This window comes from Mustelus asterias, chromosome 5 (genome assembly GCF_964213995.1).
Source record: "Mustelus asterias chromosome 5, sMusAst1.hap1.1, whole genome shotgun sequence".
NCBI lineage: Eukaryota > Metazoa > Chordata > Chondrichthyes > Carcharhiniformes > Triakidae > Mustelus > Mustelus asterias.
The window spans coordinates 40977995-41230024 of record NC_135805.1 but is presented as its reverse complement, the minus strand read 5'-3'; the positions used below and the strand labels follow the sequence as shown (position 1 = coordinate 41230024).

The following is a 252030-nucleotide window of genomic DNA, read 5'->3' as shown; positions in this document are numbered from 1 at the left end:
AGCTTTTGTGAGTTTAAAATAAGCAAGGTTATTTATCTGTGCACATCCCAAATTAATGTAACATCACACAGTTCCACAGGAGGATGCAGACAAGATATGTCCATTCATAGGATAGGTCTCCCACTGAGGATAATTCAGTTAGAACATCTGGAAGCTTGATCATCTACATTGAATAAGCAAAGGTCACCTGATGCCATGGCAGCAGTTCACCTGTGTCCGTTTTAAATAAATTAAAAGACAGTTCCAGAGACTTTAATATGAGCACAGTCCAGTTATGAAGGCATACTTTTACCAGGCATGACAGAAAGAATAGTGATATAATTAAGGGTGGCATGGTGGCATAGTGGTTAGCACGGCTGCCTCACAGTGCCAGGAACCTGGATTCAATTCCCGGTTTGGGTCACTGTCTGTGTGGAATTTGTACATTCTCCCTGTGCCAGCGTGGGTTTCCTCCAGGTGCTCCAATTACCTCCCACAGTCCAAAGATGTGCGGGCTAGGTGGATTGGTCATGCTAAATTGCTAGGGTCAATGCATGAGGATAGGCCCTGAGTGGGATTGTGGTTGGTGCAGACGTGATGGGCCGAATGGCCCCCTTCAGCACTGTAGGATTCTATATGTCCAAGTTAGGATGGTGCATGTGGCAACTTGGACATGATGATATTCCCATGTACCTCCTGCCCTTGTTAACACAGTTTGCATTATTTCTGCCACAACCACTAACCCTAGAATTGAATTTCTTAGCCTCATAGTAAGCTACGAGAAGAATTTTCTCATGCTCAACTCACTGTTTTAAATCTCTTAAATCCAATCCTGTACCTGTGGCCCTTCATTCCAGCCTCCCCAACTACTGAAATACAATCTACTTCTGTCCCTTCTGCCTCATTCTTCATAATTATTAGCACATCTGTTATATTGTTCCTTAATGTTTTCATGTAAAGAATAATTTTTCAAGTTACCTTCATATTTGTATTTCTTCATATCTGGCAGCATCTTGTGAGGCTGCATTGTATCCTCCCAAAAGCCACAATGTGGAGAACAAAATTACACATAGCACTCTTACAGAGGCTTTATGAATATTTTCTATTAAAATCATCATTTGCAATGGCTTTTGTATCCATTGAGATAAAACTTAGAATTCATTTTTTTAACAATAAACTTGAGCCGCTGCCTTTAATGTTTTTTGAACATCAAACTCCTCTGCCATTTCACAGCATCCAGTATAGTAACAAGCTGCTAACCTTTTAGCAAAATTTGTCACTTTACGTTTACTGACATTAAATTTATCTGCCACTGTTTAGCCCCTTTCCCCATCTTATCATTGTTCATTTGTAGCTTCCTTTGGTCTTTTAAGGAATTAATTATATCTCTTGTTTTGATATGATTTATAAATTTCAGCAACACCCATTCTAGCCAATATCTAATTCACTGGCATACACAATGGGTAAAATCTCCTATTTTAATGAACGTTGCTGATATGAGTAGATAGCATATTTATATGACTTTCCTCTGTTTTAATTGTTACATTGATTCATTTATTTAAATAACAACTAAGGACAGTTAACCAAATGTGTTAAGTGCATGCCCAACATTAACAGTAATTTGCAGCCTCTACTGACTTTAGCAGTTACACATTGGGTTCAGTCAGTTATTCAAATTTTACCAATATTCGGCACTCTGAAGAGGTATTCGTAAAAAGACTGGGGCAGGATAAACTTCAATTTACTGCATAAAGAATAACCCACAAACAGTTTATCTCACTGTTGTGCCTGCCACACAGTCTGTTTTAACCCTTATACGATGGACAAAGAACTACGAGTAGGTGTCTTGTTAGTACAACCAATATTTATTTAAAACACACAATCAATAATCACCCACCCAACCAACAATAAGTTATCTTACAGAAAATACTAAAGTTCAAGTCCAATACGAGACCTCGACTTAACTTTGCGTGACTGGCAAGTACTCAAGCAGATATTGGTCTTTATCTGTGCGCTGGTCTCGGTCGTCCTCTGCATAGTCTGGTCCTTTGGTCTGGTCTGGCACTCTGAGTCTGGTCTTCCTTCCTTCTCGGGTGTGGTTGCTCTCCTCGTGCTGGTCGTTGCTGGCGACGGTCACCGTTGTTGTAGCTCGTTCGTGGGGTCAGAGAGAGAGACAGAGAGAGAGCTTCTTCTGTTGTACAGCATCTTTTATCCCTCCTTGGTTTTGTGTCCTTTTTGGGCGGTCTCCTGATTCTTGTCAATCAATCGACCAGGGCTTGATCACCCTGATCGATAAGAGTCCAATCAGGTGCTGCCACAGTGATCTCTGGGTGTGTACCCAACGATGTGGAGATGCTGGCGTTGGACTGGGGTAAAATGATGGGGCAGCGCTCTGAAAGCTAGTGGCTCATGCTACCAAGTAAACCTGTTGGACTTTAACCTGATGTTGTGAGACTTCTTACTGTGTGTACCCAACGGCCATGCCTGTAGGTGCTGGAGGCACATAGGTCACATACTTCCCTCCCAAATAAGGGGTTAAGGTAAACAAGTATGTTTGACCAGAAAGTGTCCATTGTCTTTGGGATGGCCTATTTCCTGTGTGAATTGCAGCATGTTTATCTCTGTCTTTTAAGCTGCAGTCTGCTGTTTCAGCGCTTGTCCAATTATCCCAGCGTGCTCTGTAAATCACCATTTTAGGTGGCCCGTTTGGTCACATCACCTTCCCTGAACATGTTTGAGAAGTTTACAAGTCATGGTTCTGCAGACACCAGTACCTCACCTAAATGGGCATCTTCATATGCAAACCTGGTCAGTGAACATTTCAGAGCCAATCACTCACAGGGTCCATCCCAGCTAAGCACAGTGCCGACTCAGTGCATTCTTAGACTCTGCCCATCATGGGACTGGAAACTCCTGCCCGAAAACAATGGACCTTTGGCTGGTCCGTCAAACTTTCCATTCCCCCACCCTGCGATGATTCCCACCACAGGTGGGATGGCATGACTCAGTATCAACCATGTAATTTACGCACTGATCCATGGTGTAGTCCATTAATAATGAAGTGGAAAAGTGTCTGAAAATTCCGTTTTTAAAATTCTTTTGTGGTACACGGGCCAACATTTATTGCCCATCCTTAGTTGCCCGAGGGCAGTTGAGAGTCAACCAAGTGGCTGTGGCTTTGGAGTCACATGTAGGCCAGACCAGGTAAGAATGACAGATTTCCTTCCCTGAAGGATATCAGTGAACGAGATAGGTTTTTCCAACAATGGTTATTAGTAGATTCTTAATTCCAGAATTTTTTTTATTGAATTCAAATTCCATCATCTACTGTGGCAGGATTCGAACCGGGTCCCCAGAACATTAGCTGGATTTCTGGATTAATAGTCTGGCGATAATACCACTGGACCTTTAAGTTTGAATGGCAAATATTCAAATAGTTTACAAAATACATTCACAAACATCAGTGGTTCTATTTCTCGAACAAGGGCTTGCGTTAGGTGACAGACATTAGCAAAAAAATTACATTGATTTGATGACAACCACACAAAGTGAAACACTATGCTGACAAGGTGGTAATGTTGAGCGATTAGATTACCATTCCACTGTGACGACCACTGCTGTACTTAAGCACTTTTTGTATCTTCACAAGTATTTATTTTGGTCTATATTGATTTAATCGCTCAAGGAAAGTGCCAAAGCAACTTGTGCCTATTTTGGGCCTTTTACATGTATAATCAATATAATATTTTTAGTAAGTCAAAATGTATATATTTTAGCAAAAGAACGATTTATAATCTGTAAAGAGTGTTAAAGTATTTTACATCAACGAGTGAAATTTCTTAATGTACTTTCTTTCCCATTTTCTGAGGATTCCATGTTAGATACAGAATTTTATTTAACTGAAAAAGCAATCTAAGCGATGGAATAATTGGTAAAAAATCTGCACATTCCGACTCCTATGTCATGATTAAGGTTTTTGTAATTTAAAATTGTTGATCTCCTGTGGTGGTACTCCCAAATAAAAACTGATTATCAATACTTCCTGCATTATGTGTACCGTGGTTGATATATACAATATTTAAATATTTACCGCAATTCTATTGCTCGTATGGCTCATTATTTTTTTATAATAGATATAGAAAGAAGATGCGAAGCCTTCCTATCACAACTTGTATTTCTGATCCTCTCAGTACATTTTTGTAGAGTTTTTTTTATCAGCAATGGAAAATCAGTTCAACCTGCATCATGTTCTTACTTTGACATTAGCCAGGATTTGCCAGCTCCGCCATGGCAGGACCCATCGCAGGAGATGAGGCAAGCCGGCCAAAAGTCCATTGTCGGTGCAGGTTCGATGGGCTAAATGATCTCCTTGTGCACTGTAGAGATTCTATGATTCTAAGTAGCTGAAGGCAGGGTTTCAGCCATCAGGAGGAAGTTCCACCTGGGAGAGCTGCCGGCTAATCTATTTGGCCGGCAGCTCTTTGGTTCCTGAAATGAAAAGAGCTGCATGGGCTGAATAAGAATTGCGTGAGGGTGATTGAGATTATGTCCAGCCATTAGAGGCCAAGGTACATTCAAGGGGACACAGGGCAGGGTGAGTATGAAAGGCCTGGAGGGGCGCGAAGGGGGCAATTGGGTTTCAGTGATGAGACTGCAGGCGATGAGGTCCGGAGGGATCCAAATCATGTCCATTGTCCCATAGAATCCCTGCAATGCAGATGAAGGACATTCGGCCCATTGAGTTTGTACCCACTCTCCAAAAGGACATCTTACCCAGGCCCAAACACCCCCACCCGCCCTATCCCCAGAACCCTATGCATTTACCATAGCTAATCCGCCAAGCCTACACAATTTTTGGACACTAAGGAGCAATTTAAAATGGCCAATCCACCTAATCTGCACAGCTTTGGTCTGTCGGAAGAAACTGGAACACCCGGAGGAAACCCATGTAGACACGGGGAGAACATGCAAACCCCACACTATCAGATGTAACAGCATTCCTTGTCATGATTCATGGCTGGAAAAATACCATTCAGCTTTGATTAACACAGATCAACAAAATATAGGATTGTTTTGTCATCCTGATCTCACTGATCAATTGCACACTCAAAATCAATGAGCAACTGTTACTATGGAAACTCTTACTTAGGACCAGTGAACAATTGCTCAATAAGCAGATGCCCGTTTAGATCCACTGGGCGGCATGGTAGCACAGTGGTTAGCACTGCTGCTTCACAGTTCCAGGGACCTGGGTTCGATTCCCGGCTTGGGTCACTGTCTGTGTGGAGTTTGCACATTCTCCTCGTGTCTGCGTGGGTTTCCTCCGGGTGTTCCAGTTTCCTCCCACAGTCCAAAGATGTGCGGGTTAGGTTGATTGGCCATGCTAAAATTGTCCCTTAGTGTCCTGAGATGTGTAGGTTAGAGGGATTAGTGGGTAAATATGTAGGGATATGGGGGTAGGGCCTGGGTGGGATTGTGGTCGGTGCAGACTCGATGGGCCGAATGGCCTCCTTCTGCACTGTAGGGTTTCTATGTTCTATGATCTATGATCACTTGGCTTTATCAGGACTGGAATAGAGAGACCTCTTAATCAAACGCAAATAATCAGATCAGTCATATAATTAGCTTCAATCAACTGTCTTTGCAGCGCACATTGGGAGCAGCAATAACAGTGCAGAAAACAGTACATTGAAGTTGCTGCTTTATGATAAAATGATTGGGGCCCTGAATGATGAGGAAAGAAGAGTTTATACTTTATTTATTAGTGTCACAAGTAGGCTTATATTAAGGGCCTGATTTTACCATTTTGAGTCTAAGTGCCGAATCTGGGCGTCAAATAGATTCGAGCCTGGAATCCTCTTTCCAGCACGCCCATATGCTTTTTGCCGGCTCCAGTCCGATTCGCGCAGTGGGCGGGGCTTAGCGCTGCCGGACCGATCGGAGCTCTGAACTGCACATGCGCAGTTTGAAAAAAATCTGAAGCAGCGCGCCCGGGCGGGGAGAAAAAAGCAGAGAGAGCGGCTCTCTGACACAGACCATCTGGGGTCGGGGGGGGGGGTGTGACGTATCATCCTCTGGGGAGGGGGTGGGAGGGGAGGGGGTGTGACCGATCATCCCCCGGGGGGGGGGGGGGAGGTGGTGGGAGGAGAGGGGGTGTGACCGATCATCCTCTGGGGGGGGGGGGGGGGGGGAGGGGGGAGGGGGGCAGGGGGTGGGAGGAGAGGGGGAGTGACATATCATCCCCTGGTCGGGGGGGGGGGGGGGGGGGGGTGCGGGGGGGCGCTGCCACTCTGCGGCCGATCGGTGGGGAGGGAGGGGGCAGGGGGTTCCGCTGCCACTCTGCGGCCGATCCCTCCTCCCCACCAGAGGAATGAATTCCTCCTCTCCAGAGTGGCCGCATACTTCAAACACCACGACTGTCATTATTCACCTCAGCGGTACTCCTGCCCCCTCCCTCCCCACCGTTCGGCCGCAGAGTGGCAGCGGCCCCCACCGCCAGAGGATGATACGTCACACCCCCTCTCCTCCTCCCACCCCACTCCCCCCCTCAGAGGAGGAGCTGGGTCAGAGAGCCGTTGAAGTCTCTGACCCCATTCTTCGGAGGCTGCAGCGGCGACTTCGGATTTCTATTCGGCAGGTCGATTACAGCGCGGATCCGCATCGGACCAGAAGACGGTAAAGTGGGATTTGGTGGTAGAGTTGGGCGCGCGGTTCATTAAGTTGATTTCAATGCATGCAAATGCATTTAAATCGTCGGGCCGCCCGATTCGGGCACGGTCCAGCCCGCGCCTGAATCAGGTGTCGATAAAGCCGCGATCTGCTCGGAATCGGGTACAGATCGCGGTATAGGCCCGACGTCCAACTTTACCGTGATTTCGCACCCTGAAAACAGCGCGAAGGTTTAGTAAAATCGGGCCCTAAGACTGCAATGAAGTTACTGTGAAAATCCCCCAGTCGCCACACTCTGGCACCTGTTTGGGTACACTGAGGGAAAATTTAACACGGCCAATGTACCCAACCTACACATCTTTCAGACTGTGGGAGGAAACCAGATCGCCTGGAGGAAACCCACGCAGACACAGGGAGAATATGCAAACTCCACACAGACAGTGACCCAAACCGGGAATCGAACCCGAGACCCTGGCTGCTGTGAGGCAGCTGTGCTAACCACTGTGCCATCCATTAGTCAATTGCATGTTAGAAGACCGAGAAACACACCATGTAATAAAGCCTGGATTGTATTGGAATCTTCCCTTTTATGTCGCGGCATGGTGAACCATACATTAATGGTTCAGGAAATGAGTTGTATCTCACTGATGTCCAAACATCTCCCTTTGTGTTGTTGTTTTGATGCACAGTCAAGACTAGATTGAGATGGGAGATTTCACATGGAATAGTGATGTAGATACTCCATAAATGAAGTATAGTATGATGTGAAATCTGATGCACATAATCACAGAATTGTTACAGCACCGAAAGAGGCCATTCAGCCAGGCACATCAGCACCAACTCTCTGTATGACCAATATACCTAGTGCCCCACCGGCCCTCTCCTGCAGAGAAGGTTATGGACCAGGTGCAGGAAAATAGGATTAAAATGAATGACTAGTTTCTTTTTTGTATTTTTTGTTTGGCTGGCGCAGACAAGGTGGGGATGAATGAAAAAATTCATCCAAATTCAACAAAATTCAAGGTGGGATGAATGGTCTCTTTCTGTGCTGGGACCTTTCCATGGTTCTATCATTCTCGAGTAACGCTGCACATTTTTCTTTTTCAGATGACAATCCAATTTCTTTGTGACTGCCTTGATTGAACCTGCCTCCACCACACTCTCAGGCAGCGCATTCCAGATCCTAACCACTTGCTGCATGAGAAAATTCTCCTCATGTCACCACTGCATCTATTGCCACTTATCTCAAATCTGTGCCCTCTGGTTCTTGACCCTTCAACCTGCTCTGTCTCGGGTGACTGTGGAGTTTGCTACTCCTCTGCTATTCCACAGCTGCTAACTTTTTACCAAAATTTGCCACCTTACATTTACTGACATTAAATTTATCTGCCACTGTTTAGCCCATTTCCCCATCTTATCATTGTTCATTAGTTGCTTCCTTTGGTCTTTTAAGGAATTAATTATATCTCTTGTTTTGATATGATTTACAAATTTCAGGAACACTCATTCTGACCAATGAAAGGTAGTGAGTGGGGGAGAGTTGGACATAAATTTTAAAAAACATTTAAAAACTGTCATAAAAATCAGGCCAGAGAAGGTTGCAATTATAATGGGTGGCTTGAGAGTTTTGGAACAATAAGTTGAATAAAACGAGGCAGAAGGGCAACAGGATGTTGTCAAAACATACACAGAATTCCCCAGTTTGAGTTGGGATGCAGTTGACCTATGATCCGAATTCACGATGTTTAATAGCATACAGAGCTGTGATTTCTTGATTCAGGTGTCCCTGGACCAGAGAAGAAAGCCATAAAAATTCACCTAACATTGGGAACAATGTTCGAAAGACGTGCTGGTCAGGTGCATCGGTCATGCTAAATTCTCCCTCAGTGTTCCTGAACAAATGCAGGAATTTTCACAGTAACTTCATATTATTTGATATTGTAAGCCTTCTTGTGACACTGATAAATAAAAGTTTACCGAGGCTGAACACATCAGGATGAACAACAGAAGAGCGAATGAATTTCCAAAAGATACAGATTACATTGGAAGGCCATTTCAGAATCAGGTTAAACTTCCATCTTCATCGACATGTCATTTCAACAAGTGCCGACAGAATCCATAGACCATGTTGTCAGCAAATACAGAGAAAAGAGGTACGTACTGTGATTTTTCAAATGCAGAGCGAGCAGATAGGACTGTTGAGTTGGTGATCGGATCCACTCCCATGGAAGCATTGATCTGCTAGAAAGTCCAAAACATATTGGACGTGATTTTGAGCTCGCACTCTCCGTCTATGGGAATAATGGTGCATGCTTGAAATCCAGGAAGCGGGATTTGCACTGGTGAGTTTCTGTGTTCCGATCTTCTAGCCCCTCACCAGCAAAGTAGCGTGAAACACACCGCGGGACCCCAGGAAGCTCATTTTAATACATTAGCATGTCAGTAATGAGCACACTCTCCGGGACTTCCCCCCCTTAGCGGATATTCAGTGGATGCCAGTGTGACATCACACCGGCGCCATCTCCCGTCAGGAAAAAGATACAAACCCAACATTTATTCCCATTGATGTAGAACATCTGCGGCACCTAGAATGATTGATTGTACTTGTACTTCGGATCCTGAACATGGAACAACTGAACTGGGAGGAGCGAGCCATCTCTGAAAAAGAAACATAAGGACTCAAAATGTTAACTCTGTTCCTTTCTCCGCAAATGCTGCCAGACATGCTGAGTTTTTTCAGCATTTTGTGTTTATATTTCAGAAAATGATGATGTTGTGCACATCAAGATAAAGAACAGTGAACACAGCTTCCACACTGTCAATCTAGTGGAAAAAAATAGATGCCGTCAAACCATCTGAAGTGCTTGTCAAGATTTGAATTAACTGCCCTGATATCCATTTGTTATTGGCCAAGGCTGACACAGAAGCAAGTGCCAACATATTCCCCCTGTGAATTCTAAACAACATGTATCCAAATGTTGTCTGTCCACAAGGACGTGGCGAAATCTAATGCGATGCAACTTCCAGCATCCAACAGTTCGCTTGCTCCATTTGCAGGTGATGTGGAGCTCCCCAATCTCGTCATCGAGCAAGTCCTCTCATAAATGCAGCACCAGGTTGTGCAACACACAACAAGGTGTGATAATCTGTGAGACCCTCTTGGGTTGTATTGGAGTGATCTACCAAATCTGTCCAGGCAACAGAATCGCACTTTTAGGATGCCTATGTTTGGCCAGCAGCATGAGCCTCATTGTACCCTCTCTCTGCAGGAGTCTGAGGCCGATGCACGGTCATTATCAATTAAGTCCTTTGCAGGTACCTTTCGTCACTGAGAAACCAGCCTCAGATCCTGTGTGATCCCTTTATGGCCAGGATCTAATACATAGAAAGCAGAAAATCGAAGCAGGAGTAGGCCATTCAACCCGCCATTCATTTTGATCCTGGATGATCATCAAATTCAATATCCTGATCCTGCCTTCCCTCCATATCCCTTGATCTCTTTAGCCCCAAGAACTATGGCTGGGATTCTCCCAAAAAATTTCGAAGTTCCCAACATGCGGGAAAATGGTAGTAAATCCCGCTGGGTTTTCCGGCATGATTTCCAGGTTGAATCTCCGACACTCTGTGCATCACAGAGTGCCCTAGTGTGAATCCCTCTGAAAATCATGAGGCGGAGCCTATTCCCACCCGAGAGGCCAGTTGCATAGCGCTAAGCAGGCCATTGTGCATGTGCCAACCTGTCAGCACAGAGATTGGCACATGTGCAGTGGCCTCCTGTCGCCAGCCTCCCAATTGCTGGCCAGCCCTGCACCGCCTATCACTGGCCTTGCAAACCCACCACCTCCCAATTGCTGGCCTCCCTGGCCTACCCAGGCCAGCCCCAATGTCCTCGGTGCTCCCTCTCCCCCCCCGCCACCCCGCCGCCCCACCATCCCCCGTCCCCCTCCCGGACAGTCCTGACCCCATCCCCAGACAGAAATCACAATGTTGTGACCTCAACTACTTTCTACAATAGTGAATTCCACACATTTACCACTATCTGAATGAAGGAATTCCTCCTCACCTCAGTCCTAAAAGTACAGGGAAGTTTCTCAAACACTGGGGAATGAGAAAATTATTTGTTTTTTTGAGTTTCCAGCAGTACAACTGCTCTAGGCAAAAAAGTAGCAAGACTAGACCTCTGGGAGAGATTGGGTCTTTGAACAAAGACTCTCACCAAGATACGAATAGACAGGCCAAAAAGATGAGTTAATTTGATAACTGCAATAACATTATTTAGTAATATGTATTTTTATTGTTTGTAATGTTTTATGCATGGTCGCACAGTGGTTAGCATTGCTGCCCCACTGCACCAGGGACCTGGGTTCAATTCCCGGCTTGGATCACTCTGTGCAGAGTCTGCACGTTCTCGCCATGTCAGCGTGAGTTTCTTCCCAGTGTTCCAGTTTCCCCTCATAGTCCGAAAAACGTGCTGGTTAGGTGCATTGGCCGTGCTGAATTCTCTCTCAGTGTACCCGAACAGGGGCCCGGAGTGTGGTGACAAGGGGATTTTCACAGTAATTTCATTGCAGTGTTAATGTAAGGCTGCTTGTTACACTAATAAATGAACTTTAAACTTTTTAAATAAAATAATTTATTTTAGATAGGATAAATTACAGTTGCTAAAGAAAACAATTGGATGGAAAATAATTGAGAAAGTATTATAAACGCAATGTGTGAACCCAATGTCCAGACATCAGACTTGTGTGATTACATAGGCAGCAATTAATAGTAAATGTAGACATAGGAACTTCTAAATGGGAAAAATCTTTCATAAAAAATGATGAAAATATGTCAATGTAAAGTCAGGTTTTGCAACCATTAAGTAGTAAGATATTAGAATTTTAATGTTCTGTGCATCAAAATGTTGATCAAACTATTAAAAAACTTGATTATTCTATGAGTTATCAAAGTAATAGCAAAGACCGCATTTGTGTACAAGGTCTTTAAAAAGGGGAGTTTTATTTTACAATTGACAAGACAACAGTTGGGGAACAAATGCATGGAAGTGTATTCAAGATGGAGGATAATTGATGTCCTTGATTTGTAACGAGTATTGTTCTTTTAACAGAAAAATGGCCATTTGAATGAATATTTTAACAGCAAACTAAGACTTAATGAAGCTCTGAAAGCAATGTAAATAATTAACAGGAAATTGTGATATTGGATAGCATTTCCTCTACAGATACCTGAGCCTGGTAAACTGGTGAAAAGCAATTGAACTCAATGAATGTAGACTGCAGAAGCTTCATGTTACTGTTGTGAACAAAAATATCAATAAACATCAAACGATGCCTGAAAATAAGAAGGTAAATGGAACACCTATAGAATATCAATCAATGAGAAAGATTCTGGATTTGTCAAGATTTGAAATGAATGCAAGGACTTGGGAATACTGAGTTGAAAAAGGAGACATGCTGTTGAAGTTTTTTGTATTGCACTCATCAGGACAGATTAATTAATTGCACAGCTTGCTATGGTTCTTGCTCTGTCCAAGACTGCAAGAAACCACAAAGGGTCATGAATGAAGCCCAGTCCATCACGCAAACCAGCCTCCCATCCATTGACTCTGTCTACACTTCCCACTGCCTTGGAAAAGCAGCCAGCATAATCAAGGACCCCACACACCCCGGACATATTCTCTTCCACCTTCTTCTGTCAGGAAAACGATACAAAAGTCTGAGGTCACGTACCAACCGACTCAAGAACAGCTTCTTCCCTGCTGCTATCAGACTTCTGAATCAACCTACCTCATATTAAATTGATCTTTCTCTACACCCTAGCTATGACTGTAACAGAACATTCTGCACCCCCTCCATCCTTGCCTATGTATAGTATGCTTTGTGCATATAGCGCGCAAGAAACAATACTTTTCATTGTATACTAATACATGTGCCAATAATAAATCAAATCAAATCAAATCAAATGGCAAATTTTATAGGGAACAACAATTTATACTGCATGAGAAAAAGGATGCTGACTGGTTGGAAAGTCAGCTCTGATTGGTCAAGGCACTAACATGGCAAATGCACCAGAGCTATGGTCCCCCAATACTTCCGTTACTCAAAGATAGCAAGCATAGGTGAGCCATATTGCGAGCCTAACTGATAGTCTTAAATTGCCTGTCAGTGTAATTATTATGTGGAGATGCCGGCGTTGGACTGGGGTAAGCACAGTAAGAAGTCTCACAACACCAGGTTAAAGTCCAACAGGTTTATTTGGTAGCAAATACCATAAGCTTTCGGAGCGCTGCCCCTTCGTCAGATGGAGTGAAAATCTGTTCTCCAACAGTGCACAGAGACACAACATCAAGTTACAGAATACTAATTAGAATGCAAATCTCTACAGCCAGCCAGGTCTTAAAGGTACAGATAATGTGGGTGGAGGGAACATTAAACACAGGTTAAAGAGATGTGTATTGTCTCCAGACAGAACAGCTAGTAAGATTCTGCAAGATCAGGAGGCAAGCTGTGGGGGTTACTGATAATGTGACATAAATCCAACATCCCGGTTTAGGCCGTCCTCATGTGTGCGGAACTTGGCTATCAGTTTCTGCTCAGCGACTCTGCGCTGTCGTGTGTCGTGAAGGCCGCCTTGGAGAACTTCCTTTGGAGTCCCTTCTTCCTTTGGAGTCATGGTGAGCAATCACTGAAACAACTATATGATGACATCAACAAGTTCCATCCCACCATCAGACTCACCATGGACTACTCTCCGGAATCGGTTGCATTCTTGGACACACACATCTCCATTAAGGACGGTCACCTCAGCACCTCACTGTACCGCAAACCCACGGATAACCTCACGATGCTCCACTTCTCCAGCTTCCACCCTAAACACGTAAAAGAAGCCATCCCCTACGGACAAGCCCTCCGAATACACAGGATCTGCTCGGACGAAGAGGATCGCAACAGACACCTCCAGACGCTGAAAGATGCCCTCATAAGAACAGGATATGGCGCTCGACTCATCGATCAACAGTTCCGACGCGCCACAGCGAAAAACCGCACCGACCTCCTCAGAAGACAAACACGGGACACGGTGGACAGAGTACCCTTCATTGTCCAGTACTTCCCCGGAGCGGAGAAGCTACGGCATCTCCTCCGGAGCCTTCAACATGTCATTGATGAAGACGAACATCTCGCCAAGGCCATCCCCACACCCCCACTTCTTGCCTTCAAACAACCACGCAACCTCAAACAGACCATTGTCCGCAGCAAACTACCCAGCCTTCAGGAGAACAGTGACCATGACACCACACAACCCTGCCACAGCAACCTCTGCAAGACATGCCGGATCATCGACACGGATGCCATCATCTCACGTGAGAACACCATCTACCAGGTACACGGTACATACTCTTGCAACTCGGCCAACGTTGTCTACCTGATACGCTGCAGGAAAGGATGTCCCGAGGCATGGTACATTGGGGAAACCATGCAGACGCTACGACAATGGATGAATGAACACCGCTCGACAATCACCAGGCAAGACTGTTCTCTTCCTGTGGGGGAGCACTTCAGCAGTCACGGGCATTCAGCCTTGGATCTTCAGGTAAGCGTTCTCCAAGGCGGCCTTCACGACACACGACAGCGCAGAGTCGCTGAGCAGAAACTGATAGCCAAGTTCCGCACACATGAGGACGGCCTAAACCGGGATGTTGGATTTATGTCACATTATCAGTAACCCCCACAGCTTGCCTCCTGATCTTGCAGAATCTTACTAGCTGTTCTGTCTGGAGACAATACACATCTCTTTAACCTGTGTTTAATGTTCCCTCCACCCACATTATCTGTACCTTTAAGACCTGGCTGGCTGTAGAGATTTGCATTCTAATTAGTATTCTGTAACTTGATGTTGTGTCTCTGTGCACTGTTGGAGAACAGATTTTCACTCCATCTGACGAAGGGGCAGCGCTCCGAAAGCTTATGGTATTTGCTACCAAATAAACCTGTTGGACTTTAACCTGGTGTTGTGAGACTTCTTACAGTGTAATTATTAGCACACTTGGGATTGTTCAGCAAGTGCTGCCTGAACACAAAATCATATCAAGTGTAAGACATTATATTTTGCGTTTTGCACGCACAGATTGGTTGAGTATGGTCATTATTCTGCCTGTTGCAAACAGCTGAATGGAGGTACTGTTTGATATAACTCGCCCGTAGTTAGGACATTTGGTTTATGCACCTAGCATTGCACCAATGCTGAAATTCTTATACCACATTACTCATTGTGTGGCTGGCAGTATGTATTTTTTGGTTTGGCAGCAGCATCATATGTTGGGAAAACCCACCCCTGTTGTGACTGTATAGTAGCAGCACGACATGGCTAGCTTCATCTGTTGTTCAATCTTTTCAGATACTGTACCCTGAAGGCGTACCATGTAGGCCATACATTTCAATAACTGGCAGAACGTATCTCACAACATGCCCTTTCAGCTACCTACTCACCATGCTCAACCAACACAATCTTGCAAAACACTGAACATAATGTCTAAGTTTAGATATGATTCCGTGATTGGACATATCTTGCTGAATAATCCTGAATTTGCGAAGAATTACACGAACAACCAATTAAAAACCATTAGACCACAAGACATAGGATCAGAAGTAGGCTATTTAGCCTATTGAGTCTGCTCCGCCATTCAATGAGGTCATGACCAATCTGAGGTGATAATCCTCAACTCCACTTTCCCACCTTAACCCCATAACCCTTGATTTCCTTACTGATTAAAAATCTATCTCACTCATCCTTGAACTTAACAACCCACCTCCACAACTCTCTGCAGTAAAGAATTGCACAGATGCACTACCTTCTGAGTGAAGAAATTCCTCCTCATCTCTGTTTCAAATGGGAGACCCCTTATTCTGAGATTACGCCCCTGGTCCTAGACTCTCCCACAAGAGGAAACATCCTCTCAGCATCTACCCTGTCAAGTTCCCTGAGAATCCTATCTGTCTCAAGATCACCTATCATCCTTCCAAACTCCAATAAGTACAGGCCCAAATTACTTAACCTGTTTTCATTAGAAAATCCCTCCATGCCCAAGATTAATCTAGTGAACCTTCTCTGGACTGCCTCTAATGTCAATATATCTTTCCTTAGATAAGGGGAACAAAACTGTTCATAGTATTCCAGGTGTGGCATAACTAATGCCTTGAATAGTTTTAGCAAGACTTCCTGACTTTTATACTCCATTCCTTTTGAAATAAAGGCGAATGTTCCATTTGCTTCCCCAATTATCTGTTCAACTTGCATGCTAGCTTTTTGTGATTTATGCATGAGGGTCCTAAAATGCTTATGTGCTGCAGTTTCCCGCAGTCTTTCTCCATCTAAATAATACTCAGCTCCTTTACTCTTCCTATTAAAGTACATAACTTCACATTTTCCCACATTATATTCCATCTGCCAAGTTTTTGCCCACTCACCTAAACTGTCTATATGCCTCTGTAGACTCTTTGTGTCATCTTCACCACTTGCCTTCCAACTTATTTTTGTGTCACACTAAACATTGTGCGTACATAGCCGCCTCCAGCCAGTGTGCCAAAAGCACAAGAGATGCTGGAACATGGTAACAATCATGCACCATCAGCAATAAAAAGCAGAGGTGAGCATATTATTCAATCCTCAGCCTTTGAGAGCTTTCTGGTGACCCAAACAGAAAAAGAAGGAAAGGAGAAACCGCCAAGTAGACAAATATCTTTTCTGGCCATCCCAGAAGCAATGGCCAAGACAAACATCAACCATACGCTGCCACATCAGTCAGCTCAACCAGGCCTGGTTTATCATCAAGCAAGCCGACCATTCTTCCAACAGAACAACGAACAAGATGTGGAAGGTGTATAAGGCCTCCTGACTGCCTTGAACCTCTAACTTCAAGGACTTTGAAACATTGATAGTCGCAGGTGAGGTGCCTGAAGATTGGAAGGTGGCAAATGTTGTGCCTTTGTCTAAGAAGGTAAAATCCTGGGAACTACAGGCCAGTGAGCCTCACATCTGTAGTGGGAAGGCATTAGAAGCTATTTTGAGAGATAGGATCCACAGGCATTTAGAGATGCAAGGACTGATTAGGGACAGTCAGCATGGCTTTGTGAGTGAAAAATCATGTCTCACAAATTTCATTGAGTTTTTTGAAGGGGTAACCAAGAAGGTAGATGAGGACAGTGCAGTTGATGTTGTCTACATGGACTTTAGCAAGACCTTTGACAAGGTACCACATGGTAGGTTGTTGCATAAGGTTAAATCTCATGGGATCCAGGGTGAGATAGCCAAATGGATACAAAATTGGCTTGATGACAGAAGACAGAGGATGGTTGTAGAGGGTTGTTTTTCAAACTGGAGAACAGTGACCAGTGGTGTGCCTCAGGGATCAGTGTCCACTGTTATCTGTCATTTATATTAATGATTTGGATGAAAATTTAGGAGGCATGGTTAGTAAGTTTGCAGATGATACCAAGGCATAGTGGACAGTGAAGAAGGTTATCTAGGATTGCAATGGGATCTTGATCAATTGGGCCAGTGGGCTGATGAATGGCAGTTGGAGTTTAATTTAGATAAATACGGGGTGATGCATTTTGGTAGATCAAACCAGGGCAGGACTTACTCAGTGAATGGTCAGGCATTGGGAGAGTTATAGAACAAAGAGATCTAGGGATACAGGTTCAAGCTCCTTGAAAGTGGAGTCACGGGTGGACAGAGTGGTGAAGAAGGCATTCGGCATGCTTGGTTTCATTGGTCAGAACATTGAATATAGGAGTTGGGATGTCTTATTGAAGTTGTACAAGACATTGGTAAGGCCACACTTGGAATACTGTGTACAGTTCTGGTCACTCTATTATAGAAAGGATATTATTAAACTAGAAAGAATACAAAAAAGATTTACTAGGATGCTACCGGGACTTGATGTTGGTTTGAGTTATGGGGATCTTATAGAGACCTATAAGAATGAAGAGGCTGGATAGGGTAGAGGTGGAGAGATTATTTCCACTTAGAAAGGAAACTAGAACTAGAGGGCACAGCCTCAAAATAAAGGGGGGTCAGTTTAGGACAGAGTTGAAGAGGAACTTCTTCTCTCAGAGGGTGGTGAATCTCTGGAATTCTCTGCCCACTGAAGTGGTGGAGGCTACCTCGTTGAATATGTTTAAATCACGGATAGATGGATTCCTGATTGGTAAGGGAATTAGGGGTTATAGGGATCAGGCGGGTAAGTGGAACTGATCCACTTCAGATCAGCCGTGATCTTATTGAATGGCGGGGCAGGCTCGAGAGGCTCGATGGCCTACTCCTGCTCCTATTTCTTATGTTCTTATGTTCTTATAAGGAGAGGCTGGATAGACTGGAACTTTTTTCTCTGGAGCGTCGGAGGCTTAGGGGTAATTTTATAGAGGTCTATAAAATAATGAGGGGCATAGATCAGCTAGATAGTCAATATCTTTTCCCAAAGGTAGGGGAGTCTAAAACTTGAGGGCATAGGTTTAAGGTGAGAGGGGAGAGATACAAAAGTGTCCAGAGTGGCAATTTTTTGACTCGGAGTGTGGTGAGTGGCTGGAACAAGCTGCCAGAGGTGGGTACAATTTTGTATTTTAAAAATCGTTTAGACAGTTACATGGGTAAGATGGATACCGAGGGATATGGGCCAAATGCAGGCGATTGGGACTAGCTTAGGGGTTAAAAAAAGTGGTGGCATGGACAAGTTGGGCTGAAGGTCCTGTTTCCATGCTGTAAACCTCTATAACTCTATGACTGTATGACTTTAAAGAGTTAGATGGAATAGTGAGAATGATGTTGATATTATTACTGTATTAGGAAAACTATTTTAGAATAACGTCAAGGTTGTGACAATAAAGGTAATGCACAAGTCTTATAACAATGTAAGAGTTGAAAGTAAACTAAAGTGAATCTATATGCATAGGATAAGGATTTGTGTGGCTTTAGTAGGGTTTGGTACATAAAGAGTTAATGTGAATCTGCCAACACATAAAAAGACACATGACCCACAGCCAAGGTCAGTTCAGAGATGGACAGAGTTGGGTAAACACCTAGACTGGAATCAGTTCTATATCTGTGTCCTCTACTGTAAATATGTATGTAGTTATGAGCTGTTAATAAAGGGTTGCTGTTAACGTGCTCAAGATTAGGAAGCCTACTTTATGGTGTCTGAAGAAGGATTCTTCAAAAACAATCACTATTACTAGAGAAAATGTACCAAAGAACAAATGGGACTGAAGGCTGACAAGTCTCCTGGACATAATGGCCTACATCGTTGGGTCTTTAAAGAAGTGGCCTCAGAGGGTGGACACATTGGTTGTAACTAAACATCTGGAAGGATCCCAGCAAATTGGAAAACAGCAAATGTAACACTACCATTTCAGAAAGAAGAGAGATGGAAGGCAGGAAAATATAGGCCAGTTCGTCTGGCATCTGCCTTTGGGAAAATGCTGGAATCCATGATTAAGGAAGCAGGACAATCAAAAAAATCAAAAGGCCAGAATATTGTGCTGATAAGATTGAGATGAAAAATGATAGCAGGGGACTCGAGAGGAGTTCCCACCACACCACACAACATCCACCACACTACTCCCACCCCACAAGCCTCAAGCCCATCCTTCATTCCTAGAAAAAAAACAAGGCTTCTACAATAATGCAGCTGAACCTTCATTGCCTGCTTTTTTCAGATTTTGTGAGGCAGTGTGTTTTTTAAAAATTTTTTTCTTGAGGTGTAGGTGTCACTGGCAAAGCCAATTAATTTGGGGAGGCAATGGTGTAATGGCATTGTCACTGAACTGGTAATCCAGAGACCGAGGGTAATGTTCCGGGGGCCCAAGTTCAAATCCCACCATGGCAGTTGGTGAAATTTGAATTCAATAAAGAATCTGGAATTAAGAATCTACTGATGACCATGAAACCATTACCGATTGTTGTAAAAATCCATCTGGTTCACGAATGTCTATTAGGGAAGGAAATCTGCCGTCCTTACCTGATCTGGCCTCCATGTGGCTCCAGATCCACAAATGTGGTTAAAGTACCCTCTGAAATGGGCTTAGCAAGCCACTCAGTTCAAGGACAATTAAGGATGGGCAATAAATCCTCGTCAAGCCAGCAATGCCCACACCCCTTAAAGAGTTTTTTAAAAATATTGGCCTTTTCATGGTAACAGTGCATCCTCTCTTAGCAGTTATCATACAACTTGCAAGGCCATTTCAGAGACAATTATCAACCATACTGTGCTGCCTGCAGCCAGATTTCCTTCTTTGAAGGACATTGGCTGAGTTTTTAGTGAACACGGCAACTTCAAAGTATCATAGAATCCCTACAATGCAGAAGGTGGCCATTCGGCCCATTGAGTCTGCACCAAACCTGACTCAGGCTTACCCCTGCACCGACTCTTACCCAGACTTACCCCATAACACCACATATCTACACTGCTCATCCCCCTAACCTATATATCTTGGGACATTAGGGGGCAATTTGGCATGGCCAGCCCACCTAACCTGCACATCTTTGGACTGTGGGAGGAAAGTGGAGCATCTGGAGGAAACCCATGCAGACACGGGGAGAACATACAAACTCCACATAGGCAGTCACCAAAGGCTGGCATTAAACCTGTGTCTCTAACAACTGTGCCACCATGCCACCCATATTCATATTACAATCATTGATAGCTCAATGCAAAGTGCATGTTCGAAAAAATCTACTTTTTTCAAAAGCTTTGAAGATGCACTGAAATGCCAGAATCACAAGATTCACCTTTCAAGTCACTACTAATGAACTAACTTTAAATTGTACTATATTCAAAATCGAATGTCAATAGAAGGGTTTACTTTTGAAACCTCCCATTCTTTAGAGGTGACACATGTTACACTGACTAAGCTGCTCAGCAAGTCTTGACATGATAAAAGTAAATGTGTGACACGCAGATTAAGTCCAGATTAGTTATTACCCCTTGAACCAAAATTGTGAAATTAAACAGCCTTGTTTTGTTGTGATATGAGCCATTATAATATTGTGAACAAGGAGTTCACCTCCACCCAATAATGATAATTTAAATCATATATACAAAACTTAAACTGAAAGACATGCTGGTTAGGTGCATTGGCCATGCTGAATTCTCCCTCAGTGTACCCGAACAGGCTCTGGAGTGTGGCCACTAGGGGATTTTTACAGTAACTTCCATTGCCGTGTTAATGGAAACCTACTTGTGACACTAATAAATAAACTTCAAACTTAGGAATACCTGTCCATCCTCCCCATCAAAGGTCATTGCTGAGACTTAAGGGGGTCGTATTCTTCTCACTACTGTTCTCATTACACTGGTGTGCAGGTTGTCATGAGATGGAAATCATGGGGGATAAAAGTCTACCCCTCCCACTAAAATCCTGCCCTAATTCTAACTTTCAGGAAGTTCTCAATTCAGTCAGCAAGCGTTCCATCAAAAACAATCTTTTTAAATACCGTAGATCACAGTGTTTAAGCCAAGCAGCGTATAAGGCAACTCAATTTATCAGTGGCATAATGCATGTTTAGGCACTTACTGGGTGTATAGGTTGACACCCCATTTGTCTGCGTGTTTGGGACTACACTTGCATTAAGATTCAGCGTCAATTTTTCAGCTCGAAAATGTATGTTTAGAGTAATAACTTGCCTTATAATTCAATGTAACAGATCAAACAGGTGATACAGATCATGTTACCATGACGTTGTGCAGGAGTTGAAGGCATGGCCACACAAAGCAGGCCACGCATGGCAATCGATGAACAGAAATGGGTCCTCATGCAAAAAGAAGGAAGAATGAAGCCAGTTTCAAGCTAAATGTTGTAACGCTTGCAAATTGTCAAATAACTGTTTTGCAGAATGAGAACTCAGTGCTGCTGAAAAATTGGTGTGAAAATACTAGATAATCAGTCAGAGGGTCAAATCCTCTACTCTTCCCTGCAACAGTGTTACTTAATCTGAATTCGAACAATGCAATTGCATGTTAATTTCAAACTTGAAGCACCACAGAACGAAAACATCACAGATTCAGTCCCTTCCAAGAGCAAAGAAATGACATGAGCTCCAGTTAGAAGAACAAACGTAAGTACAATCACAATGGGCTATTTGGCTTCCTTCTGTACTGTAATTTATATTAGTTACTATCCTCTCACTTGTTGACCTGAACTATGAGACAAGGAGATGCTAGATAGGAGCAACATGGTCTCCCTAGAAGGGAAAAGAAAGGCAAGTGGTATATTTTTGTTGGATGGTACATCATCCTTCTGAAGAGGCAGCAAAAGGGAGGTTGCAAACTATCCACTTCGTAAAGGTAAATGGGCGTTCATTGTATAAAATCACTCTCTACTGCACAACGCTGATTTCTCCAGTTTCTTCACCATTTTCTAATTGACAATTTTATAATATATTCAGGGGAGTTTGTGCTATGGAACCTGCACCTAATGAAAAATAGGTTGAGATTGTCCAACTTAATTCTGTGGGTTATAAATTAATTGTGATGCGCTTTTGTAGTCACATAACTAATGGCAGACATGGAGGTTGTACTTCATCCAAGAGGCCTGAGCCTCACCAGAATAGTGGGCCTTGGGCCTTATTTGCTAAATTTGGACAGGTTCATTGCAGAATAATTTCTATAATGAGGCCTGAAACATGCTTCAGGTTGTTCACTTTTGGCTGATAGGGATACCTGAAAAACGGTTCATGGTTCTGACGTCTTAAATCAGGTGCAAAAAGTTTAATGCCTACCCTTTGATCCAACACAAAGAGAAAATACAATCATTCCATCAGTATGGATTAGATTTACATGTTCCAGAGGCACAAGTATGAAAGCACTGTGGCACTTGATCCTTCAAGATGGTTTGATCCGAAGACAATCATGACTCCAAAAATAAAAGAAAGACTCATATTTATATAAAGCTATTCATGACCACTGGACAATTGCATTACAGCCAATGAAATACTTTTGGAGTGTTGTCACTGTTGTCATGTAGCAGTTGAGATGTACGCAGCAAATTCCCACAAACAGCAATGTCATGGAGACCTGATAGAAGTCTATAAAATTATGAGAGGCATAGATAGGGTTGACAGTCAGAATCTTTTTCCCGGAGCTGAAATGTCTAATACTAGATGGTATGCATTTAAGGTGAGAGGGGAAAAATTCAAAGGAGATGCAAGGGGCAAGTCTGGAACACACTGCCAGGGGTGGTGGTGCAGGCAGATATGACAGGGGCGTTTAAGGGGCTTTTAGAGAAGCACAAGAATATGCAAGGAATAGAGGGATATGGACCAAGGGTAGGAAAAAGGGATTAGTTTAATTTGGCATCATGTTCAGTACAACATCGTGGGCCAAAGGGCCTGTTCCTGTGCTGTACTATTCTATGTTCAATGCCCAGATAATCTGCAATTGCAATGCTGATTGAAGGTGAAATATTGGCCAGAGCACTGGGGAGAATTCCCCTGTCCTCCCTCAAAATAATGGCAAGGGATCTTCTGCATTCACGTGAGAGGATGATGATGGTTTCACATCTCATCCGAAAGACAGCACCTCCAACTGTACAGTGCTCCCTGACTATGGCATTGGACTGTCAACCTTGGTTTTTGTGTTCAAACCCTGGAGTGGCACATGAACCCAGGAATGAGATGAGGCATGGAGCCTGTCCCTCAACCCGCAAGGCCTGAAGCTCACTTGAAATTGGGCCTCAGGTTAAATCTTTATTCATTACGGAATCACAGAACCATGAATGGCTGTACAATTCCACCTGCTCCTTATAATTTTAATGCACCTTTTAACATTGAAAAGGAAAAATATTATCCCCAAAATTGCATCAAATTTTCACCACTTGGGGAAACAATATCTTTTGCCCTTAGACGTCTGACATTTGTGGATTAGTGTTAATGCTGATACACCTGGTTCCATAATTTCACTGAAATCAAAATATGACAATTCGTCAAGTATTATTTTATACACCAATGAATTTTTCTCAGTGGTGGCACAGCAGTCAGCACTGCTGCCTCACAGCACCAGGGACCCGGGTTTGATTCCCAGCTTGGATCACTGTCTGAGTGCAGCTTGCACATTCTCCCCATGTCTGTGTGGGTTTCCTGCGGGTGCTCCAGTTTCCTCCCACACTACAAAGATGTGCGGGTTAGGTTGATTGGCCATGCTGAATTGCCCCTTAGTGTTCGATGCATTCGTTAGGTGAATTAGCCATGGTGAATGTGCGGGGTTACAGGGATGGGGGCGGGGTTACAGGGATCGGGGGGGGCTGTGTAAGGCTCTTTTGGAGAGTCAGTGCAGACTCAATGGGCTGAATGGTCACCTTCTGCACTGTAGGGATTCTATGGATCATCAGAATTATTCTTAAGAGTACGGTGTTTGTTTGTTAATTACCTGAGGAACAAGCCTTTATTCACCCATTGATTTGTATTCCACCTGTGGCCAAGGCCTCCCTGAGGTCTTAGGCAGCAGGAGCAAATAAAGGTGACCAGCAGGTAAACAATTGCTGTGCCTGAGCGGGAAGCGAAAGTGCCTCGCATCATTCTCTGTAGCCGCAGAGGCATTTTAATCAAATGTTCAGCCCTGACCTAAAAAGAAACTGAAAAATAATTGTTCAGAAGCTTGAAGCCTTATTTTGAAGGAGTTTGTGCTATGTTGGAACATGAGTCTGACTCCAAATGCAGCCATTTAGCAAACTAGAGGTTGCAGATGGGGGGGAGAGAGATGGCAGCCAGCGCTGATCAGGGGTAAGAGAAGCCCCTGAGACCTCTGCGGTGGGATGGGGAGGGGAGCTTATTTCTTGGTGTGATTCAGTGCAGCTGACTTCACCAACGTCTTCATGCCCCGCACCTCAAAATGACGGCGTGAAACATGCTCCCCTGTCTTTTTTTGATGAAGCGTCTTCAGACCTGGTGAGAATTTCTGCATGTTTCTCTGGAGATAAAGATGCCAGTTTTCAGTCAGACCCTGAGACTTTGGGCCCTATTTTACCATTTTGATTCTAAGTGCTGAATCTGGGAGTGTTTCAGATCCGACTTGTGAACCTGTTCTCAGGTTGCCCCATACGCACTCTGCCTGAAAAAAAAGCAGCGATTCCGAATCGCGCTGCAGAAGCCTGTGGGCGGGGCCTATCACGCCCGAAACACTGCAACTCCGATCGGAGCCTCCAACTGCGCATGCGCAGAGTAACACTCCCCTGCCACATCGCTCCCGGGCTGGGTAATGCCTCCCCCTGACCCCCACAGACATTGCCCCGCCCCCACAACATTACTATCCCCCTTATCCCCCCACCCCCCCACTACCTAGACCGATCGCGGCCCCCTGCACTCCTTCCCCTGCACCGATCACACACAGAGTAGCAGCAGATCCCCCTGCCCTCCCAACCAGAGAGCCATCTGACCTGCCTCCCTCCTCCCTCCACCAGAGAGTGATCTGACCCACCTCCCTCCCCCCCCACCACTGATCTGAGTCAGAGAGCCGCTGAAGGCTCTGAACTTACCTCCTCAGAAGCTGGAACACCCGAATCAGACCTTTGAGGACCTTTGTGGACCATGTCTGTTTCGCGCCGAATCCGGACGGGCGAACGCGGTGGTAAAGGGGGAAATGTCGTGAGGTTTGGGCGTCCAGCCCATTAAGCCAATTTAAATGCATGTAAATGTTTTGGGCGCGATGCCGGCGATGGCCATTTTAGGCGCTTGGTAAAGGGGGAACGGGCGTGGAGGTGGTCGCAGATCGCGCTACTTGTCTCACGCACGACTTTACCAAAAATGGGCGTAACGTGATGGTAAAATCTGGCCCTCTGGGCACAATTTTCCCACCCCCCTAGACTGGTCGAGAAGTGTCGCGGGATGGAAAATATAAGTGGGAGTCAAAAAATCGAATTCTTTCCCAAGTCAGGAATCTCCCCGGCCATTTTTAAAAGATTCAAATCTTAATTTAAATCCTTTTATTGAGCCTCGGACGGCATTGTCTGGGCTCATTTAGGTTTCCGAGCTCGCCAGTGAAGGTTCCCAGCACTGAGGATCACAGCTGGTCCCCAGCAATCGGGACCTATTGTGATGGCCTCGCTGGTGGGAAATGGAGGCCCTTGAGGACCCCAGGAGGTTAGGGGTGGGGGGAGGCAGTGCCCCTTGGGCAGTGCCAGGCTGACCCTAGCACTGCCCACCAGGCACCCTGGCACTGTCAGCCTAACACACCGGCAGTGCCCACTAGGCATCAGGCACTGCCAAGGGCAGGACCTGAGGCGGTGGAGCCTCATGGGGAGTGGGGCCAGATGGGGCAGAGCCAGATTGGAGGGGTGGGAGGTAGGAATGGAGGGAAGGGGGAACTCTGCACTGGGGGGTGGAGGCTAGATGTGAGGCCGGCCATCAGGGATTGGGGCTGGCCGTCAGGAGGCCAGTGATCTGGGTGGAGGGTGGGCTTGGGTCGGTGATTAGGGGCTGGGGTGGGGTTGGGTGCCTAGGCCGGCAATTAGTGGGGCGGGGGGAGGTGGGGATGTGAACTGATCTCCCAATAGACTGGGAGATCAACGCATGACTGTTGGCCCCCTTAGAACTCTGCTGATGGCCTCTCCAGCGAATTCAGGCTCCGCACCCCCGCCCTACTGGCGATAATCACCTGATGGCCGCTGTATTGCACAGTAAGTTCATGAAACTCAGCTGCCTAAAAAATGGGCGGGAAAAAGGAAGGTTTTCCCACCCATTGGACATTTTAAATTTTGGGGGGAAAATCGCCCTCTTTACTATTTTTTGATAAGATTCTGCCCAACATTTCTACAATAAACTGTTAACTCTTTGGGCACGATTTTCTCAGCCTGCTGCGCTGCTCAGGTAGAGGTGTCCGGCCGGTCGCGATCTTCCCAGACATTGTCTTCAATGTAATCAGCTTCGCGCAAGGCTGATTACACATATGCAAATGCTGATTTGCATCTATTTAGTGAGCCCGGACACAGTGGGTGGGATTTTATGGCCTCGCTCGTCCCAAAACCAGAAAATCCCGTCCGAGGTCAATGGACCTTTTCCATGGTCCGCCCCTCGCCCGCTCCAATTCCCGTGGCGGGCGGGGTGGTAAAATGCCAGCCATTGTCTCAATGTGTATTTGGACAAGATTAAGAGACGTGACACTAAAATTACAGCAAAATTTTGCAGATGCTGGAGATCTAAAATAAAAACAGAAATTTGCTGGAAAAACTCAGCAGGTCTGGTCACATCTGTAGAGCAAGAAACACAGTAAACGTTTTAAGTCCGATATGACTCTTCAGAACTTCAGTTTCTTTTTGAAGAACGCTTCTGAATGGGTGTCTTTTTCTCTCTGCATTTCCACATTTATAATTGTTAGTATGTAGCTCGTTGGTTATGTACATGGTGCATAACCGTGTACTGAATGAACGGGCATGCAAGGTGCATGAGTTGGTATTGAGTTGACATGGAAAGTATTGGGGGCCATGGGGAAGTGGCAGGGGACATGAACTGGTATTGATTTGGCATGGAGGGTATGAGGGGATATGAGGTGGGCTGCGTGTGGATGAGGGGATGTGAAGAGTGAGGGCTATAGGGCCTAACTGCTTTAATTACAACTGGGATGGAGTCCCAGATGTGGGCCTTCTGTCCAGCCCATCTCAACACTCGCCTGCCTAGGATCTGCTACCAGGGTTGATGGGCCAGACTCCATCCATAACCATCTCTACCAGAGCAAAAAATGCACATTCTGAGGCCCTTTAAACAGAGACAGGTCTGCCCATTGTTTGAGGAATTTGATTTGTAGATTGAACTGATCACAATGAACACTTAAAACACTAATTTGCTAAAGATGCATCAGTGTCTTTTCACTGATCTGTCAACATCTCCTGTAACAGGAGTAGGCAGATGAGTTTTGTGCGTGCTAATGTTGACCATGTCTCAATAGGCAATCCGAAACTTTTTGACGTAGTACCCGTCACAAATTCAAAAACAGACCTGACTCATGTTTCACGGTGAAATAATAACTGTGGACCCATGTCATTCATCAGGTTCCTGATATTCATGATACTCGTTCATAATTTATTGGTTTGATCTGCAGGACAACACAAAAGGAGTGCAGGCAGGTTGTGGTGTGAGGTCACTTGCTTTACCAGGTCACAAAAAGAAAGCATGAGGCCAGGTGCCGCACATGTGAGAAAAATGAGCGTGTAACATTAAACATGCCTCCATGAACTTAGAGAAATATTTATCATGTAATATGAGAAAGAACCAGCATGTATATATGTATATATATAGCCCCTCACTTTACAACCAGTGAGTTACTTTAGAGATGCGCATACATAGGTAAGTAGGAATAGAAGTAGGTAATTCAGCCTCTCAACACTAGTCCGCCATTCTATTAGATCAGGGCTGACCTGTGCCCCAGCTCCAATTAACCATTAATTCTATATCCCTCTTATCAATCTCAGTATACAACATTTCAGCATCACAGTTAAGAATAGAACTGAGTTAACACCGAGGACAGTGAGCAGTTATTAAGAACCTATCTCTCCAGATTCGGGGTATGATTTTGTTTGTCACCTCCTTTCTGCCAATTTGGTCAAATTAATAGCAATTGTTCCATTGAATAAATAGAAAAATGAAAATGACCTGGAGAAAAATGATGACATTCTTGAGTAGATGACATCTTGAAACGCAGAACTATTTCAAACTAGGGGCCTTTTTCAATTAATTCCCCAGAAAGTATCCATTCCGCAATATGTTTCATGAAAAATAAACCAAGGTAATTTTAAACAAAAAGATAAATGTTTGCGTCAATTCAGAAAAGACAACCCAAGAGATTGTATGTTTTCTCTGTGTCTTATTAAATTCCCACGCTTTGGCCAGACACTAATACTAAGGAGCTATCTACCTCCAATAACTCAATTAAGAATGATTGGTGGTCAACAGCAGGAATAATTAGAGTGTTCCAGTGTGACTTTCCATCCAAATTTTCTCTTCTGTCACAGAAACATAGAAACGTAGAAAAACTACAGCGCAAAAACAGGCCCTTCGGCCCCACAAGTTGTGCCGAACATATCCCTACCTTTTAGGCCTACCTATAACCCTCCATCCTATTAAGTCCCATGTACTCATCCAGGAGTCTCTTAAAAGACCCTATTGAGTTTGCCTCCACCACCACTGACGGCAGCCGATTCCACTCGCCCACCACCCTCTGTGTGAAAAACTTCCCCCTAACATCTCCCCTGTACCTACCCCCCAGCACCTTAAACCTGTGTCCTCTCGTAGCAGACATTTCCACCCTGGGAAAAAGCCTCTGAGAGTCCACCTGATCTATGCCTCTCAACCTCTTATATACCTCTATTAGGTCATCCTACGTCTCTCCGTGGAGAAAAGACCGAGTTCCCTCAGCCTATCCTCATAAGGCATGTCACTCAATCCAGGCAACATCCTTGTAAATCTCCTCTGCACCCTTTCAATCTTTTCCATATCCTTCCTGTAATGAGGCAACCAGAATTGAGCACAGTACTCCAGTTGGGGTCTGACGAACTTATAAAGCTGCATCATTATCCCCGGACTCCTGAACTCAATCCCTCGATTGATAAAGGCCAGCACACCATACGCCTTCTTAACCACCTTCTCCACCTGCGGGGCCGATTTTAGATTCCTATGGACCCAGACCTCAAGGTCCTTCTGATCCTCTACAGTACTAAGAGTCTTTCCCTTAATATCGTACTCCTTCATCCCATTTGACCTACCAAAATGGACCACTACGCATTTATCTGGGTTGAAGTCCAACTGCCACTTCTCCACCCAGTCTTGCATCCTATCTATGTCCCTCTGTAACTTCTGACATCCCTCCAGACTATCCACAACCCCACCAACCTTCTTGTCATCGGCAAACTTACCAACCCATCCCTCCACTTCCTCATCCAGGTCATTTATGAAAATGACAAACCGCAAGGGTCCCAGAACAGATCCCTGGGGCACACCACTGGTGACCGACCTCCATTTAGAAAAAGACCCATCTATACACACTCTCTGCCTCCTTTGGGCAAGCCAGTTCTGGATCCACAAGGCAGCAGCACCTTGGATCCCATGCCCTCTCACTTTTTCTAGAAGCCTTGCATGGGGGACCTTATCGAACGCCTTGCTAAAATCCATATAAATCACATCTACCGCTTTCCCTTCATCAATGTGTTTAGTCACATTTTCAAAGAACTCCACCAGGCTCGTAAGGCACGATCTGCCTTTGACAAAGCCATGCTGAGTATTCTTGAGCATACTAAACCTCTCTAAATGCTCATAAATCTTGTCCCTCAGGATCTTCTCCATCAGCTTACCATCCACTGAGATTAGACTCACCGGTCGGTAATTTCCTGGGCTATCCCTATTCCCCTTCTTGAAAATAGGAACCACATCCTCAATCCTCCAATCCTCCGGCACCTCTCCCTGTCCTGTGACGAAAACCCAGTTTTCCTCCCTGGATGGAGTGAGACTGAGAACACTACACTGTGCCAATACAATGCTCCTAGGGGTTAATGAACATCTGGAAATTTGACACAAAGAATGGTGTAATATATGCTGTATTAAGATTGATCGATAGGAGGTCTTACAACCTCTGAGTCAGAAGCTCCGGATTCGAGTCCTATCCCAGGACTTGCTAGCCAAGGAAGGTGCGTTCATAACGCAGTCAAGAAGGTTGAGTATCAACCTGCAAAATCCTTTCAACAGGCCAATGGCTGGTGATAAGAGTAGGAGAGACTCCTGGTCAGCCATGTTTGATGTGGAGAGTGGCATGCGTCAAGCGATAGTGCCCTGGTCTGTTCCTAGCGGCCTGTTCCAGCAATTACTAGCTATGGAAGGGGAGGCGATGGCCTAGTGGTATTGTCGCTAGACTATAAACCCAGAAACTGAGCTAATGTTCTAGGGACCATTGTTCAAATCCTGCCATGGCAGATGGTGGAATTTGAATTCAATAAAAATATCTGGAACTGTTGTCGATTGTTGGAAAAACCAAAAATCTGGTTCACGAATGCCCTTTAGGGAAGGAACCTTCCCAGTCTGGCTTACATGTGACTCCAGAGCCAGAGCGATGTGGTCGACCCTCACCTGCCCTAAGGCAACTAGGGATGGGCAATAAATGCTGGCCAGCCAGCGACGCCATGTCCCCAGAATGAATTTTTTAAAAAGATGAAAATCTGTCCTAATGCACACTAGGTGCTGGAAGAGAATTGGAATTGGAAGATTGATCACCTAACAATGTTTTAAAGTCTATTTATTAGTGTCACATGTAGGCTTACAGTAACACTGCAATGAAGTTACTGTGAAAAAAAGTACGGTCTATAGTTTTGTGCTTATGATCTTCAGTTCTTTGTCAACCAAATTTATGAAGGAAAATAAGAACAATAAGTGTTTTGAAAGCACATATTCCAAATGTTTTGGTTACACTGCACCAATGTGACAGCAATAAGTGCTTGCGAGTTCAGTGTAAATGCTTCCACTTGATTTCCATCAAATGTCTGCTCTTGGGAAGTATCTGTGCAACCTTTGGGTGAGCATAGGTACAGCTTCTCCACATTTAAGCAGCCCAGAGTCAGACATGCAGATTAACCTCTTGTTGATACAGTATGTTGACAATCCAGCCAGAGAGGGGGCTACACTAGACTTGGTACTGGGGAATGAGTTGGGCCAGGTGATCGATGTTTCAGTGGAGGAGCATTTTGGGCTTAGCGACCATAATTCCAGAAGATTTCGGGTAGTCTTGGATCAAGATAAGAGTGGCTCTAGAGTGAGGGTGCTTAATTGGGCAAGGGACAATTAAATCCAAATTAGACAGGAACTGGGGAATGTGGATTGGGAGTGGCTATTTGAGGGCAAATCCACGTCTGGTATGTGGGAGGCTTTTAAAGGCCAGTTGATTGAAGTGCAGGACAGACATGTTTCCACAAAAATGAAGGATAGAAATGGCAGGATTTGGGAACCATGGATGACAAGGGAAATTGTAAACTTAGTCAAAAGGAAAAAGGAAGCATACGATTGGTCTAGGCATCGAAAAAATGACAAAACACTAGAGGAATATAGTGAAAGTAGGAAGGAACTTAAACGTAGAATTCGGAGGGCTAAAAGGGACCATGAAATGTCTTTAGTAAACAGGGTTAAGGTGAATTCCAAGGCTTTTTATTCATATATTAGGAGCGAGAGGGTAGAACATAGAACATAGACCAGTACAGCACAGAACAGGCCCTTTGGCCCACGATGTTGTGCCGAGCTTTATCTGAAACCAAGATCAAGCTATCCCACTCCTTATCATCCTGGTGTGCTCCATGTGCCTATCCAATAACCGCTTAAATGTTCCTAAAGTGTCTGACTCCACTATCACTGCAGGCAGTCCATTCCACACCCCAACCACTCTCTGCGTAAAGAACCTACCTCTGATATCCTTCCTGTATCTCCCACCATGAACCCTATAGTTATGCCCCCTTGTAATAGCTCCATCCACCCGAGGAAATAGTCTTTGAACATTCACTATTTCTATCCCCTTCATCATTTTATAAACCTCTATTAAGTCTCCCCTCAGCCTCCTCCGCTCCAGAGAGAACAGCCCTAGCTCCCGCAACCTTTCCTCATAAGACCTACCCTCCAAACTAGGCAGCATCCTGGTAAATCTCCTCTGCACTCTTTCCAGCGCTTCCACATCCTTCTTATAGTGAGGTGACCAGAACTGCACACAATATTCCAAATGCGGTCTCACCAAGGTCCTGTACAGTTGCAGCATAACCCCACGGCTCTTAAACTCCAACCCCCTGTTAGCAAGTGAAAAAGTAGTCCCCTCAAGGACAATGGGGGAAAGTCATGTGTAGAACTGCAGGAACTGGGTAAAATCCTTAATAAGTCCTTTGTATTGGTATTTACCAAGGATGTTGAGATCAAGGATAGGTGTGTGAACACTCTAGAGAATGTCAATATATTGTAGGAGTAAGTGTTGAGTATCCTAAATTGCATTAAGGTCGGCAAGTCCCAGGGGCCGGATGGGATCTATCCCAGGTTACTGTGGGAGGCAAGGGAAGAAATAGCTGGGGCCTTAACAGATATCTTCCCATCCTCTTTGAACACAGGTGAGGTTCCAGAGCACTGGAGAATAACCAATGTTGTTCCCTTGTTTAAGAAAGGAAGCAGGGATAATCCAGGAAATTATAGGCCAGTGTGGGGAAGCTTTTGTAGAAGCTACTGAGGGACAGGATATATGCACTTTAGGAGGAAAATGGACTAGTTAGTGACAGGCGGCAAAGTTTTGTATGGGGAAGGTCGCGTCTCACCAACTTGATTGAAGAGGTGACAAAGATAATTGATGAGGGAAGGGCTGTGGATGTAGTTTATATGGACTTTAGTAAGGCGTTTGACAAGGTCCCACATGGCAGAATGGTACAAAAACTAAAATCACATGGGATTCGGGGTGGTCTGGCTAGATGGATACAGAGCTGGCTTGGTTATAGAAGAAATGGAATAGCAGTGGAAGGGTGTTTTTCAGAATGGAGATCTGTAGCTAGTGGTATTCCGCAGGGATCAGTGCTGGGAACTCTGTCATTTGTAGTTTATATAAATGACCTGGAAGAAAATGTGGGTGGTCTGATTAGTAAGTTTGCAGATGACACATAGATTGGTGGAGTTGCTGATAGCGCCAGTGATTGTCAGAGGATACAACAGGATATAGATAGATTGGAGACTTGGGCACAGAAATGGCAGATGAAGTTTAATCCAGACAAACGTGAGCTGATGCATTTTGGAGAATCAAATTTAGGTGTGAATGATACTGTAAATGGCAGAACTCTTAGGAACATTAACATACAAAAGGATCTGGGTGTGGAGGTCCACAGTTCCCTAAAAGTGGCAACACAGGTGGCCAAGGTGATTAAGAAAGCATATAGCATGTTTGCCTTCATCAGCTGGGGCATTGAGTTGGGAAATCATGTTGCAGCTATATATAACCTTGGTTGGGCCGCATTTGGAGGATTGCGTACAGTTCTGGTCACAACACTACCAGGGAACGTGGAAGCTTTGGAGAGAGTGCAAAGAAGATTCACCAGGATGTTGCCTTGTCTCGAGGATGTTGGCTATGAGAGGTTGAATAAACTGGGATTGTTTTCACTGGAAAGACGGAGGCTGAGGGGAGACCTGATACAGGCCTACAGAATTATGAAATAATTTAGACAGGATGGAAAGTCAGAGGCTTTTTCCAAGGGTGAAAGTGTCATTACAACGGGTGCATTCAATGGGAAAGCTCGTTGACAACAGTGGGACCAGAAGATCACACCATCAGCCAATGGGAGGCCACTTCCCGCTGTTGCGAAACACCTGGCGTCCCCAAATTTTTATTCTACTAAAACTATGTTAACATTACTGAATTATTCAAAATGGATAGACTTCATGGATGGGTTCCTCATGCCATGGGAAGCATTTAAGCCAATTTTTCATTTGATACAAAAGTCATCCAATTCAGTTGTAGTCATATTTATATTTATATCTAGTAATATTTTTAATAATAAAAGGATGCCTGTCACATGGACTGATGTTCTCTTCAAGATAACCAGACAGTGAGGGATAGAACTGAAGCGTTATCTTTACACATTAACAAGCATTTCTACGCAGAGACACATATTACAAATATTACAACCAGTTTCACCTTGCTCCTGGATATCTTTATAACTTTCATCTCATTTATTTATGAATGCTCAAAGTGACGATGTAAGTACTAGAAAACAGACTGATGTGACAGTCATGAGTGACAATGGTGGTGAAAATGACACTGGTGGAAAACCCAGTCCCTAGTCCTCTTCTGAAGCCTTCTCTTTGCAAACTGACACAAGCTCTCAATCCTGGGATTCGTTGCTGACTAATCCTAATCCATTCTTGATATTTATACATTGGACTCCTCGTCACTGCCTGATAGGCCCCTGACATGACCTCCTGCTGCGTCACAGGGCTCAGTAGCGGTCAGTGCAATGCCCAGAAGCCTGAATACAGTAAAGATTTAAGAATAGTCTGAAATAAAGTTTGAAGAATGGGATGAAAGAGGAATTGATAGGGGTGCAGCTGTCTGCAAGCCTCATTAAACACTTTCTCAAAGTTGCTTTGTCACCTTCAAGATTTGTACAAATATGACCTTAGCTCCCTTTGCTTTTAGAATTGTATCCCTTTTCTTATATCACCCCTTCTTGTTATACCTGCGAAAATAAATCACTTTTCACTTCTATGTATTTTGTTTTATCTGCCATGTGTCTGCCCCTTCCACCAACCTGTCTAACATAAAATAAAAACAGAAAGTGCTGGAAAACACAAAGGTCTGTCAGCTTCAGTGGAGAGAGAAACAGAGTAACTATTTCAAGTCTGTATGACTCTTCTTTAGAGCTACCAACCTGTCTATATCCTCTTGAAGTTTACCACTGTCCCCCTCACAGTTCATAACACTTCAATTTTTGTGTCATCCGCAAATTTTGTAATTGTGTGCTACACACTCAAATCATGGTCATTAATATAACAACAACTCAGATTCACATAGCATTTTTAATATAATGAATCACCCTAAAGCACTTCACAGGAGCGTTATTAAAGAAAGCATTACACTGAGCTATGTTTAAGGGTGGCACGGTGGCACAGTGGTTAGCACTGTTGCCTCACAGTGCCAGGGACCCAGGTTCAATTCCCAGCTTGGGTCACTGTCTGTGCGGAGTTTGCACATTCTTTCTGTGTCTGCATGGGTGTGCTCCGGTTTCCCCCCCACAGTCCAAAAGATTACGTTTGGTGAATTGGCCATGCTAAAAGAGTATAAAGGGACATGTGCTATCACAAGAGTTGAGTGGAGTCAGGAGAGATATACCTGTAATGGTATTAGATTTTCTCTTAATCAACTGGCTATCGAGAGTAAAGCTCATGATGGGATTTGGGAACAAAACTGAAAAATTTTAAATCAAGAAATTGGGCAGAATCTTATGAGAATTTGGAAAAGTGCCAGTTCTGGTGAGAAAACTGGCATGGAAGTCTCCAGCTCCACTGCCCAGTTTTCTCGCCTGATCTTGTCCCTTTAACTGCAAATAAAAGAGTGGACGCGGTTTGCAGAGTCGCCCTGGTAAGGAGAGGCTCTTAGAACTGGAAACCGAGATCAGGGCATTATTTTTAAAGGGCGCCCCAATCACATAAACAGATATAACGTCCCCACTCCCCCAAGCACAGAGCTATCTCTGTAATTGTTGGCAAGAAGAGAAAAGGAGTCTGTAGCTAAGGAATGGAATTTGAAGCAGGGACCATAACAAATGACTGTGGTTATCCCAAAATTTAATTGGAGTAAATTTCTATCCATCCAGGACTGGATGTCGGATAAGCAGTTTAATAATTGAGCAACAGCGGAGGAGTCAAGACAGGGAGTGGTGAGGTAGAGCTGGGTGTCATCAGCATAGTTGTGAAAACTAATGCTATGTCTCTGGACGATATTACCAAGGGACAGAATGTTGATGAAAAGTAGGAAGGGGCCAAGGTTAGATACTTGAGGGACAACTGCGGTAATGGTGTAAGAGCAGGAAGGGAAACCGTGGCAAATGATTCTCTGGTTACAATTGGATGGAGTAGAATAGAACCAGGTGAAAGGATTCCAACCAAGCTGAAGAAAAGCTATATTTCTAGGATTGATCCCTGGGGAACCTTACCGTATACCTCCTTCCAGTCATAAAAGCAATTGATCACCACTACTCTGTTTCCTGTCACTCAGCCAACTTCATATCCAATGCTAACAATTCTCCTCTTATTCCATGGACTATAACTTTGCTGATAAACCCATTATGTCACATTTTAGTGAACAACTTTTGGAAGTCCATGTACACACATGAACCATATTACCTTCATCAACGCTCTATTACCTAATCAAAAAACTAGATCATGTTTAAACGCACTAAGTTTGGATTGAGTATCACAGAGGTCAAGGATCTCCATACCATTTTATCATACCACATGAAGCTAATACTTTTTCTCCAAAATTAAATAATAAAAGTTCAATACCTCTTTGCCCATTGTTTTATTACCAAATTTTAATGATTATGTTCTCCATAATGAATAACAAACATAAATGCATGTTAAGTGTAGCAATGATTTAAATGAGAACATTTATCCTCTGAGGCTAATGACTGTTACAGCCAATTATATGCCTTTAGTCAAATGAATAGTCTGTAATCACTCAGCCACCCGGTATGTTGCCAAGCCTATTTAATTTGTCAGATACAGATTCCAATAAAGCGCTTTCAATTATTCAGAATTTCTTGGATTACCTTCTGTTGAGTTTTTGGTTACACGAACTTTGTCCATCCTATTGTATTAAAGATAGCTAAATTGAAGCTGTTGTGGAATTTATCTATGCTTTCTTTGTTTTTTTTTGTTCCTTTTCAATATTTTCCTCTTCCCTCCTTTCCTAAGAAGTTACTTGGAGATGATTCCATGGGTCCCTCGCTAAAGGATGGCTCCATCAGCTTCTTGGTAGGAGGTGTTTCTTTGGGGTCCTTGTCGGGCAATGACCTCATTCACTCTTTATGGAGTAATGTGCTTGGTGATAGTTTGTTGCAGTTTGATTTCATGCGCCCCTTGCTTGAGGAAAACTCTTTAGGCTCCAGTGCCACTCCATACTTCACCCAAATTGCATCCAACATTGTTTCCATGTGGAAGCATTGACAGCATCAGCTGAGTCCTACATTCCCACATATGCTTTTTCTTTGCGTATTTTTTCCCTTATTCTGTCATGGGCTGTGGGTATCGCTGGCAAGGGGCCAGCATTTGTAGCCCATCCCTAATTGCCTTTGAACTGAGTGGTAATGAAGAGTCAACCACACTGCTGTGGACCTGGTGTCACCTGAAGGCCAGACCAAGTAAGGACAGCAGATTTCCTTCCCTAAAGGATATCAATGAACCAGATGGATTTTTATGACAATTGACAATGGTTTCATGGTCGTCATTAGACTTTTAATTCCAGATTTTATTGAAATCAAATTTCATCATCTGCCATGGTGGGATTCAAACTTGGGTCATTGGAACATTATCCTATTGTCACGAGTCCAATAACAAAACCACGAGGCCACTGCCGGCTGTGATGTGCTGATCACAGCTGAATCCTCTCCCTGACTCTGGGTCAAAATGCCTATTATGGTGTCCCCTAAACACCATCACAACTGACAGCAGCCATTTCAGGACAATCCAGGGATCAAATAGATGGTCTCCTGGATTGTGTGACTCAGATACTCACAGGATAAACTCACCATGTGCTGGGGTAACCAGAAGAAGATCATGGGAGTATATTATTTGGCTCTTAGCGCTAATATTGTAATTCAATACTGTGGTTTAAAATAATCAGTTGTTGGAGCATTCGAATAACTCAGCTGCACCATTGCCTCTGAGAGAAGGGTTAAGGAACTTGAGCACTTTAGCCTGGCGGACGCTCCAGTGCAGTACTTAGAGGATTGCTGCGCTATTGGAGGACCAGTCAGCCTCTCTGATGGATTAAAAAAAAACTGTACAGCTCAATTTAAACAATTTGAAATGAAATGGATGAATTAGTTGCGCTAGATTTAAAGGGGTATGATATAGTTGGGATTACGGAGACATGGCTCCACGGGGACCAAGGATGGGAACTAATCATTGAGGGCTTTTCAGTGTTTAGGAAGGGCAGACAGAAAGGAAAAGGTGATGGAGTTGCATAGTTGATTAAACAAGATTTTGATACCTTATTGAGAAAAGATATAAGCGCAGATGATGTGGAACTTTTATGAGTCTTGTTAAGAAACACCAAGGGGCAACAAACATTTGTGGGAGTGGTATATAGACCATCAAATAGTCGTGGCAATGTTGGGAATAGCATTAGACAGGAAATCAGAGATGCATGTGATAAAGGAACAACTATAACTATGGGTGATTTTAATCTGTATATAGACTGGGTGAGTCAAATTAGTCACAGTACAATAGAGGAGGAATTTCTGGAGTGTATACGGGATGGTTTTCTAGACCAATATGTTAAGGAATGTAATATATAAGGGAACAGGCCATCTTGGACTGGGTATTGTGCAATGAGAAAGGATTAGTTGGCAATCTAGCTGTGAGAGAATCCTTGGGGATGAGTGAGGACAATATGATAGAATTATTTATTAAGGTGGCTAGTAATGTAGCAGATTCTGAGACCAGGGTCCTGAATCACAATAAAGGTTACTATGATGGTATGAGGCATGAATTGGCTATGATGGACTGGGAAACATTACTGAAGGGAAGGGCAGTGGACAGGCAATGGCAGGCATTTTCAGAACGAATAAGTGAATTACAAAGTTGTTTATTTCTGTTTGGCGCAAGAGTGGAAAGGGAACTGTGGCCAAACCATGGTTTACAAGGGAAATTAGAGATAGTATTAGATTGAAAGAAGAAGCATACAAATTAGCAAGAAAAAGCAATAGACCAGAGGATTTGGAGCAGTTTAAAATTGAGCAAAAGCAGACCAAGGGATTGAGCCATGATCATAATGAATGGTGGAGCAAGGTCAAAGGGCCGAATGGCTTATTCCTGCTTCTATTTTTTTTGCATGTTGCTCGGTAAGAATGAAAGAGTTTTCCTGGTGTCCTGATCAATATTTATTGCTCAATCAGCATCACTAATAATTGGTCATTTATTTCATCACTGTTTGAAGGACCTTATCATTGCGAGTGAATAGGCTGAATTACCCATGATTACAACAATGATTGCAGTTCGAAAGTACTTTGGGAATGCCTGGAGTAGTAAAATGTGCTATACAAATACTTTTCTTCCTTGTTTCTATTAATCCTTTCTGGCAACAGAAAACCTTGAGCCTCTCCTGCCCATGCGATGCCCCCTACCAGAGGACCATTCCCATTGAATGCCCATAGCAGCTTCCTGCTGCACTCACCCTGCTCCTATTCATTCCTGCCGAGTTTGGGTGTGACTGAGGCCTGGAATTTGGTGATTTGGCTCAAGTCTTATTTGCCACTTAACCACGCTTGCCATTCAACATGACCTAGAAACAGGGCTATAGATTTTTAAAAGTGGGAGCTCACATCAAAATTTATTTAAAAAAGGCAAATGTGGTGCTGTAAAAGTGTATGTGAGATTTGAATAGGAAGTCTTGGTCAGTCCACAGCAAAATGTTAATGCAAAATGTGAGTGGAAAATCATGTCCCACAAATTTGATTGAGTTTTTTGAAGAGGTAACCAAGAAGGTAGATGAGGGCAGTGCAGTTGATGTTGTCTACATGGACTTTAGCAAGGCCTTTGACAAGGTACCGCATGGTAGGTTGTTGCATAAGATGAAATATCACGGGATCCAGGGTGAGGTATCTAAATGGATACAAAATTGGTTTCTTGACAGAAGTCAGAGGGTGGTTGTAGAGAATTGTTTTTCAAACTGGAGGCCTCTGACCAGCGGTGTGCCTCAGGGATCAGTGCTGGGGTCCACTGTTATTTGTCATTTATATTAATGATTTGGATGAGAATATAGGAGGCATCGTTAGTAAGTTTGCAGATGACACCAAGATTGGTGGCATAGTGGACAGTGAAGAAAGTTATCTCCAATTGCAACGGGATCTTGATCAATTGGACCAGTGGGCTGACGAATTGCAGATGGAGTTTAATTTAGACAGATGCGAGGTGGTGCATTTTGGTAGATTGAACCAGGGCAGGACTTACTCAATTCATGGTAGGGTGTTGGGGAGAGTTGCAGAACAAAGAGATCTCGGGGTACATGTTCATAGCTCCTTGAAAGTGGAGTCACTTCATCGGTCAGAACATTGAATACAGGAGTTGGAATGTCTTGTTGAAGTTGTACAAGACATTGGTAAGGCCACACTTGGAATACTGTGTGCAATTCTGGTCACCCTATTATAGAAAGGATACTATTAAACTAGAAAGAGTGCAGAAAGGATTTACTAGGATGCTACTGGGACTTGATGGATTGAGTTATAAGGAGAGGCTGGATAGACTGGGACTTTTTTCTCTGGAGTGTAGGAGGCTGAGGGATGATTTTATAGAGGTCAATAAAATAATGAGGGGCACAGATCAGCTTGATAGTCAATATCTTTTTCCAAAGGTAGAGGAGTCTAAAACTAGAGGGCATAGGTTTAAGGTGAGAGGGGAGAGATACATAAGTGTCCAGAGGGGCAATTTTTTCATACAGAGGATGATGAGTGTCTGGAACAAGCTGCCAGAGGTAGTAGTAGAGGCGGGTACAATTTTGTCTTTTAAAAAGCATTTAGACAGTTACATGGGTAAGATGGGTATAGAGGGATATGGGCCAAATGCGAGCAATTGGGATTAGCTTCGTGATTTAAAAAAAAGGGCGGCATGGACAAGTTCGGCCAAAGGGCCTGTTTCCATGCTGTAAACCTCTATGATTCTATGATTCTCATGCGTACCATCACAAAGTGGAAGAATTGTGCTCAATATCAGATGTATGGAGACCTAAGGGGAAAAGAAAAAATAATGCAGGAGGAAAATAATTATCTCAATGGGCCCTATTTTCATAGAAATCATATCATAGAAACCCTACAGTGCAGAAGGAGGCCATTCGGCCCATCGAGTCTGCACCGACCACAATCCCACCCAGGCCCTACCCCCACATATTTTCCCCACTAATCCCTCTAACCTACGCATCCCAGGACTCTAAGGGGCAATTTTTTTAACCTGGCAAATCAACCTAACCCGCACATCTTTGGATCGTGAGAGGAAACCGGAGCACCCGGAGGAAACCCATGCAGACACGAGGAGAATGTGCAAACTCCACACAGACAGTGACCCGAGCCGGGAATCAAACCCAGGACCCTGGAGCTGTGAAGCAGCAGTGCTAACCACTGTGCTACCGTGCCGCCATTTTTTACCATTTTGATTCTAAGTGCTGGGTGGACTTGAAACTGGGAGTGTTTCAGATCCGACTTTTAGACCCGTTCTCAGGCACCCCCATACACACACTGCCTGCAAAAATATCAGCTATTCCAAATCGTGCTGCAGAAGCCTGTGGGCGGGGCTTAACATGCCTGAAACCCTCCGATCGGCGCCTCCAACTGCACATGCGCAGAAAAAAAGTGATAGAATACAGCTCCCCTGCCATATTGCTCCTGGGCCAGATAATGTCTCTTTCTGGCCCCCACAGACATTGCCCCACCCAACATTACTGACCCCATTTTCCCCCCACCCCCTCCAGCACCCAGACCAATCACGGGCCCCTCCCCCATTCCCCCTGCCCCCCACTGATCTCAGGCAAAGTGGCAACAGACCCCCCTTCTCCCTCACTGGTCTCAGGCAAAGTGGCAGCGGACCCCATTTTCGCTCCCCCTCACCGATCTCAAGCAGAGAGCTGTTGGACCCATCTCCACCCACCCCCCCCCCCCCCCCCCCCCCCACCCCAACACACAACCAACCGTAAGCAGAGAGCCGTTGGATGCTCGGCACTTACCTCCTCACTAACTGGAGCGCCCAAATAGGACTTTTGTGGAGCATATCTGTTTCACGCTGATTCTGGATGGGCCAACACGGTGGTAAAGGGGGAAGTGCTGGTAAGGTTGGGCGTGCAGCCCATTAAATCAATTTAAATGCAAGCAAATCGGGCGTGGTCCTGATTGCGGCCATTTTCAGGCCTTGGTAAAGGGGGAACCGGCGCATGGGTGGGTGCGGATCACGATTCTTTAAACACAAATCGGAGATTTTGTTTCCTCTGGTACGAAATAGCCATACACAAAAAAGATGAATGGTCACGGTCCACTCATGCCCGACTTTACTGCGTTTTCGTGTCCCCTTCCCTCTCACTGATCTCAGGCAGAGTGGCAGTGGACCCCCCCTTCCCTCTCACTGATCTCAGGCAGAGTGGCAGCGGACCCCCCTTCCCCCTCACTGATCTCAGGCAGAGTGGCAGCGGACCCCCCTTCCCCCTCACTGATCTCAGGCAGAGTGGTCCAATTATTGACTAAGTTGAGACATTTTGAATTATCGGAGTGGAGAAAACTAATTTCAAAATATAAATATAATTATGATTTGATTTGATTTATTATTGTTATTTTTATTGGGATACAGTGAAAAGTATTGTTTCTTCCACGCTATACTGACAAAGCATACCGTTCATAGAGTACATAGGGGAGAAGGAATTTAAAGGGTGCAGAATGTAACGTTACAGTCATAGCTAGAGTGGAGAGAAAGATCAACTTAATATATGGTAGATTCATTCAAAGGTCTGATGGCAGCAGCGAAGAAGCTGTTCTTGAGTCGGTCGGTATGTGTTCTCAAGTTTTTGCATTTTTTCCTGACGGATAAAGTGGAAGAGAGTATGTTCATTCTATTTTAATTTCCGTATTGATCCTATATAGACATATATTCCTCACTGACAAGTATCCCCTTCATTTTACACAGCAATTTAACCTGAAACAGGAGATTAGTGTAAATGACCTGGAGCTGATGATTGAAAAGAGCTTTATGACATCCTATATCCTCCCACAGCAAATGTACACACAGGGGATCACGTTAACATTTAGTTATCCATTATAAGCCGCATTAATATTTTGATAATGCTTTTTTAAAATCCATGTGTTTTTCTCTCTGACATTTGCACTGGGAACTAAATAAAATCAACAACTGTTTAAATTAAATAACTGCACAGCTGATGGCTGCCACGTCTCACAGCGGTTAATAAAAGCGGTAATTTTTCCTAAAATACATCAAAGAAAGGCTTTAGATTTAAAAAAACAACCTTGCAGTTGGTCTTTCTATGGTATAACCCTAACCTCCATCATGAGAAGCTTAATCTCTTTGTAATGGCAAATAATTTTTTAATGAATTGGACTTTGAAAATCACTTTTTAGGAAGGAGGGTTCTGAGCCAGTGTCCTCAGAGCAGAGCCACACACAGACAGTGTTAGCTTTGAAAAAATGGATGATATCATGCAGCTCACGGACCACCTTTTAGAAACCTGAGTCTGCCATAACAATTCTCTGTCCTCTGTCTCTTAATGTAAATGTTCTTCGGGTCAAAGTAGAAGTGGAATGAGCAGGACATCTCTGAGACAGGAAGAAGTGGAGTTTGCATGTTCCCCCCGTGGGTTTCCTCCCACAGTCTGAAAGATGTGCTGGTGAGGTGCATTGACCATGCTAAATTCTCCCTCAGTGTAACCGAATAGATGCCGGAGTGTGACGACTGGAGGATTTTCACAGCATCTTCATTGCAGTATTAATGTAAGCCTACTTATGACCCTAATAATTTTTAAAAATTCATTTGTGGGACATGGGTGTCGCTGACAAGCCAGCAATTATTGCCCATCCCTAGTTGCCCTTGGGGGGCAGTTAGGAATCAAACACATTGCTGTGGGTCTGGAGTCACATGTCGGCCAGACCAGGTAAGGACAGCAGATTTCCTTCCCTCAAGAACATTAGTGAACCAAATGGGTTTTTGCAACAATTGACAATGGTTTCACGGTCATCAGTAGATTCTTAATTCCAGAATTTCTGTTGAATTCAAATTCCACCATCTGCTGTGACAGGATTTGAACCCGGTTCCCCAAAACATTAGCTGAGTTTCTGGATTAATAGCGATAATACCACTTGGCCTTCGTCTTCTCCTGAATGAATTAAAACTAAACTAATAAAATGTGTGGGAAGGGGAACGACACACAAGTTGTGACCATCAACTTCACAAGGAGATGAAAATGTTTCCTTAAGTGGCAAGCGAACATTATAACACAAGGAACCAAAACTGAGGGGGGGGGGGGGGGGAGCGGGGTGGGGGGGGGGGAGCTGAAATGAGGGAAAAGCAAAACTACTAGGAAAGTGTAGACAAGTAAATAATGTGTGCTATCCTATAAATTGGGAATTGTTGTTCAAATTGATTTAGCAAAATAACCAGAAATGAATACACATTTATTTGTGTCCTCACACTGGTTCATTTATGGACAAATTTACAGGTAAAACATCAGTTGCCTTTTTATGCTCGGAGTAAGTATTCTGTGAGAAATAAGTTGATGTTGTTTCAGCCCAGTTCCTTATGGATATGAGTTCCTTATATAATTATAATACTGCCCACAACTTGGTAAACATGGTGTTAATGGCAACCCACCATATTTTTGGTAAGGAGTACCTTCAACCCCATTTTCTCTTGACGACACTGAGCCAGATTTTCTGACCACGCTCACAGCCGGGATTCTCCCATCCCACTGCAGTGAACGGAGGGAGGTTTGGCTGAGCACCAAATTCTCCATTCTCACTGGCAGCGGCGGTAGGTAGGGTGTGAACAACCAAAGAATTCTGACCGCTAATTCTGAAGGTTCTTTGCTCACCAACAAACAGCTGGCATCTTGTTGACATCAAAAAGTTTGCATTTTTCAAACATAAAGTTAAACATACCATTCGACCAGGACTGACAACCTTACAGCCGAAATCAAACCTGTCCTTTGGGGTCCATATGTAAGATCCCATGGCACAATTTACAGAAGAGCTAGGAAGGCTGTGGGCAAATTGGTCGAGGTTTTCCACATTAACAATAACCATTTGAATTTATATATATACAATATAAATATATTATATTTATATATCAACATAGTAATATAAGAACATAAGAATTAGGAGCAGGAGTAGGCCATCTGGCCCCTCAAGCCTGTTCCGCCATTCAATAAAATCATGACTGATCTTTTTGTGGACTCAGCTCCACTTACCCGCCCGCTCACCATAACCCTTAATTCCTTTACTGTTCAAAGATTTATCTATCCTTGCCTTAAAAACATTCAATGAGGTAGCCTCAACTGCTTCACTGGGCAGGTAATTCCACAGATTCACAACCCTTTGTGTGAAGAAGTTCCTCCTCAACTCAGTCCTAAATCTGCTTACCCTTATTTTGAGGCTATGCCCCCGAGTTCTAGTTTCACCCGCCAGTGGAAACAACTTCCCTGCTTCTATCTTATCTATTCCCTTCAAATCTTATATGTTTCTATAAGATCTCCCCTCATTCTTCTGAATTCCAGTGAGTATAGCCCCAGTCTACTCAGTCTCTCCTCATAAGCCAACACTCTCAACTCCGGAATCAACCTAGTGAATCTCCTCTGCACCCCCTCCAGTGCCAGTATATCCTTTCTCAAGTAAGGAGACCAAAACTGTACACAGTACTCCAGTTGTGGCCTCACCAGCACCTTATACAGCTGCAACATAATCTCGCTGTTTTTAAACTCCATCCCTCTAGCAATGAAGGACAAAATTCCATTTGCCTTCTTAATTACCTGCTGCACCTGCAAACCAACTCCTTGAGATTCCTGCACAAGGACACCCAGGTCCCTCTGCACAGCAGCATGTTGCAATTTTTTACCATTTAAATAATAGTTCATTTTGCTGTTATTCCTACCAAAATGGATGACCTCACATTTACCAACATTGTACTCCATCTGCCAGACCCTCGCCCACTCACTTAGACTATCTATATCCCTTTGCAGACTTTCGTCATCCTCTGTACATTTTGCTCTTCCATCCATCTTAGTGTCATCAGCGAATTTTGACACACTACACTTGGCTCCCAACTCCAAATCATCAATGTAAATCGTAAACAATTGCGGTCCCAACACTGATCCCTGAGGCACACCACTAGTCACTGATCGCCAACCAGAAAAATACCCATTTACCCCCAATCTTTGCTTTCTGTTAGTTAACCAATCCTCTATCCATGTTAATACATTACCGTAACACTGTGCACCTTTATCTTATGCAGCAGCCTTTGGGATGCGGCACCTTGTCAAATGCCTTCTGGAAATCCAGATACACCACATCCACAGGTTCCCCATTGTCCACTGCACATTCTCAAAGAATTCCACCAAATTAGTCAAACATGACCTGCCCTTCATGAACCCATGCTGCGTCTTGCCAATGGGACAATTTATATTCAGATGTCTCGCTATTTCTTCCTTGAGATAGATTCAAGCATTTTCCCTACTACAGAAGTTAAGCTAACCGGCCTATAGTTACCTGCCTTTTGTCTACCTCCTTTTTTAAACAGTGGCATCACATTTGCTGTTTTCCAATCTGCGGGAACCACCCCAGAGTCCAGTGAATTTTGGTAAATTACCACTAGTGCATTTGCTATTTCTCCCGCCATCTCTTTTAGTACCCTGGGATGCATTCCAACAGGACAAGGAGACTTGTCTATCTTTAGCCCCTTTAACTTGCCCAACACTACCTCTTTCGTGATATTGATAGTTTCCAGATTCTCATCTGCCATAGCCTTCCTGTCATCAATTTTTGGCAGGTTATTTATGTCTTCCACTGTGAAGACCGACACAAAATACCTGTTCAATGTCTCAGCCATTTTCTCATTTCCAGTTATTACATCCCCCTTCTCGTCCTCTAAAGGACCAATGTTTACTTTCGCCACTCTTTTTCGTTTTATATATTTGCAGAAACTTTTGCTCTCTGTTTTTATATTCTGAGATAGTTTACTCTCATAATCCATCTTACCTTTCTTTATAGCTTTTTTCGTGGCTTTCTGCTGACCTTTAAAGATTTCCCAATCCTCTAGGTTCCCACTAATCTTTGCCACTTTGTATGCATTTTCTTTCAATTTGATATCCTCCTTTATTTCCTTAGATATCCATGGCTGATTATCTCTTTTTCTACAGTCCTTCCTTATCACTGGTATATACTTTTGCTGAGCACTGTGAAAGATCGCTTTGAAAGTCCTCCACTGTTCCTCAATTGTCCCACCATAAAGTTTTTGCTCCCAGTCTACCTTAGCCAGCTCCTCCCTCATCCCTTTATAGTCTCCTTTGTTTAAGCTCAGGACACTGGTATTGGATTTTACATTCTCACGCTCCATCTGTATTTTAAATTCAACCATACTGTGATCGCTTCTTCCAAGAGGATCCCTAACTGCAAGATCATTGATTATTCCCGTCTCATTACACAGGACCAGATCTAGGATAGCTTGCTCTCTCGTAGGTTCCATTACATACTGTTCAAGGAAGCTATCGCGGATACATTCTATGAACTCCTCCTCAAGGCTGATGCTGTCCTATGATGCTTCACGGGAACATTATCTGACACTGAATCAGATGTTGGGATAATAAGACAAAAGACCAAAAGCTTTGTCAAAGAAGTTTAAAGAATGTCTTAAATGTGGAAAAAGAGGTGGGGAGGTTTAGGGAGGAAATACCGTAGAATGGGGCCTTGGTAGCTGAAGGCACAGCCATCAATGGTGGAGTGATTAAAATCAGGAATGGTCAAGAGGATTGCATGGGAGGAGCACAGATATCGCAGTGGGTTGTCGGGCTGTAGGCGATTACAGAGGTAGGAAGACTATGATGAAATTTGAAACAAGCATGAGAATTTGAAAATCGAGATGTGGTTCAACCAAGATTAGTCAGCGAGCACAGGGTGATGGGGGAATGGGACTTGATGCGAGTTAGGACATGCCCAGTGAAAGATTTAGATGATTTAAACTTTATGGAGGGTAGAATATTGGAAGCTGGCCAGGAATGCATTGGAACAGTCAAGCCTCGAGGTCGTGGTAATTTCAGTAGCAGATGCGCTGACACAGGGAAGGATTTGGGAAATGTTTTAAAGCCAAAGATTATTTATTAATGTCACAAGTAAGCTTACATTAACACTGCAATGCAGTTGTTGTGAAAATTCCGAGTCGCCACATTCCGACGCCTGTTCTGGTACACTGAGGGAGAATTTAGCATTACCAATGCATCTAACCAGCACATCTTTTGGACTGTGGGGAGGAAACCGGAACACCCGGAGGAAACCCACACAGACAAGGGAGAGCGTGCAAACTCCACACAGATAGTGACCCAAGCCTGGAATCGATCCTGGGTCCCTGGGGCTGTGAGGCAGCAGTGCTAACCACTGTGCCACCATGAGCATGAATGTTACAGAACACCGTAAATGTTACAGAACATTACAGAACACCGTTACACCATGAATGTTACAGAAGTAGAAATATACAGTTTTACTGACAATGTGGAGAGGTGGTCAGAAGCTCATCTCAGGGTCAGATATGACACTAGGGTTGTGAACAGACTCAGGCAGCTGCCCAGGTGAGCGATCAAGTTGCTGGGAGGAGAACAGAGTTAGTGGCAGGAACTAGAGTTGATAGATAGCCTTTATCTTCCCTGTATTAACAATGGTGTCTAAAAGTATTCAATTGGCTATAAAACACTTTGGGATATCCCGGCTTTATGAAAGGTTCGATTTAAATGCAAGTTTTGTTTGTCCATTTTCAGTACACCAATTTTCTGAAGAATTCTGAAACCTCCTCTGAAAATAACATCAGGATTTCATGGAGAAAGTCCAAATGTCTATCCTTTCAAAAGCACTCACAATGCTCAGTGTCAATATTTAAATTCTGTGCTACATGAACCATAAGGTATTGGCCTAAATTTTTTGGATGACAAGGTCTTGTTTCCGGGTTCGATTCTCGGCTTGGGTCACTGTCTGTGCGGAATTTGCATGTTCTCCACGTGTCTGCGTGGGTTTCCTCCGGGTGCTCTGGTTTCCTCCCACAGTCTGGGAGATGCATTGACCTGAACAGGCGCCTGAATGTGGCTACTAGATGAATTTCACAGTAACTTCATTGCAGTGTTAATGTAAGCCTTACTTGTGACTAATCAATAAACTTTACTTTACTTTTACTTTTCCTGCCATCCTAAGAGTCAGCAAGGAATACATTCCAACCCTCTCTGACTGTCCCGCAGCCAATGCTCCAATGAGCATTGATTGGCTGCAGGTCTTTCACTCAGGAGGAAGTCCCACCTTAGAGAGCTGCTTGCCAATCCAATTGGCCAACAGCTCTCCAGTCTCTGCAGCAACAACACTATAGTGGGTAGCACCGGATTGTGTAATTTCACACGTTGTGAGATTTCAAGAAGAAATTAGATATAGCTCTTGGGGATAAAGGCATCAAGGGATTTGGGGGGAAAGTGCTTAAAACATTAAGGGGAGAAATTCAACTCATGTTTTATATGCAAAAAATTGGTGGCCCTGGAGTTGCAAATGGAGTTGGGTGGAGGGAGGGAAGCAACAACTGCTGCCTTAAAACCTAAGGTCCGCCTGATGACATGCTACCGTGCAAAGGGACCTGGGGGTCCTTGTGCATGAGACGCAAAAGCCCAGTCTGCAGGTACAACAGGTGATCAAGAAGGCAAATGGGATGTTGGCCTATATGGCGAGGAGGATAGAATATAAAAGCAGGGATGTCTTGATGCACCTGTACAGGGCATTGGTGAGGCCGCAGCTGGAATACTGTGTGCAGTATTGGTCCCCTTATATGAGGAAGGATATATTGGCATTGGAGGGAGTGCAGAGAAGGTTCACCAGGTTGATACCGGAGATGAGGGGTTTGGATTATGAGGAGAGGCTGAGGAGATTGGGTTTGTACTCGTTGGAGTTTAGAAGGATGAGGGGGGATCTTATGGAGACTTATAAGATAATGCGGGGGCTGGATAGGGTGGAGGCGGAGAGATTCTTTCCACTTAGTAAGGAAGTTAAAACTAGAGGACACAGCCTCAAAATAAAGGGGGGTCGGTTTAAGACAGACTTGAGGAGGAACTTCTTCTCCCAGAGGGTGGTGAATCTCTGGAATTCTCTGCCCACTGAGGTGGTGGAGGCTACCTCGCTGAATATGTTTAAAGCGCGGATGGATGGATTCCTGATCGGTAAGGGAATTAAGGGTTATGGGGATCAGGCGGGTAAGTGGTACTGATCCACGTCAGATCAGCCATGATCTTATTGAATGGCGGGGCAGGCTCGAGGGGCTAGATGGCCTACTCCTGCTCCTATTTCTTATGTTCTTATGTTCTTATGCTTGGGCAGGACTGGAAATAGCTGAGCAGTCCACCTAAAACAGGCATAAGGCTGCTTTTCATTGGAGATCAGGGCCAAAGACCTGGTTCTCCTGGTGGCGAGTATCCAAAATGAATTGTGTTTCTGTGGTTTGAATCTAGCCTCTACACAGGCACTGTACTACAGCACAGAATTCCTATTTATTAGGCTTGTGGAACGGAATTCTCCATTGGCCTCAGGAAGGATTTTACGAGTCTCGCCCGAGCAAGGTCATAAATTACCTGCATTTTTGTCGAAGCTTTTCATCTTGCACTCATCAGGTCAATCGCAGGAATATTAATGTTAGGGGAAACAACAACTACGGTTGATTTTTTTAAATTATTGGGTGAATTCTGTCCTCAACAGTTTGAAAAGTACAGTGGAGCCCCGTTATAACACGATGGTTGGGGTCCATAAAAGTGGGGTCGCGAAAAAAGCGGGGTCACGCTAAATTGGGGTTGGGCTAAATTTGCCAATTATTAGCGGGGAAAAAAAGGGTCCAATGACACCATCGCGTTATATGCAAATTCACGCTAAATCGGGGCGCGTTAAATCGGGGCTCCACTGTATCTAGATTTAACCAGACAGTGGTGTACTTGGTGCGCCTAATAATTGTACTGAGCACTCCGCCTTGGAAATACATGTTTGTTCTGACCTCAGAGGGGTAGCCATGTGATATCTTAATTTCTCATATTATCCTCTGAGTGGGACTTGTAGTTCTGTGCTGGGAAATTCCGTGCTGTAATCCAGTGCCGTGCAGAAGCGAGATCGAAACTACAGAAACACATTTCATTTTGGACACCAGCCATTAGGAAAAAAGGATCTTTCCACCCATCGATTTCACTGGACATTGACAGAGGTGAAATAGGAACATAGAACTTAGGAATAGTAAGAAGTCTCACAACACCAGGTTAAAGTCCAGCAGGTTTATTTGGTATCACGAGCTTTCGGAGCGCTGCTCCTTCATCAGGTGAGTGGAGAGTTGGGTTCACAAACAGGACATATGAAGACACCATTCAATATGGTCACGTTGTGGTCTCAACTCCATCATCCTGTCCACCACCCTTAACCCTTGACTCCCTTGTTGACCAAAAATCTATCTAACCCAGCCATGAGTAAATTTAAAGACACAGCCTCCACAACTTTCTCGGAAAGATATAAACACTATTTATATAACAACAGTAATAACATTGCTGTCTCTCATTATACTACCCAATTAAGTTTTTGTTTGAACAGGAGCTTAAAAACTTATGACAAATTATAATTATAATTTATTTTGCCTGTCGGTAATCTTTGTTTCAGAAGGTTTTCAGTGTGGCAATTTAAATGGTCTTGCATGGTGCTCCCCCTGGTGGCAAGAAATATACCAGTTTGAATGAAGCCACATAAACAATTAGATAAGCAATTGATTTTAAAACATGTTGGCCAGAATTCTCTGGTCTCCCACACCCCGCCACCGCTGCCAGCCAAATCTCCATTCACAGCCGAGGGACCGGAGAATCCCAGCCACAGATAAGGTCAGAGAATCCGGCCCGTTAGATATTACTAAGTGTATATCCTGTAATTTTGTTTTTTTATAATGTCAGATTACTCTTATCCATATCTGTGTTTTCCTCAGAATAGTTTAGTAGTCCCATGCAGAGAACATTCAGAGGTAAGAACAATTTGAGACTATTACCCTCAGCTGTCCTTTCAATTTCCAGTGGTTCAAACAGAACCATCCCAGTAAGCTCCGTAGTAACCGTTTAACAACGTTACAAATAGATATCAATTGTCCATCTGGAATATTTTGGACAATTGCAATCTGGAGTTACTGAATGTTGAGTAAGTTTAGCATTTTCATGTCCACAACCTACCCAAGCTAAGTGTCAGATCAAGCCCAAGATGGGTTGCAATGCCCATCTTGTCAACTTGGATCTTGTTTGTCTCTCTTGTGGGGACCTTGAATTAGATTCAATTGGATTTGGAATTTGGTTTTTGGAGCAAGCTAGGAATGGATTTGTGTTTGCCCAACCAATTCTGAGCCCTGGCTTTGTAACTTTAAGAATGGAGTAAAATATTAAACAAAAACCTACCCATTCCAAGTGTCCATAATACTTGGAAGATTTCTAGCGTGACAGCTGCCTATAATTTTATTTCCAATTTCCAGCTTTAGTTTTTTTCTATTATTCAACTCAGATATATTTTTAAGTCACTCTCTGAAGTAATCTAATCTATGTTATTTATTATTTTGCACATTTTGATTACATTCCCTCTCAGTCATCTTTTAAGGTTGAGGAGTTCACTTTTTCTAATCTTTCCCCAATGCTTTGGTGCCAGGAATTGATGGTGCTTCTCTCTGCTGCCTCCATCATTCAATGGTGGCCAAATCTGAACACAATATTAACTGTTGGCACAATACAATTCATCAGGGCATCTTCTGTTGAATTTGGGTGGAATAGCAGAGAAAAATTCAACTTTATATTGCATTATAATTAAAGTACTTTTGTTTCACATAACACATGCTGTATCTCTAACAGTCAGCAGTTCTGTCTTCTGAAAACTTTGGGTTAATTTTAACTCCCAAAAATGTGTGGGTTTGGTTGAAAGGGAGGTTAAAAAGTTAAAAATCCGTCTTGAACATGTCCATCACTAGTATTAACAGAGATGGCACAAGGGAGGCAGGCAACTAAGTGACTTGGCGATTGAAACATTTTAAAAAGGTTATGCGCTTCCAGTTTTACTGTAGTCTGTTTGTAACTTTTGTCAGTTGCGTTTCCCAGGCTGTGAAAACTCCTAAGTAAAAGGTAAGAAGGGTTGGTCATTGAGGGAAGTGCCTTTACAGCACGGCTTGTGAGCCATGAATGTTTCCTCCAGGACCAACAAGCTTATCTGTAAGCACACGTAGCTCACCACAAACTCCTTCAATACCTCACTCCATCAGGATTCAATTCCCACTCCATGATCAACAACGCCCTATCTGACACTTGATCACTCAGCCTCTCAAATTTGTGCCTCACTCCCTCCACTGGCCCCCAACCAGCCCCTCCCGATGTCCAACTTCATGCGACCATGCGCTGAATAAGCCCTGCCACACCCTCCCACCCCCTACCCATAGTAACCACATTTGTTGTGGGATGTTCTGGATATTCTCCATTTGTCAGGCAGCCAAGGTGGTGGTTTATGGTTGGGAAATCAGTTTAAAAAAATACAAATGCCATGGAGTTCAAATTACCTGACATATAAGGACATATAAGGTCTTCCATTTTTCTGACCATAATACCTGTGCACTGAAGCCCACTCCAGTGAGTATTTGTTAACTCTGTTTCTCTCTCCACAGATGCTGCCTGACTTGCTGAATGTTTTCCAGGAGTAAATGATTGGCCTTTCTTTCTCTTTTCCTAAAATATATTTTAAGATGCAGTGAATTCATTAGTTGGCTCATTACAGTTGCGATTGGCTTAAATAATTTCATAACATTGCAGTAAATCAGTTATCAGATGTGGTCTCACTGTTGAATATGTCTGGCTAATTCCAGGATAGAAACTTAGAAATAGAAAATAGGAGCAGGAGAAGGCCATTCAGGTCCTCGAGCCTGCTCCACCATTTAATATGATCTTGGCTGATCCTCTATCTCAACATCATGCCCTCATACGCTCCCCAGATCCCTTGTCACCTTTAGGCCAGAATCTTACCACTGTTCACACCAGCGGGATTTTCCCATCCCGCCGCAGTAAACGGAGATTTGGCTGGCCACCAAATTCTATGACCTCGCTGCAGAGGGAGCGTGGCATGAACGGGCAGTAAGATCACGCCTTTGGAGTCTAGAAATCTATCTATTTCCTTCTTAAATGTATTCAGTGACTTGGCCTCCACAGCCTTTTGTGTTGAAGAATTCCATAGGTTCACCACCCTCATCTCAACCCTGAATGGCCTACCCTATATCCTGAGACTGTGACCTTTGTTCTAGACATCCCAGGTTGAGGAAACAACATCCCTGCATCCAGCCTGTCCAGCCCTGTCAACATTTTATATTTTTAAATTAGATCCCCTTCATTCTTCTAAATTCCAGTGGATACAGACCCACTCAACGCAATCTCTCCTCATACGGCAACCCTGCCATCACAGGAATCGGTCTGGTGAACATTTGCTGCACTGCCTCTAAGGCAAATATATCCTTTCTTAGTTAAGGAGGCCAAAACTCCACATAATACTCCAGGTGTGGTTTCGCCAAGGTCCTGTGCAGCTGCTCCTTGCTCCGATACTCAAAGTCCTCATCATACCATTTGCCTTCCTAACTGCTTGCTGCATCTGCATGCTTCTTTTCAGATACAGGACCTTGGGAATCACAGGAAAGCAACAGCAGCAGCAACAGAAGTGTTCCAACTGTCAGAGTTCTCTGAAGCACTACATGGTCATGGAAAAAAGATATGGAGCCCACACAACTCATGTGTACCAGCATGGTTGAGGTCCTGGAATGAAGAGCTTGCCGTATGAGGAATGGTTGAGGACTCTGGGTCTGTATTCGTTGGAGTTTAGAAGGATGAGGGGGGATCGTATCGAAACTTACAGGATACTGTGAGGCCTGGATAGAGTGGACATGGAGAGGATGTTTCCAATAGTCAGAAAAACCAGAGGGCATAACCTCAGGCTAAAGGGACGATCCTTTAAAAAAGAGATGAGGAGGAATGTCTCCAGCCAGAGAGTGGTGAATCTGTGGAAATCTTTGCCGCAGAAGGCTGTGGAGGCCAGGTCATTGAATGTCTTTAACACAGAGATAGATAGGGTCTTGATTAATAGGGGGATCAGGGGTTATGGGGAAAAATGCAGAAGAATGGGGATGAGAAAAATATCAGCCATGATTGAATGGCGGAGTGGCCTAATTCTGCTCCTATGTCTTATGGTCCTATGGTCTTTAGCATATGACTCCTCCATTGAGGATTATTCGCAGTTCCTTCACTGTTGTAGGGTCAAAATCCTGGAACTCCCTCCCTAACAGCACTGAGGGTGTACCTGCACCTCAGGGACTGCAGTGGTTCAAGAAAGCAGCTCACCACCATTGTCTGAGGCGCAACCAGGGATGGACAGTAAATGCTGGTCCAGCCAGTGATGCCCACATCCCATAAAATGAATTTTAAAAATATATATATTTCCAAGTCAAGGTAGTGAATGGCTTGGAGGGGAGTTTCCAGGTGGTGGTGTTCCCATGTGTCTGCTGCTCTTGTCCGTTTAGATGATACCTGTTGTGGGTTTGGAAGGTGCCGACTGAGGAGCTTTGGTGAGTTCCTGCAGTGCATCCTGCAGATGGTACACACGGCTGCCACTGTTTGTCAGTGGTGGGAAGATTGAATGTTGTGGAAGGGATAGCAATCAAGCCGGCGGCTTTGTTCTGGTTGGTGTTAAATTTCTTGAGTGTTGTTGGAGTCGCACCCATCCAAGCAAGTGGAGAATTTTCCATCACACTCCTGCCTTGTACCTTGTAGATGGTGAACAGACTTTGGGGAGTCAGGAGGTGAGTTACTCGCCGCAGGATTCCTAGCCTCTGATCTGCTCTTGTAGCCACAGTATTTATATGGCTAGTCCAGTTCAGTTTCTGGCTAATGGTAACCCTAGGATGTTGATAGTGGGGGAATTCAGTGATGATAATGCCATTCAGTGTAAAGTGGTGGTAGTTAGATCCTCTCTTGGTGGAGATGGCTAATGTATGACACAAATGTTGCTTTCCAATTGCCAGCCCAATCCCGGGTATTGTACAGGTCATGCTCCATTTGGGCATGGACTGTCTCTCCCACTCCTACTCTCCCGCCACATACACAGTGCCGAGGGCATATGAATCCCAATGGCTGAGTTCCTCACTGTGGCATCAAAACTTTTATAGGTCTCAGATGGCCTCAGCTGGTTTCCTATTCTGTACTCATCTCCTTTCATCTAGTCTGCCCCAGACATCATGTGTATCCCCTGCGCCCCCCCTTTAAAATTCTCAACACCCTTTATGAATGAATTTTTTGTCTGGCACAAATGCAACTTGTCACTCATCAGTCCAAACCTGAATGTTGTCCAGGTTTTGCAGCAAGTATAAATGGACTGCTTCAGTATCTGAGGAGTTGCAAATGGTTTTGACCATTGTCAACAGTGAACACCCCCATCAACAGTGAACATCCCCACTTCTGACTTATGATGGAGGGAAGGCCATTGATGAAGCAGCTGAAGGTGGTTGGGACCAGGACACTACCCTGAGGAACTCCTGCAATGATATTCCGGCACTGGGATGATTGGTCCCCAACAATCATGATCACCTTCCATTGTGCTTGGTATGACTCCAACAAGTGGAGAGGTTTACCCGATTTGGATTGAATTAAATTACGAAGTTAGCCTAGACTCCAACTTTTCCTTTTGACTTTGGCATTAGGTGGTTCATTCCAGGTATGATTCAATTGACCCACCAGGAAGCTTTTATCAAAACAAATTTATTTAAGAACACAGTTCGAATATAACAAAAATAATTAGCATAATTTTTTACCAATCTAAATACTTAAACATGACAAGTTATAATTCTTAACAGCTAGATATGTCTAAAGTTCCAATTGTAAGCAGTATCCCCCATAGACATCCCCTTCTTCAGAAACAGTTAGCACCAAAAACCAATACGCTCATGTAGATGCTAGATTTCCAGCCTTTTAACACCTCTGGACAGAGATCCAGTCAGACACCTGCCTTCTGATTCTCATACAGCAACCTCTAGAGAAAGATCCACGCCCAAACAACAAAATCTCAGAGAAAGAAACTTAATTCCTGTCAGATTCCAGTCTCCAAATTCAGAGAGGGGAAAAGAGAGCCACTGCTCTCTAATAACTCCAAGCAGCATTTCAGCTTGAGTTCTCTGTGAAAGCCTAGCTCCACCCAGTCACCTGATGTTTTCTGCCAATCAAGCCCTAAGCTGCAAAATCCCAGAATTAGTCCAGATTAAAACGAACATTTTTATGTTTAAGTATTAGTTTCACAAGTAGGCTTACATTAACGCTGCAATGAAGTTACTGTGAAAATCCCCTAGTCGCCACACTCCAGTGCCTGTTCGGGTACACTGAGGGAGAATTTAGCATGGCCAATGTACCTAACCAGCACATCTTTCGAACTGTGGGAGGAAACTGGAGCACCCGGAGGAAACCCACGCAGATACAGGGAGAATGTGCAGACTCCACACAGAGTGACCCAAGCTGGGAATCGAACCCAGGTCCCTGTCATTGTGAGGCAGCAGTGCTAACCACTGTGCCACCATGCCACCCAACATTTGAGCAATTATACTGCAGCAGTAACAATAGAGGATGTCGGTTTGACCCAGCGGCACCAGTTATAACAGACTTTTAAAAAAAAATCCTGCACAAGATACATGACTCAAATACATTTCTTCAAGGCCCAGTATTGTCACACCTTTCATAATTTTACTAGGTCACTCCTCAGCCTTCTCCTGGGATAAAGATCCCCAGCCTGTGTATGCTCTTCTGATCGGTAGAACTTTCGCCCGCCACAGGAATCGTAGTTGGTGGGACAGAAAATTTGGTGGACCATGCAAAGGTCCGTTGACCTGGGGCAGGAATTCCAGCCTTGGTGCGAGTGGGCCTGGAAAATCCTGCCCATAGTTTTGGTATTATCCTTGTGATTTCTTTGTACCCTCTCCAGTGACTCTTCAGCTTTTACAAAACATGCTGACCCCAGAACTGCAGGACGAACTCTTACTGTCGTCTAGCCGAAGGTGTGTTTCACGTTTAGCATTGCGGGTCTGTACTGTTGGAAATCTTGATCTGATTTATTATTGTCACGTGTTGGTATACAGTGAAAAATATTATTTCTTGCGTGCTATACAAAGTATACCGTACATAGAGAAGGAAAGGAGAGTGCACAGAATGTAGTGTTACAGTCATAGCTAGGATGTAGAGAAAGACCAACTTATTATGAGATAGGTCCATTCAAAAGTCTGATGGCAGCAGGGAGGTGTTCTTGAGTTGGTTGGTACCTGACCACAGACTTTTCTATCTTTTTCCCAATGGAAGGTGGAAGAGAGTATATCCACGGTGGTTAGGGTCCTTGATTAATGGGTTTTCTTTTGAGATTGGCACAGACAGGATGGGCTGAATGGTTTCCTGGTGTGTCTGTTGGTTGGAAATTTTGATTTGATTTATTATTGTCACATGTATTAACATACAGTGAAAAGTATTGTTTCTTGTGCACTATACAGGCAAAGCATACCATTCATAGAGAAGGAAAGGAGCGCCGAATGTAGTGTTACAGTCTTAGCTAGGGTGTAGAGAAAGATCAACTTAATGCAAGGTAAGTCCATTCAAAAGGGAAATGGGAGTTATTCTGAGGTTGGCACAGACAGGATGGGCTGAATGGTTTCCAGGTGTCTGTTAGGTGGAAATGGGAGTTATTTTGAGGTTAGCACAGGCAGGATGGGCTGAGTGGCCTCCTGCTGTGCCTGTAGATGTCAGGACAATTCAGAACAATGGTTATTGTGACGTTTGCCAGCTGGCTGCTTCCAGCGCTGCCGTTTCGAATCGAATCCGCGAGCAGCTTCCGCCGAATGCATTTTGACCCCTCGGCGCTTCCCGTCGCCTGGGCAAACGGTGAGCGGCTCGCGGGCGTCTTGTTGCCTTGCAACGCGGAGCGGCTGCCAACGGCTTGCGGGTGGGTCGCCCTCGGCTTTCAGAGCGGAAGGCCGCACGTTCAGGTAAGCAGAGAATCCACCGTCAGCGACACTGAAAACGCGAAAGACTCTCGAGAAGCCGGGTTCCGCCAAAAAAGGCGACCTTTAGCTCGTCCCGAAGACCCTGCCCCCGCCTCACGGGGATTGGCGCAAAGCTGAGGGATCCTGGAGGCTGAGTGGCTGGCTCCACCTGTCAATCAAACCCACTGCCACTCAGGAGGCAGGACTGAGCAGCACTGGGCCTGGGGGTGGGTTTGCTCAGAGCAACAAGACTGAGAAGGTGCAGGAGGGAGACTCTCCAGCACCCCCTCAAAACACTAGGCACATCAAAGAGCAGTTGGTGCATCTGATAACAAAATGTCTCAGTGGACCACAGCCCTGCAGAACTTGCAAATGGGTATGTTTTTTGCAAAAAGTGGTTGACTGCCCCGCACAAGTGGAAGGTTTAAGAAGCATTTAGACGTGCATGAAGCTGGGCAGGAAGGGGATGTTCTGGAGTTTGAGAATCCCAGTAAGAGTTTTAACAACACCAGGTTAAAGTCCAACAGGTTTATTTGGTAGCAAATGCCATTAGCTTTCGGAGCGCTGCTCCTTCGTCAGATGGAGTGGATAGAATCCCTACAGTGCAGAAGGAGGACATTTGGTCCATCGGGTTTGCACAGAGTTTCTGATAGATCATCTTACCCCATGCTTCCTCCGGGTGCTCGGGTTTCCTCCCAGAATCCGAACGATGTGCTGGTTAGGTGCGTTGGCCATGCTGAATTCTCCCTCAATGTACCTGAACAGGTGCAGGAGTGTAGTGACTCGGGGATTTTCACAGTAACTTCATTGTAGTGTTAATGTAAGCCTACTTGTGACACTAATAAATAAACTTAATGTCTCTTCTACCCTGGTCCATAACCCCACGCATTTACCCTGCTAACACCCTGACGTACACAAAAGGACAATCTAGCATTGGCCCATCTACCAAAACTGCACATTTTGGATTGTGAGAGAAAACCAGAGCACCCAGAGGAAACCCACATGGACACTGGGAGAACATGCAAACTCAATGCTGTAATCAAACCTGGGTCCCTGGCACTGTGAGGCAGCAGTGCTGACCACTGTGCCACCATGCAGCTCAATCATTAAAGATCATTAAGGTGGCACAGTGGTTAGCACTGCTGCCTCACAGTGCTAGGAACCTGGGTTCGATTCCCGGCTTGAGTCACTGTCTGTGCGGAGTTTGCATGGGTTTCCTCCGAATGTCCGGTTTCCTCCCACAGTCTGAAGAATGTGCTGGTTAGGTGCATTGCCAATGCTAAATTCTCCCTCAGTGGACCTGAACAGGTGCCGGAGTGTGTGGCGACTAGGGGATTTTTCACAACTTCATTTAATGGTATTTGCTACCAAATAAACCTGTTGGACTTTAACCTGGTGTTGTTAAAACTCTTACTGTGTTAACCAGACAAACTCATGACCCCACATCTGGGCACCCAGTTCATCTCCTCTGGATTGTGAATATGCCCTATTCATCAAATGTGATTAAATGTTCTAAGATGTCCAAAGATGTGCGGGTTAGGTTGATTGGCCATGCTAAAATTGCCCCTTAGTGTCCTGGGATGCGTAGATTAGAGGGATTAGTGGGTAAAATATGTAGGGATATGGGGGTAGGGCCTGGGTGGGATTGTGGTCGGTGCAGACTCGATGGGCCGAATGGCCTCTTTCTGTACTGTAGGGTTTCTATGATTTCTATGATTCATTGTAGTGTTATTGTAAACCTACTTGTAACATAAATAAACTTCTGAGGGGCCACACGGCACTGCTGCCTCACAGGGCCATGGACCCGGGTTCGATTCCCAGCTTGGGTCACTGTGGAGTTTGCACATTCTCCTCGTGTCCACGTGGGTTTCCTCCGGTGCTCCGGTTTCCTCCTACAGTCCAATGATGTACAAGTTAAGTTGATTGGTCATGCTAAATTATCACTTAGTGTCAGGGAGACTAGCAGGGTCAATACATGGAGCTATGGGGATTGGTGGGTGGGATTGTGATCCCTGCAGTCTCGATGGGCTGAATGGCCTCCTTCTGCACTGTAGGGACTCTATGTATTAAGACGCCTGGCTGAAGGCTTTGTTACTGTTATGGGGTAACCGAGGTGACCAGTACTGTCAGTAAAGCTCGGACAATACAAGACTCTCAAAAGTCAATGTTTTTCTATATAAAGACGTAACTTTAGTAAGCCAGCGGCTGCCACGAGATCTTCAAAGGGATAAGTAGCTCTGGCATAGAGCAACAAAATCTCTCTGATGAAACTGTAACAATACAATTGAAAAACGGATCAATTATCGATTTTTATTATCAATCATTTCCGCCTTACAATAACTTTAAATCAATCATCTTCAAGCATGCAAATCAACAATAATACCTGTCAAATACTCTGGCCAATTGCATTCCACTCCTCAACATAACGGTATTTTATTAGTCCGTGAAATCCAGAAGCTAACTCCTGTCTTGGCTGACCCCCACACCCTGATTGCCTCGAAACCTAAGACACTCAGCCCAGAGTTCAAATTAACATTCTCGTGGGTTCTCTTAAAGTTCACTGTCTATAACCAGACAAAATGTGGAGATGCCGGCGTTGGACTGGAGTGAACACAGTAAGAGTTTTAACAACACCAGGTTAAAGTCCAACAGGTTTATTTGGTAGCAAATACCATTAGCTTTCGGAGCGCTGCTCCTTCGTCAGGTGGAGTGGAAATGTGGAGTGGAAACATTTCCACTCCATCTGACGAAGGAGCAGCACTCCGAAAGCTAATGGTATTTGCTACCAAATAAACCTGTTGGACTTTAACCTGGTGTTGTTAAACTCTTACTGTGTTAACCAGACAAACTCATGACCCCACATCTGGGCACCCAGTTCATCTCCTCTGGATTGTGAATATGCCCTATTCATCAAATGTGATTAAATGTTCTAACTGTTCTCCCATCCGAAACTTCAATTGATAAGACTCGCATATTTCCAGGCTTCAAATTTTCCCTTGAAATATGGCTTTGCCCTAATTTTTACCATGATGCCTTGTGGTAAAATGCTTTTTGATGAAAGTGAACAATATTCCTTAAAATCAATAATAATACATTTAAAATGTCAGCATTTATGTTTTACAATTATAATCATTTATTTGAATCAGTCACTGCATCTTGTATGTGTAAATTGCTTCTTGTTAGCTTATTTTAAAGCCATATAACTGAATACTGCTAGTTCTGTCAGTGCCTTAATGTGCACTGATTCAAAAAATCTCACCAATCTTATTACCCCACTTCAGTTACTAATAGCACAAGAGAATGAAGGAGGGAGGAAGGAATGTGTAGTAGCCCACATTTGAAAGAATGGAGAATATATGTGCAAGGTAGAAATGAGTGACGTTGAGAATTCTGAAATCAGTGTGTCAAAGGACGGAGAGCTGCTGTGAATTGGCCTGCATTATGTTAGGGGACCAAGTAGCTCTGGAGGAGATGGAGCTCAGGAGGGCAATTATAGCATGGCAGATTCCTCTGCTATAACCACTTGGCCCATTGAGATTGTGCTGGCTCTCTGCCAGAGCAACTCACCTAGTTGTAGAAATCATAGAAATCATAGAAACCCTACAGTGCAGAAGGAGGCCATTCGGCCCATCGAGTCTGCACCGACCACAATCCCACCCAGGCCCTACTCCCACATATTTACCCACTAATCCCTCTAACCTACGCATCTCAGGACTCTAAGGGGCAATTTTTAACCTGGCCAATCAACCTAACCCGCACATCTTTGGACTGTGGGAGGAAACCGGAGCACCCGGAGGAAACCCACGCAGACACGAGGAGAATGTGCAAACTCCACACAGACAGTGACCCGAGCCGGGAATCGAACCCGGGACCCTGGAGCTGTGAAGCAGCAGTGCTAACCACTGTGCTACTGTGCCGCCCAACTTCCCAGCCTTTTCCCTGTAGCCCTGCAATTGTTTCCTCTTTACACATTTATCAAATTCTCTTGAACTCTAGACTGAATCTGCCGCCACCACACACTTAGGCAGAGCATTCCAGATTCTAACCACTTGCTGCGGAAAAATATTTTTCCTTGTGCCACATCTGTCAAAAAGAACAATACAGCACAGGAACAGGCCCTTCGGATGACCAAGCCAGCACCGATACGCGATTTCTATCTCCCATTTATGTGTCTATTAAGATACACCTTGAATGTTGCCAATGTGCCTGCTTCCGCCACCTCCTCTATCGGTGTGTTCCAGGCACCCACCACCCTCTGTGTGAAAAGCTTTCCCCACATGTCTCTCCTAAACTTACCACTTCTCGCCTTAAACCTGTGCCCTCTTGTAATCGACCATTCTGCCCTGGCAAAAAGCCTCTGACTCTCCACCCTGTCTGTGCCTCTCATAATTTTGTAGATTCTATTAGATCGCCCCTCAGCCTCTATCTTTCCAGTGAAAACAATCCGACTTTATCCAACGTCGTCACCTCATACCTAAAACCCTCCGGACCAGGCAACATCCTGGTAAACATTCTTTGCACCCTCTCCAAAGCATCCACCTCCTGGCGACCAGAACTGCACGCAATATTCCAAATGCGGCCTAACTAAAGTTTTATACAGCTATAACATAACTTGCCAACTTTTATACTTGATGCCCTGGTTGATGAGGGCAAGCATGTTGTGTGGCTTATTGACCACCTTATCCACCTGTGTTGCCATTTTCAGGGATCTGTGGAATTGTACGCCAGATTCTTGTGTATGTCAATGCTGCTAAGGGTTCTGCCATTTACTGTATAATTCACACCTGAATTTGATCTTCCAAAATGCATCACTTAACATTTGTCTGGATTAAACTCCATCTGCTGTTTCTCTGCCCAAGTCTGCAATCTATCCATATCTTGCTTGGTTTCATCGGTCAGAACATTGAATACAGGAGTTGGGACGTCTTGTTGAAGTTGTACAAGACGTTGGTAAGGCCACACCTGGAATACAGTGTACAGTTCTGGTCACCCTATTATAGAAAAGATATTATTATACTAGAAAGAGTGCAGAAAAGATTTACTAGGATGCTACCGGGACTTGATGGATTGAGTTATAAGGAGAGGCTGGATAGACTGGGACTTTTTTCTCTGGAGCGAAGGAGGCTGAGGGGTGACCTTATAGAGGTCTATAAAATAATGAGGGGCACAGATCAGCTAGATAGTCAATATCTTTTCCCAAAGGTAGGGGAGTCTAAAACTAGAGGGCATAGGTTTAAGGTGAGAGGGGAGAGATACAAAAGTGTCCAGAGGGGCAATTATTTCACAGAGAGAGTGGTGAGTGTCTGGAACAAGCTGCCAGAGGTAGTAGTAGAGGCGGGTACAATTTTGTCTTTTAAAAAGCGTTTAGATAGTTACATGGGTACGATGGGTATAGAGGGATATGGGCCAAATGCGGACAATTGGGATTAGCTTAAGGGTTTTAAAAAAAGAGGGCGACATGGACAAGTTGGGCCGAAGGGCCTGTTTCCATGCTGTAAACCTCTATGACTCTATGTCACGGTACAGAGAGGTCAATGAGATTGAGGCACTAGAATGCATCACAGTCACAGAGAATATGAATAAGCTGCTTCGGTGTTGTGGAATCACATGAAAGACAGCCGTGTCTCTGAAAGATACAAACGTTGAAGAGCTTTGGAAGGTAAAGGGAGGCTGGAGATAGGAAAGCAGTTTATCAGGGCGTAGGGATCAAGGGTGGGACTTTTGAGGCAGATGACAGTTCCTGAGGAGGGAGGAACATTTACAGTGTTAGTTGGAATGGCATTCAGAAAGGTAAGCTGAGTGGAATGTGAACAGGAGGTGTTTTCATTGACAAGATAAGTTTAAATAAAATGACATGAGAGGAAGTTTCAATGTTGGGGCTGGGAGATGTGGTCACTGTTTTGTTGAACAAGTTGGAGGCAGTTTTGGTGATAAGGAGGTTCACAAGTTCCTCTTTTGTGAAGGTGACGGCTTTGAGGGCAGGGAAGAAGTGTATATGGAAGTAATTGGGAGGGGTGAATTTTACTGTCCGGGATAATGACATACTGGTATATGGTGGTTCTGGTAGGAGAACACCGTGCTAGTACCTGATAATGTGGATAAATGCGAGGTTATCCACTTTGGTAACAATAATAGCAAGACAGATTATTACTTGAATGGGTGTAAATTGAAAGAGGTGGATACTCAATGAGACCTTGGAGTCCAGGTGCATCAGTCACTGAAAGTAAGCGAGCAGGTACAGCAGGCAGTAAAGAAGGCAAAAGATATGTTGGCCTTCATAGTGAGAGGATGTGAGTATAGGGATAGGGATGTTTTGCTGCAATTGTATAGGGCATTGGTGAGACCACACCTGGAGTATTGTGTGCAGTTTTGGTGTCCTTATTTGAGGAAGGATGTCCTTCCTATAGAGGCAGTGCAGCAAATGTTTACCAGGCTGATCCATGGGATGGCAGGTCTGTCATATGAGGAGAGACTAAGTTGGTTAGGATTATAGTCACTGTGTTCAGAAGAGTGAGAGGGGATCTCATAGAAATGTATAAAATTCTAACAGGATTAGACAGGGTAGATTCAGCAAGAATGTTTCCAATGTTGGGGGAGTCCAGAACTGGGGGTCATAGTTTGAGCTCACTGTTAGAACTGAGGTGAGGAGGAATTTCTTCACCCTGAGGATGGTGAATGTGTGGAATTCGTTACCACAGAATGTGGTTGAGGCCAAACCGTTGCCTGATTTTAAGAAGAAGTTAGATATAGCTCCAGGGGTAAAGGGATCAATGGATATGGGAGGAAGGCGGGATCAGGATATTGAATTCGATGATCAGCCATGATCAAAATGAATGGCGAGCAGTCTTGAAGGGCCAAATGGTCTACTCCTGCTACTAGTTTCTATGTTTCTGATGTGATCCAGCCAGATCTGGTGATGGACAGCTAAGCTAGTTGTGTGCCAGATTCACTGAAATCTGTGCCTCAACACATTGTAGGTGGGTGAGGATGATAGGGTCAGGGCAGAAGTTGAGATCAAGCAGTCTGCATCTTCATAAGCCTTTCCTCAAATGTATTGAATCTTAGATTGATATCATTTCCTGTGTTTTTATTCCAGAGCTTTATTCTGAACAATCAGAGTGTACCACATTGAAATCATGAGTCATAAACTCACCAAGGAGGAGATAGAGGAACAGTTTGAGCAATTCTTGAAGGAGGTATGTTATTTTTTGCGTTAATGAAATTCTATTTTCATCAAAGATGTTTGAATTTAAGATTAACTTACTAGAGATGATCTCAATGGTCCACGATTTTAATAGCAGAAGTAAATTGCACTCAACTGTAATTAGGAACGTTACAAAGAAGCTTGTTTTTTTGCATTGCATATCTTCCCACTCTTTTTCTCCTTTGGAGAATGGTGTGGAATTCTGGAAGGTTGCTGCAGGTTGATTAGCAACTTGCTTTGAGCCATGTGAATGCGCCTTTAGGGGCCAACAAGTCCTCGGGTGGGACTTGAAATCAGGGTCTTCCAACTCGGAGGAGGACTGCTACCAACTGAGCCACTTGGGGGATGACCCCTGCCGGTAATATATTAGAGCATTGTTTAATTTACCTTTTGAGACCTGGCTTGAAACCATGGATGAGCTAATTGAAAGCCTTCTCTCTATGTCCTACATAAACAAGGCAAAACCAAAGTGCATGTGTGGGCGGTTTCAGCACAGTTACTTGTGAATTTGAATTTGCAGCCCCAAACTACACTTTAATTAATAATCTTGGCATAAGAATAACCAGTGACTTAAATCAAAATGTCACACTGATATAGTATATGCTCCACTGAGCGTGGATTAAAACATACCTGCTTGAAATTTGCAGTTGCAAAGATGGCAAAACTGTCAACACTCAGTGTCATTTACTGCTGCCTTACAGCACCAGGGACCTGGGTTTGATTTGGGCCGAGGGTGACTGTGTGGAGTTTGCACGTTCTCCCATGTCTGCATGGATTTGCTCCCATGGTCCACAGATGTGCAGGTTAGGTGGATTGGCCATGCTAAATTGCCCCTCAGTGTCTAAAAACGTGTAGGTTAGCCATGGTAAATGCGTGGAGTAACGGGGATGGGTCGGAGGGGTGGGTCTGGGTAGAATGCTCTTTCTAAGAGTTGGTGCAAACTCGATGGGACGAATAGCCTCTTTCTGCACTGCATTCTTTGATGGCAACTTCTGGCTTCTGAAAAGTTGATCAACTTTCATAGAAACAGAGAACAACTACAGCACAAAACAGGCCCTTCAGCCCCACAAGTTGTGCCGAACACATCCCTACCTTTTAGGCCTACCTATAACCTTCCATCCTATTAAGTCCCATGTACTCATCCAGGAGTCTCTTAAAAGACCCTATTGCGTTTGCCTCCACCACCACTGACGGCAGCCGATTCCACTCGCCCACCACCCTCTGTGTGAAAAACTTCCCCCTCACATTTCCCCTGTACCTACCCCCCAGCACCTTAAACCTGTGTCCTCTCATAGCAGCAATTTCCACCCTGGGAAAAAGCCTCTGAGAGTCCACCCGATCTATGCCTCTCAACATCTTATATACCTCTATCAGGTCTCCTCTCATCCTACGTCTCTCCAAGGAGAAAAGACCGAGCTCCCTCAGCCTATCCTCATAAGGCATGCCACTCAATCCAGGCAACATCCTTGTAAATCTTCTCTGCACCCTTTCAATCTTTTCCACATCCTTCCTGTAATGAGGCGACCAGAACTGAGCACAGTACTCCAAGTGGGGTCTGACGAGGGTTTTATATAGCTGCATCATTATCCCCGGACTCCTAAACTCAATCCCTCGATTGATAAAGGCCAGCACACCATACGCCTTCTTAACCACCTCCTCCACCTGCGGGGCCGATTTTAGAGTCCTATGGACCCGAACCCCAAGGTCCTTCTGATCTACAGTACTAAGAGTCTTTCCCTTTATATTGTACTCCTTCATCCCATTTGACCTGCCAAAATGGACCACTACGCATCTATCTGGGTTGAAGTCCATCTGCCACTTCTCCGCCCAGTCTTGCATCCTATCTATGTCCCTCTGTAACTTCTGACATCCCTCCAGACTATCCACAACCCCACCAACCTTCGTGTCGTTGGCAAACTTACCAACCCATCCCTCCACTTCCTCATCCAGGTCATTTATGAAAATGACAAACAGCAAGGGTCCCAGAACAGACCCCTGGGGCACACCACTGGTGACCGACCTCCATTTAGAAAAAGACCCATCTATACACACTCTCTGCCTCCTTTGGGCAAACACAGTAAGAGTTTTAACAACACCAGGTTAAAGTCCAACAGGTTTATTTGGTAGCAAATACCATTGGCTTTCGGAGCGCTGCTCCTTTGTCAGATGGAGTGGAAATCTGCTCTCAAACAGGGCTCAGAGACACAAAATCAAGTTACAGAATACTGATTAGAATGCGAATCCCTACAGCCAACCAGATCTTAAAGATACAGACAATGTGAGTGGAGGGAGCATTAAGCACAGGTTAAAGAGATGTGTATTGTCTCCAGACAGGACAGCCAGCAAGTCCAGGAGGCAAGCTGTGGGGGTTACTGATAGTGTGACATAAGTCCAACATCCCGGTTTAGGCCGTCCTCATATGTGCGGAACTTGGCTATCAGTTTCTACTCAGCGACTCTGCGCTGTCGTGTGTTGTGAAGGCCGCCTGTGGGGGAGCACTTCAATGGTCATGGGCATTCAGCCTCTGATCTTCGGGTGAGCGTTCTCCAAGGCAGCCTTCACGACACATGACAGCGCAGAGTCGCTGAGCAGAAACTGATAGCCAAGTTCCGCACACATGTGGACGGCCTAAACCGGAATGTTGGATTTATGTCACACTATCAGTTATCCCCCACAGCCTGCCTCCTGGACTTGCTGGCTATCCTGTCTGGAGACAATACACATCTCTTTAACCTGTGCTTAATGCTCCCTCCACTCACATTGTCTGTATCTTTAAGATCTGGTTGGCTGTAGGGATTCGCATTCTAATCAGTGTTCTGTAACTTGATTTTGTGTCTCTGTGCCTTGTTTGAGAGCAGATTTCCACTCCATCTGACGAAGGAGCAGCGCTCCAAAAGCCAGTGGTATTTGCTACCAAATAAACCTGTTGGGCTTTAACCTGGTGTTGTTAAAACTCTTACTGTGTTTACCCCAGTCCAACGCCGGCATCTCCACATCCTTTGGGCAAGCCAGTTCTGGATCCACAGGGCAGCAGCACCTTGGATCCCATGCCCTCTCACTTTTTCTAGAAGCCTTGCATGGGGAACCTTATCGAACGCCTTGCTAAAATCCATATGAACCACGTCTACCGCTTTCCCTTCGTCAATGTGTTTAGTCACATTTTCGAAGAACTCCACCAGGCTCGTAAGGCACGATCTGCCTTTGAAAAAACCATGCTGAGTATCCTTGAGCATACTAAACCTCTCTAAATGCTCATAAATCTTGTCCCTCAGGATCTTCTCCATCAGCTTACCAACCACTGAGGTTAGACTCACCAGTCGGTAATTTCCTGGGCTATCCCTATTCCCCTTCTTGAAAATAGGAACCACATCCGCAATCCTCCGGCACCTCTCCCGTCTCCGTTGACAACACAAAGATCATCGCCAGAGGCTCTGCAATCTCTCCCCTCGTCTCCCACAGTATCAAGATAGATAAGTTGCCGGGTCCGGATGGGATGTACCATCCGGACCCGGCAACTTATCTATCTTGATGCCATTCAAAGATTCCAGCACAACCTCTTTGTTAAAGTCCACATACTCAATCTTTTCAGTCCACCGCAAGCCCACAGTACATCCACCCAGGTCCTTCTCCTCTGTGAAAACCGAGGCAAAATACTCATTAAGCACCTCTGCCATTTCTACTGGTTCCGTGCAGATTTTCCCGCCTTCACCTTTTATAGGCCCTATTCCTTCACGTCTCATCCTTTTACTCTTCACATATTTATAGAACGCCTTAGGGTTTTCCTTAACCCTACCTGCCAAGGCCTTCTCGTGACCCCTTCTGGCTCTCCTAATTTCCTTCTTTAGTCCCTTCCCACAAGCCGTATACTCATCTAGATCCCTATCTTCGCCAAGCTCTCTGAACCTTTTGTACGCTTTCCTTTTCTTCTCGACATAGCTTTCGTGCAGCACGGTTCCTTTAACCTACCAACTCCTCCCTGTCTGCTCGGAACGTTGTCCTGTGGAACTCTAGACAGACATTCCTTGAAAAACTGCCACCTCTCTTCAGTACATTTCCCCGAGAATATCTCCTTCCAATTTACTCCTCTAATTTGCTGCCTTATGTCTTCATATTTCCCCTTACTCCATATAAACGCTTTCCTAGCTTGCCTGATTCTCTCTTTTTCCAATGCAAGCATAAAGGAGATAGAGTTGTGATCACTATCCCCAAGATGCTCTCCCACTGAGAGATCTGACACCTGTCCAGGTTCATTGGTCAGTATCAGATCAAGTACAGCTTCTCCCCTTGTAGGCTTGTCCACATGCTGTGTCAGGAAACCCTCCTGAACACACCTAACGAACTCCTCCCCATCCAATCCCCTTACCCTAGGGATATTCCAATCTATGTTTGAGAAATTAAAGTCTCCCATCACAACAACTCTGCTATTATTGCAACTCTCCAGGATCTGTTTCCCTATAGAAAGCCACAGCACAAACAGGCCCTTCGGCCCACAAGTTGCGCTGATCATATCCCTACCTCTAGGCCTATCTATAGCCCTCAATCCCATTAAATCCCATGTACTCATCCAGAAGTCTCTTAAAAGACCCCAACGAGTTTGCCTCCACCACCACCGACGTCAGCCGATTCCACTCACCCACCACCCTCTGAGTGAAAAACTTACCCCTGACATCTCCTCTGTACCTACCCCCCAGCACCTTAAACCTGTGTCCTCTCGTAGCAACCATTTCAGCCCTTGGAAATAGCCTCTGAGAGTCTACCCTATCCAGACCTCTCAACATCTTGTAAACCTCTATCAGGTCACCTCTCATCCTTCGTCTCTCCAGGGAGAAGAGACCAAGCTCCCTCAACCTATCCTCATAAGGCATGCCCCCCAATCCAGGCAACATCCTTGTGAATCTCCTCTGCACCCTTTCAATGGCTTCAACATCTTTCCTGTAATGAGGTGACCAGAACTGCGCGCAGTACTCCAAGTGGGGTCTAACCAGGGTCCTATAAAGCTGCAGCATTATCTCCCGACTCCTAAACTCAATCCCTCGATTAATGAAGGCTAGTACGCCGTACGCCTTCTTGACCGCATCCTCCACCTGCGAGGCCGATTTAAGAGTCCTATGGACCCGGATCCCAAGGTCCTTCTGATCCTCTACACTGCTAAGAATGGTACCCTTCATATTATACTGCTGCTTCATCCCATTGGATCTGCCAAAATGGATCACTACACACTTATCCGGGTTGAAGTCCATCTGCCACTTCTCCGCCCAGTCTTGCATTCTATCTATGTCTCGCTGCAACTTCTGACATCCCTCCAAACTATCCACAACACCACCTACCTTGGTGTCGTCAGCAAACTTACCAACCCATCCCTCCACTTCCTCATCCAGGTCATTTATGAAAATGACAAACAGCAAGGGTCCCAGAACAGATCCCTGGGGCACTCCACTGGTCACTGACCTCCATGCAGAGAAAGACCCCTCCACAGCCACTCTCTGCCTTCTGCAGGCAAGCCAGTTCTGGATCCACAAGGCAACAGCCCCTTGGATCCCATGCCCTCTCACTTTCTCAAGAAGTCTTGCATGGGGGACCTTATCGAACGCCTTGCTGAAGTCCATATAGACCACATCCACCGCTCTTCCTTCGTCAATGTGTTTGGTCACATTTTCAAAGAACTCAACCAGGCTCGTAAGGCACGACCTGCCCTTGACAAAGCCGTGCTGACTACTTTTGATCATACTAAACTTCTCTAGATGATCATAAATCCTGTCTCTCAGGATCCTCTCCATCAACTTACCAACCACTGAGGTTAGACTCACCGGTCGGTAATTTCCCGGGCTGTCCCTGTTCCCTTTCTTGAATATAGGGACCACATCTGCAATCCTCCAATCCTCCGGAACCTCTCCCGTCTCCATCGACGATGCAAAGATCATCGCCAAAGGCTCCGCAATCTCCTCCCTCGCCTCCCACAGTAACCTGGGGTACATCCCATCTGGTCCCGGCGACTTACCAACCTTGATGCCATTCAATAGTTCCAACACATCCTCTTTCTTTATCTCCACCTCCCTGTTACTATTGGGCGGCCTATAGAAAACTCCTCGCAAAGTGATCGACTCCTTCCCACTCCGAACTTCCACCCACAGAGACTCTGTAGACAATCCCTCCACAGCATACACCTTCTCTACAGCTGTGACACTATCCCTGATCAACAGTGCCACTCCACCCCCTCTCTTGCCTTCCTCCCTGTCCTTCCTGAAACATCTGAATCCCGGCACCTGGAGTAACCAGTCCTGTCCCTGAGACATCCAAGTCTCCGTAATGGCCACCACATCACACTTCCAGGCATCGATCCACGCTCTGAGCTCATCCCCTTTATTCACTATACTCCTGGCATTAAAGTAAACACATCTCAATCCTTTGGTCTGAGCTCTCCCTTTTATCCCCCGTCCATCCTCCCTCTTGGACTGTCAATAACCCTTCTCTGTTTGCGAGCTAACTTCCTCGCTCCCCGTCACCTCGTCTCGATCCCCTCCCCCCAACCTATCTAGTTTAAACTCTCCCCAGTAGCCTTAGCCAACCTTCCCGCCAGGATATTGGTCCCCCTGGGATTCAAGTGCCACCTGTTTTTTGTGTACAGGTCACACCTGCCCCTAAAGAGGTCCCAATGGTCCAGGAACCTGAATCCCTGCCCCCTGCACCAGTCCCTCAGCCACACATTCATCCTCCACCTCACTCCATTCCTGCCCTCACCCTCCCGTGGCACAGGCAGCAATCCTGAGATTACTACCTTTGCTTTCCTCCTTCTCAGCTGTCTCCCTAATTCCTTGTACTCTCTTTTCATGACCCCTTCCCCCTTCCTTCCCACATCAGCGGTACCAATATGTACCGCTACCTCTGGCTCCTCTCCCTCCCCCCTCAGGATTTCTGGGAGTCGACCAGCGACATCCTGGATCCCGGCCCCAGGGAGGCAGACCACTATCCGAGACTCCCGCCTGCCTCCGCAAAAATGCCTGTCCAACCCCCTTACTGTCGAGTCCCCAATTAACACTGCCTTCCTCTTCTTTTCCTTAGCCCTCTGAGTTACAGGGCCGGACTCCACTCCGGAGACACGGCCACTGCTGCTTCCCCAAGGCGGGCTGTCCCTCCCAGCAGTACTCAGGCAGGAGTACTTGTTGTGTAGGGGCACATCCACCGGGGTGCTCTCAATCACCCGAGCTTTACCCTTCCTGGCCGTCACCCACTTGGCCTCCACCCATGGCCCTGGTGTGACCACCTGATGATAGCTCTTGTCTTATCACCTCCTCATTCTTCCTTAACAGCCTAAGATCCTCGAGCTGCAGTTCCAGCTCCTTAACACGGTCCCTCAGGAACCACAGCTCGACACAGCCCTCACAGATGTGGATGTCCGGGAGGCCAGGTGCCTCCAGGACCTCCCACATCCTACACTGGGAACAACACTGGCTTCACACTCATATTTGACCCTTTATACCAAGGTACACAGAGAAAAGTAAATAAGAATGAAAAAACTCACCCCTGCTCGCCCTGTCCCCCGAAGCCCGGTGAGTCAAAGCCCTTATAGCTCACACTCTGCTTCCCACTCCCGATGCTGCCCGCTGTATACGGCAGCCTACCTTTTATACTTCGCGTGCTTAAAAAACCCTTCCCAGACTCCTTAGCAGCCCACTTCCGGTTTTCACTTTAAAATTAAGAAAAGAAAAATACTACTCGAAAAATAAAGGCAAAAAAACACACAACTAACTAAATAAATAAATAAACAAATCTCTCACCAGCACTCCTGCCACAAATCACTCCCTCTCTGCTTGCTCCAGTGGAACAAAATGGTTATAGATTGGAAAATGTTGATGTACAAAGGGATCTGGGTGTCATTGTACACCAGTCACTGAAAGCAAGCATGCAAGTACAGCAAGCAGTTAGGAAGGCAAATGGTAAATTGGCCTTCATTGCAAGAGGATTTGAGCACAGGAGCAAGGATGTCTTACTGCATTTGTACAAGGCCCTGGTGAGACCACACCTGGGGTACTCTGTGCAGCTTTGGTCTCCTTTTCTAAGAAAGGATATACTTGCCACAGAGGGTGTGCAGCAAAGGCTCCGACTGATTTCTGGAATGGCAGGATTGTCATGTGAGGAGAGATTGGCTCGAATTTAGAAGAATGAGAGGGGACCTAATCGAAATGTATAAAATTCTGATGGGGCTGGACAGGCTAAATGCAGGAATGTTGTTTCCTCCTGGGGTTTCACCATCATTACAATTCTGGGCCCTTGTGTTTATTTTTCAATCCAAGACCACTGGCTCTAGATTTTCAACCAGTGGAAATAGCCTGCTTCAGATGTTCTTCTTTCCTCACATCGGGCAGCACCCTAGTGAATCTGTGTTATACCGTCTCTGAAACTTCAATGTTCATTCTGCTGTGTGGCGATTGAAACTGTACATAGTTCTCTTACTGAGGTCTTCAGGTTTTTCCAAAGGTTCCTCATTGCCTCTTAGCTTTTATATTCTATATTTCTTGTGATGTGACCTAGAATTCCTGTAGTTGTTTGAGGCGTATTAGTCTTGGGTACTGTCTATAATATTCTGTGAAGCTGTATTAGAGTCATAGAGGTTTACAGCATGGAAACAGGCCCCTCGGCCCAACTTTTCCATGCCACCCTTTTTTTTAAACCCCTAAACTAATCCCAATTGCCCACATTTGGCCCATATCCCTCTATACCCATCTTATCCATGCAATTATCTAACTGCTTTTTAAAAGACAAAATTGTACCCGCCTCTACTACTACCTCTGGCAGCTTGTTCCAGACATTCACCACCCTCTGTGTGAAACACTTGCCCTCTGGACACTTTTGTATCTCTCCCCTCTCACCTTAAACCTATGCCCTCTAGTTTTAGACTCCCCTATCTTTGGGAAAAGATATTGACTATCTACCTTATCTATGCCCCTCATTATTTTATAGACCTCTATAAGGTCACCCCTCAGCCTCCTAAGCTCCAGAGAAAAAAGTCTCAGTCTATCCAGCCTCTCCTTATAACTCAATCCATCAAGTCCCGGTAGCATCCTAGTAAATCTTTTCTGCACTCTTTCTAGTTTCATAATATCCTTTCTATAATGGGGTGACCAGAACTGCACACAGTATTCCAAGTGTGGCCTTCCCAATGTCTTGTACAACTTCAACAAGACGTCCCAACTCCTGTATTCAATGTTCTGACCGATGAAACCAAGCATGCCGAATGCCTTCTTCACCACTCTGTGCACCTGTGACTCCACTTTCAAGGAGCTATGAACATGTACCCCTAGATCTCTTTGCTCGGTAACTCTCCCCAACGCTCCACCATCAACTGAGTAAGTCCTGCCCTGGTTCAATCGACCAAAATGCATCGCCGCGCATTTGTCTAAATTAAACTCCATCTGCTATTCGTCAGCCCACTGGCCCAAATGATCAAGATCCCGTTGCAATTGGAGATAACTTTCTTCACTGTCCACTATGCCACCAATCTTGGTGTCATCTGCAAACTTACGAACCATGCCTCCTATATTCTCATCCAAATCATTAATATAAATGACAAATAACAGTGGACCCAGCACTGATCCCTGAGGCACACCGCTGGTCACAGGCCTCCAGTTTGAAAAACACCCCTCCACAACCACTTTCTGTCAATTGGCTTCTGTCAAGGAGCCAATTTTGTATCCATTTAGATACCTCAACCTGGATCCTGTGAGATTTAACCTTATGCAACAACCGACCATGCGGTAGCTTGTCAAAGGCATTGTATTCCTAAATCCCTCTTGTTTTATTCCACCTTTCACCATCACTGAAACAGACAGAGCTGGAATTTATCCTGCAGCTTTGTTTTGCCTTGTGACAAAGGTAATCAGATTTTGGTGTTGAATTTCAACAAGTTTCAAGAATCTTTCTCAGAAATTTTGAATTCCTGTCAGAAGTTCCCTTCCAATAATTTATCATGCTCGGACTTTTCATCAAATCTTGATCGATATTTATGTTTCTGTTGAAACTGTATCAGGTATTAATAAGTTATTTCTTGTACAAATTGTGGTCTTAAGAGTGAAAAGTATCATCTCAGTAAATTTATAATTGCCCATAGAATGTATAGCATTATTCCACCCTTCTGTGTGAAATATAACTAATAATGTTTCATCCAACTGCCACCTTCTCTGACTCCACATTGTTTTTTGTTCACATATTCCAGTCTGTTTCAGATGAATCGGTTGACCTGGTAAATTCGCCAAAATCGAGTGTCCCGAATTCACTGGGGCAGCGTCCTAGGAAGGAAATCAAAAGAGATGTTAAACCTTGGTGGATTAATGACGATGATTCTGATGAAGAACGTAAGTAGCTGTTTTGTCTTTGTACAGCCACAGCATGGCATTTGTTCCATGGATGCTGGCCACAGGAGGGCAGCATGGAAGTAACGTGGAAGACTCTTAAGTGTTTTATTTTAGCATCTAAAATGCATCAATCTATATGCTCCACATTTTACTTTATAGAATCATAGAAGGCCTACAGTGCAGAAGGAGGCCATTTGGCCCATTGAGCCTGCACTGACAACAATCTCACGCAGGCCTCATCCCCGTAACCCTACGTAATTACCCTGCTAATCCCCTGACACTAAGAGGCAATTTAGCATGGTCGATCAACCTAACTAGCACATCTTTTGACCATGGGAGGAAACCGGATCATCCGGAGGAAACCCATGCAGACACGGGAAGGACGTGCAAACTCCACACAGACAGTGACCCGAAGCCGGAATTGAACCCGGGAGCCTGGCGCTGTGAGGCAGCAGTGCTAACCACTGTGCCGCCGTGTCACCTTTTACGTTACATTTTCTATTTCATGAGTCATTCTGTAAGATTTGGGCTCAGGAGTCACAGATTATCCAAAATGGGGTTGAAGCCGTCGGTGGTTTAAAAGTAGTGATACTTAAGTGTTAAGTAGTTTATTAAGAAACAACAGTTTAACTATAATGTATAAGCTAAAATAGACAGGAAAAGACATGACCCTGGCAGATGGGGCGGGTTTATTGGTCTTGGAGGGCGAATGGATGGATGAAGCGAATTTCTGCAGTTTTACCATATGTCCATCACTTGTCAAGTCTTTTAGTTATTGGTCACATCCACAGGTACCCAAAGTGTCATCTTTCCCATGCCCCCTTTGGTTGAGGTCATCTTTAAGCTTACCTTGGGCTGGGTGCCTTTTGTTACCTCCTGCCAGACACTCGGATAGATAAGAGGGCACACAAAACACCCCAAGACCCCCTGAGAACACATTTTACTTTGCTACTATCTTTATTTTACCTCAGCTGGGGACATGTTCCAGAGAGAGGGGAGAAACAACCTTCTGCCATGTTGTGCATTGCACTATGCCAGCCAATTCTACATTATTCTGAAAAGTATATTTTCCTAATGCATTTAAACTGAATCTGTCAAAAGTTGGTCTTTCTCCTATTGCTTATCTTTAATTTACTTTTCTCTGCTTTCTTTTGTATTACTTGCATTTCCTGGCTCCTTTCTTACCATCTTCATCCAAGAAACCCCACCCACGAGGTTTTCCAAACTGAAAAGACAGCCAGCAGTAGTTGACGCTGGCATTGAAACAACGAAGAAAGAAATTGACGAAGAGAATTTTGGAAATGCACTGTCTCAAACTCCAGGTTCCTAGGAGTGTATTTGTTTTTCATAATATGAGAATATGCCGTAAAGTATTAAGTTCTCACCGCCGTGACTAAACTATACTTGTCTTGAAACATAAAACTCTTTAACAATGTATAAAAACTTAAGGTTTTTTGCAATAGCAAAAAAGAGAGATCTTGCATTTTCGTAGCACCATTCACATCCTCTGGTTGTCCCAAAGCTCTTCACACCTAATGAATTACTAATGGACAGTAAAGTTCATTTAAGTAGCATTAATATTTTTCTGATGCGTAGAAAGCCTCACACTGCTGTTCCAATTCCATGGCCCGAGGACCCAACTCTATCCTGCACCCACCCTGAAGGGAAGATTGCACCATTTGGATTCCTTTCTATCAAGACGGATGCAGTGAGCCAGGAAATTTCCCAACTCCAGCCAGCCCTGTGGGAAGTGAAAATCCAAACCTCTGTTTTTATTCAGATTTCCAGCATCCATTTTGGTTTTGTTTTTCAACAGTTACAGATACTCAAAGGAATAGTCATTTGGCTCCTCAAGCCTCCTCCGCTGCTTCTTAAGGTCATGGCTGATCTGCTTGTGGCATCAAATCCATTTTTCTGTCTAGCTCCTATAACCTCTGACTCCCTTGGCAATCAGGAAGTTATCCAGCTCAGCCTAAAATTATTCAGTGACTTTGCCTCTACTCCTCTGGGGAGAAGAATTTCACAAACCAGTGACCCTCTGAGAGGAAAATGTTTTCCTCCCCCAAAGGGGAAGCATTCTTTTCGCCTCTCCCGCTTCAAATCCATCAGGGTCTTACATGTTTCAATTGACTCGCAATCTTCTAAACTCCCAACGGCTGCTGGCCGAGCCTTCTCTTTATTTGTTCATGAGGTGTGGGCATTGATGGCTGGACCAGCATATATTGCCCATCTCTAATTGTTCTTTGAGAGGGGGCAGTTACTGTGGATCTGGTGGCACTGTAGGCCAGACCAAATAAGGATGGCAGAGTTCCTCCCCTAAAGGATATCAGTGAATCAAATGGGTTTTTACGACAATTGACAATGGTTTTGTTGTTATCATTAGACTTTTAGTTCTAAATTTTTATTGAATTCAAATCTTACCATCCCACCATGGTGGGATTCAAACCCAGCTCCCCAGAGCATTACCCTGAGCCTCTGTCCAACCTTGCCTTGTAAAATAAATCCCCATCCCAGGTACCAGTTGAGTGAACCTTCCCTGCACTGTTTCTAATGCATTTGTGTCCTTTCTCAAGAAAAGAGACCAAAATTAAATATAATACTTCATTGGTGGTCTCACTAACGTCCTATTCAATTGTGGCAAAACATCCCAACTTTTACATTCCATTCCCTTTGCAATAAATGACAACACTGCATTTGCCTTCCCAATCACCTCCTATACCTGAATACTAACATCTTGTGATTCATGTACTAGATGCCTCTGTACTGCACAGTTTTACAATCTTCCTCCACTTTAATATAATGCTTGTCTATTCTTCCTGCCAAAGTGAATAACTTCACATTTTTCAACATTATACTCCCATCTGCCAATTCCTTGCCCACAAACTTAACCGATCTATATACCTGTGTAGTTGAATATCAAGGGATTTGGAGTAAAAGTGGATCAAACTTCAATTATCTCACTCCTCAACTGTCTTAAGCTCAAGGGAAACAAGCCAAGTTTATGCCATCAGTTCTTGCAATTTATTCCTGTTCCAGTATCATTCTAGTGAATCTGTGTTGTCACCCGCATTATGGGCAATATTTCTTTCCTGAGCTATTGAAAACTGAATACAGTATTATAGATGGGGTCTTCCGAGAGCTCTGAACGTTAGAAGTATTATATCCTCACTTTCATATTCCAACCCCCTTGAGATACAGACTATACTTGTTCTCTTAGCCTTTTTGAATATTTTTGGTACCTTCAGTGATTTTTGTATATGAATGTGCAAAAACCATTTTGCTCCTCCATGGCTTTCAGTCTTTAAAGTTTTTACTTTATGACTTAAGTATTGTCTGCAATGTTTATGTACTGGAGAATTATGCCCAATTAACACTGTACTTAATTTATTATCATTTTTTCTTGGAAAATGCCAGATGTGCTGGGAACGAACAGGAGTTTTCTCAAATCCCAGAGGTTCTCCCAGTCCATTGCAGAGATTGAAGAAGAGAAACAAGAGGAGAAGATTCAGATTCAGGAAAGCGAGGGGATGTCAGTGTCTATCAGCCGAGACAGTTTGGAGCCAAATGGTATGAAATAGTTTATGAATATTATTTAAAGAGTTGAAATGGGAGAAAAATTTAAATTAATTCTACAGTCCTGGAATATCACTTAACACTTCCACCTTTTAATGAAATGTATCTGATTAATCGCACCATTTAAATAAATAGAAACCTAATCTACATTAGATTCAAGAGCAAAACATTGAAGAATAGTGCTCCGTTACCATCAATGATGAGAGAAAGGTTATGTTCAATTTAATAAACTTCTGAATTACTATTTTAAATGCTTAGATTTGGCAATTTCAGGTGGAAAGTGTAACCATTCATGCACACAGCATTTGCTATGCTCCAAACAAAACAATTTGAAAATAAAAAAGTAAAACAGTGTTGAAATAAACAACTTGTTCTGGTATACATGTATTGAAAGGGCAAATAGTTCTATTTGATCCCATAAGCATAAGCAGCTGGGATCAAGTGAATCCCTTGAAGAGTATAGGGGGTGTAGGAGTAGAGTTAAGAGAGGAACCAGGAGGGCAAACAGGGGACACGAGATTGTTTTGGCAGATAAGGCAAAGGAGAATCCAAAGAGCTTCTACAAATAAATAAAAGGCAAAAGAGTAACAAGGGAGAGAGTAAGGCCTCTTAAGGATCAACAAGGTCATCTATGTGCGGATCCACAAGAGATGGGTGAGTTCCTAAATGAATATTTCTCATCAGTATTTACTGTCGAGAAAAGCATGGATGTTAGGGAACTTGGGGTAATAAATAGTGATATCTTGAGGAGTGTACATATTACAGAGAAGGAGGTGCTGGAAGTCTTAAAGCGCATCAAGGTAGATAAATCCCCGGGACCTGATGAAGTGTAGGAAATTGTGGGTCCCCGAGCCAAGATATTTGAATCATCGATAGTCACGGGTGAGGTGTCTGAAGATTGGAGAGTGGCAAATGTTGTGCCTTTGTTTAAAAAGGGCTGTAGGGAAAAGCCTGGGAACTACAGGCCAGTGAGCCTCACATCTGTGGTGGGTAAATTGTTGGAAGGTATTTTGAGAGATAGGATCTACAGGCATTTAGAGATGCAAGGACTGATTGGGGACAGTCAGCATGGCTTTGTGAGTGGAAAATCATGTCTTCCAAATTTGATTGAGTTTTTTGAAGGGGTAACCAAGAAGGTAGATGGGGGCAGTGCAGTTGATGTTGTCTACATGGACTTTAGCTAGGATTTTGTCAAGGTACCGTGTGGTAGAGTGTTGCATAAGGTTAAATCTCACGGGATCCAGGGTGAGGTGTCTTAACGGATACAAAATTGGCTTGATGACAGAAGCCAGAGGGTGGTTGCAGAGGGTTGTTTTTCAAACTGGAGGCCTGTGACCAGCGGTGTGCCTCAGGGATCAGTGCTGGGTCCACTGTTATTTGTCATTTATATTAATGATTTGGATGAGAATATAGGAGGCATGGTTCGTAAGTTTGCAGATGACACCAAGATTGGTGGCATAGTGGACAGTGAGGAAAGCTGTCTCCAATTGCAATGGGATCTTGATCAATCCAGTGGGCTGATGAGTGGCAGATGGAGTTTAATTTAGATAAATGCAAGGTTATGCATTTTGGTCGATTGAACCAGGGCAGGACTTACTCAGTTAATGGTAGGGTGCTGGGGAGAGTTACTGAACAAAGAGATCTAGGGGTACATGTTCATAGCTCCTTGAAAGTGGAGTCACAGGTGCACAGAGTGGTGAAGAAGGCATTCGGCATGCTTGGTTTCATCGGTCAGAACATTGAATACAGGAGTTGGGACGTCTTGTACAAGACATTGGGAAGGCCACACTTGGAATACTGTGTGCAATTCTGGTCACCCTATTATAGAAAGGATATTATGAAACTAGAAAGAGTGCAGAAAAGATTTACTTGGATGCTACTGGGACTTGATGGTTTGAGATATAAGGAGAGGCTGAATAGACTGAGACTTTTTTCTCTGGAACGTAGGAGGCTGAGGGGTGATCTTATAGGTTTATAAAATAATGAGGGGCACAGATCAGCTTGATAGTCAATATCTTTTCCCAAAGGTAGGGGAGTGTAAAACTAGAGGGCATAGGTTTAAGGTGAGAGGGGAGAGATACAAAAGTGTCCAGAGGGGCAATTTTTTCACACACAAGGTGGTGAGTGTCTGGAACAAGCTGCCAGAGATAGCAGTAGAGATGGGTACAATTTTGTCTTTTAAAAAGCATTTAGATAGTTACATGGGTACGATGAGTATAGAGGGATATGGGCCAAATGTGGGCAATTGGGATTAGCTGAGGGGTTTAAAACAAAAGGGTGGCATGGACAAGTTGGGCCGAAGGGCTTGTTTCCATGCTGTAAACCTCTATGACTCTATTACACAATATATTATGTGCACTATAAATGTATTACTTTCCAACACGAACCTAACTATATTATGCTGCAATTTTTAAGTTGCTCGGAAGCAATTTCTACCCTCTGGTGATAAAAAGTGGCAATTAAATTAAGAGTTTGTCCTTTGCTGAACTAATCATGATTTGTAATTAGTTTGCATCCTACTGACTGTGATTTGCAAGTGGAATAAATGTTCAGTATAATCCACATTATAAAGTATTGTTCCAAGCTAACAGAGGTGCCTTTATTCATTTTTAGACTCTGTCATGGCATCAGGACCTCGGCAAAGTACACCAGGAGTTGGACTGGATACACTTGAAGAAGAAGAAGAGAAAGAAAAGTTCTTTGCTAACCTTGAGAAGGGAGCTTCTTCTACTGTTGACTATTCCAAGCTAAACAAAGAACTTGAATCATCAAATTCTACACCTCTGACCACTTTGAATCGGTAAGCTAATTATCTAGGGAGATTGCAACAATTCTTCTAAAAAACTCAGTATTTGGAGTATTATCATAGAAGTGCTCTTTGTTTATTTAAGCGGAGAAAACTGGAGTTTAAATTTCTCCCATATAATTAACTTGTAAACGTGACAAGTATCAAATTTTGCACGTTTTAGTGTTTAAAAAGGTTTCCCTTGTTGCACTCTTTCATCAGCCCAGGCTTTTTTACCCCCCAAGACTAAAATTATCTGATTATCCAGTAAATCCAATTGCAGAATTTTATTAGCATAACTTGAGAGAAATTCAGGGATCACTTCACCTGGTGACAGTACATTTCAATAATTCAGGGACGTACTGATCGTAATGTCCCAACTATTATGTTTTGATAATGATGGGCAGTGTAAATTTCTGAAATGCGCTATTGGAGGGATGAAGGTGAGGCTCCATGTTCAGAATTGTAAAATGACGTTTTAACTTCACTTAATACCAACTGCAGTTTTAAGTTGCCCTGAAATTAGTTTCTTTAAAAAAAATCAAGTTCAACATATTCATACTAATAAAAAATTGGGAATGTTTTTGATCTGATTTTTTTGTTGTATCTTTTTATGGATGTCTGATTGTATCCTGTACGTGTTAAGATGCCACCAACTGTGAACCATTGCACTAAGTCCAGGACACACTCGCTATGCTTTAGTTTAGCAAAAATGATTGATAGCGGAACGTTGCAATTTCCCCACAGAATTAACAACTAAAGAATAGAAAAGTACGTAGAAATTAGAAGCAGAATTAGGACAACAGGCCTTTCAAGCCCGCTCTGCCATTAAGCATGATCATGATTTGAATTGATTTATTATTGTCACATGTATTAGTATGCAATGAAAAATATTGTTTCTTGTGTGCTATACAGACAAAGCATACCATACGTAGAGAAGGAAAGGAGAGAGTGCAGAATGTAATGTTACAGTCATAGCTAGGGTGTAGAGAAAGATCAACTTAATTCGAAGTAGGTCCATTCAAAATTCTGATGGCAACAGGGAAGAAGCTATTCTTGAGTCGGTTGGACTTGACCTCAGATTTCTGTATCTTTTTCCGAATGGAAGAAGATGGAAGAGAGTATATCCAGGGTGCATGGGGTCCTTGATTATGCTGGCTGCTTTCCTGAGGCAGCGGATGGGAGGCTGGTTTGCGTGATGGATTGGACTTCGTTCATGACCCTTTGTAGTTTTTTGTGGTCTTGGACAGAGCAGAAACCATACCAAGCTGTGATACAACCAGAAAGAATGCTTTCTACGGTGCATCTGTAAAAGTTGGTGAGAGTCGTAGTGGGCATGCCAAATTTCCTTAGCTTTCTGAGAAAGGAGAGGTGTTGGTGAGCTTTCTTTAATTATAGTGTCGGCATAGAGGGACCAGGACAGGTTGTTGGTGATCTGGACACCTAGAAACGTGAAGCTCTTGACCATTTCCACTTCATCCCCACTGATGTAGACAGGGGCATGTTCTCCTCTATGCTTCCTGAAGTCGATGACAATATTCTTCGTTTTGTTGACATTGAGGGAGAGATTATTGTCGTTGCACCAGTTTACCAGATTCTCTGTCTCTTTTCTCTACTCCGTCTCATCATTGTTTGAGATCCAACCGACTATGGTGGTGTCATCAGCAAACTTGTAAATCGAGTTGAAGGAAAATTTGGTCACACAGTCATAGGTGTATAAGCTGTATAGTAAGGGGCTGAGGACACAGCCTTGTGGGGCACTGGTGTTGAGGATGATCATGGAGGAGGTGTTGTTGCCTATCCTTACAGCTTGCGGCATGTGGGTTAGGAAGTCCAGGATCCGGTTGCACGGGAAGGAATCGAGCCCCAGACCATGGAGTTTGGAGATGAGTTCTGTAGGTATAATGGTGTTGAAGGCTGAGCTCTAGTCAATAAATAGGAGTCTGACATCGGTGTCTTGCATATCTAGATGTTCCAGGGTTGAGTGTAGGGTCAGAGAGTTGGCGTTTGCTGTGGACCTGTTGCAGCGATAGGCAAACTGTCGTGGATCCAGGCTATCTGGGATGCCCGAATTGATTCATGCCATGACTAACCTTTCAAAGCACTTTTGTAATGATGGATGCCAGAGCCACCGGACGATAGTCATTAAGGCGAGGTGATTCATTTTGGTAGGACTAATTTAAATGTGGATTACAGGGTCAAAGGTAGGGTTCTGAAGACTGTGGAGGAACAGAGAGATCTTGGGGTCCATATCCACAGATCTCTAAAGATTACCACTCAAGTGGATAGAGCTGTGAAGAAGGCCTATAGTGTGTTAGCTTTTATTAACAGGGGGTTGGAGTTTAAGAGCCGTGGGGTTATGCTGCAACTGTACAGGACCTTGGTGAGACCACATTTGGAATATTGTGTGCAGTTCTGGTCACCTCACTATAAGAAGGAGGTGGAAGCGCTGGAAAGAGTGCAGAGGAGATTTACCAGGATGCTGCCTGGTTTGGAGGGTCGGTCTTATGAGGAACGGTTGAGGGAGCTAGGGCTGTTCTCTCTGGAGCGGAGGAGGCTGAGGGGAGACTTAATAGAGGTTTATAAAATGATGAAGGGGATAGATAGAGTGAACGTTCAAAGACTATTTCCTCGGGTGGATGGAGCTATTACAAGGGGGCATGACTATAGGGTTCATGGTGGGAGATATAGGAAGGATATCAGAGGTAGGTTCTTTACACAGAGAGTGGTTGGGGTGTGGAATGGACTGCCTACAGTGATAGTGGAGTCAGACACTTTGGGAACATTTAAGCGGTTATTGGATAGGCACATGGAGCACACCAGGATGATAGGGAGTGGGACAGCTTGATCTTGGTTTCAGATAAAGCTCGGCACAACATCGTGGGCCAAAGGGCCTGTTCTGTGCTGTACTTTCTATGTTCGAAGGCATGCTGCCTGGCTTTTCTTTGATACTGGGATGATGGTCATCTTCTTGAAGAAGATAGGAGCCTTAAATTGGTGTAAAGAGTGGTTAAAGATGTTTGGCTGATCATCAAATGCAATATCCTGATCCCCCCCCTTCCCCATCATCCCTTGATCCCTTTATCCCTAAGAGTTTGCAGAATGAGTATCGGTATAAGGCAGTGTTTGAAATTTTGATGAAGTGGTAGTTGTTTATTTTTCATTTCTAGAGTTTAGACCTATACAAGAGCGCAGCAGTTTACATTTTTATTTTTATTTCTAGAAATGAAGGCAAGCTACAAGTGCTGGAGGATGAGGAAGCAAAGGAGGAGGATGAGTCCAGACCTAAAAGTGTCACAGGTAATGTTATTAAAGCAGTAATATGCACCATGCATGATTGAAATTTCTTTGTAATTACTACCAAAAAATACCTGTTATAGCCAGTAGCTTGTTAAATCAATGTGTTTTTTTGTTGTTATCATTTATAAAGGAAGACAGATCTGATTGCATTGTTCAGTAACAGCATTACTGGGGTCTTTTCGCTGCAATGGAGAAATCATAGAAATCATAGAAACCCTACAGTGCAGAAGGAGGCCATTCGGCCCATCGAGTCTGCACCGACCACAATCCCACCCAGGCCCTACCCCCACATATTTTACCCGCTAATCCCTCCAACCTATGCATCCCAGGACTCTAAGGGGCAATTTTTTTTTAACCTGGCCAATCAACCTAACCCGCACATCTTTGGACTGTGGGAGAAAGTTGGGACAAGATCTGAAAATGTTAAGGCTTTGGTTTAGGCAAGCAGGGAAGCATAAATTTAAGATAATCATTGCCTAAAGAGCAAAGGGAAGAGTTAGTATATATTCTTTTCATGGTGAAAGTTATTAGGACATGAAGCATAATTAGTAATGGAATCCCTCACAAATTTTAAAAGGGGAGTGGATAAATATTATTTTGGAAAGAAAATAATGAAAATATGTAAAGCAATAGCAGAAGAATGGAACAAATGAATCATTCTCTCAGAAGGGTGGAGAGGGTCGATGTTTTTGAGCCTAAAAGATTAGATGAAATAATTTTTTACATAAGTTGTAGAAATCCGTGTCATTTTGTAGTCTTCAACGTGACTCACATAGTCATAGGGCACCATGGTGGCACAGAGGTTAGCACTGCTGCCTCGTAGCGCCAGGGTTCAAGTCCCAGCTTGGGTCACTGTCTGCACGTCCTCCCTATGTCTGCGTGGGTTTCCTCCAGGTGCTCCAGTTTCCTCCCACAGACTGAAAAATGTGCTGGTTAGGTGCATTGGCCATGCTAAACTCTCCCTCAGTGTACCTGAACAGAGCAGGAGTATGGCGAGTAGGGGATTTTCACAGTAACTTCATAGAATGATAGAAACCCTACAGTGCAGAAAGAGGCCATTTGGCCCATCGAGTCTGCACCGACCACAATCCCACCCAGGCCCTACCCCTATATCCCTACATATTTACCTGCTAATCCCTCTAACCTACGCATCTCAGGACACTAAGGGGCAATTTTAGCATGGCCAATCAACCTAACCCGCACATCTTTGGACTTCATTGCAGTGTTAATGTAAGCCTACTTGTGACACTAATAAAAACACTTTAAACTTTAAATTTAGAAGTATAAACTGCTGAGTACGTGGTCTCAATTGCAGGTTAATTTTCAGGAAATTTTGCAGCTTGTTTCACAGTAGATGTAATTAACATTTGAAATGTAACTGTCAGCCAGGTTTTAATTTGGGATATTCAACCAGCTGTGTTTCAAGGATGCATTTTTTAATCCATGAAAATAGTGTTAATTTGTTACTAGTCCATGCTTGTGCAAATCCTTTAATTGGCAAACATTTTGATTTAGAAATTTGTTTTCGATTGTATGCTGGTGACTTGAAATATATTGTTTTAAACTTTGAATTTTAGCTTCAAGACACTACAGTGATGATTTTGATGATTATTCTGATGCCAAATTTGGAGGTGACGGATTTGGATCAGATAATGACAATGTAGCCAACACTGAATGTATTCCCAAAAACATTGAAAGTGAAATGGAGACAAACAAGCAGGTACCGCAACCATTTTGTAAATTTGATTCTTGCAATGAAGACTTCAAATATAACTTGATATACATTGGTTGTAACTTTTTTTTAAAGAAACGTTTTCTTGGAAAAGAACAATTTAGTTTGTCAAACGCCAGTGTTCTGTCGAGAACAGCACTGTCACACTCCTGTGAAATAATATGTTCAAGAGGGATCTTCAGGCTGATGCTACTCGAATGTGCCTAGCCTATAATGCCTCGTATGAACGTATAAAAGATGGATAAAGATTATGTCTTATTTAATTTGTCTTCCTCTCTATATAGTGCGTTCAATTCTGTGCGAGTCTTGATCCAGTTCGCTAGATTTCCTGAGAGCAGCAACAAACTAGTAAAAGTTTTGAAATCTAATTGAATAGTGTAACTGACTCAAGAAGCTGAATAGCTTACTGCTTTTTCCACGTTTCTAACTTAAATCACTGACATTTCTCTACAACTCCCGAAGATGTATGAGTAAACTTTCAGGACATGAATCCAATATTGCAACCCACCTGTGATGAGTCTATTGTGCAGATGATTCAACCAATGACTCAGTAGCACAGTAAACATGAGAATGTTGTCTCTCTTTGTCTGAGACTCTTTAATCCTGTATTTTACCAGATATTAACCAGTAATTCCTTTTTTAAATACAAGAATCAGCACGCGCTTGACTACTTTTCTGGGAATTTGTTTTAAAAATGCATTTCACTGAGGGGAAACAAGTATGTTTTGTATTCATTTCTTTTCTGATCGCTCAGCCGTGTACCCTTCTTGCATTTGTATTGTGTATGTTCTTCCTCAGTTCAGAACTTAACAAAATCCTGGAAGAATTGAGGCCACTAGGGACCTCAAGGAGAGCCATGGCCGGGGGAGCCTGAGAAGAGGTGGAGTAGATCAGGGTGTGGATGGGGGTGAGGATGAAAGAGTGTATATGAGTGGGTGCTCCCATTAAAAATAATAAAAACATGGCATAAATGGGTCTTTATTTGATTGGCACTCAATGACTAGTGGGGTTCCACAGGGATCTGTACTGGGACCCCAACTGTTCACATGATATATTAATGATTTGGAAGAGGGAACTGAATGTATTATCTCCAAATTTGCAGATAATACAAAGTTGCGTGGGAGGGTGAGCTGTGAGGAGGGTCCAGAGATGTTTCGGCGTGATTTGGACAGGCTGAGTGTGTGGGCATCTACATGGCAGATACAGTATAATGTGGATAAATGTGAGGTTATCCACTTTGGTAGCAATAATAGGAAGACAGATTATTGCTTGAATGGGTGTAAATTGAGAGAGGTGAATACTCAACAAGATCTTGGCATCCCCGTGCAGCAGCCGCTGAAAGTAAGTGAGCAGGTACAGCAGGCAGTAAAGAAGGCAAATGGTATGTTGGCCTTCATAGCAAGAGGATTTGAGTATAGGGATAGGAATATTTTGCTGCAATTGCCGAGGGCGTTGCCAAGACCACACCTGGAGTATTGTGTGCAGTTTTGGTGTCCTTACCTGAGGAAGGATGTCCTTGCTATAGAGGGAATACAGCAAAGGTTTACCAGGCTAATTCCTAGGATGGCAGGTCTGTCATGAGGAGAGACTAAGTCGGTTAGGATTATGTTCACTGGAGTTTAGAAGAGTGAGGGGGATCTCATAGAAACTTATAAAATTCTAACAGGGTTAGACAGGGTAGATTCAGAAAGAATGTTCCCAATGTTTGAGGAGTCCAGAACTCGGGGTCATAATTTGAGGATAAAGGGTAAACCTTTTAGAACTGAGGTGAGGAAAAATTTCTTCATCCAGAGGGTGGTGAATGTGTGGAATTCACTATCACAGAAAGTAGTTGAGACCAAAACTTTGTCGGATTTCAAGAAGAAATCAGATATAGCTCTTGGGGCTAACAGGATCAAGGGATATGGAAGGAAAGGGGGACCAGGATATTGAATTCGATGATCAGCCATGATCAAACTGAATGGGGGAGTGGGCTCGAAGGGCTGAATGGTTGAATCTAGAATCTGCTTCGAGATTCTATGATGTGGAGTTGCTAGCGTTGGACTGGGGTAGGCACAGTAAGTAGTCTCACAACAGCAGTTAAAGTCCAACAGGTTTATTTGGTAGCACGAGCTTTCAGAGCGTTGCCCCTTCATCAGGTGAGTGAAGAGTTCAGTTCACAAACAGGGCATATGTAGACACAAACTCAATTACAAGATAATGGTTGGAATGTGAGTCTTAACAGGTAATCAGGTCTTTACAATGTGAGTGGAGAGAGGATTAAGCACAGGTTAAAGAGGTGTGAATTGTCTCCAGCCAGGACAGTTAGTGAGATTTTGCAAACCCAGGCAAATCGTGGGGGTTACAGATCGTGTGACATGAACCCAAGATCCCGGTTGAGGCCATCGTCATGTGTGCGGAACTTGGCTATCAGTTTCTGCTCAGCGATTCTGCGTTGTCGTGTGTCGTGAAGGCCGCCTTGGAGAACGCTTACCCAAAGATCAGAGGTTGAATGCCCTTGCCTGGTGATTGTTGAGCGGTGTCCATTCATCTGTTGTAGCGTCTGCGTGGTCTCGCCGATGTACCATGCCTCAGGACATCCATTCCTGCAGCGTATCAGGTAGACAGTGTTGGCCGAGTCACAACAGTGTGTACTGTGTACCTGGTGGATGGTATTCTCACGTGAGATGATGGCATCCGTGTCGATGATCTGGCATGTCTTGCAGAGGTTGCTGTGACAGGGTTGTGTGGTGTCATGGTCACTGTTCCCCTGAAGGCTAGGTAGTTTGCTGCGTACAATGGTCTGTTTGAGGTTGCACGGTTGTTTGAAGGCAAGCAGTGGAGATGGCCTTGGGGAGATGTTCGTCTTCATCGATGACATGTTGAAGGCTCCGGAGAAGATGTCGTAGCTTCTCCGCTCCGGGGAAGTACTGGACGATGAAGGGTACTCGTCCGCCGTGTCCCGTGTTTGTCGTCTGAGGAGGTCTGTGCGGTTTTTCACTGTGGCACATTGGAACTGTTGATCGATGAGTTGAGTGCCATATCCTGTTCTTACGAGGGCGTGTCGGTGTCTGTTGCGATCCTCCTCATCTGAGCAGATCCGGTGTATACGGAGGGCTTGTCCGTAGGGGATGATTTCTTTAACGTGTTTAGGGTGGAAGCTGGAGAAGTGGAACATCGTGAGGTCATCCGTGGGCTTGCAGTACAGTGAAGTGCTGAGGTGACCGTCCTTGATGGAGATGCATGTGTCCAAGAATGCAACCGATTCCGGAGAGTAGTCCATGGTGAGTCTGATGGTGGGATGGAACTTGTTGATGTCATCATGTAGTTGTTTCAGTGATTGTTCGCCATGAGTCCAAAGGAAGAAAATGTCATCAATGTATCTAGTGTATAGCATCGGTTGAAGGTCCTGTGCAGTGAAGAAGTCTTGTTCGAACCTGTGCATGAAGATGTTGGCATATTGAGGTGCAAATTTGGTCCCCATGACTGTTCCATGTGTCTGGATGAAGGACAGGTTGTTGAAAGTGAAGACATTGTAATCCAGGATGAAGCAAATGCATTGTAGAATCGCGTCTGGAGATTGGCAGTTGTCGGCGTGGAGTACTGAGGCAGTTGCAGCAATGCCGTTGTTGTAGGGGATGCTGGTGTAGAGTGGCGAGACTCCATTGTGACGAGGAGTGTTCCTGGTTCAATTGTTCCATGGATGCTGAGTTTCTGTAAGAAGTCCGTAGTGTTGCGACAGAAGCTGGGGGTTCTTTGTACGATGGGTTTCAGGATGCCCTCAGTGTAGCCAGAGAGGTTCTCACACAGGGTCCCATTGCCTGATACTTTGGGACGGCCGGGTGTGTTGGCCTTGTGTATCTTTGGGAGGCAGTAGAGATCTCCAGCGCGAGGAGTACTGGTCCGGATCAAAGGTCTTGATCAGTCTGTTGAGTTGACGGGTGTGTTCTCTGGTCGGATCTGCGGGTAACTGTCTGTAGTGTTCCTCGTTGTTCAGTTTGAGATTCTATGTAAGACTTGGAAGTATTTGTTTAATCACAGAACTTTGTTATTATAATAAAGGTTTGCGTGGAAGACATAGAAAATATCTTTTAAATTTAATTTTGTATGTTTGTACCTGTAGTGAAATGAAAATCATTTTTTGGGGTTTAATTCTTCAGCATAATAATAAGGATGTTTCTCAGTGGTTCCTTCAATACTCTTGGGTTCTGCAGCTGGAAAAGTTTGGGAAACCTTTGGGAAATTCATGGAGGTCAGAGATTTTTGGAAGTGGCCAAGTAGTTACTTGCAATGATACTTACTCGAAGTCATCTTCTCTTTCAAAAAGATACATGCTGGTGCAAACATAATTTATAAAATCAAGAGCAAACTCAACTTCCTTTATGGTATATTTAGTGCTGAGTTTATGAAGCTGCCTCTGGTCGAAGTGTGCATCTGCAGGTGTGCTATATGGCAAGTAGCTGGGGACAATCTGAGCAGAATTGTGATTTCAAATCAGGCTCAGATATGCATAGCAAATTTAATGTATTGAAGAATGGAAATTATTTCACAATATTAATACTGTACTTAATGGAATACTTTGAGTGTTTCGTTGTTTTATAAGGAAAAAAAAGAACAATGTTAAAACAAAAGCAGACTCCAGACACACAATATTAAAGGAAAATTCTGTTTGTATTAGTAGGTGAGATTATTGATGTTTTGAGGAGGAGGAACATGCACAATAATACTTGTAGTTAGCTGTTATTGTTAAAGGGTTATATTATCAATTGAATTGCATGATGAGATCAAAAAACAGCCAAATCACCTCCAAACAAACTTGATTGATGGTTGGCAAGGTTACTGTTTAAACTTTCATTATTACAGCATTTCTTCAGGCTTTTGTGTACTGTGCTGATGGACGGGCTTTGTATGAGGTTTAATACATTGCAATTGTAATGATTTTGTAACAAAGACAGCAGCTATTAAAATACTGCAAATTACCCAGTGTTCTTTGTTTCTGATGCCGTTCCAGTTAATTGTTTTAATGTGCCTGCATAATGTCAGTTTGAGATAAAGCAGGGAAATGATACAAAATGTGCCTGCATAGTTCAATCTCAGATAAAGCAGGGGAACAATATTATACAAGGCATTTAAGTGTAAGTGATATTCACTGGTCATTTCAACTTATCTGAAAATAAAACAATATAGTGAAGGATCTCTGAAAAGTTTGATTCTGGGAAGGTAATTTTAATTCTTAATTTTCAGAATTGGTGTATCTCAATTTCTTCCCACCCCCAAATATATTTAATGACTGCACATAGCACTGATGAATGAACTGGGAAGTAGGTTTCAGCAATAGCTGGGAATAGGGATTTGTCACTCGCGGAAGATCCAAGTCCACGGGTTACGGAGTCGCATTTTGGTGGTGCTCGGGGTGGGGGATTTGATTTGATTTGATTTACTTTTGCTATACGTCTTGGGATACAGTGAAAAGTATTGTTTCTTGCACACTATACAGACATAACATACCATTCATTGAGTACATAGGGGAGAGGGAAATGGGAGGGTGTAGAATGTAGTGTTATAGTCATAGGTAAGATCAACTTAATATAAGATAGATCCATTCAAAAGTCTGACGGCAGCAGGGAAGAAGGACAGAGAGATGGTAGTAGGATGGGGAAGAGCCAGCATTAAAATTACCAGATGAGTTTAAACACAAATGGTTGTGGCAGTGAAGTGGTGCAAGAATTTAATTTTACTGGACTGAAAATATACATGTGCAATATTTTGTTACGAGAGGTGGTAGAGGAAAGCTTTTAGGGATGGGAATTGGGAGCAGCAGACCAGTCCTGACCTAATTTTTAAAAAACTTCAACTATATGGGAAGGTCAGACAGTTGAACAACCAAGCAGGCAAGGCAGGCCGAGGGGTTGGGGGCGGAGTAGATTGACCAGGGAGTTAAATGCTCAATGGCTGAGGACCAGGAAAACAAAGATGCCAAAGGCATCCAGTTATGGTGTTCTGGGAGGCAGGTGATGTAATAATGTAACTCGGGTGACAAATGGTCTCTCAGAAAGAACTAGCCAATTAGAGATGAGGTAAAGAATGCTGGAGTTTTAAAGGGCGCGACTCGGACTAGTGACCACGGCTCTAGATTTGGCCACAACACTGCAATATCACTGCAAAGGGCCAGACTGGTACCACGTGCAAAAACGAACCAGGTTTAATTATTACTTCAGAGTAAGACAGCAGTAAGGGACATAAATGAAAATTATGGATGAGAAAATTTCAGGCCGAAACTCAGCATGAAAAATGTATGGAATAACCTTCCAGACTCGGTAAAGGAACAAAGTTTATACCAGGATTCAAAGATGGAGAGTTAGGATATTAGAATTATGAGTTTCACTGGGCCCAATGGGAATTTGTCTCCACCTTTACTTTAACATATATTTACATGAGCGTAGCTAGAGGCCATTGATTTACAATCGTCACCGTGCAATCCAGCAGGGAATTCCGAAGACATCTTAATACAAAGAGTGATGAGAATGTAGAACACTGTACCACATGTAGTGGTTGAAATGACTAGTTTAGTTTAAACAAAAACTAGACAAGCATTTGGGGGAGAAAGGAATAGCTGATTATGATGGTAGATTTCAATGAAGGTCGATCGGAAGAAGCTTGAATCGAGGACAGATGTTGGCATGGATAGGTTGGGTTGAGAGGCCTATTTGTGTGCTATTATCTTGTGTTCACTTGAGATCCCTGATTTTAATTGTTCGCTTTTGATGGTCGTGACTTCAGCTGTTGAGCAGCTCTAAGTTCTGGAATTCCTTATCTTACTCTCTCCAAGTCCCTATCTCTCGCTCCTCCTTTAAAATGCTCTTTAAAATCCACTCTTTGACCAAGCTTTTTGGCCATCAGCCTGAGTGTCACCTTATATGGCTCTATTTCTATGCTTCTATGAAGAACGTTGGGATGTTTCATTATACTAAAGGTGCTATGTAAATAAAAGTTGTTAAATTTTCAAATTACTTATTCCACTCCACTATCAGTCCTCTTTTTTTTTTTACTACCCCCCCCTCCCCACACACACACATCTTTACATCTCTCCTCATGCATGACCCAGCAAACAAAATAGACTTCTTCTAAATCTTACCCTTTCTGGCGAAACACGGGTTAAGGAGTCTCTTGGCCTAGAATTAAAGTTTTGAAAATAAATATTTTCAAAGATTAAATGCAGTTTGGGATAATCAAGTTTGTTCCTATGCTTTTGTTTTAGGAAGCAGAGCCTGGCATGCTAGCGAAAGGTAAGTGTTATCTCTTTCTATTCACGATATGCTTGAATGATCATTTACATCTAAGAGAATTGTTTTAATTCTTCCTTTCACCTTTTTTTAATATTTGCTGATGGAAGGGTCCATTTTCAAACATTGGCTATAAATTTTATAAATATCCAAAATAAGTTTGCCCAACTTTTACACCACATCTAATTCTTTGAATCATAGCAATTTTCACAGGCTGTCAGAACTTGCTCAATGTTAATTTACTTTGGCAAATTGTATGGTGGTTATTGTCACTGGCCTAGTAATCCAGCGACCCAGGGTAATGCTCTGGGGACCCAGCTTCGAATTCCACCAGGGCAGATGGTAGCATTTGAATTCCTATTAAAATCTGGAATTACTAGCCTAATGATGACTGTGAATTGCCGATTGTCATAAAACCTCATCTGGTTCACAAATTTCCTTTAGGGAAGGAATCTGCTGTCCTTACCTGGTCTGGTCTCCTTGTGACTCCTGATCCAGAGCAATGTGGTTGACTCCTAAGTGCTCTCGGAAATAGGCAATTAGGGTTGGGCACCAAATGTTGACATTGCCAGTGGCAGCCATATCCCATGAAATAATTTTTTAGACATGTTACTTTTGTCCTGGTTCCCATCCCTTGCAAATCCCACAAATGGTCAAGGCCCCTCAATTTTTTCATGATCAGTGATTCCTGGGGACAACTTCTTTCAAAACTCTTTTCATTAAACAAAGATGACACCAAAGGACATATGTGGGAGGACTTGTGTGCGATGATTGTTATCATTTGGAATGGAGCAATCAGTTAGATAATCTTGCATTTCAACTTCTTCATGTGTCAAAGGAGCGTCATAGCTGGGATACAGGATTATCTATTCCATTGAACTTTTTCATTTTTGTAATTTTAGGTCAAAATTCTTCATTGAAATTTTTTGTTCATGGGATCTGCCCAGCATTTATTTGCCATCCCTAATTGTTCTTGAGTAGGTGGTGAGTTGCCTTGAACATCTGCAGTCTATTTGGTGTAGCTACACCTGCAGTCCATTTAGTGTAGGCACACCTGCAGTGCTGTTAGAAAGGAAATTCCAGGAGTTTGACCCAGTGGAAGTCAAAGAATGGTGATATAATATCAAGTCAGGATGGTGTGTGGTATAGGGGGGATGCTGGGTGTTCTCATATATGTGCTGTCCTCGTACCTCGAAGTGGTGGAAGTTGCAGCTTTGGAAGGTGCTGTCAAAGGAGCCTAGATGAGTTGCTGCAGTGCATCTTGTACATAGTACACACTACTGCCGCAGTGTGCCACTGGTGGAGGGAGTGAATGTTTAAAGTAGTGGATAGGGTACTAATCAAGTGGGCTTCTTCGTCCTGGATGGTGTTGAGCTTTTTAATTTTTGTTGCACTAAACTCATCCATGCAAGGTAAGAGTATTCCATCACACTCCTGACTTGTGCCTTGTAGATGGTGGATGGGTTTGAAGAGTGACAAGGTGAGTTACTCTCATTGAGGAATTCCCAACCTCTGACCTGGTCTTGTAGGCACGGTATTTATATAGCCAGCTCAGTTCAGTTTCTGATCAATGGTAACACCCAGAATGTTGATAGTGGGGGATATAGTGATGGTAATTGAATGTCAAGGAGAGAAGGTTAGGTTCTCTTGTTGGCAATGGTCATTGCGTGCCACTACGTAGCGCAAATGCTACTTATCGCTGGTAAGTGGTGGCCAGTGAATCATTCTCGCCTTATCTGTTGAGATCAGTTCTTTTGGCTATGTTTGGATCAAGGCTGTACTGAGGTCATGAGCTGAGTGGCCTGATGGAACCCAAACTGAGCGCCAGTGCCTTTTCTCCTGATCCCTTAATACTATTGCTTCCCAAGTAAGAATTTATCCCGCATTAAATATGTAAGTTGACTTTGCATCTATAGCCTTCTAGGGAGCGTCTTCCATATTGTCAGAACTCGATGGGGGGAAGGTTTAATCCCTCCCTCTCTCTGCAAACTCTTCCAGTCCTATAACCTTCCAAGATATCTGCGCTCCTGTAATTCTGGCCTCTTGAACATCACCAATCCTAATTGCTCCATCATTGGGAATGTGCCTTCAGCCACCCTAAGCTTTACAATCCTCTCCCTAAACCTCTCTGCTTCTCTCTTTACTTATCTCTCTTCTTATATGACACTCCTTAAAACCTACATCTGATCAAGCTTTTGGGTATATGCTTGAGACTATCTGATATGACTCAGTTTCTAATTTCACTTCATAAGTTATTTCTCTATTTCAGTTGAAATCCATCTTTGTCTTCTAATTATTGTTTCGTATTATGAAATCTTCTTCCTCAGTTTCTGTGCAATGCATTCTTATTTAATATGAACACCTACTCATCAACCACAGTATGATTCAGGGCAAGATCTTGTAGAAACCCACTGTAGCTTGAAATTCTTAGGATATAAAGAAATTCTTTTTTTTAAGTACATCATAAAATACAATACAAGTCTGAGCAATAAAAACTACTACACGAGTACACCCAAAGTCTGATCTAATTAAATTTACCGGAGTCTGGGTTGCTGCTTGGAGCTATATTTTTATGTGTATTTTATTGACAAGCATATTGATGAGAAAAGATTTTGTTTGAAAACTTCATTTCAATGGATGTGCAAAAGTACAGTAGAATTAAGATTATTTAAAATTGCTTAGATTTTTTAAAAACAGAATTCTCTTTAGTCTGATCTATAAATATCTCTTTTTATAATTTGTAGTTGTGCTGCTAGATTCACTGGACTCAATACCGGATGTGCAAAAGTTATTACAATCTGATGATAACGGATCAATGAAGAAACAAACAACGGATGAAAAACATGACCAACAAGACCGAGCATCTCAAATGTATACCACTAGTAAGTAATAAATTATAATCGTAGAACCCCTACAGTGTAGAAGGCGGCCATTTGGCCCATCAAGTCTGCACCAACTCTCTTCCAGACCCTATTCCCATAATCCGTTATATTTATGTGGCTGATCCACCTAACCTTGGGATACAAAGGAGCAATTTAGCATGGCCAATCCATCTAACCTGCACATCTTTGGACTGAGAGGAAACCGGAGGAAACCCCAGAGAGAATGCATAAATTCCAGACAGCCACCCAAAGCCAGAATTAAACCCAGGTCCCTGGCGCTGTGAGGCAGCAGTGCTAACCATTGTGCCACCATGCTGCCCTATGATAATGATCTTCTCTTCTGCCTACATATAAAAAAAATTATTGTATCAATCTGTTATCAACTTCCATAAAAGTAAGACTATTTTTACTTTTTATTCATTCAGGGGACATGGGTGTTGCTGGCTGGCCAGCATTCATTGCCCATCCTTAGTTGCCTGAGGGCAGTTGAGAGTAAACTGCATTGTTGTGGCTCTGGAGTCACATGTAGGCCAGACCAGCTAAGGATGGCAGATTTCCTTCCCTAAAGGACATTAGCGAACCAGATGGGTTTTTCCGACAATCGACAATTGTTTCATGGTCATCAGTAGATTTTTAATTCCAGATTTTTTTTATTGAATTCAAATTCCACCATCTGCCGTGGTGGGATTCGAACCCGGGTCCCCAGAACATTCGCTGAGTTTCTGGATTAATAGCCTAGCGATAATGCCACTAGGCCATCACTTCCCCCCACTTAACTTTGCACATAATGATGAGGCAGAGTGGCGACAGAGAAGGAAAGAAAAAGAAGCAAATCCTGCACTCTGGATCCAACTATCTTGTGGGACATCCTATATGTGTATCCAATGAGCTGCATGTAAAGAATCAGCCTGCTCAGTCACACGAAGACCCATGGCAAAGATCCGCAGCCTTGAGTAGACATCTTTGGATAAAGGGACAGTCAAACAGGACTCATATATCTATTGATGTCCAATGCTTCCGAGCAAGGATTATCAGATTATTTACATGAGAAAGCATTTATGGATTTACATTGTCTTAGAAATCACAGTATTGAATCAGACCATTTAGTGCATCGTAGCTGTACTGTGTTGCAAATTGGCCTAACCCAATGAAATTGTAATTGACTCTTTTGTTCTCATTGCTGTCTTCATTATAGTTAACTAACTCCACATAGACAAAGGGCAGTAGTTTCTGCTCATTTGTGCTGCTTTCTTCAGTGCAATTTATCCAAACCTAGCCAAACCAGTGCAAAAGATTGAGGATTTCCAAGTACAAATTATGTTCAGCACAAATTGAGATTTCGCAATCTTTTGTACTAATTGAAAAAACGTCACACTAGAAGCTGACCCCTTCCACAAACCTAGCCAAGCTTGAGATTGAATTGATCAAGTTTCTGCTAATTGCACCCTTTTGCAGGTCTTCAGGAAGACACTTAAAATTCAGAGGATTTTTTCAGCTGCAGGGAAGTAATGCATGTTTTAGAAACATTTACACTTTTTATATTGCAATAGAACTGACTGCACAGATGTAACTAGTAAATGGTTCTGTGTTATATTATTATCATTTTCAGTTATTTAAGATTGTGCTACATTTTGCCATGACCATTCAGGATCTTGTATACTTCAATCAAGTCACCCCCTTGTTCTTCTAAACTCCAGTGGAAACAAGTTCAACCTTTCTTCTTAAGACAACCAGAAGTCAATATAAAGAATAGGGCATCAGATTTGGGAAGGTTTTACAATTTTTAAAATTCTTTTCAGGTGTTTCCTATGGCCAAAGTAATAGTGATATTGAGGCCTTGCATCAAGCATATTGTAACATTGATCAATCTCTGGAAGGCACAGTAGATGGAGGGCAAAGTACATTAAATGGAAAAAACACCAACTTTGTTCAAGATCTTCCAAGTTCTGTTAAGGATTCAGCAAGGAACGTTTCTACTGCAGAATCTGGTAAGCATAAAATTGAGTTGGATATGAATTGTTCACATCACTGTGAAATCACAGATTCTAATTGAGCTGATGCATAAGTGGCAAGTATAATCACACAGATAAATGCTCTTGAATTCTTTCAATGATTAGTTCCCATGAATGTAGTAAGATTTCTTTTCCTAGTATTTACTAGAGTCTCAAGGTTTGTAGCCCAGAATAGATAAGAACATTTGAATCTAACAATCATATGGGTTGCGATTCAAACCTTTTAATTGGGTTTTAGTAAGTCTTTGCCACATATAATGCCTGTCAGTGATAGATAAACAGAGAAATATGTGCAGCCACACTGCTTTAGTTCTCGATAGAGAAGTAACATTCACCGATCCTTTTGATCATGACTACAAATCATGACTACAAAGAGGAGTATACGGGATGTAGGAAGGAGCTTAAGAAGGAAATTAGGAGAGCGAGAAGGGGTCATGAGAAGGCCTTGGCGGGTAAGATTAAGGAGAATCCCAAGGCTTTCTACAAATATGTCAAGAGTAAAAGGATGAGATGTGAAGCCATAGGACCCTTAAAAGGTGAAGGGGGAAAAGTTTGTGCGGAACCGTTAGAAATGGCGGAGGTGCTTAATGAATACTTTACCTCGGTATTCACGGTGGAAAGGGATCTGGGTGGTTGTACTGCTGGTTTGCGGTGGACAGAAAGGATCGAGCATGTGGACATAAAGAAAGAGGATGTGTTGGAACTATTGAATGGCATCAAGGTTGGTAAGTCGCCGGGACCGGATGGGATGTACCCCAGGTTACTGTGGGAGGCGAGGGAGGAGATTGCGGAGCCTTTGGCGATGATCTTTGCATCGTCGATGGAGACGGGAGAGGTTCCGGAGGATTGGAGGATTGCAGATGTGGTCCCTATATTCAAGAAAGGGAACAGGGACAGCCCGGGAAATTACCGACCGGTGAGTCTAACCTCAGTGGTTGGTAAGTTGATGGAGAGGATCCTGAGAGACAGGATTTATGATCATCTAGAGAAGTTTAGTATGATCAAAAGTAGTCAGCACGGCTTTGTCAAGGGCAGGTCGTGCCTTACGAGCCTGGTTGAGTTCTTTGAAAATGTGACCAAACACATTGACGAAGGAAGAGCGGTGGATGTGGTCTATATGGACTTCAGCAAGGCGTTCGATAAGGTCCCCCATGCAAGACTTCTTGAGAAAGTGAGAGGGCATGGGATCCAAGGGGCTGTTGCCTTGTGGATCCAGAACTGGCTTGCCTGCAGAAGGCAGAGAGTGGCTGTGGAGGGGTCTTTCTCTGCATGGAGGTCAGTGACCAGTGGAGTGCCCCAGGGATCTGTTCTGGGACCCTTGCTGTTTGTCATTTTCATAAATGACCTGGATGAGGAAGTGGAGGGATGGGTTGGTAAGTTTGCTGACGACACCAAGGTAGGTGGTGTTGTGGATAGTTTGGAGGGATGTCAGAAGTTGCAGCGAGACATAGATAGAATGCAAGACTGGGCGGAGAAGTGGCAGATGGACTTCAACCCGGATAAGTGTGTAGTGATCCATTTTGGCAGATCCAATGGGATGAAGCAGCAGTATAATATGAAGGGTACCATTCTTAGCAGTGTAGAGGATCAGAAGGACCTTGGGGTCCGGGTCCATAGGACTCTTAAATCGGCCTCGCAGGTGGAGGATGCGGTCAAGAAGGCGTACGGCGTACTGGCCTTCATTAATCGAGGGATTGAGTTTAGGAGTCGGGAGATAATGCTGCAGCTTTATAGGACCCTGGTTAGACCCCACTTGGAGTACTGCGCGCAGTTCTGGTCACCTCATTACAGGAAAGATGTTGAAGCCATTGAAAGGGTGCAGAGGAGATTTACAAGGATGTTGCCTGGATTGGGGAGCATGCCTTATGAGGATAGGTTGAGGGAGCTTGGTCTCTTCTCCCTGGAGAGACGAAGGATGAGAGGTGACCTGATAGAGGTTTACAAGATGTTGAGAGGTCTGGATAGGGTAGACTCTCAGAGGCTATTTCCAAGGGCTGAAATGGTTGCTACGAGAGGACACAGGTTTAAGGTGCTGGGGGGTAGGTACAGAGGAGATGTCAGGGGTAAGTTTTTCACTCAGAGGGTGGTGGGTGAGTGGAATCGGCTGACGTCGGTGGTGGTGGAGGCAAACTCGTTGGGGTCTTTTAAGAGACTTCTGGATGAGTACATGGGATTTAATGGGATTGAGGGCTATAGATAGGCCTAGAGGTAGGGATTTGGTACTGGGAAATGAACCGGGCCAAGTGTTAGATTTGGTTGTGGGAGAGAACTTTGGAGATAGTGACCACAATTCGGTGTCTTTTGTTATTGCAATGGAGAGGGATAGGGCCGGACGGCAGGGCAAGGCTTACAATTGGGGGAGAGGTAATTATGATGCGATTAGGCAAGAATTAGGGGGCATAAGATGGGAACAGAAACTGTCAGGGAAAGGCACTGATGAAAAGTGGAACTTTTTCAAGGAACAAATACTGGGTGTCCTTGATAGGTATGTCCCTGTCAGGCAGGGAGGAAATGGCCGAGTGAGGGAACCGTGGTTCACAAAAGAGGTGGAATGTCTTGTGAAAAGGAAGAGGGAAGCTTATGTAGGGATGAGGAAACAAGGTTCAGATGGCTCGATTGAGGGTTACAAGTTAGCAAGGAATGAGCTGAAAAAGGGGCTGAGGAGAGCTAGGAGGGGACATGAGAAGTCCTTGGCGGGTCGGATCAAGGAAAACCCCAAGGCTTTTTACTCTTATGTGAGGAATAAAAGAATGACCAGGGTGAGGTTAGGGCCGGTCAAGGACAGTGGTGGGAACTTGTGTATGGAATCAGTAGAGATAGGCGAGGTGATGAATGAATACTTTTCTTCAGTGTTCACCAAGGAGAGGGGCCATGTTTTTCAGGAAGAGAAGGTGTTACAGGCTAATAGGCTGGAGGAAATAGATGTTCGGAGGGAGGATGTATTGGCAGTTTTGAATAAACTGAAGGTCGATAAGTCCCCTGGGCCTGATGAAATGTATCCTAGGATTCTTTGGGAGGCGAGGGATGAGATTGCAGAGCCTTTGGCTTTGATCTTTGGGACCTCGCTGTCCACGGGGATGGTGCCAGAGGACTGGAGAGTGGCGAATGTTGTTCCTCTGTTTAAGAAAGGGAATAGAAATGACCCTGGTAATTATAGACCGGTTAGTCTGACTTCGGTGGTTGGTAAATTGATGGAAAAGGTCCTTAGGGATGGGATTTACGACCATTTAGAAAGATGCGGATTAATCCGGGATAGTCAGCACGGATTTGTGAAGGGCAAATCGTGCCTCACAAATTTGATAGAATTTTTTGAGGAGGTAACTAGGTGTGTTGATGAAGGTAGGGCGGTTGATGTCATATACATGGATTTTAGTAAGGCGTTTGATAAGGTCCCCCATGGTCGGCTTATGATGAAAGTAAGGAGGTGTGGGATAGAGGGAAAGTTGGCCGATTGGATAGGTAACTGGCTATCTGATCGAAGACAGAGGGTGGTGGTGGATGGAAAATTTTCGGACTGGAGGCAGGTTGCTAGCGGAGTGCCACAGGGATCGGTGCTTGGTCCTCTGCTCTTTGTGATTTTTATTAATGACTTAGAGGAGAGGGCTGAAGGGTGGATCAGTAAATTTGCTGATGACACCAAGATTGGTGGAGTAGTGGATGAGGTGGAGGGCTGTTGTAGGCTGCAAAGAGACATAGATAGGATGCAAAGCTGGGCTGAAAAATGGCAAATGGAGTTTAACCCTGATAAATGTGAGGTGATTCATTTTGGTAGGACTAATTTAAATGTGGATTACAGGGTCAAAGGTAGGGTTCTGAAGACTGTGGAGGAACAGAGAGATCTTGGGGTCCATATCCACAGATCTCTAAAGGTTGCCACTCAAGTGGATAGAGCTGTGAAGAAGGCATATAGTGTGTTAGCTTTTATTAACAGGGGGTTGGAGTTTAAGAGCCGTGGGGTTATGCTGCAACTGTACAGGACCTTGGTGAGACCGCATTTGGAATATTGCGTGCAGTTCTGGTCACCTCACTATAAGAAGGATGTGGAAGCGCTGGAAAGAGTGCAGAGGAGATTTACCAGGATGCTGCCTGGTTTGGAGTGTCGGTCTTATGAGGAAAGGTTGAGGGAGCTGGGGCTGTTCTCTCTGGAGCGGAGGAGATTGAGGGGAGACTTAATAGAGGTTTATAAAATGATGAAGGGGATAGATAGAGTGAACGTTCAAAGACTATTTCCTCGGGTGGATGGAGCTATTACAAGGGGGCATAACTATAGGCTTCATGGTGGGAGATATAGGAAGGATATCAGAGGTAGGTTCTTCACGCAGAGAGTGGTTGGGGTGTGGAATGGACTGCCTGCAGTGATAGTGGAGTCAGACACTTTAGGAACATTTAAGCGGTTATTGGATAGGCACATGGAGCACACCAGGATGGTAGGGAGTGGGATAGCTTGATCTTGGTTTCAGATGAAGGTCGGCACAACATCGTGGGCCGAAGGGCCTGTTCTGTGCTGTAATGTTCTATGTTCTATGTTCTATGATATGATCAGCGCAACTTGTGGGCCGAAGGGCCTGTTTGTGCTGTGGCTTTCTATGTTCTATGTTCTATGTTCTAATTCTGAAGGAAAGCTCAAGTTCTTTAGAGGTCTGTAGCGACACACATTGCCCTTGCTGATTCATTATGGCTTGACAATGTTATAGTGAACACAACCCGACAAAATGAGAGAATTCCAAAACAGCAGGTGCCTACATTTTTATCATACTAGCCCTTCCTATGTCAAGACTGTCTTGGCTGCCTCATTTCACAATGTGGTGATAAAAAAGAAATCACATCACAAACCATACACTTTAAGTAGAAGCCAAACCACCCAGTTAACTAAATTGTACCCTGACAGAAAATGAACAACTCTATCTCTTATTCTTGACAGCCACAGTAAAATCCACAAGCCATTTAATAGTTTAAAAAAAGAGCTCCAATCAAATGAGATTAAACCAAGTGTTAACCCTACTTACATGCATACACAGGACAAGGGGATTTAGTAGATTGGATAGATATCCACCTAGTAAAACGTTCACTCCCTCCATCCTCAGCACACAGTGGCTGCAGTATATACCAGCTACAAATGCACTCGCCAGGGCTTCTTTGAAAACACCTTGCAAAGGGATAAAATGTAGTTACTTTAATTGGCAGCATGTAACTCGTGGTGTCCTTCAAAGATCAATTTTGGGGCCTCAACTATCCAGAGTGTTAGCTAATGACTTAGATGAATAGCATAGAAAGTCACAAATCCTAATTTGTGGATAATCCGTAGATAGGTGGTATTGTGATCTGAGTAGGTGGGAGCATGGATTAAATGAACAGAAAAAACTGTGGCAAATGGATTCCAAAGTCGGTAACTGAAGTAATTCATCGTGGACCTAAAAGGATAGAACAGAATACTTTCTGAATGGTAAAAGGCTAGAAAGAATGGAAATCCAAAGAGGTTTGGTGTTTACATACATAGAACATTAAAATGTCATGACCTGTTCCAGAAAATAATCAAGAAGACAAATGGGTATTAGACTTCATATCTGGAGGTTTGCAATGCAAGGAGATAGACATTGATCTTCAGCTTTATAAAGCCTTGGGATGAGAGGAATGGAAAACTGTGTGTAGTTCTAGGCACAATCCCATGGGACAGTAAATTGGCTGTGAAATGAGTATAGTGTAGGTTTACCACAATGATATCTAGATGCAAATGGTTAAGAACATAAGCAATAGGGATAGGAGAAGACCATACGCCCCATTAAGCCTACTCTGCTATTCGATACAATCATGGCGGGTCTTGGGCTTCCGCGCCATTTTTGTGCATGCTTCCCATATCACTTGATTCAGTGATGGTCCATGACATGCTTTCTAAAGATACACAGAGCTTTCAGTAAAGAAAAATCTCTCCACCTCAGTCATAAATTATCGGTCCCTTATCCTGAAACTGCCCCTTTGTTGAGTGGGGTCGGGAGGGAATGCAAATCAACATAAATAAAGTATGAATGGTACGGAGATAGTAGTGCTTTGTCATTTCTATGAGCTTTTGAGGTAGAGGTAAAAGAGCACCTTTTGAAGAAGCGCTTGAAGTTCATTCATTATTGCCGCAGCATTTTATCCATTCAACAACATCCCAAAGCAAATTAATTGGTCTGTCACATTATTTGCTGTTACAAGCCTTGCAATTTAATTGTCTTATTTACTAACACGTACATTGTGATTATACTTCAGAAATAATTACTTGGCTCTGAGTTTTGTAATGCTCTGAGCAGGTTAAATATGCTCTATAATTTCAAGTTTTTTCTTTAAAATATATTAATATCTAAATGGGTTTGAAATTCGAAGAGGAGGAGCAGATGAAACACGCGGCTGTCTAAGCAAGTGCTATATCTGCAGTTAAACATTGTGGTTTTCTCTTATTTCTTAATGATTGCCAATTAATCTGCACGATATTTTTCAGATTTACTCACTGTGGAAGAACTAATGAAACCTATTAAAGGGGAAGCTCTTGGTCCAAGAGGATATGACTTAGTAAGGTAGTGTAAGTTTTCTTTTTAAATTCAGCCTGACAGTGTTAAATGCAAAAAAGGTGATGATTGGAATTCTCTGGTGGCGGGATATTTTGGTCCCGCCAGCGGCGCACAGTTGGTGGCGTGGGATGCAGTCAATGGGAAACCCTGCCCCCGGCAAACAGTGCACTGCCTCCTGCCATGAGAAACACACACACACACTGCGCACTATAGGGAGGTCAGAAAATCTCTCTCCCCCCCCCCCCCCCCCCGCCCCCCTCCCCCCCACCAAACCGGATGGCATCTTGCTGTTTTGAAATGTGGCACAGTGATTAGCATTGCCACCTCGCACCTCCAGGGACCCGGGTTTGATTCTAGCCTTGGGTCACTGTCTGTGTGGAGTTTGCACGTCCTTCCCATGTCTGCGTGGGTTTCCTCCCGGTGCTCCAGTTTCCTCCCACAGTCCAAAGTTCTGAAAGATCTGGATGCTTGCTGTTAATAAGCAACTTCTCCATTGACTTGAATGATCCAACTTGAGTTAACCATGTAGGATCGTGTAGTGAGAATAAACCATTATGTTTTATTTAATTAGTCCCAAAGGTCCATCCAGAAACCCTATTTATCATAACCCTCAGTTGCTTTCTCGGTCAAATGTTTGCTGTTTCCTTTTGATATTAGGAGACTATCTTCTGACAACTTTTTCCATTCTCCATTCTTTTGTTAAATCTACAGCATTCATTTTCACACTTATGGCCTTGAGTATGATGCTTCAATAGTGATACCATTAGCACTGGGACAGGTTTATCCATCTCTTTGTAGCACTGCATGTGCTGCAGCCATACAGTGCTGGAAAAGTTTCCCACTTGAAATGATAACATCCCTTTTTCCAAATGTTAATGGACCTAATATGTATTTGCAGCATTTCCAATTTTTAAATCATAAATAGACTTGATGGGATCAAAATATCTCCATGACAAGAGGCTATGTAGTCGATAATGCTATTGTTTTTTTGATGTAAGCGATCAGCAACTTAAATTTCATTAGGCATTTGTTTTCAAATTACACAAATTAAATATTGGTATTTTCTTCTGCAGTGTAAATGCACAGCAGGACATTGAAGCAGCAGAAATATTCAGAAAACTGATGGCTAAGGACTCCAACAATGATGTTCCTTCTGAGTCACAGTGTGACTCCAATCATTTATCTGGAAGACAAAACACATACAGAGAATTACCTGAAAGATCATTCAAGGAAAACCAGAACCGCATGAGTAGAATTTGTGATGATCATGTGGAAACCTTAATTAATGAAGTTAAATATGATTTTGCAACTAAACACAGTCTCACAGCTTCTGCTTCACAAACAGTTCCTTGCCAGGATGCTCAGGTACATGTGATTAATTTATGTGTTATACGGGCATTTAGTTTGGACCAATTTTAGTAATTGGATTTTTCTAGGTACTCAGTAACATAATGTGCTTTGAGGTGATTTGCATTAATCTGTTTTCTTTTTATTAGTATTACGTGTCCCTTTGGAGAAGTTCATCCAAGGACAGTGCTGCAGAATAAGACATATTTTCAATTTGCTGTCTTATACTCTATTCTCATGCCAAGTTCTTTAGAGGCAGATAATAGAGTGTGAAACAATTCAGTATAATTTACTTTCATGCCAGTATCAGAGATACTTGCCACACAATGCACTATGATATTTACCAGCTTGTATTACCGTAAGTTGTAATTTGTAACCGTTTGTGTATTTTTCAGACATCTAATGAATCAATGCAACAATAAGAAATTAACCATTAGACTACGGAAGAAATTTCTGTATTGTAATTATGCACAGAATATTTTTGAATGTTGAAGTTTGTGAAACCTCTGAGACAATGGATGGAGTTTTCCATCAATGGACTTTTGGCTGGGCACCCAATCTCGCACAGTGGGTCCAGAAAGTCCTGGCCAGTATCTATCTGTTTTGATTGCAGACGTGCTTCATCTCCTGTCGTTGAGATGAAAAAGGCAAATGTTCTGCAGCAACCTGTTCAATGCAGGCAGCTGCGCCACATAAAATACTGCCTCAAAAGTGATAAGTATCATAGAATCATAGAATAGAATCATTGAATCCCTACAGTGCAGAAGGAGGCCATTTGGCCCATCAAGCCTGCACCAACAACATTCCCAGCCAGGCCCTATCTCCGTAACACCACATATTTACCCTGCTGGACCCCTGACACTAAGGTCAATTTAGCATTGAACCCGGATCCCTGGCGCTGTGAAGCAGCAGTGATCGACTGCAGCCCATATCGTGTTTGAAATGTCAGGTTTAGTGAGTAATAAAGTTCATTTATTAGTCACAAGTAGGCTTACATTCACACTGCAATTAAGTTACTGTGAAAATCCCCTAGTCAGCACACTCCAGCACCTGTTCGGATACACGGAGGGAAAATTGAGCATGGCCAATACACCCAACCAACACATCTTTGGACTGTGGGAGGAAACCGGAGCACCCGGAGGAAACCCACGCAGACACAGGGAGAACATGCAAACTCCACACAGACAGTGACCCAAGCCAGGAATCGAACCCGGCTCCCTGCTGCTGTGAGGCAGCAGTGCTAACCACTGTGCCACAATTATTTAAAAGGAATATTCTAACAATAGGTGGGCGTACATGTGAAACTCTTTCTCACAAAAATCTGCAGATACTTGAACAATTGGTTCTTTCAAGATTGAGAGGATTCTTTGCTAGGCAAGGATATCAGGGACATTATCGACCAAAGGGTGGAAATGGAAGTACGATGCAGCTGAATGTTATCTAATTATGATGAAGCACGCCCAAAGAGCTGAAAGCCTGCTCTTCTAACTATTCAGCAAGCACATCAACAAGAGTTGTCAGTGAGTGTACAGATCTTACTTTTAATAGCATTTTACAAATTAGTGAATTGCTAATGAATTGCTCACTTACTCTAGTGATAATACCATGCGGCCATTGCCTCCCCTAAGCATGACTGGCATGTCACTGGCCTCGTAATCCAGAGACCCAGAGTAATGCTCTGGAGACCCTGGTTCAAATCCCACCATGGCAGATGGTGAAATTTGAATTCAATAAAAATCTGGAATTAAAAGTGACAATGAAACCACTGTTGATTGTCAGAAAAACCCATCTGATTCAATAATGACCTTTAGGGAAGGAAATCTGTTGTCCTTACCTGGTCTGGCCTACATGTGACTCCAGAGCCACAGCAATGTGGTTGACTCTTAATGTCTTCAGGATGGGCAATATGTGTTGGCCCAACCAGCGACACCCACATCCCATGAATGTAGGGCTGTGAGCTCTCTGCCCCCTTTACTAAATCTTTCCATTCACTGTAACATATGTATTTTCAAGTGTTTTGGGATATTTTTCCAAAGTAAAGTTGTTGTGTGCATGCAAATTATTGTTGTGCATTGCTTCGCTCCCCGTTAGCTGTAAAATGCCTAAGAAAAATTAATTGGTTCCAATGGGCCTGGGCTCACAGCAACAAACGACTCAAAGTTCAGTGCTAATTGGCAGCAAGTTCCAAGTTTCACTCAGAAACCATAAGAATGATTACTATGAAGTAAAGCACCAGAGTAGTAAAGTCAATGTTGTTGATTTTGATGTCAGCTTTAAGTACAAGAGTAAAAACTACTACCTTTTCTCATATTAAAAGCAGAAAATGTTCCCTCATGTTATCTCCCCAGCCCGTCCCAAGTAACCATTTGAACAGTGCAGCTTTTCATTTTTATTGAGCAATTGGACTGGATCTTATGTTCCTGACACGTATAGAAAGGTCGGAGATGGGGGTTCGGTGCTGGGGATGGAGTGGTAGGGTCCAGTAACTTGTCAAAAGCCAGAAGTAAGTGCAACATGTCTGCCAGTGGCTTCTAATCTACCCACGCAGTACAATATTATTTCCAGCTTTTCCAACCAGTTAGTATGAATGGAGATGAAGATACTGATTTGAACTGCAATATTTAAAATGCCATTTCAAACATGCAATTTAATGAGTTTAGGAGAAAACAAAGACGTTTGATGGCTGTGCCTCGGTTTAGCAATGCTGGGGCTGAGAAGAGCCTACAGGAAATACTCTTCCCACTGATGGAAGAAGAAGCATGCCAGTGAATAAAAGAGAGTGCAGTGGAAGGTTCCCATGTGGTCAGCAGCAGAATTGTGCTGTCACGCTTAATTTAATGCTGAAAGCATTTTGATAATCTCAGCAGGGCAGGAAGGAAGAGGGACAGTGGCGCATTCACCAAGATCTTAATGTGCCTATCATCCTAATCTGCTCACTCTATCTTCTCAAGCCTACTCTAACATGTCGCTATAAATGCTGGCCCAGCCAGAAAAGCCTATTTCCCTTGAATGAATAAAAAGATCTTACCCCTCTCAACAATTTAGCTTACAGATATGCCAAGTCCTCTCTCTCTTTCTCTCTCTCTCTCTCTAAACTTCCTCACATCCCCATCTGTTCATCCATTACTGACACTCGCCCTCCTCTTTATGAAATGTCACTTACGCTTCAGTCGTAGTCACCCTCAACAAATGGTCCCCATTCAAATGTTCAGTACATGCCATTGCTTTCACTCGTGTCCCTCTTCCTCCCCTCCATCAGGAGAGAGCACAGAATATGAGAGACAAAGAAGCAAAAGTGAGACACCAGTCATCTTTCTGCTGACAGCCACAGAGGAGGTGGTGCTGGACATTAGTGGAGTGGAGAATCAGCATGTTTGGCTTTTCCTTTATTCATTCCTGGGACATGGGCTTCACTGGGTAGGCCAGCATTTACTGCCCATCCCTAATTACCCTTGAACTGCTGGCTGCATGGTGCATGTTTGCAGAGAGATTGGAGGGTTTTTATCTCAAGCATGAGTAGTATAATGTCACAGGTCTTGTAATTATGTCAATATCTATGGAAAGTGTGGCCACCCTCATAGATTATCAAACTCAGCAACCAAATGTGTGCATAAAGGCACACTATAAATGCTACCTTAAATAGAACGGATGATACTCTGATTTTGACTGTTCTTCACCCCACTGATCTGCAGCAAAACCTCCTCCAACTCATTGCTACCAGGGAGGTGTGGGTAAGTCATGAGAAGTATGCTACTGAAAATGATCATGGATCACCCTTTGGCCCCATCTCAGGAGTAACCATCTTGTGTCTCAGTGACCAAAATCAGTCCTTCACAGGTGTAGATGGAATAGTCTTTGGCAGAACCCTCACCGGGTCCAAAACCCAGAGGATGTTGGCCAAGAGCATCTGCGCAGTCAGAGCAGTGAGCAGCCTGCCTCTTCCTCTGCTGAAGCTCAAGTAGAAATGTTAGTAAGTAGAAGATTAAAGATTTCTAGTTGCACAACGGTATACACATGAGCCTGCTGCAAAATATTAGATTGGTCATTTTCATTTTTGAGTCTCATCAATATTATTTCTCCCGCCACTCTTGTTTTACCCATTATCGGTTGTTTCCTGGCAAATGTGCTTTTTTCTTGTGATGAATGGCAGGACACAGATTGATGGAATACAAGGGTGCTTTGTTGTTTGTCGGACTGCTTTGTATTAGGGGAATAAAGTGAAAGGTGAGAAGTGCTTTTTGCATGTGGCTGTCAGAACGGTGGAAGCTAAGTTAACCCCACAGCAATCACTCTGGATGCTGCTGCTGTGCCGCCTCCTCCATCATCATCCACCATTATGCCATGTTCCTCCTGCAGGTTCAAACCTTATTGTTGGGCATTGTTCTGCAGCACACAGTGACCATTCTGAAGACTGGATACCGAAGGGCACCTCCAGGTCTGTCCAGGCACCTGAAATGCATCTTAAGCATGCTGATAACTTGATCAATCACACATCTGGGTTGTCATATTTCTTTCATTGTATCTCTCATGGGCCTCAGTGGTTGGGTTCCTCACCTATGTTATTAGCCATAATGGACATTCATGATGGACATCCCTTATCTCTGAGAAGCCAGCCTGCTTCGAAGTGTGTAGAAATCAGGCCAGCATTTTATTTCCTACTCTAGATCTTACATGCACCTACTTAAAGATGTGTGGTTGCGTACCAACTGCACATTGAATGGAAGTCTTTGAGGTTGACGTATATTCCTGGGTGATCTAGGGCTGCCTTAATTGCCATACGTATGCAGTCAGTGACATCCTAGAGCTATGAAAAAGTCAGATGGAGCCACAAAGCTGACTGGCACCAAAGTTGACATAATTCCCCACCCTGGCAAAAATAAAAAACCCATGACACGTTGTATGCATTTGTGTGCTGCCAAATGCAAGATCTTGCAAATGTATCGGGTTGAGCCCTGGAAGGATTCAAAGCCAAAAAGGTTGAGGACAGTGGTGACTTTGAGAACCGCCTGGTCCATTTGGTAGCAGGATGTGTTTTAGCAGATTGCAGGTGTCCGCCACCAGCTGCTGCAAAACCCGAAGCCTCCTGAGATACTGCTGTGTGGCAGATATGTTCGTCTGAGTGCTGCACCCAATGCTGATCCCCTCTCTCCTGTGGAATGGCAGGTCTATGCAGAGCAGACTATTGCTACTCCTGGTGTTGCTCCTGCTGCTCACCTGATGTCTGAAGTAACACAGCAGAAGTGACACCCATGCTGACTTAATAGATCAAAGCCCCAAAGTGGAAATCAGGCGTCCAAACCTCCAAAGCTGTCAAAATAATGTCCAAAGCAGCTGAAGTGATTTCTAGTACAACTGCTAGCTCAAGAACTCAGCTGTGAAGTTTTAATACTTAAGTGATATATTTCTCCATTATATTTTCAGCCCCCTCAATTGCCATTGTTTTTGCCTTGCTTTGACTAGCCCGTTCCAGGAAATTTATAAATCCAGAGCAAAATTCAACTTCCTCTTAATATCACTGAAATCTAGGAGATTAATATATTGAAATTGACAACCTCTCTCTCCTGGGGGAGTTGTTCGGATGCTGCCTGACACCTTTCAGTTAAAGTTGAAATTTAACATGTTGGAGCTGGCTTCCTGACGCAGTCAATTTCCCCAGGTTTAACTTCCTAAACACATTTCCGTACCCATGTACTCCTGCACATTAAAATTGAGCCTTTTTTATTATTATATGAAAAGAACAGTAAGATCTCCTTACCTCACTCAGAGGGCCAAATGGCCTCCTGCTGCTCCTGTCTTCTATGTTTCTATGTGTCAGTTAACTGGATGAATATGTTCTAATGATGATTTATTTCCTCTTGTGGGCATTTATGCATTTTCTCCATCCTTGAGATAATATCATCCTACATTTTGTTACCAATGTACAGATTTCAGCTAAGACCAAAAGCCCCAAGCTGAAAAACAAAAAGCCCTTCGGTGGAAGCTGTGCACCTGTCCAGAGTTCAGGGTATGGCAAAATCAGTCCATCAAAGAAAGAATCCCTTGGTGCTGGTGAAAGACAAACTCGTTTGAGTCGACCAAAACAAACTACGCCAATTAAGGGTGTTAAAGCCAGCTCCTCATCTGAGCATACAAAAGGCAAATCGAAAGGTACAGTTTCTTTTTCCTGTTTGAACGATAAGCATCACTAAGAAGCTCTGCATTTATTATCTATCCCTAGTTGCTCTTGAGAAGAAATCTGAAACACTGCACTCTGTAAATAAAGTTGCTACTGGGGAAGTTTGACTCAGTATTGCTGAAGGATCATTGACCAAGTTTTATTTTAAAATATTTAACCAAGTCAAAGTCTTTTGAGTACTAGGATTTTTAAATCAGGAATTGTCAGCATTACGCCCCTTCCTAAATAAACCAACCAAACTGGTCAGCTATTCTTCTTGTGGAAGCCCGGGTAAGTGTTTACTGTCGAGAGCAAATGACTGTCTTTAATATGGTTATTTTGAACTCTATAACCGCACATTATTGTGCAACACTAACTTTGCCTTTGCTGCAGTGTCCGTCGTAAGTAGTCTTAGAATGTGCAGCACAAGATATTTTTTAAACATAGCACTATTTGAATTAGTAAAAAAAAAATATTGCAGATGCTTGAAATCTGAAAAAAAGCTGGAAAATCTGTAAGAGCAAAAATCTGCAGATGCTGGAGGTCTGAAATAAACACAAAAGTATTGGAAAAACTCAGCAGGGACTGGAAACATCTGTGGAGACAGGAAGTGACTTCTTTGAAATCTTGTTCCACAGAAAAGTCATATTGGACTCAAAACTGAGGATGAAATTTTCCCGTCCCTCCCACCACAGGAATCCTAGCCATGTAAAGATCCGTTGACCACGGGCGAAATGTTCCGGCCTTGGGGCGAGCGAGGCCAGAAAATCCCACTCTTTGACTCTGTTTCTCTCTCTGATGCTGGCAGACCATTTGATTTCGTGTTATTCATTTTTTAATTTAAATCTAATTAAAGTAATCTCTTTGTAGTAATTTGTCTAACATTACAGACTTCTTTGCCAGACAATTTTTTCTTTCCTCCTTTAGCAGCATTAACTTAAAGTTTGAGACATGCTCTGTTCTGCTGAAGTAAAAACATAAACGGCTGGAAAAATCCAACAGGTCTGTGGAGATAGAAACAATTAACTTTTCAAGTCCCATGTGACTCTTCTGCAGAACTGAAAAGAGGTAGAGTTTATGCTTTTGCAAATGAGGTGTGGTGGTTCAGGTGGATCAAAACAGATAGGCAGGGATAGGTTCGAGGATGAGAGAGATTAAAGGTAAGATTTTCCAGCTGCGTTCACCCAAAAACTGGAAAATCCCACTCTAGGTCAACGGACCTTTGCGTGGTGTGCCCCCTGCCCGCTACAATTCCCGTGGCGGACGGGATAGGAAAGTTCCCCCATAATGGGGGTGGCATGGTGGCACAGTAGCCTCACAACGTCAGGGACCCGGATTCGATTTCTGACTTGGATCACTGTCTGTGTGGCGGGTGCACATTCTTCCCGTGTCTGCGTGGGGTTCCTCCAGGTGCTCCTTTTCCTCCCACAGTCCAAAGATGTGCAGGTTAGGTTGATTGGCCATGCTAAATTGACCCGAGTTTCGGGGGGATTAGCAGGGTAAACGTGGGGTTACGGGGATAGGGTGGAATTGTTGTCGGTACAGGCTCAATGAGCCAAATAGCCCCCTTCTGTACTGTAGGGATTCTATGAAATGTCAAAGATATTTTTTCACTGGAAAGATGGAGGCTGAGGGGAGACCTGATAGAGGGCTACACCATTATGAGAAGCATTGACAGGGTGGATAGTCAGAGGCTTTTTCCAAGGGTGGCAGCATCCATTACAAGTGGCACAGGTTCAAGGTGAGAGGGGGAAAGTTTAAGGAAGATGTGCGGGGCAAGTTTTTCACACAGAGAGTGGTGGGTGCCTGGAACGCGTTGCCGGAGGAGGTGATGGAAGCAGGCACATTAGCAACATTTAAGAGGCATCTGGATGGGTACATGAATAGGGAGGGAATAGGGGGATACGGACCAAGTAGGGGTAGATGGTATTTTTTTTTTTTTAAGTTTAATTAGGGCATCATGATCGACACAGGCTTGGAGGGCCGAGGGCCTGTTCCTGTGCTATACTTTTCTTTGTTCTTTGTTCTATGTTGTGGATGAAAAGGCAAAGGCAACAGTCATGGTTGTAATGAAGAGGCAGAATACGTGTTAATGGCAGAATAAAGGACAGCTCTATGCTAAAATGTATAATTTGATCATAGTGTGTCTTTTGAACTTTACCTTTCACCCTTGGTCAAACAGGGCAATTACTGGCAACCCAGACAATCAGATCAACAAAGCAGAAACCTACTGAAAATAGCCGTGGAAGTCAGTTACTTACCTCAGTTCAGTCATTTACTTCACACCTTCAGCACCAAGTCAACAGTAAGCCAGACCACGCAATGTTATTTGGTGGCCGCATGCAGGATGAGGTAAAATTTAAAGCAATTGTATATCTGCTTGTACTTTGACAACAAACAGGTGGCGCCAAATAGTATTTATGGGTTAAAGAAAAAAGTTCTAATCGCTGTGAAAAGGGAAAATCATATAGAAGAAAGCAAGAAATGTAGGGGTAGGGAAACTGAATGCATGGCCAAAGAGAAAATAAAGAAGAGGCTTTTGTGATTAAGGAGGAAATTAGTGATATGGAGTGATTTGTTTTTAGAACATTTCACAAGCTGATACCATATTGAGCAAGTAATCAACTTTCAGTAATGGAATAGAGAGCAAAGGAAACGTAGGAATTGGGAACTGTAGATAAGAGTCTTCAGAAATCCTACCAATGAAGAGAGGCTAGAGAAAGGCTCAAAGTTAGTACAAAGGCAAATTACTGTGGATGCTGAAAATCTGAAATAAAAACAGAAAATGTTGGAAATATTCAGCAGGTCAGCTGGACCTGTAGAGTGAGAAACAGATTCCGGTTTGCGACCTTTCACCAGATATAGTATATGCATGAGTTGAACTTGATCTTAATACCTGTTTGTTAAGTTAAAGGGGACCTGGCGATGATGGGTATGTCTGAGCGGACATAGAACCCAGAATCAAGGATTAATTAACTGAAAGATGAATGTGGAAAGGCGTGTAAAATGTAGGTGTTTTAAGAATGGGGGAGGAGTAGAAATATGTGTAGTTGGTGTTCTAGTGATAAAATGTAAACTTGTGACAGAGCAGTTGGGGACTAGGAAGCTGAGTTTAAATGCAGCACCACTGGATTCAGGGTCAGAAACATTTGGGTATTAGCAAAAGATGAAAAGGATGATTAGGCTTCACCAACTTTAAGTGAAGATAATTTTGAATCATTTGTAATTAAATAATTGAAACAGACTAAGAAGCTTAGCAGCTTTGGATGTTGTCAAGAAATATCAATTTTCAGGCTTGTGGGGGTCTGTGCGTATGTTTGTGTGTTTGACTAAGTTGATTTGACTCAAGACAGACTGTAAAGTTTAAATCATCAAAGGGTTTGGTGTAAAAGCAGGCAGGAGATAAGCAGTGCTGAGATAGGCTAAGTAAATAACATGGGTGGAAATTTGCATGAGGAGATGAAGAAGGTTTGTCTGTGTTTACTTAGTAAATTTCTAAAGGGATGAAAGGAAGGTTTAAAATTGGCAAGGAACATCAATCAGTAAAGCAATGTTATTCAGTTTATTTTTCCTGAAAATAGCAGCCATTGAAAGAACATGAAAGATTTTTAAATTCTGGGAAAGGTCATTTCCAAAGAAAGGTTAAGATTAATGGGACAAAGATGAAAGAGAAAGAACATATTTAAGGAAATAATTGAAAACTGTTAGAAGGAGAACCATGTGACATCCTGAAGAATGTGCTGTGTGATTACAGAGCTGTGTAGTAAGTGACCTCTAGCCACCCCCAGAGAAGTGCTTGTTTGTTCCAGGATGAAAGCTTTTGTTACAAGCCTTGGATTTCCATCATCAGGTTGAGGTGGGGGGGGGGATGTGGGAGAGAGAAATGCCATGTGAGATACCTCCCCATGGCAACAATGGGTGCCTTGTGGTAATATTACTGGGATTTTTATAGATTAAAAATCTATAGGAACGGGTTGTCTGGAAAATTGTGTTTATTTGTGAGTCTAGCTAAGTAGAAAACCTTTGGGAATGCCGTAAGCCTAAATTTTATCTTGCAACTATAATCTTGTATGTTTAAGTTTTCTTTTCTCTTGTTAGTAAATGCTTTAATTTAATATTTAAAATCTCCAAAAGTACTTTGGATTTCTTACTCTTGACTTCATTGCAAGTAACTTTTTGTAATAAAATACAAATTGTAAACTGTTGAGATAGCTTGATCAAGTTTTCCTTTGGGATTTGGTTCACCTGGCAATTACCAACTTCCATATCATAACAAGGCTGGTGGAAAATAGAATAGAATCCAAGTTGCTAGGACTTAAATTTTGGAATCAGGGAAGTAGATTCAAATTTTCTCTCAACACATAGCTCGGAAAAATGCTGAATGTTTAAAAAAAGGAGAATGGAAATGATGATGAGGACTAATCAAGTTTACCCAATTATAGCAGCCTCATCAACACCCTAACAGATCAGCCAGTTCAGTCCATACTGGTGTCCAAACATTAATTTACACTATATTATATATTACCCAAGGAAAGATCTCCTCTGATGCCACGGGAGATTTTTCTGCATATTTTCTAAAGTATGATTTTTATTTTGATAGTTAGTTACAGGAGCTGATGATGAAATGTCAAAAGCATATGGACAGAATTCACCAGAACCCAGCAATATAACGAGAGAGCTTTCCCTGCTACAAAAACTGGAAGAAGCGCACGAGAAATGGAACGCAGAGCACAGCCTGGTCAAGGAGTTGAATGAAAAATTGGCATTGAAAGAAAAGGAACTTGTTGACAAAGATGAAGAGCTGAAGAAAGTTCCTCAATTAAACGAGGAGATTTATATACTTCAAACAAAGGTAAATGTGCTGCGTAGGGTGCTCAGAGGCTGCAATATGAGGAAAAGAAGCTGTGGGAAATGTACTTAAAAGCATGTCAGATTGTATAAAATTGTAGCTTTGCACATTGACAGGGATAATTATACTATTATTCTTGCAGGTTTAGATTCTGAATTACTTTACATGAAACACACTTCAGTAAGGAAACAGAACAATTAACATGAGCATAACTTTGATCATTGCTCATATGGAAAACATCAAAGACTTCACACCAATAGATTGTGTGGCAGTAATATTTGCAAAATATTTTGACAGTGTAAATGTGCACATGGGTGTCATAAAAAGCAGTAAAACCAGCCATTTAAAATTGTATTCTGGGTCTACTCTTCTCCTTTGTGCTTCTCTGAGTCATGTTACCTATACCATTTAATAGCTTATGCATCTTAAGAGTGGTCTCTTAGTTGTTTCCTTTCTCAGCTATGAAACTTGTGCTTCTCTAATCTGTTGTTATGGCTCATCTCTAAATCTAACTACACATGGAATCAGCTTTATTGTTGTTCTCAGCACACTGTCCAAAACACCTATGCCTTTTGTGCTACACTTAACAAAAAACACCACACAATTTTTTTCTCAGTTTATCTCTCCCAATTGAATCCTATTCCTTGTATGTTTTTGATGCATTTTATTCGATATAATACTTAGTCATGAATTGGGGTAGACAGAAAAGTGGAGCTGAGACCACAACCAGATCAGCCATGATCTTATTGAATGGCAGCACAGGTTCGAAGGGCTGAAATGCCTACTCGAGCTCCTAAGCCCTTGTTAAAATATTGCTGAAAAGGGCAAACGTCCCTGCCAATTCATGAGAGTCCCCTGGCTTGTGATTGACCAAAATGGAGAAGGTTCATCTGGGAAGGCACCAAACGCATCCACAGAGTGGATTGGGAACACGCAGAGGTGGATTGGGAACACAGGCAAAGTCGAGGTGTCAGAACAGAGTGTATGAACCTCTCATCAACTCATCTACCTGACCTTCCAAGCATTATCTGCTGGCATATGGCAGGATTTGAAGATCATGCCAACTCAGAACCCATCCTCGCTTAAGGAGAAGGGATCACTGCACCGTGGTAACCATGGCCTTAGTCTCTGGTTTCAGATCCTGGTCCTCAAATAGTTGGCTAAAGGCTGAGCTGGCGCCTTGAATGAGATGATGAATTTCGTCACGTGTCTAGCTTTGTCAAAAGAAAACTCCAAAAATGTGAAAATGGTCCACATTTCCAGGATCTCACCATTGGTCTTAATCGATTGGGGAATGTGTTGTGCTGCGGGAGCTGGTTGGAAAAGGACCTTAGTTTTCTGGGTGTTTTGTGAAATCCCATTTGCTTCGGAGAAGGAGTTGACAATGAACTGAAGCTTGTCTTCTGTGTGAGCACACACACAAGCATCATCTGCATACATGACTGAAGTTGGAGTGATTTTGGTTTTGGATTGAAGTTGGCCTAGGTCGAACAGTTTCCCTCTGTTCTGTAAATTACCTCCATGCCTACAGATAATTTACTGAAGGTGACGTGCAATAATGCAGAGTGGAAGATGAAGTGTTAATGTGTTGACACTGCTTTGTTTAACACTAGTCTTCGCTGAGATAAGGTCCTCTTTATGTCGTCAGCCAATTAAGTACTTTTGAATTGGACTTGTTACAATATATTACAATTGTTATAATGTGTTAATATATTTATTTTTTAGACAAAAAATCGAAAGCTTGTGTCTTTTTCCAATGTGTTTGTGGTGGATGAGGCTCCTAATTCCAAAAATCAGCCCTTCTGAATTTAAAAATTAAGCAAAAAACTTCTGCCACATTCATTGATTCTGTTGCATCACTTCCATAGCTAATTCTTAGTTTATGTTGGATTGATTTGAAAATGTTGGCAGCTCAACATATGTTACCATTCATGTCTGTTCTGGTGAGTCTGTGGCAGGTCTATTGTTAATTCATTCTCTACAAATCTGCGTGGTGGCACAATGGTTAACACTGCTGCCTCAGAACCCAGGTTCAATTCCAGCCTTGAGTGACTGCCTGTGTGGAGTTTGCACATTCTCCCTGTGTCTGCGTGGGTTTCCTCCGGGTGCTCTGGTTTCCTCTCTCAGTCCAAAGATGTGCGGGTTAGGTTGATTTGTCATGCTAAATTGCCCCTTAGTGTCAGGGGATTGGGAGGGTAAATATGTGGGATTGCGAGGATGGGACCTGGTTGGGATTGTGGTCGGTGCACGCTTGATGGGCCGAATGACCTCCTTCTGCGCTGTATATTCTCTGATTCTATGTTAATAAAATCCCATTATTTAACTTGTTGCTTCTCCTGAAATAACAATTTGCTTTCCTTAATTTCCATGTTATCATGATATCAAGAACTATTCCCTCTGCTTTTCTATTCTTTATGAACATCCATTAGCATTTAGAATATTTTCTCATCCTGTAAGGCGAATTCATGTTTCAGCCATTTATATTTTCTGCTGCTAAATATTCCTTTGAATTGATCTTATTCAGTATAGTTACCTACTAACAGTCTGTATTTTCTTGTATAGAGTGGCTACTACTTGTTTTCTTTCTTTTAATTTTCTTCTCTCCACTTCATCCTTTTCTGCCTGTCAGCTTGGCTCAGTTGATGGCACTCTCACTTCACATTCAGAGCATTGAGTTCAGGTTCCAATACATTGACCGAAATGCATAAATTGGGTTGATGCTCCAATGCCAAGGGAGTGTTGCATTGCCACTTTCTCGAGGGCATTTAGGGATGGACAATAAATTCTGGCCTCGACATCAATGCCCACATCCCTTAATTTAAAAAAAGGTACTGTCCTTTCAGGCGAGATGTTGAACCAAAGCCCCACGCTGCATGTTCCACATTGGAACAACAGCATGACAATTTTCAATGATGAGCAAAAATGTGTGGGAAATATCCTTCCTCAACCAACATCAGCAGAAACCAACTGATTATTTAACTTATTGCTAGTGTGGTTTAGCTGTTGATCTGGAAGTTATAAAAAATTCACCATACTTTCCTCTCTACATTCACACCCTTTTAGGGAAGGAAATCAATTATGGAAAAGATAGTTGAGACTGTAGCAAATGATTATCATTTAACCAGAATATTTGATGGACCTCCGGCATTAAAAGCACTGGAGAACTTAAAGCTGTCTGAATGGTGCGTTGTTTTAGCTATTCTCCTGTTAGTACAGTTCAGGCACATTCTCATTTTGTGGCACAATATTAATACGGACTTTGGAAACATACAACTGACCAGTCAGCATGTGTAGAGAGAATAGACAGGATGATGGTTCAGGGTTTACCTTTCAGAATTGGAAAATGTAAAGGTTTATGGAAAAGAAATCAGCACTAATGGAAGAGGAATAGGGAAAAAATAATGATAGTCTGAAACAGGTGGAATGACCAGCTTGAAAGAAAAGTAAGATATTATTACGTGACTGGGATGACTTATAAGGCATTGAAATATTAGAAAGAAAGAATGCGTGCATATTTAAGGCAGTGTGAAGTGGGTAAAATGGAAAATATAGAAAATCTGTGGATCAGATCTCATTAGACAGTAGCAACTACCACTCCAGAAAAGTACAGATCAGCACTAATTTTGTGATAGATTTCCAGCAATTTAACATTTTAATTATACTAATTGAAGGGAATTAATCCAATAATTAAATTCTCTTCTACTACGAATAATATGGTGTTCAAAAATTGTCTTGGGCTAGATCACAGCCAAAAACAAATGTTACAGCTTTGTTCCTATTTTGACATCAATCATATTTATTTTTGCAGTTCATTGAAGTTGGCACTGTATGAAATATATGTCTCATGAATAACCCGATTCCTTCTATATATGAATATGCAATTGCCCAACTATGCAGAAAGAAATCACCTTGCCAACTGCAAATACAGTCGTATAATTGCTGTCTTCTAATTTAGAATCTGATATTTAAAATATATGTCAGCTTGGTTGTTTCGGGATGCATAGAAACATCTAATTTTGTTTTTACAACATGTAGCCCTTCTTACCAAATGTTCTTCTGAGAACTTATGCATACATTGCACACCATTTCAGATTTGGTGAGTTCTGTGAGATTGCAGAGATGCCAGGAGAGCCCTATTTTATCATGACATGGCTTTAAAATAGATATGTTGATGATAATTAAAATTAAACTTGTAATTAATTTGTATTCAAAATCAATGACAATTGCTTTTCTTCATAATTAAATGAATGAAGAAGATAAACATTTTTATATCACTTATTCATGGTTTAAATGCATCATGGGTAGCCATAGTTGCAGTTATATTGGTTGTGATAATCATTTAACAAATTTTCAAAATCTACTAACAAATTGTAAACTGCTGAAATGCTGCACTGGATAAAAGTGACCACATCCACTGAATTATTCTGTTGAATATAGGCAAAGAGGTTTACTGTTTAAAAATGCAATTTAAAGATTTCTTTTACGACAAACCTTGTAGATGGAGGAAATGCACAAAATGCAAAAAGCTTAATATCACAATCAAAGTTACTTGCAATGTGACAACAGGCAAAATGTCTGTTTTTGGGGGGAAAAACAGGGTGTCAATGGACTTGCTACCTTCATGTCATAGATTCATACTAGCACAGAATGAGACCATTCAGGCTATCATGCCAATTCTCATTCTCTGAAAGAACTATCCAGTTAATCCCACCCCTCTGTTGCTTTTCCCATAACCGTGCAATGCTTCCCTTTTCAACCAAATATCAAATTCCCTTTTGAAAGTTGCTTCCACCACCATTTCAAGCAGTATGTTCCAGAACATCAGAACGTGATATGTTTTTAAACCAAAACCTAAGGATTTGTTTCACAATTATTTTAAGTTTGGGTCCAATTCTCTTGTCATTGGAAAGTTTCTCTTTATTTGCTCTTTAATAAAACTCATTAGACCTTTGAACTTCCCATTAACCTTTTTTGTTCCGAGAAAATCAACCCCAGCTTCTCGAGTTTGCCCATGTAATAGAAGTCTTGCACGTCTTCCTGTGCTTACCCCAGTCCAACGCTGGCATCTCCACATCATGTAATAGAAGCCCTTCATCCCCGGTATCGTTTTTGTAAATCCTGTCTAAAGGCCTTAACATCTTTCCGAAAGGTGTGATGCCCTGAATTAAACACGACACTACAGCTCAATCTGAACTAATAAATTACAAAGTTTTAGAAGAATTTGTATTCAATACCTTTGTTTATAAAGCCAAGGCCCTCACATTCTTTAACAACTTTATCAACTTGACCTGTAACAACTGTTTTATTGTAGGAAAATGAAGATTGCATTTTGCACAGTCCATAATCTCGCAAACTGTAACATGATAATTAATTTGATATGTTTTTGATGGTATTGGTTATGGAAGGAATATTGCTCAGGACACTTGGAGAAGCACTCGTTCCTCTTCGAGTGGTGTCATTGCATCTTTATTTTCCACTGGGCCAAACTTGGTTTAATGCTACAATTTCTTGTGACATTGGCATATTTTGTCAGCAGATGCTTCTCACTGGAACTTCATCTGATATATGAGGACTTACATACTTCAGCCGATTTCAGTTTCCAGATTTGTATTGCCTGGAGAGATTTGCTTTTTTCATTCTTTTTAATGGTGCAACTTTTTCTGAAAGCTGTGCAGCCTGGAGACCAGCAAGAAGAAATTGATATTTGAAGGAAGATTGGATCCCTTGACTGAAGAAAAGCTGAAGTTAATTGAAAAGGAGGTTCAGGAACAAGAAACTCTGATTCAAGGCTACCATCAGGTATTAGAACAAAGACGTTGCTTCTCTCTGCTATCTGAACGTTGTGCTGGTGTTTTATTTGGTTATTAAGTAGAAAAATTAAAGTAAAGTTTATTTATTCGTCACAAGTAAGGCTTACATTAACACTGCAATGAAATTACTGTAAAATTTCCCTAGTCGCCACACTCCGGTGCCTGTTCAGGTCAATGCACCTAACCAGCACGTCTTTCAGAATGTGGGAGGAAACCGGAGCACCCGGAGGAAACCCACGCAGACACAAGGAGAACGTGCAAACTCCACACAGGCAGTGACCCAAGCCTGGAATTGAACCCGGGTCCCTGGCGCTGTGAAGCAGCAGTGCTAACCACTGTGCTACAGTGCTGCCCCAGTAAATGAATGTGTCACAACTACACTCAGGCACGGATGGGATTCGAACCCGTGATTTTTGGTTTACGAGACCAATGCCTTGCCACTTGGCCACCTGGATCTGCCTTGTGCATGGAGTGACCCATTTATAGTTTTGCCTTCATGATTTATCCCTTGTTTTTATTTTGTTTAATTGTTAATTCTCAATTATCATTATTTAAAAATCATATTACACTAGACCTTATCCACAGTTTCAGTTTTCTTTCCAGTTGTATTTTATCAAAAGGTTTGTTCCAGTTACTGCTGAGTTTTGTTTTAAATCTGCAAGATTACTCACTCACCCACCCCATTCTGTTTCTGTAAATATAACTGCTGGGATTTTCCCGAAAAAATTCTCAGTTCCTAATGTGTGGGAAAAGGGGAGTAAATCCCTCTTTTTTTAGTGTAATTACCAGAGCGATTCTCCGACACTCTGAGCACTGCAGAGTGCCCTAGCGTGATTCCTTCTAAAAAGTAGGGGGCAGGGTCTATTCCCGTCCGAGAGACCAGCAGCATAGCGCTGAGTGGACCGCAGTGCATGCGCCAATCTGTCAGAACGGAGATTGGTGCATGCGCAGTGCCCCAACACCCCCACCCCATTGCCGGCCTCCAGATCGCTGACCAGCCTGGTTGCTGGCCAGCCCCTATGCCACACCTCCCCCTGGACAGCCCAGACTCCACCCCCCACCCAGATGGTCAGCCCCGATTACCCTCATTCCCTCCCTCTCCCAGTGATCCCTGTTGCAAAATGGCAGCAGGTTCCCTCCCACTCTTCCCTCCAACAGATCCTCCCCCCACTCATAGGTCCCGTCCTCTTGGCACTGCCTGATGAGCAGTGCCAAGGTGTCCCTTGGCTGGTGCCAGGCTGGCACTTCCAGGCCGGCACCGCCCAAGGGGCACCCCGCCTTTACCCCTGATCTCCTGGGGGTGTTCTCAATGGCTTCTCTTCCCTCCAGCGGGGTCAGGCCACCTACTCCCCGTTAGTGGGAAGACGTTGTAGACCCTGCTGGCTGGAACCACTCCTAGTGGTCCAGGGGCTGGGGGGACGCTACCGGGCCCGGAGAGTTCCATCCCGGGCCCACCAATCATATGGAAATTTCAATTTCAATGACATTTCCATATGATAATCGGCTCTGCGCCGATTTCCAGCGTGGAGCTGATTACGTCACAAAACTTAGACTGGGCAACTCGCAGAGGCTGTGACCCCCAGTGGGAATCCCGCGAAATGGCCGTCGCTGATGTCTCCCAGCCCACTGTGCTACTCGAGGCTGGGAGAACCACCCCCCAAATATTTCACATATCAGATAAATTAATTGTAATTTTATCCATTCATGTTTTCGGAATGCTGCAATGCAACTTGCCACAACTCATTCATGCTATTGCTCTCAGGTGTACAGCTTAGCCTTTTCTCTGTCTATTACAAAACTACTATGGTGCGTACTTTCTCCACTTTAAGGCTGCTAGTATCCTGTTGAGAAGGTTAAGGTGATTGGCTTCACACCAAACGTAGAGGTAGTGTGAATCACTTTTATATGTTGGAAAGCATTGAATAGTGAATGACCATTGAGACTTTTGTAAATATCTGATATTATTCTTTCTCGATCTAATTGATTTTGTTTAGAAAAATAATTATAGTGTGTGGGTTGGAAAAATCGTGGTTCCATTGATATAGCGTATAATCGAACAGTGAAAAAGTTTCACTTGATTATGACGGGCAACTATTCTGCTGCAACCTTAAAACCTTGGACCCATCTTTTGCTTCTATATTTGTCTCATTTTTTATTAATACTTTTCACATGTAATCATTCTTGCCCTCACCCCCTTCCTTTTTTGTTCCTTTCTTGCCCGGACAAAAATGTTATTTTTGCTTTTGACTTAAATGTGTGCTCCTTTTTCTCTAAATAACCATGGCTCATATGGAGTCTTGTGACTCACCTCTGAATCACAAGGTTCCAGGTTCAATCAGCACAAAAATGAAGGCCGACACTCCAGTCAGCACTGCAGGAGTTCTGTGCTGTTGGAGTTGTTGTAGAATCATAGAATCCCTACAGTAAAGAAGGAGGCCATTCGGCCCATCGAACCTATCTCCGTAACCCCACACATTTACCCTGCTAATCCCCTCTGAAACTAGGGTCAATTTATCATGGCCAATCAACCTAACCCACACATCTTTGGACTGTGGGAGGAAACCGGAGCACCCGGAGGAAACCCACGCAGACACGGGGAGAATGTGCCAACGCCACACAGACAGTGACCCAAGCCGGGAATCGAACCCGGGTCCCTGGTGCTGTGAGGCAGCAGTGCTAACCACAGTGCCACCGTCAACCGTGTCTTTCAGATAAGATGTTAAGCTGAGACCCCATTCTACCGGCACAGGTGAATGTAAAAGATTCCATGGCACTATTTAAAAGAAGAACAGGTGAGTTACCCCAATGTCCTGGTCAATAATCCCTTGATCAACATCATAAAAAAAACAGATTATCTGGTTATTATTATATTGCTGTTGGTGGAATTGTGTTATATTGGCTGCTGCGTTTCATACATGACATAAATCACTACACCTCACAAAGTGCTTCAGTGACTGTAGAACACTTTGAAATGCCAAACAGTTATGCAAAATACTGTATAAATTCAGGTCTATATTTAAAACTACTCTCTGAAATATTAACTGGAAAGCAGTATTTTATTTTTGGACTATCACTTTCCTTTCAAAAGTATTTTGGGATTGTAAACTACAGATTATTTGATGTGACAGGAATGTCTTCTATTACTACATTTAAGAACATTTATGTTTCAGGAAAATGAAAGACTTTACACACAGGTGAAAGAGCTTCAGGCTCTTAACAAAAGAAATGAAGAGAAAATGTTCACAGAAACTCAACATTTAATGGCTGAAATGCGCCGACTAAAGTAAGGTTTTACGTTTGCTGTTTCTATAGTTCATGTTTGCATTGATGCTCCGAATTGACTTTTAAATAGTCTTATTCAATAGTATCAGCAAAAAAACTTGTATTATTGCAGTGGAATCCTTTGAAAGGGGCATAATTGCCTCTGAAAGATATTACAAGCTGTCCTCACCTCACCAAAGGTTCCTTAGGCAACCTTCCAAACCCACAACCACTACCATCTAGAAGGACAAGAGCAACAGATACCTGGGAACACCACCACTTGGAGGTCCCCCTCCTACAGGGAGTTCCCCTGTCTACATCAATGGGGACAAAGTAAAAATGGTCGAGAGCTTCAAGTTTGAAGGTGTACAGATCACCAACAACCTGCCCTGGTCCCCCCATGCTCACACTATAGTTAAGAAAGCTCACCAATGCCTCTACTTTCTCAGTAGACTAAGGAAATTTGGCATGTCAGCTACGACTCTCACCAACTTTTACAGATGCCCCAGAGAAAGCATTCTTTCTGGTTGTATCACAGCTTGGTATGGCTCCTGCTCTGCCCAAGACCGCAAGAAACTACAAATGAAGCCCAGTCCATCACGCAAACCAGCTTCCCATCCATTGACATGTCTACATTTCCCGCTGCCTCAGAAAAAGCAGCCAGCTTAATTAAGGATCCCATGCACCCTGGACACACACTCTTCCACCTTCTTCTGTTGATAAAAGATACAAAGGTCTGAGGTCACATACCAACTGATTCAAGAACAGCTTCTTCCCTGCTGCCATCAGACTTTTAAATGGACCTACTTCGCACTAAGTTGGTCTTTCTCTACACCCTAGCTATGACTGTAACACTACATTCTACACTCTCTGCTTTCCTTCTCAATGAATAGTATGCTTTGTCTGTATAGTGCGCAAGAAACAACACTTTTCATTGTATGCTAATACATGTGACAATAATAAATCAAATGAAATCAATTCATCACCACCCTGACTTGGAAATATATCACCGTTCCTTAACTGTCGCTGGGTCAAAATCCTGGAACTCCCTCCCTATCAGCACTGTGGGTGTATTTACACCTCAGGAGCTGCAGCAGTTCGTGAAGGCAGCTCACCACCACCTTCTGAAAGGCAGCTTGGGATGGACAATAAACACTGGCCTCTCCACCTTCACCCACATCCGGTAAAATTAATTTTTAAAAGATTATTAAATTCTAAATGGTCACTGCACTGAATAAATTGACTGTTTTAGTCAAGAATGCTTAGTTTTAATTGTATTTAAAATAACCTAAGAAATAAGTATTTAATTTCTAAGATGATTTTGAAAACAGAAGTGTAATTGTTTGCCATTTTCCTCATTAGGCAACAGTCAAACAAGAATAATGTGAAGCAAGCATCAGTCAATGATGTACAGTCGTCTGAGCAAATTAAAAATCAGACAATTACTGACCTGCTTTCTCAGTTGAGAGTAACACAGGCAAGTACCTGTCTCAAAAGATGATGTACGTTTCCACAGACACATGGAGAAAGTGTTTTATTTGTCATGTCCAAAAAGCATGTTATGATGTAGTAATAATTTGTAATTAATGTGTCACAGCATTTGAAAAGATCATTGTTTATAGGCCTCTAATATCCATAGGGTATGTGCATACCAGTATAAATGTAGAGACGCGCTACCAAGGTTCACAGGGTTGAGGGAAGATTCTTTTGATATCATTCCAGTGGCGTAGGCCTGAGCCAGTAGGAACACTTCAGGATACAAAATATTGTAGGAAAGAAAGCAGCATCATTAATCAATTTTCTGGTCATTCTGAGGGTGGTTGAGATTGGGAGTAAGGGAGCTGGATCCTCCTCAGAAATAAGTTGTAAATTCCTGTAGCAGCCAACTTAAAAAAAAAAAGAAAATCTTTTGGAGTCAGTCACAATTCTGGACTGGATCCCAAATGTGGACTCCACATCCACTGTTTGGGAGGAAGATACGTTTCATTTTGGTAGCTTAATCTCCGCCAGGAAATTCTGAGGATTGGGAATATGATAAATGCTGAAATAAGGGGCTGGACTTTACACCCCCACTGCCCAGTGTCCTTTTGTCAGGGTTAGGGGAGGGCACTTAAAATACAAGCAGTGAACGTGGTGCTGAAGTTGTTCCAACTAATGACACTTCCAGCACAAAAGCATTCTGGAGTTCCCACGTAATGCAGGGCGTGCATTCCAGAAATTGGAGCTGAGCAGAGCTCTCTCTGAATTCACAATTCTTCTCACCATTTTTTAGCCCAGCTGAGCTCCTCCGAACTCACTCTTTCTCGCCTGTTTTTAGTCCTGTTCAGCTGCATTGAATTCTTGCTTTTTCTCACCAGTTGTTAGCCCTCCTCCATTACACAGGCTGTGGATTTAGAACCATGCTCAGAAACAAAAATCCAGGTTTCACATCACAGGAAAGTCAAAAGTTAATGGGCTGGTGAGCAATGGCGCTTTGGGACTACCAGAGTCTACCAGATTAACAATACTAAAAATATTGAGCATGAATAATAAATAACTAGTTCATTTATCTTTTATTTTTAAGTAAGACTAGTAAGATGTTTTAAATATTAGCGCTGCTCAGCTTCTCATTTTGCTATATAATGTCTAACAATTTACGTCAGTTCCCCATATGGGACACTTCTTTTAAATTTTCTGAAAGTTAACTTTGAAACATTGATAAACTATGTACTTTGTTTTTGACTTTCATTACGTTCCCTTGTTTAAAATCAGTTTGCTACTTCACAGACTTGTGCACATTCTCTAAAATGCTTTGCAGGATAGTCTGTGTTATAAAGCTCTACTTGACTTCTAGTGTTGTTCTGTAATATGCAATTTGAAACTTATTTTATTTTACAAGACTGTCAGTTTTATTACCCTTTCCTACCATCTAGCATGAAGCAGCATGCTTTCACGAATTGTATCCTAATCAACCTTGACTAGCCACTAATTTTCAAGTAGGTCTTCTGAGCAAGAATTTAAGGTTCCACCTCTCTTTTATTCAGTTTATTTAACCCTTCGCTTTCAGAAAGAAGTGGCCAAACAAACAGAAGAGATTAAAAAACTAAAGCAAGAGAAACAAGCATTAGTGATGGACCTGGAAAAGATGAAGAAAGAGTGTAACATGGCTAAAGTACAACTTAGTTATACTTCAGGCAAGTTATACAGTTTAATCTTGTCATGGTGATTTAGATCATATAGAAGTTCTTGGGTTGCTGTTGTTGGGCTTAAAGTGTTTCAAAGCTAAATAATAGATGACTGGATTATTGGAAGACAGAAAGCCATCAGTAGACTTGAAGGTTAATTGATTCCAGCATTTTTGTGAAATCAGTAGTTTTAGAACACAATTTGGCAAATGTAAAGACATCCTTATCTACATTTTGAGATTACCCTAAAGTAGTGGTGTTTTAGACAGAAGATGTTGCCAATTGTTTGCCTATTCTAAATAAATTGTCTGGCTTTACTTTCCATCGATATGTTATTTTCCATTGTTTTTGATATATTCTGTACTACTTTCTCCTGTTCTGCTACTTCTCTTGAATCTTCTAAGGTTTACTTGTAGCTGATTATCTCTCGCCACCAGTACACTCTGCAGCCTTTAGATCTACAACTAGGAACTGTGCTCGTGAGCTGACTTCAGAGAGTGAAGTGCAAACTGAACAATGCCATTACTCTGCCTGAAACTTGAATCTACCCATCTAACAATACCTATTTTACTTTATATATCACCGTAAACAAAAAAAACCCAAGGCAGTTCACTGAGATATAATAAAAAAGAATGAATGCTGGGCCAAAGATGTGGGATGGGAGTTGAGAGGGTGACCTAAAATCTCGCCAGAGAGGTGGGTTGTGCAGAGGATCTTAAAGATGGGGAAGATGATGTAGAGGCAGAAATCAAAATGTGAAATGAACCCAGATAGAATAGTGAAGATGAAAATCCTGAATTGACTGAAGGTACAATTGGATACTGCAATGGGGAGACTCGGAGATATGGCTGGAAGAATGAAAATGCGTAAAATGTCTTTCCTTATTTGAAATTATCTTGTGTATTTTTAATTACAAATCGTATTCATGGTTTAAAAAAAAATCTAGGTGATAAAGAGTTTGAGATGAAAATATTGGAAGAACAGCACAAACAAGAAATCCATCGTCTCAGCAAGAGGTTACAATGGTATGCGGAAAACCAGGAGATGCTGGATAAAGATGCAGCACGGCTTAAAGCAGCAAATGTCGAAATTGAGAAGCTGAAGGAGCAGGTACAGAACATACTTAGCAGAACTTAAGTGCAACTTTATATATTTTAGATAAATGCTAATGGACCAGAAGTTTCAAACTTCTTGAGCCTTTTCTCCCAATAGTTCGACTTGAGTGTTGAATGGTTGTTGGTGAATCACCTGAGGTATGCAAAATCTAAGTTGGTATGGCCAGTAGACTCCAAGTTACATGGGTACAATTATGCACATGAACAACAAATCAATGAATTTTAGTCAGTCACCGCAGCACTTTCTTTGTCAACTATTAGGGGCAGCATGGTGCCACAGTGGTTAGCACTGCTGCCTCATAGTGCCAGGGACCTGGGTCGATTCTGGCCTCAGGTGACCGAATGTTTACACATTCTTCCCGTGTCTACATGGGTTTCCTCCGGGCGCTCCAATTTCTCCCACACTCCAAAGATATGCGGGTTAGATTGATTGGCCATGTTGAATTGCCTCTTAATGTCCAGGATGTGTGCAACCCACACACATCCTGGGGGATTAGCAGGGTAAATACACGGGAATAGGGCCTGGGTAGAATCATAGAATCCCTACAGTATGGAAGGTTGGAGGGGTAGCATTGTGGGGTCGTGGGGCTGGCCAGCAATCGGGAAGCCGGCAACGCGGGGCTACTGCGCATGTGCCAATCTCTGCGCTGACAGATAGGCGCATGCGCAATGGCCCCCTCAGTGCTATTTTGCCGGCCTCTCCAGCGGGAATAGGCCCCGCCCACAGATTTTTATCGTGATTCACACTGAGGCACTCTGTGTGGGAGATTCAATTTGAAAACCCTGCTGAAAATAACAGTGGAATTTACTCCAGTTTTTACACAAATTCGGCACTTATAATTTTTTTGGGAGAATCCCAGCCTTAGACTTTTAATTCCCGATTTTTATTGAATTCAAATTTCACCATCTGTCTTGGTAGATTCAAATCCGGAGTGTCAACCTGGGTCTCTGGATTACTAGTCCAGTGATAATACCACCAGGCCACTGCCTCCCCATAATATGACTCCTGATCCAATGTGATTGACTTTGAAATGGACCTAACGAGCCACTCAGTTCAAGGGCAATTAGGATTGGGCAATAAATACTGGTCCAGCCACCAATGCCCAAATCCCATGAATAAGAAACAAATATTGTTGTTTGTTAATAAAATGCATTTTAAATTCTTGCATCACTCAAATCTTTGTTTTCAGTGCACAAATTAGTGTATTTGTAATTTTTAATGTTGTTACTTTGGCAGGTAGAAAAGCTTGCAGCTTATTCCAAAGAGAACCATTCACCTCCTGAGAAACGTGCAAAGGGGAGAGCTCTTGAAGCCAAGCGGATTCAGGACCTTGAGCGGCAGGTCCGTATTGTTTCTTAATTCTAAATGTTTAACTTTCTTCCTGTTATATAGCAATATTATACATTGTGGGCAGTATTTTCTGGCCGGGCGTGCCCCAAGACTGGAAATTCTCACCTGAGCTCAATGACCTTTAAATGGTCTGCCCAATTTTCTGCCTCACTCGCTACGATTCCCATGATGGACGGGCTGGAAAATTTTCGGCCTATATGGGTGGCACAGTGGTTAACACTGCTGCCTCACAGCGCCAGAGACCGGGTTCAATTCCGGCCTCAGGTCACTGTCCGTGTGGAGTTAGCACATTTTCTCCATGTCTGCAGGCATGCTCCGGTTTCCTCCCACAGTCCAAAGATGTGCAGGTTAGGTGGATTGGCCATGCTAAATTGCCCCTAGGTGCAAGGGAAACTAACAAGGTAAATGCGTGGGGTTACGGGAATGGGGCCTGGGTGGGATTGTTGTCTGTGCAGGTTTGATGGGCCGAATGGCCTCCTTCTGCACTGTAGGGATTCTATGATTCTATATGTCCTGTCTCATGTCATGTCCTAAAAGCTCTGCAGTAACCCAGGCAATGATTTTAAATTTAGTATTATTTAAGTAAATGTTTTGGAAAATCTGTTTGTTCAGACTTCCCTGTTTTATGTGGGTTCTTTGGAGATGGTGGGCTGTTAGGCTGTTACTGGCTCTGATTGGGATCTTAAATTATTGATATCAATCTGCCTGTTTTATTTGACATTCAGACAGGGCAATCTTTGAGATTCGTCAAGAGATTTCACCTTTGTTCAGTGATCTGTCATCTCATTTCATATCAATCATTGTTCCTCATGGGAGCTTGATTTTCTTTCTGCCCTGCATGAACAGACTAATCGGTTGGACTACATGATATATATATATATATGATACAGGTACTGGACCCTGTATCTGGGAAACTCAGGACCGGATGTGTACTGCACACAGGGATTTTCCAGATTTTGTGTCCTAGGATGGGGAGGTCAGGGGAATAGGATAATTTAATGCCTTCTCCACCTAGCTGGATTTCTCCACCAAGCTGGACCCTCCTGGGACTGGAAAGGGATAAGGGGTGGATCAGGCCGATTTCCACCATTAATCCCGAACCCAAAAGACAAGCGACCAACATGCCACAAGCCGTTCAGCAATATCCAATGCGGATTGTAGTTTTTTCCAGGTCAGGACCCAGTTTTCGGCTCCTTCCGGATTTTGGGATGCAGGATAAAGGTTCCTGTACCTCTGTGTATATATCTGAGGCTCACATTCATTTACAGTTTTTTTTTAGTTCCTTTTTTATCCAATATTTTTATTCCAATAGAGTTTCACTCTCTCTGCCTTTTGTTTCTAACCCAGTTTCTGTTTCCTCGAACTCCCTGCTCCTGCCATATTAGTTTAAATCCTCCCTGTTGGGGAGCTTCACAGCTATCCAGATAACATATACTTCGCTTCCCTCAAGAGACCAGACAAAACTTATAGAGTTTTAAATTGGCCTTTATTCAAGCTATAGCAGGAAAGTCTGCTGCCACAAAGTAGCGTATAGACTTAGAAATCATAGAAACCCTACAGTACAGAAAGAGGCCATTTGGCCCATCAGGTCTGCACTGACCACAATCCCACCCAGGCCCTACCCCCATATCCCTACATATTTTACCCACTAATCCCTCTAACCCCTGCAAACTTCACAGCAGGAGACTAAGGGGCAATTTTTTTAGCATGGCCAATCAACCTAACCCACACATCTTTGGGAGGAAACCGGAGCACCCGGAGGAAACCTATGCAGACATGGGGAGAATGTGCAAACTCCATACAGACAGTGACCCAAGCCGGGAATCGAACCCAGGTCCCTGGAGCTGTGAAACAGCAGTGCTAACCACTGTGCTACCGTGCCACACCCACCACTGTGCTACCGTGCTGCCCTTCCTGAGTGATACATTACATCAGTAATTAGACTTTTGGTTATCTTCCAAGTAATTTACATATACAAATCACAAGTATACATTTGTTCTGATGTCATTGATATCCAATCACACCTGATAATTCTGATTACTTCATTTGTCAGGTGAATATAGTTAACCAGATACAACCTCTTTATGCTTGCCTAATTATACAAGCACGTCTACATGGCTACATCACCCGAACATCCACACCTGCAGACCTTGACTGTTATGGCTACCTCCTTGTGGTTTATCAAAGTTCCCATCCTCTTGTCCCTTGTTCATCTTGTGTATGCAGCCCATCTGCAGCTGCAAACTTCACAGCACTTCACGGGACCCTGCTGTTCTCAATTCACAGGGGAATTCTGCTGCACCCAGTGATTTTAACCTCTTCACTCCCCAATAGCACTAGCAAACACCTGTGCAAGGATATTGGTTCCGGTACTGTTGAGGTACAACCCATCCTCTTTGTACAGGTCCCACCTTCCCCAGAACCTATCCCAATGTCTCAGGAATCCAAAACCCATCATCCTATGTCATCCCTCCAGCCACGCAATCATCCTACCTATTCTATTTCTGCTCTCGCTAGCACTGGGAGTACTCCTGAGATTACTACCTTGGAGGTCTTGCTTCTTAATTTATCACCTAACTCCCCATATTCAGCTTTCAGGACCTCATCCCTTTTTAATCTGTGGTAATAATCTGTCTGCCTCCAAAGTGTTCCTAGGCCTTTATTCACTGGAATTTAAAAGAATGAGAGGAGATCTGATTGAAAGGTATACAATCCTGACAGACTGGACTGGATGCCAGGATGTTGTTTCCTCTGGCTGCAGTGTCTAGAACATGAAATCATAGTCTCAGGATACGGGGTAGGCTATTTATTAGGACTGAGATAAGGAGAAACCTCTTCACTCAGAGCGTGGTAAACCTGTGGAATTCTCCCTACCACTGAAGGCTGTGGAGGCCAAGTCACTGAATATATTTAAGAAGGAAATGGATAGATTTCTACACTCTAAATGCATCAACGGAGAGCACAGAAGTATGATGTTGAGATAGAGGATCAGCCATGATCATATTGACTGATGGAGTAGGCTCAAAGGGCTGAATGGCCTACTCCTGCTCCTATTTTCTATGTCTCTATGTTTCCCTATCGACCTTTTCACCTGGACAGTAAAGACAAAATTCTACTCCTTACGTGAGCTGGTACTGGAAATGTGTACGTTTGAATTTCTTGTTGTACTTTGCAATTTCTTAACCCCACTTGGATGCAGCTGCAACTATCTATTTCACCTGGCAATTGATCAGTTAAGGGATAAAGGTCAGGTACATGCAGTCTCTGTTCAGCAGTTTCTTCTACAAATAAATGAATACCAGTCTGTGAGAAGAGGACTGAGCTTATTTCTTGAAAGTTGCTTCGTCGCTGGGGAATGAGTCTGCTGCATCTGCTCATTCTGCTGGGGTCAGGACTCTCTGACAAGCTGTCATCTCGGCTCGCCATCCACTCGAGGCTCGAGAGACTTGAGCACAAAACCTAGACTGACACTTCAGTGCAATACAGTGGGAAATCTGCACTCTGAGGTGCCATATTTCAGATCAAACATAAACCAAAGCACTATCTTTCTTCTCAGAGTGATCTATTAAATCCCTTGGCACTATTTCAAAAAAAGAATAGATGACAGTTTCTCCTGTATCGTGGCCAATATTTATCTCTCAACTTACATCGCTAAAATGGATCATCTTATTGTTAGCACATTATTGTTTGCGGAACCATTCTGTATGTAACAATGGCTATCTTGTTTCCTGAACTACAACAGTGTCTCTGCTTCAGAAGTACATTATTGCTGTGAAACACTTTTGAGACATACTGAGTTCATATAAACCTCAGTACATCTCAAAAGTGAAATTCTTTCTCGATTAAAGCTGGCCTAACATCTATAAATTATAGTGTTCTCTCAGGTCAGTGGTTCAGTTCTCAGCTACCAAGGTTAGGATAAACAACTTTGTGAATCGCATAGTTCATATAATTCTTCCTCAGATATGTTTTCCGAAATATAACAATTACAGCTGCATTTATAGAGTACCTTTACCAGAAAGGCTGTGGGCAGAATGGGGAAAGAGAAAGTCTTTCTCCCAGTCTGGGAACTGAACAGGAAGAAACAAAATCGCATTTGGACATCGCAGCACAAGGAGACACATGGGCTATGGACCAAGTGCTGGAAAATGGGATTGGAATAGATAGGTGCCTGATGGGCCAAAGGGCCTTTTTCTGTGCTCTATGACTCTACAGGCAAACAAATTTAATTTAAACAACCCAGAAAATGTGAGATCAATTAATCTGCATTAATTCTAAAAGTAACCAATGGTCGCAGCACGTTAACACAGTGGTTAGCACTACTGCCTCACAGCGCCAGGGAACACGGGATCGATTCCTGGATTGGGTCGCTGTCTATCTGGAGTCTGCACATTTTCCCCATGTTTGCGTGGGTTTCCTCCGGTTGTTCCGGTTTCCTCCCACAGTCTGAAAGATGTACTGGTTAGGTGCATTGGCCATGTAAATTCCTCAGTATACCCGAACAGATGCCGGAGTGTGGCGACTAGGGGATTTTCACATCAACTTCATTGCAGTGTTAATGTGAGCCTACTTGTGCACTAATAAATAAACTTAAACTTGATAAAATACATAAAACTTTAATTTAGATTTTGTGTATTGTATAATTTTGATAAAGTATTTAATCATGACGAAGGGGATAAAGTTGAAACTAAAGAAGGGGAGATAGTAACACTAAAGGGTTCTGAATTTTCAATCAGATAAAATCTGAGATACATCAATAAATGTTAAGTAAAACATTTAGGTTAGCTTTCCGATGATGTGGTGAACACAAAAAAAAGGAGCTTATTAGTGACTAGCTAGTGTTATGAAATCTGTACTTAACTTGCTGAGAGCGGAGGTCAGGAAATTCAACTATCGATGGACCTCAGAGCTTTTGTGCATGTGTAGACCAGGAACAGGCTACACATGAGCAGTTGCACAATTCTTACTTTCTTTGGGCTTAGCGTACCTGTGCATGAAGAAAAAACAGCGCGAAAACTCAGGTGAGGTGATCAGGCGTTGAGTGCCATAGAAGACCTATCATAGAATCCCTAGAGTGCAGAAGGAGGCCATTTGGCCCATCGAGTCTGCACTGACAACAATCCCATCCAGGCCCTTATCCCCATAACCCGCTAATCCCTCTAACCTATGCATCCCAGGACACTAAGGGGCAATTTAGCATGGCCAATTCACCTAACCCACACACCTTTGGACTTTGGATCTGCAGATCTCCCACTCACCTGACGAAGGAGCAGCGCTCCGAAAGCTAGTGGCGTTTGCTACCAAATAAACCGGTTGGACTTTAACCTGGTGTTGTTAGACTTCTCCACTTCAAAACAGCAGCAGGAGTCACTATGGTGCATCTGTGACGCTACATGGATAGCACATTTCTGAATGTGATCACCCCATAGCTGAAGGGAATGCAGACAGAGAGTGAATGGGTGAGCACCAGGCAGTCAAGGAGGACCGAGCAGGTAGGGCAGGAGTTTTCTGACTGCATCACATTCTCCAATCAATATTCAGTTTATGTAATCGTGGAGCCGGTCCAAGTCCATTTGACCCAGTTTAGTTATGGAGGACAGATAGGCATTTCTAGAATCAAAGATGTGTACAACAAATATATATTTGTTACTAAATATTAACCATATTGAAGAAGCTTTTTTCCAATTTACAGCAATCAACTTGGCAACTCAAAAAATACAGATCTGATGTTCAGCAATCAGATACCATCAGTATGGTATGGTATCTCTACCATACCAGAGAGCATGGTATGTTGCCTCTTTTATGATAAAGGCAAGGATGTTGATGCAGAACACTGAGTAAGGAAGGTGAACAACCAAGGGTTATAATCCATATCATTCCCAACATGATGAGTAAGAAAAGGGATGAACTCCTGCTTGCAGATTTTAGAGAGCTAGGAAAGCGACCTTAAAAGTAATTCTCATCAGATTAATGCAGGTGCCAATTGCTGATGTATTCAAAAAGGAAGAGAGAGCAGATGAATGAGTGGCTGGAGATGGTGCAGGAGGGAGAACTTTAGATTGCTGGAAAATTGGGGTTCGTTCTGGGAGAATCGGGATCTTTATAGACCAGACTGGTTGCACCTAAAATGAACTGGAACTAATATCACTAGCAGCTAATGCTTTTCTGGAGGGTTTAAGTTATTTGACAGGGTGATGTAACTTGTAGGACACCAGAAAAGCATTAGGAGAAACAAGATTCACAAAGGATTGGGAGAAACAAGGTCATACTGGAGTAAGAGATCATGAGGTTTTGATTGGGATTAGACTAAGAGGAAATGCAATAGGTTTACAATGCATCGATGAAAATGAACTCAGTGTGGTAAATAACATTGTGACCAGGCTGCATGAGATCATATGTAGCACCATGTGCCTGCATTGTCGAGAATATTGTTTTTTATGGATGATCATCACATTGTTTCTTCCAACAAACAAAATGAATTCTTCCCATATGTTTGGCATCCAGAAATAAACTGAATGCTAATTTACTGGTTGGCCAAGACAGCTTCAGCATCGAGTGGGGATGTTCGTTGATGACTGCACAGTGTTCAATCTTTTTCATAAGTCCTTGGATAATGAAGCAATCCATGCCCATGTTCAGCAACATTCCGGTTTGGGCTGATAAGTGGCTGGTTCAATTAACTTTATGACCATTGTTAATCCTCAGGATGCTAGGGGATGTTATGTATTTATTTATTCCTATTGGCTCACCGGAGCTCTGCTATATTAATGTATGTGCCAGAAATGAATAAATAGACCTAGTGTGGGAAACAGGGAGAGAAGAACCATTAATAAAGCTCTAGCTGTTTTCAACCAAAGTCTGGACCGCATATCACATCGCCAATACATAACAAAAACTAGCAATGAGGACTCCAGACGTGTGCTTGCTAGCCATCCAGAGTGAAGAAATTAACCAAGGAAAAGTAGAAATAAAAATAGAAAATTTTCACATGTGCTACAGAAACTAATGGGTTAGGTGGATGTGAGTAAACAATACCCTGCAGGCAGATTATAGAGCTGGCTGTGAAAATAAGAGGCAGATGCTCAATTATATCTACCTTGTGTGTAAGAAAATGGAGGTTGCTGCTGTGAAGCGTGCATATGGGAAACCTGCTTAAGTGACAAAATAGCAAGAGTTCTCAGTATCATGGAACCCTTTGATGAAAATGGAGAACGATGCAGCTGTTATACCGAGCTTCTTGACTATTTTGCACAGACAAACAAAATAGCTGAAGATATTATGCTGCCCATTTTCCTGAGCATGATGGAGGGAAAAACTTTTAATCTGTTCCGTAGTTCAGTGTAACCTGACAAACCCAGCACGAAAATGTACAAACTGATTGTGGACATTCTGCAAGTATATTTTTCACCAAAACCCCTGGTGATTGCAAAGAGCTTCATATTCCATAAAAGAAACCAAGAGGAGAAAGAGTCGATTGCGCATTTCATGGCAGTGTTTAAAAGATTTGCAGAATGTTAAGAGTTTGGAGATGTGCTGAATGACTATTCGGGACAGCTTTGTTTCTGAAGCGACACAAAGACATCTGTCAATTGAGAGTAATCTTACTCTGCAGAAGGCCATTGAAATCACTGTTTCTATGAAACTGGCTGCAAAGAAAGCTCAGCAGTTCAGTTTGTGTGCTTGAATACACAAAAGGTATGCTGAATCGGCACCCAAAGCCGCCAAAACTCGTACATGTTAGCAGGGTGCAAAGCCAGGTAAAGTTGCTATAGCCTCTGATGATCATAGGCTGTTCTACCCTTTGAGAGGAAGAACTGGCTGGTGATAATTTAGCCTGAGGATCACCATACTCCAGATGAGGGGCAAGGTTGAGAAGGCGGGCCTTCTTGAATAACCTCAGCCTGTACAGGAATTGAACGTGTGTTGGCGTCGCTCTGCATCATGAATCAGCTGTCCAGCGAACTAAGCTAACCGGCTCCCCCCAGCTGAGCTAACCGGCTCCCCCCAACTGAGCTAACCAGCTCCCCCCAACTGAGCTAACCGGCTCCCCCCAACTGAGCTAACCGGCTCCCCCCAACTGAGCTAACTGGCGCCCTCCAACTAAGCTAACCGACTCTCCAGGGCATTCTGTTGTTGAATGCTGTTGTAAAGACAAAGAATATCAAAGCTGTGGGGAAAAAGGGACACACAAAGCATGCCTGGAGGAAGAAAAGGTGAGCTATGAATAAAAATAAACAAGAACAAACCAAGATAGCATTTAAACAAAATAAACAAGAAATATCCATGCTAAGAGGCTCAATCAGTGGAGGAGTTATCCCTAAATGTTCTCACCATTGGTGGTACTACACACAGATACTGAGACTGCTGGATGGACAGTCATTGAGGATGGAAGTTGACACTGGGGCAGCAATCACGCTGGTGTCAGAGACGATATACAATGAGAAACTCCCAACACATTCTCTTAAGGCCATTAAGGAAAGTGCTGAAAACATACACAGGTGAAGTGGTTCCTTTGAAGGGTTGTGTTGAAGTGGCTGTACAACTCAATGGGCAAACAGCAGATTTGCCTATATACATAGTGAATGGAAACATTCCAGTGTTGATGGATCGTGCATGGCTGGAGATGATTTGACTGAACTAGGCTGAAGTCAACGTGATAACCAATGGAGAATCAAGCCTCATGAAAATTTTAAAGAAGCAGACTGTTGTTTTAGATGGAGAAAACACATAAGTGGTTGGCTTGCATGATCTTCCTCTCCAACTGCCCAAGGATCCAAATACAGGCATGACCAGTGAATTCCAATTGTAGCTTGATTAGTTCATGCACGGGAGTCCCTCTCTCTGCCAGGGTGTCATGTCTGTAATGCACAACAGTGAGTGACTCAACCATGGTAATGCGTTGAATGTCATTGACCATAAACTTAATCGGGCCAGCCACATAATTACTGTGGCTACAAAAGCTGCTGTCTGTCCACCATCTACAATGTAGAAGCCAGGAGTGTGCTGGAGCACTCTTCACTTGCCTAAAGAGTACAGTTCCAACAACACTCAATGTCGAAGATGAAGCAATCTACTTTCTCAACACCACTATACAATATTTTAAATGTTCACTCCCTCCATCACTGGCAACTGGCAGCAATGTGTGCAGTGTACAAGAGGCACTGTAGCAACTCAACAAAGCTCTTAGAAAGAATCTTAGAAACCCTCCAGCACAGAAAGAGGCCATTTGCCCATCGAGTCTGCACCGACCACAATCCCACCCAGGCCCTACTCCCATATCCCTACATATTTACCCACTAATCCCTCTAACCTACGCATCCCAGGACACTAAGGGCAATTTTTTTAGCATGGCCAATCAACCTAACCCGCACATCTTTGGACTGTGGGAAGAAACCGGAGCACCCGGAGGAAACCCACGCAGACACGAGGAGAATGTGCAAACTCCACACAGACAGTGACCCAAGCCGGGAATTGAACCCAGGTCCCTGGAACTGTGAAGCTCCTTTGACTGCACCTTCCGAACTCACGATTTCTACCAGCTAGAAGAACAAGGGTGATCAAAACTTGGGAATACCATCCCCCCAAATCATGTAGATTCATGACTTGTAAATATTTTGCAGTTTCTTCATTATTGCTAGGTCAAAATCCTGCAACTCCCTCCCATCAGCACTATGGGTATAACTAAATCGCATGGATCTCTGAGATTCAATAAGATGGCTCACCACCACCTTCTCAAGGGCAATGAGGGATGGGTAATAAATGTTGGCCTAGCCAGAATTGGATGTGAAAACCTAAAGGGAGGCAAGATTACCATTTGTTGTTAAAACCATTGTCACAATTATAATAATCCATTAATTCTGAGATGAGGAGTAAAAACAACAAAACTACCCTTCTTGGGTCAATGCATGATGACTATATGTAAGTACAAAACTAGCTAATTTCTCATTTTAATTCTGACAGGTAAAGGAAATGGAAGAAATAATTCGAAGGCGATATCCAAACTCCTTGCCTGCTCTTATATATGCAGCTGCATCTGTATCTGAAGCAGATTCTGAAATGGCGGGCAAACTGCATTCGAGAACATTGCTAGAGAAAAGAATCAAGAAGCTAGAAACTGACCTCGAAGGAAAAGATGAAGAAGCGAAGAAGAGTTTAAGAGTAATGGAACAACAATTCCAAAAAATTAAGGTATATTTTATTGTCATTTCACACTAAAACGTCAATTTGGAAGGGATTTAGGGAAAACATCTAATTTGCAAACAAATTGTAATATGTTTATCATTTTTATCAGTCAGTATTCTGTGATGTCTTCATAACCTCTGCTGCTGAGGGAGATAATGGCTGGAATTTACCGGCCATTCTCTCTGATGGCGCACCCTGCCATGGATTCCAGGCAAGGGGTGCATTCAACGGGAAATCCTGTTGACAGCGGCAGGATCAGAAGATGCCTCTAATAGCCAATTGCACGTCACCTCCAGCGCTGCGAAACACGCAGGATGGGTAGAATATCCCACCCAATGTTTTTGCCCCTGTTTGGTTGACGAAGATGTGGGTTGTTTTATTTAGAATGTTGTTAATTGTTTTAGAATGTTGTGGATTGTCTCAGGTGTCAAAATGTGAGCAGAATTTTCAGAGTAGCTTGTTTGACAGCAGTCAAAAGCCTCCTCAGTGAGTTGGAGGTTCTTAATATTCGTTTTTAATCTTTTTTTTTTACTCCATCCTTAAAGTTACAAAGCCAGTGCTCAGAATGGTTTGGGCAACACCAAATCCATTCCTTACTTACTCCAAAAACCAAATTCAAAATCCAATTGAATCCAATTCATGGTCTCCAAAAATGAGACAAACAAGATCCAAGTTGACAAGATAAGGTATTTGCATCCCATCTTGAGCTTGATCCGACACTTGATCTTTTTTAATACAACTATTTACACAAAACTATAAGGCAGTTGAAAAGTAAGAAAGAGGCATTTGGTCATCACTTAGGCACCCTAACTTTACCATGATAGTATCCAACCACATTTTGAATGTCTCTCTTGGTTTTGTTTTGCTACTACACCTAGTAGATTGGCCCTAAGACTTTTTTTTATTCATTCACGGGATGTGGGCATCAACTGGCTGTACCAGCATTTATCGCCCATCCCTAACTGCCCTCCGTTTCAGAGGGCATTTGAGAGTCAACCATATTGCTTTGGGTCTGGAGTCACATGTAGGCCAAACCAGGTAAGGATGGCAGATTTCCTTCCCTAAAGGATATTAATGAACCAGATGGGTTTTTACGGCAATTGATAATGGTTTCATGGTCATCATTAGACATTTAATTCCAGATTTTTTTTTATTGAATTCAAATTTCACCATCTGCCGTGGGGGGATTCAAACCTGGGTCCCCTGAACATTACCCTGGGTCTCTGGATTACTTGTCCAGTGACAATACCACTATGCCACTGCCTCCCCCAGTTAAATAAATATTTTAAAACTCTGAATGAAATAATTTTTCCTGAGACTGTTTTAAAACCCTTTCTTTCATATTTAAATTAATATATCCGGAGACTATCTTTCCAGCTTAATTTGAATTAATGCACCAGATTTACCCTACCTGTATTGTTGATATTTTGTGCATCCCAACAATACCCCACTTGAACTTCTTTTTAAGCTATAGAGATCCAGCTTTTCTGAGCTTTTCTTGCAGTTCAACCCTTTACTAATTGGAATCCCTCTTTTTGCCCTTCATACCAACTTGAGTGTTTCTGCTATCCTGCTGACTAAAATGAAAAAGAATATCCACAAGTGTTACTGATCAATGTACTGTAAAGCCAACCACAATTTAGAGCCACTTTTGAATGTATTTTGTATTCCTCCACATTGTCCAGATATTGAAAGTGATGAGTTAATCTAAACCTATTTCTAAGACTCCCTTTCTGCATCAAATATAATTATTGTACATTTACAATGTGCATTTTTGTGGTCAATGTGTAATTATTTGCATTTTATTTTAAATGTTCTGTGCCAAATATTTAACTTGATCATCTTTACTAATCTGATTATTCACGTAGCAGCAAGTTTGACAAGTTGGCATTTAAAATCTGTATCTAGGTTGTTAATGTAGGTCAGAAATAAGAGATCCAAGCACTGACTACTGTCTGACCCACCCACTCAACTTTATTTTCACCACCCCCAGTAGAATAGACCTCGCCCCACCATGTTATTACAATTCTGCCATTATTCCCCTTGATGCTCTCGGCTTCTTTTTACATCTAAACTGGTCCTAATTTCTAGCCTGGCTTCCTGGAGCTTTCAGTTTCATAGAGACATTTCACGTGTTCCTTTATTAAGACTGTCTGAAAGTCCATCTAAGCTCAGTAGGGAAAACAGTAACTGAAAGAGCCAAGAATATTGTCAGACTGGACCTTCCTTTGCCAGGATAATGTTGGCTACTCTGGTTGAAGGTATTATTACAAAGATACACGTCTATCCTCCACCATTATTTCAATTTTTTCAACTATTTGCCTATTAATAAATTATTTGCACTGCAGTTCCCTTGAGAGGATTTACTGTGCATTTTTCATCATACTACCTTGCCTCCAGGCTTGCAGCACCTCACCCACTGAATGCCCATTGATGGATTGCACACCAGAATATATGTTCCTGTCCAGTTTCCTTCAGAGCCATAGGAGATGGCATCTGATTCTCGCAAATGTGTTTGTAAGCCTCTCATTTTTCTAGGCTATTTCAGCGAATTGCAACGTCAAAAACAGCAGGTTAGGTTGGTGTTATCTTTGTTGTATGCTGTCAGGAAATGTTCTTTTAATTTAACTATAGTATTATAGCTTATTTGGTTTTACCATATTTTTATACATCTTTCAGCATTCAACTTATAACTATAACTATTTTTATAGTGGTTAGGGTTGCACGGTGGTTAGCACTCCTACCTTACAGCGCCAGAGACCTGGGTTCAATTCCCGACTTGGGTCACTGTCTGTGTGGAGTTTGCACATTCTGCCCAAGTCTGCGTGGGTTTCCTCCGGGTGCTCAGGTTTCCTCCCACAGTCCGAAAGACGCGCTGGTTAGGTACATTGGCCATGCTAAATTCTCCCTCAGTGTACCCGAACAGGCGCCAGAGTGTGGCGACTAGGGGATTTTCACAGTAACTTCATTGCAGTGTTAATATAAGCCTACTTGTGACTAATAAATAAACTTTAAAAACTTTAAACTTTAAAAGTTTAAACTTTAAGCAAGAAAGTTTTAAAAAGATCCTATACTCACTTAAAGGCAAAGGGAGTTTCTAAGTAGCTGAAGACATGGCCAAAAAATGGTGGAAATAGGGATAGAGTCGTAAGGTGGGATTTTACCGGCACATCACCCGAGGTTCGTACAATCCCACCTGAGGCCAACGGAGAATGCCATCCTTCGAGCCTCGCACGCTCCCGGAATCAGGGCGGGTGGGCCCGTAAAATTCCAGCTGTAGAGTCATAGAGATTTACAGCATGGAAACAGGTCCTTCGGCCCAACTCGTCCATGCCGACCAGGCCCATATCCCTCTAAACCGTTCTTAATCATGTACCTTTTGAAATATCTTTTAAATGTTATAATCATACCTGCCTCTACTGCCTCCTCTGGCAGCTCATTCCATATATGCACCACCCTCTGTGTGAAAAAGTTGCCCCTCAGATCCCTTTTAAATCTTTGCCTTCTCACCTTCAACCGATGCCCTCTAGTTTTGGACTCCCCTACCCTAGGGAAATGACCTTGGCTATTCACCTTATCGATGCCACTCATGATTTTATGAACTCCACAAGGTCACCCCCCTGATCTTCCTGCACTCCAGGAAAAAGCAACAGGTTAGAATGTTTGTGTTGTAGGGCTGGAGGAGAGTACAGTGATAGGGTGAGGACACAGAGTGATTCTAGCACAAAGATGAGAATTTTAAAATCAGGGACTGGAGGCTAATGTTTGGATGGATGATCAGGACTTTGTGCAAATTAAGATATGGGCAGCAGGACTGTGAATGAGTTTGAGTTTGCAGTGGGTGTAGAGCAGTGATGGGCAACCTTGGCTAGTGAGCGGGGTGCTTGAGGGTCCTCCTTCATCTCAGTGGGCCGCAAGATTGAAATTGGGCTTGTTCATGAATCATGACCCCATGAATAAGATTAAATACATTTAATACATGCCGATTATTTCAAACTGAGTTATGGAAAATGCTTAATCAATTATATATTCATAGAATTATCATCAAATTCAAATTGTAAAAACAAAAGAAATATTTGCACTTTGGACGCTGAGGGAGCGCACAGCTCTCAGAGTCCATGTTGTGAGCAATCAGCACGCATCTCACTTCACTTGCTCTTGTTTTACATGTGAATCACTTTGGTCACATAAGGAGGAAAAAATATACGCTGCTCGGTATCAGTGGAATGTGGCAACCCTGCATGTGGGCAAAGGTCAACAAAATGCCTCATGGGCCACATTCAGAATGGGCCAATGTCCGCATGTGGCCTCCAGGCCGCAGCTTGCTCAGCACTGCTACAAAGTGTGAGGCCAGTTAGGAGGGTTGAGACTGGAGGTAGCACGAGCATGGGTAAAGACAGATTGAGGCGGGGCAGAGGTGAATGGTATGACAAAGTTCGGGACAGGCGATCTTGGCAATGCAGGAGCTTGCTGAGATTTTCAGTCACTCAAGGCATTAAGGACTAAAGAAGTGGCATAACGTTAAGATAGCAAAATGTGTTACTCGAGGCACAAAAGTCAGTGCTCAACCCTCTTCCATCAGGAAAAAGATACAAAAGTCTGAGGTCACGTACCAACCGACTCAAGAACAGCTTTTCCCCTGCTGCCATCAGACTTTTGAATAGAACTACCTTGCATTAAGTTGATCTTTCTCTACACCCTAACTATGACTAGAATGTAGAGAAACAATACTTTTCACTTTATACTAATACATGTGACAATAGTAAATCAAACCAAAATCAAATCAAAATCAACTCAAAAATGGAAGCAAAACTGAACAAGTAACTAATGGTCCTGGGGGGAGGGATCGTGAGTTGTATTGGGTAAACTGGGGTTGTTCTCACTGGAAAGACGGAGGATGAGGGGTGACCTAATAGAGGTGTATAAAATTATGAAAGGCATAGATAGGGTGAACGGTGGGAAGCTTTTTCCCAGGTCGGTGGTGACGTTCACGAGGGGTCATAGGTTCAAGGTGAGGGGGGGGAGGTTTAACACGGATATCAGAAGGACGTATTTTACACAGAGGGTGGTGGGGGCCTGGAATGCGCTGCCGGACAAGGTGGTGGAGGCAGACACACTGGGAAGCTTTAAGATTTATCTAGATAGCCACATGAACGGAGTGGGAATGGAGGGATACAAAAGAATGGTCTAGTTTGGACCAGGGAGTGGCGCGGGCTTGGAGGGCCGAAGGGCCTGTTCCTGTGCTGTATTGTTCTTTGTTCTTCTTCAATTATTCATCTACTTTCCCTCACATTTTGCTGCTATTTTAAATGCCTTATTTTCCTATTTTCTTTGCTCTGCTTTTAGATCGATGTTTATTTGTCTTCGCTAAATCTTCAATTTGAATTTCCATAATAATTTCAAAAACACTGCGCTTCCCAGTTGAATTCTCTCTGTTTGATCCTCAATTCTCTGAACCTTTAATCAACTTGCCCATTGAATTATTTTCCCCACAGCGTTTTGTTTAATGATTATTATGAATACATATGCTAATATGACCTTTAACCTGCCCAGTTCTTTAACCCACCCTTTCTCACCTCTGTTATTGATCTGCCCAATTAACAAGCATTGTACATTTTGAAATATTTCACGCTCCTTGGGAACATCTTGCTTTCCCACCAACTTGTGTTAAATGTAATGACATATGGTTGATGTCACAAAGGTGGCATCACTATGGTCACGACAATCCTCAACTGCCTGTGCAGTCTGCAGGATGACTCAGGCGTTGCAAGATACAATGTAAGTAAATTGTTACAGTGCTTTTCCCACTCTTTAAGAATTACATTTTATTGCCATTTATTATCATTATACTCCATTTTTGTCTGTCCACAATGCGTTGATTAGTTATGGGTTAGTCTGTTGGTGGGCTTATTTGGTGGGCAGTGCTGTGCATACAGGGAGGCAGGCAGAGGATTGCAGTCTCTGGCTCGTATCTAGGCATCTAGGTATCTAGGCTGACAGAGATCAATAATCGTTGGAGACAGCAGTGGTTGGGTTGGGTGGGGTGGAGAGGGGTGATTATTAGACAGGATAAAAAAGCAAAAGATAGGGGAAGCCCGACAGCATAGTTACTGGCCTAGTAGATTGTTTCTGTGATATAGGATGGGATTGATGGGAGGGGTAGGGATAGCATGTGGATGGTAGGAATGGGATGGGAGTGACATAGGAGGGGTGGATGGGATGATAGAATTGGTTAAATGTGGCAAAATGGCAGGGCTGTTGTTGGATAATTATTCAAAGCTATTCTTTGTGCTTAAAGTGAAGGTCGATAGATTTGATAGTAAACATTTTAGAAAAGTTGTCAGGTGAATTAAAAGAATAGATCAGCAAAGATGGTGACATCTTTAATAATATGGTAACAATCTAAACCCTCCAGAGTATTTGTACAGTCCAACTCCAATGACCGTGTGTTATGATCAGGTGAAGAGAGGTCGATTAGTTCCCCTCTTTTTCCCTCTCATCTTTTGACAGGAACAGATTTTATTGTTGCAATGGATAAGATTGCCAATTTAGTAACTGGTTACGCATTGTGATCACAAAATACACATTAAGACAGGTTTTATTGAGTGTTAACAAAGGAAAAAAGTTAGTTTTTACTTCAACTGGGTTAAGTACAATGAAAATACTATGCGCATGCAACACAGACACACATATAATTACAGAGTGGGGAAGGATGGATGAAGCAAATTAGAGTCCAGTAAAATTAAAGGAATGTGCAATTTGTATACTTGACTTTGTGACTTGACTAGCTTCAGGCTGAATTTATCAGTCCTGCTGTTTTCACTTGGTCCTGATGCTTCCAGCATCAAGGCAATTTAAAGATGCAGATGGGTGATTTCTGGTCTTCGGGAGACAGTAGTACTGGGTTGACTTCTTTCAAAATGCTCTGACTGTGCCGCCTGAATTCAAAACCTTGCAAGTTGGGTGGAGAGGAAGAACCCACTCAGGTTCTTGTTCCTCCAGTGCCTCAGCTGCTTGTCCTGTTCAACAGAAAAAGTAGGTGCTCAAAACACACAAGTGGTTGGATTGTCCCATAACCTTCCTCTCTAACTGCCTGGTGATCCAAATAAAGGCATGACCAGTGTATTCCAATTGTAGCTTGATTAGCTCATGCCTGGGAATCTCTCTCTCAGCCAGGGGACCAGTGTTCAAGTGATTATGTGTAATAGCTTGTCTCCTCCCAGATGACTGGACATTATGCTACTGGGACAGAGGACATGGTTCGTTCACATTTCCCTGAGGTCATTGTCCTTGGTGGGTTTTCGCAGACGTGTAGACTCTATCTCAATGGTGTTGGAATGCGAAAGGTAGTGATGCAAAATGTGTAGCCATCTTTGTCTGCTAGCTCATATCTGGGTCCATTGTTGTTTGTCATCTATATCAATGATCTGGATGATAATGTGGTAAATTGGATCAGCAAATTTGCTGATGATACAAAGATTGGAGGTGTATGGACAGTGAGGAAGGTTTTCAAAGCTTGCAGAGGGATTTGGACCAGCTAGAAAAATGGGCTGAAAAATGGCAGATGGAGTTTAATGCAGACAAGTGTGAGGTATTGCACTTTGGAAGGACAAACCAAGGAAGAACATACAAGGTAAATGGTAGGACACTGAAGAGTGCAGTAGAACAGAGGGATCTGGGAATACAGATACATAATTCCCTAAAAGTGGCGTCACAGGTAGATAGGGTCATAAAGAATGCTTTTGCTACATTGGCCTTTATAAATCAAAGTATTGAGTATAAGAGTTGGAATGTTATGGTGAGGTTGTATAAGACATTGGTGAGGCCGAACTTAGAGTATTGTGTGCAGTTTTGGTCACCTAATTACAGGAAGGATATTAATAAGGTTGAAAGAGTGCAGAGAAGGTTTACAAGGATGTTGCCGGGACTTGAGGAACTGAGTTACAGAGAAAGGTTGAATAGGTTAGAACTTTATTCCCATGGAGCGTAGAAGAATGAGGGGAGATTTGATAGCGGTGTATAAAATTATGATGGGTATAGGTGCAGGTCAGTGGGACTAGGCAGAAAAATGGTTCAGCGCAGTCAAGAAGGGCCAAAAGGCCTGTTTCTGTGCTGTAATGTTCTATGGTTCTATCACTGGATTGTGGCTTTGGGTCTCTTTTTAAAGAAAATTCAATTAGTGATACCCAGCCAGTAGATTATTTTCTTTGGTTCGAAGCTTATTTTCATGACAGCATGCCACTCCATGGATGGACTCAGTGAAGAAGCAGTTATAATGTTGCTGCAAAGCTTGAATTGGAAGAAAACTGCGAGATGGGGAACTGTTTTATTTGCTGCTAGATGTTTAAATTATAACAGGGAGATTTCAAGGAAGCAGAATGTTTATTCCTTGAATAATATTGAACCCATCTGATGTAAACTTGGTTTTTCAACTGGGAGAGAACAATCCCCAATTAGAATCATAGAACCCCTACAGTACGGAAGGAGGCCATTCGGCCCATCGAGTCTGTACCGACCACAATCCCACCCAGGCCCTATTCCCGCTACCCCGCACATTTACCCTGCTTGTCCCCCTGACACTAGGGTCAATTTAGCGTGGCCAATCAACCTAATCTGCACATCTTTGGACTGTGTGAGGAAACCAGAGCACCCGGAGGAAACCCACGCAGACACAGGGAGAACGTGCAAACTCCACAAAGACAATGACCCGAGGGATTGAACCTGGGTCCCTGGTGCTGTGAGGCCGCAGTGCTAACCACTGTGCAACCGTGCCACCCTTAGATTTCCATATTCTATCATTTAAATAGATCACAAGGCAAGACACGTGACAAAACTTGTATTTATATTTCTTGGGCTGTTGTTTTCACAGTAAGAAGTTTAACAACACCAGGTTAAAGTCCAACAGGTTTATTTGGTAGCAAAAGCCACACAAGCTTTCGGAGCTCCAAGCCCCTTCTTCAGGTGAGTGGGAATTCTGTTCACAAACAGGGCATATAAAGACACAGACTCAATTTACATGAATAATGGTTGGAATGCGAATACTTACAGCTAATCGGATGTCCGAGGTATACTGCGGATAGTTGGGAACCTGTCTCGGGGGCAGGGAATTCATATGGTGTTCGTGGAAGTGGAAATGACTAGGGTTGGGAAGCATTTTCCGATCAGGGCCATTGTGATCTCCTGGACTCGTTTCGATCGCCTCAGGGGGTCGGAGAGGAATTTCCCAGATTTTTTTTTCCCATATTGGCCCTGGGGTTTTTCACTCTGGGTTTTCGCCTCTCCCTGGAGATCACATGGTCTGGAATGGGGGGGTGGGGGTGAGTTAATAGGTTGTAATGAACAAAGCATCGTAGCTGTGAGGGACAGCTCGGTGGATAGGATATTGGTATGTAGATAGGCTGGAAAATTGGGCGGGGATCCTGGATTCAGGATTCAATCCTGGACCGGGGAGCGGCGCGGGCTTGGAGGGCCGAAGGGCCTGTTCCTGCTGTATTGTTCTTTGTTCTTTGTAGGTTCTTTACTCAGAGAGTGGTTGGGATGTGGAATGGACTGCCTGCTGTGATAGTGGAGTCGGACACTTTAGGAACTTTCAAGCAGTTATTGGATAGGCACATGGAGCACACCAGAATGATGGGGAGTGGGATAGCTTGATCTTGGTTTCGGACAAAGCTCGGCACAACATCGAGGGCCGAAGGGCCTGTACTGTGCTGTACTGTTCTATGTTCAATGTTCTAAATCTTGCCGTTCACACAATCAGCAGCCATATTTGTTTGCAAAACAATTGTGACTGAGCGTCAAATATAACCCATGACTTGAAAATTGCTGAGGGATATACATGGGGAGGTAGTAAATTGGATTAGACACCGGGTCAATGGAAGATCCGACCTCCTCAGAAGAGAAACACGGGACACGGTGGACAGAGTACCCTTCATCGTCCAGTACTTCCCCGGAGTGGAGAAGCTACGGCATCTCCTCCGGAGCCTTCAACATGTCATTGATGAAGACGAACATCTCCCCAAGGCCATCCCCACACCCCCACTTCTTGCCTTCAAACAACCGCACAACCTCAAACGGACCATTGTCCGCAGCAAACTACCCAGCCTTCAGGAGAACAGTGACCACGACACCACACAACCCTGCCACAGCAACCTCTGCAAGACGTGCCGGATCATCGACACGGATGCCATCATCTCACGTGAGAACATCATTTACCAGGTACACGGTACCTACTCTTGCAACTCGACCAACGTTGTCTACCTGATACGCTGCAGGAAAGGATGTCCCGAGGCATGGTACATTGGGGAAACCATGCAGACGCTACGACAACGGATGAATGAACACCGCTCGACAATCACCAGGCAAGACTGTTCTCTTCCTGTGGGGGAGCACTTCAGCAGTCACGGGCATTCAGCCTTGGATCTTCAGGTAAGCGTTCTCCAAGGCGGCCTTCACGACACACGACAGCGCAGAGTCGCTGAGCAAAAACTGATAGCCAAGTTCTGCACACGTGAGACGGCCTAAACCGGGATGTTGGCTTTATGTCACACTATCAGTAATCCCCACAGCTTGCCTCCTGGACTTGCTGGCTGTCCTGTCTGGAGACAATGCACATCTCTTTAACCTGTGCTTAATGCTCCCTCCACTCACATTGTCTGTATCTTTAAGAACTGGTTGGCTGTAGAGATTTGCATTCTAATCAGTATTCTGTAACTTGATTTTGTGTCTCTGTGCCCTGTTTGAGAGCAGATTTCCACTCCGAAGGAGCAGCGCTCCGAAAGCTAATGGCATTTGCTACCAAATAAACCTGTTGGACTTTAACCTGGTGTTGTTAAAACTGTTTCAATGGAAGAAGTCAGAGAATGGTTGTGGAGAATTGCTTCTCTGAGTGGAGGCCTGTGACGAGTGGTGTGCCACAGGGATCGGTGTTGGGTCCATTGTTGTTTGTCATCTATATCAATGATCTGGATGATGATGTGGTAAATTGGATCAGCAAGTTTGCTGATGATACAAAGATTGGAGGTGGAGTGGACAGTGAGGAAGGTTTTCAAAGCTTGCAGAGGGATTTGGACCGGCTAGAAAAATGGGCTGAAAAATGGCAAATGGAATTTAACGCAGACAAGTGTGAGGGGCTTCTTCAAGTAGAGAGTGCTGGGAGTGTGGAATGAGCTACTGGATAAAGTGGTAAATGCGGGGTCACTTTTAACATTTAAGACAAACTTGGACGGGTTCATGGATGAGAGGGGTGTGGAGGGATATGGTCCAAGTGCAGGTCAGTGGGACTAGGCAAAAGATGGTTCGGCACAAACAAGAAGGGCCAAAAGGCCTGTTTCTGAGCTGTAATTTTCTATGGATCTATGCCCTAAGAATATGAAAGGCACTACATGAAAAGCAAAGCCTTTCTCTGAGGAATTGCACAGTGAATGATATCAGTCAATATAGGCTATCCATCCTAGATCCCAGGAAATAAAGGGATGAAAATTAAAAATAAAATAAAGTTAAAATGTTTTTATGAAGTTGAGATTTTTGCCCTACAGGCAATATGGTCTGAATGGGGTATATGCTAAAGTTGAAAATCAGACCACAAAACTGTTTCCATCAAGTAATTTATTTGAAACATTTCTTAGATGCAGCAGATTTCATTGAACAATTTTAACTCCACAAATATGAAACATACCTAAATTCACACAAAATGATTACACCCAAACATTAGTTCTGGGGATAGGGCCTGGGTGCAATTGCGGTTGGTGCAGACTCGATGGGCCGAATGGCCTCCTTTTGTACTGTAGGATTCTATGATTCTATTATTGGAAGAAAAATACTTCCTTTCACAATGAATTTACTTTCATCTGTTTTGCTTCACTTGGCTTGACTTTACTTTAATTAGATATACAATCTTTACTGTGTAATTTCTCCTAATCATTCTCTATGTCTTCAGGGTTGTTCTCAAAATCCTCAGAATCAAAATCTACATCTATACCAATTAATGTAGAGCATCAAGGAGCAGTGCCGGGGGCATTGCCAGGCCACGACCTGGCCATGTTCCTCACACCCGGGGGCTGTACACACTTTTAGGACCCCGGGAAGTCCTCATGATAGGTTCACTCTAGATGAACCTGTTGTAAATGGCGCGAGAGTGGCGTCACTCCAGCACCTGCTGAATATACGGTATGGGGGGGTGGGGTGGGGGGAATGTCCTGGAGAGAGTGCTCGCTAATGACATGCTAATGTATTAAAATGAGCTTTCTGTGGTCCGCAGCATGTTTCACGCCACTCGACTGATAAGATTGGAGCTCAGAAACTTGCCGATATGAATCATGCTCTCCAGATTTTGAGAATGCGCCACCATTCCTGTAGATGGAGAGTATGGGCTCAAAATCACTCTCCTATGTTCTTGCTTCTTGAGCCAAGTTAAGAGATTTCTTAGCGATGCTACATGGCTGGTATACTTCCTGCTGTTTTTCCGAGAAGTGTTTTGATCTTGTTGTTGTTGCTGCCAGAAGAAGAACATTCAATGCGTCAGAAAGCTCACGAAGGGTGGCAATCATACTTTACCATTTGCAAAACACATTGAAGGTAGTTTTTCTTTTCCATTTTATTGCACCACAATATTCAAATACTTCTGACTACTGCCAATATCTGGGTCTGACTCATGATTCATAGAGGTTTCCAGCGTGGAAACAGGCCCTTCAGCCCAACTTGTCCACGCCGCCCTTTTTTTTTAAAGCCCTAAGCTTGTCCCAATTGCCCACATTTGGCCCATATCTCTCTTTATCCATCTTACCCGTGTAACTGTCTAAGTGCTTTTTAAAAGACAAAATTGAACCCGCCTCTACTACAACCTCTGGCAGCTTGTTCCAGACACTCACCACCCTCCGTGTGAAACAATTGCCCCTCTGGACACTTTTGTATCTCTCCCTTCTCACCTTAAACCTATGCCCTCTAGTTTTAGATTCCCCTACCTTTGGGAAATGATATTGACTATCTACCTTATCTCTGCCCCTCATTATTTTATAGACCTCTATAAGATCACCCCTCAGCCTTCTATGCTCCAGAGAAAAAAGTCCCAGTCTATCTAGCCTCTCCTTATGACTCAAACCATCAAGTCCCGGTAGCATCCGAGTAAATCTTTTCTGCACTCTTTCTAGTTTAATAATATCTTTTCTATAATAGGGTGACCAGAATTGCACACAGTATTCCAAGTGTGGCCTTACCAATGTCTTGTACAACTTCAACAAGACATCCCAACTCCTGTATTCAATGTTCTGACCAATGAAACCAAGCATGCTGAATGCCTTCTTCATCATTCTGCCCACCTGTGACTCCACTTTCAAGGAGCTATGAACATGTACCCCTAGATCTCTTTGCTCTGTAACTCTCCCCAACGCCCCACCATTAACTGAGTAAGTCCTGCCCTGGTTCAATCTACCAAAATGCATCATCTCACATTTATCTAAATTAAACTCCATCTGCCATTCGTTCGCCCACTGGCCCAATTGATCAAGATCCCGTTGCAATCCGAAATAACCTTCTTCACTGTCCACTATGCCACCAATCTTGGTGTCATCTGCAAACTTACTAACCATTCCTCCTATATTCTCATCCAAATCATTAATATAAATGACAAATAACAGTGGGCCCAGCACTGATCCCTGAGGCACATCGCTGGTCACAGGCCTTCAGTTTGAAAAACAACCCTCTACAACCACCCTCTGGCTTCTGTCGTCAAGCCAATTTTGTATCCATTTAGCTACCTCACCCTGGATCCCGTGAGATTTAACCTTACGCAACAACCTACCATGCGGTATCTTGTCAAAGGCCTTGCTAAAGTCCATGTAGACAACATCAACTGCACTGCCCCCACCTACCTTCTTGGTTATCCCTTCAAAAACCTCAAATTTGTGAGACATGATTTTCCACTCACAAAGCCATGCTGACTGTCCCTAATCAGTCCTTGAGTCTCAAAATGCCTGTAGATCCTGTCTCTCAAAATACCTTCCAACAACTTACCCACAGATGTGTGGCTCACTGGCCTGTAGTTCCCAGGCTTTTCCCTGCAGCCCTTTTTAAACAAAGGCACAACATTTGCCACACTCCAATCTTCAGGCGCCTCACCCGTGACAATTGATGATTCAAATATCTCGGCTAGGGGACCCGCAATTTCCTCCCGCGCCTCCCACAATGTCCTGGGATACATTTCATCAGGTCCCGGGGATTTATCTACCTTGATGCGCTTTAAGACTTCCAGCACCTCCTTCTCTGTAAGTTGTACACTTCTCAAGATATCACTATTTATTTCCCCAAGTTCCTTAACACCCATGCTTTTCTCAACAGTAAATACTGATGAGAAATATTCATTTAGGATCTCACCCATCTCTTGTAGATCCGCACGTAGATGACCTTGTTGATCCTTAAGAGGCCCTACTCTCTCCCTTGTTATTCTTTTGTTCTTTATGTATTTGTGGAAGCTCTTTGGATTCTCCTTTGCCTTATCTGCCAAAACAATCTCGTGTCCCTTTTTTGCCCTCCTGATTTCTCTCTCAACTCTACTCCTACACCCCTACTCCTACATCAATTGTGATGAGCATCATAGATAAAAGCTTCCTTAAAGAGTCTTGGTCTCTTACTTGCAGCCTGGCGCTGCTTGCATTCTGTCCCTCTCAGTCAACCTCTTGCTCCAGCCTCCTCATCTTCCCTTTCAAAAATCCTGCCTGCTGCTTTCTGTCAACTTTTTGTCTTTTTGTTTTAGTCTTTTTCAACTTCCCTGACTCTGCACACCACCTATCACTTTCACTTAACGCATAATAATGGGTAGTGTCTCAACATAACTTACATGCAGCAAATCAAATGAGAAAAAAAACAAATGAAATATGAAAGAACGTTGAGGATTTATATTGTAAATTTGTGACATTCTATAATTAAGCTTAGTTAACTCATGTTTGAATTATGGTGTGACTATAGGCAGGACCGCAGAATCCCCTGTTAGAAGGCCATAGTCCCCATTTGAAGTAGTTACATGTTAACTCCCCGACGGCATGCGTCTTGGTTCAAGATATCATCCCACCAGGTTTAGTTGAGATTGGCCCAACGTCCCCTGAGGAGTTTGCCAACAAAAATAAACATTTTGCCTTTAGGTATTGATTAAAGCAATGTTGTAACAAAATATTCATTCATTTATGTGTGCTCTGCTCAAAGGTAGATCCTTGGCTCGTTGTGTGCTAATGCTTAACCTTGAGCTGTTTTTGTCGGTAGTTTTTGTCAGCTGGTTTGCCATTGCCTTCCACTTGCAGGGGCAGGGCGAGGAGACAAGTCCTAAGTCAACTCAGCTGGAACAGGCATCGAACCCGCAGTGTTGGCATTATTCTGAACCAGAAGCTGGCCAGCTGAGCTGACTGGCCTCAACAAGATGCAACCTAATTTAAAAAAAATAATACTGTGGATTCTGGAAAAAGAATCAGAAAATGTTGAAAATACTCAGCAGGTCAGGCAGCACCTGTGGAGAGAAGGACACAATTAATGCTTCAGGTCGATGACATTTCCGGATCTGATGTAGTTATCCTCCTGAAGCCATTAACTCTGTCTCTCTAACAGCAGATGCTGCTGACATGCATATAGAAAATCAACCATAGTTGATGTGCCACAGTGAGTGTTCTATAATCTTTTGAACTAAAAAATTGGAAGCGGGAACTGTGCATACTCTGTATTAATATAGTTGTGATATCCTGTTCCCGTGTAAAATGTTGGAAATGCTGCCTTGAGTCAATACCATTTGAAGATACAATTAAACAACTTTTAATTAATTCTAAACTAACCTTTGGTACCCAACAGTGTTTCTTCTCATTTGTTTACGTTGCGCATGGCTTGTTCATTTCAATACATGGTACCCTTAATTTCTTTTGTGACCCACTTTCTTTGTCCAATGTCTTAGACTTAACTAGACTGTTTCTTTCTTGTCCCAATTCAACCCAAGTCTGACCTAACACACACCCTATTGAGCACAAACACTGCTTCCTTGTAGCTTTGCCTACCCCCTCAGACCTGCCTAAGCCTCTGCTGCTGGGACTGTCATTCAGCCCTTTGTTGCCTCCAGACTTAATTAGTCCAAATTTTTCCATCTTCCACTTTCCAAAGTATCTGTTGATAACATGAGAAGGACAAACTTGGAGCCCTTGCCTTTGTGCCAGAAACTGAAGTTCTAGACACAGAATCTTTGCATATCAATATTATTAGAGGAATTCATAAAGACAATGCAGGGGGCTTTTTAGGGAGGTGATGGCCAAATGATAATATTACTAGACTATTAATCCAGAAACTCAGCCTAATGTTCTGGGGACCTAGATTCGAATCCGGCAGATGGTGGAATTTGAATTCAGTAAAAAAAATCTGAAATTAAGAATCTATTGATGATCATGAAACCATTGTTGATTGTCAGAAAAACCCATCTGCTTCACTAATATCCTTTAAGGATGGAAATTTGCATTCCTTACCTGATCTGGCCGACATATGACTCTCGAGCCACAGCAATGTGGTTGAATCTCAACTGCCCTCCAAGGACAACTAGAGATGGGCAATAAATGTTGTAAGAAGTTTAACAACACCAGGTTAAAGTCCAACAGGTTTATTTGGTAGCAAAAGCCACACAAGCTTTCGAAGCTCTAAGCCCCTTCTTCAGGTGAGTGGGAATTCTCCAGTGACAATAAATGTTGGCCAGCCAGCAACGCCCATGTCCCACAAATGAATAAAAAAAGAAGGTTGCTAGAAACGTTGTGCAGTTGTTGAGATCTGTCATAGGATGACTATCCTCTGGATCTTTCCTAACTTTTTCTTAAACAGTAGTCTCACTTTTATAATTAAAAAGACCATGCCTCCCTTATGATGATTTTGGTTTACACAAACCCACTGCAGAGCGTGATCTCATAACAGTCATTGTGGATACGCAGTAAAGTAAGCATATTGTAGTCTAACAGATAAATGTAGTTATTAGAAGGTTACACAGAGTAACTTATATGATGACATCTTTGCAAAGCGGCCTTGGTCATTCGAACTGCTTTGTGATATTCTGTAACAATTTCTTATTTCAACAGATTCTGCAGAACATTTACCCACAAAGTGGAGTCTTAAACATAAAATGAATTTTTCAGTAAAACTTGTAATGCACCTAACACTTCAACCTAAACAAGTTCTGCTGCCTATTTCACATCACACACTAGATCCCACTGATCCATCACTCTTATGACCACAAAAAGTTTATTAAACTTCTGTATATTTTCCAGATTCAGTATGAACAGAGAGTCTCGGAGCTTGAACGGCTTTTAGTGGACAAGCTAACTCATGAGAAAGAAAATTTTGATGACCCTGATCCAGAAATGAAGATACTAGAAGAGGAAATTCTCAAGTTAAAAGAGGCCCACAAGTCCAAGGAAAATCGACTCCGGAGTGACATTGAGAAGCTGAAAAATCAACTCTACCAGACAGAACTAAAGTTAATGGAGAGGGAAGAAAGCTCCCTGCGAGTGGCTGACCAGCATATGCAGCATACGTATCAGCAAGCCAAGATAGAGAAACTCAACTTAGAACTGGCTTCCAAAAACCGAGAAATACAAGAGCTTTCAAAGACTTTGGAACATCTACAGAGAGAGAGGAGGGTGCTCCTTAATAATAAAACACTAGCTGACAAATATGCACAACTGAAGCCAACCAAGAAATCCAGAAAGGACAATGAGTCTACCCCAGAATCTTTCCCAGCAACTATCGACGAAAAGGTTTATCAGCCAAATGACTTTTCTGGTTCTCATATCTCTGAGGTTCTGAAGGAAAATGACATGCTGAAGAACAACATCGAGAGATATTCTTTGGAAATAGACCAGCAAAGAGCAAAATTGGCCCAATTTGAAAATGAAGCAAGGAGGTAAAGATGGGATTTAACTTTATTGATGTGTTTCTGTGAAACTGCAATTTGAGCAAATTGTGCAGTATGTAGTGTGGTATTAAAGCATGCACTTTAGGAAGAGCTAAGATGACGCCATCGACCCTCCTCTTGTCCAAAGGCTAACCATCACTTCCTGAGAGCCTCAGACGAGCGAACAGCTGTCCAATTGTGCTTCAGGGTGAGCCACCTGTTGCTCTTGGCAGTTCACTGCCTCAATGTAAAATAGGCCCAGGGCTCAATGTCAGGACACATCAAGATTCACTATTCGGTGCTCCTGAGTTTCTAAGCTGTGGTGCTTTATCGAGCTTTTAAATATACCTCACGATTTTTTTCTTATTTGTACATGCAACGAAGACATCAGTTATTTCCATTTGAATTACTTTGGAGTGCAGTGATTATTGCATCGACAATCATGGCAACCATTTTGTACAGCAAGATCCCAGCAGCAGTTACTTAATATTGGTGAGGTTGGCTGAGTCATCAATGCAAGGCAAATCAGGACATGGGATGAATACATCTATTTTTTAATCACAGAGGTGCTAGGGTACGGAAGAGGCCATTCGGCCCCATTGTTTCTCCTCCCTCTCTCCAAATACGCATTATGACTTAGTGCCATTCTCCTCTCTCTGAATATTGCTTCTTTCAAAAATCATCTAATGCCCTCTTAAATGCCTTGATTGAATCCGCCTCCATCACACTTCCAGGCAGTCATTCCAGATCCAAACCAATTGCTGTGTCAAAATGTTTTTCTCGCATCGCATTTGCTTCTGCAATTCACTTTAAATCTATGTCCTCTCATTCTCTGTCCTTTTACAAGCAGGAATAGTTTCTCCCTACCTATTCTGTCCAGATCCCTCATGACTTTAAACACATCTCTCACAGTGGTTATCACTGCTGCATCACAATGCCAGGAACCCAGGTTCGATTCCCAGCTTGGATCAGTGTCTGTGCAGAGTCTGCACGTTTTACCTGTGTCTGCGTGCGTTTCCTCCGGGTGCTCTGGTTTCCTCCCACAGTCCAAAAGACATGCTGGTTAGATGCATTGGCCATGTTAAATTCTCAGTGTACTCAAACAGGTCGCCTGAGTCTGGCGTCTAGGGGATTTTCACAGTAACTTCATTGCAGTATTAATGTAAGCCTACTTATGACACTAATAAAATAAAATTTAAACTTTAAACAAATCTCCTCTTACCCTTCTCTCCCAGGAGAAGAGTCATAACTTCTCTAATCGATCCTCATAACTAAAGTTTCTCATCCTTGGAACTATTCTTAAACCTCTTCTGCACTTTCAATGCATTCACTACCTTACTATAATGGGGCGCCTAGAATCGTTCACAACACTCCGTAAGAGTTTTAACAACACCAGGTTAAAGTCCAACAGGTTTATTTGGTAGCAAACACCATTAGCTTTCGGAGCGCTGCTCCTTCGTCAGATGGAGTGGAAATGAATTTCCAAATTCCAAAGAATTTCCAAAGTAATTCATTTCCACTCCATCTGACGAAGGAGCAGCGCTCCGAAAGCTAATGGTGTTTGCTACCAAATAAACCTGTTGGACTTTAACCTGGTGTTGTTAAAACTCTTACTGTGTTCACCCCAGTCCAACGCCGGCATCTCCACATCACAATACTCCAGCAGAGATCTAACTACTGTCTTGTATAAGTTCAGCATAATCTCCTTGCTCTTGGATTCTATGGCCAAAATTCTCCCCAAAAAAATTTTGAAGTGCTGAATTCGCAGGAAAACTGGAGTAATTCACGCTGTTTTTCTTCAGTGGGAGTTCACACTAGGATCTCCCACACTCTGTGCAATGCAAAGGCCACCAGCATGAATATCATTAGATTTCAGGGGGCGGGGCCTATCCATGCTGGAGAGGCTGAAACCAGCAGGCCTCTGCGTATGCGCAGTGGCCCCGAACTATCAGCCCCAGGTTTGCTGGCCAGCTCAATTGCTGTCCTGCCTAGGACCCCCGCAGTGCTGCCCCCCCACCATTCCCCCGAGTCTCGACCCTTCCCACCCCCCCCCCCCACCCGCCCACTCCAATCTCCAGCCCCTACCTCCCCGCAGTGCCAAACCCCTCCACCCTCTGCAGTGCAGACAGCCTCCACCCCCACCCCCCCTTTGCAGGCAGGCCACCCCTCTGGCTGACCCCCACTCCCCAGCCTGTCCCGATCGCTGGCTTCCCTCCTGCCCCTCTTGATCACTGGCCTCCCTCCTGCCCCCATCAATCCCAACGCAGAGTGGCAGTGGGACCCCTCGTCCCTTGACACTGCCCCATGCCCGATGGGCAGTTCCAAGGTGCCCCCAGGGCATTGGCACTTTGCCCCTTGGACAGTGCCAGGGGTCATGATGTGTAGATGCCGGCGTTGGACTGGGGTAAACACAGTAAGAAGTCTCACAACACCAGGTTAAAGTCCAACAGGTTTGTTTGGTAACAAAAGCCACTAGCTTTCGGAGCACTTGCTGCTCCTTTTTGTGCCAGAGGGCCAGGCTGTCACTGCCTGGGTGGCCATGCCTAGGCAGCACCACCCCCAACTGCCCGACCTTGATTGTCCCCCCCTTCACTCCAGCGGGGTCAGGCTGCTAGCTCCCCAGAAGCGGGGAGCTAGTGTAATCCCTGCTGGAGTGAAACACTCCTGGGGGGGGCGGGGGGGAGAGAGAGTTGTGAGGGGGAGGCTAGCGGGCCCGGAGAATTCAGTCCCCGGCCACTAATTACATGAGAAATAGATTTACATAAGATTGAGATAACTTACCTGTCTTCACGCTGGTTTCCAGCACGGATCTCATGGCGCTGGAAATCCGTCGCTGGGGGATGCATGTGGCGGGGGCACATGCACGAATCCCACACATGCCTGGCCATGAGATTCTCTCACCCCACTGTGCTAGACAAATAGCGCGACGGAGTGGGAGGATCGCCCCTTATGCCTCTGTTAATACTAAATGCTTTATTGACTGCTCTTTCCACCTGTCCTGCCACCTTCAACGATCTATGCACATGTACACAAAGGCCTCTCTCGCTCTGCTCCTGCACCCCCTTCAGAATTGTACCCCGTATTTTATATTGTCCATGTTCTTCCTGCCAAAATGCATCACCTCACACTTCTCTGCATCAAACAGACTTATCTGCCCTCTCCACTAACTTGTCAGTGCCCTTTTGAATTTCTACACTGTCCTCACAGTTATAATGTTTCCAAGGTTTGTGTTATCTGCAAACTTTGAAATTGTCCCCTGCACACTTAGATCTAGATCATTAATATATATCAGGAAAAGCAAGGGTGCCAGTACAGACCCCTGGGAACTCCACTGCACACCTTCCTCCAACCTGAAAATCATCCATTGACCATTACAATGTTTCCTATTCCTCAGCCAATTTTGTATCCATGTTGCAACTGTCCCTGTTATTCCAAGAGCTATAACTTTCCTCACAATTCTCTTGTGTGGCACTGCATCAAATGTCTTTTGCAAGATCATGTGCGCCATATCAACATCATTGCCCTCAATGACCCTTTCTGTTACCTCTTCAAAAAACTTCAGCAAGTTAGTTAAACACCATTTCCCCTTTAGAAATCCATGCTGGTTCTTCCTAATCAACCCACATTTTTCCATGTGACTATCAATTCTATCCAGAATAATTGTTTCTGGAAACTTCCCCATCACTGAAGTTAAACTGACTGGTCTGTGAGCTGGGTTTGTCCTTGCAACCTTTTTTGAACGAGGGCATAATGTCTATAATTTTCCAATCCTCTGGCACCTCTATTAGGTCACACCTCACCCTCCGTCTTTCCAGTGAGAACAACCCCAGTTTACCCAATCTCTCCTCATAACTAAGCCCCTCCAAACCAGGCAACATCCTGGTAAACCTCCTCTGCACTCTCTCTAAAGCCTCCACGTCCTTTTGGTAGTGTGGCGACCAACGTTCTATACAACTGCAACATCAGACCCCAACTTTTATACTCTATGCCCCGTCTTATAAAGGCAAGCATGCCATATGCCTTATTCACTACCTTCTCCACCTGTGGCTTAGCTATGGCAGGGCAGCTCGGCCGAGTGGAATGACAGTGTAGAAATTCAAAAGGGCACTGACCGAGTGGAAAGACTATTTCCTCGGGTGGATGGAGCTATTACGAGGGGGCATAACTATAGGGTTCATGGTGGGAGATATAGGAAGGATATCAGAGGTAGGTTCTTCACGCAGAGAGTGGTTGGGGTGTGGAATGGACTGCCTGCAGTGATAGTGGAGTCAGACACTTTAGGAACATTTAAGCGGTTATTGGATAGGCACATGGAGCACACCAGGATGGTAGGGAGTGGGATAGCTTGATCTTGGTTTCAGATGAAGGTCGGCACAACATCGTGGGCCGAAGGGCCTGTTCTGTGCTGTACTGTTCTATGTTCTATGTTCTACCTCAGGGAAGACTGAAAGATTATGGCCAGTACCTCTGTAATTTCCACTCTCACTTCCATCAGTAACCTTGGATGCATCTCATTCGGCCCAATGCCTCGTCAATTTTAAGTACAGTCTATCCAACACTTCCGCGTTATCGGTTTTGAACAGGTTTAGTGACAGAGTTCCCTTGTCTGTCACTATGGCCTTGGTATCTACCACCAAGGTAAAGACAGATGCAAAGTATTCATTTAATACCTCAGCCATGCCCCCTCCAACATGTGTAAATTCCCAGGACTCTAAAGCCCTCCCTCCTGCACCATCTTTCCAGCCATTTCCATTAACTGCCTAGTTCTCTTGGTCAAGGCAGTTCCCTTTCTGCCTCCAGGCCCCTAAGATGCAGGGTGACCACCTCTCTGAACATGCTGTCCGCAAAACTTTAAGCCTTGCAGATGTGTCACAATGGCCCCAGCTGCTGCTCCAGCTCTGAAACCCAGGGCTTAAATTTCTGCAGCTGGCAACATTTCCTGCACGTGTGGTTGTCCATGACTCTGGTAGCATCCATGACTTCCCACATATCGTAGGCCTCACATTCCACTCGGCCGAGCTGCCCTGCCATAGCTAAGCCACAGGTGGAGAAGGTAGTGAATAAGGCATATGGCATGCTTGCCTTTATAAGACGGGGCATAGAGTATAAAAGTTGGGGTCTGATGTTGCAGTTGTATAGAACGTTGGTTCGGCCACATTTGGAATACTGCGTCCAGTTCTGGTCGCCACACTACCAAAAGGACGTGGAGGCTTTAGAGAGAGTGCAGAGGAGGTTTACCAGGATGTTGCCTGGTTTGGAGGGGCTTAGTTATGAGGAGAGATTGGGTAAACTGGGGTTGTTCTCACTGGAAAGACGGAGGGTGAGGTGTGACCTAATAGAGGTGTATAAAATTATGAAAGGCATAGATAGGGTGAACGGTGGGAAGCTTTTTCCCAGGTTGGTGGTTACGTTCACGAGGGGTCATAGGTTCAAGGTGAGGGGGGCGGGGGGGGGAGAGGTTTAACACGGATATCAGAAGGACTTATTTTACACAGAGGGTGGTGGGGGCCTGGAATGCGCTGCCGGGCAAGGTGGTGGAGGCGGACACACTGGGAATGTTTAAGACTTATCTAGATAGCCACATGAACGGAGTGGGAATGGAGGGATACAAAAGAATGGTCTAGTTTGGACCAGGGAATGGCGCGGGCTTGGAGGGCAGAAGGGTCTGTTCCTGTGCTGTATTGTTCTTTGTTCTTTAGTTCCCTTACGTTAACTATTCCTAGAGTTTCCTTCTTAAATCCAAGTGTAGCTACTTCCTTAAAAATAATAAAATGTGGGTGATCTGATTGGTAAGTTTGCAGATGACATGAAGATTGGTGAAGTTACTGATAGTGCTGGGGATTGTCAGAGGATACAACAGGATATAGATAGATTGGAGACTTGGGCACAGAAATGGCAGATGGAGTTTAATCCAGACAAATGTGAGGTGATGCGTTTTGGAGGATCAAATTTAGGTGTGAATTATACTATAAATGGCAGAACCCTTAGGAACATTAACATACAGAGGGATCTGGGCGTGCAGGTCCACCATTCCCTAAAAGTGGCAATGCAGGTGGCCAAGCTGATTCAGAAAGCATATGGTGTACTTGCCTTCATCGGGTAGGACACTGAGTGCAAGAGTTGGCAAACAATATTGCAGCTATATAAAACCGTGGTTAGGCCGCATTTGGAGTATTGCGTGCAGTCCTGGTCGCCAAACTACCAGAAGGACGTGGAAGAGTGCAAAGGAGGTTCACCAGGATGTTGTCTGATCTCGAGGGTGTTGGCTTTGGGAGGAGAGGTTGAATAAACTAGGATTGTCTTCACTGGAAAGACGGAGGCTGAGGGGAGACCTGATACAGGTCCACAATATTATGAGAGGCACAGACAGGGTGGAAAGTCAGAGGCTTTTTCCCAGGGTGGAAGTGTCAATTACAAGGGTGAGAGGAGGAAAGTTTAAGGGAGATGTGCGGGGGACGTTTTTCACGCAGAGAGTGGTGGGTGCCTGGAACGCGCTGCCAGAGGCTCTAGTAGTGGAAGCAGGCACATTAACAACATTTAAGAGGCATTTGGATGGGTACATGAATAGGGAGGAAATAGAGGGATACAGACCAAATAAGGGCAGAAGGTTTTTTTTAGTTTAGTTAGGGCATCATGATTGGCATGGGCTTGAAGGGCTGAAGGGCCTGTTCCTGTGCTGTACTTTTCTTTTTTTGTAAAAATAATACGCTCTCCTAATTTGCAACATTTTAAACACAGTGCCTAACATCAGTTTCTTACCAACCAATTAACTTGTGGTTTTCCTATGATGTTACTATTTGTTTTATCTCTGTCACATTTTGAACTCAGTGTAGCCGGTGTGCTTCTCCAACTCCCAAGATAAATATAGGCCTCAAGCCTCGGCCTTAAATTATCTGCTCCTGCTCCGGGCTGCTCCCTCGCATGTCCGCCACCCCTCCCACTCCCAAGGTAAAAGTAAATGGTTCTGCTGGTCCTTTAATGTCCACCTGAACCATTGGAGTGGCATGCAGGGCCACCATTCAGCATCCTCCCTTGAAGATGGGACTGTTCTCAGCACCTGACTAAAGCGTCGACCCAGGGTATGTACTCCGGTCCTGGAGTTGGGCTTGCACTCGCAGTCAAACTCGGGTGAGATTAAACTGACATCCGGTGAAAAATAATGAGGAACTGTGTTGCTGGATTTTAAAAAAACATAACTTTAATATGTTCTCGTTTATGGTCACTGTTTGCTAATAGTTCATATAAAATAAGGCATTTGAATGATTTTCTTGCCACTGCAGAGCACAAGAAGGTATTGCTGAGCATGTTGCAGCATTAAAAGCAGTTCATCAGCAAGAGGTTGAACAGTTATTGACACAGCATGCACTGGAACACTCCTCCTCCAAAGTGGCTGAATTGACAAATAAAATCTCCACTCAAGAGGTACTGACAATTTACTTCCAATGTAGTGCTCCTGAAAAGCATTTCTTTTCAGTATTAGTGTTCAAGAGTGTCGCCGGGCAGAGATAATGGATTCTGAATTTCATAAACAATGTGGGATTTAAAAATTGAGTAATTTGTTGTGTGTGTTTATTATGGGATTTGGGGGATTAATGGAGTGGGCAAGGTGAGCTTTATTTGATGCAGCTTTTTATGATGGAATTTGATCAATATTAAAGATGTTGTAACATTATTTATTACAAGAAGGCAGATATATGGGTGAGGGCCGGGAGATCAAAGGCACAGAAACAGTATCAGTGGGATTGGATGGCCAGGATTTTCATCTGAGCTGGGTTGGATTTTGTTTTTATTCTGTGAAGGGATTTGAACCTCAGTTGCTAGGCCAGCATTTGTTGCTCTTCCTAATTGCCCTTGATGTGGAGTACATAGGAGCTATTGTCACTCCACCTCTACATTCTGTGCCTGCGTACCTCTCTTCACCTGACGAAGGAGCAACGCGCTCCGAAAACTTGTGATTTCAAATAAACCTGTTGGACTATAACCTGGTGTTGTGTGACCTCTCACAATTGCCTTTGGGAAGATGGTGGTGAGCTGCCTTCTTGAACCACTACAGTCCATCTGTTGGACTGCAGGTAGTGACAAGAGCAGTTAACTCCTTGCCCAGAACTGACCTTACCAGGATCCTTTTGATTTGATTTATTATTGTAACATGTACGGGGATACAGTGAAAAGTATTGTTTCTTGCGCGCTATACAGACAAAAACATACCGTTCATAGAGTACAGAGTGGAGAAGGAAAGGAGAGGGATGTCAGAAGCTGCAACGTGACATAGATAGGATGCAAGACTGGGCGGAGAAGTGGCAGATGGACTTCAACCCGGATAAATGTGCAGTGGTACATTTTGGCAAGTCAAATGGGATGAAGGAGTATAATATCAAGGGTAAGACTCTTAGCAGTGTCGAGGATCAGAAGGACCTTGGGGTCCGGGTCCATAGGACTCTTAAATCGGCCTCGCAGGCAGAGGAGGTGGTTAAGAAGGCGTATGGTGTGCTGGCCTTCAATCGAGGGATTAAGTTTAGGAGTCGGGAGATAATGATGCAGCTTTATAAGACCCTCATCAGACCCCACTTGGATTACTGTGCTCAGTTCTGGTCGCCTCATTACAGGAAGGATGTAGAAATTATTGAAAGGGTGCAGAGAAGATTTACAAGGATGTTGCCTGGATTGGGTGGCATGCCTTATGAGGATAGGTTGAGGGAGCTCGGTCTTTTCTCCTTGGAGAGACGAAGGATGAGAGGTGACCTGATAGAGGTGTACAAGATGTTGAGAGGTATAGATTGGGTGGATTCTCAGAGGCTTTTTCGCAGGGCTGAAATGGCTGCTACGAGAGGACATAGGATTAAGGTGCTGGGGAGTAGGTACAGAGGAGATGTCAGGGGTAAGTTTTTCACTCAGAGGGTGGTGGGTGAGTGGAATCGGCTGCCGTCAATGGTGGTGGAGGCAAACTCGATAGGGTCTTTTAAGAGACTTCTGGATGAGTACATGGGACTTAATAGGATTGAGGGTTATAGGTAAGCCTATATATAGGCCTAGGTAGGTAGGGACATGACCGGCGCAACTTGTGGGCCGAAGGGCCTGTTTGTGCTGTAGTTTTTCTATGTTCTATGTTCTAATATAGTGTTAAAGTCATAGCTAAAGTGTAAAGAAAGATCAGTTTAATATATGGTAGGTCCATTCAAAAGTCTGATGGCAGCAGGGAAGAAGCTGTTCTTGAGTTGGCTGGTATGTGATCTCAGACTTTTTGGGGTCCTTGATTATGCTGGCTGCTTGTCCAAGGTAGCGGGAAGTGTAGACGGAGTCAATGGATGGGAGGCTGGTTTGCATGATGGACTGGGCTATGTTCACAACCCTTTGTAGTTTCTTGCGGTCTTGGTCAGAGCAGGAGCCATACCAAGCTGTGATACGTTCGGAAAGGATGCTTTCTATGGTGTATCTGTAAAAATATTTGAGAGTCGTAGTGGACATGCCAAATTTCCTTAGCCTCGTGCGACAAGGGGCCTATCTTTTGAAGAAAGGTTGAACAGGTTGGGGCTCAAGCCATTGGGTTTCGAAGAATGACAGGTGACCTTATTGAAATGTAAGATACTGAGGGAACTTGATAGGAGGATGTTTTCACTTGTGAATAAGACTAGAACTAGGAGACACAGTTTAAGAATAAGTAGTCACCCTTTTAATACTGAGATGAGAAATTTCTTCTCTGAATCATTAGTATGTTCAGGCTGCGACCAGCCTGAACAAGTAGGCCACTATAGTAACTGACTTCATTAGTAAGTGTGTAGAAGACTGTGTGCCAAAGAAGCAAATCCGCTTGTTTCCCAACTGGAAACCATGGATGAACAGGGATATCCACTGCTTGCTGAAGTCCAGTTCTGAGGGGTTCAAGTCAGGCGACCCTGACCTCTCCAAGAAAGCCAGATATGATCTAAGGAGATCCATCAAAGATGCCAAAAGACAGTACCGGACTAAGCTAGAGTCTCCGGCTAGCCACACGGACTCCTGCCAACTATGGCAAGGTCTGCAAGACATAACAGGTTACAAGATGAAGGCATGTAAAATCGCCAGCTCCAGTGCACCCCTCCCTGATGAGCTCAATGCATTCTATGCCCGTTTTGAGCAAGAGATCAGCGAGAACACGCCCTCCACCCTGGAACCCTCGGACGAACCTTATCCAAGGTCACCATTGCAAACGTCAGAACAGCCTTCTTGAAGGTCAAACCATGGAAAGCGACTGGCCGGGATGGGGTACCTGGACGATCACTCAGATCCTGCATGGACCAGCTGGCAGAGGTATTCACAGACATCTTCAACCTCTCTTTATACCAACCTGAGGTCCCTATCTGCTTCATGAAGATGACTATCATCCCGGTACCTAAGAAAAGCCAGGCAGCGTGCCTTAATGACTATCGTCCAGTGGCTCTAACATCCATTATTATGAAGTGCTTCAACAGGTTAGTCATGGTACGAATCAGTTCCGGCCTCCCAGATTGCCTGGATCCACGACAGTTTGCATATCGCTGCAACAGGTCCACAGCAGACGCCATCTCCTTGGTCCTGCACTCAACCCTGGAACACCTAGACAACAAAGACACCTATGTCAGACTCCTATTTATTGACTACAGCTAAGCCTTCAACACCATTATTCCTATGAAACTCATCTCCAAACTCCGTGGCCTGGGACTCGGCTCCTCCCTTTGCGACTGGATCCTGAACTTCCTAACCTACAGGTCGCAATCAGTAAGGATAGGCAACAACACCTCCTCCATGATCATCCTCAATACTGGTGCCCCACAAGGCTGTGTTCTCAGCCCCTTACTATAGTCCTTATACACCTATGACTGTGTGGCCAAATTCCCCTGTAACTTGACTTTCAGATTTGCTGACGACACCACCGTAGTGGGTCGGATCTCAAACAATGACGAGACAGAGTACAGGAAAGAGATAGAGAATCTGGTGAACTGGTGCCGCGACAATAATCTCTCCATCAATGTCAACAAAACGAAGGAGATTGTCATCGACTTCAGGAAGCGTAGTGGAGGACACGCCCCTGTTTACATCAATGGGGACAAAGTAGAAATGGTCGAGAGCTTCAAGTTTTTAGGTGTCCAGATCAGCAACAACCTGTTGTGTTCCCTCCATGCCGACACTATAGTTAAGAAAGCCCACCAACACCTCTATTTTCTCAGAAGAGTAAGGAAATTTGGCATGTCCACCATGAGATTAGGTGGATTGGCCACGTTAAATTGCCCCTTACCGTCAGGGGAACTAGTGAGGGTAAATGCATTGGGTTATGGGGATAAGGGCCTGGGTGGGATTGTGGTCGGTGCAGGCTCAATGGGCCGAAAGGCCTCCTTCTTCATTGGAGGATTCTATGATTCTATGACTCTCACCAAGCTTTACAGATGCAACATAGAAAGCATTCTTTCTGGGTTGTATCACAGCATGTATCTATCCAGATGCCTCTTAAATGTTGTTATAGTATCTGCTTTCACCACTTCCTCTGGCAGCGCATTCCAAGCATTCACCACCCTCTGTATGAAAAACTTGCCCCTTACATCTCTTTTAAACTTTCCCTCTCACTTTCAACCTCTGCCCCGAGTAATTGACCCTTCAACCCTGGGAAAAAGAATCTGACTATCCACTCTATCCAGCCTGTCATAAATCTTGTAAACCTCTATCAGGTCCCTCCTCATCGTCCGGCGCTCCAATGAAAACAATCGAAGTTTGTTCAACCTTTCTTCACAGTCCATATCCTCCAAACCAGGCAACGTCCTAGTAAATCGCTTCTGCAGCCTTTCCAATGCATCAACATCTTTCCGGTAGCGTGGCGACCAGAATTGTACACAATGCTCCAAATGCCCCTAACCAATGTCTTGTACAGCTGCAACATGATTTTCCAATTCCTATACTCAACGCCCTGATTGATGAAGGCCAGCATGTCATATGCCTTCTTGACCACCTTGTCCACCTTCAGGGAACTGTGGATCTGCCCGCCTAGATCCCTCTATATGCTAATATTTCTAAGGGCTCAACCATTTACTGTATACTTTCCTTCTGCAGTAAACCTTCCAAATCACACCACCTCACATTTCAGCCCAGGTCTCCAGCCAATTTATATCCTGCTGTATCCTCCGACAATCCTCCTCACTATCCGCTACTTCCCCCAAATTTTGTATCATCATTTTCACTGTACACTAATACATGTGACAATAAATCAAATCAAAGTGTGAAATTCTCTTCCCCAGAAAGCAATGGAGGCTGGGTCATTGAATTTATTCAAGGCAGCGTTAGGCAGATATTTGATAAATAGAGGAGTCAAGGGTTATGGAGGCAGACAGGAAAGTAGAGCTGTGATCACAACCAGATCAGCCATGATCTTATTGAGTGGTGGAGCAGGCTCAAAGAGCTGAATGGCCTACTCTTGCCTCTAAGTCCTATGTTCCTCGGGTCTGGGAGCGTTATCAAACGATTCTGACAATTTCTTTTGTAATGGAAGAATGTGGCGATACATTAACAGTTCAGTCAGAAGCTTGATTCTTTTGTCCATGCTTGTTCTGGCACAGTGTTAGTGTGGCCACTGCTGGTAGGGGAGATCACAGAATAAAGCTCAAAGGAAGGATCATTATCGAAAGCAATCAGTTTGAAAAGATTTTCACAATGAGGTGCTATTAAGTGTTTTGATCTGAGATTTCTGTGGCCTGTTGACTAAAAGTGAGTTGCAGTCGAGTGGGAGTTGAAGATGGGGGTGGATGACAGAGCAGTGTAAATGTAGGCACCTTTCCATTTATATGTGACAGTTTAGTTATGCTGACGTCCTGAAGTTGGGGGATGGAGGTTTTGCACCGTATAAATCAAGAATCTGAAAAGTAAAACATATTCATTTAGAAAGATTGGGCATTTAACAAATGAGAAGAAGATCAATAGGGCAGTCACAAAATTGAGTACTAGTGCTGCTGAGACACAGGCTGAAATGTCACCATGGCAGCTGACAGAATTTAAATGTAAATTCAGTTAATAAATGATCATGTAATTGAACCATGACATCTTTTTGCTTGTCATGATAACCCATCTGGTTCACTAATATTTGTTTAGGTCAGGAAATCCGCCATCTTTACCTGGTCTGGCCTACATGCAACTCTAAACCAACACTAACGTAGTTGACTCTTAACTGTCCTTAGAAATGGCTGAGCAAGCCAGTTCAAGGGCAATTAGAGGTGGGCAACAAATATTGGCCTTGCCATTAATCTAATGGTGAAGCATAGATCTTTTGGCTGAATGATGTGTTTCAATGCTTTAAATCCTGTGTGAGATTAGCATTTAATCTTAATTTTTCCTACTGGATTTCTGGATTATAACTGCATTAAATACAATTATAGAGCTGAATTATTTTTGGAAAATGCTTTGCAAACAGTTTGAAAGGCCATGCATCATTTACATCTTGATGTGAGACTAAGTTATAAAGATGGGGAAGGATCCAAATTTTATTCTAAATCCATGATGAATTCCATTTTTGCAATCAGAGGCTGGATTGGCAGGACTTGCAGATAGTGAGGAGCATTGTCAGAGGCTACAGAAGGATATAGATAGGCTGGAAATTTGGGCAAAGAAATGGCAGATGGAGTTCAATCCTGATAAATGCAAAGTGATGCATTTTGGTAGAAATAATGTAGGGAGGAGCTATACGATAAATGGTAGAACCATAAAGGGTGTAGATACGCAGAGGGACCTGGGTGTGCAAGTCCACAGATCCTTGAAGGTGACGTCACAGGTGGAGAAGGTGGTGAAGAAGGCATATGGCATGCTTGCCTTTATAGGACGGGGCATAGAGTATAAAAGTTGGGGTCTGATGTTGCAGATGTATAGAACGTTGGTTCGGCCGCATTTGGAATACTGCGTCCAGTTCTGGTCGCCACACTACCAGAAGGACGTGGAGGCTTTGGAGAGAGTACAGAGGAGGTTTACCAGGATGTTGCCTGGTATGGAGGGGCTTAGTTATGAGGAGAGATTGGGTAAACTGGGGTTGTTCTCACTGGAAAGACGGAGGATGAGGGGAGACTTAATAGAGGTGTATAAAATTATGAAAGGCATAGATAGGGTGAACGGTGGGAAGCTTTTCCCCAGGTCGGTGGTGACATTCACGAGGGGTCATAGGTTCAAGGTGAAGGGGGGGGAGGTTTAACACAGATATCAGAAGGACATATTTTACACAGAGGGTGGTGGGGGCCTGGAATGCGCTGCCAGGCAAGGTGGTAGAGGCGGACACACTGGAAACGTTTAAGACTTATCTAGATAGCCATATGAACGGAGTGGGAATGGAGGGATACAAAAGAATGGTCTAGTTTGGACCAGGGAGCGGCGCGGGCTTGGAGGGCCAAAAGGCCTGTTCCTGTGCTGTATTGTTCTTTGTTCTTTGTTCTTTCATCTGTTTGGGAATGATGAGCCAAACCATTTCCCTACATTGCATTGCCTTCTAAAAGGCAGCCCAATTCATCGATATTTTGGCTTCCAGGAGCCAGCTGCGGGCTACAGTCGGGACTGCTGCCTCGAGGTGGGCTTTTGGTAAGGCTGGCAAGTTAGGCTTGTTTCCAATTACCTGGACATTGGGCCAATTCAATTCATGGTTGTTAAGCCCTCTAACATTCACCACCCTACCCCTCCTCCCCTTCATGCGTCCTCCATGGCCACTCATCCAGTATCCACCAGGTTTTTTTAAAAAGTGAGCCATATACTAACGCTTATAAGTTTTTCAAATGCTGATGAAGTAAGAAAGTAATCAATCATTCAAAAATCCCTTTGAAAAAAATACCCTCCTTGCATTCATATGCAGTTGCCAGTCAAACAAATCTTTTGATCAAGTCCCACATAAGCGGTTAGTGTGCAAAATTAAATTTCATGGGATTGAGGGTAATATACTGGCATAGATTGAGAATTGCTTAACAGAAAGGAAACAGAGATGGAAATAATTGTGTCTTTTTCAGAGTGGAAGGCAGTGAATAATGGGGTACCACTCAATCCATGCTTAGGCTACAGCTATTCAGAAACTTGGAATTGTGAGCGTGAGGAGGAAGTAAAGAGGCTTCAAGGCAATTTAGACAAGTTCAGTGAATAGGCAAATACATGGCAGATGCAATACAACATGGATAAATATAGCTATCTACTTCGGTAGGAAAAACAGAACAGCAAAGTACTTTTTAAATGCTGATAGATTGGGAAATGTTGATGTTCAAAGGGACTTGGGTGTCCTTGAACACCAGTCCAAGAATGCAGATGCAGCAAATGGTTAGGAAGGCAAAAGTACAGCGCAGGAACAGGCCGTTCGGCCCTCCAAGCCTGTGATGATCATGATGCCCTAACTAAACTAAAGAAAAAACCTACTGCCCTTACTCGGTCCATATCCCTCTGTTCCCTCCCTATTCATGTACCCATCCAGATGCTTCTTAAATGGTGCTAATGTGCCTGCTTCCACTCCCACCTCTGGCAACGTGTTCCAGGCACCTAACACTCTCGGCATGAAAACCTTCCCTCAAAGAACAGCACAGGAACAGGCCCTTCGGCCCACCAAGTCTGTGCCGACACAGATGCCTCTCTAATCTAACATTTTCTTGCCTCTACATGGTCTATATCCCTCCATTCCCTGTCTATTCATGTATCTATCCAGATGCCTCTTAAATGGTGCTAATAAGCCTGCTTCCACCACTGGCAACGCGCTCCAAGTGCGTTTCACCATCACTGCGTGAAAAACTTCCCCCACACATTTTCCTTAAACCTTCCCCCTCTCCCCTTGAACCTGAACCCCCTTGTAATTGACACTTCCACCCTTGGAAAAAGCCTCTGACTATCCACTCTGTCTGTGCCTCTCATAATTTTGTAAACCTCTATCGGTCTCCCCTCAGCCTCCGTCTTTCCAGTGAAAACAATCCTAATTTATTCAACCTCTCATAGTCAACACCCTTGAGATGAGGCAACATCCTGGTGAACCTTCTTTGCACTCTCTCCAAAGCTTCCACATCCTTCTGGAAGTGTTGTGACCAGAACTGCACGCAATCCTCCAAAAGCAGCCTAACCAAGATTATATATAGCTGCAACATGATTTCCCAACTCTTGTACTCAATGCCCCAGCTGATGAAGGCAAGCATACCATATGCTTCTTAATCTGTTAGTTGCCACTTTTAGGGAACTGTGGACCTGCGCACATAGATCCCTCTGTATGTTAATGTTCCTAAGAGTTCTGCCATTTGCAGTATAATTGACATCTAAATTTGATCCTCCAAAATGCATCACCTCGCATTTGTCCAGATTGAACTCTACCTGCTATTTCTGTGCCCAAAAACTGAGATGAGGGGAAATCTCTTCATTTTGTCATGAACCTATGGAATTCTCTACCACAAAAGACTGTGGAGGTCAAGTCACTGAATGTATTTAAGGAAGAAATAGATAGGTTTCTGGATACTAAAGGCATCAAGGGATTTGGGGAGAGAACGGAAGTATGGCTTTGCAATAGAGGATCAGTCATGATTGTTTTGAATGGTGGAGCAGGCTCAATGGGCCCGGTGTCCTACTCCTGCTGTTAATTTCTATGTTTCTAAACACAGGTAATGAAAGTCCCATTGAAACAAAAATCCTTTTAGCAGTTCTTAATCTTGTCCAAATAAATTGGCATTTAAAAACCACTTTAAAGAAAGATAAACTAATTACCAATAATCAAAGCTAGTAGATCTTGGAGCTGTGTAAACAACCTCCCACAGAGCTGAATGCATTAATCTGTTTTTGAGCTCAGCCAAGCATTCATAGTGAGGATACCTCTGTTTTACCGGTTGGCCTTTTTATAAATGTTTGGCTGAGTTTCAGAATCAACATATATTTTACAAATCAGATCAACCCTTTTTTAAAGTGATGCATTGAAACATTTTAAGTCTGATAAATTATGCTAAAATACCATATATATTGAAACATTGAAATGGTCAGATAAATCTTGTTAAGCCCAGCTTTTTAAAGCATGATAATTTAATTTTATCATTGTTGTAAAATCTGTGTACAGCAGCTGTTTTGCTTGTTAAATTGAGCTTTATTCTCTAAATCCAGTAATCGACAAGACTGCCTAATCACATTGTTTAAAATATTGCTGGCCTCTGCTGCTGAAACCATAATCCATGCCATTGCCATTTCCAGATAAAATAAATCTTCACTGCTGGCCTTCACCCTACAGAAATTCCTATTCAATGGAAACTCCACTCTGCATCCTGTCCTCTCCAAGGTCCCGCTTACCAATCTCCCCAGCTTCCAATGACTTCAATTGTCGCCCCAATTCACCTCAAATTTCTTGTTCCCTTCTGCAATTTATTCCATAGCCTTGCTCCACCCTACATCTGCAAGTTCTCCAGCTTTCCAACCATAATTATACACTCACTCTTCTGATCTGTCATGCCCCCTAAACTGCCATTCCACCACTTGTGACACAATCTTCAATTGTCTCACCCCATTCCACTTCTCCCAAAATCTTCTACTTTAAAAGACTGCTTAAACTCTTTCCAGAAAACTTTCAGTCTATTCCCCCAATTTCCTTCCTGCTTCTCCTCCTTGGATCTGACTGTCAACTGTGAAGCACTTCATCATTAAAGACAAGATGGAAATTAGGGTTTGTAAAGGGTCCTGAAAATAATTGTGCACAATCTTTTTTCTTCACTCTTCAATTGTAGGTTATGATGAAACATCTTCGAGAACAAATTAATGAGCTCCAGAAAGACCGAGAAGCTCTTTCCTTTGTAAAACTCCGTGAAGAAACCCTGCAAACTCAGGTACTTATGAAACATTTTTTACAATTGAAACTAGCCTGCATTCACAGCAGTGCAAATTCAAAAGTGGAAAAATGTGATTGCAGCCGAGTCCAAGCGGAAAATCAGAGGATTTTAAACTCCTCCATAGGGAAAAGTAGACATCAGTTGATTGAACCTAACATAAGAATAATATTCAGGAATGATTAGGCATATAGACTAACCGAAGCCTTTTCTCCAACACAAGACCTTCAAAGACTTTCAGAATCAATGTGCTAAGAACAGAACTGTTACGGACAGTAATTCTAACACATTGTTCAATTTTGTATCTCTTTCCACACTTAACTGTTTTGGGAACAGATGATGTGAACATGTCGGTACTGATACAATATCTTGTATTTAAAATCTCCAAAAATATCAGAATGCCAAAAAAAACATATTTAAGATTTTCAGGTAGGTTGCAAGGAAAAGCAAAGGAGAGACAGTGCAACACGACTTATCGTAAATGTAACCAAAGCTAAGTTTGAAATGTGCTAACTGTAAAAATAATGATCATTAGAGCAGCAACTGCCAAAAGAAGCTGACATATTTGTTCCAGATCTCTGACTGGTAAAAATGAACAAAGGTGTTTTGGAGACTAGTCAAGCTCATTACAAGTTCTACATTCAACTTCTCACATTAAAAGATATCAAAACCATATAAATGGAGAAGGGAAAGAGTTATAAAGGACTTGTCTATGTAAACAACAGTTAAAGATACATATTTGGTTAAAATTCAAAGATATTTGTAAAAATTCTACAATACCTAAATGAGAATTCAACAAAACTGAGCTATCAAAATCAACTCCAAGAAATTTGATGCTCCAAACTCTGAACTTTGAGAATTTTGGTTAAGGAACTAGGTGAGTATTTATTGCCCGGTTATACACTTGAACACTACAGAATGCTAATTTACAGTTCCTATTGATGCACAATCCTAGAATTCGATTTGCTGTTTTTTCTCAAGTTTATAAATTTGGTGCATGCTGAAGGATGTCTTTGCAGAGCATTGGCAATTCATTGCAGTAAAGCAAATGACACACACTTGTTAATTAAAAACAAAACACTGGTCCTATAGGGTTCTATATTTTAGTGGACATGGGTTGAGTGTATTTCACATGTTTGCTTGTAGTGTTTATTTTAAACTAGTAGATCTCCATTACTTATGATAAATTGTATGATGCACTATTTTGTAAAGTATTCCATTGAGTAGATGTATGCCTCTCAAAGACCTTAAAATTCTAATTAACTTTTAAGGTCAAGGTTCAGCAAAGCGATCACTCAGTCTATGTAGAGGAGACCACATTAAAACTGAACACTGAAAATCGAACGCTGAACACCTTTGGTCCATCCGCAAGCAGGACCCTTACCTTCCTGTCGCTTGCCACTTCAACACACCACCCTGCTCTCCTGTCCACATGTCCATCCTTGGCCTTTTGCAATGTTCTAGCGAACCCCGCGCAAACTGCAGGAACAGCACTTCATCTTCTGATTGGGCACTTTACAGCCTTCAGGACTAAACATTGAGTTCAAAACTTCAGAGCACAAACTCTGTCCTCCACCCCATTTCCATTTATTTTGTTCCATCCTATTCATCCATTTTATCATCCTTCTTTCTCACCTCTATTTTTCCACTTTCCGTTCCAGCTCTCCTTCTTGCTTCCTTCCCACCAACCACCACCACCCCCCCCCCCCCCCCCCCCCCGCTCCCCCTTTCAGGGCAACTGCCACATTCCTCAGGTAGTCCTTTAACAATCTGCACCTCTGTTCTGCCATTCATGCCTTCTGATCACTTAATGGACACTTTTTTAGCACCTTCTCAGCCTTTCTTTGTCCCATTCCACCCATCACCCCCACCCTCATTATATAAATCTCTGTTTATTCTCTTTGCTCTCAGTTCTGACAAAGAGACATCTAGACTCAAAACGTTGACTCTATTCTCTCCCCACAGATGCTGTCAGACCTGCTGAGATTTTCCAGTATTTTCTGTTTTTGTTTCATATCATAGTTTATTGGTTGTTTTGTGGGAACTCTGGGAATTGAAGGGTTGCTCTGTTCTCTAAGGCATTGGCATTCCCCAGTCACTGGGAATAGCAAAAGGATAGAGGTCTGTTGTGTCAAGTTCTCATCCCCATTGAACTGCACCCAGTATTTTCTGTGCCTTTTCCAGTATGTATAGTAACTGGGCTAGCACCTACAATAGGCACAGGTCAAATAATTGGTACATTGCGAGAGGAGGACACATTCTCTGCCTCATATTCCAGTGCAATTACTCAGTCTGTGAATAGGGAAAGGTGCCTGAAAAAGCTGTCTCCACATGAAGCACCCATAGAGGAAAATCTCACTTCAAATGTGTTTTTTTTATTTTCAGACTGGAGGTTAGAAATGCCATTAACTATATCACTAACAGATCTCTACTGATATTGCAGGCATAAACAAAAGAAAGCATTTGTTTCTCTTTCAGCACATGTTTCTGTCAGTCATTCCATGGCTTTGTGTGTATTTCTCCAACTTTTCTTCTTGAGCGGAAGAGATAATTGGCCAAATCTTCTGTGGAGTGGCAATCACTGTTGGAAGTGAAGCCATGCCCCTTCTTTTCCATCACTCACTGCCATACACTCTCACTTCAACCACCTCCAGCCCTAACCACCCCCACCTCCAACTACCCCCCCCCCCCCCCCCCCCCCCCGCCCGAGGACCTCTAGCATCAGATTATCTCCCCCGACAACACCCACACACGATCTCCCTCCCGGGTAAGTTTAAATATCCCAGCCTCTTTGACAAGAGAGAACATAATTGGTAAGTGGGGTCGGCAGGGTTGTTTGGGGGGATATTAGGGGGATGGGGGGCAGTGAGAGTTAGCCAGGTGGTCAAAGGGCTGTGGTGTAGTTAAGGGGGTGGTCCAGGAGTTATGAGGTGCACAGATGTTCTCAGGAAGAGCCGGGTGGTCAGGGTGGGTAAGGTGCATCGGGGGACATGGCATGGGGGTGCTGTCAAGGGGATAGTTTGAGGCTAGCGATGCTCAGTTGGGTGGAGATGGTTGGGGATAGTTGGAGGTGGCTGGCGGTAGTCGGGGGTTTGGGATAGTCAGGGTGGGGTAATCGGGTGGGGGTGGTCAACGGGCGAGTGAGTGCATATTCAGGGTGTGGTTAGCCAGAGGTGATGGGCAGTCGAGCCTGGGGGTTACTTGGGGAGTCGGAAAGATGGTCAGGTGGTCAGGGAGTGTGGGGGTGTAGTCGGGATTTAGGGAGTATAGTCTGGGGGGGATGGGGTGAGGGGTTGTTGGGGTGAGTAGTCTGAGGATGGGGTGAGTGCTCAGGTGGGAGAGTTGAGGGTTCAGGTTGGTCATAATGGAGAAGTCAGTAATGGGATAATTGGGGGTGGTCGTGGGGGAGAGGTATTTGGGATGCGGGCATACTTGGGGATTCAGAAGGATAGTTGGATGGTCAGGGAATGTGGGGGGGGGGGGGGTGTAGTCAGGGCTTAGGACAGTGAGGGATTATTCATGAAGGGATCTTTGGGGGGTGCGGGAAGTGGTGGATACCATAGTTACCCAGGAGTTAGATGTGGTTTTAATCCTACTATCTTTTCCTGGACAACTATTCTGCAACGACAGTTGGAACATCCAAAGCCTCCAATTTAAATTAGAGTTTTGGCATTCCAGACCCAAGGTAATGCCCATCAGAATTTGAATCTTTCCGGGCAATTCCCATGCAGTCCTTAGCTGTAGTCTTCAGGAGTACCTCCAGTGCATCTTCCGGCGTACTTCTGTGGTGCATTCCTCCGGGGAGCAGATTAGGCCAGTTACAGCTTGCAAAGAAAAGGAATGGATCATTCATACCACATTATATTTGTTTACAGTGAAAATCCGTAATGCAGAGTCACTAATTATGCAACTAGTCACAAAACGTCAGCTTCCATTTATATAGTGCCTTTAATATCAAACAATCTGCAGCATTTACAGAGGAGGATAGACAATGCCAAGCCTTTGAAAGAGTTTAGGAGAGGTGCCCAAATGCTTAGTGGAAGAGTTTAACGTTGAGAGGGTTTCTAAAGGTGTGAGAAGGGGAATATAGAGGCATATTTCAGGAGTGACTTTCAGAGTCATTGTCAAATTTTGCTTGAAGTGAAGTGTCTTATTAAATGTTATTATGTTTAAGGCAGCTACATACATTGTTGTTATCAGGGACATGAAGCCATTATACTTCAGGAAAACAAGCATTAGGAGAATGTGGAGCTTTGTGCTGCCCCAGATTTGGGCAGTAGAAATTTTGTCAATTTTAAATTTATGCAGGGCAATGGATAAATTGAGATCAGAGATAAGGTGAAAATTGGGATGGGCAGTTTTTTTTTAAAGATAAAAGTGAGCAGCTTCTTTAATGAAGAGAGTGTAGAGTTTGAGGTTCTGCTCTAGGTTAAACTGAACAATGTAGTATGCAGTCCATTTCAGCCTGAGTGGCCAACTGGGAAGGAGCTGTACATAGAACATAGAACAGTACAGCACAGAACAGGCCCTTCGGCCCACGATGTTGTGCCGAGCTTTATCTGAAACCAAGATCAAGCTATCCCACTCCCTATCATCCTGGTGTGCTCCACGTGCCTCTCCAATAACCACTTAAATGTTCCTAAAGTGTCTGACTCCACTATCACTGCAGGCAGTCCATTCCACACCCCAACCACTCTCTGAGTAAAGAACCTTCCTACATCTCCCACCATGAACCCTATAGTTATGCCCCCTTGTAATAGCTCCATCCACCCGAGGAAATAGTCTTTGAGCGTTCTCTCTATCTATCCCCTTCATCATTTTATAAACCTCTATTAAGTCTCCCCTCAACCTCCTCCGCTCCAGAGAGAACAGCCCTAGCTCCCTCAAACTTTCCTCATAAGACCTACCCTCCAAACCAGGCAGCGTCCTGGTAAATCTCCTTTGCACTCTTTCCAGCACTTCCACATCCTTCTTATAGTAAGGTGACCAGAACTGCACACAATATTCCAAATGTGGTCTCACCAAGGTCCTGTACAGTTGCAGCATAACCCCACGGCTCTTAAACTCCAACCCCCTGTTAATAAAAGCTAACACACTATAGGCCTTCTTCACAGCTCTATCCACTTGAGTGGCAACCTTTAGAGATCTGTGGATATGTACCCCAAGTTCCTCCACAGTCTTCAGAACCCTACCTTTGACCATGTAATCCACATTTAAATTAGTCCTACCAAAATGAATCACCTCACATTTATCAAGGTTAAACTCCATCTGCCATTTTTCAGCCCAGCTTTGCATCCTATCTATGTCTCTTTGCAGTCTACAACAGCCCTCCACCTCATCCACTACTCCACCAATCTTGGTGTCATCAGCAAATTTACTGATCCACCCTTCAGCCCCCTCCTCTAAGTCATTAATAAAAATCACAGATAGCAGAGGACCAAGCACTGATCCCTGTGGCACCCTGCTAGCAACCTGCCTCCAGTCCGAAAATTTTCCATCCACCACCACCCTCTGTCTTCGATCAGATTGCCAGTTACCTATCCAATCGGCCAACTTTCCCTCTATTCCACACCTCCTTACTTTCATCATAAGCAGACCATGGGGGGCCTTATCAAATGCCTTACTAAAATCCATGTATATAACATCAACTGCCCTACCTTCATCAACACACTTAGTTACCTCCTCAAAAAATTCTATCAAATTTGTGAGGCACGACTTGCCCTTCACGAATCCGTGCTGACTATCCCGGATTAATCCGCATCTTTCTAAATGGTCGTAAATCCCATCCCAAAGGACCTTTTCCATCAACTTACCAACCACCGAAGTAAGACTAACTGGCCTATAATTACCAGGGTCATTTCTATTGAATGGTGCCAGAGGACTGGAGAATGGCGAATGTTGTTCCTCTGTTTAAGAAAGGGAATAGAAATGACCCTGGTAATTATAGACCAGTTAGTCTTACTTCGGTGGTTGGTAAATTGATGGAAAGGGTCCTTAGGGATGGGATTTACGACCATTTAGAAAGATGCGGATTAATCCGAGATAGTCAGCACGGATTCGTGAAGGGCAAGTCGTGCCTCACAAATTTGATAGAATTTTTTGAGGAGGTAACTAAGTGTGTTGATGAAGGTAGGGCAGTTGATGTCATATACATGGATTTTAGTAAGGCGTTTGATAAGGTCCCCCATGGTCGGCTTATGATGAAAGTGAGGAGGTGTGGGATAGAGGGAAAGTTGGCCGATTGGATAGGCAACTGGCTGTCTGACCGAAGACAGAGGGTGGTGGTCGATGGAAAATTTTCGGATTGGAGGCAGGTTGCTAGCGGTGTGCCGCAGGGATCAGTGCTTGGTCCTCTGCTCTTTGTGATTTTTATTAATGACTTAGAGGAGGGGGCTGAAGGGTGGATCAGTAAATTTGCTGATGACACCAAGATTGGTGGAGTAGTGGATGAGGTGGAGGGCTGTTGTAGGCTGCAAAGAGACATAGATAGGATGCAAAGCTGGGCTGAAAAATGGCACATGGAGTTTAACCCTGATAAATGTGAGGTGATTCATTTTGGTAGGACAAATTTAAATGTGGATTACAGGGTCAAAGGTAGGGTTCTGAAGACTGTGGAGGAACAGAGAGATCTTGGGGTCCATATCCACAGATCTCTAAAGGTTGCCAGTCAAGTGGATAGAGCTGTGAAGAAGGCCTATAGTGTGTTAGCTTTTATTAACAGGGGGTTGGAGTTTAAGAGCCGTGGGGTTATGCTGCAACTGTACAGGACCTTGGTGAGACCACATTTGGAATATTGTGTGCAGTTCTGGTCACCTCACTATAGGAAGGATGTGGAAGCGCTGGAAGGAGTGCAGAGGAGATTTACCAGGATGCTGCCTGGTTTGGAGGGTAGGTCATATGAGGAAAGGTTGAGGGAGCTAGGGCTGTTCTCTCTGGAGCGGAGGAGGCTGAGGGGAGACTTAATAGAGGTGTATAAAATGATGAAGGGGATAGATAGAGTGAACGTTCAAAGACTATTTCCTCGGGTGGATGGAGCTATTACAAGGGGGCATAACTATAGGGTTCGTGGTGGGAGATACAGGACGGATATCAGAGGTAGGTTCTTTACGCAGAGAGTGGTTGGGGTGTGGAATGGACTGCCTGCAGTGATAGTGGAGTCAGACACTTTAGAAACATTTAAGCGGTTATTGGATAGACACATGGAGCACACCAGGATGATAGGGAGTGGGATAGCTTGATCTTGGTTTCAGATAAAGCTCGGCACAACATCGTGGGCCGAAGGGCCTGTTCTGTGCTGTACTGTTCTATGTTCTATTCCCTTTCTTAAACAGAGGAACAACATTCGCCACTCTCCAGTCCTCTGGCACCATCCCCGTGGACAGTGAGGACCCAAAGATCAAAGCCAAAGGCTCTGCAATCTCATTCCTTGCCTCCCAAAGAATCCTAGGATACATTTCATCAGGCCCAGGGGACTTATCGACCTTCAGTTTATTCAAAACTGCTAGTTCATCCTCCCTCCGAACATCTACTTCATCCAGCCTATTAGTCTGTAACACCTTCTCTTCCTCAAAAGCATGGCCCCTCTCCTTGGTGAACACTGAAGAAAAGTATCCATTCTTCACCTCTCCTATGTCTACTGACTTCATACACAAGTTCCCACTACTGTCCTTGACCAGCCCTAACCTCACCCTGGTCATTCTTTTATTCCTCACATAAGAGTAAAAAACCTTGGGGTTTTCCTTGATCCGACCCGCTAAGGGCTTCTCATGCCCCCTCCTAGCTCTCGAGACTAAGCCCCTTTTTCAGCTCATTCCTTGCTAACTTGTAACCCTCAATCGAGCCATCTGAACCTTGTTTCCTCATCCCTACATAAGCTTCCCTCTTCCTTTTTACAAGACATTCCACCTCTTTTGTGAACCATGGTTCCTTCACTCGGTCATTTCCTCCCTGCCTGACAGGGACATACCTATCAAGGGCACGCAGTATTTGTTCCTTGAAAAAGTTCCACTTTTCATTAGTGCTGTAGTCAGTAGCAAAGCTTGGTTCTGAAAACAATAGCTTGATTTCCCTGACAATTTCCTTAGGGAAAGAAATCTGCCATCCTTACCTGTTCTGACCTACATGTGGCTCCAGAGACACAGCAATTTGGTTGACTCAGAAATACACTTAGTTCATGGGCAATCAGGCAATAAATGTTGGCCCAGCCAGCAACACCCACTCCCTGAACAAATAAAAACAAAAATTGAATTAAAGAAATTGTGTCAGTTAGGCGATCTTGCGCACAGAGACAGTTGTGTGTTTGAAGGAAGTAATGGGGATTGGGTTTTGTCATCGTGCCATCAGAGAGTGGAGCAAGAGTATTCCTCCAAACCCCACAAGGAAAATCTAACCTCTGCTGCCCTGAACTCAACCGCTCTTCAGCCTGTAAAATCCTGCCCACGCCCACCCTCTCCCACTTATGACTCAATTGATTACCTGGGACTACCTAAAACAAGAGGTCACAGGTATAGATTGAGAGATGGTAGATTTAAAACTGAGATGAGGAGGAATTACTTCTCGCACAGGGTGGTGAATTTGTGGAACTCGCTGCCCCAAAAGCGAGGTGCAGTCTGGATTATTAAATGGTTTCAAGAAGGAGATAGATATGTTTTTGATTTTAAAACAACGGGTTAAAGGGATATGGGAATAGGTGGGGAGGTGGATTTGAGACCAGGGAGAGATCAGCCATGATCTGATTGAATGGTGGAGCAGGCTCAAAGGGCTGAATTTGCCTACTTCTGCTCCTAATTCCTATGTTCCCCATATCCCTCTTTCCTTTTTTATTAAAAATATGTCTGACCCCCTCTTGAAACCATTCAACGATTCAGACTCCACTGCTCAATGGGTCAGCAAGTACACGAATTCCCTCTCTGAGAAGTAGTCCCTCCTCATGTCAGTTTTAAATCTACCACCTCACAACCTAGACCTCTTGTTCTAGATTGCCTCATAAGAGGAAACATTTGGTCTACATTTACTTTATCAATCCCCTCTAAAATTTTATTTACCTTGATCAGATTCCTTCTCATCCTTCTAAACTCCAGCGAGTACAAGCTCAAACTGGTTAACCTCTCCTCATACGTCAACCCCTTCATCACCGGAATCAATCTGGTGAACCTCCCCTGAACTGCCTCCAATGCAACCACATCCTTCATCAAATAAGGAGGCCAAACTGGACACACTACTCCAGATGTGGTCTCACTAACACCCTATACAATTGCAACAACACTTCTCTACTTTTATACTCCAGTCCTTTTGCAATAAATGCCAACACCCCATTTGCCTTTTTTATTACGTGCTGCACCTGCATACCGATTTTCTGCGATTCATAAACATTGACATCCAGATCCCTCTGCCTGGATGCATTTTAAATCTGCTTTCCATTTAGGTAATAATTTGCCTTTCTATTTTTTCTGCCAAAATGGATAACTTCACACTTATCCACATTAAACTCCATCTGTCAAATTTTGGCCCATTCTCCTAGCCTATTTATATCCGTCTGTAGAATCTTTACATCCTCTTCACTGCCTGCTTTCCTACATATTTTAATATCATCTGCAAATTTTGCTGTGTTACGGTCTGTCCCTGCTTGCAGATTATTTATATAGATTATAAACAATTGAGATCCGAGGACTGACCCCTGTGGCACCCCGCTAGTTACATCTCGCCAGTCAGCGAAGGACCCATTTATCCCAACCCTCGGTTTCTGTCAGTCAGCCAATCCTCAATCCAATCTTGTACTCTACCCCCAATCCCCTGCAATCTCACCTTCTGGATCAGTCTTTTATGCAGTACCTTGTCAAACACCTTCTGAAAGTCTAGATATACCACATCCATTGGCTCCCAACTGTCCACCTTGCTGGTTACGTCCTTAAAGAACTCAAGCAAGTAGGGAGGTGGATTTGAGACCAGGGAGAGATCAGCCATGATCTGATTGGATGGCGGAGCAGGCTTGAAGGGCTGAATTGTTTACTTCTGCTCCTAATTCCTACGTTCCTGAATTTTTGTTTTGGCAGGCAGCAGGCTAGCAAGTTGGGCATGAGGCTGGCCCATTAATGTTGACCCGGCCTCCAGTTGAAACATCTGGCTAGACAGACTGACATCCCCATGAAACAGTTCAATTTTGCATCCAGCAGCCATATAAAATATGAAAAAAAATCCATAAGCCTGTGATCCTCAGGAGTCGAAGCCACAATCCTGGTCTATATTCCCAAGTGAGCCTTAGGTTTGGCATTACCCTCTTCTCAATGCACCAACCTTAAAATATCATTTGCAGGGTATGGATGCTATAGGCAAGGCTGTTGCACATACCTGGTTGTCCAGAGAGAGTTGGCGGTATCCTGCCTTCTTGGGCTGTTGCAGTCCATATTGTGAAATTGCTTCTATAATCTCTATAAAGAAAGAAGCGGCATCCAACAATGTTCCTGAGTTGATCTGGAGTTCATTCAACTCAATCTTAGATTTAAGTATAGTTAGTCTATCTGAGGAGATTAGTAATCTATGTTCCATTTTGCCAAGTTAATAGGCATTTCACTTTTTCAATAACAGGTTTTGTAGTGGACTTCCTGTATTGAAAGAGAAATCATTGCAAATATATTAGTGCAAGCTGCTTCATGACGTGATAGCACTCCTGTTTCAAAAGAATATCTTCACCACTGATGCAACACTAGCCAGTTCAATCGCCGACCAGCATTCCTCACTTAATGAATGCCACTAAATTTAGATTCATTTAAGAACATGGGAAGAAGGGTAGGACAGTTAGTCCTTCGAGCCTGTTCTGCTATTCATTGTAATCATGCCTGATGTGCAAGCTGAGTAACTCCACATCCTGCCTTTTCCCCAGAATATACCTTAGTATTTTTAATTAATAACAGTCGGTCAATCTCAGATTTTAAATTAACAATTGGCATTGCCTCAACTGCCATTTGTGGAAGAGATTTCCAAACTTCTGCCACCCTTGTGTGTCAAAGTGTTTTAATTTCATTACTAAAAGACCTGTCTATAAATTTTAGATCATGTCCCCGAGTCTTAGACACCCAAGTAGCATAGGTCTATCTACCCCATCTATTCCCCTGATGTCTTGAAGACTCCAATCCCACCACCCTATGACCATCTAAATTTCAGGAAATGGAAATAGAACATAGAACAGTACAGCACAGAACAGGCCCTTCGGCCCACGATGTTGTGCCGAGCTTTATCTGAAACCAAGATCAAGCTATCCCACTCCCTATCATCGTGGTGTGCTCCATGTGCCTATCCAATAACCGCTTAAATGTTCCTAAAGTGTCTGACTCCACTATCACTGCAGGTAGTCCATTCCACACCCCAACCACTCTCTGCGTAAAGAACCTACCACGGACATCCTTCCTATATCTCCCACCATGAACCCTATAGTTATGCCCCCCTTGTAATAGCTCCATCCACCCGAGGAAATAGTCTTTGAACGTTCACTCTATCTATCCCCTTCATCATTTTATAAACCTCTATTAAGTCTCCCCTCAGCCTCCTCCGCTCCAGAGAGAACAGCCCTAGCTCCCTCAACCTTTCCTCATAAGACCTACCCTCCAAACCAGGCAGCATCCTGGTAAATCTCCTCTGCACTCTTTCCAGCGCTTCCACATCCTTCTTATAGTGAGGTGACCAGAACTGCACACAATATTCCAAATGTGGTCTCACCAAGGTCCTGTACAGTTGCAGCATAACCCCGCGGCTCTTAAACTCCAACCTCCTGTTAATAAAAGCTAACACACTATAGGCCTTCTTCACAGCTCTATCCACTTGAGTGGCAACCTTTAGAGATCTGTGGATACGGACCCCAAGATCTCTCTGTTCCTCCACAGTCTTCAGAACCCTACCTTTGACCCTGTAATCCACATTTAAATTAGTCCTACCAAAATGAATCACCTCACATTTATCAGGGTTAAACTCCATTTGCCATTTTTCAGCCCAGCTTTGCATCCTATCTATGTCTCTTTGCAGCCTACAACAGCCCTCCACCTCATCCACTACTCCACCAATCTTGGTGTCATCAGCAAATTTACTGATCCACCCTTCAGCCCCCTCCTCTAAGTCATTAATAAAAATCACAAAGAGCAGAGGACCAAGCACTGATCCCTGTGGCACTCCGCTAGCAACCTGCCTCCAGTCCGAAAATTTTCCATCCACCACCACCCTCTGTCTTCGATCAGATAAGAAGTTTAACAACACCAGGTTAAAGTCCAACAGGTTTATTTGTTCAGATAGCCAGTTACCTATCCAATCGGCCAACTTTCCCTCTATCCCACACCTCCTTACTTTCATCATAAGCCGACCATGGGGGACCTTATCAAACGCCTTACTAAAATCCATGTATATGACATCAACTGCCCTACCTTCATCAACACACTTAGTTACCTCCTCAAAAAATTCTATCAAATTTGTGAGGCACGACTTGCCCTTCACGAATCCGTGCTGACTATCCCGGATTAATCCGCATCTTTCTAAATGGTCATATATCCCATCCCTTATAGTTTGTGTTATCTCTCCTCACAATATAACCCTTAGGGGGCAACCTCACCAAACAAATTCTAAGTGCTGAACGAGCGTGAAAACATGAGATTTCAGACGTTTTTTCGGCGAGGCCACAATTCAATTTTATGGCAAAAATGATGCAAAATTTGATTCCCACCAGTAGGGGGAGGGGATGTGGCCTAAGTTTGCTGGAAAGCCAGCTGCTCACACCAGAGGACACAAGCGGATATTGCGCCTTCCCCCCCCCCCCCCCCCCCCCCCGATTGCTGGCCCTTTGACCCACAACCACCTGCCCCCAGGCCGGTCGGTCGCAGCTCCCCACCCCACCCCCACTCGGTCGATGACCCCACCAATCGGTGGTTGCAGAGTGCGCAGATCCCCCCGGCCTGGCCTACCTTCCCTTTTGCCCCGCCCCCTCCTCTTACACCCCCCTCAGGTACCGCTCTCTTGGCACTGCCCGGTGGGGGGAGGGCCTCAATGGCCTCCGGTCTGATCGGTGAGGCCACCACATCAGGTCTCCATTGATGTGGACCATACGTGATCCTCGCCTCTGAGTGCTTTCACCAGCAAGGTCTTTCAGGCAAGTGAGGCTGGACAATTGTGTCCCGAAGTCACTAATTATATGGAAATGGGGATTTAAATCTTGAAATCAGCCTTGCACTGGAAATCTGGGGCCGGCAAGATCGCGAGAGGCAAGAAACTCGGTGCGAACCCAATTTTTCATCTCTAGCACGATCTTACAGCCTTGCGCCACCCATCGACTGGCATGATCAGCCTTAGAGTGCAAGGGCGGAATTTACTCTTGTGAGCCCCAATTGAATAAAAAAGAGAACACTGCACGGAATCTCCCCCAGCACGACTGCCTGGCAGTGGCAGGAGGCAGTGCCAGGGTGCTGCCTGGGCATAATCCTCTTCCCCCTGGAGGCTGTACTTAGCTGTGCACCTCTGATGGGTTCTGTTCATCAGGTGCACAATCTATCATAATTTAGGCACACCGTATGCATGGAGAGTCCAATATGGCGGTATGCTGGATATGGATATGCATGATGTGGAGATGCCGGCATTGAACTGGGGTAAACACAGTAAGAAGTTTAACAACACCAGGTTAAAGTCCAACAAGTTTATTTGGTAGCAAAAGCCACACAAGCTTTCGGAGCTCCAAGCCCCTTCTTCAGGTGAGTGGGAATTCTGTTCACAAACAGGGCATATAAAGACACAGACTCAATTTACATGAATAATGGTTGCAATGCGAATACTTACAGCTAATCAAGTCTTTAAGAAACAAAACAACGTGATGCTCTCTCCACTCACGTTGTTTGTATCTTAAAGACTTGATTAGCTGTAAGTATTCGCATTCCAACCATTATTCATGTAAATTGAGTCTGTGTCTTTATATGCCCTGTTTGTGAACAGAATTCCCACTCACCTGAAGAAGGGGCTTGGAGCTCCGAAAGCTTGTGTGGCTTTTGTTACCAAATAAACCTGTTGGACTTTAACCTATTGTTGTTAAACTTCTTACTATGGATATGCAAACAGACTTTTAAAGTCGGGATCCCCATTATTAGTGTGGAGCAGGGGCAATAGCTTTTCAACATTTAGAAATCTCTCCGGTTAGCTCAGTTGGCTGGATGGCTGGTTTGTGATGCAGAGCGATGCCAACAGCACGCGTTCAATTCCCATACCGGCTGAGGTTACTCATGAAGGCCCCACCTCCTCAACATTGCCCCTCGCCTGAGGTGTGGTGATCCTCCAGCAGTCAGTCACCTCTTTCTCTCTCAAAGGGGAGAGCAGCCTATGCTCATCTGGGACTATGGCGACTTCACCTTTTACTGCACCTATGTATTTTGTTAATACTAGCACTGTGTACACCAGTACAACCATAGTTAGTTTTTGTAGGGTCCCTAACATAGAAAAAAATTGTTCTTCCTACTGGTGTATACCTCCTCAGAGTTTTATTTGCGCTTCTTCTGAATACTATTTGCTCTAGCCTTCTCCACAGTGAGGATGCAGATAAGGTGATTGCTTTGCTGAATGCCTCCATTCGGTCCACACGTGTGGGACCATAAACTTCCGGTTGTTTGCCATTTCCGTTCTCCACTCCAGTTTCACTGACAATTCCATCCTAAATTGTGTAAACTGTTCCAATAAAGCATAACACAACCTTAAGGAGCAGCCCTAATAAAACTGTAGTGATTTTGATATCCTTTGCAAGTATCTTTTCGTAGTTCCCATCTGTTTCAATGCATCTTTGCATGTCTCTTGTTTGTACGTCTTTTGTTTTAGTTTATGTCGTCTCTTGTGCCTCTGTCCATCTAATGATTGCATTTTTTAATGTGTAGAGCTCTTTCCCCTTAGTAGTATAGACTAGTTTTGTATTGCAAATGCTTTTTTTCATCACCTCCCATTGGTCTTGCACCTTTTTATCCATGAACAGAATTCCCCAGTTTACTGTACACAACCTCTGTCTTGAGACATTGAAATCAGGCATACCTAAATGTAGAATATGTTTTCCCTTTACATTGTAAAGTACTGCATTGAACTTGGATCGTACTATGATGGCTATTTTAAAATGTTCACGCAAGGTTAGGCAATAAATTAAATCTTAGTTTTAGGTTTATTTAGTAGTGTCACAAATAGGCTTACATTAACACTGCAATATAGTTACTGCAAAAATCCCCGAGTCGCCACGCTCAGGCGCCTGTTTGGGTACACTGAGGGAGAACTTAACATGGCCAATGCAGCTAACCAGCATGTCTTTCGAACTGTGGGAGGAAACCGGAGCACCCGGAGGAAACCCACGCAGACACGGGGAGAACATTCAAACTCCATACAGACAGTGACCCAAACCCAAATGTGCGGGCAGCACAGTGGTTAGCACTGCTGCTTCGATTCCCGGTTTGGGTCACTGTCCGTGTGGAGTTTGCATGTTCTCCCCGTGTCTGCATGGGTTTCCTCCGGGTGCTCCGGTTTCCTCCCACATTCTGAAAGATGTGCTGGTTAGGTGAATTGACCCGAACAGGCGCTGGACTGGTGACTCGGGGAATTTCACAGTAACCACATTGCGGTGTTAATGTAAGCCTTACTTGTGACTAATAAATAGACTTTACTTTAACTTTAAACTGGGAATCAAACCCAGTGCTAGCCACTATGGCGCTCTTAGTTATTACTAATGATGATGGTGAGTCTATTGATGCTGTTGTACATAAAAACTGTCACTTTTGCCTGAGTAGCGATTAGTTCATCTTTCATGTTTCTAGTGTAAGGCATTATATTGAGGTGCATCTTCCCTTCCTTTTTGGGCAGAATCACATGTTCATGCTCTTTATAATAAAGTATATACTTTGTGAAAATGAATTGTGATCTATATTTAATTAAATTTCAATTCCCAGATAACCAAACTTCTGGAAGAACTTAGAGAAGCCAAAGAGAATCACAGTCCAGAGATGAAGCACTTCTTAGCTCTGGAAAGGAAAATTCAGAAGATGGAGCTCAAGTATGCTCAGAGAGAGCAAGAATTCCAACAGGTAATATCTAAACCTTGGCTTTGGACCCTGCTCCACCATACTGTAAGATCATGGCTGATCTACCTGTGGCCTCACTGCACTTTGCTGTCTGCCCCCTTGTAGACTCCATTGTGGATCAAAAATCTGTCCAACTCAGACTTGAATGTGTTCAATAACCACCCCCCCCCCCCCCTCCCCCAGTGCTCTCTGGATAAAAAATTCCAAAGTTTCCCAGCCCTCTGCGAAGAAATTCCTCCTCATTTCTGTCTTAAATGGGAGACTCCTTTTATTGAAATTGTGCCCCCAAGTTCCAGGTTCCTTTCATCATCTGGAAGTTTTAAAGTTTTTTAAAGTTTATTTATTAGTCGCAAGTAAGGCTTACATTAACACTGCAATGAAGTTGCTGTGAAAGTGATTACAGAAATGGAATGAGAAAGTCGGTCATTTTTAATTTTTTAATCAATTAGAATCATAGAATCCTACAGTGCAGAAGGAGGCCATTCGGCCCATCAAGCTTGCACCAGCAACAATCCCACCCGGGCCCTATCTCCGTAACCCCATGTGTTTACCCTGCTAGTCCCCCTGATGCTAAGGGGCAATTTTGAATCGCCAATCAACCTAACCTGCACTCCCTTGGACTGTGGGAGGAAACCAGAGCATCCGGAGGAAACCTATGCAGACACGGGGAGAATGTGCAAACTCAACACAGTCACCCAAGACTAGAATTGAACCGGGGTCCCTGACACTGTGAGGCAGCAGATCTAACCACTGTGCCGCCCATTCACGCATATGACAAAAATTGTTTCAAATATTAACTCAGCACTTTAAACGCCATAGCATACAAGGCTATGGACCAAGTGCTTGGACAATGGGATTAGAATCGATAGGTACTTAATGGCCGGCACAGGCACGATGGCTGAAGGGCCTCTTCCTATGCTGTAAAACTCTCTGACTATCTGTTTTTTTGCCCATTTAGCTGAAAGCTAAATTTCAAATTTCACTTGGAGAATTTTGTGTTCCTATGAGTAAAGCTTGCAATGTGTGAGGGAGGAATACATAATAACAGGAGTAATTTTCACCCTGTTTGGAAGCATAATACTATAATCCATTTGATTAAAAACCAGGCAGAAAACGTGGAAAGGTGAGCTCTGTACGCAAGCAACATATATAAATTATTTAAGAGAAAAATATTTAATTTTCCCTGTGGCTGTGTGGGTTCCCTCCGGGTGTTCCAGTTTCCTCCCACAGTCCAAAGATGTGCAGGTTAGGTGGATCGGCCATGATCAATGCGCAGGGTTATGGGGATAGGCTGGGGGAGTGGGCCTAGGTAGAGTGCTCTGCACTGTAGTGATTCTATGGACTTTTTGTCAATGATTTTAAGTGGTTCTTGATCAATAGTTTTTCTCTATCGACTCGATCACTTCTTCCCTGTTTTGAGAGCAAAGAACAAAGAACAGTACAGCACAGGAAACAGGCCCTTCGGCCCTCCAAGCCTGTGCCGCTCCTTGGTCCAACTAGACCAATCGTTTGTATCCCTCCATTCCCAGGCTGCTCATGTGACTATCTAGGTAAGTCTTAAACAATGTCAGCGTGCCTGCCTCCACCACCCTACTTGGCAGCGCATTCCAGGCCCCCAGCACCCTCTGTGTAAAAAACGTCCCTCTGATGTCTGAGTTATACTTCACCCCTCTCAGCTTGAGCCCGTGACCCCTCGTGATCGTCACCTCCGACCTGGGAAAAAGCTTCCCACTGTTCACCCTATCTATACCCTTCATAATCTTGTATACCTCTATTAGATCTCCCCTCATTCTCCGTCTTTCCAAGGAGAACAACCCCAGTCTACCCAATCTCTCCTCATAGCTAAGACCCTCCATACCAGGCAACATCCTGGTAAACCTTCTCTGCACTCTCTCCAATGCCTCCACGTCCTTCTGGTAGTGCGGCGACCAGAACTGGACGCAGTACTCCAAATGTGGCCTAACCAGCGTTCTATACAGCTGCATCATCAGACTCCAGCTTTTATACTCTATACCCCGTCCTATAAAGGCAAGCATACCATATGCCTTCTTCACCACCTTCTCCACCTGTGTTGCCACCTTCAAGGATTTGTGGACTTGCACACCTAGGTCCCTCTGTGTTTCTATACTCCTGATGACTCTGCCATTTATTGTATAACTCCTCCCTACATTATTTCTTCCAAAATGCATCACTTCGCATTTATCCGGATTAAATTCCATCTGCCACCTCTCCGCCCAATTTTCCAGCCTATCTATATCCTGCTGTATTGCCCGACAATGCTCTTCGCTATCCGCAATTCCAGCCATCTTCGTGTCATCCGCAAACTTGCTGATTACACCAGTTACACCTTCTTCCAAATCATTTATATATATCACAAATAGCAGAGGTCCCAGTACAGAGCCCTGCGGAACACCACTGGTCACAGACCTCCAGCCGGAAAAAGACCCTTCGACCACTACCCTCTGTCTCCTATGGCCAAGCCAGTTCTCCACCCATCTAGCCACTTCTCCTTGTATCCCATGAGCCTTAACCTTCTTAACCAACCTGCCATGTGGGACTTTGTCAAATGCCTTACTGAAATCCATATAGACGACATCCACGGCCCTTCCTTCATCAACCGTTTTTGTCACTTCCTCAAAAAACTCCACCAAATTTGTAAGGCACGACCTCCCTCTTACAAAACCATGCAGTCCTAACTTTTCCAATCTCTCCTCATAACTGAAATGTTTCACCTAAGCATTGTGGTAAACTTCTCTCTGTAACCTTTCTAAATAAAATGTTTACATCTTTCAGTCGTTCATTGTTTTTGTTTGATGAGGTAAAGCATTTTGCAGGCCTGCTTTTTATAATCTTTTTAAACGGAACCTCAGTTATCCTGTATAATAAAGGGCGTTATTCTGAAGAAGATAGAAATTGGCAGATAATAGCTGAGATAAATTGCCTCCCTCACTGCTGCTCCCCCCACTCTCCCCACTCCCTCAGTCCACTCCTGTCCCCTCTCGCAGCGAACCAACAAGATTAGTTAGTCCTTCAACAGCTGGCCAATCAGCTTAGAGCTCTCTCTCATGTACCCATTGTGATTGCAGGCCTAAGGGAGTCAATCCAAACATTTTAAAATGTCCCCGTGTCCACTTTATTTTGTTCTCACTTCTGTATTTCCTTCAAAAGACAGAGTAGCCATTTCAGGAATTTTCTGTCAAAAATGTCTCTCCATCTCACGAAAAGTGATCAGGCAAGTCCCAGGAGATGCTTGCTGATGATTGGGAATGCAAATTACGTGCAGTGCAACGTATTTGATTTCTAAGCCCACACTTAGAATCATAGAATCCCCACAGTGCAGGAGGTTATGATTTGGCCCAATGGGTCTGCACCGACTCTCCAACAGCAGATCCCACCCAGTCCTTTCCATAATCCCATGTATTTACCCCCCTCATCCCCCCTAACCTACACACCTTGGGACACTAAGTGGCAATTTACCATGGCCAATCCAACAAATCTGCTCATCTTTGGACTTGTTTGCAGAATTATAAGGCTGAAATGTTCTGTCCTCGTTCGTGGCTGAAAGTGAATGGAATTTTGGCTGGAAGGCCAAGTTTTCCGTTCTCATTTGTGGAACCTGCCACGGACAAGACTGGAAAATCCCACCCATAATGTTTCATTGTAAGTAAAATACGTCGGTATCAAAATCAAACAATCTTTTGTGCACAAAGCCAATAATACAAAACTGGGCGTTCAGTTGATATTCTTTGTAACCTCTACTCTTTGTCTCTTGATTAATGCTGTTTTCTGCCATGTAGCATCAGTTTGAGTCATCTTTTTTATTAAAGAAGTAATTGTTAAATAATTATCAGGTTTCAGTTGAGCTTTTTTTGTTTAATTTATTACAGTTAATTCAACAAGCTCGACAGAGTGCTGATGCAGAACAAATTCAAGAGATCGAGAAATGGAAGAAACTAGCACAGTTTAAAAACCATGAACTGGAAAATTTCAGAACAGAACTGGACTCTATACTGGATGTCCTCCGTGAACTGCAGAGACAAGGTGTTGTTATTCCAGCTCCTAGCTCCTCAAGACAAAATATCTCATCATTTACTATGAAATAATCCACTTATACTGTTATGGATTCCCTCCCTGGGATGTGTCTTCGTATGTGCAGGCTTTGAAGCTGTGCCGTGATGCTGCTTGTTCGTGAAAGGTTTGTTGTTTGTGCAAAGGTGATAAATTGTTTGAAACAAATGTGCTTACCACAACCTGCTCCTGATTTGTTTTGTTTAAAAACTGCTGGCGACTAAACCTATTATAAGACTATTATTGGAGAACATTTACTTTCTCTTATTCAGGCAGAACCTTCAGCACGTCCTGGTATTTCTTTATATTTTTATTTTTTTTAAGTTATTTCATTTTGGATTTCAAGAATGTACATTTTTCAATTTACAAAGCTTTAATGTTTTTCTTTTAATGAGAAGAGTCCTTCAGAACTTAACTATGACTTTACATTGTTTGAAGTGTATTTATTAGTTTCTTCAACTCATAATAAATCTCAAATCTATTTAATATCATTGTTTTTACCTCATCTTGCACATTAAACACTTGGAATAGAATAGAACTATAGCATGGTTACAGGCCATTGTGTCTGTGCCAACTCCCTGCAAGAGCACCCCCTCCCAACCTTTTCCCAGGCGATCCCCCACCTTTTCCCAGTCCACTCGCCTTTTCCCACTTCCCTTGCCTTTCCCAGTACCTCTCCACCATTTCTTCATAAGCCCTGCAAATTTGTTCTCTTCACAATAGTTGCCCAAAAGCAATAGAAGTTATACCATTTGCAACTATACAAATACCACATGGTTGTTCAAAATATGCTTTGCTATTTTAATCTATTTGTTTTAAATGGGTTATTTTACCTGCAAAAGTATCAGAGAGAATTTATGACTGAAGAGGGAAGGACATCTTCAAAATGGTTACTCATGAATGGGATTGTCCAAACTGAAGGGAAAAGTTCAGATGAGCAAACATGATTTACAAGCACAGTAATAAGCCATTCATCTGTTTACTGTTGAACATATAATTGTTTTGATATGAGGATCTTAACCATCCTTTGGTATGATTTTTAATGGAGTTGGTGCATTATCTTAAGATTATTGCAGTGGAATTTAATTTTTCTTTTGGGCATGCACAACAGTTTGGAAATATTTTTTAAAATGTGCATTTTGGCATGGCAGAACCATATTACTTGATGAACAGATACTGTAGTTCAGTCTTCAATTCCTATTTTTTATTGTCTCTCAGTTAAAGCAGTATTGGTACTTACAACAGTTTATGTGGTATGTCTCAAATGGTAGATAATCTATGCATGTGCATAGATATTCAAAGAACTAAATTTTACAAAGATTCATAACTGTGTTTCAATATTGTTTTGATGGCAATGTTCATAGTAAAATCCAGTGTATGATACGTAACTTGATTTTGTGATTAACAAGGCGGTGAAAGGTTATTGAGGATCGGCAGGAATGTAAAGTTGAGCTTACAATCACTTCAGCTATGATCTTATTGGCAGAGCAGGCTTGAGGGGCCAAGTGGCCTACTCCTAATTTGTATGTTCATTATGTAACAGAAGTTTATATCATAACCAAATAGAGAATGCTTCAGAATAATGGAGCCATGAATTGTTGAGATGCCACACATTAGTGACATCTTCAATTATTAATTAGTTATTAAAAATCTATCAAAACAAGAAAGATGTGTCATGGTTCTTCAAATTGTTGGATGATTTCCTTCTCTGCCATCAGCCTTGCTAAGCTTTATAGAAGTTTGCGCTTGCTATGAGACTTCCCATTGAATTAATGCTTCTTGTTCCCACCACAGCCATTTGAGCTGCAAATTAATATTAATCCTGTAAATGCTGTGATTTACGGTCCTAATATGGCACTTAAACTTGGAAGTGCATTTCAAAGTGAGCACTGAAGCCTTTCGATCTCAGTCCAGCAGGTAGTGAATAGTTTCTGCAGTGGAATTAGGAGCAGGAGTAGGCCATTTGGCCCCTCGAACCTGCTCCACCATTCCAGAAGATCGTGGCTGATCTGATTATGGCTTCAACTTCACATTCCACCTCCCTCAATGACCTTTCACTCCCTTGTTAGTAAAGAGTCTAGCCACCACTGCCTTAAAAATACTCATTGACTTTGCCTCTACTACTCTGTGGGAAAGAGGGTTCCAAAGATTCACAGCCCTCTGAGAGAAATCATTTCTTCTCATCTCATCTCCATCTTAAATGGGAGACCCCCTTCTAATACCCCTGACTTACCTCTATCTCTCTGGAATCCATGTTTTCATCCCAGGGCCTCTTCACAGTCCTAAGAGCGTCCGCTGCTGAGGTCTTGTTTAACAGTGGTTGACTCGTGGAAGTTGGGTAAATGTTAAACTTGTTTTGGGAAAACAAAGCTACAAGATGCTTGGGGCTACATGTGCCCTGTTTAATTGTTTTATTTCATTTACATACCAAACTTCACTCTAGAAAGCCAGTGCGCTCTGTGGATCAAATGGACACTTTAAGTCATGGCATTCAAAACTGGTGACAATTATAAATCGTTCTTCAATGTTCTAATGTTGCATCTTTAAAATGCAACCTGCTTCAACAATGATCAGCAGCTTAATAAGAAACTGCTCGAGGGAGTCTCAATGTGCTAAGAATTTATTTTTCTAAAGCATGCATTACATTTTCACAAACTGGATGAATCAAACTGCGGTTAGAATTTTGGAAAAAGTACAGCATTAAATTTTTAGATGCATGCATTTGTTTTTTTTAAAAGTACAGAAACATTGAAATGAAGCATCAGAAAATGAGGGGTCTTGCACAGCAGTTCAGTATTTATTCTGTTGAGTAAAAAGGTTCAGTACAATTAGCATAATAAATGGTGTCCTGAACTTAAAGTTTGTTGAGATGTGGTGGAGGAAATTATAGCTTTTATTGTGGTGGATGAGTTTTATACATATGTACATACACACACTGTCTATATTCCCATGACTTTGTTCAGATGTAAGATTTATCAGCTCTTGAAGCAAAAATACTAAAATAGTCTTTTCCAATGCCACCCAGCCAACACGATGAAGCAGGAAAAGTTGCACAAGCCTTGTGGAGTGGATTACCAGAGACCAGAGTCTGGACACCATTGGTTAAATATAACGCACAACTAGGGAGGGATCCATCGGGAGTCTCACAATCAACAATCTTAAGTGCAAAAGTAAGAATGCAGGCAAAAGGGCATAAATGCAGTTCATAACATTTTTCTGAGGATGACTGTGGCTCTTTTGCCAAAATTGCAGGATAAGAACAGGTGTATTCTGAAACGTATGTTGTTCGCCCGCAAAATTCTTAAAATATCTTGCATGGGTATTCTGTCTGTCATGTTAGTTTTAAAGATCTTCTGGACAATGAGTGCCCCTGAATTTTGCAATTATTGTTTGGCTATTAAGTGATTTGTGGAAAGGGACGAAGGTCAAAGCGAATACCGAAGACATTCTAAATCGTGACAAGGCACAGGATTTCTTTTGTCATGACACCTACTATGTATAATTATCTTGCATATCCAAAAAAATGAATTATCACTTGAGCAGAAATGTAACTGCACAAAAGACATCCGTTTGAGTTAGATAAAGTGTACCCAGTATCAATCTTCTTCACGCCATAAAAAAGCTGGTTCGGTCATTCATTCATGAAAAAGGCACATAGATATAATGTCATTACAGTATATTAAGCTGCATTGTAAAGCGATTGTCATACTAGGAATAGGATACTTTCACACAGTAAGTAGTGCAGAGAGTCAGTAAGAAGAAACATATATTACCCAGCAATTTTTGCTAAAAAAAAGAATAAGCAAGATAATGAGCTGTCCATAATCACTATCCTATAAGATCGAACAGCCTCCATTTCTGTTATAAAAAGTACTGAATCACAGTAAATTTTCACTAATAGCAAAAATTAAAATGGAGTAGTTATCAGTGTGAAACTGAAGAGCTTTGTTTTGCAATTAACATAATTGTAATTTATAAAATAACACGCCAATAATGGCCTGAGCTGTTTTATAAGGTAGTCGTAAAGATGGATGGAACGTAAAAAATAATCCATCATTGCTGATTAGCTCAAAACATTCATTTGTATCCTTTGACTGACGCCTTGTTAACCATTTCCAAGCAGGTTATGCTATTTTACTGTACTTTGCAATGAAATGAAACAGTATCATTTAAGTTTAGTTGCGTTTTATATAACACCAAGAAAGATTTGAGCCAGCTCCAAGTATTAAGGCCTCTGAACTTTTGAACTTGCACACTACTGAGTTATTTTTGATTAGGTTAATCTCTGCATTGAATCATTTATAATCTTTTAAAATAAGGAATATTTATTGGAGAATTTCTCTCATGGTGATAACTTAAAATAAATCTTTGCAGAAAGAGCAATGGTCCTACTATTTTTTCATCCCATTTCCTCTTGCTTTGTATGTGATCACTAAGTGGTAGGGAGAATTCAGAATTGAAGGAAATAGTAATTGAATTCTTGTGACAAGAAGTATTTGTTGAATCTGACATCATTAAATTACTTCAATTGTGTTGCTCTCTTGTAGTTTCCATACAACCATCCATATTCTGCATTTGTCTGATAACAATGGCCAGAGGTATCACTGAGGTCATCTGGAAGCAGGTAGAATCAGCACGACTTGAAAGACAGATAGCATGCATTAAGGCCTCTAACTAGATCACTTTGCATCATCAGACACTGCAGTGCTGTGTCTCCACAGAATAAAATGCCAACTTCATTTATTTAAAGAGATGCTGCAAAATGTAGGCGTGCAGTTGAAAGCCAAAGGCCTGGTTGGTGCCAGACATAAGACAAAATAAAAATAAAGTCATACTTTAACAAGAATGGTTTCCAGGATTATACACAATGGCCTCACAGGCTTTTTTTGAAAGTTATTTTTGATTAGGTTAATCTCCGCATTGAATCGTTTATAACCTTTTAAAATAAGGAATATTTATTGGAGAATTTCTCTGATGGTGATAACTTAAAATACATGCTTTGCAGAAAGAGCAGTGGTCCTACTATTTTTTAATCCCTTTTCTTCTTGCTTGCAATTTTCTATTTCATGAACATAGGATTTACGAGCCAAACAGTACCAAAATCCATCTAGTTTACCTGATAGTTAGTTGACTGTTCAGATTGCTTCTGGAGAAGTGATAAATCAGATTATTCTTCTGGATATAGATAAATCCAAATTTCAAAAATATTTCCATATAGATTTTTCAGGTTAAAAATGTTTTCAAGTCACGAATTGCCTTTAACAATGGCGCATTTCCTTTAAGATGATGCCAAATTCTAAATGTTTTAACCCATTGTCTCTCCCTTCTGAAATGCATGTAACATATTCTAAGAGTTTGCTAGTCACAATGTCCTTTGCCCAAATGCATCATCCAAAAGGCCATTTTTAATGGACGTGCTTGGGCAGTGACTGCTACTGACTGTTCAGTCGTTGGGATGAAACAGCCCTAAACCCTATTCAATATGTTTATGTGGGCACTCTTCCAGCAACAAGTAATTTGGTTGTAAATATAAATGCCATTCATCGTTGGAAAAAATTATGTAAATTAGATTCAATATAAATATCAGCTATTAATAATGAACAATTTGCTAAATTAAGCCACATGAAACATCTAAACAACCAGATGAACTAACTTTAAAAGTTTTTTTTGCAAAGGAACAAATTGGTGCTGCTACCTACTCAGCAGAAACCTTGGCTGCTCAGCTACAATTTTTGCCTTGAATCATTGTCTAAAATTCCAAAATGCAACTTTAAGTAAGTTACTTAAAAATAAGACATTAAGCTAGTGCTTGATTAGGTGGGCACTAAGTTGTCGGCAGGAAGCCATCAGAGGGCGGAGCAGCAGCACAGAGTGGCTACTCCTAGATCACATTGCCTGGAGGATCACATTGTTCTAGGGTTGCAGTTCACTTTATGTCAAGGGGCCCTTTGAATAAGGTAACACTATTAGAAAGTACTTTTTAAGTGAACTGCTTGGAGATTCTTTTGAGATGTGATAAGGTTCTATATAACAACATTGTTACATTCCAAGTTTTGGCCAAAAATCAAAAAAGACAATGAATGGGGTGAGAAGGGAGCTGAGAAACATCTGAGGGCAAGTGTAACAGACAATCATCCTTTAGACATTGGGATGGCATAAAAATGGATTTGAATGTAAGGTTAAGTATGGAATCATAAATATTCTGAATGTCTACTTTGTCCAAGTATTCACAAGAGAATATGTGAACACGTGCTCTTTCCAAAAAATAAATCAAATTGATGACTTTGATTAATGTTGAAAGTGGCAAAATTGGCACAGTGATAGGAAGATGGATGATTTTCAGAATTCTTTGCAAATGCCACTTTGCGTTCAGTAGTCATTGCAATTTTTGTAAGTGACCTAGACTCAGGATTAAAGATCTAAGGCATAAAGTTTGCCAATTATATGAAATTTGGCAAAGTAGTTGATGATGGTTATAAGCTTCATACTGGCATTGATCAGTTGGCGAGATGGGCAGAGAAGCTTGGCAGATGGAATTAAATGTGGATAAGTGTAAAGTGACCTTTGCGGGGGAACTAATACAGTATGTGATATGAAATTTGGCAAAGTAGTTGATGATGGTTATAAGGTTCAGACTGACATTGACCGAGATGGGCAGAGAAGCATGGCAGACGGAATTAAATGTGGATGTGTAAAATGAACTTTGGTGGGGGGTGTGGGGGGCTATGATAAATACAGTATATGATAAATGGCACAATTTTGAAAAGTATAAAGCAGACAGACCTTGGTGTCCTTAAATCCTTAAAGGTGGTAGGGCAAGTTGAAAAGCTTACCTGGATTTATCAATAGAAAAATAGAATTTAAAAAAAAGCAAAGAGATCATTCTAAAACTTTATAGATCACTGGTTGGAGTCAGCTGGAGTATTGCAAGCAATTTCATGCACAACACTTCAGCAAAATTTATAAAGGCCTTGGACAGGGTGCAATGGAAGTCTACCTGAATGTTAGCAGGGATGAGGGATTTATAAGGGTAGACTGAAAAAGTTACAACTCTTCTCTAACAAATAAGGGTTAAGAGGTGATCGATGGAGATGTTCATGATGATGAGAGGTATTGATAAAGTATTTCCCCAGGCCAATAGGTCATTAAAAGTTTATGGATTCATATAATTGGAAAAGGATTGAGAGGAGATGAGGATAATTTATTTATAGAGTTATCTGGATCACTGGACCTGAAAAGATGATTGAAGCTGATTTCATCAAACAATTTTAAATGGGAGTCAGGCCGCTACTCGAGGCTGTGGAATGTGTAGAGTTAAGGACAAAGAGCAGGATGTGGGACTAATCACAATTATTTTAAGAGCGAGCACAGGGTCAAATGGCCTCCTTCTGAGCTGTAGGTTACTGTGATTCAATGATGACTCTTCTATATACAAGAAATATGTTTTAGACAGAAAAAATGGGCTGTAAACAGGGATAGATGGTTTTTCTCTGTGCTGAGTAGGATTTCTGAGGCAATGACATGAAGTGTAATGAAGGCTTTTTGTCCATATAGAAAAAGCAAGAGGGTAGCCAGGGAGAGGGTTGGCCCACTCAAGGACAGGGGAGGGAATCTATGCATGGAGCCAGAGGAAATGGGCCAGGTATTAAATGAGTACTTCGCGTCAGTATTCACCAAAGAGAAGGACTTGGTGGATGATGAATCTGGGAAAGGGTGTGTAGATAGTTTGACTCATGTTGAGATCAAAAAGGAGGTATTTCTTGTCTATTTCTTGAGAAACATTAAGGTAGACAAGTCCCCAAAATACTGAGAGAGGCAAGGGAGGAAATTGCTGGGGCCTTGAGAGAAATCTTTGCATCCTCACTGGCTACAGGGGAGGTACAGTAACAGTTTTAACAACACTGTTTGAGAGCAAATTTCCGCTCCATCTGACGAAGGAGCAGCGCTCCGAAAGCTAATGGTATTTGCTACCAAATAAACCTGTTGGACTTTAACCCGGTGTTGTTAAAACTGTTACTGTGTTTACCCCAGTCCAACGCCAGCATCTCCACATCATGACTACAGGGGAGGTCCCAGAGGATTGGAGAATAGCCAATTTTGTTCCTTTGTTTAAGAAGGGTAGCAAGAATAATCCAGTTAATTACAGGCCGCTGAACCTTGCATCAGTGGTAGGGAAATTATTGGAGAGAATTCTTCGAGACAGGATTTCCTCCCACTTGGAAATAAATGGACGTATTAGCGAGAGGCAACATGGTTTTGTGAAGGGGAGGTCATGTCTCACGAACTTGATCGAGTTTTTTGAGGAAGTGACGAAGATGATTGATGAGGGTAGGGCAGTGGATGTTGTCTACATAGACTTCAGTAAGGCCTTTGACAAGGTCCCTCATGGCAGACTGGTGCCAGAAGGTGAAGTCGCATGGGATCACAGATGAGCTGACAAGGTGGATACAGAATTGGTTCGGTCATAGAAGATAGAGGGTAGCAGTGGAAGAGTGTGTTTCTGAATGGAGGGCTGTGACATCAGTGCTGGGACCTTTGCTGTTCGTAATATATGTATAAATGATTTGGAAGAAAATGTAACTGGTTTGATTAGTAAGTTTGCGAATGACACAAAGGTTGGTGGATTTACAGATAGCGATGAGGAACATCAGAGGATACAGCAGGATATAGATTGGTTGGAGGCTTGGGCGGAGAGATGGTAGATGGAGTTTAATCCGGACAAATGTGAGGGAATGCATTTTGAAAGGTCTAATAGAGATAGGAAATATACAGTAAATGGCAGAACCCTTAAGAGTACTGATAGGCAGAGGGATCTGGGTGTACAGGTACACAGATCACTGAAAGTGGCAACGCAGGTGGAGAAGATAGTCAAGAAGGCATACGGCATGCTTGCCTTCATCGGCCGGGGCACTGAGTTTAAAAATTGGCAAGTCATGTTGCAGCTTTATAGAACCTTAGTTAGGCCGCACTTGGAATATAGTGTTCAATTCTGGTCGCCACACTACCAGAAGGATGTGGAGGCTTTGGAGAGGGTACAGAAAAGATTTACCAGAATGTTTCCTGGTATGGAGGGCATTAGCTCTGAGGAGAGGTTGGAGAAACTTGGTTTGTTCTCACTGGAACGACGGAGGTTGAGGGACAACCTGATAGAAGTCTACAAGATTATGAGAGGCATGGACAGAGTGGATAGTGAGAAGCTTTTTCCCAGGGTGGAAGAATCAATTACATGGGGACATAAGTTTAAGGTGCGAGGGGCAAGGTTTAAAGGAGATGTATGAGGCAAGTTTTTTTACACAGAGGGTGGTGGGTGCCTGGAACTCGCTGGTAGTGGAAGTGGATACGATAGTGAGTTTTAAGGGGTGTCTGGACAAATACATGAATAGGATGGGAATAGAGGAATATGGTCCCTGGAAGGGTAGGGGGTTTTAGTTCAGTCAGACAGCATGGTCGGTGCAGGCCTGGAGGGCCGAAGGGCCTGTTCCTGTGCTGTAATTTTCTTTGTTCTTTGTTGAAGTTAATGAACGTGGACTGTGGCACTGGATTGGAAACTATCGGCTGAATGTAATGGCCGTGGCAGTGGCTCTGTCAACCAGCCAGAGAGCTGGAGGCATCCCCACCTCAGCCATTTTCCGGAACTCCAGACACATTCCTGCCTAATAACATCAGGGTTCCAGGGGCCTTCAGGATGAGAACCTGCCTCCAAGAGCTGCCAGTGATCAGACCCAGTAGTGTGGGGCTAAGAGCAGTGATAATTGATGGGACTGCAGGAGGTCCAGTACAAAAAGCAGCCATGGAGGCCCCGGAGCTCAGGTAAGCTAGGTGTCCCATTGGGGTCAGTTTGGCAGGTTGCTTACGGGCCTTGCTTGGTCTAGGGATGGGATGGCTAATCTCAGCCTTTTTCCTATGCCTGACTTAATTGGGGAGACTCGGAAAGGTGCTGCCTTTCCACCCCACACCTTCCTGGTCTACGTGGAGCTAATATTCAAAAAATGACAAAATAGGCAGTCATATATCAATAATTCATGTGGGTTACTGTTGGTTTTTTTCTATGTTTAACCGTAAAGGAATTTGCCCCAAGTGTTCTCTCAAGAGCTAGCCAGGAATTTAATGCATATCCTGCAATCTATCTGGCTTACTTTCCAGAATAATTGGCTGTTCGCACATCAGTAGATCATCTTCAGTCAGGGAGGAGCTTTGATCCGAGCCCACAAAGTTTGGGATGTTGAACTTGCTCAGGCAGTTCATGGGATCGTCCGAGATGTCACTTCTGCCCCCTCTTTCTCGACTGGGAAAGTCGCAGTTCCCTGGCACTGGCGTTTTGCTTACCAACTGTTGTCTTTCCACTTGAATAACCTCATTCACATAGCAATGAAAGAGAGACCTGGACTCTTCGTTTGCAGGACGGGAAAAGGCTTTGTCTGATTTGGACATGACGTAATTAATAGCAAAGCTGTTTGTTCTGTGTTGCTTTGTAGGAAGGTCCACGTTCCTGCTAAAAGAGATTGTAATGTTAGAACAAACATTCCTCCAATGAATGTACACATACTACAAACAATAACTCCAAATGGTGCCTTTAATGCAATAAAACATACAAAGGTGCTTCATAGGATCAATATCAAACAAACTATGACTCCGAGACACATAATGAGATACCAGGTCAAATGACCAAAAACTTGGTCATGGCGAGGCTTTAGGGAGCATTTTATAGGAAGAAAGTGAGATAGAGAGAGAGAGGCCTTGGAGTGATTTGAAAGCAAGAATGAGAATTTTTAAATCAAGATGAAGAGGCAGTCCTAAAATAAAACACACCAAGCCTAGGCACAGGGCCCCACCAATGGGGACACCCCATGCTGGCCGGTGTCTGTGGGGGCACCAATCAGAGCCTGATAGCTCTGCATTTGCTGATAGGCTCAGCAGGCAATGCAGAGAGGCATCAGACTCTGATTGGTTGAGTGCCCTTAGAACGGGAAAACACATTCAAACTCATTGAGGTGATTTCATTCATAAGTCTTTCTTCACGGCAATTTTAAATAACAGTTGTGTCCAGAAATTAAGGTGAGTGCAGAGCACCACAAAGTACAAGTCCACCACTGTCAAGATGTTCCTTGAACAGGAGCCAATGTACTTCTGAGCAAAAGGGGAATGGGTGAATGCGACTGTCCAAGTTAAGACAAGGGTAGCAGAGTTTTGGTAACTTTACGTTTACGGAGAGTAAAATGTGGGAGACCAGTTAGGATTATGTTGGAATTGAGGCCCTTAAGTAGCTTGCCTGACTGAGCCCAATGGGACCACCCACCATACCCGAGTTCCAGACCTTCCTCCTATTGAACCTCCTGCAGTGTCATCAATGACACCCATTCTGAGTGACATTGCTGGATCTGAAGAGTTGTCAGCCAGCTAAAGGTAATGAAGGCATGAGTGAGGATTTCAGAAGCAGATGAGCTGAGACAGGGCCGAAGTTGGCCGATGTTACAGACATGAAAATGAGTGATGGTTCAAAAATGAATTCATCTTGGGGTTAGATATGACGTGAAGGTTATGAGCAGACTGGTTTAATCTCAGACTGTTGTCTGGGAGCAAGGACAGAGTCAGTAGCTATAGGAACAGGATTTTGAATGAGACAGAAAACAATGATTTCAGTCTTTCCAGTATTTAATAAGAGGAAATTTCTAAGCATCAAGGACTGGATGCTGGATAAGCAGTCTGATAATTTAGCAACAGTAGAGCAGTTTGAGAGGGCTGGTGGTGAGCTAGAGCCAGACATCATCAGTGTACATGTGACAACGAATGCTCTGTTCTTGGATAATGTCGCTAAGAGGAACATGTAGATGAGAAATAGTAGGGGGTGAAGGATAGATCCTTGGGAGACACCAGAGGTAACAGTGGCGGAGCAGGAAGAGAAGTGGTCACAAGTGCTTCTCGAGCTATGTTTAGATAGATAAGAATGGAATCAGAAGGGAGAAGTTCCACCCGACTGGACAACAATGGAGTGTCCTTGAGACGGAAGATGTGGCCAAGCTTGTCAAAGGCTGCAGGTAAGTCCACAGGATAAGGAGAAAAAATTTACCCTTGTCACAGTCACATACGATGATGTTTGTAACTTCGATAAGAGCTGTTTCAGTGGCAGGGGTGAAAAGCTGACTGAATGGATTCAAGCATGGAATTGTAGGAAAGATGGGAAAGGATTTGAGAGATGGCAATATGTTCAAGCATTTTGGAGCGGAAAGGGAGGTTGGAGACGGAATGTACTAAAGAAACCTTATTTCACGAGGCCTGAATTGGAATTCTAGATAGACTTGAAATACCAGTTAGCTATTGTCCATGCTGCAAACAGTGGAAGGCCTTTGGCAGGGTGCCGCATGGTAAGTTGTTACATAAGGTTAAATCTCATGAGATCCAGAGTGAGGTAGCCAATTGGATACAAAATTGGCTTGATGACAGAAGTCAGAGGGTGGTTGTAGAGGGTTATTTTTCAAACTGGAGGCCTGTGAGCAGTGGTCTGCCTCAGGGCTCGATGCTGGGTCCACTTTAATTTGTCATTTATATTGATTTGGATGAGAATTTAGGACTCATGGTTAGTAAGTTTGCAGATGACACCAAGGTAGTTGAAAGTGGAGTCACAGGTGGACAGGGTGGTGAAGAAGCATTCAGCATGCTTGGTTTCATTGGTCAGAACATTGAATACAGGAGTTGGGACATCTTGTTGAAGTTGTACAAGACATTGGTAAGGCCACACTTGGAATACTGTGTACAGTTCTGGTCACCCTATTATAGAAAGGATATTATTAAACTAGAAAGAGTGCAGAAAAGATTTACCAGGATGCTACTGGGACTTGATGGTTTGAGTTATAACGAGAGGTTGGATAGACTTGGACTTTTTTCCTGGATCGGAGGCTTAGGGGTGATCTTATAGAGGTCTATAAAATAATGAGGGGCACAGATAAGAGATAGTCAACATCTTTTCCCAAAGGTAGGGGAGTCTAAAACTAGCAAGCATAGGTTTAATGTGAGAGGGGAGAAAACAAAAGGGTCCAGAAGGACAATTTTTTCATAGAGGGTGGTGAGTGTCTGGAGCGAGCAGCCAGAGGTAGTAGTAGAGGCAGGTACAATTTTGTCTTTTAAAAAGCATTTAGACAGTTACATGGGTAAGATTGGTATCGAGGGATATGGGCCAAATGCAGGCAATTGGAACTGGCTTAATGGTAAAAACTGGGCAACATGGACAGATTGGGCTGAAGAGTCTGTTTCTGTGCTGCAAACCTCTATGACTGTATAATGCCAATTCCTTGCTTGCCATAGCAACATTTCACATAATAGCCAATTTGGACACTCACAGTTTGTACGCATAAATTTTCACAAAAAAGAATTGCATGAAAGAGACAGTCTACCATGTCTTTTAACAGTAACTATTTAAGTTAACATGTAAGCTAATTAATCAATTTGGTCAGTTATAATTAAAGCTAAAAGAAGCTGTGCTGATAATCATTACACAGTTAAAGCTTCACTGAACTGATTGAACAGTATTTAGCTGATGGAGAGGAATGTGGTCTTTCTTGGCAGATTTCTAATGAGAAAAGTATTAAAGCTTTGTGTTGGGAATCTATGTCACTTTGTGTAGAAGAGCAGGAAATTATATTTATCGAGAGTCTTTTATGTAGTAAATGTAAGGTGCTTCGCAAGAACATCATTATCAGACCACATTTGACACTGAACCATTCAAGAGACTATTAGGACAGACAACAAAAAGTTTGGTGGAGAATGTAGATTTTCAGCAGCGTCTTAAAGAGAGGAGAGATGGACAGTGGCACAGAGAGGTTAATGGAGAAAATTCCACTGTTAGGGCCTCAATAGCTGCGCCTGGTAGAGTGATGACAGTCAAGGATGCAAAGTAAACCCAAATTGCAGGAGCAGAGATCTCACAGGATTGTAGTACAGGAGGAGCAGCAGAGAAAGGTAAGGATGGGGTCAGGAGAGTTTTGAAACCAAGGAAGAGATTTTTAAAATTAATACCGATATTTATATTCCAAGGTTGTACAGCAATCTTTTCCTGAACAGAAGCAGATTATATTGGACAGTGTGCATCAGAAAGAAAGCTGCTTGAAACCAAATATTCTTGCCTAAAAGTCTTTGTGGTGCCACACCAGCTCACAGTACAAGTCAGCATGCAAACCTGCATCAGGGGAGGTAATAGCCTAGCGGTATTATTGCTGGACTATTAATCCAGAAACTCAGGTTAATGTTCTGGGGACCCGGTTTTGAATCCCGCCACGGCAATTGCTGGAATTTGATATTAAAAATCTGGAATTAAGAGTCTACTGATGACCATGAAACCATTGTCGATTGTCGGAAAACCCCATCTGGTTCACTAATGTCTTTTAGGGAAAGAAACCTGCGCCTTTACCTGGTCTGGCCTACATGTGACTCCAGGGCCACAGCAATGTGGTTGACCCTCAACTGTCCTGTGAAATGGCCTAGCAAGCCACTCAGTTCAAGGGCAACTAGGGATGGGCAATAAATGCTGGTCAGCCAGTGACACCCATGTCCCACAAATGAATTAAAGAAAGTTGAAGAAAATAGTTCATTGTGTCAGCAAAGGTACTATTAACAGGTCTTCGAGATCTCATTCTACGACTGAAGAAGCCAAAATATCCAGTGAATGAGTACTGAGCTCGAGGGACAGTGGGCCCCCTCTGCGGGAAAGTTAAATGCTTGTACAGATACTTTACAAAAGCCAACACTTTCAATATTAAAATGATGCACCAAGGGATACATTTTTATTCATTGGAAAGTAATCTGGTCGAGGGCATCGTCTATCTGCTAAATAATTATCAATTGAATGGTGAACTCTGTAAAAGGTGTACAGGCCCAGGCAGTGAAGATGAAAATCTACCCCAGAGTCTGAAAATATCAGCTGAGTGGCTTCCGAGCTGTTAAACTAAAGGAAGACATTGTAAATATAAATGACAGTAAAATACCATTTTTCTTTCTCTGCAGGTACAATGCTTAAAAATATCACATTTGTTTACATAAACATGAGTAGAAAAACCACTTAGCACAGTCTGGTTTCCTTTCATGGTCCAGATGACGAAAGCGATTGTTAGGTGCTGAGCACAATGAATACATAGTTCTTGTTGTACAAGCTCTCATTAATGGTGCACAATTTTAACTGTCTGAGCTACTTTCAAAGCCAATTATCTACGCAGAACAATTGAGCATTCTGATCAACATGACTGAATGTTTTGGATAATCATCTGCATTTGATCGAAAGCACCAATTATCAGAGAATCTTACTCCACAAGAGACCATTTGGCCCATTGCGCCTACGAATGAGCAAGTTGCAAAGACTCACTCCCTGCTCTACCCTCATTGTCCTGCCAATGTTTCCTTTTCAAGCATATGCAGGAACATAGCAGAGTCACCTATCTGGTTCCCCGAGCCTGTTCTGCCATTCAGTGAAATCACGGATGATCGGCAACCTAACTCCAGATACCCAACTTTGCCCCATCTTAATACCATTGGTTATCAAAATCTATCAATCTTGTGTTTAAAATTAACAACTAGTCTAGCAGCAACTACTACTTGTGGAAGAGAGTTCCAAACTTCAACCACCTCTGGTCTGTGGGAGTGTTTCTGAATTTCACCTCCGAAATGCGTGACTAATTTTTAGATAATATCTCCTGGTCCTAGGCTTTTCAACTAACAGAAGTAATTTCTCTCTGCACTACCTGTTTCTCTTTAATATTTTGAAAATTTTGATTAAAGCACCCTTATCCTTCTAAATCCCTTACACAATCCTGGCTTGTGCAATCTCTCCTTGTAATTTAACCCTTTGAGTCCAGATACCATTCTGGTAAACCTATGCTTCACTCCCTCCAAGCCAACATATCCTTCCTGAAGCGTGGTGCTCAGAGGTGGCCCACAGTACTCCAGGTTTGGCCCAACATAGGGCTTTGGATAGCTGATTTGCATTCGAGTCCTCTCACTATAAATGCCAGAGTTCCATTCGAGATTTATCATTTTTTTCTGGACTTGCTCATGACATTTAATGATCTATGTACATGGCTCCAAGTCTCTTCGGGCTCCCACTGTTTCTAGCGTTTTGCAGTTTAGAAAATCCCCTATTCTATCCCTTTTTCTGACGATGAAATCTATTTGCCACAGTTTTGCCCATTACTATCTCGGCCATGGTAATATTTTGGGAAGATTCTGCCCATTCAGTCATTGCTTACCTCTCTTATTATTGAATTTGTTTCCACCAGACTTTCAGGCAGTGTATTCCAAATCATAACGATTTACTGCAAACTACAATTCTCTTCACCTTGGGCGGGATTTTCCGGCCACGTTCGCCCAAGACTGGAAAATCCCACGCAAGGTCATCGGACCTTTGCATGGTCAGTGTCTCGCCCGCTACGATTCCCATGGTGGGTGGGAGGGGAGAATCCCACCCCTTGCCTCAAGTGCTTTTGCCAAGTTTATCTCAAATCCCGCTAGTGAGAACAATTTCTCTTTATTTACGCTATCAAAATCATTCATCATTCTTTATCACCTCATGCAAGTAGTTGCAATACATACAATTCTGGCTATTTAAGGGGACATTTTCCTTAATCAGCACACTTTATGAATCTTCTCTGGGATTTGCCCAGTTTTACCTTACTTGCTGTGCCCAGGGTATTCTCTAGCTCCTGTTCATTTGACACTAGTCCTGCAATTTTACCGCCTCGCCCGCCTGAGGCTTGTAAGGTCCCGCCCGAGGCCAACGGAGAATGCCATTTTGCGAGCTTCGCCCACCCTGATTCCGGGGCAGGCGTGCTGGTAAAATTCCAGCCTATGTGTGAGGCAGCATTATACTCTGCCTCGAATGTTTTTCCAGATACCTTTCAAATATAAAGGGCTGTATGAGCCGAACTTACTCTTGATGCGGTGCTCCTGTCTTTGTGAGCAGCGTCAACACAAAAAACATAAACATGACGAAGACAGCCAGGCCCACCCAAAATCCGATCACAATGGAGTCTGAAAAAGAGATTGTCACTCTCAATCCAAAGTTAACGCAGTTGGTTTCAAAAGAACAATCTTACGCTGTTTTAACAAAGTAACGAGAAGGTCATAAATGCCATTAATGAATGAATGAAGACCAGATTTACAGTTCAGGAGCCGAGCAACCCTTCTTAGAAAGATTCAGGAAGAGTTGAATGAGCTGCCGGATAAAGTGGTAAATGCGGGGTCACTTTTAACATTTAAGAAAAACTTGGACGGGTTCATGGATGAGAGGGGTATGGAGGGATATGGTCCAAGTGCAGGTCAGTGGGACTAGGCATAAAATGGTTCGGCACAGACAAGAAGGGCCAAAAGGCCTGTTTCTGAGCTGTAATTTTCTATGGTTCTATGGTATACTGTTTAAAGTAGCACTGGCCAGCTCCTTCTCCAGATTCACCAGGTAGAAGGTGCTTAGGCCTGGCCACACCAACCGACCTCCATCCTCTCAGGCATGACTGTTAGACATTTGAACCCCCTGCAGTGTCTATTCTTCATGGATGCCAATTCGAGAAGGCTTTCAATGAAATACTGTCTCAGCAGCTAATCACTCAGGGGAGGCAATTTCTATGTCACACACCTAAAACTGAACACCAGCATCAAGATGCAACATTCACACACTGAGTAATGAAGGAAATTAATCCAATGCATTTGACATGACCGTATATTGATTCATTTACTGGTTTTCCCTGTGCGAAACCATACAGGCTGTGACACTACTCAGATTGAACAGCAGTTCCCCCCTTCCCCCACTTCTCTTTAAAAAAGACTGAAAGGGATCACATGATGTGAGCAAAGTAACGTAAAATGTATTTATTAGTCACAAGTAGGCTTATATTAACACTGCAATGAAGTTACTGTGAAATTCCCCTAGTCACCACACTCCGGCGCCTGTTCAGGTCAATGCACCTAACCAGCACGTCTTTCAGACTGTGGGACGAAACCGGAGCACCCGGAGTTAACCCACAGACACGGGGAGAACATGCAAACTCCACACAGACAGTGGCCCAAGCCCGGGTCCCTGGCGCTATGAAGCAGCAGTGCTGACCACCGTGCCACCCACAGGTATTGTTGTGCTTCCGTGAGCACTGGTATTACTCAGCCCATAATCCTTTCATTTATCGTGTTTACACAGCTCGTACTTACCTAATCTGGGAGGGAGAACTCCATATTTTGTCCCTGGAAGATTTCTGGTTAAATGTCGGTGACAAAATGTCGAGAAATATTAAGAAAATCACCAACAAAAAGAGGGCAGTCGGAAGTAACTGGGGTGGAGCCGACTCCTCAACACAGCGACTTTGTGAACAAACAGGCTCTCGATCTGGCACTCTCGGTCATTGATGAGTCTATTAGTGAAAAATATCAGTGCTCCTACTATAGGACTGCAGAATGCTGGCAAAAGGCTTGATGAAGCGGAGGAGAGAATTGTTACTGTCAAAAATGCAACTTCCTCGGATGAGGCCCACTTCCAAAAGCAGCAGAGCGGTACGTCAGAATTCCTTGATGATCTGGAAAACCGAGGCCGGAGGAGAAATGTCCGATTGTCAGTTTGCCAGAAGGAGCTGAGGGTAAGCTCCCAGTTAAATTGTTTGGGAGCTGGATACCGCGTTTCCTTAATTTAGAAACAAAAGCTGGGGACATGAAGTTAGAAAGGGCACGTTAAAAAAAACGCAGAGAGGGGCGGAGACCAGGTTAAAAAGAGAGCAGATGCATCCGGAAAGAATGCTTTCTATGGTGCATCTGTAAAAGTTGGTGACTGTCGTAGCTGACATGCCAAATTTCCTTAGCCTCCTGAGAAAGTGGAGGCGTTGGTGGGCTTTAGAACATAGAACATAGAACATAGAAAGCCACAGCACAAACAGGCGCCGATCACATCCCCACCTCTAGGCCTATCTATAGCCCTCAATCCCATTAAATCCCATGTACTCATCCAGAAGTCTCTTAAAAGACCCCAACGAGTTTGCCTCCACCACCACCGACGTCAGCCGATTCCACTCACCCACCACCCTCTGAGTGAAAAACTTACCCCTGACATCTCCTCTGTACCTACCCCCCAGCACCCTAAACATGTGTCCTCTCGTAGCAACCATCTCAGCCCTTGGAAATAGCCCTTTCTTAACTATAGGACTAGCGTGGAGGGACCTGAACCGGTTGTTAGTGATCTGGACACATAGAAACTTGCAGCTTTTGACCATTTCCACTTTATCCCCATTGATGCAGACAGGGGCATACCCTCCACCACACTTCCTGAAGTTGATGACAATCTCCTTCATTTTGGTAACATTGAGGGAGAGATTATTGTCGTTGCACCATTTCACCAGGTTCTCGATCTCATTCCTGTACTCCATCTCATCATTGTTTGAGATCTGTCCCACTGCAGTGGTGTCATCAGCAAACTTGAAAATCGAGTTGGAGTGGAATTTGGCCACACAGTCATAGGTGTGTAAGGAGTATAGTAAGGGGCTGAGGACACATCTTGTGGGGCACCGGTGTGGAGGGTAATCGTGGAGGAGGTTTTTGCCTATCCTTACTGATTGCGGTCTGTGAGTTAGGAAGTCTAGGATCCAGTTGCAGAGGGAGGAGCCGAGCCCCAGGCCACGGAGTTTGGAGGTGAATTTTGTAAGAATAATGGTGCTGAAGGCTGAGTTGTAAACAATAAAGAGGAGTCTGACATGAGTGTCCTGGTTATCCAGGTTTTCCAGGGTTGTGTGCAGGGTCAAGGACATGGCACCTGCTGTGAAACTGTTGCGGTGATAGGCAAACTGCAGTGAATTCAGGAAATCTGGGAGACCAGAATTGATGTGTGCCATGACTAATCTTTTGAAGCACTTCATAATGATGGATGTCAGATCCACTGGGTGGTAGTCATTAGACAAGCTGTGTAGTCAGTACCCACCCTTGTGTTGAAGCGCCCTAGAGCATACAGTTCCTCAGTGCCGGAAATTCTGCTGATGGCAGCATCAAGTGCCTGATAGAATGAATCCTTGGCATCTGGAGTGAAGGTGAGCGTTGGGGCATAGGTGCACTTGAGGTTAACTGGGCCCGCGCTTGTTAAAGTGTGAAGAGTAAGAAGGTTCCCTGAGCCTCCTGTGTGGGAGGTTCAGTCATCGTGAGTGGACTGTTTTTTACTGAAAATCCCACTCCATGCTCGTGTGTTGCCTCTTGAGTTTTCCCCTTCCAGAAGAATGTGTAATGTTTCTCTTTAAGGAACTGGCTTCGAGCAAGTTTAGTTACTTGCAACACAACAATGTCCATATTGAGCTTTGTAAGTTCTTTGTCCATCACGGCTACATCACCATGATAAAACCATAGTCATAGAGTTTTATAGCACAGAAAGAGGCCCTTCAGCCCATCATGTCTGTGCTGGCCATCAAGTATGTATCTATTCTAATCCCATTTTTCAGCACTTGGTCTGTAGCCTTGTATGGTGTTCCAGTGCTCAGCTAAATGCTTCTTCATGTTATGAGGGTTTCCGCCTCCACCACCCTTTCAGAGAGTGAGTTCCAGATTCTCAACACCCTCTGGGTGAAAAAGTTTTTTTTTTCAAATCCCCTCTAAATCTCCTGCCCTCTACCTTAAATCTATGCTTCCTAGTTATTGGTCCCTCTGCTAAGGGGAAAGATTTCTCACTAGCTACTCTATCTATATCCCTCATAATTTTGTATGCCTCCATCAGTTTCCCCCTCAGTCTTTTCTGCTCTAAGGAAAACAACCCCAACCTACCCAGCCTCTCTTCATAGCTGAAACGCTCCAGCCCAGGGAGTATCCTGGTCAACCTCCTCTGCACCGTCTCCAGTGCAATCATATCCTTCCTATAGTATGTTGATCAGAACTGTACACAGTTCTCTAGCTGCAGTCTAACAAGCGTTTTATACATGGTTCCTACATTCCAGCTTGTGATGCGAACTCCTTCTTTGGTTAATTTGTCTTGCTTGTCGAGGGATGACTCACTAAGCTGAGAGCACCCATTAAAGCAAATAGGCTGTGACAGCACATCACATAACTTACTGGGGACTGCCCAGCTTGAGGTGGGAGACACACTGATCTCTCCCACCATCATTGGGCAGCACGGTGGCACAGTGGTTAGAACTGCTGCCTCACAGTGCCAGGGACCCGGGTTTGATTCCCGGCTTGGGCCACTGTCTGTGTGGAGTTTGCACATTCTCCTCGTGTCTGCGGGGGTTTCTTTTGGGTGCTCTGGTTTCCTCCCACAGTCCAAAGATGTGTGGGTTAAGTGAATTGGCCATGCTAAATTGCCTCTTAGTGTCAGGGGGGCTAGCTAGGGTAAATGCATGGGGTTATGGGGATAGGGCCTGGGTGGGATTGTGGTCAGTGCAGACTCAATGGGTTGAATGGCCTCCTTCTGTACTGTAGAATTCTATGATTCTATGGTTAAAGCTGCCCAGCTTGAGGTGGGAGACACAATGATCTTTCCCACCATCAGACCCCCTGACAACTGAACAAGAGGTGAGAACTGCTAAATGTTTCTGTCTTTGCTGTGCCAAGGTTAATGCACAAAACTGGACTCTCCTCTGCAAGGCAGAGTAGTATGGAGACCCTGGGTTGACCGAACATCAGGACCACACTCAATATTCTTGGCCTGCAGTGGTTACCAGAAAGCTGTCCGATGGATAACAAATTACCTCCTGTGGGATTCCACTCTGAATTTTCTGTCAGGGTTTACTCCCTTAGCCTTCTTCTTTCTTGAGGCACCCTCAAGGCAGTGGGGCTATTTACTCATGAGATTTACGACTGGGACCTCTGCAGTGCACAGAGTGCAGAGATTCGGGTGAGAAGTTGAACTGACAAAACAGTCGGGATCTAGAACAATTTTCCCGCCAATTCAGCACTTTTGGGAGAATCGCGGCCCTGATTTCTAGTCCACGAGGCCTATTTCAGACTGCTTGAACACACCACACTGTAAAGAAACATTCAGCAACTATCGTGGAGAATAAGAAACTCAAATTGTTATATGAAAATGCTGCTGAGTGACTCTCAGTGCCCCTTTAGCCATGCCAGTGTGATGAATATGTTAGAGCAAAACATTAAGCTAAATAAATCATAGAATGATGGCGTGATCCCTGGGAAACCCTTTTATACCATCCTCCTATCTGATAAACAACCTTTCCCCACTGCTCTGTTTTCTGTCATGTAGCCAACTTCATATCTTTTACTTTTTTTTGTTATCATTCTCCTAGCTCAACACCATACAGGCCACCTTCATGACTGTGAACCTTGCTGTTAATACGGAGTTATCTGCAAAAAGCAAAGAATTAACATTTTAATATAAAATCAAGGTGAGAGGGGCAGCAGAGTCAGTAAAGGATTACAATGCACAACGGACATGCTGTAGGATCAGGAGCTATGCTGTCACCATGGACTCTATGTGATTAACAGCTCTTTCAAAATCTAGCTATACTCAAGATGTCCTTGAGATATCTGAGGTCATAGCACTGAGGTAAAAATCTCTTTCAGAATTAGAATCATAGAATCCCTACAGTGCAGAAAGAGGCCATTGGGCCCATCGAGCCTGCACCGACCACAATCCCACCCAGGCCCTACCCTCATTTCCCTGCATATTTACCCGCTAATCCCTCTAACCTAGGCATCTCAGGACCCTAAGGGGCAATTTTTAGCATGGCCAATCAACCTAACCCGCACATCTTTGGACTGTGGGAGGAAACCGGAGCACCCGGAGGAAACCCACGTAGACACGAGGAGAATGTGCAAACTCCACGCAGACAGTGAACCAAGCCGGGAATCAAACCCAGTCCCTGGAGCTGTGAAGCAGCAGTGCTAACCACTGTGCTACCGTGGCACCCACAAACAAATCATTGACCTCGTTCCTGTAAAACTCCAACACTCGAGACATGCCTCACTTTGCCACATGCGCTGGAATTTTACCGCCCCGCCCGCCACGGGAATCGCAGCGGGCGGGGAGGCGGACAATAAGAAAGTCCGTCGACCTCGGGCGGGATTTTACGAGCCATAAAACCTGCCCTCTCGAGCTGTGTGTGGGGGACAACATTCAGATGCAGGAACTGCTTCTGACTTGGTTCAGATTATCCCCTGACCAGGAAGGGTTATAAAATTTGACAATGTAAGATGATTACAATTCAAAAGGAAATGTCTAGCATGGTTTTTCTGGAATTCATGTTATTATTTTTAATTGCATTTTGAGAGATTGTTTAATTGTTAAATGTTATGCCTTTGTTTAAAAAGGGCTGCAGGGAAAAGCCTGGGAACTACAGGCCAGTGAGCCTCACATCTGTGGTGGGTAAATTGTTGGAAGCTATTTTGAGAGACAGGATCTACAGTCATTTAGAGACGCAAGGACTGATTAGGGACAGTCAGCATGGCTTTGTGAGTGGAAAATCATGTCTCACAAATTTAATTGAGTTTTTTGAAGGGGTAACCAAGAAGGTAGATGAGGGCAGTGCAGCTGATGTTGTCTACATGGACTTTAGCAAGGCCTTTGACAAGGTACCGCATGGTAGGTTGTTGCATAAAGTTAAATCTCACGGGATCCAGGGTGAGGTATCTAAATGGATACAAAATTGGCTCCTTGACAGTAGCCAGAGGGTGGTTGTAGAGAGTTGTTTTTCAAACTGGAGGACTGTGACCAGCGGTGTGCCTCAGGGATCAGTGCTGGGCCCACTGTTATTTGTCATTTATATTAATGATTTGGATGAGAATATAGGGGGCATGGTTAGTAAGTTTGCAGATGACACCAAAATTGGTGGCATGGTGGACAGTGAGGAAGGTATCTCCAATTGCAGTGGGATCTTGATCAATTGGGCCAGTGGGTTGACGAATGGCAGATGGAGTTTAATTTAAACAAATGCGAGGTAATGCATTTTGGTAGATTGAACCAGGGCAGGACTTACTCAGTTAATGGTAGGGCATTGGGGAGAGTTACAGAACAAAGAGATCTAGGGGTACATGTTCATAGCTCCTTGAAAGTGGAGTCACAGGTGGACAGAGTGGTGAAAAAGGCATTCGGCATGCTTGGTTTCATCGGTCAGAACATTGAGTACAGGAGTTGAGACGTCTTGTTGAAGTTGTACAAGACATTGGTAAGGCCACACTTGGAATAGTGTGTGCAATTCTGGTCACCCTATTATAAAAAGGATATTATTAAACTAGAAAGAGTGCAGAAAATATTTACTAGGATGCTATCGGGACTTGATGGATTGAGTTATAAGGAGAGGCTGAATAGACTGGGACTTTTTTCTCTGGAGCGTAGGAGGCTGAGGGGTGACCTTATAGAGCTCTATAAAATAATGAGGGGCATAGACAAGGTCAATATCTTTTCCCAATGGTAGGGGAGTCTAAAACTAGAGGGCATAGGTTTAAGGAGAGGGGAGAGATACAAAAGTGTCCAGAGGGGCAATTCTTTCACACAGAGGGTGGTGAGTGTCTGGAACAAGCTGCCAGAGGTAGTAGTAGAGGCAGGTTCAATTTTATCTTTTAAAAAGCATTTAGATAGTTACATGGGTACGATGGGTATAGAGGGATATGGGCCAAATGTGGGCAATTGGGATTAGTTTAGGGGTTTTTAAAAAAAAATAAGGGTGGCATGGACAAGTTGGGCCGAAGGGCCTGTTTCCATGCTGTAAACCTCTAATTCAGCAGCATTGGATAGCACATAGCAGCACTGATAAGTTATATTCCAATTGCTTACAGTAATCACAAATATAAATTTATTCAACGGCTCTCCATGCAGTATTCAAACACTGGCACTTCGAGTCTTGGCTGTCTAACTGTATCTGAGCTTTAGTAGAATATATATGTAATATATAAATAATAATATATGTCCATGGATTTTGGCTTTCTCTGCAATTTCCCATGGCAGATATTTGACCCTGTTACAATAGTGTTGGCCTAAATCATCCATCAGGGTTAGAACTGTTGTGTCCAGTTGTTGTGTACAGTCAGAAAACTATGCACTACCCGGTTATGTTTGAAAGGGTCCGATTTCCAGTGCAGCATGCTGAAGAACTTGCTCAGTGCAGGAAACATGCAAAGAAGAAGCATAGAAAACAGGTCCATTTGAAGGCACTAGCTGCTGTAAGTTAAGTTAAAACGACCAGTTTGACTGTTGGTGAATGTGTGAGTGAGGTAGGTAAGTGTGTGAGGTGGGTAGATGGGTAAGTGGGTAAGGAGTGAGGAGGTGGGTAAGTGGGGTGAGGGATAGGTGTGTAGGTTAGTAAGTGAGTAGGGGGTGGGATAGGCAGGTAGGTGCATGGGGTAGGTAAGCAGGTAAAGGGGTAACGGGTACTGGGAGTAGGGCATAGGTGGGTAATTGAGTTGGGAGGTTGGTCGAATCTGATCAGGGTGGTTAGTTCGCAGGTTAGTTAGTTCAGGTTGGGTAATGTAATCATATGTTCAAGGAGTTGTGGGGTCAAAGGGTAGTCTGGTGGTCAGGTGGCTAGTTATGTGGGGTTAGCAGGTTAGTCGGGTGATTGGAGGGTTAGTCGGGTTGGGTCAGACGGTGAACTGGTTGGGCTGAGGGTAGTCAGGCCTGGGGTAGTTGGGTGATCAGGGTGGTTAGTTGGGTTGGGTTGAGTGTAGTCGGGTGATTGGGGGCTAGTCAAGTTGGGTCAGAGCATAGATGTGATTGTGGGGGTAGTTGGGGGTTAATCTGGTGATCAGGGAGGTAGTCAGGGTTCGGGGGGACAAGGGGAATGATAGGGGAGTCAGTTTTGTAGGTACCCAGATGTTCGACTAGGTTCTAATCTATCGAATGTTTCCTGGAGAACTACTTGAGTAAGTAATGGGATTCTCCCAAGGGTCTGACTGTAGCTCAGAGTTGACATTTGCGGAGGGTTCTCATAGCAGGAGAATTGCCTGTCAGAAGTTGAAACTTCCTGGGCAATTCCCACTGGGTCCAGTGCGAATCTCAGTCACACATCCAGTCTTCAATGGTCCAGTGAATGGAAGGTTTGACTCTTTGGTTAAATCCACTTAAAGTTGCACAGCAGCTTGACAAAGCCTTGGGAGCAGGGAGATAGAAAACGGTAGGATGTAAGAGTTTAATGCTTCCCTCACAGAGTTTTACTTTTACTGGAACAGAAATAAAATGCTGGTCTGTGTATTGGAATTCCCAGAATGCACTCTCTGCAGTTGGAGCCTCAAGTCAAGACTGATTGTCCATATAATATATCGGGATATGGCAGGACTTTTAAATTAGAGAAGGAGAATTAGTCCTAATCATAATGGATTTATCCTTATAAAGGAAATGTTTCCCTATGGACTGCAATTCAGTTTATGTCACATCTTTTACCTGAATGCTAAATGACTATATAAAAGCAAATTACTGCAAATGCTGGAATCTGAAACAAAAACAGAAAATGTTGGAAAATCTCAGCTGGTCTGACAGCATCTGCGGAGAGAGAACAGGGTTAACATTTCTTTGTCAGAGCTGTCATGATGAGTCATCCAGATTTGAAACATTAGCTCTCTTCAGATGCTAAATGATTATAGTTTATTTATAAAATATTTGAATCATATTGAGTAAAAAAATCAATCCATGAGAAAAACTTACACTTGTGTGCTTTCAGTCCTTCAAAGGAAACTGGTTCATCATCGTAATACTCATAGTGCCAGATATAATCACTGTTAGAGACAGTGGTCTTGTTTGCAACAGGATTAACTTCAGACATTTCACACCTGTAAGTAAGAATAATGCTATGAATTTCCATTATTGTGTTCCTTTAATTAATTAAATCCTGTCATCAAACTGATAACATATTCATCACAAATGAAATTCCAAATTACATGCTCAATGACTAATTAGATTCTAACTTATCTTCAATGCGCAGCTGAAATCAGTGCCACACAAATGCCAGGCATCACCAATAAGAGACACTCTAACCACCGCCCCTTGACATTCAATAGTGTTACCATCACCGAATCCCCCACTGTCAACATCCTTGCGGTTACCATTGACCAAATACCCAACTGGACTCACCACATAGACACAGTGGCTACAGGAACAGGTCAGAAGCTAAGAATACTGCAGCAAGTAACTCACCTCCTGACTCCCCAAGGCCTCTCCACCATCTACGAGGCACAAGTCAGGAGTGTGATGGAATACTACTCACTTGCCTGGATGGGTGCAGCTCCAACAACTCAAGAAGCTTGACACCATCCAGGACAAAGCGGCCCGCTTGATTGGCACCACATCTACAAACATCCACTCCCTCCACCACCGACGCTCAGTAGCAGCAGTGTATACTATCTACAAGATGCACTGCAGCAATTCACTGAAGATCCTTAGACAGCACCTTTCAAACCCACAACCACTTCCACCTAGAAAGACAAGGGCAGCAGATATATGGGAACACCACTGCGTGCAATTTCCCCTCCAAGCCACTCACCATCCTGACTTGGAAATATATCACCATTCCTTCGCAGTCACTGGGTCAAAATTCTGGAATTCTCTCCCTAACGGCATTGGGGTCAACACACAGAACATGGACTGCAGCGATTCAGGAAGGGAACTCACCACCACCTTCTCAAGGGCAACTAGGGATGGGCAATAAATGCTGGTCAGCCAGCAACACCCATGTCCCAAGAGCGAACACAAAAACAATTTAATCAGCTGTCAAAATCTACTTGGATTGCTGTGTTTATCACACTGTAACATGAAACAAGACCATTTGGCAGTCTCAATGTTTTCATCTGACTTTTATTCTGTCTTGGTCAAACCCCAAAGAAAGTGAGGAAGTTTCTTTAATCATCCAAAACTAGTGAACTGAAAAGGAACACTGGGACCTGCCCCTGTATCCTGGCTCATTAACAAAGGTGATAATATCCTGACTGTGGGTGATAGTTACAAGCCTATTAGCAACACCAAGGCTCGTATGACATTTTTATGTCCACAATTTAAGCAGAGGTGCAACTCATTTTAGATAGGGGTAGACAAAAACTGGGCAAGCACTAGAGTTGTGGGCCATCAGCAGAATTAAATCTCAATCTGTAACCTGTTAGTCCAGCACATCCCTCACAACCTGATTATCATCAATCATAGAATCATACAGCACAGAAGAGGCCCTTCACCTCACTGAGTCCACACCGACACATTAGAAACACCAAAACTCCCACCTAATCCCATCTGCCAGCACTTGGTCCATAGCCTTGAATTTTATGATGTGCCATGTGCTCATCCAGGTACTTTTTAAAGGATGTGAGGCAACCCGCCTCTACCACCCTCCCAGGCAGCACATTCCAGACTGTCATCATCCTCTGGGTAAAAAAGTTTTTCCTCACATCCCCCCTAAACCTCCTGCCCCTCACTTTGAGCCTATGTCCCCTCGTGACTGACTCTTCATTAAGCTTGCAAACCAACATTGATTCAATGCAGAACATAAAATGGTATGAGAGGACTAACACAGTTTCGAATGGGTTAGCAACTTAGTGAAGCAACTACAAAGGGTAGCTGCATGCTAAACTTCATAAGCAACAAGCCATAGACTAAGCAAAGCTCTTCGCCAAGTCTAATCACATGCTAGACAACCAGGGAACTAACAGGAGCAGGAGACTCCACAAATATCTGTCCAGCATGAGTGCAAGAGACAAGACTTGTGATTTCAACCTAAAGAGGCAATAAGATGATACTACTCAGCCTGACATTCCTGCCACCATTGATGCCAATATCTAATCATTTCAGTTCACTTCACATGATTAAGCAGCAGCTAATTGCACTGGGCACAGCAAAGCTTCTTGGCCCTGACAGCATCCCAGTTACTGACCTGAAGATCTATGTAACAGAACTCCACTCCCCCGTATGCTGGACCCGTACTTCACTGCACTGCTGGTTTCTCAGCTACAGTTTGCTGTTGTGTGGGTCCTGTTCCAGAAATCCGCTTCTCCTAGCCAAAAGTCCACTTTTCCCTTGCAACAACCTCTAGCTTTACTTTCATTTTCTACCGAGACTGATTTCCTGGTATTCTCAATTCTAGTACCTGACCTGCTGCTGCATCTTTAGTTTTCTGTTCCTCTGCCAATTATGGAATTATGGAATCTCTACAATGCAGAAGGAGGCCATTCGGCCCATCGAGTCTGCACCGACCACAATCCCATGTGTTTACTCCGGCTAATCCCCCTGACATTTAGGGGCAATTTAGCATGGCCAATCCACCTAACCCGCACATCTTTGAACTGTGGGAGGAAAGCCATGCAAACACGGGGAGAATGTGCAAACTCCACACAGACAGTGACCCAAGCCGCGAATCAAACCCGGGTCTCTGGCGCTGTAAGGCAGCAGTGCTGACCACCGTACCGCCCCTATCTCTATGCCGAGCTATTTCAGAACTACTGGTTCAAGCAGGAAGTGGCTTCACTGCTCCCGAACCATCTTTGCTCTCCCTCAATCTGCCTTCTTCCCAGTATCACTGAATCCATTCACCCCACTCCGCCCATTGGTCTGCGCTACTTATCATTGATGCCACTACACGACCCCTGCTGGGATCCTGAATCAACTGAAGCTGGTTCGTGGCAGAATCTCCATTCTCTCCAAGGAAAGTCATCCAGCAGAACATTCACTGATGCCCTACCCCTCAAACAGCTCCTGGACTCATCAGCTTCCGTTTGCTGCTCCATGCTGATGTTATCCTGTCTACAAATCAACTTCATCCCATGGGATCTCTCACTAACTCAGGACACTTGTTTTGGTCTCCTACCCATTACCCATTAAAAGATAGGATATATCTACTCCGATTGTTATTGTGCATATGCAATTTTATTGTACATCCAATCACACGCATACGTTGGCTGCTGCTATAACCCTGATCCATTATTTCTATTTCCCTTTTCTCGATATCGGCACGGTAGCACAGTGGTTAGCACTGCTGCTTCACAGCTCCAGGGTCCCGGGTTCGATTCCCGGCTCGGGTCACTGTCTGTGTGGAGTTTGCACATTCTCCTCGTGTCTGCGTGGGTTTCCTCCGGGTGCTCCGGTTTCCTCCCACAATCCAAAGATGTGCAGGTTAAGTTGATTGGCCAGGTTAAAAAATTGCCCCTTAGAGTCCTGGGATGTGTAGGTTAGAGGGATTAGCGGTTAAAATATGTGGGGGTAGGGCCTGGGTGGGATTGTGGTCGGTGCAGACTCGATGGGCCGAATGGCCTCCTTCTGCACTGTAGGGTTTCTATGATTTCTATGATCCTGTGGGTCCTTCTCTCCAGTCTCCTTCCCTTCCTGTTATCTAATCTGGCCTCATTTCATTTCTCTCTTTTCTGGCATTTTTCCCGATCCTTTACTATTACTTGATCTTTCTGCCACTGTCACAGTCTTGACACACTCTTGGATCAAACCCACAGCTTTCCTCTGGTCCTCTTGGCATTCTCTGAAAGGCGCAAAAGACACTCATCACTTAGATAAACACTTGAAATGCGATAGCATATAAGACTATGGACCAAGTGTTGGAAAATGGGATGAGAATAGATCGGTGTTTGATGGCTGGCGCAGACATGATGGGCCAAAGGGCCTCTTTCTGCACTGTTAAACTTTCTGGGCAGAATTTTCCCATCCCGCCCACCACGGGAATCGTAGCGGGCGGGACGGGGACCATGCAAAGGTCCATTGAACTTGGGTGGGATTTTCCGGCTTTGGGGTGAGTGCAGCCGGATGATCTCGTCCTATGACTCTAACTGCCTATTTATTAGGTAACCCAAATTTCCCCATCTTACTCTATCACCAACTTTCACACTGACTGTACCCACTGTGAGAACCTCCCTCTCAACCCAATCATCACACCCACCAAGGATTCTTGCCATGATCTTCTCCATCCTCCTTCCTGCAGTCCCGGCAAAGCCAAATAGTAAACTTTGGTGCTGCTGTGACTGCTGAAGCTGCCGACAAATTAGAGTGGCCTGACTGCCCCTGAGGACAGGGCTTCCTCCCACAGAGGGGCTGATGTCCAACTCTCAACCGATTTAGCCCACATCACCATGTTCTGGCTGCAGGGCAGGCTTGTTGCCCTTGTGTCAGCTTCTGGCCAACTCTCCTCAAAATGCAGACCCGATGTGGGACCTGAGTAGCATTTCTCAGTCTGCATCGCGCCTTTGTACAAACGCCTTGTACGAAGGCCATGTTTAAACATTTGGGCAAACTCACAGTCTTCACCACTGACGGCAACGGCCAGAGGTTTTGCACAGGAGGCTGGATTAATTGCACCCATATTACTATCAGGGCAACAGCAGGTCAACCAAGGGCAAATAGGAAGGGCTTCCAACTTGATTAGTCTTCAACCAACAGCAGAGCATCTTGCAGCTCTCTTTCAAGGACATTGTGGTCCCTTTGCTCCTGCAAAGTCAGTGCGACATTGCAATGATTTGGAATCTACTGCACAATCATTCTCTCACACATCTGACCTGTAACAACAGGCTAAAAAATGTGCAGCACTAAATAACTGGCTTACCTTTCACACACCTTCCATCCCTCCCCCATACCCACGCCCCCCCCCCACCCCAACAAATCCTTCAGGGGCCATCATACAGTATAGAGTAGCACTTGTGCACCACACCCTCTTGCACTTTTGGTCAGTGCACAAGACTCTCTCATGGAGCCTTCCCAGATTCCTCCATGAATGTACATATCAATATAGAGCCTCACATACACTGGCAGATTGTAAAAGGATTGTTGAGGCATCTTTGCACTGTACTGACATCTTCTCAATGACCTCAAGGCTATTGACCTACGCTGTGACCTCTGCCCAGGCTGCTTTGGTCAGGCTGAGAGGTCTCCTCTTACCATCATCTGGCATGAGAACCTTCCGCCTGTAGGTCTCGCAGTGAGTCAACATCAAACCTTGGGATCATCCTTGTCCTTCTGCCCTGATCACCTGCTCACTCCCCTCTCTCAGCCACCTGTGGAGAGGCAATGAGGTGAAACAGCCACACCTTCCTCTAACCATTCAAGCTTTTTCTGGCCTGGCAAGGTTCCTGCAATCTTCCCATCAGTAAAGACATACACAAATAAATAAAAAATGATCACTCACCTATGTTAATGCACAAAAATAATTATCAGCAGTACAAAAGTCTCTCCTCATGAATATTCTCATCCTTGATGCACCTGACACAGTCTTGTACCAAAGGTTCCTTTAAATGAATGACTGACTCTGCCTTCCTTCTGGGTAGTCATGATGTGGAGATGCCGGCGTTGGACTGGGGTGAACACGGTAAGAAGTCTCACAACACCAGGTTAAAGTCCAACAGGTTTATTTGGTAGCAAATACCATAAGCTTTCGGAGCGCTGCTCCTTCGTCAGATGGAGTGGAAATATCCCAGTGGAAATGGAGTGGAAATGGAGTGGAAATTTCCACTCCATCTGACGAAGGAGCAGTGCGCCGAAAGCTTATGGTATTTGCTACCAAATAAACCTGTTGGACTTTAACCTGGTGTTGTGAGACTTCTTACCGTGTTCCTTCCGGGTCACAGCCTGCTATCATAGTGCCCGGACATCCCGCCCGCAATGGCACATTGGGCGAGAAGCACAATCTCTAGAAACCTTGTTTGCCAAGAATCCACACGGTGGCATTAATTGGCCAATTACATGACGTCTTTCACATGCACACCATTCCAGATCAGTATCCTGCTCACCGCAACAGAACAAATAAATTCAGCTCTCTGACTCTACAGTCCCAATCAACAATATTCCTGTCCGTGTCAAATATCACCGAGTTACGAGTCCCTTAATGTCTCAAATTTAAACATTTGATTTTGATTTGATTTATTATTGTCACATGTATTAGCATACAGCGAAAAGTATTGTTTCTTGCGCGCTATACAAAGCATACCATCCATAGAGAAGGAAACGAGAGAGTGCAGAATGTAGTGTTACCGCCATTGCTAGGGTGTAGAGAAAGATCAACTTAATGCAAGGCAAGTCCATTCAAAAGTCTGACAGCAGCAGGGAAGAAGCTATTCTTGAGTCGGTTGGTACGTAACCTCAGACTTTTGCATCTTTTTCCCAAAGGAAGAAGGCGGAAGAGAGAATGTCCAGGGTGCGTGGGGATCCTTAATTATGCTGGCTGCTTTGCCGAGGCAGCGGGAAGTGTAGACAGAGTCAAAGGTTGGGAGGCTGGTTTGCATGATGGATTGGGCTACATTCATGACCTTTTGTAGTTCCTTGTGGTCTTGAGCAGAGCAGGAGTTGGGAGGGTTGGCTTATGAGGAGAGACTGAGTAGACTGGGGCTATACTCATTGGAATCCAGAAGAATGAGGGGAGATCTTATAGAAACATTTAAGATTATGAAGGGAATAGATAAGATAGAAGCAGGGAAGTTGTTTCCACTGGCAGGTGAAACTAGAACTAGTGGGCATGGTCTCAAAATAAGGGGAAGCAGATTTAGGACTGAGTTGAGGAGGAACTTCTTCACACAAAGGGTTGTGAATCTGTGGAATTCCCAGCCCAGTGAAGCAGTTGAGGCTACCTCATTGAATGTTTTTAAGGCAAGGATAAATACATTTTTGAACAGTAAAGGAATTAAGGGTTATGGTGAGCGGGCGGCTAAGTGAAACTGAATCCACGAAAAGATCAGCTATGATCTTATTGAATGGCGGAGCAGGCTCAAGGGGCCAGATGGCCTACTCCTGCTCCTAGTTCTTATGTTTATACCAAGATGTGGTACAACCAGACAGAATGCTTTCTATAGTGCATCTGTAAAAGTCTGTGTGGAGTATGCACATTCTCCCCATGTCTGCGTGGGTTTCCTCCGGGTGCTCCGGTTTCCTTCCACAGTCCAAAGATGTGCAGGTTAGGTGAATTGGCCATGGTAAATTGCCCCTTAGTGTCAAGGGGACTAGCTAGGGTAAATGTATGGGATTATGGGGATAGGGCCTGGGTGGGATTGTGGTCAGTGCAGACCCGATGGGCCACATGGCCTCCTTCTGCACTGTAGGATTCTATAATTCTATGATTAACAGTTTTTTTTATTCTTTCATGGGATATGTGTTGTTGGTCAGTTGTGTTGCTTGTCCATCCCTAATTATAGGAATAGGAGTAGGCTATTCAGCCCATCAAGCCTGCAAATTGCCCTTGACAAGGTGGTGATGAGCCATCTGCTTGAACCGCTGCAGTTTATGTGGTGCAGGCACACCAATAGTGCTGTTAGGGAGGGCGTTGCAGGATTTTGACCCAGCGACAATGAAGAAACAATGATATAGTTCAGAGGCAGGATGTTTTTTTTTATTCATTCGTGGAACATGGGCGTCACTGGCTGGGTCAGCATTTATTGCCATCCCTAGTTGCCCTTGAACTGAGTAGTCTATTTCAAAGGGCAGTTGAGAGTCAATCACATTGCTCTGGCTCTGGGGTCACATGTAGGCCAGATCAATTAAAGACGGCAGATTTCCTTCCCTAAAGGACAAGATGGTGAGTGACCTGGGGGGAAAATTGCAGGTGCTGGTTTTCCTATCCATCTGCTACCCTTGGCATTCTAGGTGGTAGTGGTCACAGGTTTGGAAAGTGCTGTCAAAGGAGCCTTGGTGAGTTGCTGCAGTGCATTTTGTAGATGATACACACTGCTGTCACTGTGCATTGGTGGTGGAGGGAATAGGTGTTGTAAGTGGTAGATGGGGTGTCAATCAAGTGGGCTGATTTATCCCGGATGGTATTAAGCTTTCTGAGAGTTGTTGGAGCTGCACTCATCCAGGCAAGTTCAAAGTATCCCATCACACTCCTGACTTGTGCCTTGTAGATGGTGGACACACTTTGGGGAGTCAGGCCATGAGTTATCCTCTGCAGAATACCCAGCCTCTGAGCTACTCTTGCAGCCACAGTATTTATGTGGCTAGTGCAGTTCAGCTTCTGGTTGATGGTAACCCCTACGGTGTTGATAGTGGGGGGTTCAGTGATGGTAATGCCATTGAGTGTCAAAGGGAAATGGTTGTATTCTCTCTTGTCAGAGAAAGTCATTGTCTGACACTTGTGTGGCCTGAATGTAACTTGCCATTTATCAAACCAAGCCTGGATGTTATCCAGGTCTTGCTAATAATGGACATGAACCACTTCAGTATCTGAGGAGTTGCGAATAGTGCTGAACATTGTGTAATCTTCAGCAAAGATCCCCATTTCTGACCTTATAATGGAGGGAAGGTCATTGATGAAACAGCTAAAGATGGTTGGGCTGAGGACACTATCCTGAGGAACTCCAGCAGTGATGTCCTGGAGTTGAGATTACTGACCTCCAACAACCACAACCATCTTCCTTTGTGTTAGATATGATTCCAACCAATGAAGAGTTGTCCACAATTCCCATTGACTCCAGTTTTGCTCGGGCTTCTTGATGCCATACTTGTTCAAATGCGGCCTTAAGGGCAGTCACTCTCAACTCACCACTTGAGTTCAGCTCTTTTGTCCAAGTTTGGACCATGACTGTAATGAGATCAGGCGCCGAGTGACCCTGGCAGAACCAAACTGAGCATCAGTGAGCAGGTTATCCATGAGTAAGTGTCGTTTGATGACACTGTCGATGACCCTTTCCATCACTTTGCTGATGACTGAGAGTAGACCGGTGGGGCGGTCTACTGGGTTGGATTTGTCCTGCTTTTTTGTGGACAGGACATACATGGGCAATTTTCCACATAGCTGGGTAGATGACAGTGTTGTGGCTGTACTGGAACAAGTTGGCTAAAGGATCAGCTAGTTCTGGTGCACAAGTCTTCATTGCGATTGCCGACATATTTTCGGAGCCCATACCTTTGCACTATCCAGTGCCTTCAGCTGTTTCTTCATATCACGTGGAGTGAATTGAATTGGTTGAAGACTGGCATCTGCGATGCTGGGGGCCTTCGGAGGAGACGGAGCTGGGTCATCCCCTCGGCATTTCTGGCTGAATTATTTTTTTATTCATTTGATGTGTGCGTCGCTGGCTGGGCCAGCATTTATTGCCCATCCCTGAGTGCATTTAAGAGTCAACCACATTGTTGTGAGTCTGGAGTCACGTGTAGGCCAGAACGGGTAAGGACGGCAGATTTCTTTCCCTAAAAGACATCAGTGAACCAGATGGGTTTTTACAATTGACAATGGTTTCATGGTCACCATTAAATTCTTAAATCCAGATATTTTTTAATTAATTCAAATTTCACCATCTGCCATGGTGGGATTCGAACCTGGTTCTCCAGAGAATTACCCTGGGTCTCTGGATTACTCGTGTAGCAAAAATACCACTACACCACCGCCTCCCCTTTGAAATGCGAAAGTCTTGTCTTTTGGACTGAAATGCTGGGCTTCCCTATCATTGAGGGTGGGGATAGTTGTGGAGCCTCTTCTTCCAGTTAGTTGTTTAATGTCCACCACCATTCACAATTGGATATGACAGGACTGCAGAGCTTGGATCTGATCCATTAGTTTTGAGATTGCTTAGCTCTGTCATCAACCCTACAACCAACTAATAATACTTAGTTTCTCTAATTTGGCCCCTTGTGTATCCCCTACACCTTTTGATGCCAGCAGTGTACCTTCAGCTCAAAAGGCTCTCAAATTTCCTCACTGAAGCTCTGCATCTCATTATCATGCTCTCTTTGAGAACTTCTTTAAAACTCACTTCTTTAGCCAAGCTTTTAGTTATCTCCTGACATTCGAGGTGGCACAGTGGTTAACACTGCTGCCTCACAGCTTCAGCTTCAGGGACCCAGGTTCAATTCCAGCCTTCAATTCCAGCCTCTGAATGCTCCGGTTTCCTCCCACAGTCCAAAGATGTGCAGGTTGGGTGGATTAGGAGCCATGCTAATTTGCCCCTAGAGTCTTCATAAATGTGAGTTGTTGTAGAAGCTATCCACTGTAATTCCATTTCTTAACTCTTTCCTAATATTTTTATATTATCCTTCCCTTTCAAATATCAACCAATTTTCTTTTAAATGTCTACCTTAACAGTGACTTGCCGTAAAGCATTTTCATGTTCAAATACATTTTCAGTAATAGAAGATTTGTGTGGCGTATAAACACAGGCAGACACTTGTTAAGTGTTTTTGGCTTAAATTTCTTCTTCAATAAAAACATCTCTTTTGTTGTACAGACATGTTGGACACAGCCAGATATAAACATTTTAAACTGTGTTTATCTATTCAAATTATTTCTATATCTTTGTGGAACCTACACTCTACACAAAACTGCACATCAACCAACAGCACTTGATAGGACTTACTCCCTGCTAACAATTATTTAGATCAGTTGATAACTCAATTTTCCATTAGGGGGGAAGTAGTAGAATTGATTTGCACAGAATTTCCTTCCAGTTAACAGAAAAAACCCACAGCTTTAGTATTTAGATTAACTGACCTTGAGGGTCCTCAATGTGAAGCATATTCCACTGTACATTAATGGAATTTTATTTTCCATGTAGTTGTGATACATTTAAAACCCAAGCACTCTTACCAGCAGAATGTCCTTCTTTGTAATCCTATGTACTCCAATGGCTCAAACACCTTTCCATTTCTCACACAGTGGCAGTGTTTTTTGCTGAGAAGTTAACTCAGACTTTCCTCAATTTACCAAGTAACACACAAAGAAAAGGCCAGATGTTATTTTAGTAATTGTACTCAATGGTCATACAATGAAAGCTGTTTTACAACTGCCAAGCTCAGCAGATCTCAAGGATTAGTTGCTAAGTGTAAAAAAGCATGATGCCTTGAAAGCAAATAAGTTCATTTCAGACAAGGTCCCCAACAAACCTGCAATTTCATTAATTTATACTGTCGTAACATTTCCACATAAAACCCATAGTTAAATAGTAGAACTAATAGCCACAAGTTCTATTTTACTCCTGTGGGTTTGATTTTGCTTCAAATTCCCCAAAACAAGCCTGGACAGGGCATGCTTGCAACCCATTCATAAAATTAACATGCATTATTGAATATAATCTTGATACAATATTTTACTACTGCTACTTCCCTTCCTTATTGCTCAGCTCTCTTTCCCTCTTGCTTCATTAGTTGCTACCTTCCTTGACAAGTACGCTGTCTCATTTAGCACGATCGGTATTTTCTTCACAGAGTCTGATGCTTGCTTTGTTGTCACTTGTTACCTCTTTCCCTTGGGCTCTCTCCACACTGCTTGTCTCAGTCCCTTTCAACACCATTCTCCCTGGTATCACCACTGATTGTTAAACTACATTTTATCATTATTTCTTTCTCTCCAAAAGGAATAAATGTTAAAACTAAAGGATGAAAATGCCGGAATAAACATTACAGAAAAGCCAAGCAACCAGAGTATTGGGAAATTCACAAAGAAATTCAATGCAGCAGTGGAATATTTAGATGAGAGAGAGATAGATATCGAAAAGATTTTAGAAAACAATAAATTATCTATGTCTGCATATTTTGCCTGTTTCTCCCTCTCTCTGTCCACTGAAACCTTCAATATCACTACCCACGTGTTAAATGGCACAGAAGAAACATATTACCCACTGAACTGTCTGCATTTCTGGATAGAGAAAGAGTTAACCTATCTGGATGATGGCTTTTGTCAGGACATTACTTGATCATCCTATTTAATTTGCATAATACAGATATATAATGTTCATGTAACTTTCTATGCGATGAAGTCCAAAGGCTGCAATATTGACAATGAACATTATAAATTTAGACCTTTGTGCTCTTCCTGTGACTAGGGCAAACCAATGTCACAATTTGCTGTGGGAATAATTAAGAGTACGTCGCTGTGAGCATAGTGGAGAATTGTTGGCCACGACCTAATGCTCATCCAAAATGCCAGACACCAACACAGAGTGGAATAACAGGTTATGTAATAACAATGACTCCAATCTGACTACATGGAAGAATTCTTTGCTCTAGGGCAGGATGATGGCACAGTGGTTAGCACTGCTGCCTCACAGTGCCAGGGACCCGGGTTCAATTTCTGGCTCGGGTCACTGTCTGTGCGGAGTCTGCACGTTCTCCTCGTGTCTGCGTGGGTTTCCTCCAGGTGCTCCGGTTTCCTCCAGGTGCTCCGGTTTCCTCCTACAGTCCGAAAGACGTGCTGTTGGCCATGCAAAATTCTCCCTCAGTGTACCTGAAAAGGCGCCAGAGTGTGGCGACTGGGGGATTTTCATAGTAACTTCATTACAGTGTTAATGTAAGTCTATTTGTGACACTAATAAATAAATAATCTCTGTGGGTAGCTTTTGAGAGCTATTCCTTTTAATCTGCCTGCAATATCTGGGCCATTAATAAACAAATAATATCAGTTTGTGGGAAATCAGAACATCTGTCAAAATACTTCTTTTATTTCTTGAAGTTTAAGACTTCAATGGTTTCTAGCAAGCTGCTGAGCGTTTAATATTTTAGTGATTCTGATCTCTCGGATGCCGTTCTGCAATTTTCTATGTGCAATGGTCTACTTGATACTGCTGTGGTCACAGAGGTGTTAATGCAGCAAGCTTAATGTCACCATGGGATTTAATAGAAGGGGTGGAGATAAGATCATTGCAGAATCACAGCATGATTACAGCAGAGGCCATTCAAAAGGAACAATTCATGAAGTGCATTCTGCAGAAACATAGAAACATAGAAAATAGGAGTAGGAGGAAGCCTTTTGCCCTTCAAGCCATTCATTATGATTGTGGCTGATCATCTAACTCAATAGCCTGATCCCGCCTTCCCCCCATATCCTTTGATCCCCTTCAGCCCAAGAACTATATCTCACTCCTTCCTGAAAATAGACAATGATTTGGCCTCAACTGCTTTCTGTGGTAGCGAATTCCATCAGCTAACCACTCTCTGGTTGAAGAAATTTCTCCTCATTTCATATCCTTAGACTATGACCCCTGGTTCTGGACACCCCTATCATTGGGAACATCCTTCCTGCACCTACCCTGTATAGCCCTGTTAAAATGTTATAGTTTTCTATGAGATTCCCTCCTCATTCTTCTGAACTCCAGCGAATATAATCCGAACCAACTCAATCAGTCCTCATACGTCAGTCCTGCCATTCCAAGAATCAGTCTGGTAAACCTTCACTGCACTCCCTCTATAGCAAGGTGAAGCAGTCCATGTTCAAATGCAACAAGATCTGGACAATATCCAGGCTTGGGTTAACAAGTGGCAAGTAACATTCGTGCCACACAAATGCCAGGCGATGACCATCACCAATAAGAGACAGTCTAACCACTGCCCCTTGACATTCAATGATGTTACCATCACTGAATCCCCCACTGTCAACATCCTTGGGGTTACCATTGATCAGTAAATCTAATTGGACTTGCCACATAAACACAGTGACTACAAGAGCAGGCCAGAGGCTAGGAATACTGCGGCAAGTAACTCACCTCCTGACTCCCCAAAGCCTGGCCACCATCTACAAGGCACAAGTCAGGAGTGTGATGGAATACTCTCCACTGGCCTGGATGGGTGCAGCTCCAACAACACTCAAGAAGCTTGACACCATCCAGGACAAAGCAGCCCGCTTGATTGGCACCACATCTACAAACATCCACTCCCTCCACCACCGATGCTCAGTAGCAGCAGTGTGCACTATCTACAAGATGCACTGCAGCAATTCACCAAAGATCCTTAGACAGCACCTTCCAAACCCACGACCATTTCCATCTAGAAGGACAAGGGCAGCAAATATATGAGAACACCACCACCTGCAAGTTCCCCTCCAAGCCACTCACCATCCTGACTTGGAAATATATCGCCGTTCCTTCGCAGTCGCTGGGTCAACTTCCTGGAATTCCCTCCCTAACGTTTTTGTGGGTCAACTCACAGCACATGGATTGCAGTGATTCAAGAAGACAGCTCACCACCACCTTCTCAAGGGCAACTAGGCCAGCCAGCGATGCCAATGTCCCATGAATGAATGAATGAAAAAAAAGAACACCCTTCCTCAGATAAGGAGACCAAAACTGCACGCAATATTCCAGGTGTGGTCTCACCAAGGCCCTGTATAATTGAAGCAAGACATCCCTGCTCCTTTACTCGAATCCTCTTGCTATGAAGGCCAAAATACCAGTTGCCTTTTTTACTGCCTGCTCCACCTGAACACGTACCTTCAGCGACTGGTGTACAAAGACACCCAGGTCTCGTTGCATGTTCTCCTCTCTCAATTTATAGCCATTCAGATAATAATCTGCCTTCCTGTTTTTGTGACCAAAGTGGATAACCTCACATTTATCCACATTATACTACATCTGCCATGCATTTGCCTACTCACTCAGCTTGTCCAAATCACACTGAAGCATCTCTGCATCCTCCTCACAGCTCACCCTCCCACCCAGCTTTGCGTCATCTGCAAATTTGGAGATATTGCTTTTAGTTTCCTATCTAAATCATTAATATATATTGTGAATAGCTGGGACTGAATAGCTAGCACTGATCCCTGTAGTACTCCACTAGTTACTGCCTGCCATTTGGAAAAGACCCATTTATTCCTACTCTTTGTTTCCATCTGCCAATCAGTTTTCTATCCATCTTAATACACTACCTCCAATCCCATGCACTTCAATTTTACACGCTAATCTCTTATGTGGGACTTTATCCAAAGCCTTCTGAAAATCCAAATAAATCTCTGACTCCCCCTTATTAATTCTACTGGTTACATCCTCAAAGAATTCCAGTAGATTTGTCAAGAATGATTTCCCATTCATAAATCCATGCTGACTCTGTCCAATCCTGCCAGTGTTATCCAAGTACTCTGCTATAAAATCTTTGATTATGAACTCTAGAATTTTCCCCACTACCAATGTCAGGCTGACTGGCCTATAATTCCCTGTTTTTCTCTCTACCTCCCTTTTTAAATAGTGAGGTTACATTAGCTACCCTCCAATCCATTGGAACTGTTCCAGAGTCTAGAGAATATTGGAAGATGACCACCAAGGTATCCACTATTTCTACAGCCACTTCCATAAGTACTCTGAGATGTAGATTATCAGGCCCTGTGGATTTATAGGCCTTCAATCCCATCAATTTCCCCGACTCCATTCTCTACGAATACTGATTTCCTTCAACTCCCCCATCTCCCTATATGCTGTGTTCCCCAACATTTCTGGTATGTTATTTAGTTGGTCGGCCATTTCTTTTTTCCCAATTATAAATTTCCCTGTTTCTGACTGTCAGAGACCTACATTTATTGGGACCTCCTGTATATCGACTACAGCTCAGCCTTCAACAGCATTATTCCTGCAAAACTCATCTCCAAGCTCTGTGGCCTGGGGCTCGGCTCCTCCCTCTGCGACTGGATCCTAGACTTCCTAAGCCACAGACCACAATCAGTAAGGATAGGCAATGGCACCTCCTCCACAATCATCCTCAACACCGGTGCCTCACAAGTCTGTGTCCTTAGCCCCCTACTATACGCCTTATACACCTATGACCAAATTCCCCTCCAACTCGATTTTCAAATTTGCTGATGACACCACCGTAGTGGGTCGGATCTCAAACAATGATGAGACAGAGTACAGGAAAGAGATAGAGAATCTGGTGAACTGGTCTCACGACAATAATCTCTCGCTCAATGTCAACAAAATGAAGCAGATAGTCACTGAACTCAGGAAGTGTAGTGGAGAAATGCCGCTGTTTACATCAACAGGGATGAAGTGAGAGCTTCATGTTTCTAGGTGTCCAGATCACCAACAACCTGCCCTGGTCCCTGTACGCCAATGCCATAGTTAAGAAAGCGCACCAATGCCTCTACATTTTTAGGAGGCCAAGGAAATTTGGCATGTCCGCTATGACTCTCACCAACTTTTACAGGTGCACCATAGAAAGCATTCTTTCTGGTTGTACCACAGCTTGGTATGGCTCCTGCTCTGCCCAAGACCACAAGAAACTACAAAGGGTCATGAACAAAGCATCATGCAAACCAACCTCTCATCTATTGACTCTGTCTACACTTCCTGCTGCCTCGGAAAAGCAGCCAGCATAATCAAGGACTCCACGAAGCCGGGACATATTCTCTTCCACATTCTTCCATCGGGTAAAGACCACATACCCACCGACTCAAGAACAGCTTCTTCCCTGCTGCCATCAGACTTTTGAATGGACCTACCTATTAAGTTGATCTTTCTCTACACCCTAGCTAAGACTGTAACACTACTTCTGAACTCTCTCCTTTCCTTCTCTATGTACGGCATGCTTTGTCTGTTTAGCACGCAAGGAACAATACTTTTCACTGTATACTCTCCTGCCATGACTTACCCCTTAAAAACAAACCTTCTGAAAGATGCTTAATATCAACAAATATCAATTTCTCTTGAGCCCCTCTTCTCTGGTCCTTGTTTTTACAGAATATAGCCCTTACAAACAGAAGCGGGCTTACAATGAAACAAACAGCTCTGCAGTGCGGGGCCATGGCAATGGTGGGAGGGGGTGGCGGGAGGGGGGGGGGGGGGGGGGGGGACGAGGTGGAGGGGGTGCAGGGGTGGTGGCAGAACTGTGACGTAGCTCTGGGAGTACCAAACAGAGCCTGGCAGCTCTGAATTTGCTGATAAGCCCTTTCTTGAGCCTATCAGCAGACAATGGAGAACAACATCAATCACATACTCATTCTGGCTGTGTCTCACTCGCGATGTGCTCTCTCCCACTGCACAGGAGCAAAGCTCTGAATGTCCTGTACATTCCTCCTTCTTGGTTAATAGTACAATTCCCTCTTCAATGCCTCAATTGAACCTACCTCCACCACACTCTAAGAACCAAACCACTTGCTGCATTTTTCCTCATGTTATCATTTCTTCTTTTGCCAGTTACCTTAAATTTGTGCCTATCTGCTCTGCCCAGCCCCCTCGTGATTTTGAATATCTCTATCAAATTTCCTCTTAACCTTCTGTTTGCCGAGGAAGACAATTCCAACTTCTCCAATCTATTAACACATCTGACGTACCTTGTCCCTGGAATTTTTTGTGATTCTTTTCTGCATTCTCTCCTTCACATCCTTCCTGAAGTGTGGCACCTGAAACTGGATACAGCACTCCAGCTGAACCAGTGTTCTATACAGGTTTCACATCGTTCCATGCTTTTATACTCTACCTAAGATGCTGTATACTTTATTAACCACTCTCTCAACCTGTCCTGCCACTTTCAATGATTTATGCACATATCCACCCAGGTTCCTCTGCTCCTGCACCCCATGTAGAATTGTAGCCTTTATCTTGTAGTGTCCCTCCAAATTCTTCCTTCCAAGATTAATCACTTCACACTTCTTTACCATGAATTAAATTTCATTTACCAATTGTCCATTCATTACACCAACCTGTGTGCGTTCTTTTGAACTCTTATCTTCTTCGCAGTTCACAAAACGTCAAGTTTTGTATCGTCTGCAAATTTTGAAATTGTGCCCTGTACATCGAGGTCTATGACATTAATATATATCAGGAACAGCAGGGTCCTAACACTGACTGACGTCTGACAATCTCCACTGTAAACCTTGCTCCCATCCAACAAACATCTATTAACCATTGATTCCTGTTGTTCGGCCAATTTTGTATTCATGTTGCTCCTGTCCCTTTTCTGCTTTGAACTCTAACTTTGCTCGCAAGTCTATTGTGTCGCACTTAATCAAATGACTTTGGAAGTCCATGTACACCATATTAACTACATTATTCTCATCAACTATCACTGTTACCTGGTCAAAAAGATCAAGCAAGTTAGCTGAGCACGATTTTCCCTTAACAAATCCATGCTGGCTTTCCTTAAATAACCTGCTTTTGTCCAAGTAACTATTATTTTTGTCCTGAATTGTCATTTCTAGAAACTTCCCCACTACCGTGGTTAAATTGAATGGCCAGTCTTACCTTCATGCCCTTTTTAACAAGAGTGCAACAGTTGAAATTCTCCAGTCCTCTGGTACCACCCCTGACTCTAAGGAAGATTGGAAAATTATGGTCAGTGCCTCTGCAATTTTAACTCTCACTTTCCTCAGTATACTTGGATGCAACTCATCCAGTTCTGATGTCTTTTCAAATTTAAGTACAGACAGCCTATCTAATACCTCCTCCTTATCAATCTGAAACCCTTCAAATATCTGAACTATCTCCTCTCTCACTGTGATCTGTACAAATCTACAAATCTCCTTCCTTGGTAAAAACAATTTCAACGTATTAATTTAGTACCTCAGACATGCCCCCTGCCTCCATTTGCAAATCCCCTTTTCTGTTTCTCATCAGCCCAAACTCTTCTTTTTACTCTTCATCTCTAAGAAGACATTTGGATTTCCTTTTATGCTAGGTACTAATCTCTTTTCACACTCTCTCTTTGCTTCACCTAATTTGTTTTTTCAATTCCCCTTTGACCTTCGATAGCCGAGCCTGGTTCTTAGGTGTATTATTCACCTGATATCTATCATAAGCACAGTTTGTCTTCCTCCTCTCGATCCATATATCTTTCATCATCCAGAGAGCTCTGGATTTATTTGCCCTATCTTTCCCCTTCATGGGAACACACACTGACTGTGCCCGAACTATCTCTTCTTTAAAGGCAGCCCATTATTCAGTTTTGCCTGCCAACCTTTGATTCCCACTTGCCTGGCCCAGATCCATTCTTATCCTCTTGAAGTCAGATTTTGTCAGTTAATTATTCTTACTCTGGGTAGTTCCTTGTCATTCCCATTCCTAAACCTTATGCTGCAATGATCACTGTTGTCTAAACGTTCCAATCTAACAACTGATCCACTTGGCCCACCTCATTCCCAAGAACCAGGTCAAGTAGTGCCTCTTATTTCATTGGACTGGAAATATACCGCGGTAGAAAGTTTTTGTGAACACATTCTTGTCTATCTCTTCCCAGTCTATCTTTGAAAAAATGAAGTCCCCTACAATGACTATGCTATAATTCTTGCACCCTCTGTAATTTTCTTGTAAATGCATCCCTTCTCATTAGTTGGTGATCTGTAGATGGCAATGAGTAATGTAATTGCTCCTTCTTTATACCTTAGCTCTAGCTAATGTAGTTAGTTTAACATTTTTCATCGCGAGTCTCTTTGAAGTTATGCAGAGGTCCTCAGAGATTATGTTGCAGCATACTTTACAGCATAAATTGCTCATTGTAATTCTTTTTGCCATTTCTGCACTGTAATAACGGTATATTCTGTAGACAAGCCATCATTACAGAGGCAGTTTTTGGCTTGTTGGCACAGAATTTGCTGGGAGTAAATTCAGTTATTAGTGCCGCAAAAAGTCAACAATTACTGGATTTGCGCAATACGTATGAATTAAACTGACCAGAATTGGGGCTGTTCTTATGCAGCCGAGATCCCCTTTTATTGGAGTAGCTCACATTACTAGAATGCCATGCAGTTTTGGAGACCCCCATAAAGAAACAGAACTTGAATATGGCTGAAAAGAAAGACATGTTACACATCAGAACAAAGACAAAAATGCCAAATTTCAAACCCCTACAACTATTTATACTATGGGAGATTGTGGGTCAACCCAAAGCACGTGGACTGTAGTGATTCAAGAAGGCAGCTCACCACTACCTTCCCAAGGGCAACTAGGAATGGACAATAAATGCTGGCCAGCCAGCGATGCCCATGTCTAACAAATGAATAAAAAAAGAACGTGGTGACTGGTTAACAAGTCCAATTGGTCAAGGCATTGCTGTAGAGAAAACCATGGGAAACTATAGACTTTCCAAGCTAGTGGTAATTCAAAAAAGGTGCAAGGTTTGAACATATTCCTTATATGTCGGGACATGTTCCCTGCAAACAAAAGTAATATGCTCAAACTGTGCATCATTTTCCAAATACCTGGGAGCCTTGCCAATCAGAGTTGAACCAATTAATGCCCTTTTTATCTGTAGCGTAAATTGCTGTGATGGCTTGAAATTTGGCATTCTTGTGTTAGTCTTGATCAGTGCAAGATCCAAAGCTTCAACATTCAGCAACATGTGTCTCTTCTCAGTAATCTTGATAGGCAGCAATTGAAAGTCTGCAGCTTCTTTCCTGCAAGTAATAAATTGTTGGATTTTTCCTTACTTATGCTTTTTTCTCTCTCTGTCCAATTTTCCTTTGAGTCTCGACTTTTTTCTGGAGTCAATTTCTCTCTAATTTGTCATATTTCTTTCTCGTCCTTTGCTTTCTTTCTCACCTTTAGATGTAATTCACCAATTCACCACTAGTTCTGTCATTCTGCATGCTGTCCTCATTGCGCCGTTATTTTTTTAGTTCACATTTCCAGCAATCTGAATATGGTTTTAAATCATTGGAGCCTTGATCAGAATTGCCCAATGGCAAACACTGATAGCAACAGGGGGTAAAGACATGTTGCCCTACATAGAATCATAGAACAATATGTTACAGAAATAGGCCCTTCGGCCCAACCATGGTACCCTCCCAGCTAGTCCCAATTGCCCGCATTTGGCCCATAGCCCTCTAATCCTTTCCCATCCATGTACTTATTCAAAGGCTTTTTAAGTAGGTTACTATTGAACCTGCTTCAACTACTTTCTCTGGCAGCTCATTTCATATACCGTCTGCGTGAAGAGGTTGCCCCTCAGGTCCCTTTTAAATCTTTGCCCTCTCATCCTAAACCTATACCCTCTAGTTTTCAATTCCCCTTCCCTGGGGGAAAACATCTGTGTGGGTTCATCCTATTTACCCCTCATAAGAACATAAGAACAAGTAGCAGAAGTAGGTCATCTGGCCCCTCGAGCCTGCTCCGTCGTTCAATAAGACCATGACTGATCTTTTCGTGGACTCAGCTCCACTTACCCGCCCGCTCACCATAACTCTTAATTCCTTTACTGTTCAAAAATTTATCTATCCTTGCCTTAAAAACATTCAATGAGGTAGCCTCAACTGCTTCACTGGGCAGGGAATTCCACAGATTCACAACCCTTTGTGTGAAGAAGTTCCTCCTCAACTCAGTCCTAAATCTGCTTCCCCTTATTTTGAGGCTATGCCCCCTAGTTCTAGTTTCACCCGCCAGTGGAAACAACTTCCCTGCTTCTAACTTATCTATTCCCTTCATAATCTTATATGTTACTATAAGTTCTCCTCTTATTCTTCTGAATTACAATGAGTATGGCCCCATTCTACACAATCTCTCCTCATAAGCCAACCCTCTCAACTCCAGAATCAACCTAGTGAATCTCCCCTGCACCCCCTCCGGTGCCAGTATATCCTTTCTCAAGTAAGGAAACCAAAACTGTACACAGTACTCCAGGTGTGGCCTCACCAGGACCTTATCCAGCTGCAACATAACCTCGCTGTTTTTAAACTCCATCCCTCCAGCAATGAAGGACAAAATTCCATTTGCCTTCTTAATTACCTGCTGCAACTGCAAACCAACTCCTTAAGATCCTGCACAAGGACACCCAGGTCCCTCTGCACAGCAGCATGCTGCAATTTTTTACCATTTAAATAATAGTCCATTTTGCTGTTATTCCTACCAAAATGGATGACCTCACATTTACCAACATTGTACTCCATCTGCCAGACCCTTGCCCACTCAGAGACTATCTATATCCCTTTGCAGACTTTCAGCGTCCTCTGCACACTTTGCTCTGCCACCCATCTTTGTGTCATCTGCGAATTTTGATTAAATCATGTTTACGATTTATATAGATGATTTGGAGTTGGTCCCCAACTCCAAATCATCTATATAAATCGTAAACATGATTTTTTTTACACCTCAATAAGGTCACCCCTCATTCTCTGACGTTCCAAGGAATAAACAGAGTGATGGAGCAGGTTCACCGCGACACCGGCATCTCCTCCGAGGCCATGAGCATCATGAATTCCTCCATCAACGACATCTTTGAGCGCATCGCGAGCGAGGCTTCCCGCCTGGCCCATTACAAGCGGCAAACCATCCGCTCCTGGGAGATCCAGACTGCCCTGCCCCTGCTGGTACCCAGGGCAGGTGCCAAGCACACCGTGCCAGAGGGGACAAAGGCAGTGACCAAGTACACCAGCTCCAAGTAAAACCACACCATGTACTGAAAAAGATATTTCAGTTCATTCCTCCACCTTTTGTGGCACTTCAAATATGCTTTCAGGACACACATGATTTAATGCATTTCTCGCCCTCTTAATATTCTTAACATATTCCATCGTTTCTAGTCTGTAAATGGAGAAACAGCCTGCAAATCTTGTTCGGCTTCACGGCTCAAGCTACCCACCCAATGCAAACTAGCGCATCGAGAAAGAAACCCTCTCCAACATCCATTCTGCAAAAGGAAATCCAATTCCCGTTTGGAACAAAACTCCCAGCGTAAATGGAATCGTTTAAATCTCATCCCACTCGGAAGGTAAATTTCTTTATGGTTCTGCTTTTGTTTAAAAAGAAGCCTATGAAAGTTCCTACTACAATATCCTCAGCGCTTGTTTGAGTCCAGCCTTCATCTGAATCATGTTTGGCGAATTAAATCCCAGTTTTCGCCCTCCCTTGTGATGTTTCTCCGGCTTTCTTTGGGGTTCACACTGAAGGAGAATCTCTGGCTTTCCCGGAAAGTTAGCCTCTGCTTTGATAAACCGGTAAGTCTCGCCCCCCCCCCCCCCCCCTTCCAAATGCACCGTGCCCAGACCCCAACCCAGCCCACACTCCTGCCCAGTCTCCCCACCTCACCTCCAGTTGAGCGTCCAGCAGCCTTGCACCAGCCCGGCTCTGGAGCCGCTCACTCAGAGCTGCTGCCAAGCGACTGCCTCTGGGATCTTCCTGATGTCATGACCGAGGTTCAATGAGATTTCCCCAGCCACAGATAGGCAGAGCAGAGAGTGAGCTCCCGCGCCTCTCCCTGTGTGTGTGCTGAATTTCAAGGCGCGGGGGAGAAGTGACAGAGAGAGATATCTGATCGCCTCTGCAGGATCTCCAGGTCCCACCTACTCAGGGAAACATCTCCACTTGGTCAGTTCGCAGATAGTTTTCCGATTCTCCGGCAGCCTGCTTCTGATTTGGAGAGAAACAGCACCACAACCTGTTCACCATTTCGTGGCGTTGACAGCGTTTATCAAATAAAATCCCCAGTCAGTGCAAAAACATTTGCTGCAGTAACCGAACCCATTCAGTCAGTGCCTGGGTCTGCCTGTTGTTATCACTGGAGTTTAACAGACATGCAACAGGGTCTCATTATGGGTGGGTGTGTGCGGGGTGGGGAGTTGGGTGGAAAATACAAGACTGCAACATTGAATACTTACAACCACAGAGGGGAGGGGCGGGGAGGCGCAATTCCCCCAGAAGGTAAGGGGGGGGGGGGGAGTTAGCCACTGCAGAACCAGCCAATATCTATTCCCCAGTCAACATCACAAACAACAGCAAGATAACAGCAAAATGATGCTGGAATCGGAACCAAAAACAGACAATGCTGGAAAATGCTGGGGAGGCAATGGCCCAGTGCCATTATTACTAGACCATTAATACAGAAACTCAGCTAATATTCTGGGGACCTGGATTCAAATCCCGCCACGGCAGATGGTGGAATTTGAATTCAATAAAAGAACATCTGGAATTAAGGATCTACTGATGATCATCAAAATCATTGTCGATTGTTGGAAAAAACCATCTGGTTCACTCATGTCCTTTAGGGAAGGAAATCTGCCGTCCTTACCTGGTCTGGCCTACATGTGACACCACAGCCACAGCAATGTGGTTAACTCTCAACTGCCCTCAGGCAGCGAGGGATGGGCAATAAATGCTGGCCAGCCAGTGACACCCATGTCCCATGAATAAATAAAATAAATCTCAGCAGGTCTGACAGCATCTGTGGAGAGAGAACAGAGCTCTGAGGAAGGGTCATCCAGACTCGAAACGTAAGGGGTGATTTTGAGCCTGCGCTCTCAGTCTGTGGGAATAGTGGCATGTGCTCACAATCTGGAGAGCACGATTCGTGCCAGCAATTCTCCGAGTTCCGATCTTACCAGTCCCTCGCCGGTGGGGTGGCGTGAAACATGCTGCGGGATCGCAGAAAGCTCATTTTAATACATTAGCATGTAATTAGCGAGCACTCTCTCCAGGACTTCCCCTCTGACCAGATATTCGGCGGGTGCCAGTGTGATGTCACACTGGTGCCATTTGCAACAGGTTCAGCTCGTCATGGACCTGTTGTGGGGGTTTCCCCAGGGGCGCAAAGGTGAGTATAGCCCCTGAGGGAGAGGGACATTGTAAGAGGTCTCACAATACCAGGTTAAAGTCCAACAGGTCTATTTGGTAGCAAAAGCCACTAGCTTTCGGAGCGCTGCTCCTTCGTCAGGTAAGACTTGAAGGAGCAGCGCTCCGAAAGCTTGTGGCTTTTGCTACCAAATAAACCTGTTGGACTTTAACCTGGTGTTGTGAGACGTTTTACTGTGTTTACCCCAGTCCAACACCGGCATCTCCACATCACGAGAGGGACATGGCCAGACAGTGGCCTGGTAATGCCCCATGGCGCAAATTGGCACTGTTAGGTCAGCAACATGCCAACCTGGCAGTGTCAACCTGTGTCATGGGATGGGCCGCAGTGGGAGCCTCACGGGGGAGGGGGGATTCATTTAGATGTGGTGGTGCCCGGGGGTGTATGGAGGAGCTGGGGATGCTGGTGATGGCTGTTGGAGCTGGGGCTGGTGGTGGACGCAGGTGATCAGAGGGTTGGTGGAAAAATGCTGACACCAATCGGGGGGTGGGACGGGGGCCCCTGAGACCTCGGTGGTGGGCTGGGGGGGGGGGGGAGGCTTACTCAGGTTCTGATCGGGCTGTCCTTTAAAGATGGAGCCTCGCTCTCTGAGCAGTGGGGTTTTTGCAGGCATGTTGAGGTCCTGCCCTCCTTTATAACGCTGTGAAACACACCTCCCTGGTTTTTTTTGGCAGAGTGTCGTAAGATATGGTGAGAAACACACCGCTTTTCTCTCCGGAAACAACATACTACCATTTTTTGATAAGGTTTTACCCATTAGCTCTGCTTTGTCCACAGATGCTGTCAGAACTGCTGAGTTTTTCCAGCATTTTCTGTTTTTATTACAAGTAACCCTGGTAATTATAGGCCGGTTAGTCTTACTTCGGTAGTCGGTAAATTGATGGAAAAGGTCCTTAGGGATGGGATTTACAACCATTTAGAAAGATGCAGATTAATCCGGGATAGTCAGCACGGATTCGTGAAGGGCAAGTCGTGCCTCACAAATTTGATAGAATTTTTTGAGGAGGTAACTAAGTGTGTTGATGAAGGTAGGGCAGTTGATGTCATATACA

At 43.5% G+C, this 252030-nt stretch overlaps 2 protein-coding genes across 2 annotated transcripts; one reads left to right on the top strand and one right to left on the bottom strand.

The window, feature by feature from the left end:
• Positions 1–66295: 66295 nt before the first annotated feature.
• cep162 (centrosomal protein 162) lies at positions 66296–201558 on the top strand. The gene is made up of 26 exons (XM_078212451.1): positions 66296–66395; positions 76614–76752; positions 80167–80319; positions 82939–83125; positions 86334–86410; positions 87988–88130; positions 95380–95407; positions 98149–98286; positions 100086–100274; positions 106777–106852; positions 107920–108211; positions 114118–114340; positions 116530–116699; positions 118948–119199; positions 124864–124995; positions 128177–128289; positions 129630–129744; positions 131314–131440; positions 132378–132541; positions 133784–133888; positions 143858–144085; positions 161350–161984; positions 169256–169397; positions 179669–179767; positions 195703–195837; positions 199722–201558. The coding sequence occupies exons 1-26, from the start codon at positions 66336–66338 to the stop codon at positions 199935–199937; spliced, it is 4338 nt and encodes a 1445-aa protein (XP_078068577.1). The 5' UTR covers positions 66296–66335; the 3' UTR covers positions 199938–201558.
• Positions 201559–210006: 8448 nt separating this feature from the next.
• Positions 210007–226598, bottom strand: LOC144494079 (melanocortin-2 receptor accessory protein 2-like). The gene is made up of 3 exons (XM_078213655.1): positions 226481–226598; positions 216813–216912; positions 210007–210394 (listed from the first exon to the last, which is right to left on the bottom strand). Exons 1-3 carry the CDS (start codon positions 226596–226598, stop codon positions 210007–210009), a joined length of 606 nt encoding a protein of 201 aa, XP_078069781.1.
• Positions 226599–252030: the final 25432 nt, after the last annotated feature.

Bases quoted from the DNA above. Each gene is read 5' to 3' on its own strand.
- cep162 (XM_078212451.1), top strand. From the start codon at position 66,336: ATGAGTCATAAACTCACCAAGGAGGAGATAGAGGAACAGTTTGAGCAA. The intron at 98,287-100,085 runs GTAAGTAATAAA...AATTCTTTTCAG, and splicing joins ATCTCAAATGTATACCACTA to GTGTTTCCTATGGCCAAAGT. The intron at 169,398-179,668 runs GTACTGACAATT...CTTCAATTGTAG, and splicing joins ATAAAATCTCCACTCAAGAG to GTTATGATGAAACATCTTCG.
- LOC144494079 (XM_078213655.1), bottom strand. From the start codon at position 226,598: ATGTCTGAAGTTAATCCTGTTGCAAACAAGACCACTGTCTCTAACAGT. The intron at 216,913-226,480 runs GTAAGTTTTTCT...TCTCTTTTTCAG, and splicing joins AGGACTGAAAGCACACAAGT to ACTCCATTGTGATCGGATTT. The intron at 210,395-216,812 runs GTAAGTTCGGCT...AATCTCTTTTAG, and splicing joins ACAGGAGCACCGCATCAAGA to CAGGAACGTGGACCTTCCTA.